This window comes from Heterodontus francisci, chromosome 47 (genome assembly GCF_036365525.1).
Source record: "Heterodontus francisci isolate sHetFra1 chromosome 47, sHetFra1.hap1, whole genome shotgun sequence".
NCBI classification, from domain to species: domain Eukaryota; kingdom Metazoa; phylum Chordata; class Chondrichthyes; order Heterodontiformes; family Heterodontidae; genus Heterodontus; species Heterodontus francisci.
In genome coordinates, this window is record NC_090417.1 from 2,566,586 (window position 1) to 2,854,943 (window position 288,358).

The 288,358-nt window shown below is 43.8% G+C and overlaps 4 protein-coding genes and 1 pseudogene across 9 annotated transcripts; 2 read left to right on the plus strand and 3 right to left on the minus strand.

The window, feature by feature from the left end:
• The first annotated feature begins 21,964 nt into the window (after nt 1–21,964).
• LOC137357200 (dickkopf-related protein 4-like) lies at nt 21,965–53,426 on the plus strand. Its single transcript, XM_068023355.1, has 4 exons — nt 21,965–22,191; nt 29,374–29,524; nt 35,223–35,390; nt 49,088–53,426. The coding sequence occupies exons 1-4, from the start codon at nt 22,075–22,077 to the stop codon at nt 49,339–49,341; spliced, it is 690 nt and encodes a 229-aa protein (XP_067879456.1). The 5' UTR covers nt 21,965–22,074; the 3' UTR covers nt 49,342–53,426.
• polb (polymerase (DNA directed), beta) lies at nt 53,423–167,320 on the minus strand. Of its 4 annotated transcripts, XR_010971153.1 has the most exons (15): nt 166,717–166,944; nt 165,200–165,257; nt 164,603–164,669; nt 160,406–160,480; nt 158,802–158,860; nt 155,067–155,116; nt 153,056–153,107; nt 150,779–150,833; nt 148,416–148,488; nt 145,454–145,524; nt 126,824–126,910; nt 86,560–86,624; nt 77,844–77,983; nt 72,623–72,821; nt 53,623–53,707 (listed from the first exon to the last, which is right to left on the minus strand). XR_010971153.1 is itself a non-coding variant. In XM_068023349.1 (14 exons), exons 2-14 carry the CDS (start codon nt 165,220–165,222, stop codon nt 53,613–53,615), a joined length of 912 nt encoding a protein of 303 aa, XP_067879450.1. In that variant the 5' UTR covers nt 165,223–165,257; nt 167,219–167,320; the 3' UTR covers nt 53,423–53,612. The 4 variants fall into 4 exon arrangements, 3 of the variants coding, with proteins under 3 accessions (XP_067879450.1, XP_067879449.1, XP_067879448.1); XM_068023349.1 differs by lacking the exons at nt 72,623–72,821; nt 166,717–166,944 and adding an exon at nt 167,219–167,320 and having other exon boundaries at nt 53,423–53,707; XM_068023348.1 differs by lacking the exon at nt 72,623–72,821 and having other exon boundaries at nt 53,423–53,707; nt 166,790–166,942.
• Nucleotides 167,321–168,644: 1,324 nt separating this feature from the next.
• Nucleotides 168,645–185,331, minus strand: enkd1 (enkurin domain containing 1). 2 transcript variants are annotated; one of them, XM_068023378.1, is made up of 9 exons: nt 185,274–185,331; nt 183,526–183,628; nt 182,251–182,475; nt 178,962–179,134; nt 177,850–177,999; nt 175,863–176,032; nt 174,666–174,802; nt 170,910–171,083; nt 168,645–168,795 (listed from the first exon to the last, which is right to left on the minus strand). In XM_068023378.1, exons 2-8 carry the CDS (start codon nt 183,608–183,610, stop codon nt 170,923–170,925), a joined length of 1,101 nt encoding a protein of 366 aa, XP_067879479.1. In that variant the 5' UTR covers nt 183,611–183,628; nt 185,274–185,331; the 3' UTR covers nt 168,645–168,795; nt 170,910–170,922. The 2 variants fall into 2 exon arrangements, with proteins under 2 accessions (XP_067879479.1, XP_067879480.1); XM_068023379.1 differs by lacking the exons at nt 183,526–183,628; nt 185,274–185,331 and having other exon boundaries at nt 178,962–179,153; nt 182,251–182,432.
• A 15,010-nt stretch (nt 185,332–200,341) lies between these two features.
• Nucleotides 200,342–201,113, plus strand: LOC137357069 (elongation factor 1-beta pseudogene; annotated as a pseudogene).
• A 2,487-nt stretch (nt 201,114–203,600) lies between these two features.
• On the minus strand, nt 203,601–283,729 carry ikbkb (inhibitor of nuclear factor kappa B kinase subunit beta). Of its 2 annotated transcripts, XM_068023075.1 has the most exons (23): nt 283,520–283,729; nt 270,969–271,065; nt 257,031–257,147; nt 253,575–253,669; nt 244,299–244,416; nt 243,249–243,318; nt 240,612–240,700; nt 237,032–237,121; nt 234,498–234,622; nt 233,129–233,236; nt 228,905–229,034; nt 227,868–228,062; nt 227,339–227,453; nt 226,381–226,504; nt 224,527–224,678; nt 222,627–222,688; nt 222,096–222,205; nt 221,476–221,525; nt 220,230–220,329; nt 218,685–218,832; nt 212,741–212,871; nt 211,936–212,035; nt 203,601–204,322 (listed from the first exon to the last, which is right to left on the minus strand). In XM_068023075.1, the coding sequence occupies exons 3-23, from the start codon at nt 257,133–257,135 to the stop codon at nt 204,293–204,295; spliced, it is 2,247 nt and encodes a 748-aa protein (XP_067879176.1). In that variant the 5' UTR covers nt 257,136–257,147; nt 270,969–271,065; nt 283,520–283,729; the 3' UTR covers nt 203,601–204,292. The 2 variants fall into 2 exon arrangements, with proteins under 2 accessions (XP_067879176.1, XP_067879175.1); XM_068023074.1 differs by lacking the exon at nt 270,969–271,065.
• Nucleotides 283,730–288,358: the final 4,629 nt, after the last annotated feature.

Genomic DNA, 288,358 nt, shown 5'->3' on the forward strand with positions numbered 1-288,358 from the left:
GACGGCCGGTGGGTCGTATATCCTTTAAAAAATACATCAGTTGCCAACAATACACAAAAAGCACTGCAGGACAAGGGAGCACAGAAATGTTGAGAATGCACAGGAGCAGCCTGAAGCCTCGGAGAGAAAAATGACAAGTATATATTTCAGTTGGAACCCTCCATCAAAAACAGAAAACACAGGCTGGAGAATCCTTCTTCTAGAACTGACCAATGCAAAGAGAGAACAGAACAGAATATTTAGCACAGCACAACTCATCACAACCTGTTTACTGAGGTTTTGTTTTGCTCAGTAATGTTAAGGAGGTTTGTAATGTCCTGTATCTGTTCTAATGTAGGGTCTCCACCCAAAACATTGATCTGCAACTGCTGACCTTGTGAGATTTTATTTCCAATTTCAGTATTTCAATGGGACAGTATGAAGGGGATGCTAATGAAACGATTAGAAATGATAATTTGGGACAAAATTAACAGTCACTTGGACAAATATGGATTATTTTTTTTAAAAGCCAGCATCGATTTGTTAAGAGTAACTTGTGTTTACCTAACTTGCTTGAGTTTTTTGATGAGGTAACAGAAAGATTTGGTGAGGGTAACGTGGTTGATGTGTTGTGCACGGACTTCCAAAAAGCATTTGATAAAATGGTACATAAAAGGCTTGTCAGAAAAGTTAGAGCCCATGGACAGTGGCAACATGAATATGGAATTGGCTGAGTGATAGGAAACAGAGAGTAGTGGTGAAAGGTTGTTTTTCGGGCTGGAGGAAGGTATACTGTGGAGGTCCCAGGAATCGGTGTTAGGACCCCTGCTTTACTTGATATATATTAATGACCTACCTAAATTGGATATACAGGGCAGAATTTCAAAATTTGCAGATGACACAAAACTTGGAAGTATTGTGAACTGTGAGGAGAATAGTGATAAACTTCAAGAGGACAATGACAGGCTGGTGGAATGGGTGGACAAGTGGCAGATGAAATTTGATGCAGAGAAGCGTGAGGTGATTCACTTTGGTAGGAAAAATGCGAAGAGACAATATAAATTAAAGGGGGTGCCAGAACAGAGACCTGGGGGTACGTGTGCACAAATCATTGAAGGTTGCAGGGCAGCTTGAGAAAGCAGTTAATAAAGCATACAGGATCCTGGGCTTTATAAACCAGTATAAAACACTAGTTCGGCCGCAGCTGGAGTATTGTGTACATTTCTGGGCACCACACTTCAGGAAGGATGTGAAGGCATTACAAAAGGTGCAGAAGAGATTCACGAGAATGGTTCCAGGGATGAAGAACTTCAGTTACACGGATAGATTGGAGAAGGTGGGATTATTCTCCTTACAGAAGAGAATATTAAGAAGAGATTTGATAGAAGTGTTCAGAATTGTGAGGGGTCTGGACAGAGTAGATATTGACAAACTGTCCCCATTGGAGAAAGATTGAGAACCAGAGGACACCAATTTAAGGTAACTGGAAAAAGAAGCAAGAGCGACAGGAGGAAAGATTTTTAGACAGTGAGAGGCAGATTCAATCAAAGCCTTCAAAAGAGAAATGGATAATTATCTGAAGAGAAAAGATTTGCAGGGCTATGGTGAAAAGCCAGGGGAGTGGGACTAGGTGAATTGCTCTTGCAGAGAGCTGGCACAGAGATGACAGGCTGAATGGCCTCCTTCTGCACTGTAATCATTCTTTGATTCTACTCTTTATCTAGCCCTTGCTGTACCTGTCCTAGGAGTGTTTGATGGGAATATATGAATGGAGTTTTACTCTGTATCTAACCCCAATGCTGTACCTGTTCTGGGAGCATTTGATGGGACAGTGTTAAGGGGGCTTTATATTCAACATGTGCTGTACCTGAAATAAAAATAAAAAGTGCTGGAAAATACTCAGCAGTTCTGGCAGCATCTGTGGAGAGAGAAGCAAAGTTAACAGGCTGAATTTTATTTGGGCGACACGCTCTGCGGTGCCGCCCTTTAAACTCAGCAGGGTGCCCGCATCACTGCGCTGAACCGTCCCCCATATTACGTGGGGAGAGCCGGGACATTCAGCACAGTGAGAGACATTTTGATTGCTGTGTAGCAGGTGCTGCGGCCCTATTTTAAGGGCCTCAGCACCTGCTTCCTGACAACTGTCAAAGAAATACTTAACTGACTGCTGAAGAGTGCGGCTGCTGTCAATCTGGCAGCAAAGCAGAAAGTGCTAGATAAACTCAGCAGGTCAGAAAGCATCTTTGGAGAGAGAAGCCGAGTTAACTTGACCAAGTTCACAGACCTGAGAGTTAATTCTGCTTCTCTCTCCATAGATGCTGACTGACCTGCTGAGTTACCCAGCACTTTGCTGTCACATACTTACCCTGCTGTGTCCCAGTGTCCTATGAAGTTGCGATCATCTTCTTCCACTCAAGTGTAACATTCCTTCTTGTAGGTCTGCCACACCTGGGTGAGTAATCTTAATTGTGCACATTCCAGGACGTGAGACTTAAATATACCATAAAAGGCAAATACACAACAGAAATAAAACCATAACTGAAGAATAATTACCTATGAGCATCTAATCATCTGATCTTGAAAAGCCACAGAAAGCCACTTGGAAAGACAAATATGCAATTTGAATCTGTATTCATAACTCTGCTGCCTGTTACGTGAAAATACATGCAACTGCAATTATACGATCTTTGTTAAAAAAACAGGAAAATACGTTCACATTCTAGCTGCATTGCCAACTAGAAATATTACACCAATAAATATGATCAGCTGCTGCAGAAGCAAAGTGTTTGTGAACATGTGTCGATGTGTAATTGTTGAAAAACCATGACAACAGCACAGATTTCCTCACTAGTCCTGCATTGGTTTTCAAACATGTGCAGCTAGAATTTCGAGCTGTTACATGGTGGAGTCACCTTTGCATTTAAAGGACCACGCCAAAAGCAGAGGATGGCAGAGGGGAACTCTAGGATGGCCCCACAGTTCAGCGATGCCTCTCTGCTCACTCTCCCCCAGGCTGTGTAGGCAAGATGGGAGATCCTTTTCACCAGCGATGGTAAGAGGAGGCCCTCCCGCATGAACAAGGCAGTCTGGCTGGAGATGGCAGAGGAGGTGAATAGCCATGGGGCCATCCACCACCAAAGGGTCCAATGCTGGAAGGGGATGAACAAGTAAGTACTCCTCCAGCCAGCTGGGCCCGCTGGATTTCGTGTGCACAGGCTATGAGCGCCAAAGACATCCACAGCCAAAGGGCAATCAGATCAGCAACCTTTCTCCAGTCAGGCTGCTAGTGCAGAGGGTGCACCAAGAAGGGCAGCCTCTCCGTTTACAGAGAACACACTGACACAAATGGGAATGCTCAGGTGTCACAGCAATGTAAATACATCTTTCACTAAATGTTCCTCACCAACATATGTGTCCTTTTCTCCGTGTGAATGGTGAGTGCCAGCATGTAGCACCAACGTCACATCCCTTTACACCATTGGCCCTTCAGGAGAGCCAACGTATGCAATAACATTGCCATGCCACCATTACTCATGAGAGTCTCCATGGCTGCAGTGACATGGACATTGGCTCAGTCAGCTGCTGCCTCTAATGGTTTACACAGGGAAGCTGCAGCTGTGGACTGGTGCACAGTAGGTGAGCGAGGGTGGTGTATGGCTTGCAGAGCTCATGTTGGTTCCTATGGAGCAAAGAGCCTTTGTCTGATAAGCCACTGCTGTACATCCATAGCTCACTGCTAGCCCTACGTGCAGAGCCTGGGTGTCATCTGCCCTCCCATGCACATCTCATGTTGTCAGTCTTCAGCGTCCTCATAGTCCGAGGAGGAATCCTGTTGACATCCCTCCTCATCATGCCAGGACTGGCCTCTATTGGGTGCGTAGTTGTGCAGAGCAGCAAAGAAAGGAGCTGGCCTTTTTCGGCCTGTAGTACAGGGCATCACCCTATCCATCCAGGCATTGGAAGCACTCTTTCAGCATGCCCATCTCCTGCTCAATGGTGGCTCTTGTAGCTCAGTGACTGGCATTGTATCTCTCCTCAGCAGCAGGGTCTCTCACTGGTGTCGGGAGCCATGTCTGCAAAGGATAGCCCTCATCTCCAAGAAGCCACCCCTCCATCTGAGCCTGATCAGTGAACAGCGGTGGCAGCTGGGACTGGCGCAGTTCCCAGATGTCATGACAACTGCTTGGGAAGTGGTCACAGATTTGCATGAAGCATCTGCGATGATCACATACCAGCTTTACCTAGATTGACAGGGCTCCTTTAATGGTGACGTCTGTTGTTGATAGCCTGGCGGGAAGCCTGATAGCCACATTAGTGCAGTCTATGAACATGACAACCTATGGTTCTCCAGTAATGGTGCCGAAACCCACTGGGCCTGGCTGTGAGAGTCCATCCTGAAATGGACATACTCACTGGTCCTCCTTTGCAGGGCATTGGTGACCTCCCTGATGCAGCGGTGTGACCCCACAAAGGTTTCCGGTGGGCCCCTGAAAAGCTGCAGAGGCGTCAAGCTTGGGAATCGCTGCCACTATGAGGACCAAAGGCATAGGATGTCCACCGGAGCCCATGGGCTACAGGTCATCCTTGAGCAGGGCACAGAGATGTGTGACCACCCTCTCTACATGTGCAATCACCTCTGACACTGGTGCTCTGACATCTGATAGCATGTCATGTGAGGCCTGTAGATGCACGGCAATTGTAATGGTGAGCTCCCCATGGGGCTGCTGCTCACGACTGGGGGCCTCTACGTGGATCGCACCTGCCTGTTGATTTTGCCTTTGGCACATACGGATCCTCAGGAGCGGAGGATCACACAATGTAGGATGAGCCATGCCTATTTCCACATGATAAATAATGTTGAACCCTTCATGTATTCGAAGGTTCCTAACAGGGCAGGGATTGGTGTTGACAGATACATCAGCTGCTTTCCTGGATCAACTATGTGGCGTGCCATGGCATTGCCCATCTTGACCAACACTCAGAGTGACACAGCACGACCACATCAAGATCCCTACCAGCTAAATCGATTGCCCCCACCATCCACATAACCTTCATGCTCATACCCTTTCTGTCACCCTCCCCACACACAGCGTGACTAAAGAGTGCCATTGCTCCTTCACAAACACAAAGAAATGCAGAGCGTACACTGTTTACAAAGGGAGGGTACACAGTACCTCCCTTCACGCCTGCAGAGCTTTCCCTCCAGTAGTCCCAGACCCCCTCCCTCCTCCCTTTAAGAATGCAGAGCTGTGACCCCTGTAATCTCCCCCCCCTCCCTTCCAGTATGCAGAGTGAGACTCCTGTGATTCCCCCCTACCTCCTCCCCTCCTAGTATGCAGATTGTGACCCCTGTAATCCCCCCTCCCTGTAAGAATGCAGGGGAGATCCCTGTAATCCCCCCTTCCCACCTCCCTCTAAGAATGCTGAATGAGACCCCTGTAATCCCCCCACCCTCCTCTCTTCCAGTATGCAGAGTGAGACCCCTGAGAACGGAATTGACCTTCTGTCGCGAAACCTTCTGTCTCCGATACCCGCTGACTTTTCAAATCATGAACGGGACGGCATGTGATGGCTGCCCGTTCAAACTAAGATCAGAAAGTGTCCATGGAGAAGCGGCAGGCTACATATTCTGTAGAGGTAAGTACTATTTAACATATTCTAGTTGGGGTTCTGCAGCCATGCGGTGGGAGGGGGTGGGCTGCCCCAAGGTCCCCCGCCACCAGTAATTTGCGGTGGGCCCTTCTCGATGGCGCGGGTCGAGGCAGGCCTCTCCCCGCAAAATTTTACCAGCCCCCACGCCGCAACCTGCGGCGTCGAGGAGCCGGTAAAATTCAGCCCAACGTTTCAGGTCAGTGACCTTTCATCAGAACTGGCAAAGGTTAGAAATGTAATAGGTTTTAAGCAAATATAATGGGAGTGGGGCAAAAGAGAACAAAAGGGAAGGTGTTGATAGGACATGGGGTCACAGAGAATAACTGACAAGGAGGTCATGGGGCAAAGGCAAAGAGTGTATTAATGGTGTGGTGAAAGACAAAGCATTAGTGCAGAGAGGGTGTTAAATTGCAGAATAATGAAAGCCCGAACCAAAAGCAAAACATGAAAACAAAGTGGGCGGACACATGGTAAAAAAAAATGAATGATGAAACAAACTAAAATAAAATGAAATAAAAATTAAAATTAAAAATAAAAAAGGGGGCCAGTCATGCTCTGAAATGATTGAACTCATTGTTCATTCCATTAGGCTGTAGCATGCTGAATCGGTAAATGAGATGCTGTTCCTCGAGCTTACACTGATGTTCACTGGAACACTGCAGCAATCCCAGGACAGAGATGTGGCCATGACAGTAGGGGGGGGGGTGCTGAAATGGCAAGCAACAGGAAGCTTGGGGTCATGTTTTCGGACTGAGCGGAGGTGTTCCGCAAAGCGGTCACCCAATCTGCGTTTGGCCTCCCCAAAGTAGAGGAGACCACATTGTGAGCAGCGAATACAGTATACTAAATTGAAAGAAGTACAAGTAAACCACTGCTGCACCTGAAAGGAGACTTTGGGGCCTTGGATAGTGAAGAGAGAGGAGGTAAAAGTGCACCTCCTGCGATTGCATGGGAAGCTGCCGCGGGAAGGGCACGAGGTGCTGGGGGTAATGGAGGAGTGGACCAGGGTGTCATGGAGGGAACGATCCCTTCGGAATGCTGACAGTGGAGGTGAGGGGAAGATACGTTTGGCATCACGCTGGACGTGGCGGAGGATGATCCTTTGGATGTGGAGGCTGCTGGAGTAAAAGTGAGCACAAGGGGAACCCTGTCACGGTCTGGGAGGGAGGGGAAGGGGTGAGGGCAGAGGTGTGGGAAATGCGCCTGTCAATCACAGTGGGGGAATCCTCCGTTAAGGAAAAAAGACATATCAGAAGCACTGTTGTGGAAGGTTACATCATCAAAGCAGATGCGTCGGAGATGGAAAAACTGGGAGAATGGAATGGAGTCCTTACAGGAGGCAGGGTGTGAAGAAGTGTAGTCGAGGTAGCTGTGGGAGTTGGTGGCCTTATAATGAACATTAGTAGACAGCCTATTCCCAGAAATGGAGACAGAGAAGTCCAGGAAGGGAAGGGAAGTGTCAGAGATGGACCATGTAAAGGTAAGAGAAGGGTGGGAATTGGAAGCAAAGTTGATAAAGTTTTCGAGTTCGGGATGGGAGCAGGAAACGGCACTGATACAGTCATCAACCAGAAAAAAGAGTTGGGGGAGGGAGTCTGAGTAGGACTGGAACAAGGAATGTTTGACATATCCCACAAAAATACAGGCACAACTAGGACCCATCGGATACCCATAGCAACACCTTTTACTTGAAGGAAGTGAGTGGAGTTGAAGGAGAAGCTGTTCGATGTGAGAACAAGTTCAGCCAGGGGGCGGAGGGTGGTGGTGGATGGGGACTGGTTGGGCCTCTGTTCAAGGAAGAAGTGGAGAACCCTCAAACTGTCCTGATGGGGGATGGAGGTGTAGAGAGATTGGATGTCCATAGTGAAGAGGAGGCGGTTAGGGCCAGGAAACAGAAATTGTCAAAATGACGTAGGGTGTCGGAAGAGTCACGGATGTAGGTGGGAAGACACTGGACCAGGGAAGAAAAGATAGAATCAAAATAGGAAGAAATAAGTTCAGTGGGGCAGGAACAGGCTGAAACGATGGGTCTGCCAGGACAGTCCTGTTTGTGGATTTTAGGAAGGAGGTAGAAGCGGGCTGTCTGTGGTTGCGGGATTATGAGGTTGGAAGCTGAAAGGGAAGATCTCCGGAGGAAATGAGGTTGCTAACAGTCCTGTGGACAGTAGCTTGATGTTTGGTGGTGGGGTCATGGCCCAGGGGGAGGTAGGAAGAAGTGTCGGAGAGTTGGCGCTCATCCACTGCAAGGTAGAGGTCAGTACGCCATGCAACAACAGCAGCACCCTTGTCGGCAGGTTTGATCACAATGTCGGTGTTCGACCTGAGAAAACGGAGTACAGCAAGTTCAGAGGGAGACAGGTTAGAGTGAGTGAGGGGAGCAGAGAAATTGAGACTGCCGATGTCTCGCCGACAGTTTTCAATTAAAAGATCAAGAGCGGGTAAGAGGCCAGAGGGAGTGGTCCAGATGGCGGGAGAATGCTGGAGGCAGGTGAATGGGTCTGCTGGTCGGGGGGAGGACTCCTGGTCAAAGAAATGAGCATAGAAGCAAAGGCAATGGAAGAAGAGTTCAATGTCATGCCGAGTGCAAAACTCATTGAGGTGGGGGCATAAGAGTCATATGCTGAGTACAGATTGTTCAGTATCAGAGAGGGTAAGGTCAGAGGGAAGTGAAAAGGAAGAAACATCTGGAGGGGCATTAGTCCCCATCAGCTGCTGGAGTTTGCATTCCTTAACACCTGAAAGGAAGAAAAAACGTTTTTTGTTAATGTGTCGGATAAGATGAGGGATGAAATGAAACTGCGGAGCAGAACAGCTTTGAGATAAGGTGAGGCAGTGCTTCTGGAGAGTGAGGTCCAGTGTGTACATGTGGCAGCACATGGCACTGAGTGCGGATCTCAGGATGTGGCGAGAACAGCAGTCCGAGGAACGTGCTGTACCTGCCTTGGGAGCGTTTGATGGGACAGTGTAGAGGGATCTTTACTCTGTATCTAACCCCCATTTTTTTTTTTATGAGAGGGACATTTACTCTGTATCTAACCCGTGCTGCACCTTTCCTGGGAGTGTTTGATGGGGCAGTGTAGAGGAAGCATAACTCTGCATCTGACCCTTGCTACATCTGCCCTTGGAGTGTTACATTTCTCAGCACCAAATCCCTTTCCTTGACAAGCAAATGAAATCAATATGAGACTTTTATATTGAAGAAATTATTACATGACATGACCAGCGCAGCTGAAACCTAAATAACAGACATTTGTGCCAAAAATAACTACGAGATTCATATTCTTCGTGTCCTCTAATTCTTGGCCTAAAGATGGGGCAGTATTGTGACAACTAAAGCCATTTTGCACAAGCTTTCACATGTACAAACCAGCAACGAATCCTTGCAAATATGAAGATTTATTGAAAATGTGGACTTAACACTGCAGGTAAAGCAAGCTGGTGTTACCTTTCATTGCACTTTCAGAGAACTCTTTCACTCTCTTTCTTGATGAATTGCTCAGGACAAGCTCAAATCATACTGCATTGGATAATCAGGTTTTTTTTGTTGAGTGAACTGTCCAAATTTCTAAAATACAAACCTGACATAGAAATGTTCAGGAAATCTATGCCTGAAGGGAATCTCATTGATGGAAATACTGGTGGAAGGCTTGGATGTGATGGTTAGTGCACTTGAGTTGAGCCCTTCCAAATATCTAACATTGAAATGAATCAAGACAGCACTAAATTGAAGCCATGTGCCAAATTCTCTCAATGGCTCTCCTCTTATGCTGTACTCCGATACAGAATGCAACCTCGGAACATTTACCCTCGAAAGTCTGTTCTCTGACACTCCACACTCACTTATTTCCACATCACATTGTTGTAGAGGCATCTGCTTTTAAGAGATTTCACGAATTTTTTCTCAGGGACAATCAAGCATCAGGCCAGGAGTCTTTACTTTGGTGGGAACCCCGTGTGATATTGGTGTGGTGGGCTTGTATTATTGTGCCATTCACCATCATTCATATCTCCAAGTGATTGCAACCACAGAGGGAACATGGCTGATGATTTGAACTTCAAGAGCAACACAGCATGCTGTAAGTGATCTTTGGCAGTTGAGGTCATCATTAAAGGCTCCGGCACTTAATTAATGTTAACAGGAGAACTCTGCATCATGAAACCTTTCCAAAATCAAATGGCTACAAGACTTTGTTAATTCGAAGAACTTTCTGCTTCCTGTTTTGGAGTTTTTTTTAAAATAGCGAATCCTGTATAGATAGGCAGGCATGTTTCTTGCTGCTGGGTGCAATCTAGAGCTGTTTTTAGTTCCAGTCTTGTCTCTCAATAGTGTAACATTAACATTCTTAATTCACCAAGATTGAAACATTAAAATTGTTCCCAATGTGTAAACCGCTGTACCTTTTCCGCCACTCCAGGCGCTGCTTCACAAACCACTGACCACCTCCAGGCGCGTATCCATTGTCTCTCGAGATAAGGAGGCCCAAAAGAAAAGAAGATTTACAGAGATATATACCTCGAGAGGTAACAATTTGTAGCAATTTTCTCACTGGATTTAATGCTCCCAAATTCTTTTTGAAATAGCAACTGTTACCCCACTAAGCCAGGATTTACATATGAAAGGGCTTAGATAGAGTAGACAGGAAGAACCTGTTTCCCCTAGCAGGGAGGTCAGTTACCAGGGGGCACAGATTTAAGGTGATTGGTCGAAGGATTAGAGGGAACATGAGGAGAAACTAGTTCACCCAGAGGAGGGGGTTGGTGTCTGGAATTCACTGCCCGGATCAGTGGTGGAGGCAGAAACCCTCAACTCATTTAAAAGGTACGTGGACATGTACCTGAAGTGTTGCAACCTGCAAGGCTATGGACCAGATGCTGGAAGAAGATGGGATTAGATTGGGTGGCTAGTTTTTTCAGCCGGCGGAGACATGATGGGCTGAATCGCCTCCTTCTGTGCCATAACATTTCTATAGTTCTAAGAGGAGGTCATTCAACACTCACTGCTATTCATGGCTGATCTGTATCCTAACTTCATCGACCCACCTTTGCTCCCCTTTACCCAACAGAACTCTATCAACACAAAAGCAAAGTACTGCGGATGCTGGAAAGCTGAAATAAAAACAGAAAATGCTGTAACCACTCAGCAGGTCTGGCAGCATCAGTGGAGCGAGAAACAGAGTTAACGTTTCAGGTCAGTGACCTTTCATCAGAAATCTACTGATCTCAGTTTTGAAAATTTCAACTGACCCAGCATCTACAGATATTCAGGGAAGGTGGTTCTGAATTGCCACTACTTTTTGCGTGAAAAAAATGGTTCTAATATAATTTTGAGATGAAGGGTCACTGACCCGAAACGTTAACTCTGCTTCTCTTTCCACAGATGCTGCCAGACCTGCTGAGTGGTTCCAGCATTTCTTGTTTTTATTTAAGATTCTGTCTCCTTGTTCTGAATTCCTGTAGCAGAGGAAATTACTTCTCTCCAGTTACCCTATCAAGTCACTTTATCATGTTACATATATTGATTAGGTCATCCATCAACCATCTAAACTCAAGGGAATATAACGCTTATGCAACCTGTCCTCATAATTTAGCCCTTGAAGCCCTGGTAGTATTCTGGTGAATCTACACTGCACTCCCTCCAAAGCCAATATATTTTTCCTGTGGTACAGTGCCCAAAACTGATGCAGCACTCCACATGAGGTCTGACCAAGGCTCTGTACAATTGAAGCCTCAATTCCTCACTCCTGTGTTCAAACCCCCTTGAGATAACATACCATGAACCATTTAGATTACTTTTTATGCCTGTCTGCTGGCTCGAAGTGATCGGTACACAAGACCACACAAATCCCTTTGCACCTCCATAGTTCCTAGTCTGTCACCATTAAGAAAAAAAATCCAATTTGTTTCCCTAAGTGGATGGCTTCACTTCCCCATATCAAACTCCAGCTGCTGTAGTTTTGTCCACTCACTTAAGCTGTTTCTGTTCCTTTATAACTTCCAGCTCCATCTTACTGTGCCTCCCAACTTTGCAAACTGGTACAACTCTCTATTCATTAATTTCAGTTATTTACATATATTGTGGAAAGTTGAGGCCCCAATACAGATCCCCGGGGGACGACATTTCTCACATCCTGCCAATCAGAGAACATTTCATTTATCCCTACTCTCTGTCTCCCATCTCCCAGCTAATTATCACGTCAGTCACAAAATTGCCTCCAGTTCTATTTATGTTAATAATCTCTTAAATGGAACCTTGTCAAATTCCTTATCAAAGGCTATAAAGACAACATTCACAGACACTCCCCTATTCATCACGTTTTCAAACAGGTCGACTATATTAGTAAGACATGACCAAACCTTTGACAAATTCATGCTGTCTTTCTTTGAGCAGCTTATACTGCTCCAAGTGTTCAGTCACTCTGTCCCCGGTGATAGTTTCCCTCATGCAGGGAAGTTATTGGAATCTGGCAGCTCCGTAGTCCTTGGTTTCTCCCTTCTTTGCAATTTCCAATCCTTAGCCACCATTCCTGAATTAAGAAAACTTTGAAAAATTATGACCAATGCATTTCCAATTTCCTCACCTTTTTTTTTAATACACTGGGGTGGAAACCATCCTGGAGTTTTGTTTATCTCAAGTCCCATTCTTTTCTCCATTACCATTTCCTAAAATCTTATATCAAATCCACTAATTTCTTCCATTTGACTTATATTTAGAACCCTTTGACCCTTTTTCTCCACTGTGAAACAGATGCAAAGTACTCATTTAATGAGTTTGTCATTTCCTTATCGTCCATTGTAGTTTCATCTGCATCTGTCTTTAATGAGCCCATATTCCCTTAACTATTCTCTTTCTGTTAACATATTTATAAAAAAAACTTTTACTGTTAGCTTTGATATTACTTGCAAGTTTTTTCCATACTCCCTTTTTGTATGATTACTTCCTTTATGCCCTTTGTTGTTTTTAATAACCCTCCCAACATGCTGTATCACAAACTGAAGCAAGATTAAATATTAATATGAAACACAGTGATAAGCATGATATTTATGAAAATACATAAAACAAGAAAGCCTGTATTGGTTAGTTACTCTTTGTAAGAATGGATTCAGATTGCATTCAAAAGCCTCTGTTGAATACTGGAATTCTTGTTTATGCCAGAGCTATTTCAGCTTTTCCCCCATCTTCCCTTATTCTATGGTCACTCTCAGACGAGCTTATATATAATATACAAACTTTTCATCAATGTTTTGTGCCATTACCATTGAGGGTGAAGACATATTTTGTACATACCAACTGTTTGTGGTCCCATAAAATGATTATATATACTCGGTGCCTACAATTCCTGAGGCTGTTCCCTTGAGCTGGGCCCTATGATCAAAGGTGTGTTGTGACTTTTGCTGTAGCTCTTCGCAAACAGTTCAGTGAACTTTATCGGTCTTGTTGGATGAAGTTAGAAAACTTGCTGCAGCCTTTCAGGCAGCCTTTTAAAGCTGTACTGCTTGCCTTATCTGTACCAGTTTGTGCAGCCCATGTTGTTGGTGTGATTAGTGTGGAGATGTGAGAAAGTCTCTCCATTTGTGAATTTTGCAGGTGTGAGATCAAGGGTGTTTGCACTTTAGATGCTCCACGGGGATCTCTCCTAAAACCTGCAGTCATGTACAGGGTTGGCCTGAGATTCATCTCAGGTTTGCAAATTTGGCTGCAGAAGTGCACATCGTTGTGTTTTACAAGTCCTCAGGAATCTTTGCCATTGCAGCTATGTCTGGATAAATCAAATTCAAGAGCCTGACCCTGCTTCAATCAAGCGAGACAAACAGCAGCAAAGACAGCACAGGAGGCATTTCGGCTCATCGTGCCTCTACCAGCTCTTTGGTAGAGCCATCCGATCAATCTCACTGCCCTGCTCTTTCCGCATGGTCCTCTACTTTTTTTTCCTTTCAACTATTTATCCAATTCTCTTTTGAAAGTTACAATTGAATCTATACACACCGCTCTTTCAGACAGTGGGTTCCAGATAACAAACGTTTCCCAGTTCTGATGAAAGGTCATTGTGTTCTGCTGCACCCAGTACAATCTCGCCATCATGGGGGTAAAGCCTTTGCCACCAGGTATATGGTGAGCAACTGAGGGGGAGGAGGAAGAGGAGAAGGAAGAGGAGGAGGAGGAAGGGAGGAAACAACCAACACATCCCCTTTTTGACCAGGCTGTCCATGATCACCTCATCTGACTGTACCAATGAACACAACCCCAATTCCCATTGATCAACAGTCCCTCACTTTACCATCCCTATGTCACTGATCATCACAGCATCCTCTTGGCCATAATTCTGCAATAAAAGCCACCACAAAATAAACATTCCAAACCAACTTATCAATCAAACCCAACATTTCATAAAAAAGCCAATTAATCACCCTTGTGCATTCCCTTATTCCCCGTATTGCCCTTTGCCTGGCCTAGTGCTCCTACACAGTGCTATCCCAGTGGCTGCAACATGGCTGGTGGAAGGCTGCTGACTTCAGTGAGGGAGACTGAAGATGGCCTTACAGGACCACTTAAGCAGCCTTTGGGCTTTGAGGTCCCAGCTTTGGACTGCAGCATCTTGGCACGGGCAGCAGCAGTCTGGGCTAGCTGGCTGACAGGCAACAGCAAGGGGACTGACGGAGTGGTAGGGATGGGAGGTTGAATGCCTGCCAATGCACCAAGCATTTCTGTGAGCACACCAATCAGCCTTCTTCTGTATGCCACCCAATGAAAGTGCTCGTCTGAGTCCTCTGCAGCTGAGCACATGTGCATCCTCGACCTCTGGGGAAATGGCACCTGCACTAGTGTCAGTAACTGAGCTGGTGTCTGCGAGTGTGAAATCGAATATCAGTGTTTCATCATCGTCATCAGTCTCTTCTTCCCCTTCCACCACTCCCTGGACAGGTGGCAGTTCCTGGGTGTCTGAAAGAAGAAAGGTTCAAGGGCAAGGTTGTGTTGAGGGGATGGAGGAAAGTAAGAGGCGCGTGCTTATGCCATCTGCAATTTGTAAGTCAGAGAAGATTGTTCAACGCCCCAAACACTCTTTCCAGGTGAAACAGCGATGTATTTCAATTTAGAATGCTGTATTCGCTGCTCACAATGTGGTCTCGTATACATTGGGCAGACCAAATGCAGATTGAGTGACCGCTTTGCAAAACACCTTTGTTCAGTTTGCAAGCATGACCCCAAGCTTCTGGACGTCTGTCATTTTAATTCTCTCTCTGACCTCTCTCTCCTCAGTCTCCTACACTATTCTAATGAAATTGAATGTTAACTGGAGGAACAGCACCTCATCTTTCCATTACGCACATTACAACCTTCCAGACTCAATGCTGAGTTCAACAATTTCACATCATTACCTCTGCCCCCATTTTTCCAGACAGCAGCTGTTGGTGATTATTCTGCTATTCCCTATTCCTCTAGCCCCATCTTTTGTTTCTTAACTTGTCCCATTACCAACTCTTTTTGCCTTACATCATCCCTTTTGTGAAATAATCTCTCCTAGCTTCCACCCTATCATTGACTTTCCCTTTGGTTTTTTTCCTCCCCATTCCTGTTACTGCACTTTTAAAAAACCTGTTCCATCTCTAACTTTTCCAGTTCTGTCATCGACCTGAAACTTTCACTCTGTTTCCCCTCCATAGATGCTCCTGACCCGATCAGCATTTCCAGCATTTTCTGTTTTTATTTCAGATTTCCAGCTTCTGCAGTATTTTGCTTTTTGATATATGCTGCTCCGTGTCATGCAATTGTTCAGTTACAGAGGGCCACTCCTTATAGACTTTGATCAGTGTATTTTTGTATGTTTTATCCGATAGTTTACTTTTGCCAAATCCTTTTTTTTTGTTGTTTTTGCTCTTCATTGCGGCCCAGCGACACCTGCTGAACATGGGTGTGTGAACGTCAGGTGAACATGGGTTCGGGCTCAGCCATCAATATCCTACTGATAACCACTGTCTGGAATGACGGATAAAGAAAACCACTTGAGTCAGATACTGGAGGGCAGCCACACCACAACCTACAGTCAGCAGCAGAGGGATGAAACCAAAAGGAAAACTGGGGGACGGGGCGGAACCCTCCAGCTTGGAAGAACATTTTGATAAATTGAGATCGTAAGCAGAGACTGTCAGAGCAAAGGACTACCGCGCTCTGTATTTTAGAAGCTGATTTTGACTCAGATGAGATGAGCGGAAAAGTTTACCTCCTGAAGAAAGAACATCTTCGTCACGCATTTCACTTTCATCTCCAGAAATAACTGTCGCCATCAATCAAAGATTAAAGTTCCCCTACTCTCTTTCTTTCAGTCGCAAGTTGATTAATTATCTTTTTGCTCCACACTGAAAATGTAATAAAAATATTTAATAGCAGCTTTTCTTTCATGTCCCACAAAAAAAAACAATGTGATAGTGTCAGATAAGACGAACAGCGCATTCCCACCTGTGACTGGAGGATTTAGTTGCTGAGGCATGTTCTCCCTGGTTGACTCACAAAGGCCGGTTTCAAACAGTATCAAGTTCTAACCCCCCTCTTTCCGATTCTTCAGCTTCTGATGAAATTTGAGGCTTTTTTCCAAAAGCAAAAAAAAAATTTAAGTTAATCAGCAAGTGATAAGGCACAAAAGGAGGCCGTTCGGCCTATCATGGCTGTACCAACTCTTTGAAAGAGCTATTCAATTAGTCCCAGCTCTTTGCTAATTTTTCTCTTTCAAGTATTTATCCAATTCCCTTTTGAAAGTGACTTTGAATTTGATTCCTCTACCCTTTCAGGCAGTGCATTCCAGATCATTACAACTCGCTGTGTAAAACCTCACCTCTGGTTCTATTGACAATTATCTTCAATCTGTATCCTCTGGTTACCTGTTAGTGGCAACCATTTTTCCCTATCTATCAAAATCCCTCAAAATTCTGAGCACCTCTATTAACCCTCCTAATCTTCTCTGCTCTAAGGACAGCAATCCTAGCTTCTCCAATCTCTCCCCATAACTGAAGCCCCTCATCTCTGGTACCACTCTGGTAAATCTCCTCTGCACCCTCTCAAAGTTTTTGACATCTTTTCTTAAAGTTTGGTGTGCAGAATTAGACATAATAGTTGAGGTCTAACCAGTGACTTATCAAGACTTCCTTGCTTTTGTACTCTATACCTGCATTTATAAAGCCAAGGATCCCAGATACATTTTTAAAAACAGCTTTATCAACTGTCCTGCCACCTTCAAAGATTTGTGTATGTAAAGCCCCGGGTCTCTCTGTTCCTGCACCCCCTTTAAAATTGTATGATTTAATCCTATCAAAATGTATCACTTCAAACTTCTCTGCATTAAATTTCATCTGTCATGTGTCTGCCCATGTCACCAGTCTATGTCCTCCTGAAGTCTTTTACTATCCTCTTCACTATTTACTACATTTCCAAGCTTTGTGTCATCTGCAACCTTTGAAATGCTATACCTAAATACAGCTCACAGCACAGAAATAGGCCATTCAGCCCAACTGGTCTATGTCATTGTTTATGCTCCTCATGAGACTCCCCCAACCCCACTTTGTCTCATCTATCAGCATATCATTCTCTTCTTTTCCCCCTCGTGTTTATCCAGCTTTCCCTTAATGCATCTGTGCTATTTGCCTCAACCACTCCTTCTGGTTGCAAGTTCAACATTCTAACTGCTCTCTGGGTCAAGAAGTTTCTCCTGAATTCCCTGTTGACTGGTGGTGAGGAGGGCCCTCCTGCACGCCTGGAGTCTCATCTCCTTCACCCGCTGCCCTCGAGGCACCGCATTGGGGAACAGAACATCGCCCACCTCCTTCTGGAATGTGCCTTTGCAAGGCAGGTCTGGAAAGAGATGAAGTGGTTTTTGTCAAGGTTCATCCAGAGCAGCTCCGTAACGCAGGACTCTTGTGCTCTACGGGCTGTTCCTAGGGATGCACACTGAGATAAACATCAACTGCTGCTGGAGGACAATCATCTCGATGAAAGACTCTCTTTGGTCTGCCTGAAACTTGCTGGTCTTCCAGCGCAAAGAGTTGTCGACGACCGAGTGTTGCAGACTGGCACATTCCAAGGTCCAGGACTACATGCTGAGGGACGCACTAAAGCTTGGGGCAGCCATTGTCGAGACTTAATAGGGAAAGGTTACTGTGTAAGGCTCTCCTGCCATAGTATACCAAGCGGCTGGAAACTGTGTAAAACCCCTCAGGCTGTATGCACCAGAGAATGTTTGACATGAAATGTAAATTTACTTTGTAAATATAACCTGTAATGGCAAGTTTAGTGAGGTACCTCATGTACTGTTTGAAAGAAACTGATCTGTTTTGCACACTATGTAATGTCAAATTTGAACTCTAATGTATTTTTACAAATTTTACAAATTAAGTATATTTTTCCAAAAAATATACAGTGGTAATTATTCTAATAGTACTTCGGTACCACTGAAATAATGGTTATGTGTAGGTCCCATACAAATTAGCTGCATTACCAATGTGAAGCCTCGTCAATCTTAATAGTTCTAGATTTAATAATTATCTGTCTCTGATTATAACTCATTCTATCGCAGAATGTTAAGCTCTGAAACATTCACCTCCCTCAGTCTCACCTTTCTGCTACAGCTTTTTAAAAACTAAGTTGAGCCTCACCTGAAGTCCTTCATCCCTCGTATCATTCTAATAAATCCCCTCCACACTCTCACCAAGGCTTTGATAAAGTATGGTGTATCGAATTGCATGCAATAGTTGAGGTCTAACCAGTGACATATAAAGGTTTATCATCACTTCCTTGCTTTTGTAGTCTGTACTTCCATTTATAAAGCCAAAGATGCTCCACTTGTTCCTTCCTCCAGGTTTCCCAGTAACAGTAACATGAACTACACAGTATAGTGAAAGACAATTCTGGGAAGAGGGAGCGAGGGTGAATTGAAACATTGATTGTCTGTGTGTACATTTACACTCTCCTCATCATCACGACATTACTGGCGTGAGTGCTTGATGATGCATGCTCACATCTTCACCCAACTTGCAATAGAATTGAAAGCAGCAACTGGTCGCAGCAGGAGAGGGAAATTAAGGATAATAAGACATGGCTGGAGGACAGTGGACCGGCATGAAATGGTGCCCACACAGATTGCTCTGGCTATCAGTTCTAAGACCTCTCAGACTGTGCTGATTTTAGAATAGATATCTTCCAATCACATTTTCCATTAATTCTCATCAGATCATGGTAACATGCAGAGATTTGGTGGAGATAAAAAGCTAATTTTGAAAATCTGAAATAGCAACAGCAAATGCTGGAAATACACAGCAGGTCAATCAGTGCCTCTAAGAGGTAGGAGAGGTGAGCAGTTTCAGCTTGGGGCCTGCTAAAGATGTCCAGCTGAAACATTAATCTCTTTTCCTCCTCCAGATGCTGACAGATGTTATGTGCATTTCCAACACTTTTATTTTTCTTTATTGCAGATTGAGTGGCATTCTGTGCTGGATTTGTGTTTCAGTGAGATAAATGAACTAACAGCTCATTATGTTAGTGTAGAAAACCCATCACTGAGACACTCGACACCCCAGCTGCAGATTAAGAATATCACGTGTTTCATCACAGAGAACACGAAGAAATAATTTTGCACTTCTGTACGAAAATGACAAGGCACTTGAAACCCTGGCAATCAGACTTTTTATGAAATGACAAATTAACATTCTCATTATGAATGGAAAGCATGTGTTCTGGACAGTATAAGTTCAGCTAACATCGAGCAACAGGCACATTCCTCCTCACTAAATTTGGATCAAGGGCAGTGAGCTACCCTCCTCTCCTGAAGGCGCTGACTCCTTATTGTGTTATGGTTCCATGGACTTGGCCGGCTGCCATATATCTTCTCCAAGTGGCTAATCATGTAAGAGCCTCGATGGTGAGTGTCTGCTGGTTGTTCCAGTATGCTGGGATTCTCAGCTGAGTCTCATCCTGTCCACAGTCAGAGTCCATTCATCCATATGTTCGCAGCAAGTCACTTGATAGTGATGAGGAGTGAGATCCCTGGGCAACTCCACCGCTCTCTACCCTGCTAACCTGAGACGCCTAGCCGATGGAGACCAGACTGTGGGGTCAGGCTTGGCCTCACTAATATATTACGTAACACATCCTGCAGTCTCCTATTAATCTGAGAGTGTGAATATCACACACCCAATGTCTGCCATCCATTGCAGCTCTGCTATTCAATGTGCAATTCCCACTAACCAAAGCTCAGGTATAAAGTACTCTGACTTGAATAAAAAATTGTTACAACTGTTTCTGGACCTTGCATTTCTATTTATAAATTCTGTGCATTAAGAACTGGTCTGTTTCATATTGTCTCCTTCCTGCCTACTATTTACTCTCCTAATCATTGCCATTTCTACAGAACTCAATTTCTCTCTGAGATTCCTCTGAGCAGGGCTGCCACGCCACAGCCAATCCATTACTTTTATATCCTTTGTTTTCTGTTCGCCCCCTCTCTTCCCTTCTCCCCTCTCTGCTTCCTGACAACTAGTCATATCACCTTTCATTTCTCCGGTCTCAGGTAATTTGCCCCCTTTAATTTCTACCCCCATCTATCACTACTCATCTGCTTTCCTGCTGCCATGCCAATCATGAATAAGAAGATACCTACCTGCTGGGATTTAGATACCCGACCAACTTCTTGCCTGTCTCACTCGCCTTACCACTTTGGACTCTGCCAAAGGATCAATAATCACCACCCCTCTCTGCATTTCCCCACAAAGTGTCAGTTCACTTGCAAAAAAGGGTCTTTGCATCCATACCCTCATCATGGATAACTGTATGGACAACATGGCTTTGATAGAACCTTGGCTCACAGTTGATGGCACCTTCCTCATGGCTGAAGCCTCCCAGCCTGGCACCACCAGTCCTACTGAACCTGTCTTAGGGGCAATTTTGCCCTCATCATCGAGTAACACTTTGACCTCTCCCCCATTCCTCTGGCAACTTCTCCTTTGAGCACCTCATTTTATTCTACCCCCTACATTGCCTTTAAGATATTTGTTGTCCACTTCCCCCAAGCCCCAAATTTTTCCCCAAGATGTCACTCCCTCCTTTCCCCCTTATCCTCCGCACTGAGCACCTTCTCATCCTCAGTAATTTCAATCTCGATCACAGTTCTCCTTGCCCTGCCTCCTTGGTGTTCACTGTCCCCTGCCCCCCTTAAACCTTCCTCTTCATGTAAACTCGGCTACCCATATTCCTTGCCGCCGCTCGACCTTGCTATATCCCACATTCTCAATCACTAACCGAGCCATCTCTGACCACTTCCATGTATCCATCACTACCTACATACTCTACACCCTTCCAACCTGCTGCAGCTGCCCTTCATTAAAAACTCTGTCAAGTCATTTACAAATGCACTTTCAAATTGTCAAGCCTTTGGTCCTCCATTTGCCATATCACAGCATGATCAGAGCCACGGTTCAGTGGTAGCATTTTTGCCTCTGAGTCCGAAGGTTGTGGGTTCAGGGTCCAACTGCAGAGTTGAGCACCAAATCTAGGCTGATGCTCTGTTGTCACAGCAATGGACTGCTGCACTCCCAGAGATGCTTTTTTTTTGGATGAGATGCTGAATCTGCCCTCTCAGATGGATTTCAGAGGCATTATTTGAAGACAAGCAGGGTATTTGACGTCCTAGCCAATAATTATCCCTCAATCAACATCGTAAAAAACAGACTATCCCACCGTGATCACATTACTGTTTGTGGGAGTGTGCTGCTGCTTTTCCTAAATTACAACAGTGACTACACTTCAAAAATACTTCATTGGCTGTAAAGCGCTATGTCCAGAGATCAGAAAAGGAGCTATTGAAATGCATCCTTCATTCCCCTTTTTCTAATACAAAGTACAAGACATTTCTGAAAATCCCAAAACTTCTCACTTTCCTGAACACAAAGCATTTTTTGAAACTGATAAGCATCAAACTGCATATTGGAAAGACATCCTCACCTTTCCGCGAGTTAATTACAGGGTGTTGTGATTGCATCAGTGTTTGAAGTTGAATTTGACTTGTGCCAAGCTAACTGTTGTTTCACACAGTAAAAAGGGAAAGGGGGGGGGGCGGGGGTGGTGAGAGGAGGAGAGATTGGGAATAATTCTTGTGTTGTGATGTGCGTGTGGGTGAGTGGTGCCTGGAGCGTCATCTATTCGGAAACACTTTGTTTTAAGAAAAGTTCAAACAGTTTCATGTCCCTCCTCGCGCGTCCGGGCCTGAGAGAAGCACCTTCAGACGTCAGAGAGGGGAGGGAGCAGCAGGACTATAAGAAACGGATATCTCGTTTACTGGAAGAGACAGAGTGTCAGTGTCAAGAGATAAGCATTTCGGGTCTCCAATTGCGTTTACTTAGCTTATGCGTTTTGTAATCTGCACTTTTTTAAAAATTCTCGTTGTTTTCTCTGTAATACTTTGAAGCATGAGCTGTGCAGTGATTCTGCTCCTGTGTTGCCTCTTCTCTCACCTCAGTGCTTTGGTCCTGGATTCCAACACCATCAGAAGCTCAGCCGAAGTTGGACAGAGTGCCACCAGACAGGTGAGTTGCAGGGGTCCCAAGGGTGGGCTAAGCTTCTGAATTCCGAGGGAACACCCACACCAACTGGCAGTCAGTACATCGGGGTACCTGGGGGCAAGTGGTTGAAAAGTAGGGAAGAGAATCTGCCAAGTTGTCTCCCAAAAAGAAACAATGATTGAGATAGGGAGAACAGAATTGAAAAGATAGAGCCCAGGCGGTGGGAAATTTGGCTAAAAGTTTTTGTGTGGTTCAACTCCCAACCAACAAACTGAATCTCCCAATTCTGCCTCTGGGAATAGCAGTCGGTGAGACCTCAATAATCTGAAGCAGGTATTCGGAGGGCATTGAGGACAAAGACGAGTCCTAATTAGGGGCACCACTGAGACACAGCGGGACAGCTCAGAGCTAACAGGCATCTTAAAAAAACCACAAGGAGGGCAGGCAGTTTAAACCGGTGTAGCTAAATACAGAGCTTACCGTACACAAATAATTCATGACTAAAAGTTGGGCATGAGCTCGAGCTTGGTTTTAGAATAAAAAAGCGAAGATATTTCTGCTCATTCTAACCACAATCCAAATTGCGTAATTTTTTTAAAAACTAATCATAACCTTAACCTCAATGATGTGACTATCCTACGTGTTAATACGAACTGCAATATGACTGGGCCTGTTTGTTAATCCAAACCTCAATGATATGACTATCCTCTGTTAGTCCTATCCCTAACTCCAAAGGTAAGGCTGTTTCGTTCGTTCATTCATTGATCTAGGCTATGTTCATCCACGAAAGGATGTAACCCTCCCCATGCCTCTTCCATTGATCTCTATCCGTTGCTGTTCTCGCCCATGTGGATCCTCGGTCGTGAGCGATTTCTGCCGTTTAATGACGCGCTGGCAAGACGTGTTGTCAGTAGAGGTTTCTATTGGGGTTGCCTCACCCTTAATCTCTGGTCATGACGGTGCCCTAATGATAAGGCCAACAATAAAACTGGGTCCTAGCCCAACGAATAGCAGCCTCGCCAATATCAAGTTCACTTACAAAAAAGTTAGCTACCTTCCAAGTCTGGGGATTTGTAGTGGGAAATAAAGAATTGCGATGTCGCTGTTAAAATGTGCACTGCTCGATATTTCAACCCTGACAATGAGTTTTCTAATTCCACAAAGAGATGGCTGAGAGAGTCTAAGTTATTGTGTGTCAATAGGGAACTCGCAAAGAACTGTACTGTCTCCCCAAATTCTTCTGTCTTGAGAAAGAACTATGTTCATGGGAGGGAAGAGGAAAGTAACATTTATTTTGATGGCCGAATAGTTTTGACCATGATAAAGAATTGAGTCAAATGGAAGTTGAACAGGGTCAAGGGAACAATGAGAGATTCACGTTAGGTCTCTCCCTAATCCATTTTGTAACTTCGCAACATCTTTTGGTCTCTGGTCAAGGAGATATGCAGCCTCCTCACCACACACAACCAAGGCTGCCTCTGTTACTTGCTCGTTAAAAAAAATCAACCAATTCCAACCGTTAAGCTGAGAAATGCCAGAATTTGTTCCCCATAAGTTTTGGAATCTCAGACTTATATTGGTGTGAACCAAAATTTGCCAGCCCTTCAATTATCAACATAAAATCCCAGTTTTATGGATAAATCCCCTTTGGTATTTCAATCAAATCTCCCGCCTTTCCAACTGCAGTGAAGCTGAGAGGAGGATACCACTTTCACAGCCCACCATTGCAGCAATACTGTCTGCTACAACGGACTAGGAGAGATAGACAGTTCTCACTGCACCTCTCTGCCGTACTCAGCACTCTAGGGAAAGAGCTACATCGTGATAAGGCTGAAATTTGACAGAGTATGTAGATTGTAGGTGCAAATGCTTAACTCCCACTCTTGGTCATCCAATTCTGTTGATTGGCATCAGTCGAAACAATGGTAAGATGAGACCAGATTCAAATAAGCCAGAAAGGAAAAAAGCATTTGGAAGGAATATTGGCCAAGTGATGGGTGGGTTAGGTCCCACAGAAACCATAGTTGCAACCAGTCCCAGATGCCAGTGCAGTAAGTTCTCATTAAAGCAGATAAATAGCATGAGGGTGGTGGCTGCAGTTGCATTGTGGAGGCAGAGGTCAGCTTTCCCCCCAGCATGGTGTTACTGGGGTTTGCAACCTCCTGCTATATCTGTGAAGGCGTGGTCACTCTGGTTATTGTTCAAGCGAGTGTGCTGCAGAGAATCATTGAAATTTCCAGCTGAAAAGGATGCCATTCCACCCAATGTGCCCATGCTGGCTTTTCAAAAGAGCAGTCATATTTTGTCCGTAATCCTGTAAATTCCTCATTCTCAGTAACCTGTCCAACTCCTTTTAAAATTATTGATGAAATCAGCTTCCACCACCTTTTCAGGTAGAACATTCCAGATCCCGACAACTTGGGAGTGAAAACATTTTTCCTTATCTCCCCTCTGGATCTTTTACCAATGATTTTGAATCTCTGACCTCTGGTTATTGGCCCACTTGCCAGTGGGAATAGTTTTTCTCTACCGACTATAACAAAAGCTCTCATCATCTTGAAAACCTCGAATAGGTCACCTCTTAACCTTCTCTTAACCTCTTAACCTAACTTTTCCAACTTCTCTTCAGAACTGAAGTCCCTCATCCCTGGGACCATCCTTGTAAGCCTCCTCTGTCCCTTTTCTAGGGTCTTTACATCTTTCCTGAAATATGCTGCCCAGAATTGACTATAATACTCCAGCTGAGGACATACCAGTGATTTATAAAGTTCTAGCTATTCCTCCATTCATAACCCACAAGTAAACCATATGCCTTTTTAACCACATTGTATAAATGGTCACCAAGGTCTCTCTGCTCATCTACACTTCTTACAATCATGCCATTTATAGTATACTGTCTTTCTACATTAGTTCTTCCAAAGTGTACCACTTCACACTTCTCTGCACTGAACTCCATCTGCCATGCTTCTGCCCATTTCACTATCTTTCTACATCATCCCAAAGCGTATAACTATCCTCATTGCTATCGATTAATATGTCAAGTGTTGTATCATCTGCAAACTTGATAATGCTGCTCCCTACATCCACGTCGAGGTCGTTTCTAAAAATTGAAGAGAGTAATAGCTCCAAAACTGGCCCTTGGCAGACACAATTACAAACCACCACTGAGTCGGAAAAACATCACCACCATCCTTTTCTTCCTGTCACTGAGTCAAATTTGCATCCATAGTGCCATTTTCCCATTAATCCCATGGGCTTCCATCATCTTAATGAGCCCCCATGTGGCACTTTGTCAAATGCATTTCGAAACTCCATATATACAACTGCACCACCTTCATTAACATTGTTACATCATCAAGAAAGTCAATCAAGTTACTGAGACATGATTCCTTTAACAAATCCACATTGGCTCTCTTTGATTAACCCATGTCTTTCCAAATGAAAGTTTATTTTGTCACTGATAATAGTTTCCAATAGCATCCCTAATTTTTTTTAAAATTCTTTCTTTGGTTAACTAGCCCTATTTTAAAAACCCTGGAATATCCAGGCCCATGGAACATTGGAGAGATTTTAATAATCATTGAGAATCAGCGAGATCACAAACACATGGAACTTATATATATTTTTAAAGTAATACTAAGCACAGTTGTGAATACCTCAACAGTTACTGTTATAACTCTCCAAAACACGGTGTCACTTACTGGGATGTCCAAACTATACAAACCACAAACTGATCACAAGAAAACTCATCTCCTATTCTCCCACTATACTAAACTGCAAAAAGTTTCTACAGAATCTGATTCCACCACCCTTTCAGGTAGTGCGTTCCAAATCTGAACAACCCTCTGGGTGTAGACATATATGTAAAATAATAAATTGAGGGCAGTAATTGGCTCTGTAGCCTCAGCTAAAATCATGAACAACTCAAGTTTCACTCTGGTTAATGGCAGCATCCCATACCTTGGGCAGGATCATAACCAAAAAATGGTGTGCATGAATGAATTTGGAAAATCACAGTAACATTCTGCGATCCAGGAGGAATAGAGGGGGTTTTGACATCTTGTTTGTGTGGTGGGATTGTAGATTGGGTGCTGGAGCATGCATTTGACTGGAGTGATACAGATTCGAGCATATATCTAATTGTAGTAAGCTTGCTGGCAGCCTCTGTTTAAATTGACGCCTGTGCTTGGCTGCAGCAGAGCCTCAACGGAGAGTAAGAACACAGAGAGCTGGAACCAGAGAGCGAGAGATAGAATCAGGCAGTGTTTACAGGAGAGAACAAAAGAAGAACGAGAGGAAAGAGACGAGGGATCAAGAAAGAGAAATAAGAAACAGCATAAGAAACTGTGGGACAGAGAATGCGAGACATGAGTAAATATCTGCACAAAAGAGAGTGTGCAATAGTCTGGAAGGCAGAGATGTAGAGGAAGATAATAAAATGTAGACAAAGTCTAATTAGCTGTTCCATTTCATTTCTGTTTAACATACGAGCATCTTGACTGGATTAGTTGCAGCCACTTGTATATTTGTATTGTGGTTTAAATAAATTACATGAATTGTAACCTGGAGCAGTGCCCTCTTAACTGTGTTTAAGATTCGGTTCTGCCTCAGTAAAACCACAATTCAGCTGCTCAGAAGTTGTATTCATGGCACTGTGTTATTTGTAGTTTCGAATCAGTTATTCATTCACCCACACCTCACCGAAGCTATCGACTCGCGCGTTTGGTAATGAAATATATTTCCACTCACGGTGAGGATCTGCATCGTGTCCATGTTTCCAGCTGTCACAGCAAAGGAAAAGAACACACACACACACAAATGGGAATGGGAATTCCGTCGGTCCATCCCTTGCTCACAATGAAGCTGATCGATCAATCCTGTTTCTCTCCAGAAACATTCGCCTCGGCCTGTACGTCTTGCAATGTGAATCGAGCTGCAAGACTCCCTTCGATGGTTATTTCTTGTGAAATGGTAAAAAAAAACTTCTTCTTTAGAAAGTGACCAGCTGGTGAGAGCATTGACATGAGCTAGTTAGTCCCTTTTCTGGGTCTTTCACTGGCAACAAGCTAAACTTGGCGTGAAAAATCAAGAATTATCGCCCCATCCCCCACTCTAACTTCAAACGGTAAATTTCCAGGCCTTCCTCTCTGCTGTATCCCAGTGTCACCTCCAGATTTACCCTGACTTCTCTTCCACTCTGTTTGCTGTGCATCATTCACTTTTACACAGGAACAGGCCATTCGGCCCAACAGGTCCATGCAAGTATTTATGCTGCATCTTTCTTCTTTTCACCCATCAACATGTGGTTTGTTACCACGTCAAAAAGACGTCTCCAGAACTGTTTAATGTAAAATAGGTTTTTGTTCAGGTGGTGATGTGATAAGATGTGCTCAATCCTAGAGTCTATTCAGTAGATTTGCGCAGCAGATCTAAAGAAAACGACAAATGCTGAAATGAAGAGAGAACATGTTAGGAACGGACAGCGGGTCTACCTGAAAAAGCGACACTCTCCAGGTGGAGAACCTTCATCAGAAGTTGTCACTGTCTAACCTGCTGGGACCCTCTGGCACTTTCCCCTCATGTGTTAAGATGATTCGGTTTTCTCTTGACACATTCCTGTTCCGAGACCCGACGGTTGGGGATCTGCATCAGGAAATCGCAGGTGCAGCCTCCATTACCCGACCATTTCTGGCTGCACAGACCTAGAATTTGTGTTCCCAGCAGGCGAGGGTCTGCCTCTCAAATGTGCAATCTGAAAAATGCACCCTTAGTGTCACTTTTTTTAAAAATCACACTGTAATTTGCTAAACTGTTAGAGTAGCACAATTCATGCAACAGTTGACTGATCGTTATGACTTCAGGAACTTTCACTGAAAGGACCTAAAGAGTTAAATGAATTTGATAACTGTGAACAGAATAGTTGGGTTTTAATCATTGCCACTGTACCGGAGCCAATTTCCTAGTTTGAACAAGCATAAATAGCACCACCCAGTGGCTGTACCGATAAACATTCAATAAAAAGCCGGCATGCCATGGGGTCTTTTACATCCACCTGAGAGGGCAGAGGCCCTCGGCTTAATGTCTCATGCTGACACTACAAAGAGTTTCGGATCATCTTTTAAAAATCTGCGATTCCAGTGAACTCCCTGACAAAAGCTTTGGGATGATGTCTGGCGCTTGCCACTGTCTCTAGTTGAAGTCTGATTTCGAAACTATTGTGACTTGCCGTGAAACGCTTATGCTTTCCTATTCTCAGATGCTTTCAATGCTTTTTTTGCTGGTAAGAAATATTAAAAGCCCCACATTTCTTCCAAATGAGCAGCAACTGTAAAAGGACGAGCACCCTTGCTCCCCTGAAAAATGCCCATTTCCTCAAGTTGCCTGAATGTTGGTCTTTGACCACTGGCTCCTGTTAGTTTTGTTTCAGACCTGTAATTTTATCTTCCCTGGGGCCAGCAACAGTACAGCACAGGTTAGATACAGAATAAAGCTCCCTCCACACTGTCCCATCAAACACTCCCAGGACATGTATAGCACGGGGTTAGATATAGAGTAAAGCTCCCTCTACACAAAAAAAAACAGGTTAGATTCAGAGTAAAGCTCCCTCTACACTGTCCCATCAAACACTCCCAGGACATGTATAGCACGGGGTTAGATTCAGAGTAAAGCTCCCTCTACACTGTCCAATCAAACATTCCTACTCAAACACAGGAACTGCACTAGAGTGAAGGGGGCTAAGTTCATTTGGCTTAAAGTCAATGACAACCTGCAAAGAGTGGTGTTATCAAGTAGGTCAGGTTGGGTTGCAACAATGGGGAGTTGGAAGTCAGAGCAGATGATTACAACTTTCTTCAGCTAGAATGGGTGCATTCGGAGAACAGATGGGAGTATGTAGATTACCACTCACTCACCAACATTGCACTGCAGGAACCCCCCTCCCACTCCCTTTCTTGCACTGCATTACTCGCCAAACAAGCATTATTCTCGAAAATAAAAGCAAAATACTGCAGATGCTGGAAATCTGAAACACAAACAAGAAATGTTGGAAATACTCAGCAGGTCTGGCAGCATCTGTGGAGAGAAAAGCAGAGTTAACGTTTCAGGTCAGTGACCCTTCAACAGAAGATGATGAAGCATTATTCTCTGCTGTACTTGGAGCTTCAATTTAATTCTTCACTGAAATGTTGTTTTTGATTGGCTCTTCAGGAGTCTCGGTGCTCGGCGGATCATGACTGTGGCCCTGGGAAATTCTGCCTTGCTTCTCGACGCGAACAACCCATCTGCACTGCTTGCAGGGGGCTAAGGAGACGATGCCAACGGGATGAAATGTGCTGCTCAGGGAGCCACTGTTTAAATGGTAAGAATTCAACAGCAGCAGCATGAAGTTTCACCAAACAGCAGTGTCTATGTGCCATGTTAAAATGAAGCAGGCTCACTTTGCATTATAGCCTGAAAGGACTCCAGATCAAACTGGCTCCAAATGATTTTTGTGCGTCAGCCTGTCTGTGGCGAAGCTGGTTGATTCCAAATGATGATGGTGTTAAATATTAACCTGATTCCTTAGATCATCACTGGGTAATTGAGGGGCTGGATTTTCTGATTGCCATTATTTTGAAGCTAGGGTAACCCATTTCTGTCTGAACATCAGTGTGAAAAGTAACACAGGTCAGAAAATCAAGTTCATGTGGTCTGGCATTACCTTCTCATTGTTTGTTGAGGGCCACAAACTCAACCAATGTCTTGCTCAAGATCCACTTTTGAAATGATGCCCACAGACTGAGGGAATGGAGTCAGGGTCATTCCATCAAACTGATTTTAAGGTGCGAGGGGCAAAATTTAGAGGGGATGTGCGAGCCAAGTTTTTTTACACAGCGGGTGGTAAGTGCCTGGAACTTGCTGCCAGGGGAGGTGGTGGAAGTAGATACGATAGCGACGTTTAAGAGACATCTAGACAAATATATGAATAGGAAGGGAATAGAGGGATACGGACCCCAGAAGTACAGAAGGTGTTAGTTACAGCAGGCATCAAGATCGGCGCAGGCTTGGAGAACCGAATGGCCTGTTCCTGTGCTGTACTGTTCTTTTGATTGGAGGCCAAATTCGCCCACAGGCAGAGAGAAACCCATGAAATGGATAGGATACATTCACTGATCCCACACTCCATCTCCTGCCAAGCAAAGTGTTGGTCCATTACATAACTATTTCTATTTTGATGGCACCCTTTCCCTTATTCTACGGACACTGGGATAATCATGCCTTTTAACAGAATTCTTTAGGAACAAAGAAAATGTGAAGGAATGGCAGTTCAGTCAACAACCAGTAGCTGGCAGATGGAGAACGGAAATTAAAGGTACAGAGTAGCAAGTTTACCACTTACACAGGTGGAGAGATGAACTGGAAACGGCCCCTGAGCTGTATCATGATACCACCCTGTAAACCAAGCTCTTCGGTTTAACATTCTTTCTGTACTGCCTCCCCAACCATGAAGCACTCCCTCAGTAAAACCTGCCTTTCAGGCTGCCAAGATCAAGTGGCCACTGTTGAACATCCTGGACAGTAATGGGTTAAGAACTGAACTTCCTTGTATCTTAGAGCAATGGACTATTCAAGATAAACAGGTTAGCAGTAGGGTGCCATAGAAGAAAGCTTGGTTTATGTTCCACTTCAAATTTCTCAGTATTATCTACAAGAAATTCCTGTGCAAGGAAATAAGTGACTGGGACAACAACGGCCACGAGTGGTTGAAGGTTAACTTTAGTGGCTACTATAATGAACATAGGCAGAGGGTTACATTGATTGTCGTGTAGAAAAATAAGCAGTACAGTTAAGTTGGGAAGTTTTGGTTGAGAGAAGAATCTTTGAAGTAAAGAACTACAACTGTTTATGTGTATAGACTGCTTTCAAAGGATTCAGAAACAGATATGTCATGAGATCTTATTTGTGATATGTACTTTTGACGTAGACAAACTAAGGTGTACAAGGGAGCATGGTTTACAGAGGGTTCAAAAGATAGAGGCAGGAGCAGAATCCAAAAGCCAATCTCAGTGTACAGTTAGGCTGATCAATCCTGTATAAAGTCTGTTCTGTATACTCCATCATCAAGTGTCTCGAGCTTACTCAAAGTGAATATGGCCTTTCTCACTGTGCAGCGCTTCCTTGGTACTGCCCCTCTGTGCAACACTCCTTCAGTACTGCCCGACAGTGCAACACTCCTTCAGTACTGCCCCTCGACAGTGCAACACTCCTTCAGTACTGCCCGACAGTGCAACACTCCTTCAGTACTGCCCGACAGTGCAACACTCCTTCAGTACTGCCCGACAGTGCAACACTCCTTCAGTACTGCCCCTCGACAGTGCAACACTCCTTCAGTACTGCCCCTCGACAGTGCAACACTCCTTCAGTACTGCCCCTCGACAGTGCAACACTCCTTCAGTACTGCCCCTCGACAGTGCAACACTCCTTCAGTACTGCCCGACAGTGCAACACTCCTTCAGTACTGCCCGACAGTGCAACACTCCTTCAGTACTGCCCGACAGTGCAACACTCCTTCAGTACTGCCCGACAGTGCAACACTCCTTCAGTACTGCCCGACAGTGCAACACTCCTTCAGTACTGCCCCTCGACAGTGCAACACTCCTTCAGTACTGCCCGACAGTGCAACACTCCTTCAGTACTGCCCCTCGACAGTGCAACACTCCTTCAGTACTGCCCCTCGACAGTGCAACACTCCTTCAGTACTGCCCGACAGTGCAACACTCCTTCAGTACTGCCCCTCGACAGTGCAACACTCCTTCAGTACTGCCTCCATTCTGTGTATTTTTGAAATCTCCAAGCGTATAAAATATATATTGAGGGATGAGAATGATATATCTGTAATATATTAAAAATCTTACATCTGCATGCACTCCCTGGCAACCTTTCCATTATAAATTCCTAAGTCCACTCTTATAATGGAAAACATCTATATAAACTTTTCACATTGCAATTACATTCTCCTACCAATTTCAGCACCGCCTCTAGTGGGGACTGTAATTCTAACATGCTGGTTTACCTTCAAACACTGCTGGTCTTTCTGCTGGCACAGTCTGCCTGGAAATTTGGCAATCATTAAATTTAACTTTAGCCACAATGAAAGTTGAATCGTGCTGATGGTTTCATTCCCACCTCTGATCCCACCATGCCTTAAGCAATTTCTCAATTTTATTCCCTCTTGCACCATGGAGAGTTCATGGTGTTGCATGTTGTTTAACCAATCAATTTCCCAGATGCAATACCATTGTAACCTGTAGTGTGCTCCTGATATCAAGCAACAAAAGCAAAATACTGCAGATGCTGGAAATCTGAAATAAAAACAAGAAATGCTACTGCTGAGTATTTCCAGTATTTCTTGTTTTTATTTCAAGCACCTACAGTTGGGATTCCCTGCACTTTGAACTATTTACGCACATTCACACAGAAACACAACACACATACAACAGATCTGAAAGTTATGTAGTGCTAAAAACCTCAAGCAGATGTCATGTAATTGGGAGCCGAGTTAAAAACTCCAATCAGTGAACATTTGCCAGTCTCCAGGACAACAGGATATTTAGGCAAACAGATGGATTGATTTATACTTACTATATTGCATACCTCACACAGAAGATATTAAATGTGAAATGTTTATTTAAATTTTAACTTTAAAAATTGTACTGTGCCTCAGTGTGGCAGAAGGTATTTTTTTCAATCATACGGTTTGGTTTTGAGTTATAAGCTTATCTTGTGAGTCTTGTTGTGGCACCTACAGACACAAAGCTGGATCAGATTCAATGACAGGCACAATGCTCTGTGTAGAAAATAAGTTCAGGCCACAAGTAGATGCTTTCATATGGCTTAAGTGCCTTGACTAAGCAACCTGTACGCACCAACATATCAGAAGTACACATCTCCATATTGTTAATGAAACAACAGGGGAAGCAGAGAAATTCCTGTAGATCTTCGAGTTACTACTTTCAGACAGAACCATTTCCTTTTATTGTCACAATCTGCTTCTGTTACCAGCTTTCGTATATAGATATCGTATATTGTACCTATCTATAGAATATGCAATGTATAGTAAGTGTGAAGCAACCCATCTGATTGCCTAAACATCTTGTTGTCCTAGAGGCTGGCACATGTTCACTGATTGGAGTTTCGAACTAAACCCCCAATTACATGGCATCTGCTGATTTTCCTTTCATCCATGTCTTGATTATATTAAAAGTCTTACATATGGAACTTGCTCACATGCCTTCTGAAAATCTAACCAACATCCACTGAATTGCCTTCACTGATTTAGTTCAACATTTGATTTGCTGTCCACAGTCCCATTGATAATATTAACCGAGTGGAACTTTATGATATGATAATGCCTTTTCTTACCTCCACCTGTTTAAACCCTGAACCATGCTTTTATCACCTTTAGACTTCATTTTTGCAATGCCTTCCTTTCTGGCCTCTTATCCTCTGCTTTCCACAAACACCATTTTATACGAAATTAGAAGCAGAAGTACGCCATTCAGCCCCTCGAGCCTGATCAGTCATTCAATAAGATCATGGCTGAAACACAGCTGTCTGTATCCTGTCTCACTCCCACATCATCCGTCTCTCCCTCCTCACTGACTCTCCAACCCTCAGTGTGTCAAATTTAAGCTCCTCATTCAAATCCTTCCATGGCCTTTCTCAACGACCCTATGTCCAAAACCCCCTTTAAGTACACATATCCCTTACACCTGTTGATTCTCTGACTCTGACCTTCTGAGTATTGCCCCTTCCCTTTACCTCCCTATAGCAAGAGTAGCTTTCAGTTGCCCACGCCCACGTTGTTAAACCCCTCCACTTCTCTCTCCTTGTTTATAAGCATCAAGAACTATCTTTTCAACCAGGCATTCATTCCCCCAAACTCTCCCTCTGTGTTCTGGTCTATTTCTAAATGTGAGACACTTTGGTATTGTTCTTATGTTAAAGACAATGCAAAATGGAAGTTACTGTTATTAATAGGAGGGAGAATTCTATACAATTCAGATCAGCCATGATCTAATTGAATGCCAGAATAGGTTTGAGGGGCCGAATGGCCCACACCTACTCCTACAATGTGTAGCAAATTGAAAGTAAAAGATGGGATCGTGCATAGCAATGCATTGTATTAGTGTAACAGGGACCATGCATGTAATTATCACATCTGTCTTTAGGGGAAGGTGCAAAGAACAGCTTCACCACAAGGAGCCAGAGAAAATCGAGGGTCTCTGAAATCATTGTTAAGTTTGGAAAAGGCAACAGATCATTGGAGGAAGGAAGGGCTGAAGAAGTTAAGGAGTTTGACAATTTAGAACTCTTAGGAAGCAATGATTTAGAGGTAGGATAAAGGGAGGAGGAAAAGTATGTAGGATGAGCTATTCAGAGCTTGAGAGGAATGAGAAAGGAAAATTCAGAGGAGCAATGATAACCATCTGCTACATTAACAGAGGTTTGCGAAGAGGGCAGCTGCTTTCTGACTGGGAAAGAGCATGTGTTGAAAAATGGATCTACAACAACGGAAAAGAACATTGCAACATGAAAAATAATCCTTGATGATTAAATGTACACAGGATTTTCCTGCAAATTATTGCGAGTGATCACTTGCAAAAACTGAATGTAATTTTTGTGGCAAACCTGGCTATTCATCCAACAGGAAATTGGCTGTCTCCTCTTGTGAAGTTGAGTTCTGTATAAATTGAGAATCTTTAACTCCCTCACATTTCATCAGAAATCTGCTTGGAAATACACCTTTGAAAGGTATCTTTAATCTTAACTCCTTTCTCCTGAGCCTTGACTAGCCGAAGGCAATGCTTTCATACAGCTGCATCCTGCGTAAATCTACACCTACCACTGTTAAGTGTCACACAATAAAGTTAGCTTGAAAAGCCTTTCCATCTTGTGAACACAATTCGTGGTAAAGTACTGAAATTGTGTAAGAAGATTGATCCCTCGGGAAGATAAGTGCTGGGAGGAGGGGGCGTTGGTAATTTCTGATAGACGTATGTTTTGCTCTCTCTCAGATGTGTGCACACGGTCAGAAGGGCAGACTGCGGAGAAGTCATCTGAGGCGACACAATCACGGAAAACAAAGAGCAGCAAGAAGGCCAAGAAACCCAATTCCCAAAAAATAATTGAAACTCGGCGGAAGAATCAAAAGGAAAAGCTCGACAAATCACAAGAGAGCAAAGGTAATACATGTGACCAGCTCCAGCTGGCCACTTTTGATTTGCGCAACTTCTGCATTGCATTGGTCTTTACCCCACCTCAACACTAAAAACACGCAGAGGTGAAATAGTCATATTACATTGCAGCTCATGGAAAGTAAATATCTGGATACTTCACTGGTCGCACTGGAGCGTGCTTTAATCCTGCTGGAGATAAATTATGTAATATTCCCATTAAAATACCAGTAATTTGATATAAACATTCACTGCTTGGAGTAAAGTTGTGGTAAAATGTGGGAGTGAAACAGAAATGTGGGTCCTATGCCAGAAATTGTTGATTGTGCCCCTTTAACTGAATACTTCAAATCGTGCTCTCTTCCATGTTCAGAGCCCAATTGTGCAACTGACTGGAATATTGGAACAGGAGCACGCTATTTAGTTCTTTGAGACCATTCAATGAGATCATGGCTAATCTAAGACCTAACTCCATGTAGGATTTCTAGTTATTATTGAAAGTTACACAGTGCTATATTCACAGTTGCTATATGTCCAGGTAGAATTGTAGAAGTTGGTCCGTTGCAAGTTGTTTTTCTCTATTTCACTTTGCTGTTCTTGCAGCAAGGATCGATTTCAGTTCTATAGGGTGTGTGTATGTGTGTGTGTGGACAATACCCACCCTCATTCCTTAACTCCAGCCTTTTTGTTTGTGAGATAAGTATCATAAGTACACAGACACTTCAATGATATGATCCAAGGTTGAAAGAACAGAATATATTTCAGGTCTTATTTTGTAATTCATGTCTCCCTCCTGGATACCAAACACCAATCCCTAGCTGTGATGACAGACACATGACCTTCTGGACTATCATACAGCAGCCAACAGTTAAAGATGTAGTAAAACTGGGTCTCTAACCTTCCTCCTTCTTAGTAAGCATATCAAGTCTATTTGCAGCCACACTTCCCAAAAAACTGAGCTGAGACCAAGGAGTAGGAGAAAGATGCACTGATTTGTCAAGCTCAATGTTCAGCACGCTTACATCACCAACAAAAATGCTTTTTCATGATTGCATAGAAATATTTCTCATAGCTTATTAATTTATTTCTATATTTGAGTCTGCAAATAACTTAAGCAAAACTTGTAATAAAAAAGCATTTGGTTAGGTTTATCATTGCCTTATGTTCAGGCTTGGCACAACATAATTACCATCATTGGATCATGAACTGCTAAAGTTATCACTTAGAAACATAGAAAAGATACAGCACAGAAAGAGGCCATTCAGACCATTGTGTCTGCATCGGCTGAAAAATACTAGCCCCCCAATCTAATTCAGCACCTGGTCCGTAGCCTTGTAAGTTGTGGTACTTCAGGTGCAGGTCACCTTTTAAATGAGTTGATGGTTTCTGCCTCCACCACCGATCCGGGCAGTGAAATCCAGACATCCATCACCCGCTGGGTGAAAAAGTTTTTCCTCATGTCCCCTCTAATCCTTCTATCAAACAACCTTAAATTTGTGTTCCCTGGTAATTGACCTCTCTGCCAGGAGAAACAGGTCCTTCCTGTCTACTTTATTTAGGTCCCTCATAATTTTGTACACCTCAATTAAGTCACCCCTCAGCCGCCTCTGTCCTAAGGAAAACAACCCTAGCCTATCCAATCTTTCCTCACAGCTGCTACTTTCAAGCCCTGGCAACATTCTTGTAAATCTCCTCTGTAGTCTCTCCAGAGCAATTAGGTCCTTCCTGTAACGTGGCGACCACAGCTGTACTCAATTCTCCAGCTGTTGCCTAACCAGCGATTTATTGCACTTCCTGCATTAAATCCCAGTTTTTGTATTCTATACCTCAGCCAATAAAGAAAAGCATTCCATATGCCTTCTTGACCACTTTATCTACCTGTCCTGCCACCTTCAGGGACCTGTGGACATGCACTCCAAGATCTCTCACTTCCTCTACACCTCTCAATATCCTCCGGTTTAATGTGTATTCCCTTGCTTTGTTTGCCCTCCGCAACTGCATTACCTCACACTTCTCCGCATTGAATTCCATTTGTTACTTTTCCACCCACTCAACCAAACCATTGATATCATTCTGGAGTCTACAGCTATCCTCTTCACTATCAATTACACAGCGAATTTTTGTGTCATCCGCAAATTTCCAAATCATGCCTCCCACATTTAAGTATATTAATATATATATACACATTAATACACACAATGCACATTAATATATACTGCAAACAGCAAGGGACCCAACACTGAGCACTGTGGAACACAGTGGAAACTGCCTTCCATTTGCAAAATCATCGGTCAACCCTTTGTTTCCTTTCACTGAGCCAATTTTGGATCCAACTCACCACATTCTCCCGTATCCCTTGGGCTTTTACTTTTCTTACCAATCTGCCATGTGGGACCTTGTCAAATGCCTTACTAAAATCCATGAAGACAACATCCACTGCACTACCCTCATCAAACCTCCTTGTTAGTTCCTCAAAAAAATTCAATTAAGTTAGTATGACACCACCTTCCCTTAACAAATCCTGCTGACTAGCCCTGATTAATCTGTGCCTTTCTAAGTGACAGTTATCCTATCTCTCAGATTTGATTCTAATAATTTGCCCACCACTAAGGTCAGACTGACCGGCCTACAATTATTTGGTCTATCCCTCGCACCCTTTTTAAACAATGTTTGCAGACCTCTAATCGTCTGGTACCTCACCTGTAGCTAGTGAGGATTTGAATATGATCATCAGAGCATCTGCTATTTCCTCCCTGGCTTCCTTTAATAGCATGGAATACAATCCATCTGGCCCTGGTGATTTATCCACTTTCAATTATGTCAGACCCTCTAGTAAAGGCCTGCTCAGGTCGGGAAAAAGAACCTGACCCGAACCCAACTGATCCACAGCAGACCCAAGTCCGACCTGGCCCGAGTCCCCCCAATTTTGCCCCGAGCCTGACCCGACTCGACTCGAACCGAGCCCGACCATCCCTTTACTTACCTTCTGACTCGGAACCTCCAGGAAGCTGCAGCGCATGCGTGATGATGCCATAGTGACGTCACTCCCTCACTGTGCAGACTCAGTTTCGTCCCGGACTCCCAGCTCAGGTAAGTTTTTTAATTTCAATACTTATCGGCAGAGCAATTATTGTGTGTCTCCGGCCCGACCCAAGCCCAAAAACTGGACCCGACCTGAACCCGACACATGTCGTTGGGTCCCGTTGGGTTTGGGTCGGGTAGCAGGCCTTTACCCTCTAGTACTTCCTCTCTCATTATACTTATCATATCTAATTTTTCGCACTCCTCCTTTAACTACAATGTCTACATCATCCCTCTCCTTTGTGAAGACAGAGACAAAGTACAAATTAAGAACCCTGTTCACATCTTCTGCATCCAACCATAAGTCACCTTGTACGTCTGGACCTTGTACATCTCTGATAGGCTACCAATATTCTGACAAATAAATACTGGACATAAAAACAAAACCTTTTTAAACTTTTAAAAGTTGTAACTTTCCATAAATAGTTAACCCAGTGTTCTCCCCTCAACCAATAGCACCAAGTTAACAGATTAATTCATCATTTATCTCATCTGCTATTTGCCAGGTCTTGACTGCGCACAATTGACTGTCAGGTTTATCCTGATAACGAGAGTCACTGCATTTCAGAGTGGTTATTGTACGCAAAATGTTTTGGGGTGCTTCTCAGAGATGAAAAGGTGCGATATATTTTTTCTTTCATCTGGAGATCAGGGAATATATCTGTGTAGAACTTTCTTATGGAAGATTAAATGGATGGTGAGTATATACTGGAACAGATTCCACAAGGAACATGGAAGGAGATGCACTGGTTGGTCAAACGGCCTTTATCATTTCCTGTATTCTTAAAACCATTTTTATTAATGCTCTTTTAATTTGGATTCCGGGAGCCCATGTTAAATCTAATTTCTGAGACTGATGAATTACTTGTGGCCCCACTTCATTAAATGGCTTCTCTTTAGAAATTAATACCAAAAGGTATTGGAGTAATTTGACAAATGCTGCTGCAAAGCACTGTTCCACATCGTCCAGAAATGCTATCAAAAAATAACGTGCCTTTAATGACCTCATGATATTCCAAATTGCTTTACAGCCAATGAAGTATTTTTGAGGTGTAGTCACTGTTGTAATGTAGGGACAAGTGGCAATAGAACTGTGTGCAGCAAGGTCCCTCAAGCAATGATGAGATAAATGACCAGAAAATTTGTTTCAGTGATGTTGGAAGTGGGATCCATGTTGCCCAGGCACCGAGAGAGCTCCCCTGCTCTTGTTTAAATAGTGCCATGAGATTTTGTGTATTTATCTGTGAGGGCAGACTGGGCCACTGTTTATGGCTTCTTCCAACAGTGCAGCATGCCCTTGGTACATCACTAACCTAGATTATGCACTCAAATCTTTGCAATGAAGCTTGAAACCACAACCTCTGACACAGAGGCAAAGGTGCTACCACTAAGTTGAGGCTGACACCTAAATTGGACCTCAACAATCACACTAAGCAGCACTGCTCCCTCTATGGTAGTCTGTAATTACGGTATTTAACAGGTACAAACTTTTAATTAGCTACCATCTGGCTTCTATGAAAGCCCAACCAATTTATTTTTACAGCTGTGAAAATTCAATATTCATCATCTCATTCATTGCTAAAGACATAATTTGGTTTCAATCCTGCGGCAATCGCTGTGCCAGGAAAATATAATTAATTTGTTGTGTTTTACATATCACAGTTTAATAACTCAAAGACCAGGCATTCTGAGTACTATGCTTGACTTCTCTCAGTCAGCATCGCCACATACAGTCAAAACACTGCAAAGCATATGCGGACCTCGCCAGAGAAGATACTTAAAAGAGCAGTGTATCTCAAAACGGGATAAGCGTGTTGGGAAGGGTCAACTAGCACTTCAGGCAAGGACAGAGCACAAGGCAAAGATTTGGAACCAGGAAAGGTTGTGTTAGGGAATGAAAGAGTAGGTTATAACCTCCCTGTACATGGATGACGTCGCCGTCTTCTGCTCGGATCCGCTGTCCGTGCGCAGACTGATCAGCATCTGCGACCAGTTCGAACTGGCCTCGGGAGCCAAAGTTAACCACGGCAAGAGCGAGGCCATGTTCTTTGGGAACTGGGCTGACCGATCCTTTGTCCCCTTCACCGTCAGGTCAGATTACCTGAAGGTGCTGGGGATATGGTTCGGAAGGGCCGGGGCGTGCACCAAAACCTGGGAGGAGCGAGTAGCCAGGGTACGACAAAAGTTGGGCATGTGGGGGCAGCGATCTCTCTCCATTGTGGGTAAGAACTTGGTCATCAGGTGCAAGGCGCTCACGTTGTTGCTGTACGTGGCGCAGGTCTGGCCCATACCCCATTCCTGCGCTGTGGCAGTCACCCGAGCCATTTTCCGCTTCATCTGGGGATCTAAAATGGACCGGGTCCGGAGGAACACGATGTTCAAATCTCTGGACAAGGGCGGGAAAAATGTACCCAACGTGGCCCTCATCCTGATGACCACCTTCGTGTGCGGCTGCATCAAGTTGTGTGTAGACCTCCAGTACGCAAACTCCAAGTGTCACTACGTGCTGAGGTTCTATCTGTCCCCGGTGTTGCGAAGGATGGGCCTGGTCGCATTGCCGCGGAACGCTCCATGCAGTTGGGCCGTGCCGTACCACCTATCCTTCGTGGAGCAGTTTCTGTGGGAAAACACCTTCGACCACCGGTCCATCAGGCAGTGGTCTGCATGGAATGTCCTCAAGGCTCTACGGGAAAAGGAGACGGTGGATCCTGTCGGATGGTTCCCCGAGCAGACCGTCAAAGTCATTTGGCGGAATGCCTCATCACCAGAACTTTCAAACAAGCACCAAGACGTAGCTTGGCTGGTGGTGAGAAGGGCCCTCCCCGTCAGATCCTTCATGCACACCCGAAGTCTCGCCCCCTCCGCACAGTGCCCCCGCGTTGGCTGTGGTGGGGAAGAGACGGTCGCCCACCTCCTCCTGGAATGTGCCTTTGCAAAGCAGGTGTGGAAAGAGATGCAGTGGTTTTTGTCAAGGTTCATCCCAAGCAGCTCTGTAACACAGGAGTCTGTGCTCTACGGGCTGTTCCCAGGGACGCACACCGAGACAAACATCAACTGCTGCTGGAGGACTATCAATTCGGTGAAAGACGCCCTTTGGTCTGACCGAAACTTGCTGGTCTTCCAGCGCAAAGAGTTGTCCACCACCGAAAGTTGCAGACTGGCACATTCAAAGGTCCAGGACTACGTGCTGAGGGACGCACTAAAGCTTGGGGCAGCCGCAGCAAAGGCTCACTGGGGAAAGACCACAGTGTAAGGTCCTCCCACCAAGCTGAACTGAGGGGCTGGATCCATGGGAAACCCCTCGAACTGTATCGTTAATATTCTCAATTGCTGTAAATGTAAAACTGTAATTGACATGACAATTGTGAAACGGAAGGGTTGGGAAGAAACTCATGACAGTATTGAAGGAAACTGATCTCCCTTGCAATGTTTGTATTTTTTGGTGCTGTTTTGAAACTGTTTGGCAATGTAATTTTTACAGATTTTTATGAATAAAGTATATTTTGGAAATTAAAAAAAATGAAAGAGTAGTGGGTATCTTGGAACACTGGACACCATAGTGGATGAATCTTGAGGAGGGGGAGATTTCCTGTATTCGTTAAATGTAACAAAATTGCAAAAATATTTACAAGAACCAATCAATTTTATTATATTGAATGGAGCCAAGGAAATTGCTTCTGTTTCCATCATGTGCAGGAGGAAGAGTATGTACCTGGAATTAGTACGGGCTCTGTTGGTAAAGATCTTGTACTGGAGAACAGCACAGGATGACAGGCCCAGCAATACAGTGTTTTTGTGTCCTTGCCAATGGAGCTAAGGTTCTCACCAGAGGCAGCAATCAACAGTAGTTCAATACAGGTTCCTCTTCCATACCTCAATAGTCAGCTCCAGAAAAGCTTTAAGAAAAACCTGTCAGCAAGGGGCTTCCTCCTTTAAGGCAAGGAGGTTAATGATGGTTAATTTCTTGCTAGACAAACTGCAAGTGGGGCAGATCATTTCTATTGAGCAGAAGCCACTGTCTGTGTCTGAGATGGGTATCTATGACACATGCTACATCTGCAATCACACCTGTGCTGTGCAAGTACTGTACCAAACTCTCCATACTTTCAGTATCAGTCTTACAGCTGAGCAAGATGGATGAAAACTGTTGGAAGCATCGTCAAAAAGCAGGGAATGACAGGGTCTAATTCTTGCCTTTTATTTCTACTTTTTGCAAAGTTATGAAAGCAGCTTTCTTTCCACATGATGAGCTGAACAAAAGTTGTTGTTGTTCATTGCATAATCTTTTAAAACTAAGTTTAATAAGAATTGCAGCCAGAAAATCCTGAACAAAGTGACTAGAATTTCTCCGGGACACCCGATGAATGCCTTCCTGAAGTTGTACAACTTTGATCCGACTTAAGGAATACAGCAAGGAATTAAAGAACCACAATATTAGCATTTGAACATCTTAACTTTAAAGGCTTTGCTACATTAATTACACAGACAATGGTAAGAAACTCAAAGCCTTAATAGTGATTTCTGCTCATCCAGTACTGGATCTCAGACAAGCAGTCTGATAATATAGAGAACAATTTAGCAAACATGATATTCCTATATAAAGTGATACTTAATTTGGAGAGTACTGCAGACAGCAGCTGCAGCACAAGTTGATGGCCTATAAGAATGTTAACAGTATCCAGCTAATCACCTAGTGGGTAAGTGCATTGGGTGAATCGATACTGAGCCATTGAAACCAGCAGACTCCATGGTTTGACCCTTAATCTGTGTTGAGTTGATTGATTTTAGCCAAGAAATCACAATTGGCCTCAATATCTTTGAACATGGTTAAAGCACAGGTTAAAACACTTCCCTGAAATTCAAGATCACATGGTACTATTTGAAGAAGAGCCGTGGAGATCTCTTGGTGTCCTCGGACTCGGTGGGCCGAAGGGCCTGTTTCGGTGCTGTATCTCTCTATGACTCTATGACTAAAAAGCAGATTATCTGGCTATGTCATAGCTGGTTGTGGGAGCTTGCTGAAGATCTTTCTGCTTGAAGATTACACCTTAAAAGCTACTTCCATCACAGTATGTTGATTATACTGCCACCATCTTGTCCTAGGCCTCTATCCTTCTAAAAAAAAAAGATAGGACAGTGTTCGAGGATTTTATTCTGAGTTAACTCATTTCCCACTCAATATACCATTAGAGGATTTTCACTCACAATCTTTACTCCAGGGAAAATACTAGTCTGATATTATCACTAGAGAGGGGAGTGCGGCAAGTGTTGCCGATACCCAGGAACATCAGAAGCAGATAGCAGGTATGAGACCAGAAGGGTTTCAGATTTGGTTGATGGATCTCAAGTAAGATGGCAGATAGGGATCTATGATTGACCTTACAATCGTAGGCTGTGGAGGGAGGAAAAAGAAAAATCAGCCAGGTGTGGAAGTCAGCATAAAAACGGGATTGTCTTAACTGTGATGCAGTTGAATAGCCTGTCAACACTCTCTGAGCACACATATGAAGATTGACCACTTGGATGCGAAACTAGTGGGCTGCTGGGACTGCGTGACTGTACACTAGCAACAGTTAAGCATCCTCAGGAGGGGAACTGAGGAAACTGCAAAAATAATCAAGTGTTATGGTTTGAAAAGGAGAAATTAGTTTCATAACTGCATGAGAATCTGGCAGCATAACTATTCTCCGACCCCTCTTCACCTCATAAATAAATTTGATAAAGAAGAAAAGCAAATCTCCAGCATCTTGTGGTAAGCAAACAGCTCAAGCCACAATTTTATAAATACATCTTGTGAATTAATCCCACAAGTTTATAATTTATTAAATATGTGGAGAGTTTGCTATTGGGATGTGGTGAACCTTCTGAATGAGTCATCACATTTTAAACTGTAGGGCTTGGAATCAGGCATGTTATTAACGTAACCATCAGTAGATTGGAGAGTCAATGCCATCCAAAAAGTAATTAGACCAAACGCTGCGCGAACAAGCCTGCAAAGCTTAGTGGCAGGACCTCCACATAGATTCGCAGAGAGGCACTGGAGAAACCAACCTGGTACATTTTCTTACCAATTCCAACTGTATCACAATATTGAAGTTTGCTTCCACAACAAAGGTCAGTCTGAGGTGCAGACTACCCTCTCACTCATTCATGTCGCTGTTCTATTTCCTTCCCCCACCAAGTTGGGAGAGAATGAATTAGATTGTGAAATCACCTTACAAAGATAGCGCAAGTTTCAGTTAGTTCCTGATTATACACCCAAAAATTGAATGAAAATTAAAGGATTTTTGTCAATTAGTTTATCAGCATTTTTAAACTTTGGGTATAGTAGAGAGAGTAAACTTTGCTTTCGATTGATTGTTTCTCAAGGTACACATTTTGGTCAAGGAGCTTGAAACACAATGGATATGCATTGGAGTTTTGACTGCATTTGGTTAATGTCAGCTGTTCAAATGGGCAAGCTTTTTATTTTGAAGCTTCTGAACCACAGGGGTTCAATAAACATCGTTTATCTTTGATACTGTGAAATAGAAGCTGATCCATGTAACTAAAAGTACTTTAGCTTGTTCCTAACTTTTGTTTCAACATGTTTTCAAAGGATCTTAAAATATGTCAAAGAAGTAAGCCAGCCTTGGATGGTGAAGGTAATTGACAGCAATGACTGAGGTCTATAAGCAGGGACAAGGTCAATGATTGCCTCTAGCACTTTTATCGACATCTCTGTGGCTAGTAGCCTGAATTGGGGTTTAATTGAGTTGCTTGAACTTTTTTGTCAGTTAGCAGACAGTCTGGACTAGTCTGATTCCACGGTAGCCTTTGCCATTCATGAAGTTAGCAATCATTTTCAGCTATTTAGTTATGTTAAAAGATAGCTGGGGGATGTGCCTTTAGACCTAATAAATCAAAAAGAGTAGGAAAGCTTGTAAAGTTCTGTGAACACACTGCATTGCATTGAGCACTGTCCATTTACCTATCCTCTGTTAATTAAATCGTTTTCTGGTTTTTGGCCTGGGGCTCAATCTGATGGACTTTATAATTAATCCATTTACTGGTGATGAGGACAATCATGTGGTGTCACAGGATACAGTCCAGTAAACTGGTGTACAGTGACAAGAGTTCTATGATTAATCCCTGAGTCTCACTATTGGTTAACTAGATATTGGGCAAGTAAAAGCATGGAATTCATGCCAAACCTAACCAACACCTTGTTGTACATGTAACCAGAAGTGGGAATGTTTCTGTTTGGCTGCATCAAATACATTTTCTTCCAAAAGAAAGTTTCTTGTCCCCTCTCCACCATGGCCTTCCATCGTCTCCTGAAGACACAGGGCAGAGTTGCCAGGGGAGGGAGATTCCCAAATTCCTGTTATACACCATTTCTTTGGGTGTTCCTCTGATTTTCTGCTGAAGTTAGAGGGCGATCAGAAGCACCTGTGGAAATTCTACTCTGCTGTCTTTTGCTGACATACTGTTTCAGAAGCAACAGTTATCCTCTTGCATTTATCCACGTGTTCATTTGTTATATTGAAATGTCGGGAGAGTAGTAACCTGCAGGAGGCACAACAGCCTGTTCTCACTTTGCTCTAGCCACTGGATCATGATCACTAACGGAAACCCCAATTTTGCCACGCCCTAGTGTACGAGCATTTAGGCCAATTGTAGTGCATCTGGTTCCATCCAATGGAGATTAACTAACTCAGCACAGATAGAACATGTGACCTTTTTGGGGGAGTCTGAATAGTTTAGTCCCAAACTGGATAAAACTATAAGGTGGTTAATTTCCTCAATCAGAGGCTGGCAAAACTTTTCATTTATATAAAGCCCCAGTTGCATTATTGCTCTGCTACAAAGTTTACTGGGTTCAATTTGGCATGGTTTGCTGACTAAATGAAAGATAACAATGCCTACAGTTAGCATTTGGCAATGCTATTACTAAGCAACGTATTCTTGCCTGGAACCCAAGCAACTATTTCAAGGATGTGAAAGCCAATTTCACATTAAGTTGCACATCCCTAAAATACTCGCAGTAGAGTGATGATATTTAAGCCTCAGCAAAATGCAATACTCTAATGTGTAAGTCAATCAAACAATTGAGATATTGCTGAGATATTGTCTGTGGAGTGTTAGGGTTTGCTGAAATATTGCACAGTGTCTGCTAAATAGTACCATCAACCATAATGCTCCATAGTATATTGCCTGCTTGATACAGCTGCATTGTACACAGCTACCAACAATTTGCATTAATATAGCACCTTTAATATTGTAAAACAGCCCAAGGTGCTTCACAGGACATTATCAGACAAAATTTGGACACTGAGCCAAAGAAGGAGATATTAGGACAGGTGACCAAAAGCTTGGTCAAAGAAGTCTATTCAAAGGAACGTCCTAAAGGAAGAGAGTGGTATCAGCCTAATTACAGGGTAAAAGAATCGGGAAAATTCCTCTCCCACCTCCACAAGTAATTAAACTAATCCAGATCACCCTGCCCCTTATTAACATTACAATAGCAATTGTCTAAAATTACACAAAATAATGGGGAAAATACACCTAAAAGACACAGCTGCTAACCAACAATAAAAAAAATCAACAAATTGTAAATATTCTGTAAAATACAACCTCTTACAAGTGCAAAACCCTTTGAAAGAGTAATACAAGTGAGTACGGAACAAGAAACAAAGGCATTCATGCTATTGAAACTATTCCTCATTACCCTCTATGTAGAACCTTACTGTTGCTGACTCTCGCCAACTCATTTGGAGTGAGTCTTTGGCTTAGTGGAAGCATTGTCATTTGTGCGTCAGAAGGTGCAAGGTTGACACTCCTTACCAGGCAATCCTAACTAATGGGATTGGAGCTATGGCTCTGAATTCTGGGTCAACATCCAGTGGAATACTTGTGCCGATGGGTGTGAGTGCCCCTCCACCCTCATGTGTGGGGTGGTGGGAGTCCATAAAACTCTCTTGCCATATCGGATGGTGACAATGGTTGTGGTCTGTCAGATGTTCATCAGTCAGTGAATCTGTCCACTCAAAAGAAGAGTGTGTAGATATAAAAATAACCAACTTATTTAAACTCTTGAAAGGGTGGAATAAAAACATTGTCAGATTTCTCCCTGAGGTAATCTTGAAACTTCAGGACTAATGTTCCAATTTCCATTATTGAAGACTGTCCAGCTGCGTCCAACAGCTGACATGTTTGTGAAACTGACCACTAACTTTGCTCATCCACATGACCTTCAATTGTGCCCCTAATTAAATATTCATGCAACTCTGCTAAAATAGAATCAACCACATGTTACTGGAAGTTTACCCTTCTCTAAATCTAACAATACAAGTCAATATTTCATTCATGCCATCTAGTGCTGTGATCACAGTTAAGGTTAAACACATTGCTGCTATTTAAGCAGTGCAAAATACAAACACCAATGCACAATACAGAGATGTGATTACAAAGTTCTTACCTTGGCATCCTGAGATGAATATTTAATTGTGGAGCTTCGTTTTCACTGTAGAATCACTCTCAGGCTATTTAGCTTGTTGTGGTATGTTGCGAGTGCGTCTCATGCACTAAATCTTGGACAGTTTTAGGATGACCTAATCACAGGGTAAGAATTTCTCTGGTTGCTGTGATGTTGTTAAATCACTTGTGAAGATTTCCTTTCTTGGGTACTGCTAGCACGTTCCTGAAGTATTTACTTCCACTTTCACTAGAATAAACAGTAGGACAGGCTGAAAATGCCACTTACAAGTGTCAACATGGGGAGTGAAATTTATATGACAGTCGCATTGTCAACCATTTAAATTAATGAAGGTTTGCTTATACATTAACATCTTAAACCAAAATGAGTCAGTCTCACTTCCAAGTAAGTGCTTTACATTAAAACCTTAAAGCATATACACACCCAAGTTTGACAAACATTGATATATAAAGCAGAAGTTAAAGCCTTTTTATAAAGACAAAGCTAAATAAATACAAGTTGTTTCCTTATATTGGAAATGCACTGTAAAGCTGTAGAAAAACACGTCTTCATAAAATGAAATGTAATTAATTTGCAATGATAAGAAATTAACAGGAACCATGAACTATCGAAGTGTCACTTAGGAGGACAGGAAGACATTTTATCTTGTGTAGGAATCAAAATGGATCAACAGAATATACTTCAGCATGGGATATGGCTTTGGTGGCTCGATGTATACTCAGAGGAAAAAAACACAGTGAGCTAACACATCAAGATTCCTTATCTTCAGAGGGAGTGCTGCCACACTGAAACACATAGATGCATGTACAAATTGGCTAGCAGTGAATTGCTCTATTTTACTTGAAGTGCACTTTATATGTAGGAGTTAACACACACACAAACTGTAAAATACCATATTCAAATGAATTGTTCCTTTATTCTGTCATGCATTGCACATATATAGAAGCTGACAATGATGGATGCATGAGCTGTACAGTATAGGGAGGATGGTGGGAGGAAAGATTCCTTCCCTTTCCCTACTCAGTATGTACCGTACAGGTGCAGAAGCCAACCCAAGCATATTAATCATACCATATTAGCTGACAAAGAACTGCTTTCTTTTAGTCAGCGTATACTGTTGATAAGAAGTGCTTTTTATATGTTGCAGGGCTGGAAGGAGAGACATGCTTGCGAACATCAGACTGTTCTACTGGATTGTGCTGCGCTCGTCACTTCTGGTCAAAGATCTGTCGGCCTGTCCTGAAAGAGGGGCAAGTCTGCTCGAAACGGGGTCGTAAGGAGGGCCCACAGGGGCCGGAGATCTTCCAACGATGCGACTGTGGACCAGGATTAGCCTGCCGTAACCAAAACCAAGGCACACCACAAGGCGACTCCAGGCTACGGGTCTGCCAACGTGTCTAGAGAGATATCCCGGCCTGAACTCTTTGGTTTAATGGCGTCACAAATTAAGAGGATCAGCTATTGCACCAGTTAAAGTAAAATTAAACTAAACAAAGCTGAAAATGCCAAACCCCATGCATCAAAATAGATACAAAAAAGTATTAAAATGAGCTTTGTAAGGTGAAGCACTTGAAACATGGTGTGTGTGTGTGTGTGTGCGTGGTGGAAGAAACGTTAGCTGACTGTACCAAATTGAATCAATAGATGACAGTATTTGAAGGCCAAAGGTGGTGTCCCAGTCTTGAAGACAAGTTGCAGAGAATGCAGGTTTACAGCAGAACCAACCAGTTCAGTATTGCCCACTAAGATTTCAGTAAAGTATGTGAAAGTTTCATATTATGTTCACTTGAACTGTGAAAAACGTCCAGCAGTACAATTTGACATTGTGCCCTTCCAAATTTGAGCTGTGTCCACAGAAAGGAATTTGAATCATTTAACACAAGAGTAAAGTATGAAAGAGCATCTAACTTGGAGAGGGTGGGAGTAGAAAAGTGCTTTTAATTACTGAGACACACTAAAAGTGTTAAAATAATAGCATAAAATGTTGAAAATATTCAGCAAGTCAGTCAACATCTGAACTGGGAAAAGCCAAGTTAATGTTTCAAGAAGGACTCTTGTCAGAATTGGTGAAGGGTCTACAGGTGAAGCAGTAATCTGTCTCTTTCAGATGTTCACTGGCCTGCTGTGTTTTACATCTGCAGCACTTTATTTTGTTTCTCCTATAAAGATGTATTGTTTTTCAACTTGACAGCTGAGAGCTAGATGTGCAGTCAGGGCTCCTATACAGGCAGCAAACAAATGGTTAAAGCTGTGCATACCCAGGCCTCATTCACTAAAAGAACAAGCAGAGCAAATTCTCCTATTGATAAGAAATTAAACGTAGTTTCGGTTTATTTTGGGAAGTGTTCTAAGCTCTGAATGTGACTTTAACTGTGCTTTTTGGACTGTTGCCTGTTGAAGTGCTCTACTACTACCCTCTACATGTTTCGCATCTACTTCACATTAGTCAAGCTATTGCATCAAAAGTAAAATATGCTACAGGACTTTTTAAAAATCTAATTGCGTAAATTCACTAACACTTCTTATTAACTTGTTGAAACTCCATTAACAATGTTTGACTGACATCACAGCAAAAATAATTAGGATAAATACACCAAGAAATGTTCTTTTCTTCATGGTTTGACTGTTGCCCATACACTAAACTTTAATTTCTTTTCATGCTTTTGCTGCTGCCCTGAGCCAACATGGTGATTTTCTCCTGAGCATCTGTGATGTTGTAGCGTCTAAGAGATATTCAAGTCAGTGTACTTCTTTCCTCTTCATGATCCTCCATTTGTACCACACATATTCCCCGCCAGGCAGCCAGCCATAGCGGGTGCAATAGATCTGCTTGAGAAGTCTTACTCACCAACGTTTTGTCTCTCCATGATCTCTGCTTGGCAGTCTATCCCCTCTGCACCTCCAACATCACTATGCGCTAAATGGAGATGCATTTCTGCATCCAACTGCTCTATCACACTGTGTGTAGATTTAGAATAATTAATTATTCAAAATAATAATTCACGTAAAGCTCAGTGTTAAATGCATGTTTCAATATCACCACACCAGTTGTTGTTTGAACAGCATTATGAAGGTTGCATGAACAAAATTTCTTCATTTGATTGTTTAATGTAACTGATGGGAGAAGCGGAGCTTGCATGGTTAACAGCTTATATGCTATTTACAAGCTATCAAAAAGTTGCAGCCTTTTGTAAGAATACTTGAACAGAATCCCCATCATCAATATAATCCAATACCCTGTTACTTGTACAATGATGCATATAATCATATGTAACATATGTTTGAAAATGATCATAACACATATTACATAAGATATATGTTACACAGGGAAACGACTTTAAACATAGGAGTACACAGATGCTACAAAATGCAAAAAGGCAATTCAGCACCACCAGGCCATGTTGGTATTTTATCTTTCACCCAAGCAAATACAACTCAGTGGAAGTCCTGGACTCTGCGTGAATCAGCAGACATTAGGCAATGCTAGGTTCTGCTTAGAGATTGCAGGCAGTAAACATCTCAACAAACAGTTGCAGAAATGTTTTTCCCATTTCAAGTACCGTATCCACTGCCATGTTGGGTAGGACCGATCCATCATAAGATGTAAAATCAGTCCCAATGTTGTATGAAATTTAACCTTTGCCAAGTTCAGAATTCTGCATTTCAAATTAGCACAGATACAATTCAGCCCCACCTCCAAGGAAGTCCTGCGGCAATCTCCTGTCATCTTCTTCCCACCTGCTAGCTCTTCTTCACACTATTTTGCATTCATTTCTAAAATGTTTGAGAAAGTTTGGATCTTTGAACAAATTTCTGTATATATTATAAATGAGATCAAATGTGTGTGAAAGCCTGTAAAAGATACTAGTAAATAATTGGGTTAGTAGCTAACCAATTTGGCAAATTCTATGGAAGTGTTCACAAATAACTACTTAAACCAGAACTATCAGCATACCAATGACGTAGGAGTTCATTGGAGCTGTCCACCCGAACTCAAAAACTGCCAACTATTCTTGTCAGTTTCAATTAAATTTGAGGCCCCTCTCCCTACACAATCCTCATTTTGTGCCATAACTATGGTTAATTTATGGCGAATAATCAAAATTGGCAGATAATTGAGAGTCTTGGCAGCCCAACTCCAGTTGATCAAACTCAACAGCTGACCCAACAACCTAAAACTGCTTTCCAGCACTAAAAAAAAGACACAACCCATATCCCTGATCCCACTGTAAGTTGCAGTCCAGTGCATGTTCCAAATCCAGTTAAGTGCACCTAACACACCCAACTCAAAGTTGCAGCTCTGCAGTTAAAAGATGTGAGCCAAACAAAATCTCAGCCTGACTGGAAGTAACAGCCCAAAAGTTTGATAATAAACCCTAATTGGTACTGGTCTAATTTGTGGACTGTCTTGATAACAAAGACTAGGATGAAGAACAATTAGAGGCTCCAGGTTTCTTGAAACAAACAGAGAGAGACTGATGAGTAATATAACAAATTGAATAAACCCAGTTGGACTGCAGTTCCCCTTTAAACCTCAGTGACATGCCTGATAATGCTCCAATACACAAGGTATTGTAGTTGAAAGTGTTTTGCTGGTTCTTACTAATTTACTGTGTGTTAGGATCATTTTGCATTTTAATAAAAGAACAATAACTTACCTTTATAACCTTCCTTTACTTACTCCAACACTGTTAGCTCAATCATCAGTTCCATGTGATGCTTGAATTGCACCAGCATAGTCTGAAAATAAGCCTGCAATTGTACACTAATATCATCATACATCCATTTTCTTTCATTCTAAACTGCCCTACTTTTAACTCATTGCAATACAATATCTGCTATATTTTAAGAAACAAGATAAATAAACTAGTTATTCCAGAAAGAACACACATTGCATTAGGAGAGATGCCACACAATATTACAAATGAGTTACATGTGTTTGCACCAATTGTGCAGAAGCTATGTCCAAGTACTGGTGTAGACAATGTACAGCATTCACAACTTGTGCGACATGCACTCCCATTAGAGAACCAGGTGGGAGTGTCGTGTTAGCCCCCATTCAATGTATGCCATATAAACAAGAGATAAGAATGATACACACACAGCCACTGAATAGTAAATGATCGTGAAGCTTTTACCTAGTGTATACTGCACAATATGTAAGGCTGGCAAAAAGTTGGCCACTAAGATTTGTGCAGTCCCTTATTGGTTTTGCAATGAGTTCCTAAACATATAACTCATATACTGTATATACACATTTATGAAACAAGCTAAAGGGCATTGTATGGAAAGTATCAGTACAATTAGCTTAACTTTGGAAAAGGTGTAATAATAAAAGTTGATGTAGCTTGTGCTGTTTAAGCTGACCTATCCATCTGCATTCCTTTGGCCTTGCTAGTTTTACAAATAGTATTGATTAATCGTGTGTAATATTTGTATTTAATATTCTATTTTTTATTCATTATTAAATGTCACATCAATGTGTCTTCAAAGTGCTTTATTTATAATACTGCACAAAACCTTATAGAAAGACTGATCTTCTCTACAAATGCATTCTAACTTCATGCATAATATACTAGTCATATATGCGTATACAAAGTTCTTTAGCGAAGAATTGCAAAATCCTTTACATTTTATATAAAGAGGTTCTGTGGGTGACCCTCAGATGCCACTCACTCACTTCGCTCTCTCGGCTCTCGATATTGCCAGTCGATGTAATCGAAGATGTCCTTTTCACTTTCCACTGGCAGTGGTTCACCTGGCACTCCTACAGTTAACACACAGCAGGATGTTAATGATACAGATACCATTCTACTGAACACTATTAATTTAGGGTGGAGGTGGGCATAGTAAAACAAAACTGTGGACTAAAAATAAAAGCTACTTTAGTGATACATATTTCAACTTCAATTCCCAACATTTCATATGCATAATTGAAATCAATTAGGTCGATAATTCTTTACCCCCTTAAGGGTGCTGTTAAGACACTGGGTACAGCGCCAAGGGTGCATTGGCAGACCTGTGGTACCCTACTGAAGTAAGCCACAACAGGCTATTCAATGACAAGGTGGAGGGCGCCACAGCTGAGGCCTGATGTTTGCATCTGCATTTCCCAGCAAGAATCACAAGACGGTGATGAGGAAATGGACTCTGAGTAATCAGTTACGTCAACACAGATTAGACAACAAACCTGGGTGCTTCATGATGTGCAACACTTAGAATGACCCTGGGACTTAGCTTCCAATTCATCAAAGAACCCTAATTATTAAATGATACATCGAACATTGATCTTACCCCACAAATTAATGTATTTTTAAAAATATGTATAATCACAGCATGATGTTTCAAGACAAATAAATTGTAAGTTGACATCCAGAAACTGTCCTGTCCTGTGCTCTGATCAGACCACAGAGCAGGGTTGATTGTCAACTGTTTTAGACTGGTATTAATGGAGCAGTAACAGCCTCAAAATGGGGTCTGACCCTTACCATCCCATTAACCTGCTTCTGTAACAGATCCCTCTACCGGAGAGACCAACCGAGTTAAGTGGCAGGAAGAATGCAGTTTACCCACAGCAAACTGCCATCAGCTTGACCATTTACAGTCAACCAGCAAAAATTCTCTAACACAAGGCTCTTGCAGATTGAATCATCAACCCGATAAATTCATTTTTCCTCCCAAAAAGTCATTGCAAATCATTTACAACAACTGGACAGGAAGTGCTCTAAAAAGGTGGATGACTGACAATAATAGGCTGGCTCTTCCTCCTTTTATCGTACAATAGATAGCTGAAAATCACACACGCACATAAGACTAGTTGCATGTCAAAGAACAGGTAAGATGAGTGCAGTTGCATTGTTCTGACAGTCTCAGATGAAATATGGGCACCAAAACACTGATGAAGAGAAGTAAAATGTCCAGTACAACATGGAGGAGAAAAGCAAAAGCAATAGCACAATTCCTTGCTGCCAAAGGTTTTTAAGTCACTTCGTCACTGTTAAGTTTGCCCTGTTGCCATTCCAGAATTACAAAAAGTGAAGAAACACCGTTAACCAAGAACTCAATTTAAGGACAGCAGGCATAGTCTCCCACTCAGGATCTACACTTGGTCACAAATCCACATCTCAGATAAATATCTGTCAATGCCTAAAAATGAATCAATAAGTTTGTTGATATTCTTTTCACAGCCTAAACAAAATCTTAAAAATATCACAGTGTTCCCCTAATTGCTAAATGTGAAATGGTACCAGCCAATGTGGAACCACTAAATCTTAAATTTCATCTCCAATTTGCTGAGCTAGTGCATCTTAGCCAGAGCTGCAGTTGGAGGTGCTATAAATGACCTAAATGGCCTTACAAGGCTAGACATTAAAAAAAACATTGTTTTCCACTTCTGATGGCCTCTTTGGAAACTAGGGCCGGAATTTTACCTACCGTAATCGGGTCAGTTTGGAGGCGTCCGGGTGGTGAAATGGCATCCAATGACAGTGGGCCGGGGCCCCGGCGTCATCACGCATAGACGCCATTTCACGACCCAGGAGGTTGGGCGTGATCGAGTCGCCGCTCGCCCGCAAGTAATTTCAAGGTTATTAAAGTAGTTGACAACCCAATTGATGGCAAATTTACGAGGGCCGTCTGATTTTACGGCCGTAAATCGGGTCACTGATTGTGTCGGAGACCCGGCAACTTTAAAAGGGCGGAAGGCAGGCAATCAATAAAGGTGTTGGAGGTAAAGCTTTGGTGTTGCTTATCTGTGAGAGTTTTTGTGTGTTATATAAATTGTAGACATTTGTAGCTTCTGCAGAGGGCTCCAACTGAGTCTGACTCACTACAGCTCGGGACCTATCTGTTCTGAGTCAGTGAGTGGAAGGAAGGGGGTTATGTGTGCCTGTCCTGACAGCTGGAACTTAAGGAATTTTGTCACTGAATCTGGTAACCAGTCCAACGATGGGAATTGTGCATTCTGGAGGCAGCTCTTCGGAGGAGGACCATGCCCCAATCAGGGGCAAAAGGACAGATGGGAGGGAGAGCAGGTGGCAGAGTCAGGCAAGAGCGAACACACATCAGGAGACGCGGCTACCCAACAGGTAGGGTGTACTGGCTGCATCTGAGCTATTTACACCTGTCGGAACGTCAGAAGGCGGCTGCGTCTGCCACTTGAGACTGGGACATTTCTTTGTGAGATGCTGGCAGCGGATGTAACCTCAAACTGCCTCGGTGGCCATCCAATGCCAGTCACTCTAAAGGTGACCATCGCCTTAACTTTTATACGTGTAGCTCTTTCCAGGCTTCGACGGCAGACTTGTGCGGAGTCTCCCAAGCAGCTACGCACCAGTGCATAAAGTTTGTGACTGATGCATTGTTCAGTCGGGGCAACAGTTTCATTTATTTCAGAACAGACACCACCAGCCAGGCTGAAAGAGCAAGAGGATTCAGTGCAATAGCTGGGTTCCCAATGGTTCAGGGCATGATAGACTGTACACATGTGGCAATTAGATCACCAGCAGGTCATTTATTAAACGTTCAGCTTATATGCGATCATCGGAAGAGAATCATGCAGGTTCGTGCATGGTACCCAGCAAGTTGCCACAATGCATACATTCTCAGAAACTCCCAGGTGCCTGCTCTTTTCAGTCCCCCAGACAGACTGGAAGGTTGGATACTTGGCGACAGGGGTTATCCTTTGAAGACATGGCTGATGACACCCATGAGAATGCCAAGGGGTCATGCTGAGGAACGCTTCAATGAGAGCCATGCGACCACCAGAGTGACAATCGAACAAACAATTGGCCTGCTCAAGATAAGATTTAGGTGTCTGGACTGCTCAGGTGGAGCACTGCAGTACGCGCCAGCATGGATATTGTTGGTCGCTGTGCGTTGCATAACCTTGCAATGGAAAGGGGAGACGCCATTGAGGAGGCTCAAGGTAACCGTGAGGCGTCATCAGATGAAGATGGAGTTTCTGGTGAGGACGATGGGCACCACCTACATGATGGCAGGGGAGAGGAAGCAGAATGTCCTCTGGGATTAAGAGCACGAGAGACCTGGGATGCCCCAATAGACAGGCGTTTCTCTTGAGAGGATCACTACATGCAAAGATTTCACATTGTGGCGTGCAATGAGCTATTGTGGGATTCCGAGAGGGGAAAGACATGCACATCCAAGGGAAGAGATCAGATTAAAAACATCATGTCACGATGAACCCAACTCAAGTGTGTGACCTCAGCAGCGCAATGATGTCTGATGCTACCTCATGGATGACGTATGCAAAGTTAAATGTTGAAAGCATAGATTTATTTACAGTGATCTATGTGCAATTCAGATAAATAATTGGAAGGTAACCCAGTGAACCAGAAGTAATGTTACTGTGATTTCTTAAAATGGTTTCAAGTGCTCTTGCGTGTCGATGATGCATCGCCACCAGACTCACCAGAGGCAGGTGGCTGATCGGACTGTTGCCCTGCTCTTTATAACTTTGGTGGACATCCTCTGCCTGCTCTGCCAGCCGTGCAGGCCGCAACAAATCAGGGTGCTCATGAGAAATATCAGGGACACCCTCTAACACCCTGGGAGTTTGCGGTTGACATGTAACTAGCGGAGGGATTAAGGGGCTGCATGATGCATCAGGAGCGCCCTGAGAGGAGCTCCCATGTGCTATTGGCTGCTGCCCCTGTGCCCTCCCGAGGCTCGACTGGTTCTCAAAGCTGACCTCAGCGGGATAAGCAGCCTCAACCTGCCACGTGTATGAGCTTGTACTCTGATGGTCTGGTCCAGGGAGGCTACACTCCCCCGGAGATCACGGATGGCTTCCAGTACTGGCCCCTCTACTGCAGCCGCCAATCTGTCAATGGAGGATGTCAGGATGGACAAATGCCTGAGAGTTTGCAGCTGACATGTGCTATGGGCTCGCAGCATCTCAGGCAACTCCACCAGATGTCCATGCACCACATGTTGAACCTGCAACATCTCGTGCTGAATGGATGTTCTCAGAGGCGCATTACCAGCTTGCAGCTCTGCAACGGCCTGGCCTCCCACAGTCCTCTGGTGGCTGGTCCGGCGACTGTGCTGTGCTAACACCCGTAAGTGATATAGTTTCCACGGAGACAGTAATTCCAACTGTGGTGGTAATCTCTGCGCTGGTGCTTGGTGAGGTGCGATGATGTGACGGTGCACCCTCTGAGGCGATCTCCTCATCCTCAGAGGGGGACTGTTGAGCCCCCGAGAACCCCCTTGGTCGCTGATGTGTTTCACCTGCCCCAAGTCATTGTATTGATACCATTGTCGTGGTATTTTGGGTTCAGTGTTAGGACTACAATTGCCCACTATCATTATTTCTTGACTATCAGCAGAAGCATGTCTCAAGGTGAATTAAAGCACTTTTATGTACTGTTGATATGATCAGAAGGTAGATACTCCAAGCTGATCTGGTACCTTTGAGCAGCCCTGGCAACAGGTTGCCTGCTGGGCAAAAGTAAGGAAGCTAAGAAAATAAAATGACAAAAAAGTTATGAAGACAGGACAAAGCAACATGTCTGCTGCTTGTCTTTAATTTCACAAAGATAATCAGAGACTTTAAACTAATATTATGAGCATGTGAACAGTTAAAAAAAGTAAGTGGAAGTGCTGTATTAAGCACATAAAAACCAGATTATCAGTCCTTGCTCAGTATTAAATGTGCTAATCTCAGATCCATTACCAGTGTGACATCGGCTTCTGTATTCGTGATGTGGTGACGCGAAAGAGGAAATTGACTAGAATTTCCATTTTTGATCAAAATCTAGACCGGAAGATGATTAGCTTGGTGACGATGACCACTGCAGTTGATGGGGTTCAGACATGACGGATGCCCATTTGGAAGAGATACCAGAGGCGAACAAGGGAAGCATAGTCCAGCATAAATCAGTGCCTTCAGGAGAGGAAAATTCAGTGGAGAAAATGGGGCAAAAATTCAAAGGCAGCATGAGCATAATATGGAGTAAATTTTAAGATTGAGTGCTCCTAGCACAGAACTGCTTTTAGATGGAAAATCATGTCTGTGAATTAGTCACACCATTTGGCACACCAAAATCCCAAAATGTAATCCTGTCATGCAAGGCTCTGTGCAGGACAGTATCAAGGTCAGAAAAAGCAGAACAGCAGAGGAGATAAATCAGGACATAGTGATTGGGTTTGGAGAAGGAGAACAAGATTGAGAGAGATGAGTTCCATAGTTTTGAGGTCATGGGCAACAATGTGTTAGAATAATAGATGGTGCGACATGAGGAAATATAGGGTGGAGTAAGAGTGTCTATGTCAATGTACTTGGGATTTAGAAGCACTTACCTTCTTCTTTGGCCTCCTTGTCTCGAGAGACAATGGGTAAGCGCCTGGAGGTGGTCAGTGGTGTGTGGAGCAGCGCCTGGAGTGGCTATAAAGGCCAATTCTAGAGTGACAGGCCCTTCCACAGGTGCTGCAGAAAAATTTGTTTGTCGGGGCTGTTACACAGTTGGCTCTCCCCTTGCGCCTCTGTCTTTTTTCCTGCCAACTGCTAAGTCTCTTCGACTCGCCACACTTTAGCCCCGCCTTTATGGCTGCCCGCCAGCTCTGGCGAACGCTACAGTACTACAGTAACACACATTAATAATAAAGACAAAAGAGAATTGGGATGGAGAGACAAATTAAAATCTTCTCGAGATGGAATGAGGTAAAATAAGAAGTTATGATTAGGCAATCCAAAGCTTAGTATCTGGCACCTTGTGTATAAGTATGCTGGCACAGGATACAATTATGGAAATTCAGGGTCAATCGCAGCAATTTAAAGAAGTACAAATAAAAGTTTCATGCAAAGGGTCTGATATTTTTAATGAGATGTCTGCAGGGTTGGTTTACATTTCCAAATTTATGTAAAGAATATTTTAAGTTTTGTTGAAACATGACAGAAATTAGTTAAAAAGTTTAATGATGCTTTGACATTATTTCATGCAACACCGACAATACTTGTAAATACCTTCAGGGAAAAAGGCCATCTTTCAAATCACAAGCCAATTAACAGCAACTTATAATTTTAACTACTTTTGCAACAATACCTAGGGAAGTTAATTCTGTAATGCCTATTTGCACTTTGTCCCAGGTTTCCATCAGATGTTCCTCCTCGAGAGCCAAGTCCATTATTTTACAAAGGAGCCCTGATACACATTTATACACAGTAATCTATTCCACTGGATACTGGAGGATATTCTAGTGTTCAAAATCTAGCCTGAAAACAGCTTTTTTTCTGTAAAACCTGACATTTTTCTGCTCTACTGAAGGCTCCAACTCATGATTCCATGAACAGTATATTACAGTGAACTGCACAACTGATAAATTCCCATACTTCCAGAGAGGAAACAATATGGATAATACATCTATATTTTTAGGGAATCAAGATCCCCAGTGTATATAATCTAATTTTTGGGTAATTTAAGGGGATAAATTAAGGGTAAGTCATGGGAGGGCAGCTCGGCAACGTGGAATGCTCCTCCTGTGCAATGTGGGAAGTCAGGGGCACTTCCAGTGTCCAGGGCGAACACGTGTGCAGGAAGTGTCTCCAGCTGCAGCTACTCGAAATCCGCTTCGGATCTGGAGTGGTGGTTGGAGACACTGTGGAGCATCCGCGAGGCTGAGATCATCGTGGATAGCACGTACAAGGATGTGGTCACACCGCAGGTAAAGACTGCTCCGGCAGAAAAGGAATGGATGACCGCTAGGCAGGTAGTGCAGGAGTCCCCTGGGTCCATCTCCCTATCTAACAGATTTTCCACTTTGGATACTGTTGGGGGAGATAGCTTCTCAGGGGAATGCAGCAAGAGCCAGGTCTGTGGCACTATGGGTGGCTCAGCTGCACAGGAAGGGAGAAAAAGGAGTGGAAGAGCTATCGTGATAGGGGATTCTATCGTAAGGGGTACAGATAAACATTTCTGTGGCTGCAAACGTGACTCCAGGATGGTATGTTGCCTCCCTGGTGCTAGGGTCAAGGACGTCACGGAGTGGCTGCAAGTTATTCTGAAGGGGGAGGATGACTAGTCAGAGGTCGTGGTACACATTGGTACCAACAACATAGGTACAAAGAGGGATGAGGTCCTGCAACAAGAATTTAGGGAGCTAGGTAGCAGATTAAAAAGCAGGACCTCAAAGGTTGTAATCTCTAGATTACTCCCGGTGCCACGTGCTAGTGAGTATAGGAATAGGGAAGATAGAGCAGGTGGAATGCGTGGCTGAGGAGATGGTGCAGGAGGGAGGGCTTTAGTTTCCTGAATCACTGGGTCTGTTTCTGGCAAAGGTGGGACCTGTACAAGTTGGATGGGTTGCACATGAACCGGAATGGGACCAACATCCTTGCTGGGAGGTTTGCTAGTGCTCTTGGGAGGGCTTTAAACTAATTTGGCAATGGGATGGGATACAGAATGGAGGTACAGGGGGTGATGCAGTCAAATATAAAAGAAAAACTGAGTCAGTCTGGAAGGCAGAGCAAAGAGAGATCTGTTAAGGCACAAGTGGAAAAATGAAAGACTGGATTTCATCTATTTTAATGCAATTTTAATACTTGTAAGGCAGATGAATCGAGGGCGATGACTAGCACATGGGATTATGATATTATTGCTATCACAGAGAGCATCATTGAGGTAGAGACAGAACTGGCAGCTCAATATTCCAGGGTATCGAATCTACAGGTGAGACAGAGGAGGGGGTAAAAGAGGAGGTGGCATTGCACTGTTGATCAAGGACTCAATTATTGCAGTAAGGAGGGATGATATCTTAGAAGATTCCTCAAATGAGGCCATATGGGTGGAACTTAAAAACAAAAAGAGGGCAATCACTTGGCTGGGAGTGTACTGCCGGCATCCAAACAGAGATAGAGAAACAGATATGTAGGCAAACCTCAGGGAGGTGTAAAAATAATAGGGTGATAGTAGGGGATTTCAACTTCCCCAAAATCAACTGGGATAGTCTTAGTGCAAAAGGCTTAAAGGGAGCAGAATTCTTAAAATGCATACAGGAGAGCTTTTTGAACAGTACGTAGAAGGTCCTACAAGAGAAGGGGAAGTAGTGGACCTAAATGAAGCTGGAAAAGTGGTAGAAGTGTCAGCGGGGGATCAGTTCGGGGATAGTGACCAATACTCTGTAAGATTTGAAGCAAGTTCAACAATGCCACTGTCCATGCTGTTGGTTAACAAAAGGTCTAAGAGCCTTTTACTCAATTACACCATCTTTTATGGTGCGTCTTTCAGCACACTATTAACATATTGTTTGCCTTTGCTCCATGACCTTTGGTCAGCTGTGTGGTCTTGTCCAATCTGCACCTTCTCCATTGTTATCTCTTGCCCCACCCCCACCTTACTTGCTTGTAACCTGTGACATTTTTAATATTTGTCAGTTCCGAAGAAGGTTCACTGACCAGCAACGTTAACTCTGCTTCTCTTTCCACAGATGCTGCCAGACCTGCTGAGTGGTTCCAGCATTTCTTGTTTTTATTTCAGATTTCCAGCATCCGCAGTATTTTGCTTTTATATCATCTTTTATGATGTTGGAAGGTGAGAAGAATATAATTCTAAAATTAAGGAAAAAAATCAAATATCCTTATTTACTACTGAAGCCCATAGAAGTTTAAAAGATGGAGTGTTTGGACAATATTCTGGTACAATTTAAACTGAGTCCTGGTAGGATGTGCTGAAATACCCTTTAGGAACGGCACAGTGGCGCAGTGGTTAGCACAGCTCCAGCGACCCGGGTTCAATTCTGGGTACTGCCTGTGTGGAGTTTGCAAGTTCTCCCTGTGTCTGCGTGGGTTTTCTCCGGGTGCTCCGGTTTCCTCCCACAGCCAAAAGACTTGCAGGTTGATAGGTGAATTGGCCATTATAAATTGTCACTAGTATAGGTAGGTGGTAGGGAAATATAGGGACAGGTGAGGATGTGGTAGGAATATGGGATTAGTGTAGGATTAGTATAAATGGGTGGTTAATGGTCGGCACAGACTCGGTGGGCCGAAGGGCCTGTTTCAGTGCTGTATCTCTAAATCTAAATCGTCTTGTTTACTTAATTAGGCAAGTATTTTGATTGAATGTAATTATAGGTTAACAAGGAGTTGTGAACCCAACACTTATATTTTTGTTGAAACCAAAAAGTTTTGTGTGCAGAGAGAGGCTTTCTAAATTGTATCTTTTTATAGGTGTGCTTCTGAGATTACAAGCCTCAGGAATGCCTGATACACTAATTATAGGTCAATAAAGTTATGTCAACGCCTGCCAGCAGCCCAGCAAGGATCTGCAGTACAACTGAGCTCCATACCTCTGTGATTCTGCCTCAAGTCTTGGTCACAAATAGCACATCTGACTTGATTTACATTACATATAATTATTCACAGTTTTACAGTTTTATTATGAAGACTTCTAACTCTTTCGCAGCTGCTGGAACATTTCTACATCCAAAGGAAAAAACTAGAAGAAAACAATTTGGGGAATTACCGAAAGAATACTTTGAAATAAGGCAGATTTTCAGAATCTGTATATTCCTTGAATCCCCCTTTTTTGACTATTCAGGAAAGGAAAATTATAGGTAATCAGAGATGAATGCAAAGATATGGAAACATGTTGAGTTTTGAAAGTTCACTCAAGTTAGCCAGCATAAGCCAGCAGCCCATTTGTTCTTACAATACTTGCAGACCCTTGCTGGTAGCATTGGAAGGTTTCCCAAGTTCGTATATTGTTGTACACCTGTTGTAGATGGGTGAAAACTACTTCACGTCACTGTGATGCCAGTGTTAAGCACCAGTCAGGATGAATGGGTCTTCATAACTGTTATTTACAGTTTCTAGCTTCTCTGACTTACCAAGTTTATGGAAAGCTCTCAAATCTACTGTTAAGTATCCTGCTTCCCAATCACAATCTTCTGGCTTATCATCTGAAGTCAGACTATTTTACTTTTTGCTATGAATGGATGGTCAAATAACTTTTTACCTTTATTTCTTTCTGTTAAACTGAAAGTAAACACCTGAAACAATCTCCTAATTATGCCTGCTTGTTTCTTATGCTCTCATACTGAAATTTGCAAGTTGCTGGCATGTAACAGTTATCTTATTTTTGAATATATTTAACAAATATCATTGCTGAATTAGGTAGCAGATGTGCAGTCGAAGATGCTAATACAATTTCAACTTTTGCAATAAATTACCTCAGTCCTTTGGGGGAAAGAAAGCAAAACCAAAATCAGGCAATGGGTTGATGTGAATACTGTAACTACAGAAATCCTTTCAAACAGTCCAATTATGGCATTAAACATATTTCTAGAAAAAGGCATACCTTTAGTATAGGCTCTTTGAAATGCATCTCATTGCCTTTTAAAATAATGCACACTGAGCTTTTAAAAAACGGAAGTATTAGACAATAACAAATGAGACAATTCTCAATTTAGAGTGTGAGAAATCGAGTGGAAAAGAAAATGAACAAGTTGGTGTTTATCCAATGTCTCACTACTGAAGTGGGCTTAATGCTAACCTCTCGTATTTTTCAGTGGGAAAGCAAGTAGACTGGAGTGTGCCAATGGACAGAACCAAACAGAAACGTGGAGCCGTTTGTACAGGAATCACATGCCATGGAAAGTTTGTGCCAAACATCATATTGTCTATGATTGCACCATAAAGTACACTAATATTAAATAATGGTCACAAAAAAGTTAATGAAAAGGATATATGGGAGCATATAAGACCAGATAAAAATCTAATGTCAAGGCTGTTGCTCAGCAAATTCTTACTTGTGCAATTAATGAGCAAGAAAAAAGGAAGTTGAACAGTAACAGAGGTTCATAGAGATCTGCATATTGAATTAAAGTCTTGATAAAAGCATGCACTTCCTGGAAGTACCAGACTCATTGTCTGAACCATTTTCCCAATCACACTGGTCACATTTTATGAATAACTCTATTTAATTAAATGTAACACAGCATCTCCTCCAACTCACTGTAAATAATGCCATAAGAGAACCATAGAAACATTACAGCACAGGAGGCAGCCATTCAGCCCATCATGTCTGCGCTGGCCAAAAATCTAGCTGCCCAATCTAATCCCACCTTCCAGCACCTGGTCATAGCCTTGCAGGTTACAGCACTTCAGGTACATGTCCAGGTACCTTTAAAATGAGTTGAGGGTTTCTGCCTCCATTACCATTTCTGGAAGTGAATTCCAGGCACCCAAATCTGTGCCCCCTGGTAACTGACCTCTCTGCCAGGGGAAATAGGTTCTTCCCGTCTACTTTATCTCGGCCACTCATAATTCTGCACACCTCAATTAAGTCACTCCTCAGCCTCCTCTGTTCGAAGGAAAACAACCCTAACCAATCCAATCTTTCCTCACAGCTGCTATGGCAATATTCTTGTAAATCTCCTCCGTACTCTCTCCAGAGCAATTAGGTATTTCCTGTAATGTGGTGACCAGAACTGTACACAATACACCAGGTGCGGCCTAACCAGTGTTTTATACAGTTCCAGCATTACATCCCTGCTTTTGTATTCTATACTTCGGCCAATAAAGGAAAACATTCCATAAGCCTTCTTCACCACTCTATCTACCTGTCCTGCTACCTTCAGGGACCTGTGGACATTCACTCCAAGGTCTCTCACTTCTTCTACCCCTCTCAAAATCCTCCCATTTATTGTATATTACCTTGCTCTGTTTGCCCTCCCCAAATGCATTACCTCACGCTTCTCTGGACTGAATTCCATTTGCCACTTTTCTGCCACTCAACCAAACTATTGATATAATTCTTGAATCTACAGCTATCCTCTTCACTATCGACGGCCAATTTTTGTGTCATCATCAAATTCCCTAATCTTGCCTCCCACAGTTATGTCCAAATCATTAATATATAACACATGCAGCAGGGGTCCCAACACTGAACCCTGTGGAACGCCACTGGAAGCCACTTTCCATTCGCAAAAACATCCGTCAACTACTACCCTTTGTTTCCTGCCACTGAGCCAATTTTGGATCTATCCTGCCACATTCCCCGTATCCCATGGGATTTCATTTTTCTGACCAGTCTGCCACGCAGGACCTTGTCAAATGCCTTACTAAAATCCATGTAGACCACATCCACTGCAGTACCCTCATCGATATATAGAAAGAAAAATATAATTAGATAGTGCCACCAGTCATATTTTATATCCTGCTGCAATGGTGGTCCTGGAATTCTCTTTTGGGCCTCCTTATCTCGAGAGACAATGGATACGCGCCTGGAGGTGGTCAGTGGTTTGTGAAGCAGCGCCTGGAGTGGCTATAAAGGCCAATTCTGGAGTGACAGGCTCTTCCACAGGTGCTGCAGAGAAATTTGTTTGTTGGGGCTGTTGCACAGTTGGCTCTCCCCTTGCGCCTCTGTCTTTTTTCCTGCCAACTACTAAGTCTCTTCGACTCGCCACAATTTAGCCCTGTCTTTATGGCTGCTCGCCAGCTCTGGCGAATGCTGGCAACTGACTCCCACGACTTGTGATCAATGTCACACGATTTCATGTCGCGTTTGCAGACGTCTTTATAACGGAGACATGGACGGCCGGTGGGTCTGATACCAGTGGCGAGCTCGCTGTACAATGTGTCTTTGGGGATCCTGCCATCTTCCATGCGGCTCACATGGCCAAGCCATCTCAAGCGCCGCTGACTCAGTAGTGTGTATAAGCTGGGGGTGTTGGCCGCTTCAAGGACTTCTGTGTTGGAGATATAGTCCTGCCACCTGATGCCAAGTATTCTCCGAAGGCAGCGAAGATGGAATGAATTGAGACGTCGCTCTTGGCTGGCATACGTTGTCCAGGCCTCGCTGCCGTAGAGCAAGGTACTGAGGACACAGGCCTGATACACTTGGACTTTTGTGTTCCGTGTCAGTGCGCCATTTTCCCACACTCTCTTGGCCAGTCTGGACATAGCAGTGGAAGCCTTACCCATGCGCTTGTTGATTTCTGCATCTAGAGACAGGTTAGTGGTGATAGTTGAGCCTAGGTAGGTGAACTCTTGAACCACTTCCAGAGCGTGGTCGCCAATAGTGATGGATGGAGCATTTCTGACATCCTGCCCCATGATGTTCGTTTTCTTGAGGCTGATGGTTAGGCCAAATTCATTGCAGGCAGACGCAAACCTGTCGATGAGACTCTGCAGGCATTCTTCAGTGTGAGATGTTAAAGCAGCATCGTCAGCAAAGAGGAGTTCTCTGATGAGGACTTTCCGTACTTTGGACTTCGCTCTTAGACGGGCAAGGTTGAACAACCTGCCCCCTGATCTTGTGTGGAGGAAAATTCCTTCTTCAGAGGATTTGAACGCATGTGAAAGCAGCAGGGAGAAGAAAATCCCAAAAAGTGTGGGTGCGAGAACACAGCCCTGTTTCACACCACTCAGGATAGGAAAGGACTCTGATGAGGAGCCACCATGTTGAATTGTGCCTTTCATATTGTCATGGAATGAGGTGATGATACTTAGTAGCTTTGGTGGACATCCGATCTTTTCTAGTAGTCTGAAGAGACCACGTCTGCTGACGAGGTCAAAGGCTTTGGTGAGATCAATGAAAGCAATGTAGAGGGGCATCTGTTGTTCACGGCATTTCTCCTGTATCCTGGAATGGGGCATAGATTATCCCCAGAAATGTTTAAAACCAAGCATTAATGACAGTTAAATCGTGGAAAGGCTCCAGTTGTGATGGCTTTAATACGGCCAAGAATCACAAACTCCAGTGCTAACGCAACTTGCTCTTCTAAGAGGAGCTTTGTCATAGAGTTTTACAGCACAGAAACAAGCCCTTCGGCCCACCGCACCTACGCTGACCATCAAGCACCTGTCCAAAACTAATGCCACTTCCCCGCAGTCTTGTATGTTATGGCGTGTCAAGTGCTCATCTAAATACTTCTTAAATGTCTTGAGTGTTCCTGCCTCTACCACCCCTTCAGGCAGTGTGTTCCAGATTCCAACCACCCTCGAGGTGAAAAATCTTTTCCTCAACTCCCCTCTAAACTTCCTGCCCCTTACCTTAAATCTATGCTCCTTAGTTATTGACCTCTCTGCTAAGGGAAAAAGTTTCTTCCTATCTAGCCTATCAATGCCCCTCATAATTTTGTATACCTCAATCAGGTCCCCCCTCAGCCTTCTACGCTCCAAGGAAAACAATCCCAGCCTATCCAGTCTCTCTTCATGACTGAAATTCTCCTGCCCAGGCAACATCCTGATGAACCTCTTCTGCAGCCTCCCCAGTGAAATCACATCCTTACTATAGTGTGGTGACCAGAACTGTACACCGTACTACAACTGCGGCCTAACCAGTGTTTTATACAGCTCCATCATAACCTTCCTGCTCTTATATTCTGTGCCTCGGCTAATAAAGGCAAGTATCCCGTATGCCTTCCTAACCACATTATCTACCTGTGCTGATACCTTCAGTGATCTATGGACAAGTACACCAAGGTCCCTCTGACCCGCTGTACTCCCTAGGGTCCTACCATCCATTGTATATTCTCTTGCCTTGTTAGTCCTCCTAAAGTGCATCACCTCATACTCCTCAGTATTAAACTCCATTTGCCACAGCTCCGCCCATCTTACCAGCCCATCCATATCGTCCTGTAATCTAAGGCCTTCCTCCTCACTATTTACGACACCACCAATTTTTGTGTCATCTGCGAACTTATTGATCGTACCTTTTATTTTCATGTCTAAATCATTAATCTACACTACAAACAGCAAGGGGCCCAGCACCGATTCCTGCGGTACCCAACTGGTCACAGGCCTCCATTCACAAAATGTTGTGTTGCACAAAGGATCTGAAAATCTCACCAGTAGGGTTGAAGACAAACTTGATAATCTGTAATCAATGCAAAATTTGGAGGTCTAACTCTGATTTTACACCAGAGGATGGTTGGTTGGAAGTTGAAAATCTTTTCCCAGTTGAAATGCCAACAAGGACCTGACTGGTTGCAATTTGCAATATAGTACCTACAATGTTCCTCTGTAAACACTGAATCACTACTGTACAGTTAATTTCTTACCACTGTTTGATCCTGTAGTTTTTTTTCCCGGGAAGTATGTGGTGTGCCTTTAAGGCTGGAAAAGGATTAGTACTGCTTTAAGGCAACAAGCTCCAGGGACTGAGATTCAGAGAATGCATTCTGGTTGCCCCGGGATACAGCCACTCAGGACCAAGGACATGAGATACAATGCTGCCAAATGACGTTTGAAACTAGTTTAAAAAACTGGCTTGTGTGAGACAGTTAACAAACACAGACAGACAGCTGGACCAGCATGAATTGAACAGAGATTTCCGACAATTTAAACTGAATGAAGGGAAGTTAGACTGTGACAATCTTTTATCCCTCAAAAATTCCAAAGCCAAATTGATTCATTAAAAAGAATTTGCAAGTTCTTAATTGCTGAATTCATTACTGGATTACTGGAGAAGAAAAGCATCACTTCATTTGCTGAACTAGACTACAGACTGTTCTACTGTTGAAGAACCTTTTTTTTCCTCATCAGATGCTGTGAGGACTTCAAGCAACCTTGGACTGTTTCACGATGGAAGATTTCACTTCGGCAAGAGCGTAAATCTGCAAGGACACTAATTTTTTCTATCTTAAATGTTGTTTCTATCTTAGTGTTTAAGAATTTAGTTTTTCTAATTAAACAGATAATTTGTTGATCTAAAGACACCTGATTTGGTTAGCCTCATTCAGGGATTAATAGATGGTACAATTCTTTAATTTGGAAAGTTTAAAATGACATGTTAGGCGATCTGTGGAGAAGCGGGAATGAATCAACAGTGTGTTTCTCCTACCACAATCCGAATCATATATTTTGATTGGGGGATTTGTCTTGACCGGTCAGTCGTAACACCACCCAGTCAAGCATGCATAAACTCTCAAGATTGCAAACTTATTTTTACACCATACTCAAAAACATAATATACCACAGAAAAATAAGTTTATCGAGTTCACTCCAAAATTTACTTGAATGAAGATTTGAACCACCCAGAGTATGCACCAGGCAGGAAGATTGAGTCTTCACAATTGTTATTTACAGTTTCTACTTCCCCTAACCTCCCCAAATTTATGAAAAGCTCTCAAATTGACCAATAAATCTCTGCTTTCCAAATTGCAATCTTCGGGGCTATCATCTGAAGTTAGGCTTCTTTTGCAACGAAGGGATGGTAAAATAACATTTTTACCTTTACTTTTTCCTGTTAATTTTAAAGTCAATACTTGAAACAATTTCTTAATTCTGCCTGCTTGTTTCTTTTTATAGTGAAAATTTGCAAGCTGCTGGTATGTGACTTTTATGCTTCTGATATAATTAATAAATATCATTGCTGAATTAGGTAGTAGAGGTGTAGTTCTCAGATGCTAACTTAATTGCATGGATTACCTCAGTCCTTTTTGGGCAAGAAAACAAAATCAAAATTGGGCAATCTGTTCATATGAATAAAAGTAGAGGGGAGTATTGTAACTACAGAAATCCTTAGAAATAGTACAATTATGGTCTAAAACATATTTCTAGGACAAGTTGTACATGTAGTATAGGCACTTTGAAATGCATCACTTTCTACCTTTTAAAATTATGCACACTAAGCATTTAAAAATGGAAGTATTAGTTAGTAACAAATGAGACGATTCTCAATTTAAAGCGCGAGGAATGCAGTGCAAAAGAAAATGAACAAGGTGATGTTATGCAATGTCTCACTGCTGAAGTGGGCTTGATTCTGACCTCTAGTATTTTTCAGTGGGAGTGCAAGTGGATCACAGGAACAGGAGTATGGCTGATCTGCAGCCTTACTCCACAATCCAGTCTTTGCCCCATATTCCTTAAAACCTTTGGTTAACAAAAGTCTATTAATCTCAGAATTTAAAATTATTAATTGATCTAGCATCAACTGATGTCTGGGGAAGAGTGTTCCAAATATCTACCAACCTTTGTGTGTGTAAGTGTTTGCTAATTCCACTCCTGAAAGATCTGACTCGAATTTCTAGACCTAGTTCTAGATTCCCCAACCAGCAGAAATGGTTTCTCTCTACCTACCTTATCTGTTACCCTTTGTCAACTGTGTATAAATTGTGTTGAATTATGCGCCGGTGTAGAGCATTAATTCGGGTTTTACTTGAGCACATATAAAGAGACACTTACTGTGGTGTGGTTGAGTTAGGAGGTGTACGCTTGTAATGTTTCACTCTCTAGATAAATGTTAGACTGAGTAAAGATTGGCTCCAGTACTATCCTTCACCAACTGGCTTTCTGGCATAAAACACCCTTAATATCTTAAAAAACTTCAATCAAATTACACCTCAAATGTCTAAATTCCAGGGAACACAATGTCAGTTTGTGTAATTTCTCCTCATAATTTAACTCTTTGAGTCCAGATATCATTCTGGTAAATCTACACTGTACTCCCTCCAAGGCCAATATATCCTTCTTAAGATGTGGTGCCCAGAACAGCTCACAGTACTCCAGGTGTGGTCTCACCAGGGCTCTGTATAGCTGTCGCATAACCTACACCCCTTTGTATTCTGGTCCTGTAGATATAAAGGCCAGCATTCCATTATCCTTTATTATTATTCCTGGATCTGTTCATGACATTTTAATGATATATGTACATGGACCCTCAAGTCTCATTTGACCTACATAGTTTTGAGCTTTTCACCTTTTACAAAGTCCTTTGTTCTAACCTTTATAGGTCCAAAGTGGATGACCTCACATTTTCCTGTAACGAAATCCATTCATCACAGTCTTGACCATTCACTTATTCTATTAATATCATTGTAATTTTAGGCTTCCAGCTACACTGCTTACAATGTCATCTATCTTTGTGTCATTTGCAAACTTGGATATGTGGCCTTCCATCTCATCATCTAAGTCATTCATAAATACGGTGAACAGTTGAGGTTCTAACACAACATAGCAGGGCACCACTCGTCAGATCCTGCCAGTTAGATTACCTGTCCATTATCCCTTCTCTCTGTCTAACCAGATAAATAATTCAATTCCAATGGCTTCAGCTTTATATGGGAGTTTATAAATGCCTTCTGGAAGTCCACATAAGTACAACCATAGATATTCCCCTGTCCAGCACGTAAGTCACATCTTCAAAAAATGCAATCAACTTGATAAGGCATGACCTACCCTTTACAATTTAAAATTAGACAGGAGTGTGTCAATGAGCAGAGTCAAACAGAAACCTGGAGTCGTTCATACAGGGATCATACACTATGCAAAGTTCTACTCAGCATACTTTTGTCCATAATTGCACCACAGGAATAGTAAAGTGAACTTATAATAAATAATGATCACAAAACATAGTTAAATGAAAAAAAATATGGAAATATATAGGACCAGTTAGAAATCTAATGTCAAGGCTGCTGCTTGGCAAGTCCTTACGTGTGAAACTTACTGAGCAAGGAAGTTCAACAGTAAAGAAAGTCCTTACAGATCTGCATATTGAACAAAAGTCTTGATAAAAGCATGCACTTCCTGGAAGTATTACACTCGTTGTCTGTACCATCACACTTCCTGATCGCATTTTATTAAACTGATAAATAAAATATAGCATATCCTCTGATTCACTGGAAGCAGCAATGCCACGGGAGAACTGCTACATATGTATGTTCATAATATAATTATATCTTACCACCATACTATTTTATATCCTGCTGCAATAGTGGCTACCTTGTTCTGAAATGGGGCAGAGGCAGCCCAGTGATGTTTAAAACCAAGCACTAATGACAGTCAAGTCGTGGAAAGTCCTAATAATGGCCGAGAATCTCAAACTCCAGGAATTTCCTCAATTTGCTCTTCAAAGATGAGTTTTGTATTGCACAAAGAATCTGAAAGGCTCACCAGTTGGGCTGAAGACAGACTTGATTATCTGCAATCAATGCAAAATTTAGAGGTTCAACTCCAATTTGACACAGGAAAAGTGCTCGGCTGGGAGTGGAATTTCTCTTCCCACATGTGTGAAGATACATTCTTGAAACACCAACATGGTCTTGACTGGTTGCAATTAGATTACAACTTGCAATACTGAACCAACAGTGTCCCTCTATAAGCACTGACCCACTTCAAAAAAGTTAGTTTCTTACCACCCAGTGCACAATTTTCAAATTAAGTTACTGCATCAAAGTCAAGCAGGCATAAACTCTCAAGATTGCAAACTTATTTTTACACAATAATTAAAAACATAATATACCACAGAAAGACAAGTTGGTTGAGTTCACTCCCAGATTTACATGAATCAAGAAATGTTGAAGATTCTGGGCTGCACAATGGCAGTTCGCGGAGCCGCCACGATATCCAGCGGGACTACTCATTTAAATGGCCGGGATAGACGGCCTAACCTGATGTAAAAACAGAAAGGGCTGGAAATACTCAGCAGGTATGGCAGCATCTGTGGAGAGAGAAGCAGAGTTAACGTTCCAGGTCAGTAACTTTCATTAGTACCTGGAGGGGGTGGACTGTCTGTCCCCAGCAATGACATCAGGCCTATTGCGCAGGCACCAACATCATTTTTAAAGGGCTTTGAGCCCTCCATCTCAATTTACTTTTTTAAAGGAATAGTGCTTTAAAGTAGATATGACAAAATTAAATAAATGTTTCTAGCCCCTCTCCACCCCCCCCCATAACCATATAATTCATTCCTTGCCCTCTCCCCCACCCCCCGAAATACTTACCTTGTGCACCTGACATTCCTCCCCTAAAGTTGATAAACTGTGCACTTTACCCCTTCCCAGCATCCCTTATACCAATTGGATGAGTTTGACCCTGTTCCCCCCCACACTGAAATATTTACCTGCTCCTGCCTCCCCACCAGTGTCCCGCCTCAGATCCCGGACCGGTATTCAAAGGCGTGGGAGTGTCGACCACCGGCAGCAATATCACTCCGGAATGGAGAGCGGGACCGATTAAGTAAGTAATTCATTAATATAAATAAATTTACCTATGCAAATTTGATTCCTGTCGCCGAGCAACAGGGGTCCTCCATGAGGCCTCGCCACCACCAGCAATATCGGGTCAGGCCTTCCCGGCATCGAGGCCCGTGGCAGGCCTCTGCTGGAGTCATTTTCCGGCATCCCCTCACCTCTGCCACAATCCCCGACATTGAGGGGATTGTAAAATTCAGCCCTCGTGTTTTATTAGTTAGCTCAACCCAACTTATTTTCAAATGTGGTGTAACAGCAAAGTTACATTGAGTCCACAGCACAGAAATAGGCATTTGGCCCAGCTGGTAATACTGATGTTTATGCTGCACATGTACCTCTTCCGACTCCTTTTCATCTAACCCTATCAGTATATTGTTCTATTCTTTTCTCCTGAACTCCTTATTGGATTTATTAGTGACTATCTCATGTTTATGACCTCTAATCAAACCTTTGCATTATCCCAAAGACCTCTATCAGGCCATCCCTCCGCCTTCTCTTTTCTGGAGAAAAGGGACAGTGGCAGCGAGGATTCAAAATTGGCTAAGGGGCAGAAAGCAGAGTGTACTGGTGAACAGTTGTTTTTTTTTAGACTGGAGGGAAGCATACAGTGGTATTCCCCAGCAATCAGTATTAGGATCACTGATCTTTTCTTGACATGAATTAATGACATGGACTGCTGTACACAGGGCACAAATTCAAAGTTTGAAGAGGATACAAAAGTCAGAAATGTTGCCAACAATGAGGAGGATAGTAACAGACTTCAGGATGACATTCGCAGACTACTAAAATGGGCAGGTATGCAGCAGATGAAATTTAACGTAGAGGAGTGTGAAGTGATACATTTTGGTAAGAAGAATGAGAGGCAACATAAATTAAATGGTACAATTTTAAAGATGGTGCAGCAAGAGAGAAGCCTTGGGATGTATGTACTCATATCTCTGACAAGTGGAGAAGGCTGTTAGTGCCACTATATCATGGTCTCATGTGGCTACTTGTGCTTTAGTTTCAGCCGCAGCTCATTTGGTAGCCCTCTGAGTCTGAAGGTTGTGGGTTCAAGTCCTACTCCAGCACTTGAGCACAAACATCAAGGCTGACACTCTCACTTTTTTCTTCACACATTTTTTCTTTACTCTGGAGTTAGCCTCTTCGAATATTACTGTAGGAATGCTCAGATGCGTTTGTATGCAAGTCCTTTTAAATGGGCTGGCAGGCAGGTTCAAGTAGTGGACAGATGAATGTGTTGGAACAGTGATTGCAAACAACTGAGTTTCAAGGTGTTTTGGTCTGTTCTCAGTCTTGCTGCAGATTTTCAACCATTTCACTTTAAAAAAAAAGCATTCTCTTTTCTGTGGTTGGATTTGCCGCCCCATGTTATATTTATGAGAATAAAATCACTGCATAAAATGGAATAAATGAAACAAGTCATCCGAGCACAGAAGCTGGGGTTATGGGAGCTCCACCCTTGGGACTGTTTTCTTTGGAGAAAAGACTGAGCAGAGATTTGATAGATGTATTCAATTTCATGAGGGGTCTAGACAGAGTGGATAGGGAAAACCTGTTCCCGCTCCTGCAAGGATCTAGAAGGGGAGTGCATAGATTTAAAGTGATGGGAAAAAGCAGAAGCGACACGAGGAATAACTTTTTCACGCAGTGAGTAGTTCAGATCTGCCTGAGAGTGTGGTGGAGGCAGGTTCAATCGAGGCATTCAAAAGGGAATTAGACTGTTATCTGAAAAGGAGGAATGTGCAGGGTTACGGGGAGAAGGCGTGGGGGACGGCAGGTGAGTTGCTCATCCAGAGAGCCGGTGCAGACATGATGGGCTGAATGGCCTCCTTCTGTACTGTAAAAACTCTATAATTCTATAACTCCAGTGCAGTATTGAGGAAGTGCTGCACTGCTGCAGGTACGGTCTGTTCTTTCAGGTGGACGTAAAAATCCCAATGCACTATTTCAAAGAAAAGCTGGGGAGATATCTCCAGTGTCTTAGCCAATATTTATCCCTAAATCAACATCACAAAAATAGATTGCCTGGTCACTGTCACATTTGCTGTATACGGGAGCTTGCTATATGTCAAGTGACTGCTACATTTCCTACATTACAACAATAAGTACACTTCAAAAAAGTATTTCATGGGCTATAAAGCTTTAGGATGTCTGGTGGGTGTGAAAAGTGATACATAAATTCAAGTCTTTTCTTTTTCTTGCAGCTCACAAATCTTATTTACTCTGCAACTTGCAATTACACACAACACTCCAAACTCATCTTAGTTTGCTGTGCATTTTCTCCCTGTCTAAAGTATCCTCTCAAGCATTCATGTTCTTCCTAAAGTGTGATGCCCAGAATTGGACACAATACTCCAGCTGGGGCTGAGTAGTGTTTTATACAGGTTGATCAGAACTTCCTGGCTTTTGTACTCTATGCCTCTATTTATAAAGCCCAGATTCCATATGCTTTGTAACATCCTGCCACATTCAAAATTTGTGCACAAATACCCCAAAGTTAGCCCTTCTCCCATAAAGAGCCTTTACTTTTGACTGTAGCTTGTCCTGATTCTCCTAGTTCTAACAGTTGCTGTTGGTCACTGCACTTAAATCTCAATGGTAGTCATTTGCTTCATCCTCTGTTGCTCCTGCAATGGGGAAAGGGCAGGGAAAATGGAACTCAAATAGATAGCATTGCACAGATGCACTGGCCCGAATGGTCTCTTTCGGTATTGTTACTTTGATATCTGCACATCATTGCCTTTATTTGAAGCAAGCTTCTGAAAGACTTCCCACAGTTTTTTGATTGAGGCCTTGCTTCAACCTAGTAGTATAATTTTCATTGGTACCATTTCCCCATAATTATTGAAGAACTGCTTGACTGAGGAGGAGTTCAACCTGAAAGGCAATGTTTCTCTCTCCACAGATGCTGCCCGACTTGCTGAGTATCTCTAGAATTCTCTGGTTTTATTTATTATTATTGACTGAGGATGGTTCTTTCTTAAACCAAAGAAGTGAAGCATTTTGGGCCATGAGTGGGACCAAGTCGTTTTATTGTAGTTGATGCTTCATTATCCTCACTGAAAGAAGTCTCAATAAGGAATCTGCTAACCTGATTGAATCTTAATCTTCGCAATCTCCGACACACAGACAGAATTCATTTCTAAACCTTCAAATCCTCCAACAGAACAATGAAGTAAAGCCGAAGATATGCATTTTAATCTATATCAAGATCTGGGATTGCCAAGACTGGTAACTTTGTTAACTATTTATTGATTTGGCTTCATTACTTTAACACTCTCCTTTCTACATGCACTTCAACAGTTCAAGAAGGCACCACCTTTTCAAAGGCAATTAGGGATGGGCAACAAATGCTGGCCTTGCCAGCGACACTCTCATCCATGAATGAATAAAGAAAATGCACTAAAATATTACTGCACAATAATTAAATGCCTAACACTACTGGTAGTGTTACCTACCTCCCTCTCCTAACTCAGATTGATTTTGAGTGTCGTGTCTGAATCATTGATAAAATATTAGTCAAAATTACCATATGGACTCTCCAGCTTTGCATATTCTCCAAATTAATCATGGGCATTTAATTTTTCTTTAAAACCTTGTGAAATACCTTAAAATTGAACTATTTTGTCTCTTCTGTGTGCAATAAAAGCACAAGCAGATTTGATTTAACCATTAGCACAAAGCAATATTTTCTTCAGATACTCACAGTTCACTCCACTAAAGGGGTAAAATTAGTTCAAGTTGCGAACCCCCCACCAGGGTGACAATAATGCCCAACTTAATACATTTATTTAATAACATTTCTCCATCAAAAGTCTTTTTGAAACATGATATGGGGTTTATTAAAAATACAGAGAAATGCTTTGCATTTGACCTAAACTTTTTAAACAGGAATCTTCATCAATTTAGCAAAGCGGCATTCAAAGCCCGTGATAATGCCTAAGCTTCCAATATCATTTAGCTCCTACCTGTGCTTCCCAGTGGGCGAATTGTGTACTCATTCAATGTGAAACCTTTTTCTAGTGCCTGGGTCCTCATGTTCTTGTTAAAAAGATCACTGCCCGTGAAATAAAGCACGCCACAGAAATACTGATCTTTTGGAATAAGCCTGCAGGAGAAGTACATGATTAGCAATCAGTATCCAAAGTAATAGACACAACATAAGACAATATGCTACTGGATGGTGGAGATACTGGAGTCCCAAGCCCATTCAAACTGGGTAACATGGTATAGTTGCTTATAAACATAATCTGTCCAGTTTCTGAAACACTGGCAATTGAAATTAGCTTTTAAGAATAAAAACAGAAACAATCAAAACTTCCTTCAGAGGCACAGCTGTCTCCTCTTGAGCATCGTTTTCGAACTGTTGATCCGTAGTCCCCGATTCCAGCAATATGTCTAGAGATTGTAACATCTGCGGTCAATCTACACAAATATAGACTGGTGCTCCATGAAGGATTAGTCTGTGGCTGCTCAAGTCCAAAAAGAGAACACATTCGAAATGGATGTCTCTAGCACTAAGTCTAAATAAAGGGACTTGACGTCTTAGATTTACGTGGAATAAGTTCCACCCCCAACTGGATTATCAATATCACAGAATGATCTATTTCATGATGGTGTTTTCAGTTAAGCAGCAGTGCACACTCAGCAAAACAGTGCTATTACTGCTAAATATGCACATTACAGACATCAGAGCTTTACAACAAAATTACATACAATTGAACATAAATCATCATGTGATTATTTTATTCATAATCTCCTTAAAAACTTCTACCTAAAACCGTGGCAAGCAAAATGCCACAGTTCTAACTCTGGAATAACCATTACAATTAGTTTTGACTTCTTGCAGTCGAAATTGTCATTTTAACAACTTGAGGATGTTCAAATAAGTATTTGTATTATGAGTCAGATACAAGAAATGAGTATGACATTATTTTAAACAAAATGGAGGAAAAAACAACCAAAGCCCGTCTTATATTAGTGGTTACAGGGTCAAACACCAAAATCATCTAAAGCTGAATCTGTCAGCCACATTATCCATATTGCCAGATCAATAGAATCCTCAATAACTTAGCATAATGCCTCTTAATCATTGGCTATGTTTTTAATCATAAGGTCAGACTTTCATAACTTACATTTAAACAAAAGTTCATATAAAAAAAATTTAAAATTAAATTCATTTCAAGCTGGTATTGCTTGACCTCAAATCGAAAATTGCTGGTTGCACCAGGGTTGAGGAAAGTGGTCAGCCTATGGTTTCCAAATGGAAACTCAATTCTGATGTGAATTTAAACAATGAAGAATAGTGAGTATGGGAGGTCCACTGTGCTTAAGCTAAGCAAAGACAAAACACAAGCCACAATGATGAACATATGGCAATCTAAGCTGAAACCCTATATGGAAAATCAAGCAAGACAATACAAGCTTAAGTAATACCTCCATCTAAAAGCAATGCACAGATTACATTGACATCAGAATGGTAAAGTTGATGGTAAATCGAGCTATGGCAGTCAGGCTTTTGGAAGTATCTTACCAACAAAGAAACCCCCATCGACCCTACAGATTGAATCATTTGAAGTAGCCCTGTCAGCTCCCAAAAACAGCCAAAAAATCATGTTTGGGTAAAAATCACCCATTCTCAGTATTTGTACACTTAAAAATGTCCTCTTATATCCTGCAAATCACCTTATGCATTCCTGCAATCCTCCTGATCACCTTTTATTCTTAACTCATGCAGGATACACTGCCCAATCCCTCTGTTAGATTTTTGTTTTGTGCTGCTCCATTTACTTCTGTCTTTTCTCCAGTGTTAGGCCATTTACCTCTCATCTATAATTTGCTTGTCCATATTTCTTGGAAAGATTGGAGCTGGAATCATTCTGCCAGAGTAGTCAATGTTCAAACTGCCCAGTCGCCTTTTGGGAGAAGCATTACACAAGAATTGACAGTCAACTCAATTGACCAATAAAATAAAAGAGGTTTATAAAAAAAAAATCAAATGAAAATAAAGAGTAAATTACACTGTTGTCTAGAAATTTGGGCACGTGGAAATGGCGAGTCCCAAGGTGTACCCGATACTGGGGCTGCAATGAGCATGCACTTCCTGTCTGGCATATTGGCAACTTAACAGGCCATTTAGTGCCCAAAGAGTGGGAGCTGCATGACTGATTCGCCATAATTCACAGCAATTACCCACAAGCAAGAACCAAGACTTTGAACAAGCGGAAACAGTTGAAGAGATGCCACCTCCATGGAAATCTCTCCTCTATTATTGGTGGTCTTCCATCTCCTGAAATTGCAGACTGGTTTAATTTTTAGAGTGCAATCCTTGGAGAATTAGATGAACGTAACTACTGCTAGCTAACCTGTTTCAATTGTTCGTCTCAAGAAGTTGCACAACTGAAATAAAGTTTAGACGATTCAAAACCACAAGGTGAAATTTGTAAGTCTTGTGACAAAACCACACCTGCCAAATGGAAACATATCAATTTTGTCATATGGAACACTATATGAACTTTTACTGGATATTGAACATAACTTTTTTACAAAGACCACAGAGCTGACAGCTGAAAACATGGCTGCACATTTGCATTGAGAGACAGTTGAATGATTCAATTAGCAAGATTGGGCTGGGCAACCATGATGATTCACATCTTGTCTGTGTAACAGCCGGCACTCCACCGCTCCACCCACCCCCCACTACTGCAACCGGGTGTGTCTAGTACGAACAATAAGCTTTGAAGAATTAACAACTCTCGTAGGTAATGCTGTTTCAAACAAAGAGCTGGTCACATGACTAACCTGCTGGCCAACCTGGGAATTGATTGAATTGTGCCTCACAGAAAGGTTTGGGGCAGACTGCAATTGAACTTCAAAACGAAAGCACCCCTCTCTCTCCAGCAAAGTTCCAAAGACCCACGGAAGCAGCATAAGAGGACTTCTTCAGCCTTCTGGTACCAACTAAACAAGCTTAAAAGTGTGCACTGGCCCCCACGAGAACTGCAAGACTTAACTTCACTCAAGGTCTTTACATCCAAACCAAAGACAGGAACCGAATTCCATTTACTACTCCAAACCTCCCCACCCTTAATTCTTTCTTCCCTTCTGCAATTACTTGTATGTGTGTGTTTAGCATGTATGCATGCTAACATAATTGTGTCGTATATTTTTAGTAACTTTAACTGAGTTAAGAGTGTTAAGGCTAATAAACTTACATCTTTCTTGTTTAAACCTAAGAAAGCATATCTGATTGGTTCCTTTACGATTACAATTAGACAGCAGTGAGTAAGGACTCACTGAGGTGAAGCTAAAACACCAAACCAGGAAAGGGGCGAGAGAGGAGCCCGAAACCCCTTCCTTACCCGGTCGTAACAGTATGAAGTGGGTGCAGGAGCAGAAGGACCTGGAGGTATACGTGCACAAATCACTGAAGGTTGCAGGGCAGGTTGAGAAAGTGGTTAACAAAGCATATGGGATCCTGTGCTTTATCAACAGGGGCATAGAATACAACAAGGAAGTTATGATAAACCTGCATAAAACAATGGTTCGGCATCCACTAAAGTATTGCATTCAGGTCTGGGCACCACATTTTCAGAAGGACGTCAAGGCATTTAGAAAGGATGCAGAAAAGATTCATCAGAATGGTTCAGGGATGAGGAACTTCAGTTACATGGATAGGCTGGAGAAGCTGGGTTTGTACTCCTTGGAGAAGAGAAGATTTAATGGTGTTCAAAATCATGATGGGTCTGGATAGAGTAGATAGAGAGAAACTGCTCCCATTGGCCAAAGGATCCAGAACCGGACGACATTAATTTAAGGTGACTGGAAAAAGCAACTGCGACATCCACTACCTCCACCGCCAATGCACAACGGCAGTGGTGTGTACCATCTACAAAGTGTACTGCAGCAGCTCTCCAAGGCTCCTTCTCTAGCACTTTCCAAACCCACGACCTAGGAGGACAAGGGAAGCAGATGCATGGTCACCACCCTGTGTAAGTTCCCCTCCAAGCCACACACCATCCTGACTTGGAACTATATCACCGTTCCTTCAATGTCTCTGGGTCAAAAACCTGGAATTCCCTTCCTATAAACACTGTGGGTGTACCTACACCAAATGGACTGCAGCGGTTCAAAAAGCTCTCCTAAGTTTTGTCAAACTTGCTGCAATTATCTTCAACTGCTTGCTAATATTTAAGACATTGATATCCCAAGCTCAATTGTGCATAAACCAATGTGTAGTGTCTTTTTTTAATTTTTAATCATTCATGGAATGTGGGTGTCATTTTCTCAAGGGCAATTAGGGATGACCTAGTCAGTGACACCCACATTCCATGAGCGAATAAAAATTAAAAGACACTACACATTGATATCCCAAGCTCAACTGTGCATAAACCAATGTCTTAAATATCAGCAAGCAGTTGAAGATCATTGCAGCAAGTTTGACAAAACTTAGGAGAGATTCAGAAATTGATATTTTAAATTGGCGGTTAATGTTACACGGAAAGATTTACTGAATTGATGGATTGAGTAATTTTAAAAAAGGTTCCAGCTTGGAGATATTAACCAAAGCATTGAGTTACCAAACACTTCCTTTTATAAAATAATGGAACACACTCCATTATTAACAGATCATTTTATTAATGTTTCCTGACAGTTAAATAGAGAAAAAGCAGGCAAATCAGAGAATTTAAAGAGAATGTTTCCAAATAAACTCCATTGGGTGAAAGAAAGAAAAAGTGAAAATCCAGACTTTTTAGTTAGAAAAGTAGCTGATGAGCCAGACTCATAGTAAATGATACCACCAACAATTAATACAGTTAGGAGGCTAGGAAGATCAAAGACTAGTGATTAGGTAATGCTAAGTTTGGGTTTTAAAGCCTGAGGAAGGTAAGGAGTTCAGAGTTACGAGACCCTGGAAAAAGAGTTAAGAGTAGGAGACCGTGCAATAACTAATCATCACAGTAGAGCTGGATGAAGAAAGAAGGAAGTGTGTAAATAAGCATATCTGGAGCTTTGAAGGAAAGCTTATACAGTAGTGACCAAAGTTTCAATAAAAAACATAACGACAAAAAAGACTGTGATGGAGACAGCTAGATTGGTGGTGTGTGAGGGATCGGCAATCAGACAGCAGCTTTTCCCTGTATACTGTTTGATGACTGCTAGAAGGTCCCAAAATATGGAACAGTATAAAGATCTTTGAGAGACTTGTATAGAGCTAAGTTGTTGAGGAAGAAGAGTATTTAGCATGGTGGAGAAGCCAAACATCATCTTTTGGGCGTCGCTGGCAAGACTGATATTTATTGCCCATCTCTAGTTGCCCTTGAGAAGCTGGTGGTGGGCCGTCTTCTTGATTCACTGCAGTCCATGTGTCTTGCATCTAACAATTTTTTTGTTCGGGCTTCCAGGACTTTGACCCAGCTCATGTGGAGGAAGCTTTGGTGGTAGTTGGTAACCTTTCAAGTTTTTAGATCCCATTGTCCTGTGGCTCTCTAGGACTTATATTCCAGTAAATTTCCTATTTGGAGTAATTTATCTTGTATCTATGAAATAATAGATTCATCTAATGAACACAAAAACCCTTGTGCGCTATTGATAAGTGTTGTGACCAGTGGCCCTGGCACCTCCACCAGTACACTTGCCTTTTATTGCCTCATAAACCGAAATGTAGCTGGCAGTATCAGGTTAATTTTTTATATGTCTTTACATTTCCTCTTACAGGCCACACACACAAAGCATCTCCAGCTAGGAGGTCCAGGCCACAGCTACAAGACCACCATAAATCGATATTTGATTGGCTATTTGAAAAGACAAAGTAAGCAGAATCAGATGCCAAATTAGGACTAATTGAGTAATGTATTCTAGATGTGTTTTTCTATGTGTTAATTACAAGTCAACCCTTGCAATTACTGATTGTGAATTATTAATTACATGGAGGAAAAGCCAAAATCAAGCATTCTGGCATCAAATGAAAGTTTTTCAGCATGTTTGCTTTACCCCTATCGGTTTATATAAATTTAGTTCCAAGCTGGCTTAATACAGAATTATGCATTTCCTTTTTATCATCTCCTGTGCCCCCCACCTCCCTTTTTCTCCTGAAGGCAATAACTAATGCTGCATTATAATTCCATAGACCCCAGCAACCATCTTGCACCACATTCAAATAACTATTGTTCACATAATCTTAATAATTAGTACTGGCATGATATTTAGTCAAGTGGGAGGACATCAAGACTCAGCCCAGATCCTTTTCTCTTCCCTGTCATCCATATTTTTCAGCAGGAACAGGAAACACTCAGTAAATTTTCTACTCTTACCTCAGGAATACTAAGGTGAATTGTAGCACCCCACTGCTGCCCCAACTAACTGAACAGATTAGGAAATTAAATCTCGATCTTCCTGAACTGGAAAACGGAGAATTACTATAGAGTCATAGAGTTATACAGCACAGAAACAGGCCATTTGGCCCATCGTGTCTGTGCTGGCCATCAAGCACATAACTATTCTAATCCCATTTTCCAGCACTTGCCCCATAGCCTTGTATGCTATAGCATTTCAAGTGCTCATCTAAATACTTCTTAAATGCTGTCAGGGTTCCTGCCTCTAACACCCCTTCAGGCAGTGCGTTCCAGATTCCAACCACCCTCTGGGTGAAAATGTTTTCCCTCAAATCCCCTCTGCTGCATTCACCCATTTAGTTCTTGGGGCCCATGTCAAGAACTTATGTTAGGCATAATTTGGCTGTTTAGCTTAGATTTATAATATTAATTTCATGGGAACCACACTTAAAGGAGTGTAAATAGAAAACAAAGGCAATGGGATTGTACCTCTATCTCGAGCCCCCAATCTCTGAACTTAGCTTCCTGCTTAAGTGCAGCATCTTTACCCTTATAGTCCAAAATAACTTTCCTGATCAGCTTTTAAATCCAGTTCAGACTGGTTTCTTGTAAAATGGACTTTTGGTAGTCAGAGTCTAGTGACCAAAGCGAGATAAAACTCACAATTAAGGATGAATTTGTACTAAATTCACCATCTTATACATATATTCATCGGCAACACTAGCTACTAAAGAGTCGTCACCTTCAGGTGTCAAGGGAAGAAAACAAGGGAAAATAGGAACAAACAACACAAAAGTGAGGAGTTTAGCAAACAACAAGGAGGACTGTAAAAGATTGCAGGAAGACAAACAGGTTAGTGGAATCGGTAGACAGATGACAGATACAACATAATGTGGAGAAGTGTGAGGTACTAAATTCTTTGAGGAAAAAACACGGAATGAGAGTACACACTCAACAAAAAGACTGGTGCAGATAAAGAAAATGACATAGGGTTCAAATATGTAATTCCCTGGAGAGTAAATGCAAGCAGATAAAATCATTAAAAAGGCCAATAACATTTTGGGCTTAATAAATAAGGGACATAGAATAAAGCAACTATTGTATGAGGAATGGTTAGAGTACTGCATGCAATGTTGGGTGGTCCATTATGGGAGAGAGGTGAAAGCTGTAAAGAACACATAATCTTGACCAACCAAGTTAATGCCAGGAATGGAATCTGTAGCTTTGAGGAGAGACTTGAGATATTGTCACTATTTCCGATGGAACTGTGAAGGCTAAGAGAAGATTTAATCGTGTTTTAAAAATTATTCAGGGTTTTCATAGAATGACTACGGAAAGGTTAATTCCTGTGATTGTGGATCCAATGAGAAAAGGTCAATTTAAATGTCATTAAGAGACTGAAGAGAGAGGCAGAGAAATTTTCTTATGTTGAGGTTGCTGGAGCTGGAAAGTTTGATGCAAGGTGTGCTTGAAACATTCTATCTTTTAAGGGAGAATTGGATAAATATTTGAAACAGAGAAAAAAATATAAGGCACAGGCAGGGAGCAAAGCAATGTGATTAGTTTTGGATTGCTCCAACAATAGGCTGGCATAGACAGGGTGGGCTCAATGGCCTTGTGCTGTGCTATAAGCTTCTATGATTCTATGGATTTCAAATGCTTAGGAGTAAGGGCAACAGGTCATGGAATCAGTCTAATCCAAGAGAGAGAGGAAACAACCAAGATGAGGAGTTACAAGCAAAAATCGGCACAAAAATATAGGCAATAGAATATTAGTATTCAAGATTAATTATTACTAGCTAACATTCTACCAATAAATGGGTCATGGTGGACAGCGACAGATGGGTAGCTCTTGATTAGATCATATTATTTTCAAAGAAAGTGCTGCTCAGCAGCTGAGTTAGCAACTTGCATATATAAATAAAACAATATTAATGGAGAAAGTTCACTCCAAGACACTTCACAAACGTAAGGAAAAATCTGGCACAATTTACTAAAAGATAGCAGAGAATATTATGGCCCCCATATCAACTTGCTCGGTGCACAAATTCCCGGCAATGATGCACCTGCAGTCAATTTAATTTTTATATGAATCCTAACTGCTTCTTCCTGAGATTGCAGTGTGGAAGAGTAGAATGATTAACACTCAAATAAGCAAATCACTAAAGAAAACAAGGTCAGAAAAAGACCTCATTTAACATCTACTTACTTCACCAAATAGCTGTTTCCAAAATATTTTCTGACAAATAGTGTTTTCATATCAAATCTGGGGTTTTGACCAGACTGATCAGATAGGTGTGAGTTGTGGGGAGTAGCACCCGAGCTTTTAAATATGATGTAATTAACTCACCTAATGTCAATTCTCCTGAATGGATACTCACTACCATCACTATCATCTGGCAATCGACAGACACCCTGTTGAAGAAGGGAAAGCAAAGAAAGAGAGAATCAGCAAAATACCATGGCTCGAGTGACTATCAGAGAATCATACAGCACAGGAGGCCAATTCAGCCCATCTTGCCTGTGCCAGAGCACAAAACACTGCTCTTTTAGTATCTTGGAAGTACAAAATGGTAGTTGCACCAGCATAGTTGCTGCAGTTATGTAAGCAAGTTCAAGGATACCACTCTTTCATTCGCAGACAAAGACTGACATTCCTCATGTTCATTTTGCTAGTTTTGATGGTCAGGGAGCAATTTTACAAAATACAGCCTCAGAAAGCTGGATATGTTTTAAAATATCAATGTTTGTGAAAAGAATAGGCCTGCTGGGTTAAATGACATGGATAGGTTCAGTTCCAATCTCCCATCTTCAAGCCAAACCAAGTTTCGATATTGCTAACCTAATGAATAGTTACTATTTGCTAAATATGGCAACTATAACACAGTAACGTATGCACCACTTCAAGTAGTAGCAATACTGCACTCTTATGGTTAAAGTTTCCTGTTTGATTCATTCCAATCAAAAGAATACTGAAAGAAAGAATACTGAAATCAAAGAGGAGCACGTGCACGCAGCAAGTAAATGGAAAATGACCCTGGACTTCATGTGCAAACATTCTTGAATCAGAAGAACAGTAATGTGGATTTTTATGATATATTAATACAGAACAGATGGAAGTTGTGAGATGACAGTGGACAATCCCAATGAGGAGTTTTTTTTTAATGGTCAGCTTTGATTATTCAAGTCTTCTCTTGCATGTTTCTTCCAAACTAGTTACAGGGCGACAGAGGCCGATCACTCATTGTAGCATAAATAAATTGTTCAAGATCAGATAATAAATGCTTTACTGTATCTTTTCCTTTTGGCAGATCTGAGTTTGCTCTTGTAATATTGCTTTTTGTTGTGTTCTTTTATGTTGACAGTTAGCAATTAGTTTTCAAAGTGAAATAAAGATTGCTGGTATGCAAATCAGACTGTGGATTTTACAAGCCCATGTGTTAACACAGCACCAATGAACATTCCAGTGTGTTTAATGATGAGAATAAAGAAAACTGATTTTAAAAAACCCAAGGCATACCCAAGTGCTTCAATCCACCTCAGATCTCCCCATTGTTCCTCACAAGCACACTGGGATGCTCACTGCAATGAAACATACAACATGAACTTGCAATATTGCGGTGAGGTGAAACCGTTGTGCTCATTCGAGAAATATTGCCATTTATCCCATTCAATTGGGTCAATGGAATTCCTCTTTTACAACACTCAGTGAGTAACATGGATTTTACAATACAGCTCATGCAAAAGGTATAATTTTGTAATCGTCATGTAGAGTAATCCTCACTAAGCATTTTGTAGAAAGAGGAATGAAGAGCTTGGAAAAGCAATGATATTCAGAGTTCCAATGGACAGATTGTTGTCTCGAAGTTTTTATTTAAAAGTATTTGTGTTCTGCCTTTTCCTGGATCATTTCCTGTTGAATTAGTAGCAGTATCTCCTAGAAAGTGAGAAGTACAGTAACAAAATATGGACAGAAATAAAAATATAGAAGTATGATTTGTCATGCACACAAGAAGTGCGATGATTCAAATTAAGGACTAAATTGGAAGAGTCATAAAAACTGACTTTACTTTTTAAAATGAAGCTTTCTTTTAAAAAGTGAACAATGCTCCCAAATTGCCACCAAACAGAAAAAAAGAGCTTGGCCGTTGTATATTCAAACTGACAGGGACAAAGGAAACTTTTCAAAGCTAAGAGGTGTCAATTGCACCCATCCTAAAACATTTCAGAATTAAAAGGTCACAGACCTGAAATGTTAACTCTGCTTCTCTCTCCACAGAATCTGCCTGACCTGCTGAGTATTTCCAGCATTTTGCTTTTATTTCTGATTTCCAGCATCTGAAGTATTTTGCTTTTATTCCAGAATTTAATGTCTTCTTCTGAAACAAACAAAGTGCGAAGTAGCCACGTCCTGGGCCATTATGCAAAAGAGACCAAAGCATCTCCTACCAGGAGGTGAAAAGTATCGCAGCTTTACCTTAAAAAGGCAGCCTAGAGAGAGACACTTCAGAAAGAGAAAGAAAAGCAGCATCCAGAAGCTTGCTTCCAGCAAACCAGAAGGCATGTGCCCCGCTGTAGAATTCTACATCTACCCTATACAACAGTGAACTAGAAGTGATCCACTGACTTCAACTAACTTTCAACCAAGACAGAAATGTACAAATTACCTCAGGCCTACAACCAACGAGAACTGTATTACCCAAGAGAATTCAACAGGTTTACCATGACCTCCCCCGAAACCTACCCCCCACTTATAATCATTTACCCCTTTTTCCTCTGTCTCTTCTTGTGTGTTTGTGTGCGCACAAACGAGTGCGTGAATGGATGTGGTTGCAACCATTTCAGAAGAAGGCATTTGATTAGTGAACAATTGATTTTATGTTTTTAAACCTACAAGAAAATCTGTTACTGTCTGTTTATTTGACAAATAAAACACCAAGGGGTTAAACCCTAACAAAATACACTTACTGCAGTCAGGTGGGAGTTGAACAGTGGGAACAACCCACATCTCACCATGTGGCCGTAGCATATTACGAACCTCAAAGGATGTTCTTATAATGAATAAAGCACACACAAACTAGCTTAGCAGTAAGCACAAGTTACCAGTGGGGGTAATTAGGACAGATGCCATCCCTTTCAAACACGTTTAATTTCAGTGCTATTACCACAATGTTCATGTGATTCACCTTTCCCAAACTTCTTAGAACTGATGTGTCAGTATGTCTTTCCAAAGGAGTCAGAATATACCAACCCCCAGGATCAGGATGCTCATCCAGGCAACCCACAGTGAAAGTTGCATACTCCCTTACCCCAAACTCCCCACCACTTGCATGGAAGTCTCATGACCACCCTTGGATGTCTGATCTTCACCAGATGGCAGCTGTTCAGCACCCTCGTCATGCCCATTCTCGTTGGGAAGTGGACTGGCAGTATGTAAACAAGGCCCTGTGGTCAAAATTGCCATGGCGTCCTTGCTGCCGGACAGGAAATCAATTAGTCAAGAGTAGTTTCCAGCTAGATGCCCACTCAGAGTTCAAATCCACCTAAATATTTCCTGTTGACAAAGTAAGCAATACAATCTTTTACTGAAGAACATTCATATTTTAGGAGTAGGACAGAGCCATTAACTTCAAACATGCCAGTCCTCTCTCCAGGTCAATCCTACCCATCTAGTCACGATATTCCTCAGATCTTCTTTCTCCAGAAACACTCCATTCTGTCTTTGCCCCATTTACATTCAGCTTCAATTATCTGCCCTGGTAACATTAAAAAGCTAAATATTTAAAAAAAATCTTTCCTTCTTACTCCTAACTTAATTTTAACCAATGTCCCATGGGATTTAAACACTATCATAGCGAAAATCTTCATCCAAATGCTTTTATAAACATGCATTGTGAAGAATATCATGAGCAAACTTTTCAAAAGAAGCAAATTCTCCAATAGCATTGGGAGGCATGTAAAAGTAAAGATGGTAAGTTGTTTCTGTCAGAAATTTACTATAATACTGGCAGATGTAAAGGAAGAATACTGTGATATTAATAAAACTTTCCTTTAGACTAAATGGAGAAAAAGTACTTTTGAAATGAATTAAATCTGACACTGGAGTTCTCCTTTGTGTGATATACAGTTAACAATTAACCTAACATTTTATTTGATGAAAATCAATGATTTTTCAGCTGTTAGCTTAAGATTGGAATAATGTTCCTTTCACTAATGCAGTCCACCTTCAGCCTCGGACTATAAGGTAATCATTGCACACCTATACACATGGAACACCTTTATAACAAATAGGGAATAGCAAACCTAATAGAAATGGTTACACTAGTTTTGAAAAGGTGCAAAAAGGTGTTCCATAATTATTGGTACATATCCAATACACCAAGGACGACAAAAAAATGGTTGACTAGGCTAAAACAATTAAGATGTGACTGGAAATCCACAGATTGCTCAGAAAAACATATTTCAGTACCAATAAACTAGCCTAATGGAAATCATTACAAACCCATCCAGATGTCTCCCCTCATCATTTTCTTGATTACAGATTCACCAAGTCACTGAAAATTAAGGTTGCACCATGTGAGATAAATATATTTTTCATATCGAAAGGAAAACAGATGCTTGTGAAAGTACCAACAAAAGCTTTGTTATGGGGTTTTGCTCAAGCCACATTTCCAGTGGAGCATGACAACATATCAGAACATTTTGATCCTTTGTCTTTCTTTGCCTCCTGTGCTTATATCATTTAACAGCCTTGCCCTGTTACCAGAACAAGAATCTTAGGCTCACAATACAAGGAGTTTGAGCTGTAAGCATTCTGCTTCTGAACTGCATTCAGTTACATCAGTTGATCACGGGTGCCATAAATCTTATTTCAGCCTTCAGCAACAATAGTGCCTTTTATACAACAAATGGTCCAAGGCCATCAAACTTGGGACCATCTTATTTGTATTGCAGTTACACAAAGAACTTGAAAAAACTGGGCCATTGGGAGGCTTGCAACCACATCATAGGATCATAGAAAGTTTAAGACACAGAAAGAGGCCACTTGGCCCACTGTGTCTGTACTGGCCGTAAAATGATCCACCTATTCTAATCCCACCTTCCAGCATTTGGTCCGTAGCGCTGCAGCTTATGGAACTTGAGGTACATATTTTGAATAAGTTGAGGGTTTCTGCCTCAACTACATTTTCAGGCAGTGAGTTCCAGACCATCACCACCCACTGGGTGAAAAAGTATTTCCTCATCTCCCCTCTAACTTTTCTACCAATCACTTTAAATCTATGCCCCTCATCACGGCCTTCACCTACACTCTATCCAGACCCCTCAAAACTTTGCACATTTCAATCAGCTCTCCCCTCAGCCTTCTCTGTGTGGCCAAAGCACAAAACAGAACTACATAATGTTTGAACTGCAACTTAATGGAAGTAAAATCAGATCTGAGATGGCACTGCAGCCCATGTGCTTTTCATCATCTCTATGACCAGATTACAATTTTTCTAAATTTGTTCTCGGGGTCTGGATTACACTGGCAAGACAGTACATAAAGCCTATTCTTAATTGCATTAAGAGGGCATTAAGAGTCAGCCACATAGTGTGGTCACATGGAGGACAGACCCTCATAGAATCTCACAGCACAGGAGGAGGCCACTTGGCACATTGTGCCTGTGCTGGCTCTTTGAATGAGTTACCCAACGAATCCCACTCCACTGTTCTTTCTGCAAATTTCTCCTTTTCAAGTATATACCCAATTCGCTTCTGAAAGTTACTATTTCTAAAGGATATTATTGACCCAGTTGTTTGTTTTCTTTTACATCACAAAATGCCATTTTCTAGTGCTAGCCCACAAATAGTAGGATTAGAACTCAAAACCTTTGCGTTACTAGTCCAGTACAATGAGCACTAGGCAAGCACTCAGAGTATTTGTCACCCTTTTCACCCTCTGGCTAACATTGTTCTTGTGGTGACACGTTTTGAAACATTGAGTCCTGAAAGGGAAGTAAATAGATTTTTATAAACCAAGATCAATGTTATACAACAAATATTAGTTGCCTGCAAAGGAGAACTGTATGAGTCAACAGCCAACTCTGACAAGGATTCCTTTGCAAACTGCCAGGATGTGGTACACACAAGCTGAGCTTTCCTGTCTCATTTTCACTGCCCAAGCCAGGAACATAGGGTGGATTTTAACTATTGAGTGGGAAGAAAGTGATGCAATACTTGGTGAGAAGCCAGAGCTACTTTGATGGCTCAGTGTCATTTGGAGAATTAACAATAATTGTCATCTCCAACAGCAATGTTGCCGACTGGTTCACCAGGCTTTAGCATTACTGTAGTCTGGTTATGGGTTAACTCCAAGAAGCTTCTTTTCATAAACTGAAGGATGGCATCTGGAGCTAAAAGATTATTGAGGCTGCAATACACACAGAATAAACATTTTCAATCTTTGTGAAGTGAACTAATCGAGATTCTAATAGAAGTGTGAGCACTGCTGATTTGAAATCCACTCTGGCTGGGTACCAGAATTATCCCTGATCCTTGCAACAGGGAGCATCACTGGGCAGTAAAATGCTTCTTCTTCTTTGGCCTCCTTATCTCGAGAGACAATGGGTAAGCGCCTGGAGGTGGTCAGTGGTGTGTGGAGCAGCGCCTGGAGTGGCTATAAAGGCCAATTCTAGAGTGACAGACTCTTCCACAGGTGCTGCAGAAAAATTTGTTTGTTGGGGCTGTTACATAGTTGGCTCTCCCCTTGCGCTTGTCTTTTTTCCTGCCAACTGCTAAGTCTCTTCGACTCGCCACACTTTAGCCCCGCCTTTATGGCTGCCCGCCAGCTCTGCCAAGTACAAACTATTTGCATCAAAATAAAAAGGGACTGCATGAGGTGTATACTTAATTGGATGTTATTGAAGATTCACAATACTCAGTGAACTGACACTGTTCCTTTCACAAATGGGAACCCTGTGAGCTGTGCATGGGTGTCTGTAAATGCCACCTCGGCAATGTGGATTAAAATCCTATAAAGTTGTATGAGAACTTAGAATTAAGAAATGACTTCAACTTTACAGACACTGAGCCCCTTTTACAAGAGAGAGATGGCAAATGGAGTTTAATACGGAAAAGTGTGAGGTGATTCACTTTGGAAGGAGCAACAGGAATGCAGAGTACTGGGCTAATGGGAAGATTCTTGGTAGTGTAGATGAACAGAGAGATCTTGGTGTCCAGGTACATAAATCCCTGAAGGTTGCTACCCAGGTTAATAGGGCTGTTAAGAAGGCATATGGTGTGTTAGCTTTTATTAGTAGGGGGATCGAGTTTCGGAGCCACGAGGTCATGCTGCAGCTGTACAAAACTCTGGTGAGACCGCACCTGGAGTATTGCGTGCAGTTCTGGTCACCGCATTATAGGAAGGATGTGGAAGCTTTGGAAAGGGTGCAGAGGAGATTTACTAGGATGTTGCCTGGTATAGAGGGAAGGTCTTACGAGGAACTTATGAGGGACTTGAGCTTGTTTTCGTTGGAGAGGAGGAGGAGGAGAGGTGACTTAATAAAGACATATAAGATAATCAGAGGGTTAGATAGGGTGGATAGTGAGAGTCGTTTTCCTCGGATGGTGATGGCAAACACGAGGGGACATAGCTTTAAGTTGAGGGGTGATAGATATAGGACAGATGTTAGAGCCAGTTTCTTTACTCAGAGAGTAGTAGGGGCGTGGAACGCCCTGCCTGCAACAGTAGTAGACTCGCCAACTTTAAGAGCATTTAAGTGGTCATTGGATAGACATATGGATGAAAATTGAATAGTGTAGGTCAGATGGTTTCACAGGTCGGCGCAACATCGAGGGCCGAAGGGCCTGTACTGCGCTGTAATGTTCTAATGCTAATTCTAAATATTAACAGCTGTCATTACGTGTACTGATTTCTGGAAGAAACTGTCTGTGAACAAAGTATTGTGAATCTTCAATAATATCAATTACTCAGTATGGGTGCTTTCATCAACAGCCATTCACACCACTTACTACCCCTGAAAAGATGCCAGTATCTGATGACAAATCATTTGAAAAAGTCAAAAGTAATTATTTTCTTATAAAGCAACAAAAGACTCTTGTGTAAAGTAACTGTACATATTCACTTTGCAGTGGCACTTATCAATATGGCTTACGAAGATTCTTCAAAAAGGAAACCCTGCAAGTGGTTGATGCAGTGCTTTAAAGTTTCGAGTCTGTGTACTTATTTCGCACAAGCAGCCCGCTGTGCAGAAAGTTGTGCACCCAGCTTGGAAACTTCTGATGGAAAAGGCCTGGAGCTAAAAGCCAGCCAGATCTCCTACATACACCAGCCCTGCCAGCAACTCTTACACTATCATTTTAATACCTGGACCACGGCAATGGAAAAATATATCCCAATTACGGATGCATGGCAAACATGTGGCATACTCCGGATTACCTCAATGCATGCAGGATCTGCACTTAATAAATTGTAATCAAATTCTGCAGTTAGGAGCAGTAGAAACAAAAACTACTAATTGTAATTGACCTTTTAGCTTGTCCAAAATTGCAAGGAGAAGAGTTATTCTTTCAAGTCATGTCTGTAAAGCAAATGTTTGGCAATCATACACTTGAAAGGGCAATGTTCAAATAAACGATTATCTTGACAAAATTCCAATGCTGATCCATAAATATAGTATTTCTTAAGTGTGATGCTATGGATTGTCAGACATTTAAAACATCAAATAGCAACTGCAGTTCCTTTAAATAAAAGGTTAATATGAACACAATGAATATGTTCAAGCAGATGTTCCTTCCCTGATACAGCTATCAGACAAACTTCCACTGCAGCATGTTATTCATCTGAATGACAAATTAAAAGCTGCATATTAAATACGAGTGCAATTAAATCTCTACTCCATTAAACAGGTGCTCTCCAGCATTCCCGCACTGAGTGCAGAGCGAAATAGAACAAACATTCTTTGAGACACCAGCACTGCAATACTGCACTGTTAATATATGGGAAGCAAGAACGGAAAAACACTGACTGATTTGAGGCTACATTGCTGTAATGGAATCGGTCATTGAAGTCAAGCGACCCACTCTCATTAACTACAAGAGAAATTCGGGCGAAAAGACTCAGAATTAAAGACCAGCTTGGGTCTGAAACCAGACCTGGGCCTGACTTGACCACATCTAACCCGAATCCAACCCGGGCCCCGAGTCATTTTGGTTTATTTTCCCGCGCCCGACCCGACTACCAGAAATTCATGAAACTAATCATATCAAAGAGGCTGTGCTCTACCTTGGATCCATGTGTTCCGTTCCGGCAGCAGGCTATTCCTGCAGAATTGTGAAGGTGCAGCTGGGTATCGGAGCTTGATCTCGTCACCAATGGCACGCCCCCACCTGCCCAAAAATTTCTCCTCATCTCTGTCTTAAATGGGTCACCCCTTATTTTTAAACAGTGACCCCTAGTTCCAGCTTCTCCCACAAAAGGAAACATCCTTTCCACATCCACCCTGTCAAGACTCCTCAGGATCTTATGTGTTTCAATCAAGTCGCCTCTTACTCTTCTGAATTCCAGTGGATACAAGCCTAGCCTGTCCAACCTTTCTTTATAAGACAACATGCCTATCCCAGGTATTAGTCTAGTAAACCTTCTCTGAACTGCTTCCAAAGCACTTACATCCTTAAATAGGGAGAGCAATACTGTACACAGTATATGCTGTCTTACCCTGTATAATTGAAGCATAACCTCCCTACTTTTGTATTCAATTTCCCTTACAATGAACGATAACATTCTATTAGTTTTGCTAATTACTTGCTGTACCTGCATATGAACATTTCACGATTCATTCCCAGATCCCTCTGCATCTCAGAGCTCTTCAATCTCTCACCATTTAGATAATATGGTTCTTTTTTATTATTCCTGCCAAAATGGACAATTTCACACTTTCTCACATTATACTCCATTTGCCAGATCTTTGCCCACTCACTTAACTATCTATATCCCTTTGCAGCCTCATGTCCTCTTCACAACTTACTTTCCCACCTATCTTTGTGTCATCAGCTAATTTAGCAACCATACCTTCGGTCCCTTCATCTAAGTCATTTATATAAATTGTAAAAATTTGAGGCCCCAGCACTGATCCCTGGGGCACACCACTCGTTACATCTTGCCAACCAGAAAATGACTCATTTATGCCCACTCTCTGTTTCCTGTTAGCTAGCCAATCTTCTATCCATGCTAAAATGTTAGTCCCTACACCATGAGCTGTTATTTTCCACAATAAACTTTGATGCGGCACCTTATCAAATGCCTTCTGAAAATCTAAGTACAGTGCATCCACTGGTTCTCCTTTATCCACAGCACGTTACTTCTTCAAAGAACTCCAATAAATTGGTTAAACTGATTTCCCTTTCACAAAACCATGTTGACTCTGCCTGATTACCTTGAATTTTTCTAAGTGCCCTGCTATAACTTCTTTAATAATAGCTTCTAACATTTTCCCTATGACACATGCTGAACTTAACTGGCCTGTAGTTTCCTGCTTTCTGTCTCCCTCCCTTTTTGAATAAAAAGTTACACTGGCTATTTTCCAATCTAATGGAACCTTCCTCGAATCTGGAGAATTTTGGAAAATTAAAACCAACACATCAACTATCTCACTAGCCACTTCATTTAATGCCCTAGGATGAAGTCCATCAGGACCCGGGGACTTGTCAGCCCACAGCTCCAACAAGTCGCTCAGCACTACTTTCCTGGTGATTGTAATTTTCTTGAGTTCCTCACTCCTTCCATTTACTGATTTACAGCTACTTCTGCGATGTTATTTGTATCCTCTATGGTGAAGACCGATGCAAGATACCTGTTCCATTCATCTGCCATCTTATTTTTCCTTATTAATTCCCCAGACTCACTTTCTATCAGACCAACGCTCACTTTGTTCACTTTTCTTTTTTAAATATCTGTAGAAACTCTTACTGTGTTTATATTTCTAGCCAGCTTTCTCTTGGACTTTAAGTTTTCCCTTCTTATTAATCTTTTAGTCTTTCTTTGCTGCTTTTTATATTCTGTCCAATCTTCTGACCTGCCTCCCATCTTTGCACAATTGTATGCTTTTTGTTTAAGTTTGATACATCTTTAACTTTTTTAGTTAACCACAGATGGTGGGTTTGCCCCTTGGAATTTTTCTTTCTTGTTAGAATGTATCCATTCTGTGTATTCTGGAATATCCCCTTAAATGTCTGCCACTGCATCTCTATTGACCTATCCCTTAACCTACTTTGCCAGTTCACTTTTGCTAGCTTTGCTTTCATGCCCTCGTAATAGTAATATTTAAGTTTAAAATACTAGTCTTCGACCCACTCTTCTTTCCCTGAAACTGAATGTAAAATGTAATCATATTATGATTGCTGCTGCCTAGGGGCGCCTTCACTATGAGGTCTTGAATTAATCCTATCTCATTACACAATACCAGGTCTAGTATAGCCTGCTCTTTAAATTGGCTCCAGAACGTGCAGTTCGAAGAAACTAGCCCGAAAACATTCTATGAACTCCTCATCTAGGCCACCGTTGCCCATCTGATTTTTCCAGTCTATAGGTAGATTAAAATCCCCATGATTATCGCGTACCTTTCTGACAATAACCCATAATTTCTTCCTTTATACCCTGCCCTCCTGTGTGGTTACTGTTAAGGGGCCTGTACACCACTACCACAAGTGACTTCTTGCCTTTATCATTTTTCATCTCGACCCAAACCACTTCTGCATCCTGGTTTCCTAAACTTAGGTCATCCCTCTCTATTGTGCTAATACCATCATTAATCAACAGAGCCACCCTTCCACCTTTTCCTAGCTTCCTGTCCTTCCTAAACACTCTGAGATCTTTGTACTCCTCCAGTTCTGGCCTCTTGTATTTCCCCCATTTTTATCACTCTGCTATTGGCATTTGTGCCTCGGCCCTAAGCTTTGGAATTGCCTCCCTAAAACTCCACCTCTCTCTCCTCCTTTAAGATGGTCCTTTGGACCTGTCCAAACACCTCATGTGGCTTGCTGTCAGATTTTATTGATAACGTTCCTGTGAAGCGCCTTGGTAATTTTACTAGCTAAAAGAAGGTTGTGTCTTGGAAATGGACAAAGCAAATAAGCAGAACCGTTTGTCTTCATTAATGGTTTGTTTGCTCGACCAGAAAGAGAGAGGATGAAATGATTGCAGGAAACCTAGATTAAACATAAGAACAAATGCAATGGTTAATTCTTGGAAGATCAGAGAAGGAGACTGCACATAAAGGCACGATGCTAAGCAAGCTACAGTTTCTGTTATGGGCAAATTTCATCAGTGGAACAAAAAGAGATGAAAGAAAAGCAGCTCTTTTACTCAGAAACAAAGAACATGATGGAGTTGTTCACTAAAAGTACTGAGAAACCTTGAAGATTGTGAATTGATCTGCAATTCTGTTTTTGTAAAAATAGCTTGACACAAATTATGAAAATAGTTAAATTCATTTGTTACAATCTGAAACCATTTATTTTTCTTTGGCTGCAATATCCTATTATGGTCAAGGGCCCATACTTTACAGAGGTAAGGCGATATGCTCGATTCAATTAGCGCGTAAAATTATTTTGTTAAGTCATGAGAAGCATTTATGTTTCTTTAAAAGCTGAAATACTTATGCTGACGTTTCGCTCTGTCACAATTTGAGATATGTATTCTGAATAACCACTTATCACTGGAAAAAAAAATTTGACAAATGAAATCAAACCTTGCTTAATTACTATCCATAACCACGCAATCGTTCTCAGTTGTAGGAATGGGTTTGTCCAGGCTATACACCTTTGCAGGACCAGCCAGTGTTGTGCTTTACACATGCTTTAGGAGGCAGTTGAAGGACATGAGCTGAGAAGGGCCTCATCCCTCTTCTCCGCCTCATAGCCAGGTGGAGCCTAGCAATCTCGTTTTTGGGGAACCTTTAAGTGTGAATGCCCCTCAACAGACTGAACTTCAAACTTCGATGTTATCCATACATTATACTTCAAAGATCAAAGTGCTAGTTTTGGTGTTTCCCAAACACACCATGAATAACATTTATTTCCCCTGTAACCGCTTAAAAGGACCATTATATTTTTCAAAGCATTAAAGGTGTTTGAAAAGAATATAGGCTCAAGAGGCTGTGAATTAAATTGAGATGAAAGTGCCATTCACAAACAGCTTAATGTAGCATCATTTAAAAAATATTAATTCATTGGATATGGGCAGTATTTATTGCCCATCCCCATACAACTGAGTGGTTTGCTAGGCCATTTCACAGAGCAGTTAAAAGACAACCACACCACTGTGGGTCTGGAGTCACATAAAGACCAGAGCAGATAAGGACGGCAAAATTCCTTCCCGAAATGACTACTCCATGTCAGTGTGCTTATGCATTTTAAGATGGTACAGATTGCCTATATAATAAACACTAGAAATTTTCATTCATATTATTTAATGGACCTTATCGCATGCTTCATGGTAATACCTTGGAATATTTTTCTACAATAAAGTTGCTATATAAATGCAAGTTGTTCCTGTGGTTACGCCATTTTCCACAAACTTTTATCTTCCTTCTAACTGTGGATCGAATTGTGCAGACTTTAAGATAAAGCTGCTTAATAAGATTTTTAGACAAGCACTTTTCTTAATATGTGGTCACAAGGTTGAAAGCAAATTTTAAATACTAAAGGATCTGCAGGTTATAATTATTATTTTATGCCCAAGGGCTGTCTGAGCAATCTTTTAAATCACTTAATTTTCCTGATACCACTCCTCTTTCAAAAAGAAAACAATTCTATTGGCATGACATCAACCAAACATGAGAGGGTGTCCATTTTCGAATCAGATCTTCAAGCTCTTTGGTTGGCCCAGCAGGTGTTTTATGAAGCATCACAGTCACTTGCAGCTTCTTGGAAAAACTCCTGGGAAGTCTTCTGAGAAAGCATGGGTCCTGTTACTGAAAACCTCTGGACTCAGCATTCCAACAAGATACTTACTCCAAAAATTATTAGCTAGGCCAACAATGAAAATGTCCTTTAAATTGAATCTCACTCAGTGGCAAACAACTCTACAGATATTGTGTTTAAACTCTGAACAAAACAAAACTACATCATGACTAAAAATGTCAATTGCTCACAGATGTCGCTAATCCAAAAACAGCAAACATCTGAAATCAGACTTGGAATATTGAGAGAGTTATGATGAATGAGTAATAATGGGATTTTGTTTAAAATTGCAAGATGGACAGGCATAATTGGGTTGGCAGGAAATTGCCTCCACAATGAGAATAAACCACATACCTCCATCTGTGCAGATTAACAACGCAAGACATTAGGAAATATGGATTGAAACCAATTAAAAAGTGGAAAGGAATAATAAATGGAATGAAAAGGCTGACTAAGGATAACTAAAGAGACTGGTGACTTGAAGATATCTCCCACGGAGATTAGTTCAAAAACACTACATCAATTAAATAAAATGTCAAATGTTTTATGAACCCATACGCAATTCGAAACACCATACCCAATCAAAAATCAATAAACAAACTATAATAACCAGCAGATATAGAGTCTCGTGCCACCTTCGAGTAGTGATGATACCTTTTGGATTGAGCTGTGTTCAGTTTATGGCTTAAATAAGTTGGTGCGAGGAATATGAACAACACCTTACAAAACATGAGTGCTACTCTTTTCGCTACATGTCTTTTATAACCTGCTTCCTCTCGTGTGTTAGATCATAACTGGACACCACTCGACCCACTTTCTTTTCAGGATGCACAATGCCCCATTCTTTTCCATACTTGCTTTTTACAGTAATCAGCAGACAATGTCTGATAAACTGGTCAAAGTGACAAAACATGCAAAAAAGATGGCAATGGCTAAAATGAATGATGTGGTGTACAACTAAACCATATAGGTCACCAGTTCGAGATATAGCTCCTCATCTTTCAATTAGGCACTTTATAACATTCCGGACTCAACATCAGGTTCAATAGTTTCAGATTATAACCACTGCTCCAAATTTTTCAGACATTTACCATTTACAGCTCCTCTAGACCCATTGCTTGTTTCTTTATTTGTTCCATTAACACCTCCTTTCGCCTGACACCATCCTTTTGTCACTTAATCACTCCTGCCTTCCATCTGATCAGAAACCTTTCCTTTTGTTCTTTCTTCCCTCCAGCCTTTTCACAGCACTGTACTCGCTTAAAATCTGTTATATCTCTCACGTTTTCCAGTTCTGATGAAAGTCATCAACCTAAAACATTGACTCTGTTTTTCTCTCCAATTATGCTGCCTGACCTGTTCAGTATTTCCAGCACCCCCAGTATTTTAGTTTTGGATTAACCTCGACAAAGGTGATCTTGTGGATTACTGCAGTGTTATGTATTTCAATGCCCTTCATAGTCATGTAAATGCATACGGGTGCAGCTGAAATAGAAACAACTTCCGGATGTTCTCGGATACTGTGAACAGAAAGAGGCTCATGAAAATAAAAAATGAAGGGTGATCATAAGGTGATCAAATGCCTTTTTTAAGAAATTAAATCTACGTTCAGAGGTGAATGTCAGATAAACAACTTTAGTATTAACAGAATTATTCTCCTCCCTGTCAGGCAAGCCCCCCAAAAAAACCTGCCAAAAATGAGGAAAATTAATTTCGCCACATGAACATTGATTTTAAATTGTTGTTGTTGAAGAAAGAACTTGCTTTAAAAAATAATTGGAGACTTTGGCTGGAGAGAGACATTAGCATATCAACAAACAGAGGGGCGTTTCCCTGCTCCAATTTAATGCACAATGGACTTTTGATTACCAGACGTTGAAGCATTCCAGGTTAACTACTAAGATGGCCGAATACACAAACAGACGTGGTCAGACCAGTAGTTGGAATTTTTTGAATTTGAACTAGCCACAGGTTTAAAACTCAGAAAGCTGTTTGCTCCTGGACTGGAAAAGACCTCTCTCCTGTCTGCTCTCATCTCGCTCTCACCAACTTCGGAAACCATTGAAGAGATATTAACCCCAAGAGAGAAATGTCTCCAACAGTGAACAAGGTTCAAGAAGAATACTGGGCCCGAACGAAAAGCAAGACTACCTACAATCAAGGACTCTACAGTGAGCTCGAAGCACAGTTAAAAAAAAAACCTCTTCACAGATTGTCTCAAACCTCTCCACTTTATTTTTCTTCTCTTTTCTGTCTATTTTCATGTGCATATCGCCCATGCATGCTATCGTGGGGCGTGGCGTGTATCCGTAGGCGTTAACCAAATTAGAGTTTAAGTTTAAGGTTTAATAAATTTCACTTTTCTTTTTTAAATCTAAGAAAATCTGGTGTGCTCATTTCTTTGTCTTATAATTGGAAAGTGGTGAGCAAGGATTCATCAAGGGGGGGCTCAAAATACAGTGTGTTTAAAATTAAACCCTGTTACAATAAGACCAGGTGATCATGGGAATTAGAACCCTATGTTTGCCACAAGGCTACAATTCAGAGGATTGAGTGGTACAATTGGGAGTACACTGTTCTTTCATCACTAGGTTCTGGCTTCAAACCCAGTTCAGACTGATGTGATAAAAGCCGACTGTCTGCTGTGTGCAAGTATCCTCTGTGAAATGTGTCCGAGGCAATCTCTCAGTTCCAAACAAGTAGATCCCCATATAAGGCGGTCCTTAATTGAGCACTAAATTGGCAATTTCACTAAAAGATCATTGCAATGAATGGTGCAGACAACAGAAATCTAACATCATAAAAAGATATTAAGTGCTCTGCAACTGTTTAATGCAATAATGAGTACTCCTTCAGATGTTGGGTCTTGGGATAGAATAAAGGAAGCTTAGCTCTGACCTGCCTTTTCAGACAGATCAATTAGGATGTTCGTCAATTGAAGGCCAAGTATGTATGTGCTCCACTCAGGTATATCTGAAGTTGCTTGATGCAATACTGCGTTGCAATATTGGGAGAAAAGTAAGTATTCCACTTCCCAGCATGATTATCTTTCCCCTCTATGTTGTTACAACTGTGAATCTTAAGAGTGTAGGATTGTTGGCAAGTGCTGCAATTACAGTTAGCTTGGTATCACCCTGATAATAAAAACACTTCGTACTGCATTAACAGTGAAAGAACTCGTAAATTCTTCAGGTCTTCAATAAACTCAATGAACTCTTCACAGTGGGCTAAAAGGATGCTGAGCAAGCTTCCCGCTTGGAAGGGTTTCCAACATTAAAACTATCAAAAGACAGGAATTATGTATTTTGTGGTAGTACAATTATGAGTCAGAACCTGATGAGTTAATCAGGAAATTAATTTAATAAAATATGTCTTAAGACTATAGTAAGGAAGGGGTTTGGTCTGAACAAACTAAAACTTACAAAGGCTCTGTTGTTCAAAGCTTCCTCATCAGTGTCTCCAAAGCAGCTGTCAGTAAATGGATTCCTGGAAAAAACTTTGAGTCAGACTTTTTCAGCAGGTAGGTAGACCGGCAGACAAAGACTGCAGTTTGGAATGATGGTGCCACCAAGCAATCAACATCCAGACCGATAGTAAAAGCAGACTACTGTCCAGTGCCTCAGCATTCTCAGAGCTTCAGGCAAAGTCGACAATCAGCACTTCAAAGATGCAGAACTGTAAATTGATGGTTCATTCGAAATTGACAAAAGGCAGCAGCTGGATAACCACCAATAATCCTCTACTTAATATCATTCATTCAAAATTAACCACAACCTGTACCACCCACCCAGCTTCCACAAATATTACAAGGAGGTAACAGTAATTAGCCCTCCACCTCACATCTCATTCTGTGCAGTAATCTTTCATAATAAAAGTGATATTGACTGAAAACACAAAAGCTAGTGCATGGTTTTGATTATATAAAATAAATAAATCATCAACATTTCAGCAATTCACAAACACTGAATAATTTTCCAAGTTTCTATTCTAAAATGAAATTCATCAGTATTAAATTGACAGTACCAGGAGAAGCCATCATCTTCCAAGAATTATTTAGACTACTGAATTCCCAACATTCTTTTTATGTAAAGACATGTCCATTTTCTGTCTCAAAATGAAGAAAGGGGCATCTCTCCCAATGAGAAGAAGTTAACAAGGTTGTGATTCCACCGAGTAACCCCTTTAGTAAACTAAAAGGGGTAAAACAGGAACAGGCCATTTAGCCCCGAGTTGGTTCCACCATTCAATAAGATCGGTGACTGAACTCCATTAACCTGTCTTTGCCCCATATCCCTTAATAATTGGTTAACAAAAATCTATCAATCTCAGATTTAAAATAGATTAATTTAGCATACCAGACTGCTTGCCCAAGACGGTTCCAAACTTCTACCACCCTTTCCATTTGGAAGTGTTTTCTAACTTTGCGCCTGAAAGGTCTGGCTCCAATTTCTAGACTATGCCTCCTAGTCCTCCTAGACATTCCAAGCAGCAGAAATAATTTCTCTCAATCTACCCAATCAGTTCCCTTTAATATATTGAAAACTCCAATCAAAACACCTTTTAAACTTCTAAAGTCCCTAGTTCTGTGATATTTCCTCGTAATTCATCCCTTGGAGTCAAGGTAACATTCTAGTAAACCAATATTGCACTCCCTCCAAGACCAATATATCCCTTCTTAGATGCGGTGCCCAGAACTGCTCAGAGTACTCCAAGTCTAATCAAGGCTTTGTACAACTGTAGCATAACTTTTACCCCTTGAATTCTACTCCTCCAGATATGAAAGTCAGCATTGCATTAACTTTTCTGATTATTTTCATGACATTTCAGTGTTGTGCATGAACCCCCAGTCTCTTTGGGCCTCCACTGCTGCTCGCTTTTTCCTAATTAGAAAGCACTTTGTTCTGTAATTTTTAGGTCCAAAGTGGATAACCTCATATTTGGCTACTGGATTACCACAGCAGAAGGTGGAATTTGAATTCAATTAATAAATCTGGAATTAAAAGCGAGTCCAATGATGGCCATGAAACCATTGTTGATTGTTGTAAAAAAACAATCTGGTTCACTAATGTCCTTTCGGGAAGGAACTCTGCTCTCCTTACCTGGTTCTGGCCTACATGTGACTCCAGACCCACAGCAATGTGGTTGACTCTTAAATGCCCTTTGAAATGGCCTAGCAAGCCACTCAGTTGTATCTAACTGCTACGAAGTCAATAAAACCAAATGAAACCAGACGGACTAGCCGGCATTGACCTAGGCACCGGAAACGACAACGGCAAACCCAGCCCCGTCGACCCTGCAAAATCCTCCTTACTAACATCTGAGGGCTTGTGCCAAAGTTGGGAGAGCTGTCCCACAGACTAGTCAAGCAACAGCCTAACATAGTCATACTCACAGAATCATACCTTACAATGTCAGGGGGCGGCACAGTGGCGCAGTGGTTAGCACCGCAGCCTCACAGCTCCAGGGACCCAGGTTCAATTCTGGGTACTGCCTGTGTGGAGTTTGCAAGTTCTCCCTGTGACCGCGTGGGTTTTCGCCGGGTGCTCCTGTTTCCTCCCACAGCCAAAGACTTGCAGATGATAGGTAAATTGGCCGTTGCAAATTGCCCCTAGTGCAGGTAGGTGGTAGGGAATATGGGATTACTGTAGGGTTAGTATAAATGGGTGGTTGTTGGTCGGCACAGACTCGGTGGGCCGAAAGGGCCTGTTTCAGTGCTATATCTCTAAATAAAATGAAAAATAAAATGCCCCAGACACTACCATCACTATCCCACCGGCAGGACAGACCCAGCAGAGGTGGGGGTACAGTGGTATACAGTCAGGAGGGAGTTGTCCTGCGAGTCCTCAACATCGACTCTGGACCCCATGATGTCTCATGGCATCAGGTCAAACATGGGAAAGGAAACCTCCTGATTACCAGCTACTGCCCTCGCTCAGCTGATGAATCGGTACTCCTCCATGTTGATCACCACTTGGAGGAAGCACTGAGGGTGGCAAGGATGCAGAATGTACTCTGGGTGGGGACTTCAATGTCCATCACCACTACTGACCGAACTGGCTGAGTCCTAAAGGACATATCTGCTAGACTGGGTATGCAGCAAGTGGTGAGGTAACCAACAAGAGGGAAAAACATACTTGACCTCGTCCTCACCAATCTGCCTGCTGCAGATGCATCTGTCCATGACAGTATTGGTAGGAGTGACCACCGCACAGTTGTAGAGACCAAGTCCTGCCCTCACATTGAGGATACCCTCCATCGTGTTGTGTGGCACTACCACCGTGCTAAATGGGATAGATTTCGATCAGATCTAGCAATGCAAAACTGGGCATCCATGAGGCACTGTGGGCCATCAGCAGCAGCAGAATTGTACTCAACCACAATCTGTAACCTCAAGGCCCAGCATATTCCCCACTCTACTGTTACCAACAAGCCAAGAGCATCACCAGGCATGCCTCAAAATGAGGTGTCAACCTAGTGAAGCTACAACACAGGACTATCTGCGTGCCAAACTGCATAAGCAGCATGCAATAGACAGAGCTAAGCGATTCCATAACCAACAGATTCGATCTAAGCTCTGCAGTCCTGCCACATCCAGCCGTGAATGGTGGTGGACAATTAAACAACTGGAGGAGATGGCTCCACAAATATCCCCCTCCTCAATGATGGGGGAGCCCAGCACATCAGTGCGAAAGAAGCATTTTCAACAATCTTCAGCCAGAAATGCCAAGTTGATGATCCATCTCGGCTTCCTCCTGAAGTCCCCAGCATCACAGATGCCAGACTTCAGCCAATTTGATTCACTCTGCATGATATCGAGGAACGACTTAAGGCACTGGATACTGCAAAGGCTATGGGCTCTGACAATATTCCGGCAACAGTACTGAAGACCTGTGCTCCAGAACTTGCCATGGCCCTAGCCAAGTTGTTCCAGTACAGCTACAACACTGGCATCTACCCGGCAATGTGGAAAATTGCCCAGGTATGTCCTGTACACAAAAAGCAGGACAAGTCCAACCGGGCCAATTACCGCCCCATCAGTCTACTCTGAATCATCAGTAAAGTGATGGAAGGTGTCGTCGACAGTATCAAGCAGCACTTGCTTAGCAATAACCTGCTCAGTGATGCTCAGTTTGGGTTTCGCCAGGGCCACTCAACTCCTGACCTCATCAGCCTTGGTTCAAACATGGACAAAAGAGCTGAACTCAAGAGGTGAGGTAAAAGTGACTGCCCTTGACATCAAGGCAGCATTTGATGGAGTAAGGCATCAACGAGCCCTAGCAAAACTGATGTCAATGGGAATCAGGGGGAAAACCCTCCGCTGGCTGGAGTCATACCTAGCGCTAAGGAAGATGGCTGTGGTTGTTAGAGGTCAATCATCTGAGCTTCAGGACATCACTGCAGGAGTTCCTCAGGGTAGTGCCCTCGGCCCAACCATCTTCAGCTGCTTCATCAATGACCTTCCTTCAATCATAAGGTCAGAAGTGGGGATGTTCGCTGATGATCGCACAATGTTCAGCACCATTCACGACTCCTCAGATACTGAAGCAGTCTGTATAGAAATGCATCAAGATCTGGACAATATCCAGACTTCGGCTGATAAGTGGCAAGTAACATTCGTGCCACACAAGTGCCAGGCAATGACCATCTCCAACGAGAGAATCGAACCATCTCCCCTTGACATTCAACGGCATTACCATCGCTGAATCCCCAACTATCAACATCCTAGGGGTTACCATTGACCAAAGACTGAACTGGAGTAGCCATATAAATACTGTGGCTATAAGAGCAGGTCAGAGGCTAGGAATCCTGCCACGAGTAACTCACCTCCTGACTCCCCAAAGCCTGTCCACCATCTACAAGGGACAAGTCAGGAGTGTGATGGAATACTGTCCAATTGCCTGGATGGATGCAGCTCCAACAACACTCAAGAAGCTTGACACCATCCAGGACAAAGCAGCCTGCTTGAGTGGCACCCCATCCACAAACATTCACTCCCTCCGCCACTGATGCACAATGGCAGCTCTCTGCATCATCTACAAGATGCTTGGCAGCAACTCACCAAGGCTCCTTAGACAGCAGCTTCCAAACCCGTGACCTCTACCAACTAGAAGGACAAGGGCAGAAAATGCATGGGATCACCACCACCTGCAAGCTCCCCTTCAAGTCACACACCATCCTGACTTTGAACTATATCGCCGTTCCTTCATCGTCGCTGGGTCAAAATCCTCGAACTTCCTTCCGAACAGCACTGTGGGTGTATCTACCTCAAATGGACTGCAGCGGTTCAAGAAGACAACTCACCACCACCTTCTCAAGCGCAATTAGTGATGGGCAATAAATGCTGGCCTGGCCAACCATGCCCACATCCCATGTATGAATAAAATAAAACATTAAAAAGCTCAAACTCAAAGGTTCATTTAGAAAACTGTACAGTACTGGGCCATATGAAAGGAAAGAAAGGAAGAAAAAGACTCGCATTTATAAAGTGCCTTTCACAATCTCAGGATGTTGTAAAGTGTTTTACAATCAATTAAGTACTTTTTGAAGAACTGTAGTCACTGTTGTAATAAGGGCAAATGTGGTAGCCAAATTTCCACAAACAGTGATGTGCTAATGGCCAATCTCTTTGAGGGGTGCTGGCTCAGGGATAAATACTGACCAGGACACCAAGGATAACTCCCAGCTGTTCTTCTTAGTGTCATGGGATCTTTTGCATCCACCCGAGAGGTCAGACGGGGCCTCAGTTTAACATTCCATCGGAAAGACAGCACCTCGTTAGGACAGCACTCCCTCAGTACTGCACAGGAGTGCCTGTCTGGATTTTGCGCTCAAGTATTGGGAGTCGTACTTGAACCCACAACCTTCTGACTGAGAGGCAAAAGTGCAATTACTGCGTCACAGCTCAAAGTGCCCAGTTTTAGTCCCTAGTTTGAGTTAGCTGATCTCAACCAGGACAGTGTGTGGGATTGTACAACTGACCTTAGCATTTCTGAAGTAGGGAAAGATGGTAGGGAGAGGGAAGGTGACAAATCAGTCTGGTGTGCATTCTGAATCACTATGTGCATGCTTATATTGGACAAGGACCAGTTTGGATTTGGGATGATGTATTTTCCGAACAGCTGTCAAAATTCACTTGTCTTGACTCACACAAGGGTGCCTAATTCAGTGAGGTACCACAGGGCTGCAGACATCATAGTAGGGGTTCTTTTGCACCTTCTGATAATGAATGAAAAGGTGTACCAAAAGGAGGAACACTTCCAAGATAATTTTAAAATTTGGCATTACTGAAAGACAGTATGTTTTGGCCCATGTTTGCTATTCACATTACACTGTGTGCATGCAGATTACTCGACTGCATTTCTGTACATTCATACCCCCCGAGATATTACCGCAATAACACAACTCCATTCTCATGTCAAAAACAAGGAATCTGCCTTACACCCGCTTGCATTACCAGTTCACACAAACTGACTGCAGCTGCTGCCCGGTAGCTACAAAACTATTTTGTCTGTGTCCTACATTTTATCAATAACAAAATTATATTTATATCCTAAAATAAAGTGAATCCTTGTTGTTTTCTCAATATGCAAGATTGTCCAACACCAATGCAGACAGAGATCATGCACTGATCATGAAAAAGTATTTGTTTTTTCAGCCCATTTTCTGTTCCAGGCTTGGTACTGGGCGAACAGCATGCACCCAAACCTTGAGGCTCAAGGATTGATGGAAAATGTCCCACAATCCTCATTAGCCTACTCAATGCAAGCTGCCTGCCCTGGTCACATCTCTACTGGTTGCGGCCCTCAGGTATAACCTGGGAGGGGTATGAAAACAGGCGGCCTACGGGGTAGGGAAGGTGGGTGAATAATGACTACTGTGGAAATGGAGAAACACTCTTGCTCCTCCTGGCTCCACAGGCATGTTTTTTTTTTATTGTGCCTTGTGTTTCGTTGGCACTTCAGCAGCCGCCTGAAGGATTAATTGGCAACTACTTTCCAGATAGGTTCCTTCAACATAATTTATATAGTTAAAGGGCCTATGCCTGTTTTAAGCATTCACCTGAGACGCCTAAAAATAAATGCCCCACAAATTTAGAAATGGGATCACTGCCTGAGAAGGCTGTCATAGTAGTAAATTGTTATGCTTTGTGCGGTGAAGCAACGGCAATATAGTTCCAAGTCAGGATGGTGTGTGACTTGGAGAGGAACTTGCAGGTGGTGGTGTTGCCATGCACTTGCTGCCCTTGTCCTTCTAGTTGGTAGAGATCACAGGGTTGGAAGGTGCTGTCTAAGGAGCCTTGGTGCATTGCTGCAGTGCAAAATGTAGATCGGTGGTGAAGGGAGTGAATGTTTGTAGATGGGGTGCCAATCAAGTGGGCTGCTTTGTCCTGGATGGTGTCGAGCTTCTTGAGTGTTGTTGGAGCTGCACCCATCCAGGCAAGTGGGGAGTATTCCGTCACACTCCTGACTCGTGCCTTGGGCAGGCTTTGGGGAGTCAGGAGGTGAGTTACTCGCGGCAGGACTCCTAGCCTCTGACCTGCTCTTGTAGCCACGGTATTTATATGGCTAGTCCAGTTCAATTTCTGGTCAATGGTAGCCCCTAGGATATTGATAGTGGGGGATTCAGTGATGGTAATGCCATTGAATGTCAAGGGGAGATGGTTAGATTCTCTCTTGTTGGAGATGGTCATTGCCTGGCACCTGTGTGGCGCGAATGTTACTGGCCACTTATCAGCCCAAACCTGGATATTGTCCAGGTCTTGCTGCATTTCTACACGGACTGCTTCAGTATCTGAGGAGTCGTGAATGGTGCTGAACATTGTGCAATCATCAACGAACATTCCCACTTCTGAGCTGAAGATTGAAGGAAGGTCACTGATGAAGCAGCTGAATATGGTTGGGCCTAGGACACTACCCTGAGGAACTCCTGCAGTGATGTTCTTGAGCTCAGATGATTGACCTCCAACAACCACAACCATATTCCTTTGCGCTAGGTATGACTCCAGCCAGCAGAGGGTTTTCCCCCTGATTCCCATTGACATCAGTTTTGCTAGGGCTCCATGATGCCATACTTGGTCAAGTGCTGCCTTGATGTCAAGGGCAGTCACTCTCACCTCACCTCGAATTCAGCTCTTTTGTCCATGTTTGAACCAAGGCTGTATTAAGGTCAGCTGCTGAGTGGCCCTGTCAGAACCCAAACTGGCTATCTCTGAGCAGGTTATTGCTAAGCAAGTGCTGCTTGATGGCACTATTGATGATACCTTCCATCACTTTGCTGATGATTGAGAGTAGACTGATGGGACGGTAATTGGCCGGGTTGGACTTGTCCTGCTTTTTGTGTACAGGACATACCTGGGCAATTTTTCACATTGCAGGGTAGATGCTAGTGTTGTAGCTGTACTGGAACAGCTTGGCTAGAGGCGCGGCAAGTTCTGGAGCACAGGTCTTAAGTACTATTGCCGGAATTTTGTCAGGGCTCATAGCCTTTGCAGTATCCAGTGCCTTCAGTCGTTTCTTGTTATCATGCGGAGTGAATCGAATATGCTGAAGTCTGGCATTTGCGATGCTGGGGACTTCAGGAGGAGGCCTCGGTGATAGCAATAATATCATAATCCCATGTGCTAATCAACGCCTTCAATTCATCTGCCTTACTAGTAAGACGCCTTGCATTAAAAGTGGGGGGTGAGTGCTCAGTGGTCAGCCTGTCAGTGGCCAGAAAATGGAAGGATCTGGCCCACAAGGTACCAGTAAAAACAACCACTTTAGGTGGGTCATAGGACCACCTTTTTTAAAAAATTCATTCATGAGATGTGGGCATCAGAGGCAAAGCCAGCATTTATTGACCATCCCGAATTGCTTGAGAAGTTGGTGGTCAGCTGCCTTCTTGAACCACTGAAGTACATGTAGTAAAAATGCTCCCACAGTACTGTTAGAGAGTTCCAGGATTTTGACTCAGTGACAATAAAGGAACGGCGATATATTTCCAAGTCAATGAACCCTTAGTGAGTTACTGCAGTGCACCTCGTCAATTGTACACACTGCAGCCATGGTCCCCCAGGGGTGAAGGGAGTAAATGTTTAAAGTGGTGGATGGGATGTCAATCAAGCCAGTTGCTTTAACCTGGAGCATTTTGAGTGTTATTGGAGCTATGCTTATCCAGGCAAAGTGAAAAGGCTTTTGGGAGTTAGGAAGCAAGTCACCCACAGCAGAATACCCAGCCTCTAACCTGCTCTTGTATGGAGCATCCACTCAGCAATTCTGGCTGAAGATGATGGTTGCAAATGCTGCAACATTATCTTTTGCACTCAAGTGCTGGACTCTGCCGTCAAAGAGGATGGGGATGCTCACGGAACCTCCCCCCACCCCCCCATTAGTTGTTTAATTATACACCACCATTCACAACTGGAAGTAGCAGGTCTGCAGAGCTTTGATCTGACTCTTCAGTTGTGGGAATGCTTAGCTCGGTCAAAAGCATGCTGCTTCTGCTGTTTAGCATGCATGCAGTCTTGTGTTGTAGATTCACCAGATTGGCACCTTGTTTTTAGGTACGCCTTCTGCTGCTCCTGACATGGTCTTCTGCACTTATCATTCAACAAGATTTGGTCACCTGGATTGACGGTAATGGTAGAATCAGGGATATGATGGGCCATGAGGTTACAGATTGCAGTGGAAAATAATTCCAATACAATTCTCTAGCTGTTGATGGCCCACAGCTCCCCGTGGATGCTGTTTGGAGCTGTTAGATCTGTTCTGAATCTATCCCTTTAGCATGGTGGTAATGCTAAACATGATGGAGGGTGTCCTCAGTGTGAAGACAGGACATTGTCTCTACAAGGAATGAGCGGTGGTCACTCCTAAAAGTGCAACTGTGACAGGTAGATTGGTGAGGATAAGGTCAAGTAGGTTTTTTTCTTTGAATTGTTTCTCTCAACACTTGTCACAGACCCAGTTTGGTAGTTATGTCCTTCAGGACCTGGCCAGTTTTCACTTGGCAATAAACACAGAAGTCCCTCACCTAGAGTATATCCTGTGCCCTTACTGTCCTCAGTGCCTTTCATTGAGAAAGTGAAGTTGGTGGTAATCAGGAAGACGTTTCTTTGTCCAGGTTTGACCTGATGCCATGAGATTTCATGGGGTTCCGAGTAAATATTGAGGATACCCTGGGTCACTTCCTTCTGACTGTATACCACTATGCCGCCACCTCTTGTGGGTCTGCCCTGCCTGTGGAACAGCAATGCTCAGGGATGGTGACGGAGGAATCTGGGATATTGGCTGAAAAGTACAATTCTCTGACTGTGACTATGTCAGACTGCTGCTTGGCTAGTTTGTGGGACACCTTTCCAAATTTTGGCACAACACTCGAGGTGTTAGTGAGGGTGACTTTGCAGAGTTGACTGGGCTGGGTGTGCCTTTGTTGTGTCCAGCGCCTGGGTGGTCCATCCAGTTTTATTTGGTACTCTATAGCACTGGCACTGAAACTGAGGCTGCAAAACAACAAAGTTTTGTTTTAAGTTTGTTCTCGGGATATGAGGCTGCATTTATTGCCAAGTTGCCCTGGGAAGGTGGTGGTGGGCCTTCTACTTGAATTAGTGCACTCCTTGTGGTGATTGTGTTCCCACAATAGTGGTAGGTATTAAATTCAGGATCTTGACCCGGCAATGAAAGAGGAACAATGATATATATCCAATTCAACAACAAAAATGTGTATTAACACTGTAAAACATCCCAAGGAACTTCACAGGTGCATTACCAAACTAAACTGACACCTAGCCTCATAAGGAGATATCAGGGCAGATGACAAAAAAGTCACCAAAGAGGCAGTTTTAAAGAGCATCTTAAAGGATGAAAGAGAAATAGAGGGGCAGAGAGGTTTATGGAGGGAATTCCAGAGGTTTGGACCATAGCAGCTGTAGGCACAGTCATCAATGGCAGAGCGATTAAAATTGGGGATACTCAAGAAGCCAGAATTGGAGCAGCGCAAACATCTTGCAGGGTTGTATCAGGGGCACGATCATGGAGGGATTTGAAAACAAGCATAGAAATTTTAAAATCAAAGCACTGCTCAACTAGAAGTCAATATAGGTCAGCGAGCAGAGGGGAGATGGATGAAAGGGATATCGTGCAAGTTATGACAGGTGCAGAGTTTTAATGACGTCAAATTTATGGCAAGTAGAAAATGCGAGGCTGGCTCGGAGTGCACTGCAATAGTCAAGTCTAGAGGTGACAAAGGCATGGATGAGGGCTTCAGAAAACGAATAGCTGAGGCAGGGGTGGAGTTTGTCGATGTTACGGAGGTGGAAATAGGTGGTCTTAATGATGGTGCATATATGTGGTCCGAAGTTCATCTCAATGTCAAATATGACACCAAGTTTGCGAACACTCTGGTTTCGCCTCAGACAGTTGCCAGGGCTACAGATGAAGACCAAGGTACGCAGTTTGTGGCTCCATTCCCTAGCTACCTTCAGGAAAAGAGAACTTGGAAATGATAGCGTTCCAACAACATTTCTGCTTCTGTCCTTCTCAAAAGTTGAAGTGGCAGGGAGGTTGGTGCTGTTGAAGTCACCTTGATGAGTTGCTGCAGTACATCCTGCCACCACAGTGAAGTGGAATATTGAATCCAGTGGCCGGGGCATTGATCAAACAAATTGTGTGTCCTGGATAGTGTTGCTGCTGCAGATGAGTAGAATGAGCGTTCTATCACACTGCCAGCATGAGCCTTGTAAATGAGGAACTGGCTTTGAGGCATCAGCAGGCAAGCCACTCATTGCAGAATACCCAGCCCCTGCCATGCACTTGTAGCCATCATGTCAATATAGTGGGAACATTTACGTTTCTGTTCAAAAGTGATTCCCAAGATGTTGCTAGTGAAGGACTCAGTGGTGTTGTTGAAAGCCAAAGGAAGAAAGTTGGGCTTTTTCTTGTTCAAGATCATTACCAGGAACTTGTGTGGCTTCTCCAAGTTATGTTGATCATCGAAGGAGTCCAGTAGGTGGTTTCTTTCTACTTATCAGCCCAAGCACGAATGTTTTCCAGATCCTGATGTAGGCTGGCATAATCTGCTTCATTTACAGAAGATTTGTGAACAGAGCAGTTAACAAACAGCCCTGCTCCTGACTTTATGATGGAGGGAAGGTGATTGATGAAGCAGCTGAAGATGGTTAGGCCAAAAACATTTTCACTTGGAACTCCTGTAATGGTTAGCTGGAGCTGTGATGACTGCCCTCCAAAACCTATAACAATCTTCCTTTGTGTCAGGTATGTCTCTAGTAAGTGGAAGGATTTCCTTTTGATACCACTGACCTCAATTTTGCTGTGGCTCATTGGTGCCATATCCAGCCAAACACTATCTTGATGTGAAGGGCAGCTACTCTTACCTTTCCTTTGATATTCAGCTCTTGCAGCTATGTCTGGATCTTGAAGGTTCCAAGAGAACTTGACCTGAATGTCAAACCTTTCAAATCATGATAGACATGTTAATTCTTTTGAGCACCCCTGTAATACTACTGTTCCAAAGAACGCTACCTGATGTGTAATTGAAGGATCTGATGGATTATGAAATTAATCAATAAGTTAGATTCTAGCCCAGGCTTATGGGACAAACTCTCCTCGGTGTACTAGCTGTAAGGGTCCTAAGTGAAATGGGTATGGGTATTCGCAATCCTATTTCTTATATTCCAATTACACAACTTGTTGTATGGCATCCACTTCTCCAGGTCCTTAAAAAAATACCAGTACACAACAGAATTACCTATTTTCCAGACATTAGTGGCAAGCAATTTGAACAAGATATTCTCTCATTCCCATAAAGTCCAGCCGCAGGCAAAACATTTTATAAAACCTCTTCCCCCTTCCCACAACGGGTATAGAGTTCAAAGTCACAATTAAATCAATTATCATCCCAAAATGAGACCTGAAGTTAGAATGTTCAATCCTCTTGCTTCCTACACTGTGTGTTTGCTTCCTATACAGCATGCCACTACCAGACTTTGGAGAAACCACATCCTGCAGTTCAGTTTCCTACTCTGAAAGACCTTCTTATCTATATGGTATGTCAGATCTCACTTCCTCATCTCTGCTGCAGGCATGTCATACCTACAGAACAAACATTTCTAAAGTTATTACATGCTTGTATGATGAGTACATTTAAATGACAGTTAAAATTTAAGGTTTACAGCTTTGATTCATTTTTATATTAAAAATCCCCCTTCCTCTTCTGGTCCCTAGCATCATAAACTTTCCAAGACTGGGCTGGGAGGTGGTTTGCTTCTCACTCTCTGCCTATGACGTTTAGTGACAAGAGTTCCTCGGCTAAACTCCTCCATTTTTACCACTGACTAAAACAAGTTTAAAGTCAATAGATTCACAGCTTTGTTAAGAAAGTTAACACACAGGAATCTGCTGTGCACTTCCAGTAAGATATGGCATATGACCAACATTGTCAATGGGCGAGCAGTGGCACATACGTGATCCGGAATATCCTAGTTAGATTTGTTTCGACAACTTACATAGACACAGCCTCAGGCATCCCAGCAGCTGTTCTGATCATTTGGCTTCCACTCATCCCTTCTCCTCTTCACCCCTCCACCAAGAAAAACAAAAATAAGAAATTCACCCAGGAGCAGGTACCTTTTCTTTTTATGTTTTCTACAGATCATCCCCATGCCTTTGGGCTTGTAAGTAACATGAATTTCAAACCTTTTCAAATGTTAGTCTTCTGAATATCACAGAAATATGACCATTCCAAAGAAAATACAGCGAGAATGCTAAATGGCATATCTGAAGGATATGATGAATTATGAAACATTTCAGCATAGAGTCTGAATCCAGCTCAGATTGATGGGATGAAAGTCTCCTTTATCTGCAGGCTCTAAGAGTCCCAAGTGAATTGAGTTTGGGAAGTTGCAATCCTGTATTCATCGCCACAGGTCTACAGCATAAAGCTGCCCTTCATACCAGTGGTCGGCACCAGTGTCCATGGTAAAAGATTTTGAGGTCTGTGACTGGTAATTTCAGGGATGAGAAATTTCCCATTGGCTTCTTCTTACAGACCAGTCTAACTTTAAAACAACATCGCAGCCGTCAGTTTCACAGCTGACATCGGGGGGTGGAGGGGGGGTTGAAGAGAGAGAGGCGGGACGGAGAGAGCGAGAGAGAGGCGGGACGGAGAGAGCGAGAGAGAGGCGGGACGGAGAGAGCGAGAGAGAGGCGGGACGGAGAGAGCGAGAGAGAGGCGGGACGGAGAGAGCGAGAGAGAGGCGGGACGGAGAGAGCGAGAGAGAGGCGGGACGGAGAGAGCGAGAGAGAGGCGGGACGGAGAGAGCGAGAGAGAGGCGGGACGGAGAGAGCGAGAGAGAGGCGGGACGGAGAGAGCGAGAGAGAGGCGGGACGGAGAGAGCGAGAGAGAGGCGGGACGGAGAGAGCGAGAGAGAGGCGGGACGGAGAGAGCGAGAGAGAGGCGGGACGGAGAGAGCGAGAGAGAGGCGGGACGGAGAGAGCGAGAGAGAGGCGGGACGGAGAGAGCGAGAGAGAGGCGGGACGGAGAGAGCGAGAGAGAGGCGGGACGGAGAGAGCGAGAGAGAGGCGGGACGGAGAGAGCGAGAGAGAGGCGGGACGGAGAGAGCGAGAGAGAGGCGGGACGGAGAGAGCGAGAGAGAGGCGGGACGGAGAGAGCGAGAGAGAGGCGGGACGGAGAGAGCGAGAGAGAGGCGGGACGCAGAGAGCGAGAGAGAGGCGGGACGCAGAGAGCGAGAGAGAGGCGGGACATAGAGAGCGAGAGAGAGGCGGGACATAGAGAGCGAGAGAGAGGCGGGACGGAGAGCGAGGGGAGAGAAGGGGACGACACGGACGGGGGGGGAGGGGACGACATGGACGGGGGGGGGGGTGCGGGGGGGAGGGGACAACACGGAAGGGGGGGTGGGGGGGGAGGGGTCTCCCAGAGAGGGGGAGATGGCACAGAGAGAAGGGAACACAGATAGGGGAACACAGAGAGGGACGGGGCAGAGAGAGCAAAAGAGAGAGAGAGAGAGAGAGAGAGATGGACAGACAGACAAGAGAGAGAAGTGGGGGAGAGAGCGATCAAGATCACTCCTGACAATGGACATCTATCTGGAATACTCCGCATCGCTGCAACAAGTGTCAAGCAAACATTGACAACTTGTGCAAGCAAAAAAATGCCAGGTATCTCACTAAATCAGACTTCAACATAGTGACGAAAGTTAAGTCAATAAATTAGTCTTCTCATTTAAAGCTGCTTTACAAAAATGCACCTTTGTTGTTGTTTTGATTATAGCAAGATAAATCTTTAATGCCTTTATCTTTCCGAAAACTTTGGACACCCCAGCTTCAAGCCTTTAACCTTGTATTTTAAAATAACCTAGCAGCAGAAGTAATTGCTAAAGTAATTCACATTGCATACTATTTTTCTTGCTAGCTAGCTAATATAGTTGTGCTGCTCTCCATTGATATTCGTATGCTGAGCTACTTTATCTATAGGCTGAAATGTGCTTAAATAGGACCATGTTTCGATGGGATTAGATTGGCTATATACTTTATATACAGATTAATCGCTCCCATGTCGGTGGCTGAGTCAACAATTTTGTTAAATGTCCGTGGTGCAGCATGTCAGTGACTCTCCCTGACTCATACAGCACTAATTTTCAATAACACTCAGAAAGCTATTTTGCAAAATTGTAAAAAAGATCACTCGAATGCAACAGCAAAATACTACAGATGCTGGAAACCTGAAATAAAAACATTCTGGATCAAAGGTCACACACCTGAAAAGTGAACTTGTTTCTCTCTTCACAGATGTTACCAGACTTGCTGAGTATTTCCAGCATTTTCTATTTTTATTTCACTCTAATACAGTTGGAATCCCCTTGAGTTTGGAGATGAGTGGAGGGAGCGTCACTTGGCATCTAACCTGTGCTGTATCTGCCTAGTGATTACTTAATACCAAAACTGCAGCCGAACACGAACATTCCTCACTTTGAAACACATAATTTTGTGCAAATAAAAGTTCTTGAAACTACTTCCAATTCCAGCTATGGAACCAGTATGCTAAGCTAGGTTTATTTATTTAGAGATAGAGCACTGAAACAGGCCCTTTGGCCCATCAAGTCTGTGCCAACCAACAACCACCCATTTATATTAATCCTACATTAACCTATTTAGTTTAAATTAAATTAATTAATTAATTAAACTAATTAACCTATTACTATTTAGTCCTCAGGATTATCCATTCCAAGTCAGAGCAGTAGATTTTAACCTGCACTGCCAGACAGAGAACTGGCAGTCGTAGATTGGCTAACCCACCTACTTCAATAGAAAATAAATCAAACTGAGTGTACAATGGGAAGCCAATCCACTACTGCCAGTTTCCACCGACCGTACAAGTTAAAGTCTTACCATGTAGTTTACAGTTCTGATGAAAGCTTGAACATTAATCTGTTTTTTCTCTACAGGTACTGGCTGAATTTCCAGTATTTTCTGGTTTTATCTGAGCGCCTACATTCTGTATTGGTTTCATAAAACAGTACAAAGCATGACAATGAGCTTAAAACATATTTTTGTGTCCTTTAATTTTGATGCCTGGACATCTTTATTAAATAATTAAGTCGCAATAAGTTCCTGAGACCAACAACGTAAAGCAATTTGTCACTATGCGTAGGTGTTAATTTGTCAGCCATCATAAATTTTACAAAGTGATTCCTGACAACACAGCGGCCCACTGATGCCCTTACAGTGCGCCAAGATGCGCAGCTACATCTTTCCAGGACTAAGCGCATTTGTGGGATTACGTCATCACGTATCGGCGCCTGGTCCATCTTCGCGAATGCACGATAAAGCGTCATCAGGTATCCAGCCCCCCACTTGGCTGGAGAAAGTGGCTGAATGGGAGTGTTTGAGGCTGGAGCTCGATCCCTGTCACTCACTCATGCCTCACTGGCCGCTCTCCCTCCTCAGCAACTCGCTCCAGGCCTCGATGCTTCCTCCCTTCAGCCGCTCGCTCCAGACCTCACTGCTCCCCCACACTTCCCTGGTCGATTGTTCCTCACTTCGCGGCTCCCCGCTCTCCTTGGCCACTCGCTCCCGCTTCCCCCCACCCCCTCCAGCTGCTAGCTCCAGGCCCCACCACTTCCCTTCTCTTGGCCACTCGCTCCTATATCGTTCCTTGCAGCCCACCTCGCTTCTTCAGGCGGCGCATGGAGAATAATGAACGTGGGAGCCAGTGGCTGAGAAGAGGGAAGCGGCGTGGTCTATAACTAGCAGCTGGGGGGGGAGGGCGGGGTGGGTGGTTTGTGGGGAGTGACCGACCGGAGAGCGGGATGGCGCAAGCGGGGAACAATCAGCCAGGGAAGTGGGGGGCGGGGGGTAGAGAAAGAAGGTCTGGAGCTAGCAGCTGAGGGGGGGAAGCAGCGGTAGGCAGGAGGGGGAGAAAGAGAGTTGCCGAGGGGGGAGAGCAGCCAGTGGGGCGGGAGCTAGGAGCTGCGTTCGTGTGAAATCAGATCTGGTCAGTTATATAAACGAATCACAATAACAAATTGGCAGCATGGTGCCTGATTTTCTTTTCCATCGATCGGGGAGCCAATCCACGATCTTCCAATAGAAATTCAATCAGAAAATTCCTTTTGTATTTAATAGGAATAGTAAATGGATCTGAGGATTACAGTTAGTATCCTATAACTACATAGTAGAAGATTACTGGACTTCCATCCAACTTAATGTCAGGTTAGTTTGCTAAAACGATCTCGCCATAAGCATTTCCTGTGATAAACTGAGCAGTGCCATCTTTAATAGTATTTTATTTTTTTGTTTTGATTTTGTTTTTATTTTAGTGCCATCTTTAATCCTGGCAGAAACTGACGTTCCAGTTGAAGAGCTTGCATTTGCGCATGAGCAAGTACTGGAATGCAAGTGGTTGCATTGTCACTAAATGCAGCCTAAATTTTAAGAAGTCCCTCTAGCTCAACAAACAGTTGGCAGGATTTTCTTAACAAATTGCAACTATTTATGAAGAAAAAAAGACCAGAAGTAAAAATATTTCCATGGTGGTAGATCATAAAGCAGAAGTTTTGATTACAAAAAACAAAAAATACTCAACTTTATACATTTTTAGTTCTCTGCACATATTAAAAGAAGTCAGGCGAGAGATAGCAGAGCCACTATTGCAGAAATATAAAAATTGTTTGGGAAAGGGAATAGGACCAGAGGATTAGTGGACAGCTAACATGATTCCATTGTTTAAAAAGGGAGCTAGAACACGTTCAGGTACCTATAGCTTAACACCAATAGTAGAAAAGATAACAGAGTCATACAGCATAGAAACAGGGCCTTCGGCCCACCGCGTCCATGCCGACCATAATGCCTATCTATACTAATCCCACCTGCCTGCATTAATTCCATATCCCTCTATGCCTTGCTCATTCAAGTACCTGTCCAGATGCCTCTTAAATGTCGCTACTGTTCCTGCCTCCACCACCTCCTCAGGCAGCTCATTCCAGATACCCACTATTCTTTGTGTGAAAAATATACCCCTTTGATTCCCTTTAAACCTCCTCCCGCTCACCTTAAATCTATGTCTAGTTTTAGTCACCCCTACCATGGGAAACAGACTCTGGCTAGCTACCCTATCTATGCCTCTCATAATTTTATATACCTCTATCATGTTCCCTCTCAGCCTCCTTCGTTCCAGGGAAAACAGACCCAGCCTATCCAATCTCTCTTTATAGCTCAAGCCCTCCAAACCAGGCAACATCCTTGTGAATCTTTTCTGCACCCTCTCGAGCTTAATTACATCTTTCCTGTAGTGCGGCGACCAGAACTGCACACAGTACTCCAAATGCGGCCTAACCAACGTTATGTACAACTGTAACATGACGTCCCAACTCTTGTACTCAGTGCCTAGGCCGATAAAGGCAAGCATGCCATACGCCTTCTTCACCACCCTGTCGACCTGTGTTGCTACTTTCAGGGAACTATGTAATTGCACCCCAAGGTCTCTCTGCTCAACAACAGTCCCCAGGGCCCTGCCATTCACTGTATATGTCCTGCCCTGGTTTAACTTCCCAAAATGCATCACTTCACACTTGTCTGTGTTAAATTCCATTTGCCACTCTTTTGCCCACTTTCCCAGTTGATCTATATCCTGTTGTAACCTTAGACAACCTTCTTCACTGTCCACTATACCACCAATTTTGGTGTCATCTGCAAACTTCCAAATCATGCCCCTTACATTCACATCCAAGTCACTAATATATATGACAAACAACAGAGGGCCCAGCACCGATCCCTGCAGCACACCACTGGTCACCAGCCTTTAATCTGAAAAACAACTCTCCACTACCACCTTCTCCTTTGTTATCTCTTGCCCCACCCCCGCCTCACTTGCTTATAACCTTTGACATTTCTAATATTTGCCAGTTCCGAAGAAGGGTCACTGAACCTAAACGTTAACTCTGCTTCTCTTTCCACAGATGCTGCCAGACCTGCTGAGTGGTTCCAGCATTTCTTATTTTTACCTCCACTACCACCCTCTGCCTCCTATACAAGCCAATTTTGTATCCAATTTGCGAGCTCACCCTGGATCCCATGTGTTCGAACCTTCTGGACCAGCCTACCATGCGGGAGCTTGTCAAAGGCCTTGCTAAAGTCCACGTAGACAACGCCCATCGCCCTGCCCTCGTCAATCCTCTTGGTCACCTCCTCAAAAACTCACTCAAATTCGTGAGACATGATTTCCCACGCACAAAGCCATGCTGACTATCCCTAATCAGACCATGCCTTTCCAGATGCATATAAATCCTGTCTCTCAGAATCCCTTCCAATAACTTTCCCACCACTGATGTAAGGCTCACCGGCCTGTAGTTCCTGTAATCTCTGCCAGGGCCCCAGCAATCTCCTCCCTTGCTTCCCATAGCATCCTAGGATACACCTGGTCAGGTCCTGGGGGTTTATCCACCTTAATGCGCTTCAAAACCTCCAACACCTCCTCCTTTGTAATGTTGATATGCTCCAGGATATCGGTGTTCCCTCCCTTGAACTCAGTAGCTTCCATGACCTTCTCCACGGTAAATACGGACGAGAAATATTCATTTAAGACCTCGCCCATTTCCCATGGCTCCACACACAGATTGCCACACTGATCCTTAAGGGGACCTACTCTCACCCTAGCTACCCTTTTACTCTTAATATACTTATAGAATCTTTTAGGGTTCTCCTTTATCTTATCTGCCAGGGAAGTCCGACATCCTCTATACTCCTCGAGGGACTCGCTCGAAACCAGCTGCCTACACCTGACATATGCCTCCTTCTTTGTCCTGACCAGACCCTCATTATCCCTCGTCAACCAAGGTTCCCTAAACTTGCCAGCCTTGCCCTTCCATCTAACAGGAACATGCTGGCCCTGAACTCTTCCTACCTCACTTTTAAAAGCCTCTCACTTGCCAGATGTCCCTTTACCTGTAAACAGCCTCTCCCAGCCTTTGTTACTCAAAGGCGCAATAGAAAAACATCTAGAAAACTGAAAATGTAATAAAGAGTAGGCAGCACGGATTTCAAAGGGGTAGGTCATGCTTGACCAACCTTATTGAAATCTTTGAAGAAGTAACCGAAAGGGCAGACAAGGGTAATGCATTAGATGCAATATATTTGGATTTTCAAAAGGCCTTCAATGTGTAGTAGACTCATGATAAGGTCAGGACATATAGAGTCAGGGGACATGTTACTGAATGGACAGCAAGAAGATTACAAGACAGAAAAGAGAGAGTAGGGGTTTAAGGCTGTTACTCAGGTGGGAAATAGTGTTCCATAAGGATCAGTGTGTGCACCACAGATTTTCACCATTTACACAAATGATTTGGACTCGGAAATTGGGAGTATAATTTCAAAATTGTATGGACGACACATATGATTTTCTAAGGGACTAGGATGCATGACAACACTCCTTCTATCAATGTCAGTGAGAAGCTTAGAAAGAAGGAAGCTTAAACTTGTGCAATTCTCAGCTGGAAAGAAAACTATTTTAATGCCAAATCACACTTTGAGTTCATCTTTTTCCCGTATAAAATTCAGAGCACTTCCTTAAATATAAGTAACCCTCCTACATCTACCCCCGCCACGCCCTTTAAATATAGAGCAGTAAAAACTTCAACTTAATGCCTTGAAAGGTTAATTTGATCCATGCTTATAAGACACAGTAATTGTGTTTGTAATTCAACACTCAAATTAATTTTGATGTTTATAGAAAGTGTACTTCACACCTCTTTAGGAGGAGTACAGTCAACTAACTCAGGTTCTCAAAAGCCACTACAGTGGATGGTGAACAGACCTAGCAGGTGATACTATGATGATCTGAAACCAAGATCAATGAACAAACATCTGAAGTGTAAAACAGCGCTGTTCTGCCACTCCTACAGATACTTCATCACACTGTCAGGATACTTCAAAAGCCGGGGGGGGGAAGAGAGGTGTGGGAGGAGAGAAAAAAAACATGTGTGATTAAAAGTTCAAAACCTCCCTCAGATCAGGTGCCTGTACTTTAAAAAGAACAGACACAATTGAAATGACAAAATGAAAGTGCCGGGTTAGGTACAGGAAGCAATTCGACGCTAAACATTATCGACCCGATTTCAAAGATCAAAATGAAAATTGAAGTGCATCCTCTTGCACTCTTTAGCACAGCTAAATGATTAATGAAGATTCAAACACAGCCCATTGTTTTAAGGCTTTGTGCATATTTGCGGTCTTTAGGAAACCACAAGTCTCAGATTGTAGCTTTATGGGTGGCAGTTCGTGTGCACACATTTCAGGCCAACATTCTCTGAAAATAGATGCGTAATATCTCAGATTAAACAGCCGTTTACGTGACACTTGACATTTTATATAACTGCAGGCATGAGCAATTAAGTCATTAAGGCATCAGACAACTTCATTCTGAGACACACGTTTCTCAATTAATTTGTTAAACTTTATTTTTGATGGATAGTGGCTAGATCATTTGTCAATTGTTTGACAAAATCCTTTGAAAAGTGACTTCTACTCAAGCAATACTCCAACATAAGGCTCAACAGCATCTGCTGAAAGCATAGTTCCCAAAATATTTGCTTTCCTCAGATAACATCCATCCAACTCCTTTTTGGAATATGGATACCACATGATATCTACATTGTCACCCTCCACCACATTTCCTCCAGATCAGGTCCGACATCTGCTTAATGCTTCTCAACAACAACAACTTGTACTTAAGTAGTGCTTTTAACGTAAGCAAACATTTCTAGGCACAGGGGCATTTTAAAACAAAATATGACACTGAGCCACAGGAGGAAATAGTAGGGTAGATGATCAAAAGCTTGGTCAAAGATGTAGGTTTTATGGAGCGTTTTAAAGGAGGAGAGAGAGAGGTGGAGAGGCAGAGAGGTTTAGGGAGGGCACTCAAAAGCTTCGGTCTCAGGCAGCTGAAGGCACAGCCACCAATGGTGGAGCAATTAAAATTTGGGATGCTCCAGAGACCAGAATTAGAGGAGGGCAGATATTTCAGAGGGTTGTTGAGATGGAGAAGATTACAGAGATAGGGAGGGGTGAGGCCATGAAGAGATTTGAAAATAAGGACGAGAATTTTAAAATTAAGGTATTGCTTAACCGAGAGCTAATGTAGGTCAGAGAGCACAGAGGTGAAGGGCGAACAAGACTTGCTGCAAATCACAGGCAGCAGCGTTTTGGATGATTTCAAGTTTATGGAGAGTAGAATATGGGAGGTCAGTCAGGAGTGCATTAGATTACTCAAGTCTACAGGAAATAAAGATATGAATGAGGGTTTCAAAAGCACTCTAATTGGAGAATATCCTAATCCTCCCCCCATTAAAGGTAAGACCTCAGCAACTAAAACACTGAAAATAACAAATATTCAATTTTCTTTTATTTTGCTACTTAAAAAGAAATGGTTGAAGCAGAAGATCAACTGCAGCCACTCTCTCAACTCATTCAGGGTTCTTGCTCCTGATCACTATCCAGGTACCCCTCCTGTGTGTGGACCAATTAAGAGGAGGATCAGGCTCATCTGTGACATGCTCTAGTCAGGTAGCAAGGCAATATTCACTATGTAGACCCCTATATTGAAAGTAGGTAAGATACTGGATGTCAACTGGCACCTGTGGAACCAGACTTCAGAAGAGGAAAGAAATTGGGTGCAAAAATAAATTAAACTGTACTTCGGAAATAAGCAGGAGGGAGAAGCACTGTTTCAAAACCTGTCATCTCACAACTACATAATTATTGAATTCGAAGCAATCTGAGTACAAAACATATTGCACATGATCCTCCAAGGCGTTTTACTGGAATCATTTTGCTGCTGGTAACATTTTTTTTTAAGAGATTTGTGAGATGTTTCTCCCATTTCCTGCTGATGTGAATAAATGCACTGCTGTTCAGAACCAAAAAGGCAATGGCCCGAAACGATATTAACCAATGAATGTTTAATGTTTTCACTTGAAATCCATTCCTCTACTGTTTTAGCAGTGATGTTGATGCATGTATTTTAAATGTTAAAATCACTGCTAAAATACAGAAGAGAAAAATTTCAGATAAAGGCCTTAAGAGTTTGTATGCTAATATTGTTCCCAAATTTCAAGGTACATAGGAGTAGGCAATGGCACCTACCATAAATTTGGCATCTCCCTTGGAAAGTGTGTTGGTGATGAAATTTATTGCCTCCAAGCATTCCACAACTGGATTGAGAATCTTTGGCTGAAAAAAATCCAATAAAAATATCAGTAACAAAGCTGTAGTGTATTCATTACATATAAACATTATTCCTCAGTGCAGTCTCTAGGCTTATTCAGCATGTAGAAACAAGTTCACTTTACAGCCATGACTTGAGTACTGCTCCCATATCTGGGAATGCTCATGTAACAAATACCAAACACTCTGGCAGGATGCAAGAAAGATCTCATCATTTAGGAAATCCTTCTTACTTCCATCCTTCAACCTCTCTTTATCAACACTACTAGAATCGGTGCTTCTTGAAATGTAGCCTCTTGCATTCCATTGAGCTGCAAATAAACTGGCTTACTATTTTCCCCACCTTCATTTTCACTTTGTTGGAATCAGAATTCATCACACCATCTCCAATTCTAACCCATGCTTTCCAGCGTCTCAGAACTGTGCAACACATTATCTCTCTCAGTCTTCCCTTCCTCCCACAATCTTCAAACTGTTCAAACCCAAGCTCAGCATCCATCGCTCAGTGACCTAATTTTCACTTTTACTCTCCCACTGACATCCCTATACAATGGGCCTTGATCTTTCACCTTGATTTCTCAACAGAAGAAAAGCTGTCATTGAGTTCATCAAGAATAGCATACACTTGATCACAATAATAAAACAGACAAAAAACTCTGCAAAAGGCTTTTATACAGAGGGTTGTTGATATCATTAAATAGGGAATCAAAATGTTAATAACTAGTTTAAAAACAGCCCTAAAGGGCACCACTTGCAAACACAACAGTAGTTTAGTCTCAGGATATCACTGCCTCTTTTATTGAAGATAGTTTGACTAAAGTCCTCTATCAAGCTTGCCATTTTTTCCTCCCTCTGTATATTTTCACCTTTTCAGTTGTTTCCTCCAGCCATGCACGATCTCAATTTGTGCAAGTAATCTTGTTCCCAATATTCCGCCAATGGCATTCCAGCAAATAGCTGGAAAGCAACATATTCTGAAGCACTTTCCTTGCTTGTGTGTCCCCATGATGACACTACCAGACTCAGCATCTCTCGGGTTCAAACTTGCATCCTATTTATCCAACGGCATAGGATATTGAAACTCCAATACATTGTGTGTATACACCATCCCAAGTATATTTTTAATTTACTCAAATGAGAAGTCAGATCCCTCTTTCTACTGGAGAGGGATTAAAATGCACATTTGGCCTCAACATTTATAAACCAGTCTATTTCCAAATGTGCTGAATTTGCTTGGCATAATGTCAACATGCAACTATGCCAATGTTTAACAAGGATTTAAAATAAATCCCTGAACTAATTTAGCGATTTTTAAAAAAAGTTTCCTTCCCAATTTTCTCCTACCCTTCCTCTTCTTCTGAATTTGCTGATTTTTTTTGTTAATGTACAGTTCAGTAGGAAATGGTGCTCCTTAGTACATCACCCAAGTGACTGTTATTCATGCATGAATCTGGACATATAATCCAACAGGCTATTCATCAAAGAGGGAGGGGAGACATCAGAGCCATGGCTAATCCTGTCCACAAGTGATGTCTCCACACACGTTTCTAGCCGGAGGTATTAGATGGTGACTAGAAGTGGAAACCCTCCCTCCTCCCTGATCCAGGGATTCCCCAGCTGAGATCAGTTAACTCAGTACAGTGGCTGTGTATACACGAATCTTTGAAGGTGGTAGGACAAGTTGAAAAGGCATCGAAGAAAAGAATTTGGGGTCCTTGGTTTCATTAATAGAGGAACTGAAAAGCAAAGGATTGTGCTAAACCTTTATAAAACACTGGCTGGGCCTCAACTGGAGTACTGTGGGCACAACATTTTAGGAAGAATGTCAAAGTCTTGGAGATGGTGTATTTTTATTCGAATGGTGGCAGGGATAGGGATTTCAATTATATGGAGAGACTGGAAAAGCTGGGGTGGTTCTTAGAGCACTAAAGGTTCACAGGTGATTTGATAGAAATGTTCAAAATCAAGAATGGTTTTGACAGAGTAAATAAGGAGAAACTGCTTCTAGTGGCAGGAGAGTCAGTTATCAGCGAGCACGGATTTAAAGTGACTGGCAGAAGAACCAGAGACAACGTTAGGAAATATTTTATTGTGCAGCGAGTTGTTGCGATTTGGAAAGCACTGCCTGAAAGGGAGATGGAAGCTGATTCAATATTAACATTCAAAACGGTACTAGATAAATACTTGAAAGAGGAAAATTTACACAGCAATGAGGGAAAAAGGGGAGCGAGATTAATTGGATAGGTCTACCAAAGTGCCAGCACAGAGACGATAGACTGAATGGCCTTTTTCAGTGCAGTATCATTGTATGGTTGTAGGAGGCTACAGAGGTAATGAGGGGCAAGTCCCTGATGGATTTAAACGCAAAGGTTTAGAATTTTAAATGTGTTGCATTAGGTGACCCAGTGTCAAGATAAGTGTTATGACCAGGTGAGAAAGGTATCTAGGGATCTCTTTCTCAGCCTTCACCTGGTCTTATTGTAACAGGGTTTTAATTTTTAAACACACCGTGTTTTGAGCTCCCTCTTGGTGAATCCTGCTTTACCACTTTCCAATTATAAGGCAAAGAAATGAGCACAACCAGGTTTTCTCAGGCTTAAAGAAGAAAAGTGAAATTTATTAAAACTTAAACTCTAATTCGGTTAATGCCTACAGATACACGCTGCGCAGCATGCTAGCATGCATATGCGATACGCACATGCAAATAGAGTCAGAAAAGAGAAGAAAAATAAAGTGGAGAGGTTTGAGGCAATATCAGAAGAGTTTCTTGTTACTGTGCTTTGAACTCATTGTAGTACTTTTGTAGGTAGTTCTTGCTTGTAGGCAATTCGTGCTTTTCATTGGGGCCCAGTATTCTTCTTAAACCTTGTTCACTGAAGGAGAATTTTCTCTCTTGGGGTTCATTTGTCTGCAATGGGTCTTCAGTTCCTTGTGAAAGAGATGGGAGCAGACAGGACAGAGGTCCTTTCAGTCCAAGAGCAAACAGCTTTCTCAGTTTTAAAACTGTGGCAAGTTCTAACTCAAAAAGCTCCCAACAGCCAGTTAGTCATGTGACTAAACAGGTCTGACCACTTCTTCTGTGTACTGGGGAAGCAGGGACTGGTCCCTTTCTTCCAACACTGTCTGCTAGTAAACAAAAATTGCCCGACGAGGAGCCTGGCAATTCCTTGTGATAGGCCCTCTTTTCTTCCCAGCAACAATTTAAAGTTTAATGTTCATGCGGTGAAATCATGTGCCTCATTCTTGGCAGGTGGGGGCCTGCATGACACCTCCACACCCAGGGAGTTTTGAAAAAGAATGCGCATTTCATTAAAAGGTTTGAGAAAAATATAAGATACAGAAAGAAAACAATGCATTTCTCTCATTCATTTCAATTTATTCACAACTCTTAAAGCTTATTAAAAAATTGTCTTTTCTGGGTGTCACTGCTGCTTTAACTTCCCTTTTTTTGGCATCCCAGTAGCCATGTAGTTCTTTGGGAAAGCTTTTCTTCAATTTGCCCATTGCCATGACTGCCTAGGATCTTTGTTCCTGTTGAGGTAATGATTTTTCGAGGAGCGTTGGTAGTGGGCGGGACTATCCTGAACCCTATATCAGTGCTTTGCTGAGCCATGCAAAGGCTTTTGCCTTCAGGGGATGGGTGGCTCCCTTTTCCTGTGACTGTGGGGCAAGATTCTTTGTTAATCTCCCCTATGTTCTCTGGAAAATTCCTGCCTGCAGGTATGTATGCAGACTTGACTGCACTCTCCTGTGGCACGTTGACTAGGTGAGACATCACCCTCACCGTTTCGGTGCCCCATAGAAGTCTCTCTTTGTCTCTGCAGGTTCCTGTAAATGCTGTTAGCAACTCTGGAGGGGTGCTTCTAGAGTTTGCATTTACATAGGAGAATGTGGGGGTCTAACTTTACTAATTTTTTTGAAGTTGGCTGACCAGACAGTAGGGGTTTTTATTCAGGATTCCTTCCAGACTTTCTTTAACCTGCCCCCTTGGTCACTTTTTCCCCTTCTCTTTCAAACTTTTGCCAACTGTGTACCTGCCTGTCCCCTTTTGTTCTTGATGGGGGTCCCTTACAGTTCACCAGCCCTCTGCTGGAGGGTCCTTCTAACACCAGTACAGGACTTCGTGGTGCAGGTTTCGCTGTCGGTTGGGGTTTCCCCTCAACCTGGCACATGTGGCAACTCCTGCAGCACTCCAGCACATCTTGTGGAGTTTTGGCCAGTCAAACCGCTATCCTCTGCGGGCTTTGGTCTTTCACATACCGGCATGTACAGCCACTGTAGTCTTGTGAGTTCTTAATATTTCTCCCCGGTACCTCTGCGGCACCACTGACTGGTGAACTACCGTCCACTCCTGGGCCTGAGGTCTGTGAGGAGAACTCCATTTCCTCAACAGTACCTCAGTCTTTAAATAGTAGCAATCAGGGACTCCCTCTGCTTCACTTTCAGACTGAGCAGCCTGTGCTAACTCTCACAATACTGGGTCAGCTCGCTGAGCCTCAGCTAGGGAAAATCCATTTAACTCATTCTCTGGGTCTCATAACTTTCCAAAGAAAGTCTCAGATAGACAGACCTGGTCATCTGCTTGCAGTGCCAATGCAGTCTCCTCTGGGGGAGCTGGTTTGATCAGGGCCTGACCCACGACACATTCAGGGAAATTGCAGGGAACTGTCGCTTGCCACCGCCCTGTCTCTCTGACCTCCTGTGGTCTTTCTTTCACTACTGGAGGAGGAGTGGGGAGCGTCCTACCACCTTCACCTCCACCAGATCACTACCTAGGAGCAGGTCAACCCCATCCACAGGCAAACTAGGGACAATCCCTACAGTCACCGGTCCTGATACTAGGTCACACTCCAGGTGCACCTGATGTACAGGTACAGTCGTCCACTGCCCTCCAATACCATTCACCAGCATTTTAGTCTTCACTGTACTCTCTGGGGGAAAGGTCAGGCCTTTTCCCAGTAAAAGGGATCTAGTGACCAGTGTCCCCAAGAATCACTAGGGGTTTGTTTGCCCCACTCGAGGGGTATGGGGTTACTTTCCCTTCAGACACAAAACCCTGATAACCTTCAGGAATCCTGTTAACGTTTCCTGCACTGGCCGTAGTTAGCTTCCTGGGTTGCACTCTTACTGAAGTTAAAGCCACAGCTTGTTCTGTTTTACTTTGCATCAGGTCCCTGTCTTCACTGTGCGGAAACGCCCTGATTAACCCTACCAGTTTCCCCTTTAGTTTCCAGCAGTCAGCTTTAATATGCCCTGCTTTATTACAATAGAAGCACACAGGTCTCTGGGTCTCACTCTTGCTCACAGCACCTTCCCTTTTGGCTGGAGGAGTGCGCCCTGTGTCTCCTGCTTTCCTTTCTTTCCCAGGACTGTCTGGGCGGAGATCACCTTTCCACCCTTTGTCCTTTTCGGATTTGTGGGGGCAATTAGGAACGGTTCTCCCCTGGGGAACCGACTTTTAAATTAAAACAAACTCATTGGCCAGAACGGCCGTTTGCCGAGCTCCCTGAACCCGCTGCTCCTCTACATGGGACTTTATTGAAAGTGGAAGAGAGTTTTTAAATTCCTCTGACAGAATTACTTCTCTGAGAGTCTCATAGCTTGAGCTGTCATTTAAGAGCCCTCAGCCACTGGTCAAAAGCCAGCTGCTTACCTCTTTCAAACTCCAGATAAGTTTGATTAGCTTACTTTTTGAGGGTTCTAAACTTTTGGCAGTAGGCTTCAGGCACTAATTCATAAGCCCCGAGGATAGCATTTTTGGTCAGTTCATAATTTGATGAACTCTCATCTGGCAACAAGGAATAAACCTCATGGGCTTTTCCAGTTAGCTTGCTTTGTATTGAAAGAGACCAGGTCTCAGTTGGCCATTTTAGCTGCCTCGCCAATTTTTCAAAGGACACAAAAAACGCTTCCACATCTTCCTCACTGAATTTTGGAATTAATGGGCAAGTTTTACCAATTTTGTACCCAGCTCTGAATTATGCTCCTCCATATTGGCCATGCTTTCACTGGAATTATTCTGTCATCCCCTAGTTAACTCAAGCCGCTTCAACTCTCTCTCTTCACATTCTTTCTGGAATATTCTTTCTCTCGCTCTCTCTCCTGTCTTTCTTTCTCTCTGTCCTCTCTCGTTCCTTCTCCTGTCTTTCTCTCTCTCACTTGCCTTTCAGTTTCTTCACGTTCTTTTTGGAAGGCTCTTTCTCTTCACATTCCTTCTGGAAGGCTCTTTCTTTCTCCCTCTCTCTTTCCTCAAATGCAAGTTTCCTCTGTTCTAATTGTATTTTTGCTCACACTATCCTGTCAAGAGTCTGCTTCTAACCCTATTGCTGCTTCTTCAGATTCAAGGGAAAAATGGTTGGCCACTAGCCTTACGAGTTCAGACTTCTTGGCTTTGCCATGTACAGTGATTCCACACACTGCTCAGCCATTTTTCTCAGATCCTCCATAGACAGTGCTTTTAACTTATCCCAAGTTGCTTCACCCTGGCTTGGAGAGCTACTCGCTTCAGTTGCAGACATGTTAGTATTCAATTACACACAACCACAAGAAAACATGTCTTAATCTTGCTCTTTTTTTTTTGATTGGTAACAATTTGGCTTCCCACTTCCAATTTCTCTCGTTTGTCTGTGGGTAAAATTCTGGACGCTAGCACCCAAATTTCTGTTACGACCAGGTGAGAAAGCCTTCACCTGGTCATATTGTAACAGAGTTTTAATTTTTAAACACACCATATTTTGAGCTCCCCCTTGGTGAGTCCTTCTTCACTGCTTTCCAATTATAAGGCAAAGAGAGGAGCACAACCAGGTTTTCTCAGGCTTAATGAAGAAAAGTGTAATTTATTAAAACTTAAACTCTAATTCAGTTAACGCCTATGGATACACGCTGCGCTCCACGCTAGCATGCATACTCGATATCCACATGCAAATAGAGACAGAAAAGAAAAGAAGCACAAAGTGGAGAGGTTTGAGGCAATATCAGAAGAGTTTCTTGTTACTGTGCTTCGAACTCATTGCAGTCCTTTTGTAGGTAGTTCTTGCCTGTAGGTAATTCTTGCTTTTCGTTAGGGCCCAGTATTCTTCTTAAACCTTGTTCACTGTAGGAGACTTTTCACTCTAGTTCATTTGTCTTCAATGGGTCTTCAGTTCCATATGAAAGAGATGGGAGCAGACAGGAGAGAGGTCCTTTCAGTCCAAGAGCAAACAGCTTTCTCAGTTTTAAAACTCTGCGGCAAGTTCAACTTCAAAAAACTCCCAACAGCCAATTAATCATGTGACTAAACTGGTCTGACCACGTCTTCTGTGTCTTAAGGAAGCAGGACTGGTTCCTTTGTTCCAACACTGTCTGCTAGTATGCAGAAAAGGTCTTACCAGCAAGGGGCCTGACAATTCCTTGTGATAGGCCCTCTTTTCTTCCCAGAAATAATTTTAAGTTTAATGTCCATGTGGGGAAATTATGTGCTTCATTCTTGGCAGGTGAGGTCTGCATGACATGAACCAGCGAGCACAGGGGCGATGGGTGAATACAACTTGGTAGAAAGCTGGTAACAGCAGGAGGCCAGTCAGTACCTTGAACTTGTAGTGACATTCAATTAGAATATGGCTGATCTGTATCTCAACTTCATTTATCTGCCATTGCTCCATACTCCTTAATGTCCTCACCTAACAAAAATCTATCAATCTCAGTCTTCTAAATTTCAATTGCCCCAGCAGCCTTTTAGCAGAGAGTTTTGCAGATTTCCACTTCCCTTTGCGGTTCTTTCTGATTTCACTCCAAAACGGCATTCCTCTAATTGTAAGATCATACTCCCTTGTTCTGAATTCCCCAACCAGAGGAAATCGTTTTTCTGTTGCAACTCTATCAAATCCCTTTATCATTTTAAAGATCTTGATTAGATTATCCCTTAACCTTCCAAGGAATACAAACCAAGTTTATGAAACCTGTTCTTATAATTTAACTCTAAATCCTGATATCATTTTAGTGAATTTGCGCTGCATCCACTCCAACTCCATACCTTTCCTGAGGTATGGTGCCCAAAATTGAATGCAGTCCTCCAGATGAGATCTGACGAAGGCTGAGACACTTCATCACTTTTGCATTCCAACTTCCTTCACATAAAGGCCACCATTCCATGAGTAGTTTTTATAACTTTCTGTACCTGCACACCAGTTTTTAGTGATCTATGTACATGGATACCCTAATCCCTTTGCTCTTCCATAACTCCTTGTCTTTCACCATTGGGAAAATATTCTAATTTGTCTTTCTTGCATCCAAAGTGAACGACTTCATACTTCTCTACATTGAACTCCATCTGTTATAGTTTTGCCCACTGAACCATCTGAGAGCACTGCTTTTCTTCACTTCTGGTCTGTTGTGCATCTTCCACTCTCTTCACTCCATTGGTGGCCATGCCTTCAGTCATCTCAGCCACACACTCTGGAATTACCTCAGTAAACCTTTCTGCCACTCTCTCATCCTTTTTTAAGACCATCCTTAGAATCCATTTCTCTGGCCAAGCCTTTAGTTAGCCCTCCCAAAATCTTTTTCTTCGACTCTCTGTCAACTTTCACTGGTTACACTTCTGTGAAGCGCTCTGGGATGCTTTATCTACATTAAAGATGCTCGATACATACAATATGTTGCTACTTCAGTCAAAATTCATTTTTTTAAAAATGATGAATTTCAAAAAATTGAGAGTAATGAATACCCAGAAGCAATTACAGGTAATAATCAAGGATTTACATATCATAAACTTCAAAGTAAAATTTGAACAGTTTGTAACCACCCATAACTGAAGAGAAAATTACAGCCTTGAAATCATTCCAACAAATCCAACATTTAATGTGAAGTTGATGGGATACTATTATTGAATTTTACATTCCTTGTTAACATGCAATGATGTGCATACGGAGGGATTACCTGTTGTGGTGTATAATAACTGAAAGTTTATTAAGTCAGATCCACGATAGCAGACTTCTTCAGGAAGCAGTTCGCCCCTGCACAGCAGGCCATTTATCCCACCTTCAGAATTTTTGTTCCACTTGGATATATCCCTCTGGCCTTTTACCCTCTCTAGATCTTTACATTGGAAACTGCTAGCATGACTCAATTTCTCTACTATCTCCCTCTGTACTTGCAGCACTCCATTCTCTCAAGTCTAACCCTGACATTGTCATTAAACTTGCTGTCAAGGGCAGCTCTGTGTCCCTTGGCAAACAGACCTCTAGGTTGCAGAGACTGAATAGCAACTCACTGACACTTCCTCTCATCTCCCCTTGGCCCAAGACCCCACCATCAAACATCATCATCTTTTCCCACACCATGACTGACCTCATATCTTCTGGAGATCTTAGCTTCAAGATTTCCAATTTCATAATCTCCAACCCTGCACAGCCTGCTTCTACCTCCTTCCCAAAATCCACAAATAGGACTCTCCTGGTAAACCTATCATTCAGTCCGTTCTTGCCCCAGGGAACTTGTTTCTTCTTATCTCAACTCTATTTTATCTCCCCATGTCCAATCTCTTCCCACCCCCATTCACAAATCTTCCGATGCCCTCCGCCACTTTTAAGTTTCCAGTTTGCTGGCTCTAACCATCTCCTTTTCACCATGGATGCCCAGTCCCTCTACACCTATTACATTGAGCAGCTACCTCGATTACAATTCCTCCCACTCTGCCGTTAAGGACTCTATTTCATTCTCCCAATTTCTCCCTTGTGTTGGTTTGGATGATGCCACCTTCCACACCAGTACCTCCAATATGTCTTCCCTTTTTCTCAACTGAGATTGACAGGGCCCCCAACTAAACCCATCCTATTTGTCACAATTATGCCCTTACCTCTTCCTCTCCCTTCCAGAACAGTGATATGGTTCTCCTTGTCCTCAACATCCACCCCACGAGCTTCCACATTCAACGGATTATTTTCTGCCACTTGTGCTGTCTCCAGCGTGATGCCACCACCAAACACATTCCAAAGAGACCATTCGCTCTGTGACACCCTGCTCCACTCTTCCATCAACCCCAACACTCACTCCCTTTGCCAAGCAAGTGCAGGAGATGCAATACCTGCCCTTTCACCTGCTACCTTCCCACTGTCCAGGACCCCAAACAATCCCTCCAGATGAAACAGTACTTTTCAATTTATTAAACTGTATTTGCTGCTCATAACATGGTCGTTTCTACACTGGGGAGACCAAACACAGCCTTGGTGACCATGTTGTTGAACACCTCCGTTCAGCCCATAAGTGTGACCTGAGCTTTCAGTCAGCTTCCCTCTTAATTCTCTGCTCTATCCTCACTCTGAACTCTCTGTATTTGGCCTCAAGCTCAAGAAACAGCACCTCATCTTTTGATTAGGCACTTTACAGCCTCTGGACTCAACACTGAGTTCAACAATTTCAGATCATAACCACTGCTCCCATTTTTATGGACAGCAGCTGTTGGCAATGATACTTCTAATCCCATTTACACCTTCTGTAGATCCATCTTGTGTTTCTTTACTTGTCTCATTATAATTCCCTATTGCCATACACTATTATCCCTTTTGACATTTGATCACTCCTGCCTTTCACCCGATGACAGATCTTGCCTTTTGCTCTTTTTTCCCCTCCCTCTACACTTATTTAAAACTTGTCATATCTCTAACTTTTTCCAGTTGTGAAGGAAGGTCATTGGGCTGAAATGTAAACTCTATTTCTCTCTCTCTCCACAGGTGCTGCCTGACCTGCTGAGCATTTCCAGCATTTTCTCTTTTTATTGCAGCCAATACAATACTGGCTTCACTATTTGTTTTCAATTTTCCTTTCCCTGTCAATGTTCTCCCTTTCTCTCCTCCCCTGACAATATGACTCCTTGTTGGATTACAGTCCCACAGGCACTTCTAATCAGTGCACAGCAAGATGCATCACTGCCAAGTAACATACCCTCTAATTTTTTTTTTTTTGGACTGCAGCGACTAAGTGTGCGGCTCCTTGAAATTTTTTTGCGTGGCTGCACACATGCAGTAACTTAAAAGGGCCGACTTGTGCGTGGCCAATGTGGGAACTTTCAGGTTGCTGTGCATAAAGGGATTAATGCTGTTAATGCCCAATCACTCGACATTAGATTTTCAGCAGCAATTATCATGAATGATCAGAAGCAGGAACCCTGGTCAATTTCTCTGTTCAAAGAGAATAAGCCACTGAAGCACTTGTGTGCTCATCCCAGCTAAAATAACCAAACTCAGCACTGACTCGGTCTTCAATTTGAGATTGGGCTTAGTCACCTTGTCTGAAATAAGCAACTGAGGCAGTAGGGAGCCTTGACCACTTCTTTTGCAAAAACTTTGTCTTAATGGTTTAATTATTAGTCTAACTTCAGGAACACACAATTTCAAAAATTATTTTTGTTTTTTTGTAATCGGGAGGATCAGACCCACGTCTGACACCACAATTCCAATGGTTCTGCAGCAAGCAATGATCAGGTTTGGATTTTCGGCTACCAATCAAGCTTTGAATTTAATTGGGACATTGTAGGAGTAGGAAAGTATCTAACCTTTGTTTTATATTTCCACCTGGCTGCATGATGAAAGTGGGCACTCCGCTGCAAATTGTTATTTGGAAATTTTAAAATGTTAAATACAAATTGAGATTTTGCACAAACAAATTGCAAGATTCAACCCCCTCACTCCTCTAAAGTTAACCCCAATGCTGGAGCTTTTTCTCAAGCCTGTGCCCCAGGGAGGGAAGACAGCACCCTCTGCTGTTTTGCAAATACAATGCCTAAATCCAAAGAAAATGCAGGATTGTGGGCCGTAGCAGGGAAACTGGGCACAGGAGGTGTGCACCTTGTCACAAGATTATTAAAAATGAGGAAAGTCATTTAACCCTTCTTAATTTATTCAGAGATTGTGTGTTGGATGTAATTTTATGAAGGTATTTCAAATTTCTTAACGTTTGGTGTAGAGCTTTAATGCATACTTCCTTCACCTTTTAGCATTTCAACGGATACTCCAACCCAAGCCCAGGAGTCAGTTCGAGAGATAATTAACAATTTCAACCACTGTGGGAGTTCGACACACAACTCAGGTGCCTCAGTGAAGACAGACTGTCAGAGGTATTAAGCGATCTCGATGAGAACATGTGGAAGTCAAGAATCCAACCAGCAACCAAGCTCAGAATAGATAACTATCATGTATACCAGTCCTGACACATGGAGCAGACTCTTGGGCTGCTACAGTTCACAACTAATCAAGAAGGATGCATTTGACCAATGGGGCCTTTGGCCAATACTAAGTTTCCGTTTGTACAATGATGTCAAGAACACAAAGATCAGAGACGCACAGCACAAAACCATTAATACCCCAAATCATCAGTCTCTAATAATTGCAACTATTCAGGCATATCGCTCAATCAGACAAGAACTTTGATATGAAGACAGCCCTAAAGGCATCCCAACCTAGGCTCCCTTCAGATTGGCATAGACCTTGAGGCAGCTCAATAACTACTTGGACTTGTGCCGTTATGCAGGATCTGATTGCCCTTAGGAATGTTGTGGTGAAGGTACACCCACAGTGCTGTTTGGTGGGGAGTTCCAGAATTTTGACCCAGCGACAATGAAGGAACGGCGATATATTTCCAAGTCAAGGCGGTGTGTAACTTGGAAGGGGTAGTGCTCCCAAGCACCTACTGCCCTTATTCTTCTAAGTGATAGAGGAGGGGAATTCAGGAGCTACTGCCAAAGAAGCCTTGGTGAGTTGCTGCTGTGCATCGTGTAAATGGTACAAACTGCAGCCATGTTGCACGAGTGATGCAGGGACTGAATGTTTAAGGTGGTGGATGAGGTGCCGATCAAGCCAGCTGCTTTGACCTGAATGGTGTTGTGCTTCTTGGGTGATGTTGGAGCTGCACTCATCCAGGCAAGTGGAGAGTATTTCATCACACTCCTGACTTGTACCTTGTAGATGGTGGAAAGGAAATGAGTCACTTGCCACAGAATTCCCAGATTGTGACCTGCTCTTGTAGCCACACTATTTATGTGGCTAGTTCAGTTAAGTTTCTGGTCAATGGTGACCCTAGGATGTTGACAGTGGGGGATTCAGTAGCAGGCATAGACTGCTTTATTCTTTGAGGAATTGCAAATGGAACAGAATACTGTGTAATTATCAGTGAATATCCCCACTTCTGACCTGATTATAAAAGGAAGGTCGTTGATGAAGTTGCTGAAGATAGTTGGGTCAAGAACACTGCACAGAGGAACTCCTGGAGCGATGTCCTGGGGCTGAGATGATTAGCTTTCAACAACCGCAGCCATTTTCCTTTATGTTAGATATGACTCAAGCCAGTGAAGAGTTTTCCCCCTGACACCAATGACTTGAATTTTAATAGGACTCTGTGGTGCCACACTCGGTCAAATATTGCCTTGATATCAAGGGAAGTCACTCTTACCTCAGCGAGAAAGTAGTTCTTTTGTCCATGTTTGGACAAAGGCTGTAAGGAGATCTAGAGCTGAGTGGGCCTGGCGGAGCCCAAACTAGGCATTGGTTAGCATGGTATAAGTGAATAATTGCTGCTTGATAGAACTGTCAATGACATATTTCATTGCTTTGTGGATGATTGAGAGGCAGTTGATGGGCGATAATTGTTTGGATTGGATTTGAACCTGCTATCAGTGGACTGGACAAACCTGGGCAATTTTCTACTTCAGGTACTTCTAAAAAAAAAGGTAGATGCCAGTGTTGTAGCTGTACTGGAACAGCTTGGCTTGATGATTGTGCTATCAACGTTGAAGATTTTCTCTCAGTGAAGCTAAGGCAGGAGTGTTTTACTGCTTAGAAATCTAGAAAAGGTGGATTTTGAATGCAATGAAGGTACAAAGAACGTTCACATTTAATAAAACCCAAGACAGCCTTAGGTCAAAATAACTGTCAAGGATGGAATTACTGTATAAATGAGGGACAAGCTCAAACATAAAAATGATCACTTTGCTCATGAGCTCCATCAAAATTAGGTGTGTACATCCCAGGGAACTTGGGTGCTCAATTTTTGATTTTCCATCCTGCCTTCACCATTTGGACACGCACGTACATTCGAAAAATCATTGGGTGTAAAAGAAGAAAGGTGAATTATAATCAATACAGCAAATAGTAAACCATGGAATGGGGCATACTGAGATAGGGGCTACCACACAATTCCAGCTACAAATAGATTTTGATTTAGATTTAGAGATACAGCACTGAAACAGGCCCTTCGGCCCACCGAGTCTGTGCCGACCATTAACCACCCATTTATACTAATCCTACACTAATCCCATATTCCTACCACATCCTCACCTGTCCCTATATTTCCCTACCACCTACCTATACTAGGGGCAATTTATAATGGCCAATTTACCTATCAACCTGCAAGTCTTTTGGCTGTGGGAGGAAACCGGAGCACCCGGAGGAAACCCACGCAGACACAGGGAGAACTTGCAAACTCCACACAGGCAGTACCCAGAATTGAACCCGGGTCGCTGGAGCTGTGAGGCTGCGGTGCTAACCACTGCGCTGCCTATATAGGGTATTAAAAAAAAATTAATGATTATCTTCTGCTCAGAAGTGGTATGTACACCATACCCTTTCCAAAATAATTACATTTATATTCTTTACAGTTGCCCTGAAGGTTGTTGTGAACTACAAATTTAGAAAGACTAAAGATTGTTCCATAATATACTGCTTGTCTGCACACATCACCATTTCTTTCAACTGGAAAACCCAATACTGATATTCAACAGGGGTATTTCCCAGATCAAATACTTGAACTTACAACGGCCTGACAGTAGATTTCAGCCTCTCAGAGAGGAATAGCATATATATATATATATATATATATATATATATATATATATACACACTCGGGAATTAAGTTTGGCAAATTTTTCATGAAAATGGCATTATTTTATATATATAAAATAATGCCATTTTTATGAAAAATTTGCCAAACTTAATTCCCGAGTAGAATTTTGCCCTAAAAATGTTTATTTCTGTAAACGTACACATCAATGTTTAACACCTAACTGGACTACAAGTCAGAAATTCAACAGCATTTTTATTTATATAGGAGTTGATAATCTCAAAAAGGTACAACCAATATATGAAATCATAATGTTATTTTGTTCCACCAGATGACTCATTCCACCATTCTAATCATTGATGTAGCAAAGTGATTACTGACAACGCAGCTGGCAGCTTACGTCATCTGACTGCGCCAATCTGCAAACATGCGCAGATTAGTTCCTACCCTCTGCACACGCGCTGCGTTCCACAGTGCCAGGACTGGCTGAAGCATGCGCAGAAGACGTCATCGCATAATGTGGGCAGATAGGGTTGGCACATGCACAGATGGTGTCATGGCAACACAGGCAGATGGTGGGGGGATCCGGGCCGCAGAGAGCAGGGGTGGGAGAAGAAGGGGTCTGGGGAGCGGGGAGAGAGCAGGGGTGGGGGGAGAAGGGGTCTAGGGAGCGGGTAGAGAGCGGGTGTAGGGAGAGCGCAGCCAAGGAACTTGCTGGCGGAGGGTGCGTTCTCCTCCTTCCCCCTGCCGCCAGCTCCCAACCCCCGCCGCCTGCCTGCTTGCTCACAGCCTCCAGCCTGCTCAGTCACAGCTCCCGGCCCCCGACCGCTCGCTCACAGCCCGCTTGCCACACGCCCGACCGCTGGCTCACCCGCCCGCTCGCTCCCTCCCTCCCCGGCCCGCTCCCTCCCTCCCCTCCGGCCATTGCGTGCTGCCATGTGTGTAGGTTGCCATCGTGTGATTATTTGAGCAGCGCCATCTTTAATCCTGACAGCTGCCTGACATCGCAGATTGTGACCTTTTAGTGGCACAGTCTGCATTTGCGCATGTGTCATTGCAGCGCCACCTAGCAGTGGTGTTGTCAGCAAACGCAGCATTGATGTAGCAATGCATGTCACATGCTGGTACTTTAAGACTCCACTCAAATAAAAGACACTGAAGAGGTGAAAACTCACTTTTTTTCCCCGCAGTGGCTCAGTTGGTAAACACAGTCAAACAAACTAGAACCTCTCAGTGGCAAATGCAGCACTTCAGCCACCCTGGGTTTTCATTCCTAATTGTTATCCATTAACTCTAGCTGAAAAGTACAAGGATGTGGCCACTGAGAAAGGAGAGGTTCAAGACTCATCATGGGATGTCAAAGGGAGAAAGTATGAGTTAGGAAAAAAAAACTAATCAACTCATTCTGCAGCTGACAATCTCAGTCACCAGCTTAAAAACAGTACAAACAAGACTATAGCCATCGCTCCTCAACTTTTCAATTTTGTTCCTCTGAAGCTCAAAATCTCCAACTTGCATGTTCTTCCTCCTTCTTCCTACATTCTTCGTACTGTGTTTAAGTTGAGTTGTTACATTATGCCCTACTGTAAAAATTCTTTTCTGGGACCACAAAACTGTGGAACTCTAACTCCCTAATTCTTCCTGTCTTCCAATAATCTTCAGATTTTTAAAACCCAAGCTGGGAGACATCTAAATCGCTGCCTCTTGATTTACCTCCTTTTCAGGCCTACTCTCTGACCTTGCTGCTGTCCTGCACCATGGATCCTGGCCCTTTACCTTGGTTCCTGAATTGAAAAGAAAAATAAACTTGAACTAAAAGGCTTCCATTCTGTTATGAAATCTGTTCAGCACAATGTGCTTTAATGGTCAGAATCATTAGTCTGAGGCCTCATGAGGTCTTGAAACATCACTCTTTAAATAACGCTCCATCGTTCTTGATAAACATCTTTTAATTTAAATACATGGTAAAACAACCTTTTTAAAAGTAAAGACTCTCAGACTAAAAATTTCTAAAGATTTCTAGTGTTTGTAATCTGCCCTTCTCGAGGCAAACACAAAAGAAAAAAACACAAAATAACAAATGAAAACTTCCCACATACCCTTTCCTCTCATCTTTCTAAGCTTCCCACTTTCTCCGAGCTCCTCCCAATCTCCACTTGCGTTACCTGGTGGGGAGTGGAAATGAGAGCACAAGCGCCCCGATGATACTTCACCTGTTCTCTCCCATGTCTGCCATCTGACACATTCGCATAGCAATGCAATTCCAGACTGGCAACTCAGTAGGTGCTACATTGCGTGGCAGAGTGTTACTTCTCTAACATGGTGCTCGGGTTCCCTACCTCCATCCAAAAAGCCATTTTCTATTTTACTTGAGGAACTCAGTGGGTCCATGACAGTTGCCATCAGGCATCAATTGTCTTGTAAGTAAATAAAAAAATCTGTACACTGAACACATTTACTGAGTAGTTAGCAGAGCATAAGGGTTACTTGGGTACATAAATAGGGGAACAGAATACAAAAGCAAAGAGATAACACTAAAACTTCATAAATTACTGGTTAGGCCTCAGCTGGAGTATTGTGAACAAATTCTGGGCACCACACTTCAGGAAAGATGTTAAGGCAGACAGAGGAGATTTACCTGGATGAGAGACTTTAATTATGAGGAGAGGTTAGTAAATTACAACTGTTCTTCTTGGAACAGAAAAGGTTAAAAAGTGACAAACTAGAGATTTTCATACAACAGAGGAAGAAAATGATTCCCTCTGGCCACTGCGAGACAAGGGTTAAGGACAAAGAATGGGGGAATGGGACTGAGCCCAACTGCTCTTCCAAAGAGTCAGCACATACATGATGGGCTGCATAGCCTCTTTCTGTGATTCTACTCCATCTGGGGAAGTCAGCATTTCACATGATAGCAGACTGAGTATTGAAGCAAGTTTGCAATGTATTCTCAGTTTTAAAGAAATATATAAACTTGATCCACAATAAGGAGTACTACATAGAATTGACAGCACAAAAACAGCCCAAATGGTCCGTGCCAGTGTTTATGCTCCACGTATGAGGAAAATAGCAAAGAAGTCAAATTGGTGAACAGTTCAAACAGGTTAATGATACTCTAGGTTTTAAGAGCCAACTGCCCAATTAAAAACTACAGCACTGGTCAATACACAGCTGTTAACACATGAAATAGTGGTTTCGTGAACTGGCATACGAAAACACGAATTAGGAGCAGTAGGCCACGTGGCCCCTTGGACCTGCTCTGCTATTCAACAAGATCATGGCTGATCTGATCGTAACTTCAACTCCACATTCCCTCCTACCACCGATAACCTTTCACCCCCTTGCTTATCAAAAATCTATCTACCTCTGCCTAAAAAATACTGCAAGACTCGACTTGCACAGCCTTTTGAGGAACAGAGTTCCAAAGACTCACGACCCTCACAGAAAAATTCTCTCATCTGTCTTAAATGGGCAACCCCTTATGTTTAAATAGTCACCACTAGTTCTAGATTCTCCCACACGAGGAAACATCCTTTCCACACCCACCCTGTCAGGACCCTTCAGGACCTTATGCGTTTCAACCAAGTTGCCTCTTACCCTTCTAAACTCCAGCGGATACAAGCCTTACCTGTCCAACCTTTCCTCATAAGGCAACATGCCCATTTCAGCTATTAGTCTAGTAAACCTTTTCTGAACTGCTTCCAACGCATTTACATCCTTCCTTAGTTAATCAGAACTCACCCTTTTTAATGTTTCTGAAGTATAGTCTGGATGAGTCAAAAGAATATCCATATCACCACTGGATTCAGCACCTAGAGACACAACGAGAAATAATGAGGGAGACTCCTTCCAATCTGCACTGTAGTTGCTGATTCCAGCAGGCTATGAAACATACAGAAATAGTAGACAAGTAAAGACTAACTGATCATGGTGAAAGCGAGCACTGTGACCCCCATCAGTGACCCCTCCCCCACACTACCCCCAAATTTCAGGGGGTAATAAATATTATACATGTTGCTCATAAATAAATCATTTTCTTTGTTGCAAGGCAATGGAAACACTCCCAAAACAATGGCTATGGATCACATTACCTGATTACCCACCTATCTTTTTAAGTTCCAATATTGGCTATAGCTAGGAGGAAGCTCCAGAAACATACCCAACCTTAATGATGCCAGAGCCCAGCTCCTGCGTGTAGAAGACAAGGCTGAAGTATTTGCGTCCATCTTCAGCTAAAAATGCCTAGTGGATGATGCATCTCTGCCTCCTCCCATGGTTCTCACCATCACAGATGTCCGTCTTCAGCCTTTCGAATCATTCCACATGATATCAAGAAACAGCTGAGTGCACTGGTTGCAGAGAAGACTATGGGCCCCGACAACATTACAGCTGTAGTCCTGAAGACTAGCGGCCCAGAACTAACCATGCCTCTAGCTAAGCTGGGGAAAATCGCCCTGTCCACCAAAAGCAAGACAAATCCAATCAGCTAGTTACTGCCCTAGCAGACTACTGTCAATTGTCAGCAGTGATGGAAGGTGTCATCGACAGTGCTATTAAGCGGCACTTACCAAACACCTGCTCACCCATGGTCATTTTGAGTTCCGCCAGAACAACTCACTCCAGACCTCATTACAAACTTGTTCCAAACGTGGACAAAACAGGTGAATTCCAGAGGTGAGGTGAGAGTGACTGCCCTTCACAGCAAGGCAATATTTGACCAAGTGTGGCATCAAGGAGTCCTAGTAAAATTGAAATGATTAGGAATCAGGGGAAAAACTTTTCATTGGCTGGAGTGGTACCTAGTACAAAGGAAGATGGTTATAGTTGTTGGAGGTCAATCATCTCAGTCCCAGGACACTGCTGCAGGCATTCCCCAGGAAAGCCCTAGGCCTAGCTATCTTCAGCTACTTCATCAATGACCTTCCCTCCAGAAGTGGCAATATTCACTGATAATTGTAGTATTTTAGTTCCATTTAAACTCCTCAAAAACTGAATCAGTCCATGCCTGTATGCAGCAATACCTGAACAACAGTCCAGGCTGGGCTGATGAGCTGCAAGTAAAACTGGCACCACACAAGTGCTAGGTAATGACCATCTTCAACAAGAGAGAGTCTAACTACCTCCCCTTCACATTGAAGAGCAGTAGCATCGCTGAATTCCCCACCATCAATATCCTAGGGTCACCATTGATTAGATTAGATTAGAGATACAGCACTGAAACAGGCCCTTCGGCCCACCGAGTCTGTGCCGAACATCAACCACCCATTTATACTAATCCTACTCTAATCCCATATTCCTACCAAACATCCCCACCTGTCCCTATATTTCCCTCCCACCTACCTATACTAGTGACAATTTATAATGGCCAATTTACCTATCAACCTGCAAGTCTTTTGGCTTGTGGGAGGAAACGGAGCACCCGGAGAAAACCCACGCAGACACAGGGAGAACTTGCAAACTCCACACAGGCAGTACCCGGAATCGAACCTGGGTCACTAGAAACTTGAGTGGACCAGCCACATAAATATATGCCTATGACTACAAAAGCAGGTCAGAGACTGGGTATTCCGCAGCGAGTGACTCATTCTCTGATTCCCAAAGCCTGTCCACCATCTACAAGGCACAAGTCACGAATATGATGGAATACTCTCCACTTGCCTGGATAAATGCAGCTCCAACAACACGCAAGAAGCTCGACACCATCCAGGACAAAGCAGCCGGCGTGATTGGTACCTCATCCACCACTTTAAACATTCACTCTCTCCGCTACCAGCACACCATGGTCTCAGTGTGTACCATCTGCAAGACGTACTGCAGCAACTCGCCAAAGCTTCTTCAGTAGAACCTCCCAAACCCGAAACCTCTAGGAGCAAGTTCGCCTCCAAGTCACACGCCATTCGGATTTGGAAGTACATCATTGGTCCTTGATCGTTGCTGGGTCCAAAGTCTGAAACTCCCTACCTAACAGCACTGTGGAAGTATCTTCACCATACCAACTGTAGCAGTCAAGACGGTGACTCACCACCACCTTTTCAAGGACAGTTAGCAATGGCCAATGGTTTTACCTGCGACACTCATATCCTGTGAATGAATATAAAAAAGCCCCCTTTTGAAAGTTTGAAGTGAATCAGCGCTCACTGCAAAAGCCAGCAACTTATTCCAGAGGTAGCTGATTCTCTGTACAAACAAAAGCTCTTTGACATCTTACCTGAGTCCTATGCTTATGTACCTTGCATATCCCACGGTTCCTTGAGGCAGGAAACCTTACCCTCTTTCAGATGCTAATTGACATGCTATGTATTCCCAGAATTTTGCTTTTCTATTTCAGGTTTCAACCATTCACACCTTTTCTTTCTCTCTTAAATTTTTATTAATTTTATGTTTCTTCTCAGGTTTCATTAATACATGTGATAATAATGTTCATAAATTTAATAAGAACAAACTTTTCCTGGACCTTGCTAGATTAAGACAAGAGTATTTGCGGGGCTGAAATGATTTCTTTATGAGCAACATTTATAATATTTATTCTCTTGGAAACCTTTGAACACTTTATGTTAGTGTCTTCCATTTTTTTAAAAAGGCCTGCATTTCAACCTGATTTATATTTAGTTACTTTTACAGCAGATTACAGCTGGCACTTTCAACTACCTGCCCAGGAGAGTTGCCAGTTATATGACTAAAGCTGAAAAAAGAATGCACTAACCTCGCCTGAAACTGCCACAAATGATGGAAACATAGTTTGGATCCAGCTTCTCCACCTCCTGCAGAACTATGGCCTAAAAAGTTAAGGGAGGCAAAAATGTTAAAATCTACAAAAGGCGGAAGAGAAGGGAATAGACAAGAGGTACTCCAACATGCTGGTGCCTCAGGATGCCAAAGCTTCAATTCTGCAGTAAATTCCCAGTCTCACAAGCATCAATAAGTGAAAGTAGGGAGAGGATACCACATCGTTCTCTTATTCTGTCATAAGGACTTCCAGTAAAGTAGACCACTGACACATAACCTTTTCATGATATATCTAGCTGATATATGACAAATACCTAATTCTGGATTGTGCCCTTCCAAACTTGAGCTGTTTGTGGAGAGAGCACTTTCAGGTGTGTAATACTAGGATGAAGTACAAGGCTTCCACTGGTGGGGAAAGGAACTTGCAGTGATTGAAAGTAGCTCAGAGGGAGCTTCAATCCTGGCCTGTAACTAACTTAGAGGAAGTCCTTGCTCCAGATTGGAAGAGATTCTAGTTTACTTTGTACAGCTCACCTTAACAACTTGTCAGCCTATTTACTTTCAGATTTAATCAGTGGTCTGCAAAGCCTCTTGATTTTGTAATGCATCAACAATTTTATATTGCAAAATATTTAGGTTCTGATGCAGGTTAAGATGATCATGGTAATCCCAATAACCACACAACTGTTAAATTTGAGCATTTATTGCTTCACAAATCTGCAATATGGTGGCACACTGTAGTCTGTTCATGACCAAAGATGTTTCCTCAGGCTGCTGTATGATGCAACCGTTAGAATAATCAATTTGTGGGCTGGGCTTAATGTAAAATTAACACAGCCAGCACTGTACAACTGGCAGTACACACATTTAATAACTTATTGCACAACTTAACTACTTGCATCCATCTTTTACTAAACAGACAAGCTAATCCAAAGGCAAAACTACCAGTAAGAGGTTGTGTAACTCTACTTAATTACAGTATATGTTTAATATAATGCACACATCTTTAAACAAATGATCACAATTATAACAACAACTTGCATTTATATAGTGCTTTTAATATAGTAAAATACCCTAATGCTCTTCAAAGGAACATTATCAAGCAAAATTTTACACAGAAACACAAGGAGATGTTTGTGGATATTTAGTCAAAGAAGTAGGTTCTAAGGAGCATCTTAAAAGGGGTGCAAGGAGAGAGAGACTTGGAAGTATTTGTGCACAAGTCTTTGAAAGTTGCAGGACAGATTTACAAAGCAGTTAATAAAGCACTATGGGATCCTGGACTTTATAAATAGCGGCATACAGTAGAAAAGTCTGAAAGTTGTCCTAAACCTATATAGAACACAAGTTTGGCCCCAGCTGAAGTACTGTGTCCAATTCTGGACACCATACTTTAGGAAAGCTTTTGGAGAGGGTGCAGAAAAGATTAACTAGAATAGTTACATGGATAAGGAATTACAGTTACGTTGCTAGACTGGAGAAGTTAAGGTTATTCTCCTAGGAGCAGGGAAGACTAAGGAGATTTGATAGGGTTGTTTACGATGATGAAGCATTTAGATACAGTAAATAAAGAGAAGCGGTTTTCAATGGCTGAAATGTAAATAACCAGAGGGCACAAACTTAAAGTGGCTGGCAAATTAAGCACAGGCCACATGAGGGAATGCATCATTTAGGCATCAAGTGGTTAGGATTTGGAAACACTGCCTGTTAGGGTATTGGAAACAAAGTCACTAGTAACTTTCACAAAGGAATTGGATAAATACTTGATGGAAGGAGGGAGGGAGGGAAAGTGGGAAGGACGGAGAAACGGACGGAAGGAGGGACGGAGGGAGGGACAGACAGAGGGACGGAGGGACTTGCATTTACATAGTGCCTTTCATAACCTCAGGATGCCCTAAAGCGATTTACAGCCAATGAAGTATCTTTCAAAAGTAGTCACGATTGTAATACAGGCAAAGAGTGCGGGAGTGGAATTAAGTGGATTGGTCTTCAAAGAGCTGGCACAGACTTAATAGGCTGAATGGCCTCCTGTTGTGCTGTACTATTCTATGATTTTATGACTCTGTAGATACTGATTTTTGACAGCTCCGCTGTGAAAGATTGAAGCGCTGATAATTGACAGCAAAAAATGTGGCACTGGTGTCGAAAAACTGGACTGGCTTTGTTCAGCATGGAGCAGCTAGCACATCTTTTTACAAATATACTATCCGTACATCAGGATTCAGAGTCTGTACTCACAACCTATTAATCTGAGTAGTGAAGCTTCTCAACTGTGCAAACTTTACAAACATCAGACTCTACAGAGTATATCAGATGCAAGCTGAGCTTTCTCTGCCTTACCTGCATTTTCACCATTTCAGATCGAGGAATTCGCTTTTCAAAATCCTCAAAATACCTGCAGAGATCAGTAAAATCACTGTGATGAATCAGTTATTAGACAGAAATTCAGTGTGAACTCTCACTAAAGCAAGAACCTACAGATTAATTGTTCAGCGGAAAGTTCCCTCCTTACAATGCTTTGTTTCAGAATCAGGTGATACCTAACTTTACATCTTTATTACAAAAATTTAGCACCTGTGCAAAGCTGAATGGCTTCACAATATCACTAAACATAAAGGGTAAATGTATACTGTAAGTGACAAAGTAGCTAATAAGTCAGAATTGGCATCAAGAGGGTGCAATCATATCCTCATATACTGGTTATGATATGCTAAGTAATTAAAATGATACAAGTTAGATTGAAATGCAAGTTTAAAATGCAAACTATATTTCTGCATGGTTCTGGTGATAGCACGATAAAACATTTTTCAAACACGGCTTACTGCTTGTCTGCCATTACGACATCAATTCCATGAAAAAGTGTTTCTGGGAATGTTAACACATGCTGGAATGAGACCAGTATGACTACAAATCAATTATTTAATATAGCAATAGAGTTGCTACATTATTGGTCTAAATTATTGGCCTTCATTTTGCAAATCTTTAGCTTTCAGAAAATGTTAATGCATAGAATATCCCTTTGTTTTTTTTTTGCCTAATTTGCCCCATCAACTGTTGCTGAGGTCAGGTTCAATGGGCACCAGTCACCTTCCAGTACCATAGCAAACTAGCCATTCCTGTGTGAACCTAGACAATGAATGTTGGCAACTGTTGCTGTCCAGCCATTCACACATAAATACTTTCCAGCAAAGTCACTGGACAGCGATAAAGAGCAAGAATTCCAAATAACCCAAACCCAAATTAAAGTTATTTGGTGTGATCCCTTGTTCTGCCACCAGAGGTCTTCAGCACTTTCAAAACATTTCATTAAAAAATGAAATCAAGTTTAAGAAACAGTGAAGAAGTGAACCTTTGCTCATTCAGACTGCATTTTTACCCAATATACAAATTCAGGAGACAAATTAAAAGCCAAGGTGCTGGATCTCAGCATTAAAAATCTTCAATAGATTAATATAAATATTTTGGTGAATCTAATGCTGAATTATTGTGGATGATTTTAAGTTGTTCCGCGAACTCTAAAAGACAGCTGGAGTTAACACAGATGGCAGCAGGTACCAGACTGCAAAGTAACTTTTTTAAAAGAACAGCTAAGTGACATACTTGTTGGTCCTTGGAATTCCATAATCTAAAAGTTTGATCTTCCTACTGTTTGAAATGACATTGGGTAGAATGAAATTTACATGCATTATCACACTGTGATGATTAAGAGATATACTACAGCCTGTACTTTCAAATTTAAGAGAACGAGCCATCCCAGCATTGCATACCATTCTGTTGGTACATCGAAAATATTAATTCAGCACAGATTTTTTTCTGTAAAATGCATCAGGCAGGGACAAAACTGACAGCAGGTGCTGCACTATTTTTACTGCCTCATCCAAATTATTTTCCTCAAAATAGTCATTAGATTATAAATATACAAAAATCTATCAGGCCAAACACTGTTCATTCTCTCCATTACTTGATACAGCCTCCTTCGGCAATCTCACAAATACCAACTCCATGGGAGGCAAAGTTCAAACAAAGGGAAAAGAAACTGTCACCCATTTTAAGGAAAGCTCTTGAGAAATTTGTCTATAGCGCTGTACAGTCATTAAGTAAGTTCTAGGAAATCATTGTTATGCATGACACATCACCAGGTCAATTTAGCTAACCCACAAACCTCAAGATAATCCAGTTTATTCCTCCTTCAGGAATTAGTAAATGTTAAATACTGTAGCATAACCATACTTGTCAAAACCACTGAAAGGCTTTCCTCAGGAGAATTAAGTGGATGGTGCAGAGTCCCTGTTGGTCTGTACAAGAAATGAGCTCAATGAGGCCAAATGTCCTTTACAATCTGAAAATATTCTTGTGTTTTGAAAAATATCACACAACCTTGGAGAGGATTTAATATACTGACACAACAAGTGGTGGGCATTATGAGGGAGATAATTTGCCTGAGGTCGTACCTAGTTTTTGATATTATGCTTGGAAACATCCTAACAATGCACACACAACAAGCAGTTTCTCATCCCATTTACTCTTACCCTACATGACTGTTTACAAACTGCTGCCCAGTGACTGTATCAAATCTTACTAATGAAAAAACTACTCCAACACAAAAGAAAAACTTACTTCAAACCAATCCGCTGATGATAATTTAGTATGTGTTCGTTTTCTCTCAGATCTAAAAGATTTAAAAAATTACATTTCAAATCATTAATCTACATTTACACTTCAAAACATAGAGAAACTTAATTGCTGAGAGTTAGGTTGGCAAAGTCATAGTGTAACTAAGCCATCAAGACCAATAAATTCAAAGTTTAATCCCAGTCTACCCCGAGTCAGTTTTACTGTTACTGGGGAAGCAATACTGATGTTATAATTAGCCTCAGCACCCTAGACAAGAGTGTAAGATGAGGTGACATCTAAGTTTCTGCATTCTCTATCCATTAACCATTGCTGGGAAGTGCAAGTGTAGACTTCAGGCATGCCAGGACAAAGCCTAATCATAATACCTATCCACGACTTGTTAGCAAAAGTAAAGCCCATGGGATTAAAGGGATAGTAGTAACATGGGATACAAAATTGGCTAAGGGGCAGAAAGCAGAGACTTGTGTTGAACGGTTGTTTTTCAGACGGAGAGGCTACAGGGGTGTTCCCCAGGTATTGGTATTATGACCACTGCTTTTTTTGATAGATATAGCAATGACCTGGACTCCAGTATAAAGGGCACAATTTCAAAGTTTGCAGATGATACGAAACTCAGAAATGTAGTAAACAATAAGGGGATAGTAACAGACTTCATCAGGACATAAACAGACTGGTGAAATGGGCAGACATACGGTAGATGAAATTATACACAGAAGCATGACGTGATACATTTTGGTAAGAAGAATGAGGAGAGGCAATATGAATTTAATGGTACAATTTTAAAGGGGATGCAGGAAAAGAGACACCCGGGGATGTATGTTCACAAATCTTTGAAGGTGGTAGGACAAGTTGAGAAAGCTGTTAAAAAAGCATACCGAATGCTGGTCTTTATAAATAGCGGAATAGAGTACAGAAGTAAATAAGTTATGTTAATCCTTTATAAAACACTGGTTAGATCTCAGCTGTAATACTGTGTTCAGTTCTGCGCATCACACTTTAGGAAGGATGTCAAGGCCTTGGAGAAGATGCAGAAGAGATTTACTAGAATGGTATCAGTTATGTGCAGGAACTGGAGAAGCTGAAGCTGGTTCCTCAGAGCACAGAAGGTTAAGAGGAGATTTCATAGAGGTGTTCAGAATCATAAACAGCTTTGATAAAGTAATTAAGATATACTGTTACATGTGACAGAAGGGTTGTTAACCAGATGACAGAGTTAAGGTGATTGGCAAAAGAACCAGAAGCGACTTGAGGAACCTTTTTATTTTTACACAGTGAGTGGTGATCTGCAATGCACTGCCTGAAAAGGTGGTGGAAGCAGATTCAATAGTAACATTCAAAAGAGAACTGGACAGATACTTGAAGGGCAAAAAATTACAGGGTTAAGGGGAAGAGTGGGGGAGTGGGATTAATTGAATCACTCAACCTAAGAGCTGGCACAGGAATGATAAGCTGTACAATTCTATGATTCTTTTCGTTAAATAGTTTGTCAAACCATGCTGTTCTGTTTCTTTATTTAAGACTGGCCACTTTGAGAAGATTTAACCTTCTGGTTGAACTGTATTCACAGTGCAAGAATAAATCTTGAGAGGATAGGGCAAAGAGTGAAAATGGGTCATAAAGTAAAACTTCACTGGCTAGCAGTTTCTCCTATGAACTACTGCATACAGATAGTGAATAGCATACATATTTTAACCAAAGGAGATGGAAGCATAGGCATCAATTTTTTTAGCTGTTTAGAGTTGTGCAACGGCATGCATCTTCCATAACCAGCATATAGATACACTAGTATTCTGTTTATTCATAGTTAAAGTTTATATCAGGCGAAACATATGTATTTTGTAGAGTAAGTTTTACAAGCACATAGCAAAGAATAAACAGGAACATTTTCAAATGTTTGTCGGTTTATTGGATAACTAGTTTTCTAGATAATTTTACTCTACTCAAAATGTTTACTATTTTAACAGAAAAGATATATGGGGCTTATGAAACATACCATCCAAGGTTTTGATTCCCTCTTCCACAAATTTTCTTGCTGCTGCAGGTCTGTAGAATGGAAACATACATTAGAACAATTCTCCGAGGCCAAAGCATATCTCGTAGTGGGGAAAATGATAGAGTCCATTATAAAAGATGTAACAGTAGAGCACTTGGAAAACAATGACAGGATCGGATAAAGTCAACATGGATTTATGAAAGGGAAATCATGCTTGACAAATCTACTGGAATTTTTTGAGGATGTAATGAGTAGAATAGACAAGGGAGAACTAGCAGATGTGGTGTATTTGGACTTTCAGAAGGCTTTGGATAAGGTCCCACATAAGAGATTAGCATGCAAAATGAAAGCACATGGGATTGGGGGTTGGCAGACAGGAAACAAAGAGTAGGAATAAACGGGTCTTCTTCTGAGTGGCAGGCAGTGACGAGTGGGGTACTGCAGGGATCAGTGCTTGGACCGCAGCTATTCACAATATATATTAATGATATAGATGAGGGAAATAAATGTAATATATCCAGGTTTGCAGATGACAGAAAGCTGGGTGAGAGTGTGAGCTGTGAGGAGGATGCAGAGAAGCTCGAGTGTGATTTGGACAGGTTGAGTAAGTGGGCAAATACATGGCAGATGCAGTAAAATGTGGATAAATGAGAGGTTATCCACTTTGGTGGCAAAAACAGAAAGGTAGATTATCTGAACAGCGACAGATTGAGAAAGAGGGAGGTGGAGCGAGACCTGGGTGTCCTTGTGCACCAGTCGCTGAAAGTAAGTATGCAGGTGCAGCAGGCAGTTAAGAAGGCAAAAGATATGTAGGCCTTCAGAGCGAGAGGATTCGAGTACAGCAGCAAAGATGTCTTAGAAGAATGAGAGTTTAGAAGAATGAGAGGGGATTTCACAGAAACCTACAAAACTCTAACAGGACTGGACAGACTAGTTGCAGGAAGGATGTTCCCGATGGCAGGGGAGTCCAGGACCGGGAGTCACAGTCTAAGGATAAGGGGTAAGCCATTTAGGACTGAGATGAGGAGAGATTTCTTCACCCAGAGAGTGGTGAACCTGTGGAATTCTCTACCACAGAAAGCAGTTGAGGCCAAATCATTAAGTACATTCAACAGTTGGATATAGTTCTTAGGGCTAAAGGGATCAAGGGATAAGGGGAGAAAGTGGGAACAGGGTACTGAGTTTGGATGATCAGCCATGATTGTATTGAATGGCGGTGCAGGCTCGAAGGGAGGACTCCTGCTCCTATTTTCTCTGTTTCTATGTTTTTAGAAGTACAGAAAAAGACACTGCCTGCAAAAGTATTCCCATTTCAGGCCAATACTTCCAAAATATTACTTTGGAGCCAAGATGACAAATATAGTTAAACCACACTTCTTTCATTAGAATCCTTCAATTATAAGCTTAGCAAGCATAAACCCATTTTAAACCCTTCCCTGGACCGGAGTATCTCAAATTTTAAATTTTAAACCTGGTGTTTGGATCCCTTCAAGGCTTCGCCTTTTCCTGTCCCTAACCTCTTCCAGCCCTACCACCTCTCAAAGCTATGTGGTCCTCCAACTCTGGCCTCTTGTGCATCATATACAGCCCTACTGTTAACAGTCATGTCTTCAGCTGTCTATTCTGAACACACTGGAATCCGCTCCCTAAACCTCTCCACCTCCCTCTCTTCCTTTAAAACCCAGCTTTGTTATCAAGCTTTTGTTCACTCTTCCGAACATTGTTTGGCTGAGTGTCAATTTTTGGCTGAATACACTTCTGTGAAGCACTTTGGAATGCTTCTTCCATGTTCAGGGCACTATATAAATGCAAGTAGTTGTCGTTAAAAGAAACAGGATGACCATCAACATTTGACAAAAGGCCTCCACCAGGATTGTTTCCTATCTTTTCAGATACTGAAGGACTTGCTGGGAAAACTGGACAAATATATGACTTAAAAAAAACATAGCTTAACGCCTGTGCTGCAGAACTGACACTTTGCCCTAATAACTCTTAAGTGTGCTTTGCAAAGTCATTCATTTTATTTCCATTTCTTCCTTTCTCCCATTCCACTATTTTTAAATCTCCTCTAGATTCTCAACTCCATGGTACACCCTATTTAAAGTGAAAAGAGAGGCAAAGAATTTTTTAAAAATCACATCAGTCTAAACAAAAACCCTTCCACAGGATGGGTGTTAAGATCTGAAATGTTGACTGACTCCAGTTTCACAACAGGTACTGCCTGACCCGGAGCGTTCACTTCTTTTTCTGTTTTTGTTTGCAGATTTCCAGTATCTGCAGTATTTCATTTTTGCCACTTTCAGTGACTCTGACTCCAAAAATACTAAAAACAGAAGAATCCAATTATCCAGGAATGATTCAAACTAATAGATCCAGTTATTTCTTTCAAGCACTAAAGGAGGTCATTCAGCCTGTGGATCCTGTGCTGGCTTTTTGAAAGAGCTGTCTAATTTAGCCCTGCACCCCAGCTTTTTCCCCACAATAGTGCAAAATAGTCCTCTTCAAGTACATCTCCAATTGCTTTTTAAAATTTCCTATAGAAGCTCATTCCATCACTCCTTCAGGTAGTGTGTTCCAGATCTTCACAACCCTCTGTGAGAAATATAATTTCCCCCTCAGTTCTTCTGACTATTTTAAATCTATGACCTCTTGTTACTGACCCACTTGCCAGAGGAAAGTTTCTATCCTACTTGCTCTATCAAAACCTCTTATAATTTTGAATATTTCTATTAGGTCTCCCTAACCTTCTCTTTTCTGAGGAAAACAATCCCAGCTTCTCCAATATTGTCACATAACTGAACCCCTCATCCCTGCTATCATCTTGGTAAATCTTCTTTGTACCCTCTCCAAGACTTGACATCCTTCCTAAAGTGTAGTTCCGAGAATTGTGCACAGTACTCCAGCTGAGGCCTAACCAGTGATTTTTAAAGGTTTACCAGTACTTCCTTGTTTTTGTATTCAGTACCCCTATTTACAACGCCAAGTATTCCAACACGTGTTCTTAACTATCTTGTCAACTTCACCTGCCACCTTCAAAGATTTCTGAATATGCACCTCAGGTCCCTCTGTTCTTGCACTCCCTTCAAAATAGTACCATTTAGATTATACTGCTTCTCCATGTTATTCCTCCCAAATTTCATCATTTCATGCTTATCCGCATTAAGTTACATTTGCCATGCGTCTGCCCGTTTCACCAGTCTGCATGTGTTTCTGAAGTCTGTTACGCTCCTCATTGCTATTTACTATGTTGCCAAGTTTTGCATTACCTGCAAACTTCAAACTGTACTCCCTACCTAAGTCCAGTCAGTAAAATATTTTAAAAATGAACCTAACACCAAACCCTACAAGAAAAAACACTCAATTTATACCCGCCTGTGGTGCGCGGCCATTCATGCTCACCAACAAGCAAAGACTACTACAGAAAACAGCAACAGTAGAGCTTACATTGTCCACATCTAATTGTCTGCCTTTCTGATTTTCTTTATGCAACATCATCACAATTGATAGTTTGCTCATGTTTCTTTTACATTTTTGTATTTCAGTGCCTTTATGTGATAAATAAAGCTGTACAATTTTTTTCTTGTTATTTGTATCAGTCTTATCATCATTTTGCATCTAGGGCATCGCTGTAACATGTACAGGATTAAATTTGGAACATTCATGATACAGCTGGGAGTGGGGGTGGCAGATAATGCAAGTTCCATTACATCAAAAGTTCTTGTCTTTTGAGTTTACCCTATTCCAGTTACTCTTGTTAAAAAGTTAATAGATGAACTGGTATCATCTTGACGAATCTGGAAAGAAAACAAAACAGAATATTCAGCATAGAAATGACAGGATTGGACTATAATAAAAAAAAGACATCAAGAGAGTACATTTTAACAGGGAAATATTATTGTAATCTGGGCAGTCTTGTACTGGTGTGAAATGGCACATAGCGGAAAGGGGGGAATTAATTTTGATCAAGCAATTTGCACTTTTTGTAATGTATTTTTTATACATTTTAAGAACCGACTTTTGAGAAATAACGAAAAAGACAATTTTTGCATATTAATTTAGTTTGGCATATATTTCCCATTGCAATCAACCACTGACTGTTCACTAAATAAAGTGATTACTTTGCAAGTAGTAATTCTTTATTCAAAGTCCGCATGCATCATTTCAAGGGAGCACTTCCCCAACAACTAAGCGACAATCAAAAAGACACAAACCAAAACAGAGTAAAACATCCCTAAGAACTCTACATGCTAACATGCTAACAGTGCTAAATTAACAAACAATTACAGTTTCACAGACTAGGATCATCAATTAATTATGAATGCTCATTTTAGATTTGCTTTGTGAATATACTACTTGAATATCCATTACAAAGACTTTTTCCAATGGAACATGGTGTATATTATTCTGGTGATGCAGAAAATAGTGTCCTCGAATAAAGGTACATGACACAACCCCACTTTGCATGGAATAATCCCACACTTGTATTTACACCTTGTACATTTTCAGCATAATTAACAATTTGAAATGCAGTTGGCCAACCAAAATTAATTTCTTTGAATTGAGAAAGCAGAGCGAAGGCCCATAATGCAGGACTTCATCAAGATTTAAATCAAAAGGTGAAAATATGGGGTAAATCAGCAGTGATGCCAAGCATGGCAAGGGAGTAAGGAAGGATGAAAAGAAAGACCACTATTTCTGTAGCACCTTGCAGGATCCCAAAGCACTTTACAGCTAATTAAGTACTTCTGAAGTCCAATTACTGTTGTAATGTAGGAAATGCATCAGCCAATTTGCACACAGCAAGGTTCCACAAATAGCAAGTGAAGTGAAAGTGGCCAAATAATATGTTTTAGCTGTTGGTTGAGGGAAAAATATTGGCTAGGACACCTGTGGTGGGTGATGGGAACTCCCATCTCTTCTTCTAAGTAGTGCAATGGGATCTTTTTAGTCCACCAGGGAGGACAGACAGGGGCTTGGTTTAACGTCTCATCTGACAGATATGTTAAGATTGTAGGAGAAAGGGATGACTGAGTGAGACAAGCAGTTCCATAGTTTTGAGGTTCTGGGACAGAATGAATTGATTAACAATTTGTCGTGGACTTTGTAACATTTAATGCTATAATAAAGAAAATAAAAAGTAACAGAATAGTGAATATGTTGTCACTATCCGAACATGTGGTGAAAATGAGATCACTTAGTTAATGGTGATCTCTTCAATGGTGACATAAGTTCTTATTTTGATGCAAAGGATCAAGCAACCCTCACCATTAACCTACAACAAATCTAAATGGTGAACTGTAACCCTGTAGGGTTCAAGTGTATGTAAATGCATGGAGTACCTTTTCCAGTTTTTGCAACTTCCCTGTTGCTAGAAACTCATCAATCTTCTTTGCAATCCTGTCACCAACTCCTTCCTAAAAGTGTTGCAAATCCAAGTTATAAAGAGTTAACAACATGTTCACGCATATTGCAAATACAATAGCTGCCTACTTAGAAACAGAATGCCAAATTATTCTAATACACAAATACTTAATGCAATTGCAGCTTCAGGAAGCTGACGACTGTAATTTGCACATTTGGAAACAGATGCAAATTGGGAGAACGTAAAGAAGTTTGTAGCACTGCATTCATAGCATTTATTCCAGCACACCATGCTGTCAGGTTCATAATCTCCTGCAGGTAATTTGGAGAATGCGCTGGTGGAACTCAAGCACTTTCTCATAAACGGAGGAACAAAACAAAACTGAACAAGTCAACCCAGCCCACCCTACATACACCTCACAGCTGGTTACAGAGCCTCAGACAGAATGCTCATGCTGTTTGCAGTGGCAGAGTAAACAGATTGGTGGCATCATGAAAAAAAGACTTGCATTTATATTTCACAATGTCCCAAAGCACTTTACAATCAATTAAATAATCTTCTAAAGTGTAGTCCCCGTTATAAAAGTAGGAAACAAGGCAGTCAATTTGCACACTGCAAGGTCACACAAACAGCAATGTGCTAATAACAAGATTGCTGTTGCGTGACCTTGCTATGTGCTAATAATAAGATAGTCTGTTTTCAGTGACATTGGCTAATATATAAATGTTGGCCCAGAGGACTCTCCTTGCTCTTTTTTGACTAATGCCATGGGATCTTTTACAAGAGACTACACAAGGCCTTCGTTTAACATCTCATCAGTCTGCATTTGGTCTCCCCAATGTAGAGGAGACCACATTGTGAGCAGCGAATACAGTATACTACATTGAAAGAAGTACAAGTAAAGCGCTGCTTCACCTGAAAGGAGTATTTGGGGCCTGAGATAGTGAGGTCGTGCTCCCTCCCCGAACCGGAAAACGTTATCAACTTTGCTTCTAATTTCCATCTTTCTCTCACCTTTACATGGTTCATCTCCGATACTTCCCTTCCCTGACTTCCCTATTTCCATCTCTGGGGATAGGTTGTCTACTAATATCCATTATAAGCCCACTGACTCCCACAGCTACCTCGACTACACTTCTTCACACCCTGCCTCCTGTAAGGACTCCATTCCGTTCTTCCAGTTTCTCCCTCTCCGACGCATCTGCTCTGATGATGCTACCTTCCATGGCAGCGCTTCTGCAATGTCTTCCTTTTTCATCAACCGAGGATTCCCCCCACTGTGGTTGACAGGGCCCTCAACCGTGTCCGGCCCATTTCCCGCACCTCTACCCTCACCCCTTCCCCTCCCTCCCAGAATCGCGACAGGTTCCCCTTGTCCTCACTTTCCACCCCATCAGCCTCCATATCCAAAGGATTATCCTCCGCCATTTCCGCCACCTCCAGTGTGATGCCAGTACCAAACGCATCTTCCCCTCCCTTCCCCTGTCAGCATTCCGAAGGGATCGTTCCCTCCGTGACACCCTGGTCCACTCCTCCATTACCCCCACCACCTCGTCCCCTTCCCATGGCACCCTTCCCCTGCAATCGCAGGAGGTGTAACACCTGCCCATTTACCCCCTCTCTCCTCACTATCTCAGGCCCTAAACGCTCCTTTCAGGTGAAGCAGCGATTTACTTGCACTTCTTTCAATGTAGTATATACTGTATTCGCTGCTCACAGTGTGGTCTCCTCTACACTGGGTGACCGCTTTGCGGAACACCTCCGCTCAGTCCGCAAGCAGGACCCCAAGCTTCCGGCTGCCTGCCATTTCAACACTCCCCCCGCTCTGATGCTCACATCTCTGTCCTGGGATTGCTGCAGTGTTCCAGTGAACATCAACGCAAGCTCAAGGAACAGCATCTCAGTTACCAATTAGGCACACTACAGCCTGCCGGATTGAACATCGAGTTCAATAATTTCAGAGCTTGACGGGCCCCCCATTTTACTTTTATTTTTAGTTATTTTTTTCTGTTTCCTTTTTAAAAATTTTTTTTCATGTTTATTTTATTTTATTTCATCTTAGTTTGTTCAGTTTGCTTACCTACTGTTTTTTTTCATGTTTGTACATGCGGCTGTTCAATTTTCAGTCCATTAACACCCTGTTTGTACTAATGCTTTGTCTTTCAACACATATTTTAACATATTGTTTGCCTTTGCTCCACGACCTTCTGGACAGCTATTCTGTGACCTTGTCCTATCTACACCTTCTCCTTTGTTATCTCTTGCCTCACCCCCGCTTTACTTGCTTATAACCTTTTACATTTCCAATATTTGCCAGTTCTGAAGAAGGGCCAATGACCTGAAACGTTAACTCTGCTTCTCTCTCCACAGGTGCTGCCAGACCTGCTGAGTATTTCCAGCATTTCTTGTTTCTATTTCAGATTTCCAGCATCCGCAGTATTTTGCTTTTATTGAAAAGAGGGAAGTCTGACTATCATAGAATGATATAGCAAGGAGACCAATCAGCTCATTGTGCTTTTGCCAGTTCTTTGGTACAGCTATGCAACTAATTCCACTCCCCTAAAATAAAAGCAAAATACTGCGGATGCTGGAAATCTGAAATAAAAACAGTAAGTGCTGGAAATACTCAGCAGCTCTGGTAGCACCTGTGGACAGAGAATCAGAGTTAAAGTTTCAGGTTTGTGACCTTTCATCAGAACTAGCAAACGTTAGAAATGTAATAGGTGTTAAGCAAGAAAAGTGGGGTGGGGGGAGGGGGGAGAACAGGGAACAAAAGAGGAAATGTCCTATCTACTTCTGCAGAGAGTGGTAATGACCTGGAACTCACTGCCCACATGGGCTGAGGAAGACTTTACACAGCAAGTTGGTCATGACCTGGAACTCGCTGCTCACAAGGGTAGTGGAAGCAGAGACAATCAATGATTTCAAAAAGAAATTGGATGGGCATCTGAAGGAAATAAACTTGCAGGGCTACAGGGATCAAGCAGCTGAATGGGACTGACTGGATTTCTCCAAACAAACTAGGGTTGTATTCCTGGAATTTAGAAATTTTCAAGATATTAAAGGGAACAGATAGGTTAGATAAAGAGAAACTATTTCTGCTCGTTGGGGCGTCTTGGACTAGGAGGCATTGTCTAAAAATTAGAGCTAGACCCATCAAGAAATTTGGAAACATGTCTTCATGCAAAGGGTGGTAGAAGTTGGGAACTCTCTTCCACAAACAGCAATTGATGCTAGATCAATTGTTAATTTTGAATCCAATACTGATAGATCTTTATTCACCAAAGGTATTAAGGGATAAGAGGCAAAGGCAGGTCTTTGGATTTAAGTTGCAGATCAGTCATGATCTCATTGAATTTTAAATTGTCTCTTACCTCTTTAATCCTCCATGGCTTTTTTGACAAATAGAACTCATGTCCCTTAGGGGTATTACCTGGTTCTGCATCACATTAAATTCTTTTTTGAACACCTCCCACAAATCTTCTGTCATTTTACCCATGAACAAAGCTGCTCAGTTTACTGTGGACAGTCTCAGTCTTATCCTGTTGAAGCAAGCCTTTTCGAAATCTAGGATCTTAGTAGCTCCTTCATGTTTTTTCCTTTCAAACAGTGCTTTGAATTCAATCAAGTTACGATCGCTATTAGATAATTGTTACTGCACCATTAGTATATTAAATTTGATTCATTGCTAAATCTAATAATGCCTGCCCCTTTGTCGATCTAAGGCATATTGCTGCAGAAAACCATGCCGGAAATACTCAAGAAACTCACTACCTTTCTGACGTACTAATTTGCCTACCCCAATCTATGAATACTAAAAATTCCCTGGTTAAAACCACTAAGGCTACTCCTCCCCTTCTACCATTTTCCCCATCTTTCCTGTACACCTTATAAACTGGTACATTTAGTTTTTAGTCCTCACTGCCTTGTAGTCATATCTCAGTAATGGTGACCATCTCATACCTCCCAAGTTGAATTTGTGCCTGCAATTCATTCCCATTTGTTCTTTATATTCCTTGCGTTTGTATAAGGAACGCTTCTTTGTGCCACATACGCTAACCTCCTTTTACTTCAAATCATTCACATAATGCTAAGATTAAGCAAGATGAATACATTTCAGATTTAAAGATTTTTTAAAAGTTGCAGAAATGTTTTCAAGAACTAAAGTGCTTACCAGCTTTTTAGCTTCTGCACCACTCTTGATCTTTGTTGGGTACTTAGCAATAACTGAAGCTGCTTTCCTGCCGGAAGATAATAAAAAGGAAAACTAGTACTGGAAAGACCTATTTTTCTTACAGTAACTTTGCTTATAGTTAGTAGACAGAAAGTCACAACATAAAATTGTTTTGGAACGGTGTTTATATGGGTTCTCTATTACTAAGGGAGTCTCAAATACACATCAAGTATGACACAATGTTATTGAACTTACAATTAATTAACAGTAAGTAATTTGCAGACTAACAAAATAAGAATGAAACCTGTATTTCTATTCACAGCTTGACTGTCCAAATAAAATGAGACAAACCCAGATTAGATCTGTACTCAATCTGGTTACACATTGGTATCCACTGCTTGTGTCGAAGTCATTACTAAAAGGTTTGGCCTGAGATACTGAGTGGCGAAGATGCCAGTCCAATTGGAGGCACCACCCGATGGGGCGATGAACTGAGTTTTACTGAGTAAACCAACAATAAAAGTGAGAACCTGAATGACAATTGCAAAATAATCCTCTTAGCTGCATTCTTACAAAACTGCCTATCCTGGGATTTACCTATATGCATTGTACTTGTGCATTGCTCGGTTCACATTCCTCTCAAAGTTAGCCAGTTCTGCAGAAAACAAAAGCAAAAGTTATAGTTCAATCAACTCATTGTACAGAAGTCATTTTAAAAAGTATATTCAGTAAAAACAGATCAAGGATGCCATTCAACATACCTTAACTTATCTATCCAGAATAAAGAAAAACTTATATTTCCCATCACATCATTTAAATGTCTCTTCGATAAATCTAAGGTTTTGTCTCCAATATCCAGTACATCATTTCCAAGTGTTCATCACTCTTTACCTGAAAAGGTTTTTCTTGTCACCAGTCCCAAATCTTCCTTTCACTGGTTTTAACTTATGCTTCCTGTTCTACATTGTTCAATATTTGGTATATTTTTATAAGGTCTCCTTTTAGTTACGTGTTTTCAAGGTTAAAGGGCCTCAGTTTCTCCTGATAATGCAAACACTTTATGCTAAAAAAAATATCAGCTTTATGGCTCTTCTTTACACTGTCCCCAGGGCTTGAATGTTTTTCGGAGAAAGAGACTCAACAATAAAGCAAACCATACATCTGTAAAAGTCCAACAGATTAAATAAAATTCTGAGAAAATAACAGAAGGTATCGATATTTTGTAAAATCATAGAACAATACAGCACAGAAGGGTCAGTTTGGCCTATGTGTTGTGCTGGCTCTTTGATCAACTATCCAATTAGTCCCACATCCCTGATCTTTCTAATCCAAGCTTCTCTAGCCTCTCCACATAACTGAAGTCCCTCATCCTCGGTACTATTCTAGAAAATTTCTTATGCACCCTCTCCAAAACCTTGACATCCTTCCTAAAGTGTGATGCACAAAACGGAATACAATATTCCAACTGAGATCTAACCCGTGTGTTATAATTGCTGAGAATAACTTGCTTGCTTTTGTGCTCTATGTCTCTATTAATAAACCCAAAGATGCTGTATGTTTTTTTTTTGAAAAAAAAGCCTTCTCAATTTGTCCTGCCACCTTCAAAGATTTGAGCCCCATGTATACACCCCATACCTGTCAGTCTGTACCCACTTTATTATTTCATTTCGTTCACAAATGCCTCTCGCTCCTCATTCTTCCTACCAAATTGTACCAGTTCACACCTCTCAGCATTAAATTACTGCATTTGGGCTCAGGGCTAGAATTGGATTTAGGATTCATGTGGGTTTAGGGTTAGGGTTAGGGTTGGGCTCAAGGCTAAGGCTCGGATTGGGGTCAGGGTTGGTATAGGGCTCGGGTTCAGATTGGACACAGGGCTCGGGTTTGTATTGGGCTTCAGGCTATAGTTTTGGGTTTAGGATTAGTTTCAGGGTCGGGTTTCGGGTTAAAAGCCGCTATTGACACAGTGCAAATGTAATGGTGGAGAGAGAGGGAGACGCCAGGCCCCTCTTTAACCGCCGGGAAAAACTGCCATTCCCTCGATAGTCTTCATGGCATTTCTGTCTCTGTATGTGGTGCTAGGCAAGGCCGGACGGTGCGCGGCTCCAAGTTACCGATTAGGAAGTCGGTTATCCCCTCATTCAGCGTCTCCTGCGGCGCTTTCCTCTTGCTCATGGCGGCACTCACTTCAAAACGCGGTAGAAGGAAGAGGGTGGGTGGGGTGGTTTACCCAACAGTCCGGCCTGCCTCCGCTCCCGGAGAGGTCCCGTCAGGACAAGTCCAGGCTTCGGCAGGGCTGCTAGGCCGCCTGCGCGCGACCAACCGTCACCGGGGATTTCAACCCGAGCGTCCGCGCGCGCAGCCTAACTGTCAGTCAACAGGCACAATCAAATATTTATAAATAAAAATAGATATATTCACGTTTTATATATATATATATAGGGATCTTTAATCCTATTGATTGACTTATTTTATTGCACTGTGTTTACTGAGCGATATTATGGCTTGCCTGAAGAGATGGCTACGCAGAGAATGCAATTCTCGCATTCCTGTCAAACCCCATCATTCATGTTAGTCGCTTCCTATCTCCTTTCAACTAGCAAAGACTTAACTTACATTTCTATAGCACCTTTCACCACCTCAGGACGTCCCAAAGCATTTTACAGCCAATGAAGTCCTTTTTGAAGCGATGTCGCTGTTGCCATAGGAAACATGGCAGCCGATTTGTGCGCAGGAAGCTCCCACAAACAGCAACATGATCGCGGCCTGATCATCCATTCCCGTGGTGTTGGTTGAGGGATAAAGGTCAGCCAGCACACCGGGTAAGAATGCCCCACTCTTCCTCGGAACTTGGTCATGGGATTTTGTTTGCGTCCACCTGAAAGGACTTCGGTTTAGCGTCTCATCCGAAAGACAACATTTCTGACAGTGCAGCACTCCCTCAGTACTGCACTGGTGTGTCAGCCTGGATTTTTGTGCTCAAGTCATGCAGCAGGACTTGAACCCACAACCGTCTGACGCAGTCAAAAGGGACACCACCGAGCCTCGACTGCCACAAGTCCTCTTTTGCAGAAAAAAACTTTATAATATTCGCAACACTGTGGTGATATGACCAGCTGATCAACCTGTTTCCCATGACAAGGGAGAGAGGTGAGCTCATCTTTAAAAACCAACATAAGTGATCAGAAGAGTTCATTTTATTGTGGACAATCCTTTTTTCTATTCGATATACTCTGACACACACAAAAACATCAGGTGCCAATAATGGAAGTAGTAAAATGTTAGTTAGAATATGAAAAGCTTGCCTACATAATCAAAAATGCAAAACCTACCTTCTGAATCGTTTCAATGTTGACTAGAATATTTTAGGCACTCTCATCTTTACTGACCAATTCAACTAACGTCTGCCCTCTTGCAGGTATAAATAAGCAGTGAAGCTAACATCCCTATCCATGTCCAGCCAGCTATCAGTCGAGCAGGATGCAGAGGCATGGGGAGGGGTGCGGGGGAAATGCACAGCCACTGCTTTCCTCAATTCAGTTACATGATGATAGGTCTCTCATTGCTTTAAAACAAATAACATGCATTTATCTAGTACCTTCCATGTCCTCCAGACAACCCAAAGCACTTCACTACCAATGAAGTACTGTTAGAAGAAAAAAAGACTACAGAGAAGGAGAGAAGGCTGAAGGAGCTCAAGACTTCTATAGTTACGTGACCCCAGGAAAGAATGAGTCTTAATTCAACATAAGTGAGGATAGAGGGAGGAGGAGAACCTAGAGGATAGCATATGTTGAGTTCAAGAGAAACAATAGGGGCAATCACACATAATAATGTTGATAAAAGAGAGAGAGAGACTGTTGTTTGTGGTCGTATGATCTTTGTTATTGTGCATTATATCAACTGTGATGGCATTGTACTTCAGCAGACCACCCTGAAAACATGGTTTGAATGTCCAGACATTCCCCTTAATTAAATATTCTACAGCTGAAAGAATAAAAATGCACTTTTTGTTTCAATACATTTATTAAAAATAATTAATAGTTAGATTGATATTAAAATAATCTGACAGGTTTTTTTTATTTACATGTCTGTAGAAAAAATTTTGCAACAAACTCAGAATTCAAGGTTTGCCTTGGCCCCAAGTAGAATCAGTTCAGTGACTGGCATCAACCAACTTCTCAGCTATGAGCCTGCATCAAAAATAACAAAACAAAAAACAAAAGAGTTGGCATCAGATAATTCAGACAATAACTTGGGCACAAAACATGATTTTGCGTCTTCACCTTGTATAAACATTTCTCTAATCGAGAGTGGAGACATGAAATTGTGGGCTTGGTAAAAATCATTTCCTGCCAATATTTTTTGCCCTTCTAGTCACCATCTACTGAAGGCAGTTAAGTTATAAGGGAAATATACAGTGCTAGGAGCAGCTGGAGCCCTCCAAGATCTCAGATGGCCATGCTTCATGTGTGAGATCGTTCATGGGATGTGAGCGTCACTGGCTAGGCTAACATTGATTGCCCTTGAGAAGGTGGTGGTGAGCTGCCTCCTCGATGGGCTGAATGGCCTCCTTCTGTGCCATAATGACTTCAAGACTATGAGTGTGCGTGTGCTACACCCCCATGGGCAGGGCATCTTAGCCAATTCTATCTTAACCTAACACCCATGCACATACCTTCCAGCAGACAGGGATCAGAGTCAAGGAATGTTGAATTCAACTGCAGTGCCCCAGTTATCAGGTAACTCAACACACAGCAATTTTAACAAAAAGATCTTTTTTCTGTTAAGATGCTGGCAGATCAGCTGTTGATTTCCAGAACTTTCTGTATTTAAGGGGCGGCACAGTGGCGCAGTGGTTAGCACTGCAGCCTCACAGCTCCAGGGACCCGGGTTCGATTCTGGGTACAGCCTGTGTGGAGTTTGCAAGTTCTCCCTGTGTCTGCGTGGGTTTTCTCCGGGTGCTCCGGTTTCCTCCCACAAACCAAAAGACTTGCAGGTTGATAGGTAAATTGGCCATTATAAATTGTCACTAGTATAGGTAGGTGGTAGGGAAATATAGGGACATGTGGGGATGTTTGGTAGGAATATGGGATTAGCGTAGGATTAGTATAAATGGGTGGTTGATGGTCGGCACAGACTCGGTGGGCCGAAGGGCCTGTTTCAGTGCTGTATCTCTAATCTCAATCTCTAATGGACAACAAAAACCTCCCAGGTCTGTACATGTCAATATTACAGCATGAACTGTGAATACCAATGGAAACATGAGTTTGCTGTTCAGCAAATTGGAATGTGGTTTCTGAAGCTGTGATTTCAACAGCCAGAAGTCACATTAATGCAAACCTGCCATTTGACACTAGATGGACCTCTGTGATTTCAATTGTTCTCTGAATGTGATGCAGGTTTCAGAATAAGCCTGATCATTGCAACAATGGGCGGCGCAGTGGTTAGCTCACAGCTCCAGCGGCCCAAGTTCAATTCTGGGTACTATCTCCCTGTGAACCGCGTGGGTTTCCGCCGGGTGCTCCAGTTTCCTCCCACAGCCAAAGACTTACAGGTTGAGAGGTAAATTGGCCATTGTAAATTGCCCCTAGTGGTGGTAGGTGGTAGAAGAATGGTGGGGATGTGGTAGGGAATATGGGATTAATGTAGGATTAGTATAAATGGGTGGTTGTTGGTCAGCACAGACTCGGTGGGCCGAAGGGCCTGTTTCAGTGCTGTATCTCTATGACTATGACTAATGCCGGTGTGCATTATTGGAATTAAGTAACATTCATAAAATCCCTTCTTATAGTAAATGATTCCAATTGTCCAATGTAAGCATGAGAGGGGGATGCACCTTTCTAAAAGCAGAAATATTAAAATATCCTCAGTTTTCAAAAGTTAAAAAATTCAAAACCTGTAGTGAAACCTTCAAATGTTCTCTGTCATGACTGTTTATTCTATCTCTCATGCTGCCTACAGATTCAGCTATTTGCCTGATAGATCTCAGCGACAGAATAAAAATTATTTTTGGAAACAGAAATTTAATTAAAAATGGAAGAATGCGGGGCACAGACCTTAAGCCCAACTGACACAGGCCATTTTCGTCCTCCTCAATCCCTTGCCAGTTTTGTTCTGAAAGCCTCAAACTCTTTACTGGGGGATGGTTGCATGGGTGCTGATGGGTGCAGTTGATTCAGCTTTGATGTGACACACCTCAACTCTTCTTCCCCTTCCACGTCATGACCACTTTGATCAAGAATGTTATTTCAAGTAATAAATAAAATACCCTCCCATAGAGAAGTTGCTACAGCCTATATTTTACCTAATTGAGCTGCTCAGTCATTGATTTTGATGTAAACTTTGGGCCGTGAAAAGATTTTGATGGCTTCTTCAATCTCTGCCAGCTTCTTCTCAAGGTCTGTGCGTCTATTCCTCATGCCAATAGTATCCACCCGTACAGGGAACATCAGCAATTGTTTGGTCAGCTGCTGCTGGGCTGAGGGAGGCAGATCAAATTATGTGAGCATGAGAAGAGCAGTTAAAATGTATTTCAACGACCATACTTTTGTGCAATCTCAATCATTAGACAACACATCCGAACCTGTTTCGTATGTCTTTCCCCAGCAACTCTGCTTGGAAAATGCTGGAAATGCACAGGTCAAACAGCATCTGAAAACATTCATTGTCAGAAGTGGAAAAAGACAGGCCTCTCATAAAATTGGCCAGAACAGAAGAGTGGTTATCAGGCATCAGACAACAGCATAATTATAGTAACCACTATGAGAGAGATTTCAGTCTAAAAACAGAATTATGAAAAACTGAAAGAATAATTTTGTACTGCACTTTTCCCCCCACATGATCTATCTGTCAAAGCAGCTGTAGGTTTTGCCAAACGTTATCCTGTAATTGGTTGCTATGTCAGCAGCCCAAGTTGAGTTGCTCTTTAATCCAATCCCACACACAACTCTCCTCACTCCTTCCCCCTACAGGCATGGCTGACATCAGGAAATAACCACATAGGGAATGGAAGGTGAAGATCACAGCTACACCAACCAGCATTGCCTCTTTGCTAGTTTGCATTTTTAGGTGAAATTGTTGTAATAAATAATAAATCTGCAGTTCAATGCATTTGCATTCTGTTTTTGCAGAATCTTCCAAACAGGTTCACACACTTCAATAAGGCTTGCAATCTGTATGCACTGTTTTACTCTTAAAATCATTATTTACAGAAGACGTATCCTCAGCACGACTGTAGGATAAGTGAAGCTCACAATGCCATTTCAGCCTAATATATACACCTGCATGTAAGCTCAAGCAGGAGAATCTGTCACCTACCTTTTATAACTGCCAACAATATGATATGAAGAGGGTAGTAAATAAACCCATTTCATCAATGTGTTTCGCACAGGAATATCCCAAAAAAAAATTCAAACAGTAGGATTCCAGTATTGATCCCCCCATACTTTCATGGTACCTGAATACTCACAGGTACCACACAGCATGTGCAATATGATGTACTTAATGTAGATTATTGAAATGCTAGGCCCCTATCTGCAAAGAATGAGGCACATTCATTTTGTCATTAACATTGATTTTTAACTGTTGTTGCAGCGAGCAAATGACTTGTTAAACAGATCAGCCATGGCTGGAAAAAAAACATTTTTACATACTAACAGACATCAAAGGTGAGGAAGTGCATTCCAGGGCCTGCTAAGGAGGATACAATCCACAAGGGCCGAGGCTGGTTAGACCACCTGGTCACATGATTACCTGGCTGTTCCAGGGTTTTCTTTTGAACGGGTCACAGAGAGTTGAAACTCAGAGAGTGTATGCTTGATCCTGGACTAAGACCTCTCCTGTCTGCTCCCATCTCTTTCTCACAAGCCTCTGAATCCACTGAAGACACATGAACCCCCAAGAGAGAAAAGTCGCCAACAGCAAACAAGGTTTAAGAAGAATACTGGGCCCCAACGAAAAGCAAGATCTACCTGCAATCAAGGACTCTACAGTGAGCTTGAAGAACCGTAACAAAAACTCTTCAGATATTGCCTTAAGCTTTTCTACTTTATTTTTCTACTTTATTTTTCTTCTCTTTTCTGTCTGTATTTGCATGTGTGTATCGCATATGCATGCTAGCATGGGTGTGTCGTGCATCTGTGGGCATTAACCGAATTAGAGTTTAAGCTTAAGAAGTTTCAACTTTTTTTCTTTAAACCCAGGAAAGCTCGTTTATGCTGGTTTCTTTTCCTTATAATTGGAAAGCGGTGAACAAGGATTCAGCAAGGGCGAGCTAAAAACACTGTGCGTTTAAATTTAAACCCCGTTACAGTAAGACCAGGTGAAGGCTGAGTGGGACCCCTAAACACCTTTCTCACCTGGTCGGAACAATTATGAACGTGCAAACATACGAATTAAGAGCAGAAGTAGGCCATTCGGCCCCTCCAGCCTGCTCCACCATTCAAAAAGATCATGGCTGATCTGTCCCATCTGCCCCGATAACCTTTGATTCCCTTGCCGAACAAGATACTATCTACCCCCACCTTAAAATTATTCAATGACACCGCCTCCACCACCTTCTGAGGCATAGAGTTCCAAAGTTGCACAACACTGACAGAAAGAATTTCTCCTCATCTCTGTCCTAAAAGGGCGACCCCTAATTTTAAAACAGTGCCCCCCAGTTCTGGATTCCCCACAAGAAACATCCTTTCTACATCCACCTTGTCAAGACCGTTCAGGATCTTACATACTTCAAGTTTCCCCTCACTCTTCCAAACTCCAGTGAATACAAGCCCAGTCTGTCCAACCTTTCCTCATAAGATAACCTACTCATTCCAGGTATCAATCTAGTAAACCTCCTCTGAACCGCCTCCAATGCATTCACATCCTTCTTTAATTAAGAAGACCAAAACTACACACAGTATTCAAGATATGGTCTCACCAATGCCCTGTATAACTGAAGCATAACATCCTTATTTTTATTTTTAATTCCTCTCGTAATAAAGGATAGCATTCCATTTACCTTTTTTATTACTTGCTGTACCTGCTTACTAACTTTTTGTGACTCATGCACTAGAACACCTAGATCCCTCTGCACCTTGGAATTCTGCAGTCGTTCTCCGTTTAAGTAATGCTCTGATTTTTTATTCTTCCTGTCAAAGTGAATAACTTCACATTTTCCCACATTATACTCCATCTGCCAGATTTTTGCCCGCTCAACCTATCTATCTCTGTCTGCAAGTTCCTTATGTCCTCTTCACAACATATTTCCTACCTATCTTTGTGTCATCTGCAAATTTAGCTCCCATGCCATCGCTCCCCTCATCTAAGTCATTGATATAAATTGTAAAAAGTTGAGGCCCCATAACAGACCCCTGTGGGACTCCACTCGTTACATCCTACCAATCAGAAAAGGACCCATTTATGCATACTCTGTTTTCTGCCAGCCAGTCAATCTTCTATCTATGCTAACGTTACCCACTACAAGATGAGCTCCTACTTTGCGCAATAACCTTTTGTGATACCTTGTCAAATGCCTTCTGGAAATCCAAGTACAGTATGTCAACAGGCTCCCCTTTATCCACGGCACATGTTATTCCTTCAAAGAACTCCAATAAATTGGTTAAACACGATCTCCCTTACACAAAGCCATGCTGACTATTCCCGATTACCTTGAGTTTTTCTAAGTGCCCAGCTATAGCCTCCTTAATGATCGATTCTAGCACCTTCCCCACGACAGACGTCAAGCTAATTGGCCTTTAGTTACCTGTTTTCTGCTTCCCTCCCTTCTTGAATAGAGGGGTTATATTTGTTATTTTCCAGTCTGATGGACCCTTTCCAGAATCTAGCAAATTTTGAAAAATTAACACCAATGCATCTACTACTTAATAAGCCACCTCTTTGAAGACCATAGGATGAAGAACAGATACAAATATTGTGCCCACAATGAGTCCCAATAACATGTGGGCAGCTCTAAGCTGCCAGCATTTGATGGACCCTGCACCATTTGCGTTAAATGGTCAGGACGCGGAATGGGCTTGAGACATTAACTTCTGAAGCAGGGCGAGCACATCACACATACTTTGTTGAAGGGAACTGAGTGTTTCCAGCCGTTCGTTCTCTGGCATCCTAGTGTGACCGGGAGGCATGCTTGGGTCAGGGATGTTCTTCTGTCGTTCTTCTGCCTCTTTTTGCCATTGATTCCTCCTTTCAATCAAACTGGAAACAGTGAAAACATGAATCAGATATTCTCAATGGAAAACCAGGAAAATGGAAAATTTACAGTAAAAGCGAGAAAAACACAGGGAGAAAGGTGAAGCATGCAATTTGACAATTTAACTTTGAGGTGAAAGTTATGTCAACTAATTGTTCTGGTTTTTAAATTAAAGAACCGAGGTCTGTTTTTCAAATTAAAGGACCAAGGTGAATGATCAAGATCAGACTATAAAATTAATGAAGACAAGATAAATCAGCAACTAGTGATGAAGTGATGCCAACCTTGAGTTTTAAAGGTTTGCAAACTGCAGAAGGAAAAGAAGCCGAAAGGAGTTGAGGCCTTCTACAGTTTCAGGTTCTGGCAATGAATGAGATAGAGAAAGCAGCTATGCATTAAATGTTGATTTTAACACAGAGAGGATACAGGGAGATGGAAGCGTGTGTTAGACAGTGGATTTTGAGTTTACGAGGGACAAGGAAGTTCAGGGCAACAATGACCACAGCAGCACTGGTAAAATGGAGAGATGTGAAAGATTGTGATGGAGAGATAGAGAATGGAGGTTTGAGGTGAGACAGGGATAATCTCTGGAATGAAAATTGTCTAGTACACTAATAACTAGCTGGATGGCAGCATAGTGGTAATATTACTGGACTAGTAATCAAGGCGACTGGACTAATGCTCCAGAGACATGAGTTCAAATTCCACCACGGCAGCTGGGGAATTTAGATTCAATTAATTAATAAATCTGGAATAAAATGCTAGTCTTAATATGCAATTATCGGATTGTTGTAAAAACCCATCTGGTTCACTAATGTCCTTCAGGGGAGGAAATCTGCTGCCTTCATGACCCACAGCAATGTGATAGACTCTTAACTGCCCTCTGAAATTGCCTGGCAGACCACTCAGTTCAAGGCAATTAGGAATGGGCAATAAATGGTGGCCTTGCATGTGATGCTCACATCCTAAAAATGAAGTTAAGCTGTATATGCAATGGACTGACTGAAATAATTCAGGACAGGAAAGGAAGAGTAGACAAGGGATACCATAATAATCCATGCTTACTACTGTGGCAGCTGTCCTTTATTCTTGCTTATGTATTCCTGCTGTTCCTTTGCTTTCCTATCCAGCACGTCTGCAAGAGACTGCAGAGATTTGGAGCGTCGCATTGGCATCCTCCTTGCATTCTGCGCGTTGTGCCTGACAAAATCTACATTAATACCTGTGACTTGAATCTTGAACAGAAAACAACAAGGAGATTGGTAACTGGGATAAGGAATGAAATATTTTTGAAGTGTAGGCAACACAAGAACACAAGAAATAGGAGCAGGTCGCAGACAATATGGCCCGTCGAGCCTCCTCCACTATGCCAAAACGACCATGGCTGATCTTAAGATTCAACATCACTTTCTCGCCCGCTCCCCATATCCCTTGATTCCCTGAGATCCCAAAAATCTGTCTATCCCAGCTTTAAATGTATTCAACAATGGAGCATCTACAACCCTCTGAGGTAGAAAATCCCAAAGATTCACAACCCTTTGAGTAAGTAAGTTCTCCTTATCTCAGTCCTAAACATGGTCCCATGTTTAAGACTCCCCGACCAGTGGAAATAATCTGTCAGTGTCTACCTTATCCAGTCCCTTTAGAATCTTATATGTTTAAATGAGATCACCTCTCATTCTTCTAACCGCCAGAGAAAATCGGCCCAATTTACTTGGCCTCTCATCATAGGACAACCCCCTCATCCCAGGAACCAATCTAGTGAACTTTTGCTGCACTGCCTCCAATGCAAGTATATTTTTCTTAAATGTGGAGACCAAAACTGCGCGCACTACTCCAGATGTGGTCTCACCAAAACCCTGTACAATTGTAACAATACTTCCTTATTCCTGTACTCCAATCCCCTTGCAATAAAGGCCAGCATGTTATTTGCCTTCCTAATTGCCTGCTGTACCTGCATGTTAACTTTCTGCATTCCTTGTACAAGCACACCCAAGTCTCTTTGAACATCGACACTTACAGGTTGCACACCTTTTCAAAAATATTCTGCTTTTATATTCTTACGACCAAGTGCATTACTTCACACTTCCCTACATTATACTCCATCTGCCATCTTGTTGCCCACTCACTTAACCTGTCCATATCTCTTTGCAGCCTCTGTGTCCTCCCCACAGCTTACCTTTCCACCTACCTTTGTATCATCAGCAAACTGAGACACATTAACCTCTGTCTCTTCATATAAGTCATTAATACAGATTGTAAATAGCTGAGGCCCCAGCACTGATCCTTGCGGCACTCAACTATTTAATGCCTGCCAACTGGAAAATGCCTCATTTATGCCCACTTGTTGCTTCCTGTCTGGGTTACCAATCATCTATCCATGCTAATATATTACCCCAACTCTATGAGCCCTTATCTTGCCTATTAACCATTTTTGTGGCACCTTATTGAATGCCTTTTGGAAATCCAGGTAAACTACATCTACCAGTTCCCCTTTATCTGCCCGACTAGTTACATGCTCAAAAAACTCTGATAAATTTGTCAAACAGGATATCCCTTTAGTAAAACCATATTGACTTGTTCAAAATCATACTGTGCTTTTCTAAGTGCATTGTTAAGACTTCCTTAATAATAGATTTCAGCATTTTCCCAACGACTGATGTCAGGCTCACTGGCCTGTAGTTCCCTGTTTTCTCTCTTCCTCCTTTCTTGAAAAGTGGTATAACATTTGCCAATTTCCAATCTGATGGGACTGTTCCCGAATCTAAGGAACTTTGGAAAATCATAGCTAGCGCATGTACTATCTCTGCAGCTATCTCTTTTGGAACCCGAGGGTATAGGCCATCAGGTCCTGGAGATTTGTCAGATTTTAGTCCCTTAAGTTTCTCCAGTACTTTTTTTCTGCTGATATGAATTTTCTTACTCTTTTTAGCCCTTAGGTTACTATTTCTGGTATGGAACTTGTGTCCTCTACTGTGAAGACAGACACAAAATATTTGTTATAGGCACTGTTGTAATATGGATAAGTGAACGTTGTCAAGCCTGCACTCACCTCTATGTTGGAATCCTTTACTGTTTCAGCACATCTCTCTGGTTTTGCTGGGCTTGGTGACGAGGATCGTTTCGGACAAACTCCAGCCCCGCATCTCGAGTGTGCTTTAAGGTAGTGCTGACTCTCCGAATGCTTGGGCGGTGAACACTCCTTAGAAGAAAGAGAAAACAGTTTAAAATGGAAAATGTGAAACACAGAGCATGTCTCCTGTATTTATTCTAGAAAATCAAGCAATGTGTTGTCAAGCTGCAGTTTCTGCCACTCTCTCTCGTCCTGCTCAGGAAATTAGGAGATAGAGGGATGCAGGCCAGGGTGACTGTCCTAGTATATAGGGAACTTATTTGACCTCCATGTGGCATTTATAGACAAGTTTAAGTTCACTTTCTAAAAGCAAAATAAAAACTGCATTCATCAAATGACCACATAATCTGAAAATGTGACACCTGCTGCTTCATGCTGTCTCTTAGTCCCTTTGTTCCTGTATTTCAGACAGTTGGAGGATTCTCCTTGAAGTGGCATTTAAGATGAAGACGCGTTCCTGCAGTCCACAGTAATATACCAGTACACAAAATTGTCTATTTACTGACCAACAGGTTGTAAAATATACCTTGTAAATAGATAAGTGAGAGAGATCGATATAGTTATGAAGATTTTACGTGAATCTTAAGAATACTTTCTAAACACTAATGAACGTTTCTCATCATTTTCATGGCAAGCAAAGTTCCAAAGACTTATGGTGCCAAGTCTAGAGTAATTTAGTTGCCATTAACAACTACACTAAAACAGATTATAAAATTTAAGCAAAATCCTGCAGACGAAACAGAAAAAGCTGGAAGTACTCAGCAGGTCAGGCAGTATCTGTGAAGAAATAGAGGTGTCAGTCAGTCAATGTTTCAAGTCTTAAGATCATGCAAAAGGGTCTTAAAACCTGAAGTCACTCACTCTCTGGCTGAGATCAGCTGATGCAATATACACCAAGCATCGACCCTGTTATGCTTTGCGCAACTTAGTCCCACACCATATCGTGCTATTTTGCACTAGTCGTTGGGGAGCCCATCCAAAACTTTTAGTGTCAATCCAGTCTTGTCGTCATAACTACCCCAAGTCTCTACCTGTAACTGTGCCATCACTTTTGAAGGAATGGATTCATATTTCTGGGACTTCCACAGCGCTTTCACAGGTTTGGGGCCACTCAGCTCTCGCTCTTGGTCCTTCTCCCTGCATTTCTTCTGTATCTCACGCATTCGCCTCACATTCTCCTTCTCATGATCCCTGGGCTCTTTCTCTACGGAGAAACAAGATTCCTGTGAAATGGAGTCCAAGAGTTCAGATTCTCCAGCCAGCAGGAGGTCCACAGATTTTCATGACACCAAATTAACAAACCAGGCAATGAATTCTGTCCATCACTATGATATCTGCAAATATTATCATGTAACCTTGCAGATCAATGAGAGACAGTTATACTGTTTCTAATAGAAATCAAAGTCAAGTATGTGGCATAGTAGTCACACCCACCACAAAAAACACCTTGAAACATTCACTCCAAAACTGCCTCTGCAATTCACCAACAGCAGTCTCTCACTCTGAGCAATTCAGAAACACAGAGCATCTAGCAACAGAATAATGCTTGCCAAGAAACCTTACAGACAAGGAGAGCTTAAAATCAAAATCAAAAATACCAATAAAACATCTCCATTCTAACCAGAATTTTTTTTTATTTTTTGATTTGTTTTTTCATTTATGGAGCTGTCCACCAGTATTAATTGGAAATTCAGCACAAGAGCCAGCGGGAGGTAGAGGAGCAGATATGTAGACAGATTTTGGAAAGATGTAAAGGTAACAGGGTTGTAGTGGTGGGTGATTTTAACTTCCCCGATATTGACTGGGACTCACTTAGTGCTATGGGTTTAGATGGGCCAGAATGTGTAAGGAACATCCAGGAGGGCTTCTTGAAACAATATGTAGATAGTCCAACTAGGGATGGGGCCGTACTGGACCTGGTATTAGGGAATGAGCCCGGCCAGGTGGTCGAAGTTTCAATAGGGGAGCATTTCGGGAACAGTGACCATAATTCCATAGGTTTTAAGGTACTTGTGGATAAAGATAAGAGTAGTCCTCGGGTGAAGGTGCTAAATTGGGGGAAGGCTAATTATAACAATATTAGGCAGGAACTGAAGAATTTAGATTGGGGGCGTCTGTTTGAGGGTAAATCAACATCTGACATGTGGGAGTCTTTCAAACGTCAGTTGATTAGAATCCAGGACCAGCATGTTCCTGTGAGGAAGAAGGATAAGTTTGGCAAGTTTCGGGAACCTTGGATAACGCGGGATATTGTGAGCCTAGCCAAAAAGAGAAAGGAAGCATTCGTAAGGGCTGGAAGGCTCAGAACAGACGAATCCCTTGAGGAATATAAAGACAGTGGGAAGGAACTTAAGCAAGGAGTCAAGAGGGCTAAAAGGGGTCATGAAAAGTCATTGGCAAACAGGATTAAGGATAATCCCAAGGCTTTTTATACATATGTAAAGAGCAAGAGGGTAACTAGGGAAAGGGTTGGCCCGCTCAAGGACAGAGAAGGGAATCTATGTGTGGAGCCAGAGGAAATGGGCGAGGTACCAAATGAGTACTTTGCATCAGTATTCACCAAAGAGAAGGACTTGGTGGATGATGAGCCTAGGGAAGGGAGTGTAGATAGTCTCAGTCATCTCATTATCAAAAAGGAGGAGGTGTTGGTGTCTTGCAAAGCATTAAGGTAGATAAGTCCCCAGGGCCTGATGGGATCTACCCCAAAATACTAAGGGAGGCAAGGGAAGAAATTGCTGAAGCCTTGACAGAAATCTTTGCATCCTCATTGGCTACAGGTGAGGTCCCAGAGGACTGGAGAATAGCCAATGTTGTTCCTTTGTTTAAGAAGGGTAGCAAGGATAATCCAGGAAATTATAGGCCGGTGAGACTTACGTCAGTGGTAGGGAAATTATTAGAGAGGATTCTTCGGGACAGGATTTACTCCCATTTGGAAACAAACAAACTTATTAGCGAGAGGCAGCATGGTTTTGCGAAGGGGAGGTCGTGTCTCACTAATTTGATTGAGTTTTTTGAGGAAGTGACAAAGATGAGTGATGAAGGAAGGGCAGTGGATGTTATCTATATGGACTTCAGTAAAGCCTTTGACAAGGTCCCTCATGGCAGACTGGTACAAAAGGTGAAGTCACATGGGATCAGAGGCGAGCTGGCAAGATGGATACAGAACTGGCTCAGTCACAGAAGACAGAGGGTAGCAGTGGAAGGGTGCTTTTCTGAATGGAGGGATGTGACTAGTGGTGTTCCGCAGGGATCAGTGCTGGGACCTTTGCTCTTTGTAGTAAAGATAAATGATTTGGAGGAAAATGTAGCTGGTCTGATTAGTAAGTTTGCGGACGACACAGAGGTTGGTGGAGTTGCGGATAGTGATGAGGATTGTCAGAGGATACAGCAGGATATAGATCAGTTGGAGACTTGGGCGGAGAAATGGCAGATGGAGTTTAATCCGTACAAATGTGAGGTAATGCATTTTGGAAGATCTAATGCATTTGGGAAGTATACAGTAAATGGCAGAACCCTTAGGAGTATTGACAGGCAGAGAGATCTGGGCGTACAGGTCCACAGGTCACTGAAAGTGGCAACGCAGGTGGATAAGGTAGTCAAGAAGGCATATGGCATGCTTGCCTTCATCGGTCGGGGCATAGAGTATAAAAATTGGCAAGTCATGCTGCAGCTGTACAGAACTTTAGTTAGGCCACACTTAGAATATTGTGTGCAATTCTGGTCGCCACACTACCAGAAGGACGTGGAGGCTTTGGAGAGGGTACAGAAGAGGTTTACCAGGATGTTGCCTGGTCTGGAGGGCATTAGCTATGAGGAGAGGTTAGATAAACTCGGATTGTTTTCACTGGAACGACAGAGGTGGAGGGGTGACATGATAGAGGTTTACAAAGTTATGAGCGGCATGGACAGAGTGGATAGTCAGAAGCTTTTTCCCAGGGTGGAAGAGTCAGTTACGAGGGGACATCGGTTTAAGGTGCGAGGGGCAAAGTTTAGAGGGGATGTGCGAGGCAAGTTCTTTACACAGAGGGTGGTGAGTGCCTGGAACTTGCTGCCGGGGGAGGTGGTGGAAGCAGGTATGATAATGATGTTTAAGAGGCATCTTGACAAATACATGAATAGGATGGGAATAGAGGGATACGGACCCTGGAAGTGCAGAAGGTTTTAGTTTAGGCAGGCATCAAGATCGGCACAGGCTTGGAGGGCCGAATGGCCTGTTCCTGTGCTGTATTGTTCTTTGTTCTAATGTAATCCTAATGGATACCCGTCCATCAGCAATGTAATTCCCTGAAAGGAACTAAGTCATTATAAAGATCCATTTACTTTTTGGTGACAATGGTCTGTGCAATGACACTCCTTCCAACTGCAGCAGCGTACCAACAGAGCCCTTCTGCCCTCTCTCCTGGATCTCCCTGGCATTCGAACGTACACGAGGTGCTGGCTGCGTCAGGCGGGCACTATAGCACGAAGGATACAAGGTGGGATCTGGAGCTAACGGTCCTGAGAGGAAGTCTAGTTTTAGGCTATTCCCTTCTAACCTTCCCCGAGCTGTAGACAAAAACAGAAAGCAAAAAATTAGACACACCTCTCAGTAAAGGCAATGTGGAGACAAGGAAATTGGTCATTCAGCTGCAGGAATCCTCACACTGAGCTGACCTTAGATCCAGTCGTGCCAACTTCCTGTATCAGTCAATGGACAATGACAAGGAGTGAGAGCACTGGCCACCTCTTTCCCTGTTTAACCACATGCACTAAGGTCAGTTTTACAACCGCACCACAACCTTAAGTAAAGTTGACTCACAGCACAGACTAGAGATGGGAGCTGATTCTCCAATGTTAAATTACACAGTGCCCAGGATTGTGTGACAAGGTTATAATATTCTGAGTTAAGCAACTTTTTGAATCATCAAGCTTCGAGATAACCTCCAAGATTCTTGAGTGTGTTAAGAGAGTTTTATCACATACTCCCAGAGATCATTTATCCTCGATATAATATGTCCTGGTCAGGATAGTTACCAGTAATCATTTACAGCCTATTTCTCTGTCATCCTGTGTGATCATCACATTTCAATAGGATCAACTCAAAACAAAGGCACAATTCAGAATAAAATATTAAAACCATACTTTTAATCAGGTACCAGAAAAGCTTCAACATTTGGGTAATAGTTAAAGACTAGTTACTTGCATTCAGTGCTTGACTAAATTTCTGCCTTGTAATCGCTCCCGGGTATCCAATTATTGTCTATATAAAACATTTGAACCTCTCAATTAGAATCCATCCTGCAACACTCTCCCGGGTGTCTGGGGTTATAAGGTACCTGCACAATCACTCTGTTTTCAATATAATAAGATAAAGACTTAATTCTCATTTCTTTTGTACACTTTCCTCTTTCAGATACCTTTATGTCACACACCAGGTGCGCAGAATGGAAAAGAGGGTGGCCAGGCACGACCAGACAAATAAATTCCCTTTTCACGTACAGAAACACCTGACTTCTGCTATGTTTCCTCCCAGATCAGACTAGGAATTTCGAACCAAGAATGTAAAAGGAAAATGGAAGCACTTCACCCGAAAACAGGTACAAAATAAAATCTCACCTGACATTGGACGCTTGTAGAAATTGGGGAATAGAGTTGGGTCTGGTGGAATGGGACCAGATATCTTGGAGGGGCCCTCAGACATCTTTGTTTGATGACAATACTGTAACAGAGCAATGTCAAAACAGTGTGATTGAAAAAGAGGGAAAGGAGGAACGTCGGAACAGGAGGTGGCCATTCAGCCCCTCGAGCCTGTTCCAGCATTTAATTAGATCATGTCTGATCTTTAACTCAACTCATTTGCCTGTCTTTGTTCCATATCCCCTGATACCCTTACCTATCAAAAATCCTTCAATTTGGTGTTGAAAATTTCAATTGACCTCCAATGTTTGCAACCTTTTTGGAGAACAGGATTGCAAACTTCCACTACCCTTTGTGTGAAAACATATCTCCTGAATTCCCTCTTAAATGGTCTGGCTCTGATTTTAAGATAATGCCTCCTTGTTCTGGATTCCCCAGCAGAGGCAACAGTTTCTCTTGCAGCTACCTTATCTTGTCACGAATTAAATCCAATAAGGAATTCAGGAGAAATTTCTTGACTCAGAGCGTGGTTAGAATGTGGAACTCACTACCACAAGGAGCAGTTGAGGCGAATGACAGAGATGCATTTAAGGAGAAGCTAGATAAAGAGGGAGACAGGGATAGAAGGATACACTGATAGGTTGAAGAAGTTAGATGGGAGGAGGCACATGTGGAGCATAAACACCGGCATGGGCCTATTGGGTGGGATGACCTGTTCCTGTGCGTAAATTCTCGGTAATTCTATGTACCGTAGATCGCTCCTGAGGTACAGTGCCCAAAAGTGAATGCAATGTTTCAGCTGGGGTCTGACCAGGGCTCTGGACAAGTGAAGCATCGACTCCTTACTTCAATATGGAGGCACTCTCTCTTTCCCTTTGCAGCCTCAGCAGCAACCACCTCTATCGGTACCACTGCCAAGGCTGCAGACCCTCTGAATGATGTATACTTTCACTAATGTCTTCATTATAACATACTTATAAAAGCTCTTACAATCTTTTTTTATATTTCTTGCTGCTTTACACTCCTATTCGATTTACTCCCCCCTCTTTATCAACTTCTCAGTCATCTTTTGCTGATTTTAAAAACCTTCCAAATCCCCCAGGCTTACTACTCTTTTTGGCAAAATTGTAAGCGTCTTCTTTTAACCCAACACTACCCTGAACTTCATGAGTAAGCCGCAAATGGAAACTTTTCCAATGGAGACTTATCTCTCAAGGGAATGTGTATTCGTTGAGAGGTTCGAATTGTTTGACTATTTGCCATTGCTTTAGGACTGACCTTTCTGCTCATCTTAACTCACCCCTCCCTGGTAGCGACATAATTGTCATTGTTTAAACTTAAGGCCCAAGTTTCAGATTAATCACATTCCTCACCAACTCAAAATGAATTAGTATTATATTATTATTTCTCAGAACCTTCAGTATAAGCCTGTCCTCAGAACTAGATCTAAAATAGGCTGTTCAAAGTCAGAAACAAAGCTGGGATGGACTCAGTCTGACTCTTGTAGTATGTGCTTTGCAGGGGCAGAGGCTAACACTGTCCCCAGTTCCAGAGACTGTCAGGGTCACTATGGAAACAGGGCAGCAAGAAGCACTACCCAAGTCAGGGGTCCTGCCGGAAGAGGTGCAGGCACACAATCTGGAGGCAGTCAGGACCTCCAGTGAAAGCCCTCCGGGAGACACTGACCCTGACACACAGTCCCCAAGATGCCTCCTCCGCCAACTCACCTCCTTTCAGCTCTCAGCCGCCAACCGACCTCGGGACGCGCACGCAACGTCATTGCGTCACGGCCGTCACCGTGGCAGCCGCATCCCGCCACCAACCCCGCTTTGCAACAATCCAAGCTTCCTCCACGGACTGTAAGTAAAGAGTAATGTTCACTGAGTCTCACTCTCAGGAAATAATAATGTTCACTGAGTCTCACTGTCAGTAAAGAGTAATGTTCACTGAGTCTCACTCTCAGGAAATAATAATGTTCACTGAGTCTCACTGTCAGTAAAGAGTAATGTTCACTGAGTCTCACTCTCAGTAAATAATAATGTTCATTGAGTCTCACTGTCAGTAAATAATAATGTTCACTGAGTCTCACTGTCAGTAAAGAGTAATGTTCACTGAGTCTCACTGTCAGTAAAGAGTAATGTTCACTGAGTCTCACTCTCAGTAAATAATAATGTTCACTGAGTCTCACTGTCAGTAAATAATAATGTTCACTGAGTCTCACTGTCAGTAAAGAGTAATGTTCACTGAGTCTCACTGTCAGTAAATAATAATGTTCACTGAGTCTCACTGTCAGTAAAGAGTAATGTTCACTGAGTCTCACTCTCAGGAAATAATAATGTTCACTGAGTCTCACTGTCAGTAAAGAGTAATGTTCACTGAGTCTCACTCTCAGGAAATAATAATGTTCACTGAGTCTCACTGTCAGTAAATAATAATGTTCACTGAGTCTCACTGTCAGTAAAGAGTAATGTTCACTGAGTCTCACTGTCAGTAAATAATAATGTTCACTGAGTCTCACTGTCAGTAAATAATAATGTTCACTGAGTCTCACTGTCAGTAAAGAGTAATGTTCACTGAGTCTCACTCTCAGTAAATAATAATGTTCATTGAGTCTCACTGTCAGTAAATAATAATGTTCACTGAGTCTCACTGTCAGTAAAGAGTAATGTTCACTGAGTCTCACTGTCAGTAAAGAGTAATGTTCACTGAGTCTCACTCTCAGTAAATAATAATGTTCACTGAGTCTCACTGTCAGTAAATAATAATGTTCACTGAGTCTCACTGTCAGTAAAGAGTAATGTTCACTGAGTCTCACTGTCAGTAAATAATAATGTTCACTGAGTCTCACTGTCAGTAAAGAGTAATGTTCACTGAGTCTCACTGTCAGTAAAGAGTAATGTTCACTGAGTCTCACTGTCAGTAAAGAGTAATGTTCACTGAGTCTCACTGTCAGTAAATAATAATGTTCACTGAGTCTCACTGTCAGTAAAGAGTAATGTTCACTGAGTCTCACTGTCAGTAAAGAGTAATGTTCACTGAGTCTCACTGTCAGTAAATAATAATGTTCACTGAGTCTCACTGTCAGTAAAGAGTAATGTTCACTGAGTCTCACTCTCAGTAAATAATAATGTTCACTGAGTCTCACTCTCAGTAAAGAGTAATGTTCACTGAGTCTCACTCTCAGTAAATAATAATGTTCACTGAGTCTCACTGTCAGTAAAGAGTAATGTTCACTGAGTCTCACTCTCAGTAAATAATAATGTTCACTGAGTCTCACTGTCAGTAAATAATAATGTTCACTGAGTCTCACTGTCAGTAAAGAGTAATGTTCACTGAGTCTCACTCTCAGTAAATAATAATGTTCACTGAGTCTCACTGTCAGTAAAGAGTAATGTTCACTGAGTCTCACTCTCAGTAAATAATAATGTTCACTGAGTCTCACTCTCAGTAAAGAGTAATGTTCACTGAGTCTCACTGTCAGTAAAGAGTAATGTTCACTGAGTCTCACTGTCAGTAAAGAGTAATGTTCACTGAGTCTCACTGTCAGTAAATAGTAATGTTCACTGAGTCTCACTGTCAGTAAAGAGTAATGTTCACTGAGTCTCACTCTCAGTAAATAATAATGTTCACTGAGTCTCACTGTCAGTAAAGAGTAATGTTCACTGAGTCTCACTCTCAGTAAATAATAATGTTCACTGAGTCTCACTGTCAGTAAAGAGTAATGTTCACTGAGTCTCACTCTCAGTAAATAATAATGTTCACTGAGTCTCACTGTCAGTAAAGAGTAATGTTCACTGAGTCTCACTCTCAGTAAATAATAATGTTCACTGAGTCTCACTGTCAGTAAATAATAATGTTCACTGAGTCTCACTGTCAGTAAAGAGTAATGTTCACTAAGTCTCACTCTCAGTAAAGAGTAATGTTCACTGAGTCTCACTGTCAGTAAAGAGTAATGTTCACTGAGTCTCACTGTCAGTAAAGAGTAATGTTCACTAAGTCTCACTCTCAGTAAATAATAATGTTCACTGAGTCTCACTGTCAGTAAATAATAATGTTCACTGAGTCTCACTGTCAGTAAAGAGTAATGTTCACTGAGTCTCACTGTCAGTAAATAATAATGTTCACTGAGTCTCACTGTCAGTAAAGAGTAATGTTCACTGAGTCTCACTGTCAGTAAATAATAATGTTCACTGAGTCTCACTGTCAGTAAATAATAATGTTCACTGAGTCTCACTGTCAGTAAAGAGTAATGTTCACTGAGTCTCACTGTCAGTAAAGAGTAATGTTCACTGAGTCTCACTGTCAGTAAAGAGTAATGTTCACTGAGTCTCACTGTCAGTAAATAGTAATGTTCACTGAGTCTCACTGTCAGTAAAGAGTAATGTTCACTGAGTCTCACTGTCAGTAAATAATAATGTTCACTGAGTCTCACTGTCAGTAAAGAGTAATGTTCACTAAGTCTCACTCTCAGTAAAGAGTAATGTTCACTGAGTCTCACTGTCAGTAAAGAGTAATGTTCACTGAGTCTCACTGTCAGTAAAGAGTAATGTTCACTAAGTCTCACTCTCAGTAAATAATAATGTTCACTGAGTCTCACTGTCAGTGAGACTCAGTGAACATTATTATTTACTGACAGTGAGACTCAGTGAACATTATTATTTACTGAGCGTGAGACTTAGTGAACATTACTCTTTACTGACAGTGAGACTCAGTGAACATTATTATTTACTGTCAGTAAAGAGTAATGTTCACTGAGTCTCACTGTCAGTAAATAATAATGTTCACTGAGTCTCACTGTCAGTAAAGAGTAATGTTCACTGAGTCTCACTGTCAGTAAATAATAATGTTCACTGAGTCTCACTGTCAGTAAATAATAATGTTCACTGAGTCTCACTGTCAGTAAAGAGTAATGTTCACTGAGTCTCACTGTCAGTAAAGAGTAATGTTCACTGAGTCTCACTGTCAGTAAATAGTAATGTTCACTGAGTCTCACTGTCAGTAAAGAGTAATGTTCACTGAGTCTCACTGTCAGTAAAGAGTAATGTTCACTGAGTCTCACTGTCAGTAAAGAGTAATGTTCACTGAGTCTCACTGTCAGTAAAGAGTAATGTTCACTAAGTCTCACTCTCAGTAAAGAGTAATGTTCACTGAGTCTCACTGTCAGTAAAGAGTAATGTTCACTGAGTCTCACTGTCAGTAAAGAGTAATGTTCACTAAGTCTCACTCTCAGTAAATAATAATGTTCACTGAGTCTCACTGTCAGTAAATAATAATGTTCACTGAGTCTCACTGTCAGTAAAGAGTAATGTTCACTGAGTCTCACTGTCAGTAAATAATAATGTTCACTGAGTCTCACTGTCAGTAAAGAGTAATGTTCACTGAGTCTCACTGTCAGTAAATAATAATGTTCACTGAGTCTCACTGTCAGTAAATAATAATGTTCACTGAGTCTCACTGTCAGTAAAGAGTAATGTTCACTGAGTCTCACTGTCAGTAAAGAGTAATGTTCACTGAGTCTCACTGTCAGTAAATAGTAATGTTCACTGAGTCTCACTGTCAGTAAAGAGTAATGTTCACTGAGTCTCACTGTCAGTAAATAATAATGTTCACTGAGTCTCACTGTCAGTAAAGAGTAATGTTCACTGAGTCTCACTGTCAGTAAATAGTAATGTTCACTGAGTCTCACTGTCAGTAAAGAGTAATGTTCACTGAGTCTCACTCTCAGTAAATAATAATGTTCACTGAGTCTCACTGTCAGTAAAGAGTAATGTTCACTGAGTCTCACTCTCAGTAAATAATAATGTTCACTGAGTCTCACTGTCAGTAAAGAGTAATGTTCACTGAGTCTCACTCTCAGTAAATAATAATGTTCACTGAGTCTCACTGTCAGTAAAGAGTAATGTTCACTGAGTCTCACTCTCAGTAAATAATAATGTTCACTGAGTCTCACTGTCAGTAAATAATAATGTTCACTGAGTCTCACTGTCAGTAAAGAGTAATGTTCACTAAGTCTCACTCTCAGTAAAGAGTAATGTTCACTGAGTCTCACTGTCAGTAAAGAGTAATGTTCACTGAGTCTCACTGTCAGTAAAGAGTAATGTTCACTAAGTCTCACTCTCAGTAAATAATAATGTTCACTGAGTCTCACTGTCAGTAAATAATAATGTTCACTGAGTCTCACTGTCAGTAAAGAGTAATGTTCACTGAGTCTCACTGTCAGTAAATAATAATGTTCACTGAGTCTCACTGTCAGTAAAGAGTAATGTTCACTGAGTCTCACTGTCAGTAAATAATAATGTTCACTGAGTCTCACTGTCAGTAAATAATAATGTTCACTGAGTCTCACTGTCAGTAAAGAGTAATGTTCACTGAGTCTCACTGTCAGTAAAGAGTAATGTTCACTGAGTCTCACTGTCAGTAAAGAGTAATGTTCACTGAGTCTCACTGTCAGTAAATAGTAATGTTCACTGAGTCTCACTGTCAGTAAAGAGTAATGTTCACTGAGTCTCACTGTCAGTAAATAATAATGTTCACTGAGTCTCACTGTCAGTAAAGAGTAATGTTCACTAAGTCTCACTCTCAGTAAAGAGTAATGTTCACTGAGTCTCACTGTCAGTAAAGAGTAATGTTCACTGAGTCTCACTGTCAGTAAAGAGTAATGTTCACTAAGTCTCACTCTCAGTAAATAATAATGTTCACTGAGTCTCACTGTCAGTGAGACTCAGTGAACATTATTATTTACTGACAGTGAGACTCAGTGAACATTATTATTTACTGAGAGTGAGACTTAGTGAACATTACTCTTTACTGACAGTGAGACTCAGTGAACATTATTATTTACTGTCAGTAAAGAGTAATGTTCACTGAGTCTCACTGTCAGTAAATAATAATGTTCACTGAGTCTCACTGTCAGTAAAGAGTAATGTTCACTGAGTCTCACTGTCAGTAAATAATAATGTTCACTGAGTCTCACTGTCAGTAAATAATAATGTTCACTGAGTCTCACTGTCAGTAAAGAGTAATGTTCACTGAGTCTCACTGTCAGTAAAGAGTAATGTTCACTGAGTCTCACTGTCAGTAAATAGTAATGTTCACTGAGTCTCACTGTCAGTAAAGAGTAATGTTCACTGAGTCTCACTGTCAGTAAAGAGTAATGTTCACTGAGTCTCACTGTCAGTAAAGAGTAATGTTCACTGAGTCTCACTGTCAGTAAAGAGTAATGTTCACTAAGTCTCACTCTCAGTAAAGAGTAATGTTCACTGAGTCTCACTGTCAGTAAAGAGTAATGTTCACTGAGTCTCACTGTCAGTAAAGAGTAATGTTCACTAAGTCTCACTCTCAGTAAATAATAATGTTCACTGAGTCTCACTGTCAGTAAATAATAATGTTCACTGAGTCTCACTGTCAGTAAAGAGTAATGTTCACTGAGTCTCACTGTCAGTAAATAATAATGTTCACTGAGTCTCACTGTCAGTAAAGAGTAATGTTCACTGAGTCTCACTGTCAGTAAATAATAATGTTCACTGAGTCTCACTGTCAGTAAATAATAATGTTCACTGAGTCTCACTGTCAGTAAAGAGTAATGTTCACTGAGTCTCACTGTCAGTAAAGAGTAATGTTCACTGAGTCTCACTGTCAGTAAATAGTAATGTTCACTGAGTCTCACTGTCAGTAAAGAGTAATGTTCACTGAGTCTCACTGTCAGTAAATAATAATGTTCACTGAGTCTCACTGTCAGTAAAGAGTAATGTTCACTAAGTCTCACTCTCAGTAAAGAGTAATGTTCACTGAGTCTCACTGTCAGTAAAGAGTAATGTTCACTGAGTCTCACTGTCAGTAAAGAGTAATGTTCACTAAGTCTCACTCTCAGTAAATAATAATGTTCACTGAGTCTCACTGTCAGTAAATAATAATGTTCACTGAGTCTCACTGTCAGTAAAGAGTAATGTTCACTGAGTCTCACTGTCAGTAAATAGTAATGTTCACTGAGTCTCACTGTCAGTAAAGAGTAATGTTCACTGAGTCTCACTGTCAGTAAATAATAATGTTCACTGAGTCTCACTGTCAGTAAAGAGTAATGTTCACTGAGTCTCACTGTCAGTAAATAATAATGTTCACTGAGTCTCACTGTCAGTAAATAATAATGTTCACTGAGTCTCACTGTCAGTAAAGAGTAATGTTCACTGAGTCTCACTGTCAGTAAAGAGTAATGTTCACTGAGTCTCACTGTCAGTAAATAGTAATGTTCACTGAGTCTCACTGTCAGTAAAGAGTAATGTTCACTGAGTCTCACTGTCAGTAAAGAGTAATGTTCACTGAGTCTCACTGTCAGTAAAGAGTAATGTTCACTGAGTCTCATTGTCAGTAAATAGTAATGTTCACTGAGTCTCACTCTCAGTAAAGAGTAATGTTCACTGAGTCTCACTGTCAGTAAAGAGTAATGTTCACTGAGTCTCACTGTCAGTAAAGAGTAATGTTCACTGAGTCTCACTGTCAGTAAAGAGTAATGTTCACTGAGTCTCACTGTCAGTAAAGAGTAATGTTCACTGAGTCTCACTGTCAGTAAAGAGTAATGTTCACTGAGTCTCACTCTCAGTAAATAATAATGTTCACTGAGTCTCACTGTCAGTAAATAATAATGTTCACTGAGTCTCACTGTCAGTAAAGAGTAATGTTCACTGAGTCTCACTGTCAGGAAATAATAATGTTCACTGAGTCTCACTGTCAGTAAAGAGTAATGTTCACTGAGTCTCACTGTCAGTAAATAATAATGTTCACTGAGTCTCACTGTCAGTAAATAATAATGTTCACTGAGTCTCACTGTCAGTAAAGAGTAATGTTCACTGAGTCTCACTGTCAGTAAAGAGTAATGTTCACTGAGTCTCACTGTCAGTAAATAGTAATGTTCACTGAGTCTCACTGTCAGTAAAGAGTAATGTTCACTGAGTCTCACTGTCAGTAAAGAGTAATGTTCACTGAGTCTCACTGTCAGTAAAGAGTAATGTTCACTGAGTCTCATTGTCAGTAAATAGTAATGTTCACTGAGTCTCACTCTCAGTAAAGAGTAATGTTCACTGAGTCTCACTGTCAGTAAAGAGTAATGTTCACTGAGTGTCACTGTCAGTAAAGAGTAATGTTCACTGAGTCTCACTGTCAGTAAATAATAATGTTCACTGAGTCTCACTGTCAGTAAAGAGTAATGTTCACTGAGTCTCACTGTCAGTAAAGAGTAATGTTCACTGAGTCTCACTGTCAGTAAATAATAATGTTCACTGAGTCTCACTGTCAGTAAAGAGTAATGTTCACTGAGTCTCACTGTCAGTAAATAATAATGTTCACTGAGTCTCACTGTCAGTAAAGAGTAATGTTCACTGAGTCTCACTGTCAGTAAAGAGTAATGTTCACTGAGTCTCACTCTCAGTAAAGAGTAATGTTCACTGAGTCTCACTCTCAGTAAAGAGTAATGTTCACTGAGTCTCACTCTCAGTAAAGAGTAATGTTCACTGAGTCTCACTGTCAGTAAATAGTAATGTTCACTGAGTCTCACTGTCAGTAAAGAGTAATGTTCACTGAGTCTCACTGTCAGTAAAGAGTAATGATCACTGAGTCTCACTGTCAGTAAAGAGTAATGTTCACTGAGTCTCACTGTCAGTAAAGAGTAATGTTCACTGAGTCTCACTGTCAGTAAAGAGTAATGTTCACTGAGTCTCATTGTCAGTAAATAGTAATGTTCACTGAGTCTCACTCTCAGTAAAGAGTAATGTTCACTGAGTCTCACTGTCAGTAAAGAGTAATGTTCACTGAGTCTCACTGTCAGTAAAGAGTAATGTTCACTGAGTCTCACTGTCAGTAAATAATAATGTTCACTGAGTCTCACTGTCAGTAAAGAGTAATGTTCACTGAGTCTCACTGTCAGTAAAGAGTAATGTTCACTGAGTCTCACTGTCAGTAAATAATAATGTTCACTGAGTCTCACTGTCAGTAAATAATAATGTTCACTGAGTCTCACTGTCAGTAAAGAGTAATGTTCACTGAGTCTCACTGTCAGTAAATAATAATGTTCACTGAGTCTCACTGTCAGTAAAGAGTAATGTTCACTGAGTCTCACTGTCAGTAAAGAGTAATGTTCACTGAGTCTCACTGTCAGTAAATAATAATGTTCACTGAGTCTCACTGTCAGTAAAGAGTAATGTTCACTGAGTCTCACTGTCAGTAAATAATAATGTTCACTGAGTCTCACTGTCAGTAAAGAGTAATGTTCACTGAGTCTCACTGTCAGTAAAGAGTAATGTTCACTGAGTCTCACTGTCAGTAAAGAGTAATGTTCACTGAGTCTCACTGTCAGTAAATAATAATGTTCACTGAGTCTCACTGTCAGTAAAGAGTAATGTTCACTGAGTCTCACTGTCAGTAAAGAGTAATGTTCACTGAGTCTCACTGTAAGTAAAGAGTAATGTTCACTGAGTCTCACTGTCAGTAAATAATAATGTTCACTGAGTCTCACTGTCAGTAAAGAGTAATGTTCACTGAGTCTCACTGTCAGTAAATAATAATGTTCACAGAGTCTCACTGTCAGTAAAGAGTAATGTTCACTGAGTCTCACTGTCAGTAAAGAGTAATGTTCACTGAGTCTCACTGTCAGTAAATAATAATGTTCACTGAGTCTCACTGTCAGTAAAGAGTAATGTTCACTGTGTCTCACTGTCAGTAAATAATAATGTTAACTGAGTCTCACTGTCAGTAAAGAGTAATGTTCACTGAGTCTCACTGTCAGTAAAGAGTAATGTTCACTGAGTCTCACTGTCAGTAAATAATAATGTTCACTGAGTCTCACTGTCAGTAAAGAGTAATGTTCACTGAGTCTCACTGTCAGTAAAGAGTAATGTTCACTGAGTCTCACTGTCAGTAAAGAGTAATGTTCACTGAGTCTCACTGTCAGTAAAGAGTAATGTTCACTGAGTCTCACTCTCAGTAAATAATAATGTTCACTGAGTCTCACTGTCAGTAAATAATAATGTTCACTGAGTCTCACTGTAAGTAAAGAGTAATGTTCACTGAGTCTCACTGTCAGTAAAGAGTAATGTTCACTGAGTCTCACTGTCAGTAAAGAGTAATGTTCACTGAGTCTCACTGTCAGTAAAGAGTATTGTTCACTGAGTCTCACTGTCAGTAAAGAGTAATGTTCACTGAGTCTCACTGTCAGTAAAGAGTAATGTTCACTGAGTCTCACTGTCAGTAAAGAGTAATGTTCACTGAGTCTCACTGTCAGTAAAGAGTAATGTTCACTGAGTCTCACTGTCAGTAAAGAGTATTGTTCACTGAGTCTCACTGTCAGTAAAGAGTAATGTTCACTGAGTCTCACTGTCAGTAAAGAGTAATGTTCACTGAGTCTCACTGTCAGTAAAGAGTAATGTTCACTGAGTCTCACTCTCAGTAAAGAGTAATGTTCACTGAGTCTCACTGTCAGTAAAGAGTAATGTTCACTGAGTCTCACTGTCAGTAAATAATAATGTTCACTGAGTCTCACTGTCAGTAAAGAGTAATGTTCACTGAGTCTCACTGTCAGTAAAGAGTAATGTTCACTGAGTCTCACTCTCAGTAAAGAGTAATGTTCACTGAGTCTCACTCTCAGTAAAGAGTAATGTTCACTGAGTCTCACTGTCAGTAAATAGTAATGTTCACTGAGTCTCACTGTCAGTTAATAGTAATGTTCACTGAGTCTCACTGTCAGTAAAGAGTAATGTTCACTGAGTCTCACTGTCAGTAAATAGTAATGTTCACTGAGTCTCACTGTCAGTAAAGAGTAATGTTCACTGAGTCTCATTGTCAGTAAATAGTAATGTTCACTGAGTCTCACTCTCAGTAAAGAGTAATGTTCACTGAGTCTCACTGTCAGTAAATAGTAATGTTCACTGAGTCTCACTGTCAGTAAAGAGTAATGTTCACTGAGTTTCAGTCATTGTCCACGATATGGCAGTGCTTACTGCATCTCAGCCCTCAGTGTCAGCTGTTCTCATATTGAATACAGATGTATTGTAAAAGTTTAATACTGTTCAAAGCTTCCTACTAAATTAAAAAGCAATGAACAGTTGAAGCACATCATTTTTGTTTTCTAGGATTGTAGAAATGCTGACAAGGTCATGTTTATTGCCTATCATTTTCCAATTGTCCTGGGAATGCAGTTGTGGGCCTTTTCCTTGAATCACTATGGTCTTTGTACTGATTGTAATTCTGTCGGGAATTCCAGCATATTGTCCCAATGATAATGGAGGAACAGCAAAGTAATTTTGCTTCAGAAAGGTGTGATTCAAATGGGAACTTTCTGGTGGTTTTCTTCCAAGGTGACACACAATTGCAGGTACAGATCATGTAATTACACTGTAGGATCCAAAGAGAATGTAGTTTTTTTTTCACAGTTTTGAGGATGTTCCAAGTCTCTCCTCAAGTGTTAGATGTCAATTTTCCTGCTCTGCCACTGGTCTTGCATGTTCCAGGTTACTGATCTGAACATATATGCCTGGTTTAGTGCTGGAGGCTGGAAATCCCGTGTATGTATGAGCCCATTCCTAATACCTGCCTTAATGTCCTTCCCTTGTCTTTTATTCCACAATATATTAGCCAATTTCACCCAACTTCCCCTTTTACTTTCAAGAGAGTGATGAGCGGGCATTTCAGGCAAGCCTGTAAAACGTCGAGTACTCCCAGGTCCGTTCACCCTCCAGTTTCTCATCTCTTTCTGATGAAACAGTTGTATTCATCATCACGCCAAGGAAGACAAGTGATTGAGAATGTCTACTGTAGATTGTAAGGTTCTAGAGTATTATTGAATGATCTTGGGTTGAGTCCATGATCGGATAGATTGTACATGGTCTGTGGAAGGAAGAGGATTCAAAGGTGGAATGGCCATTTTTTTCCCTCCGTTTCTTACATCAGTTGAGATCTCTCCACCCTCTCCCACCGTTCCTCCATGAGTCTTCCAATATTGTTGAAATATGTCACATGGATGTATCATACATCAGACTAAATCCCTCTATAGCACCAAAACTGCCAAGCGTCGTGTTCTTTTGACAGTGCTGTTTTGAGTGGTCTGGACGGCAGCTCCTCATCGACACTCCAAACACTTGGACAGATTAGCAGAAAACAAACCGGACACAGAACTGAACGTATCATTTTGAAAGTCTTTATTTTCTTTCCTTTCTACTTTAGCTGGGAAAGAAGCATTGGATGTCTTTGGAGCAGCTTTTTAACGGGTGATTCTTGTACTTCTCCCAGATTGGAAATGGCAGCAGACACAGTGCTAGATAATAGTCACATATGCACCTGGATATGAGACACAAATTTGCCTTGGGTCCTGAATGTGAGTAAGCAAAAACTATTCAGAAATGTCCAAAGAGTAGAATTCAAACAACAAACAATAATCATTTTGAAAGAATCTATGATCTCTCCGACAGGTTCTAGAAATTGTTAATTTGCCCCAAATAGGCCCTGCTTTAAAGGGCAGGTCACATTTTGGAGTTTCATGATCCCAGCACAGTAACAGGGAGCATACTAGGTTATTAGTACAATATAATGAATGTGAGACCATCTCACTTTTACAGTTTCAGCTTCTTTGCAGCACTTTTGTCATTGAACAACCTCCAGTTTACATAAAGAGACCGCATGCCCTCTCATCTGAACTCTCCATCTATAAGCTGTCTGCAACACCTGCAAACTCCATGGACCTCAGAATAACAATCTTATCAGTCTGTATGGATAATATTACACCCAGACTGGAGATTCAACATGTTAAGGCAAGGAATTTAATTTTGTTGCAAAGACAGAATGAGTTACAAGTTATGTGAAACATTAGGCTAATAGTAGGTGACAAGACAGCTGCAAGCCCATTCAGAGATTCCAGTTTAAATTCTGGCAGAACAGTTATATGCTGCAGGGCTCTGTGCTGTTGAACTGGGCCACTAAATTCAGGAAGAACCGCTCACAAATATTTGACCATGCCTCTGCATAGGGAGCACTAGGATTGTCAAAGGGAGTGCCGCACTGTTGGAAGGGCAGTACTGAGGGAGTGCCGCGCTGTTGGAGGGGCCATCTTTCAGTTGAGAGGTTAAACCGAGGCTCCATCTGCCCTCTCAGGGAGAGATCCCATGTAAAAGATCCCATGGTCCTATTTCTAAGAAGAGCAGGGGAGTCCGACCCGGTGACCTGACCAATATTTATCCCTCAATTAACAGCACTAAAAGCAGATGATCTGGTCAGTTATCATATTGCTGTTGAGAGCTTGCTGTGTGCAAATTGCCTACCATGTTTCCCTACACTATAATAGTGACCACACTTCAACAGTACTTAATTGGCTGTAAAGTGCTTTGGGACATCCCGAGCTCTTGAAAGGCGCTATAGAAATGCAAGCCTTTCTTTCTTTCAATCCAGCAGAGACATTTTTCTTTCCTAGGGAGCTATGATATGTATTGGTAGGCTACGCACTCCCCTTTGTCCTAGGTGTCATTCACTGAGGGAGTTTGTGAGTGCCTCAGGTCTGCTCTATCTACAGGCCTTCCCTCCCAGTTGTCTGTATTCTGAACATAGATAAATCTTAATCAATTCAACTTACTTGAAGGACACTCTACAATGCCATCAATGCAGCTCCATCTGTAGTGGATCATTGGGTTGCACCCTTCTCCCACTCGCGTCTTGTAGCAGCACTGATGCTGAAGGCAGCACCTTGGAACAGACAGATAATAACATTCATTGAAAAAAAATATTCACAGCAGAGGAGTGATTAGGAGGGATGAATTTATACTGGGGCATCGAGCATCAGTGCACCAAGACGGAAATTTACATTGGACGATCGAAGAATAACTGCAAAAACGCTAGTCAGTGACCTCACGCCGACCTCTCCTCAGCCTCCTGCAGTGTTCAAATGAAGCTGAACGTAAGCTCATCTTTTGATTAGGCACTTTACAGCCTTCCAGACTCAACATTGAGTTTAACAATTTCAGACCATAATCTCTGCCCCATTTTGTTTCCTTTTCTTTGCATGTTTCGGTCTTATTCCTGCTTTTCTCTTGTTTTTGCTTTCGGGCTGTTCATTATCTGGCCATTTACACCTCGTCTCGACACATCTTTTGTTTCTTTATTTGTCCCATTACCTAAACCTGCAAAGCTCCAAACATCTCTTGAACTTTCTTGCTATTTACACTCTGCAGGCTTAAAAAATTCAAGTTTTATTATCCATAATTATTACCTTCCGATTTAACCCTGCTTCTCTCCAAACTTTCCCAATTTTGCTTCACCTTGGGTATCAAATGATTGTTTAAAAATACAGTACTTTTATAACCATATTTTCTTCTCTTTTATTTGGACTTTTAATTCATATCACAGTCCTTTCTGTTCCCATCCCTCCTAATTAACTAGAATTATTCTTAATTTCTCAGTCATTTCCTCAATTGGCCTAATGTTTTTGGTTTTTTTTTGCCTCTCCCCGAGATTGCAATGCCGCATGAGATAGGAGATGGGATGATGCTGTGCAGAAGTTACACCATTGCCAGGATAGGGCAGGATCAATGGATTAGCGAGTCTTATCCTGTCCTTTTTTGTATGTTTCAAATGAATTCTCTTGGCTCAACAGTCGCCACTGAATTAGGAGGCCATAGGTTTAAATCCCACTGCAGCAATTTAAGTACACAATCCAGGCTGGTGTTTTGATGTAATGTGGAGAGGTATTGCATTGTTCAAAACCAAATCCCTGCCTGTGTATAAATGTAAAAGATCCCAAGCACTATTTGAAGAAATGCAAGGGAGTTCCCTGGGTGACTTGCCCACTTTTATCGCACAAGTAACACCACCATAACAGCTTCATTAGTTATTTATCTCATTGCTGTTTGTGGGATCTTGCTGTGTGTAAACTGGCTGCTGTGTTTGTCTAAATCACAGCAGTTACAACATTTTAAAAGCTAATCCATTGGCTGTGAAGCACTTTGGGATATCCTGAGGATGGGAAAGGCACTACGTGAATACAAGTTCATTCTTTCTATCCTCAGCGCCAGGAATCACCGTACCTACCAATCGATAAAATCCACGGGCTTTCCAACCACAATCCGTCGTTTCTTGTGGGTACAGTGGCAACCGTAGGGAACAAAGTCAAATTTAAAATTGTCACGGCCTAAGCAACGCATCATGTGTGAAATGCTTCTCATTCGTCCAACATAATCATCGATGCCACCTGCACACAAATGGAGAAGAGACAGAGCAACAGTTGAGGAGGGTGCCTTACCATCAAGACAACCCTAATAAGAGGAGGTACTCCCATTGGGATTCTTCTTGAAGAGGACTTTTACAGTGCAAAATCCCATTAAAGAAGGTGTGTCTCCGTCAGGACCCTTTTTAAAGGAAGGAATGTCCTCATCCAGATATATTTTAAAGAAGAGTTTTCACTAACAAGATCCCCTTTTCAAAGAATGTTCTCATCGGGGCTTCTCCTGCAGCCCCAGAGCCACATTCCTGTCCTGGGATGTTTGTGGGGCTTCTTGTCTGGGGGCTCCCGACACTCACCGCTGAGGGAGCAAGAGGCCAGAAACAGGACACAAACTGTCAGCAGCCACTCCATGGAGCTGCAACCCACCAGCACCATGGCATTCTGGGCCATAGCAACAGAACATGAGCATCCTGTGTCATAGCAACGGAGCATGAGCATCCCGGGCCTCAGCAAGGGGGTAAGAGATTCCCGGGCCATAACAACGGAGCATGAGAATGCCAGCCCATAGCAACAGAGCATGAGCATTCCGGGCCACAGCAACAGAGCATGAGAAGCCTGGCCCATAGCAACGGAGCAGGAGCATCCTGGGCCATAGCAACGAAGCATGAGCATCCCATGCCATAGCAACAGAGCATAAGCGTCCAAGCCCATAGCAACAGGAAGCTGTCCAACCGCTGCCGCGCATGCTCTTAACAGCTGAAGCAAAGCAGCTTCCATCTTAAACTTGAACTGGCACTACTCCTATCGCCAGGCGATTTGGAGACCTGAAATCTGCCTCCAGGCTGAAGGTGCTTAGTGACTACCTGGTAGATGGGACCTACATCCAGAGGTACGCTTCATCACACACTGAGCTGTGTTTAAAGCTCTTGAACCTTTGGCTGACTTGTACCATACACTTGAGTGGTATAATCACATTCTGTCCTATGAAAGCATAAAGACTTGCCTTCCAGATGTTAAAGCAACCCCTTGGTAAATACGGTGCAGAAAACATAGCAGATACATCACCAACAAAAGCACCTTGATAATAATGACATTGATCTCTTTGGATCTGATGAGGAGGAGGGAAATGCAGAGGCTAAGAGGATTAAGGAAGACTGTCCAGCTCAATATGAAGATAAAAAAAATTCCAAGAAGCCAGCACTCATTGTTATTGATAATGGATGGCTTGGTTTCAGGTTCCTCCAAAATACTTCCAGTGGGCTGTGATATCAAGAAGCTACAGATTCAGTGCTTGGCTGAAGACGACAAGGTGGGAACCAATTTACTGGAAGATTTGAAGATTATGTGCAGTCTGATGGCAGCCATCAACAATGTGTAAAACAGTAACTAATGAACAATTAATATAAATTTGCATATGCAGGAAAAAAATGAGCATCTTGGGCCATAGCCATAGAGAATGATCGGATCCCCAGCTATGGCAATGGGGATTGGTGGCATCCCAGGCCAAAGCAGCGGAGCATGTGCATCCTGGACCATAGCAATGGAGAATATGAGCTTTCCGGCCATAGCAAAGGTCACTTGCATGCGTTCTCTTTTCACCAGCATCTATTGCAGCTGGAACAGGACACCAACATGAAGTTCAATCCCTGCCCCCCATCTTCTGGTGGGGGTGTGGGGGGGGGGGGGTGGGGAAGCACCGCAGGACGCTCTTCAGCGTCGGTCTTACATCCACAGGAAATTGCTGTCCTCTCTGCTGTCTAAAGGGCGGAGGCAGAAATACAACGTTTGCTCAATGCCCGTACTTGAGGATGACAAGTTTGAGGGGGCAGCAGATCAAAAAAGTTGTCCAAGTATACAGAAAGCAGTCTGTAAGCTATATTGAGCATGTGCAACATGAAAAAGCCAATGGTTCACATTGGCTTTCATCCCAGAAAGGTGGTTATTGCCAGGCTAAAGCTGGACAAGGATTGCAAGATGATCCTGTAACACAAGGCTAAATATCACCAGTTGGCAAAGGTAAGGGCAAATATAAGGAATAATCCATCGAAAAAAATGGAGGAGTATTGTATGTTCCACCATTGCAGAATTTGTAAGCTTGAAGTAGATAAATAATTAATTATGAACAACTAATTGTGAATTTTTAATCCCACATTCCTACCTACTCTTCCCACCCTTTAATACGTTTCTTTTTCAAGCAGGTCTGTAATTCGATTTTATGCTGTCACAAGTTGTTCATATTTAATGACAGGCAACAGGGTTGCCAACCTTCCAACACTGTCCTGGAGTCTCTGGGAATTAATCTCTCTGATATCGTTGTAGGAAAAACATACGGGCATTAAAACTAAGTGTTTCTTTGAATTCTTCTGTATATTAGTTGTAGAACTACAGGAGATTGGTTAAAAAAAAATGCCTGTTTGACCGACAGCCCAAAATCTGACTGCTTCTGAGGAAAGGTCATCGACCTGAACCGTTAACCCTTCTAGCCCCTCTCCACAGATGCTGCCTGGTTCCAACATTTTGTGTTTATTTCAGGCCTCCAGCAGCTGGCATAATTGGCTTTTTGTTCATCAAAGCGTCTGGCTGCTGTCCAATTGGAGTGGAAAGGCGAGGTTGGATGTGTCAGGTGTCCAATGGCGGAAACGTGGGGGTGGAAGGTCACCTGATGGCACCTCCCATAATATGTCCAACCAGAATCGACATGCCGCCCTGTCAGCTGGCTGGTTGGCAGCAGGACTGAGGCTTCAGTTCCTAAATTCACATTGTTGTCGACAGAAGTTTTAACTTCAAACTTAAATAATCAACATTCCCAAAGTATGAACCACACAAGTAAGTGGGGAAAAATAATCTGGGGTTTTAAAAATGAGATGGCTGGTGTCTAATTTCCAGGCTTCTCCCCTAAAATGCAGACTGTCCTGTTTAAACACCAGGCATGTAACATTAAAGGAAGACCAAAGCAAGCTTTAACATTGCCTGTTTAGATCCTGGGAGAGTGAGCCTTCAGTGACAGCTCTGTGTATTGCCAAAACCACAGCTGTATTGCCAATTTTTATGTTTAATAGGTTCTTTGTAGACCATACCAGTACGATTTGGTGGAAAATTTCTTATCTGATTATTTAGACTGATATGATTAGTCACTTGGTAGTGCAGAACTTGAGTACTGCTGAAGAAAAGAGATATGCTGTTGAAGTGTTTTGTCTTGCACTCATCTGGACAGACACAAGAATGCCAAATTTCAAAGGGAGCAACAATTGTTGCATTCTTGCCTCTTTTTTTCAGCAATACCACAGTTTAGGCAATGGGACAGCATCAGTTGCTGAGGAACAGAATTGGTAGTTACAAGTCTTGAATTACCCATATTATTTGCATTTATATAGTGCCTTTCATGTTCTCAAGGCATCCAAATGCATCAACGAACTTTCGAAGTGTCGTCGCTGTTGTAATGTAGGAGATGCAGCAACCAATTTGCGCACAACAAACAGTAATGAGATAATGACCAGATAATTCATTTTTCAAAGCGGTGTTAGTTGAGACATAAATGTTGGCCACAGCACCAAGAGACCTTTCCTTCAAAATAGTGCCTTAAGGTCACTCACATCTGGAGGGGCCTTGGTTTAATGTCACATGCAAATGACAACACCTCCAACGGTGTGGCACTTCCTCAGTGCTACACTGGAATGTCAGCCTGGACTTTGTGCTCAAGTCTGTGGAGTGTAACTTGAGCCCACAACCTTCTGACTGAGGGGGCAGAGTGCTACTGAGCCATGGCTGATACCAATGAGGAGGCCATTGTAAATTCATCTGATAGGTCGGTTAGTGTGGTACCGAGCTGTACAGGTTGGAAAGCTTAAATCTGAAAATCATCAGCTGTTTTCGTTTGCACTTTATTTTCACACATCACACGGAGACACAGGATGGAGGCTGCACAGAATGCAAGACACTTTAATTTCTTTCAAAAATAGCTTGTGTTGAGATCTCGGTGCAGATGATTTGGAATGCTCTTTCCATCCAGTTAGCCTGCAATTTGGATTTCGCAGTGGCAGGAACCAGCTCCAGTTTGTTCATGATCTGATGCCTCCTCTGCAGTGAGAAACGAGCTTGAATCAGAAGACTTCACTCCTATCAGGAGCCCAAGTCCAGTGTAGCAGCCCCACCCTATCAGATGCAAGATGACACACTCCGCAGAGCCTGGTTCAACATTTCACAGAGCAACAAGATCTGACCCGTAGGTACATCCCCAGCCCTCCCCGAGAGGGCAAACTGGGAAGTGGGTAAAATGGTTCCTGGCAGCTGAACACTCTCGTCCCAACGGAGTCAGAGAGGAATTTGAAACTGGAACTAAGAAGTTTATTGGCAGCAGGCAATGATGGCCAATCTTCACCGAGCAAAACCTATGTGAAATGCTTTCTTTTTCCAAAGCAAGAGTCGCTGATGCAACCTGCATTCGGACCTCCCTCTGCATCAAGCAACTGACTTGAAGGCCCTTGTTTATGTAATAACAGTCACAGCTGATTGAAGAGGAGCTTTCACATCCGGTGTCCAATCCCAGCTGAGTCCTCATTAGCTGGAAAGCCAACTCCAATCCAAAGACTGAAACAAAGAACAAATAGGATTGAACTAGATGATCTCCTTCGTCATTATTTTTTGTGGTAAATTTATGCTACTGAAATGAGAGACGAGGAATAGAATAGCTTTCAGTCCGGGCACCCAGTGTCAGCATCAAAAAGCAAAGGTTAGATAAAGCTCCTTCTACACTGCAACATCAAACACTCCCATGACGGGCAATAAGATGGGGTTAGATACACAATAAATCTCTCTCTACACTGTCCCCATCAAACACCCCCAGGGCAGGTATAGCACTGAGTTGGCTGCTGCCTGATTGGGAGTCCAATGAGGTGCAGCTGACAGTTCTGTGGGGGCGGGGGTGGGGGGGGTGTGGGGAAGAGAGAGAGAACTGCAACACTTTTGGACAACATTTGCTGCAGAGGAGGAAAAGACTTTGGAGAAATAAGGCTGTACTTGGAGGTGGGTGGTTGAGCACCAGACTTTTGTTTGACTTGGACTGTTGGGGGAGGTGGAAGAGGCCGGAACAACAAGGGGTGGGGGCTATACAATTCTACAGGGAGCTGTGCAATTGCATTGAATACACAAGAACCTCCCTCCCCACCCCAATTGCCCAGCCTGGGTCAACTGAAACTGGCTGGCCAAAGAGACAGAAGGATATAGCTCGTGTCTGGGCAGCTTTCAGCTGACCCAGGTGAAGACCCCTCCTGCAACCAGAAGACCAGGAGTGTTACTGAGGACTGTTTAGAGTGCTCTGTATACCACCCTTAAAGCAAAAGTCATCGCTTATAGCCTGTCTTTCCCCTTTCCTGTATACCCTCAGCCTCTCCCCGAACCTATTATTTGTTTATACGTTATTTCTTGTAAACTTTGTTATTTTTTTTGCAAGCCTACAATTCGGGGTGGGTTTGGCTCTTGAACCCATGGCAAACATATCATCACTGGTGGCGGGGGCCTCTCGTACCTATGTAGCTGCAGCCTCTGTGGCTGCCCATGTGGTCCCATCACCTTTTAATTTAATAACATATAGTCATGGGGTAAAGAGCTATCCCCACTCCAACATGTCTACAGAGGCTTGAGTTGGCCAAGGTTGTCGGCCCCTCGGCCATTGTGGCAGCCTCAAAGATATACGGGAAGGGAGTGTTTTTTCTGGAGACCGAGCGGGCAGTGTCCCTGGCTGTGAGTCGGGGGCTCAACATGGGCAGGACCTTCCTGCCATTGGACCCTCTGGAGGCCACTGCTCAGCGAGTAATGTTATCTAACATCTCGCCGTTCATTCCCAGTGAGCTCCTCCTCCCCCACCTGCAACATTTGGGGGAGCTGAGGTTGCGGGGTGGGGGGGGTCATCCTAGCCCCGCTCGGTCATCGGGAGAACAGCCATGTCTACTCTATTTATGCAGCTGGTGTGGGAGGAGGTCATGGAGGGCCAATTTAATGTTGAGTTCCAGGAGGAGGCCTACTTCGTCTTCTGGACCTCGGACGGGGCGCGTGCCATGGTCCTAAGAGTTGCCCCAACTGCCTGGCTGCCAACTTCACCTCAGCAGCCCAGGCTGGCGCCGCTGTACCTCCTCCCACTCCCCCAACACCTCCAACAGACACCGCTGGCGGTTCCGGAAGTCCTGGTTTTCATGGCCTCCAGCGGGGAGGGGGTGCCCATCCGAATGGAAGGAAGACATGGAAAAGGAATAATCACCGAGAGGCACATCCCCTGGACACCGTGGTACAACCCGAGTCTGAGCTCAACCCAGAGCCCGATCCCTGGGCTCGGGCCCAGGTTAACCAAGCAAAAGGAGGGTGCGGCGGGCTCTGATAACATGGAGGTCTCTCAGCCTCCGCGTCCTAATGGGGAAAAAAAGAGAAGGCACCCCTCCACAGAGGTAACACAGGGCCCTGAAGTGCAAGACCCATCTGCTGGAGTGGAGCTGTCTCCTGATTTAGGTCCCCAGGTTCCCCCTGCCACCACCACCATCAAGGCTGTAAAGCCTGGGCAGGAGCTCCCCACCCCTCCAGGATGGAGGGAAAGGGGAGGCCCCGTACATGTGGACCCTCCTGAAGGAGAAAATGGAGCCCTGCTTGTGGTGGGGGAGCCTGGGGATGCTCCTGAAGTAGCCTCCCATTTACCACTGGGTCGGGTGCCCTGAGTGGAGGGGAGGGCGAGGCCCCAAAGGGTTGGCCCTCCCAGCCAAAATTCACTCCCGACCAGGATGTACCCGACCCAGTTATGGGTGAAAATGCCCATGTGGTCCCATCACCTTTTAATTTAATAACATATAGCCATGGGGTAAAGAGCCATCTGCTGGGCCTGTGGGCACTGGCAAGGTGGGACATGGCTCCTCTCTCTGCCTCCAGTCCCACTCTGTCTGGATTTCCAGAGTCAGGAACTACTGTTTCCCCTTGCCGCTCATTGGCCAAGGGAGAGAGATGGAGGGGGGTCCTGAACCTCTGGCACCCATAGGCTCCAGCCCAATAGATGAACCCAAAGGGGACTCCTTCACCATCAATCCTGGGGATGGGATCGTGATGGAGGCGGGACCTAATGGTGCAACCAGGACGTCTGCCCCACAGTGTGTGGTAGGTGTGTTGGCCGCTGGCGGTGACGACCCGGAGGAGGATGGAGACTTGGCGTGGAACACGAAGGGCGACCTTGAATCCATCGCCTGTGAGGTGGTAGACTCCCGCGTGCCTCCCGCCGAGTCTCCCCTCATCTCCACTGCAGAACTCCAGGATCTCCTCGCGACATGCAAGAGTTGCCGCAGTAAAGTTCAGCTGGCCCTCAGCCAGTGGTCGAGTTTGGCGCTGATCATCCAGCTGCCCTCAAAAAGGCGGGCAAGGGCGCAGGAGTGAAACTGGTTGAGAGGCGCCGGTTTGAAGCATTCCTCAATGGGTTGCTGGGGGAGTGGAAGGCGAGGTGCACCTCCGCTCCCTCCTCACAGTGAGGTGTTTCTGACGGGATTCTAAGTACTTTTGACATGAAGATAACTGTAGCCAGCCTCAACATCAATGACAGCAGGGGGTCTCTCCACAGATTTCACAATCTCTCAGTACTGAGAAAAGAAAGGTAATGCAGTGAGCTTTCTGCAGGAAACCCACACCATTCCTGGAGACAAAGCCTCCTGGCTCTTGGAGTGGCAGGGCGGGGTCTACATGAGTCACCTCACCCCCATTTCCAGCCCGAGGTCAAGGAGTATGTGCCGCACCGCTTGCTGCACCTCACCATTCGCCTGGGTCGCGTGCCACTCCATTTTGTGAATGTGTACGGGCCCAGGCCCGGCGCATTGCAAGCAAGCTTCTTTAAAGAAGTGTCTGCTCCCGTGAGCTCTATTGATAGCGGCGAGTGCATCATCCTCGGGGGGGATCGCTCCAGTCCCCAGCGCGGCCAAGCGTCGGTGGAGAAGTTGAGGGAACTGATCAGCTCCCTCAACTTGGCAGACGTCTGGAGGAATCTCCATCCTGACTCCAGCGTCTTCGCCTGGAGGTCTGGGTCCCGAATCGACCGCCTCTACATTTCGCAGTCTCGGCAGCCTCCATGCGGCTGGTGCCATGCTTGAACCACCACCTGGTGTGGCGGAGTTCTGGTTGATTCTGGGCCAACTGGAAAAGGAAGCCGGTGGGGGGCTTCCCCGCCTTGAGGCTATGGTGGGATGTGGGCAAGACTCACATCCATGTCTTCTGTCAGGAGTACGCGAAGGGGTCAACCAAGATGCAGGAAGCCGAAGTCAGGCGCCTAGAGAGGGAGGTGCTCTACTTGGAGTCCCGCCTTGGTCACGCTGTCGTGGACCCGGCCCTGTGGCAGGCATAAAGAGAAGGGGAGAAGGGTGCACTGAGGGACCTGCAGCTCTCAGAGTCCCAAGGCGCGTACCTGAGGTCACGGAACAGATCCTGGAAGATTTGGCCCGCACCTCACCCTTCTTCTTATCGCTGGAAAAATGTAAGCAGCTCGTTGAGCTGCTGGCCGATGACGAATCTTCCATCACTGATCCGGAGGGAATGGGCCTTTTGGTCCGTACGTATTACAATGCGTTGTTCTCTCCAGATCCGTCCAGCGATGACGTGCGCAGAGTTTTGTGGGAGGACCTGCCGAAGGTCAGGCCAGAGGGCGCCGAAGGATTGGAGGCTCTGCTCACGTTGGCGGAGCTGACCAGCACCCTCCACCAGCTCTCAAGGGGCAAATCTCCAAGATTGGACGGGCTGACCATGGAGTTTCTCAAGGCGTTCTGGGACATCCTGGGGGAAAGCCTGAAGACCGGGGAGATGCCCCCCTCCTGGCGCAGGACAGTCATCATCCTGCTGCCTAAGAGGGGCGATCTCCGCCTGCTTAAGAACTGTTTGTCTGGTCTCCCTCCTCAGCACGGATTATAAGATCTATGCCCGGGCTATGTCTACCCGCCTGGGCTCCGTGCTGGCCCACATGATACACCCCGACCAGTCCTACACGGTCCCAGGCAGGTCCATCCAGGACAACATCCACCTGGTCCAGGACCTGATCCATCTTTCCCAGAGGACTGATCTGTCGAATGCCTTTCTCTCCCTCGATCAGGAGAAGGCGTTCGACAGGGTGGATCACAAATATCTTTGCACGCATTCGGACTCGAGCTGCATTTTGTGGCCCAGGTCCGACTGTTATATGCTGCCACAGGGTATCTGGTGAAAGTTAACGGGCCCTTGATGACTCCACTTCGCCTTGGGAGAGGAGTGCATCAGGAATGCCCCATGTCCGGCCAAATGTACACCATCTGCGTGGAGCTACACCTGTGCCTGCTTCGCAGGAGGTTGACGGGTTTGGCTCTGCGCGGGCCGAGAATGCGGGTCGTCCTGTTGGCTTACACCGATGACGTGCTCCTCATGATCACAGATTCCATTGACTTGCGGAGGATGCGTGAGTGCCAGCAGACCTTTTCTGCCATGTTCTCCGCAAGGATCAATTGGGAGAAATGTTCCAGACACCTAGTGGGTCAGTAGCTGGTGAACTCCCCTGCCAGAGGAGTTAATACCTTTTGCATGGAGCACCACGCACCTTCTCTATCTGGGAGTCCACCTTAGCCCCGCTGAGGAAGCCTGGCCGGCAAACTGGCAGGAGTTGGAGGCGAAGGTCACCACTTGGCTGGGGCACTCGACAGGACTGCTCAGAGCCCCCTACAGGGGCCGAGCGCTGGTCATAAACCAACTAGTGGCCTCGATGCTGTGGTACCGGTTGGTCACTTTGGCCCCGCCCCCTGCATTTGCCACCAAGATCCAGAAGAAGCTCATCAAATTCTTCTGGGGCAAGAGGAAACACTGGGTCTCTGCCACGGTCCTGAGTCTTCTGATTGAGGAGGCCGACCAGTCGCTGGTATGCGTCCGCACCCAGGTGCGACTCTCCACCTTTGGACCCTGCAGAGATACCTGTACATAAAGTGTCCTCCCAGATGGTGTGCGCTGGCAACGTATTATTTTCCACCGGGGCACTGCCATGAAGACAACATGCAGCTCCCGGTACAGAACGTTAGCCATGCCTCTCTGAGGGAGTTGCCTGTCTTTTACCGGGATCTATTCAGAGTCTGGAACATGGGCGCTCCCCCGCCAGCAGAGGAGAGTGCCTCAATTGTCCAGGCGGCCGACTCCAGCGACGGACGGAGGGTTAGGTGAAGCTACCAGGACGCCCCTCACTGCGGGTGACGAGGGGGCTCGGGAGTGTGGAGCACTCCTGGCTGAGCTGACCCCCCGCTCGGCTGGAACTGCTCATTGGACCCAGGCCCTGAAACCCTCCTCAGGAGCTGGTCCCACACAACCCCAGCTGCCTCTTGGAAATGCCTTGCGTGCCATTCAACACGGCGGAGGGGTTTCCTGTATGGGCTGCTCCTGCACACTCTGCACTCTCTGCACTTCCTCGCCCTCGTCTGCCGTCTGGACACGCCGTGGCGATCCGTGTAGCCATCTGGCGGCGAGGGGAAATCCCGAGTAGAGATTTCTACGCAGGAGTCCTCCCCGTTTACATCAGAGACCTGAGGTGGAGGGTGCTGCACAGGGCTATTACGTAGGTTCACGGATTCCCAGGCCGCTTGAACTTTCTGCGGCCTGGATGAGTCTGTATTCCATGTTTATATGGAATGTGCGAGGTTGCAGCCCCTGTTTGAGAATTTGAAGGGGCTGCTCCTCAAGTTTTGGTTGCACTTCAGCCTCACACTCCTGGTCCTTGGCACCCAATGTGGAGAGGGTGGGCCGGGAGGAGGATCTCCCCGTCGGTCTGCTCCTGGGCCTGACCAAGGTGGCAATTCACAGGCTGTGGGCCGTCGGGGGGGGGGTCCGTCCGCCCTGATTACCTGCCCCTCTTCTGAGGTTACGTTCGTGCCCAGGTGTCCCTGGAGAAGGAGCATGCGGTATCCACCGATTCGCTTGAGGCCTTCTGTGACCGGTGGGCACCGCAGGGACTGGAGTGCATCATCAATGCAGACAATGCTGTTTTAATTTGAGTTTTGTTTTATTTATCTGTTTTTCATAGTTATTTTTAAAAATGTACACAAAGGGGGCCTGGGGAATAAAGGCCCCCTCAAGCAAAATGAGGGGTCTGGGGTATAAAAGCCACAAAACAAAAATAGGGTTAGATACAGAGTAACACTCCCTCTACAGTGTCCTATCAAACACTCCCAGGGCAGGTACAGCACAGGGTTAGATACAGAGTAAAGCTCCCTCTACACTGTCCCCATCAAACACTCCCAGGGCAGGTACAGCACAGGGTTAGATACAGAGTAAAGCTCCCTCTACACTGTCCCCATCAAACACTCCCAAGGCAGGTACAGCACAGGGTTAGATACAGAGTAAAACTCCCTCTACACTGTCCCCATCAAACACTCCCAGGGCAGAGACAGCACAAAGCTCCCTCTACACTGTCCCCATCAAACACTCCCAGGTCAGATACAGAGTAAAGCACCCTCTACACTGTCCCCATCAAACACTCCCAAGGCAGATACAGCACAGGGTTAGATACAGAGTAAAACTCCCTCTACACTGTCCCCATCAAACACTCCCAGGTTAGATACAGAGTAAAACTCCCTCTACACTGTCCCATCAAACACTCCCAGGTCAGATACAGAGTAAAGCACCCTCTACACTGTCCCCATCAAACACTCCCAAGGCAGATACAGCACAGGGTTAGATACAGAGTAAAGCTCCCTCTACACTGTCCCCATCAAACACTCCCAAGGCAGATACAGCACAGGGTTAGATACAGAGTAAAACTCCCTCTACACTGTCCCATCAAACACTCCCAGGTCAGATACAGAGTAAAGCTCCCTCTACACTGTCCCATCAAACACTCCCAAGGCAGATACAGAGTAAAGCTCCCTCTACACTGTCCCATCAAACACTCCCAGGTCAGATACAGAGTAAAGCTCCCTCTACACTGTCCCATCAAACACTCCCAAGGCAGATACAGCACAGGGTTAGATACAGAGTAAAACTCCCTCTACACTGTCCCCATCAAACACTCCAGGTTAGATACAGAGTAAAACTCCCTCTACACTGTCCCATCAAACACTCCCAAGGCAGATACAGCACAGGGTTAGATACAGAGTAAAGCTCCCTCAGAAGGGAAGAAAAATTGCCCAAGGTTAAATGTTGAATGTAAATAAAAACCAGGTCATGCGCTATAAACTCCGTCTCACCTGCAAAGAGTTCTCGTGGTCCTGAATAGTCTCCTGCATGGCATTGAGAAGTTGGCTGCGGAAAGTCTGACTTTCTTCAATCACCACAAGTGACTCCTCACTAACGTAAAAAACAAGGAAAGGATTTAACTGCTATTCCATCACCCATTTGTCCTTCTCTACCATCTACGAGTCGACCCCGCAAACAACTGCACTCAGTCTTCGTATACTCCAATCCACTGTACACATTCACTCTCCATTCTCAACATCATTCACACTCACTCTACTACAGTGGCTACAGTTTCAGAGCTGGGAGGCTGCTGAACGTCTGTTGACATTTCAGTTGTTCATGATGGGAGACCTGGTGGAGCTCTGGTCCTTGTGGGCCAGTCTGTAGGCTGCAGCATCTCGGCCTGAACTGGTCCAGCTGGCTCCATGGTTCCAACAGGTGCAACAGTTGAGAGGCTGGTGGGGGAGCTGTCATTCTGAGAGAGGACAGCAGGTGCCTCCTCTCATGCAGCCTGAGTGCCTAAGGGGATTGAGCCTCAGCACTCCCATTGCTGTGCTTGAGAACAAAGTGCAGACCTGCTCAGGAACTCTCAAAGCCCCTATCCACCTGACTTTGTAAGACAGAGTAGATACGAGACCACGAAGCCATGATTGGCAGCAGTCATTCCCCCTGCGGTACTCGTAGAGTTGGCTCCTTATTCCATTGTTGACTGCATGGTCTCCGTGCTGTGCCCAAAAACCCTCATAAACCAATTTTGATTCCAAGCTCTGGAATTGGGGTAGGCCCAAATAAGGAAGACGGAGTTCTGAAACTTACGAATTTCTGGACTTCTCGGAGAGCAGCATGCTGGGCACGAGGCAGGGAGGAGAGATGGACTGGCTGGGGGCAGACAGGCGGTTGGCACTGAAGTTCTCGGGACTTCCGCTGACCGGGCCTCGCACTTTACTCTGGAAGAAAGCACAGGTTTGGCTCAGATCCTGCTCGGTGACGACTGGGCATGGTCACAAAATAGCCTCGAGACTTTGTGAATACAATGAATAGTTCACAGAGCATCCAACCCACTGAGTCCACAGGAGCACTTAAAATATCTTCAGACATGTGACTTTCACAGAATTATACAACACAGAAGGAGGCCATTCAGCCCATAGTGTTTGAGCTAGCTCTTAGAAAGAGTTATTTAATTAGTCCCACTCTCTTCCCTGCAATCTTTTTCCTGTTCAAGTGTTTATTCATTTCCTTTACGGAAGATAATATTGCAACTGCTTCAAATGTTTTGACTTTTTAAAAACCACCAAAATTGTGTCTCCTCCCCATCATTAACAGGGTGCTGTCAAGAGCAGCTCCAGTAAATGAAACGTAGACTTGAACTCTGTTGCAGTGCAGGAGCTGAATTAGAGCCATCCAACTGGTGGAGGGGGTGGGGGGTTGAACAGAGACACTGTGATCGAAAGAATCAACTCCCAGCTATACCATATTTATGTAGTTTGCCTGAACATCCCAACATGCGTTACAGCCAATTCTTTTTCCCATTATTCATTCACGGGAAGTGGGTGTCATCAACAAGGCCAGTGTTTATTACCCATCCCTTCAGCAGAAGGTAGGGAGCTGCCTTCTTGAGTACAACGGAGTGGCTTGTTAGGACACTTCAGAGGGCAGTTCAGAGTCAACCACATTGTTGTGGGTCTGGAGTCACATGTAGACCAGACCAGGTAAGGACGTCAGATTTTTTTTCCCTCAACGGATATCAGTGAACCAGAGTGGATTTTACAAAAATCTGGTATTTTCAAGGTCACCAATATAGATAATAGCTTTTTATTCCAGATTTTATTTAATGAATTGAATTTAAATTCCCCAGCTGACAAGGTGGAATTGGAACTTAAGTCTCCGGATTACTAGTGCTGTAGCATAACCAATATTCCACCGTACCGCAGTAGCTCAACAAACTACTTTTGAAGTGTAGTCACTGTTGTAATGTAGGAAACATGGTAGTGAATTGGAGAATAGCAAGATCCCACAAACAATGAGATAATAGTTCCAGAGATGTAGAGGAAAGGATAGCGAAGATGATTCTCGACAGGGGCGAGAGTAACAGGGTAGTTGTTATGGGGGACTTTAACTTTCCAAATATCGACTGGAAATACTATAGTTCGAGTACTTTAGATGGGTCAGTTTTTGTCCAGTGTGTGCAGGAGGGTTTTCTGACACAGTATGTAGACAGGCCAACCAGGGGCGATGCCACATTGGATTTGGTACTGGGTAATGAACCCGGCCAGGTGTTAGAGTTCCGAAGAAGGGTCACTGACCCGAAACGTTAACTCTGCTTCTCTTTCCACAGATGCTGCCAGACCTGCTGAGTGAATCGAGCATTTCTTGTTTTTGTTTCATATTTCCAGCATCCGCAGTATTTTGCTTTTATGTTAGATTTAGATGTAGGTGAGCACTTTGGTGATAGTGATCACAATTCGGTTAGGTTGACCTTAGCGATGGGCAGGGACAGGTATATACCGCAGGGCAAAAATTATAGCTGGGGGAAAGGAAATTATGATGCGATTAGGCAAGATTTAGGATGCGTAGGATGGGGAAGGGAACTGCAGGGGATGGGAACAATCGAAATGTGGAGCTTATTCAAGGAGCAGCTACTGCGTGTCCTTGATAAGTATGTACCTGTGAGGCAGGGAGGAAGTTGTCAAGCGAGGGAGCCGTGGTTTACTAAAGAAGTTGAAGCGTTTGTCAAGAGGAAGAAGAAGGCTTATGTTAGGACGCTTGAGAGTTACAAGCTAGCCAGGAAGGATCTAAAGGGAGAGCTAAGAAGAGCAAGGAGAGGACACGAGAAGTCATTGGCGGATAGGATCAGGGAAAACTCTAAGGCTTTCTATAGGTATATCAGGAATAAAAGAATGACTAGTTAGATTAGGGCCAATCAAGGATAGTAGTGGGAAGTTGTGTGTGGAATCAAAGGAGGTAGGGGAAGTGTCAAATGAATATTTTGCGTCAGTATTTACAGTAGAGAAAGAAAATGTTGTCGAGGAGAATACTGAGATACAGACTACTAGGCTAGATGGGATTGAGGTTCACAAGGAGGAGGTGTTATCAATTTTGGAAAGTGTGAAAATAGATAAGTCCCCTGGGCCAGATGGGATTTATCCTAGGATTCTCTGGGAAGCTAGGGAGGAGATTGCAGAGCCTTTGTCCTTGATCTTTATGTCATCATTGTCGACAGGAATAGTGCCGGAAGACTGGAGGATAGCAAATGTTGTCCCCTTGTTCAAGAAGGGGAGTAGAGACAGCCCTGGTAATTATAGACCTGTGAGCCTTACTTCGGTTGTGGGTAAAATGTTGGAAAAGGTTATAAGAGACAGGATTTATAATCATCTTGAAAAGAATAAGTTCATTAGCGATAGTCAGCACGGTTTTGTGACGGGTAGGTCGTGCCTCACAAACCTTATTGAGTTTTTCGAGAAGGTGACCAAACAGGTGGATGAGGGTAAAGCAGTGGATGTGGTGTATATGGATTTCAGTAAGGCGTTTGATAAGGTTCCCCACGGTAAACTATTGCAGAAAATACGGAAGTATGGGGTTGAAGGTGATTTAGAGCTTTGGATCAGAAATTGGCTAGCTGAAGGAATACAGAGGGTGGTGGTTGATGGCAAATGTTCATCCTGGAGTTTAGTTACTAGTGGTGTACCGCAAGGATCTGTTTTGGGGCCACTGCTGTTTGTCATTTTTATAAATGACCTGGAAGAGGGTGTAGAAGGGTGGGTTAGTAAATTTGCGGATGACACTAAGGTCGGTGGAGTTGTGGATAGTGCCGAAGGATGTTGTAGGGTACAGAGGGACATAGATAGGCTGCAGAGCTGGGCTGAGAGATGGCAAATGGAGTTTAATGCGGAAAAGTGCGAGGTCATTCACTTTGGAAGGAGTAACAGGAATGCAGAGTACTGGGCTAATGGGAAGATTCTTGGTAGTGTAGATGAACAGAGAGATCTGGTGTCCAGGTGCATAAATCCCTGAAGGTTGCTACCCAGGTTAATAGGGCTGTTAAGAAGGCATATGGTGTGTTAGCTTTTATTAGTAGGGGGATCGAGTTTCGGAGCCACGAGGTCATGCTGCAGCTGTACAAAACTCTGGTGAGACCGCACCTGGAGTATTGCGTGCAGTTCTGGTCACCACATTATAGGAAGGATGTGGAAGCTTTGGAAAGGGTGCAGAGGAGATTTACTAGGATGTTGCCTGGTATGGAGGGAAGGTCTTACGAGGAACTTATGAGGGACTTGAGGTTGTTTTCGTTGGAGAGAAGGAGGAGGAGAGGTGACTTAATAGAGACATATAAGATAATCAGAGGGTTAGATAGGATGAATAGTGAGAGTCTTTTTCCTCGGATGGTGATGGCAAACACGAGGGGACATAGCTTTAAGTTGAGGGGTGATAGATATAGGAGAGATGTTAGAGGTAGTTTCTTTACTCAGAGAGTAGTAGGGACGTGGAACGCCCTGCCTGCAACAGTAGTAGACTCGCCAACTTTAAGGGCATTTAAGTGGTCATTGGATAGACATATGGATGAAAATGGAATAGTGTAGGTCAGATGGTTTCACAGGTCGGCGCAACATCGAGGGCCGAAGGGCCTGTACTGCGCTGTATTGTTCTAATTCTAATTCGAATGTCCCAATTATCCGTTCTGGTGATGTAGATTGATGGATACATATTGGTCAGGACACTGAGACGTTTACTGCACTTCTGTGAATAGTTGCCGTGGGATCTTTTATGTCCATCTGAGAGGGCATTAAGAACCTGGGTTTAACGTCCCATCCGATGCGTGGCACCTCAGACAGCACAGTACTCACACTGGGTATATAATTGATGGACAGTACTCACACTGGGTATATAATTGATGGACAGTGCTCACACTGGGTATATAATTGATGGACAGTACTCACACTGGGTATATAATTGATGGACAGTACTCACACTGGGTATATAATTGATGGACAGTACTCACACTGGGTATATAATTGATGGACAGTACTCACGCTGGGTGTATAATTGATGGACAGTGCTCACGCTGGGTGTATAATTGATGGACAGTACTCACACAGGGTATATAATTGATGGACAGTACTCACACAGGGTATATAATTGATGGACAGTGCTCACGCTGGGTGTATAATTGATGGACAGTACTCACACTGGGTATATAATTGATGGACAGTACTCACACAGGGTATATAATTGATGGACAGTGCTCACGCTGGGTGTATAATTGATGGACAGTGCTCACGCTGGGTGTATAATTGATGGACAGTACTCACACAGGGTATATAATTGATGGACAGTGCTCACGCTGGGTGTATAATTGATGGACAATACTCACACTGGGTATATAATTGATGGACAATGCTCACACTGGGTATATAATTGATGGACAGTACTCACACTGGGTATATAATTGATGGACAATACTCACACTGGGTATATAATTGGACAATACTCACACTGGGTATATAATTGATGGACAGTGCTCACACTGGGTATATAATTGATGGACAGTGCTCACACTGGGTATATAATTGATGGACAGTACTCACACTGGGTATATAATTGATGGACAGTTCTGACACTGGGTATATAATTGATGGACAATACTCACACTGGGTATATAATTGATGGACAATACTCACACTGGGTATATAATTGATGGACAATACTCACACTGGGTATATAATTGATGGACAGTGCTCACACTGGGTATATAATTGATGGACAGTGCTCACACTGGGTATATAATTGATGGACAGTACTCACACTGGGTATATAATTGATGGACAGTACTCACACTGGGTATATAATTGATGGACAATACTCACACTGGGTATATAATTGATGGACAGTTCTGACACTGGGTATATAATTGATGGACAGTGCTCACACTGGGTATATAATTGATGGACAGTGCTCACACTGGGTATATAATTGATGGACAATGCTCACACTGGGTATATAATTGATGGACAATACTCACACTGGGTATATAATTGATGGACCGTGCTCACACTGGGTATATAATTGATGGACAGTGCTCACACTGGGTATATAATTGATGGACAATACTCACACTGGGTATATAATTGATGGACAGTGCTCACACTGGGTATATAATTGATGGACAATACTCACACTGGGTATATAATTGATGGACCGTGCTCACACTGGGTATATAATTGATGGACAGTGCTCACACTGGGTATATAATTGATGGACAATACTCACACTGGGTATATAATTGATGGACAGTGCTCACACTGGGTATATAATTGATGGACAATACTCACACTGGGTATATAATTGATGGACCGTGCTCACACTGGGTATATAATTGATGGACAGTGCTCACACTGGGTATATAATTGATGGACAATGCTCACACTGGGTATATAATTGATGGACAATACTCACACTGGGTATATAATTGATGGACCGTGCTCACACTGGGTATATAATTGATGGACAGTGCTCACACTGGGTATATAATTGATGGACAATACTCACACTGGGTATATAATTGATGGACAGTGCTCACACTGGGTATATAATTGATGGACAATACTCACACTGGGTATATAATTGATGGACAATACTCACACTGGGTATATAATTGATGGACAGTACTCACACTGGGTGTATAATTGATGGAAAGTACTCACACTGGGTATATAATTGATGGACAGTACTCACACTGGGTATATAATTGATGGACAGTACTCACACAGGCAATCTTCAGCAGGTGCCAGAGTTCCTTCTGCCGCTTCTCCTGCAGTTTCATGACCAGCTTTTCATCATCTGCCATCTGCTGCAGCACCTCCTCCAGCCGGGGTAGCAAATCGATCACCTTCTGTTTACAGGCCAGGGTTTTACTGCACAAGAACACAACATACACTATCAGGACACAGCCCATTCCATCTTACCGCAGCCATTTGGGTGGGTCAATATAAAGATACACCACCTGAATAAGAAACCAGCATCGCTAAATAACAGGGCAGAGCTGTCCCGACCTCTGATAGTCTACAGGCTTTTTAACGGCAGGTCACTACTGCTTCACTCATTACCTATTGTCCCTTGTTGCCCTCGAGAAGACAGCTCACCACCATCGTCCCAAGGGTACCAAGTTTGGGCAATAAATGTCAGCATTCCGATGTCCCGAGAATGAATTTTGAAAACTCTCTTCTCCCTGGTCCTGTCCCTCAGTACATGCTTCACTTCACTTCATTCTTCTGATCGCAAAGGTATTAAAGGTGAAGAATCACAGATTACTGTATTAGAGAGCATAAGGACTATGGAGAACAAGGCTGAATTAGATACAGAGTAAAGCTCCCTCTACACTGTCCCCATCAAACACTCCCAGGGCATGTACAGTGTGGGTTAGATACAGAGTAAAACCCCCTCTACACTGTCCCCATCAAACACTCCCAGGACATGTACAGTGTGGGTTAGATATAGGGTAAAGCTCCCTCTACACTGTCCCATCAAACACTCCCAGGGCAGGTACAGTGTGGGTTAGATACAGAGTAAAGCTCCCTCTACACTGTCCCATCAAACACTCCCAGGGCATGTACGGTGTGGGTTAGATATAGGGTAAAGCTCCCTCTACACTGTCCCATCAAACACTCCCAGGGCAGATACAGTGTGGGTTAGATACAGAGTAAAGCTCCCGCTACACTGTTCCAACCATATGTCCTATTCCCACTGTGACCTTTCCATGTGAAATTATCAATCAATGTTGTTACTCTTTTTTTAATTTTCTCACTTGCTGTTAAGCCAGGATGTCAGCAGGTAAGACTAACGCCACTCAGTTGCCAGTTGCTGGGTGATGCAGCAACGTCAGGGGCCAGGCCCTGTGAGTGTATGCTCTTCTCCGGTCTGCTGCTTTGTGGCGATAGCTGGCCTCTGCACTCTACGTTTCCCCTTGTAGTGTCTCACGGAGACCAAACCACCCTCTTCCCCATCATCAACCAGCAAAGTGTTTGGAGAAAAAGTACTTTCTATTATTTCTTCAGGAGGTGTGAGCAGTCTTGTTGGCTCATCCCTAATTACCCAGAGAGCAGTGTCGGAGTGGAGTTACATGTGGGCCAGACCAGGCTTGGGCATCAGTGAACCAGTTGGTTTTTTTACAACCATCCGGAAGCTTCCATGGCCATTTTCTGGAGCCACAAGTGACTTGAATTGTTGAGCTCGGTTTCCTAACACGCCATGATGGGATCTGAACTCACAGGCCAAGACGAGGCCCACTGGGTTCACAGTGGTTCACTGATACCTGAGATGGGAGTAGATGTCCTTCACCTTCTTGTCAAAATTCTGCAGGGTTTGTAAGAGGATTCGCACCATCTCCTGGCTGTCCCCACTGGACCGCTGATCTGCAGAAACAAAGATATCGCATTAAACTGTCCAACCACCAGACATTCTCCTGAATGTCTTCCCTCACCCTCAAGGTGCTGCCTCCAACACCCAGGGAGGGGAAGAGGGGAAGTCATAGCGTTATGACGGCACAGAAGGAGGCCATTCGGCCCATCGAGTCCACGCTGGCTCTCTATGGAGCAATCCAGTCAGTCCCACTCCCCCGCTCTACCTCTATAGCCCTGCAAGTTTATTTCCTTCAAGTGGTATCCAATTTCCTTTTGAAATCATTCATGGACTCCACTTCCACCTCCTTTGTTGGCAGCAAGTTCCAGGTTATTACCACGCACTGTGTGAAAAAATTCTCTCTCACATCTCCCCTCTATCTCTTGCCCCAAACCCTAAATCTGTGACCCCTAGTCCCTATACCATCAGCTAATGGAAACAGCTTTTCTTTGTCTACTTTATCTAAACCTATCAATCTTGTACCTCTATCAAATCTCCCCTCAACCTCCTTTGCTCCAAGGAGAACAAACCCAGTTTCTCTAATCTAACCTTGTCACTAAAATTCCCTGATCCCTGGAACCATTCTGGTAAATCTCCTCTGCACCCTCTCAAGGACCCTCACATCCTTCCTGAAGTGTGGTGACCAGAACTGTATGCAATACTCTCGTTGGGACCGAACCAAAGCTTTAAAGGTTCAGCATATCTTCCCTGCTTTTGTACTCAATACTTCTATTTATGAATCCCAAGATCCCATATGCTTTGCTAACAACTCTCTCAATATGTCCTGCCACCTTCAAAGATCAATGCACATGCACCCTCAGGTCCCTCTGCACTCTCTTTAGAACTGTGCCATTCAGTATATATATCTTCACCTCACACTTCTCTGTATTAAATTCCATCTTTCACCGAGCTATTTCATGTCCTGTTGCAGTCAATTAGTATCATCTGCATTATTTGCCGCACCTCCAAGTTTGGGTAAAGTAATTACAGGAATAAAACGGTAAATAAAAACTGAAAATATCACAGTATGGACTTGTCACCTGGCCTCAGCTCCCACCCTGAATGTTAGCCTCTCTCCTCCCTTTGCAGCAGCTGACTTGCCTGCTGGGTGTTTCCAGCATTTTCTATTCCTACTTCAGTTTTCCATTGTTTGTTCGTACCTCTTGGCTTTTCCCTGAGCTTACGATACAATTCCATCGCAGCGTCCTCCCTGGGAACAAAGCAATGCATGGGATTGGATTAATAAAAGTACACAGTAATTTCTGATCATGTCCCAATAGTGAGTCTTACCGTGAGGACATTCAAATGAACTCCTCGCGCAGTGAGCTGGTCCCAGTCAGTAACTGGGACAGCCACTCTGGAACAGCCTGTGTTCCTATCCGCAGCACCACCTCCCTCACCAACACACAAAGATTAACTTGTCATTCATCTCACTGTTGTTTGTGGAAGCTTGCTGTGTACAAATTGGCCATTGCATGTGCCTACAAAATAACACATTTCCAAGTAATTTTGTTGCTGCAAAGTGCTTTGGAATGCTTCCTTCTGTGTAACTGGTGCTAGAGAGAAAGGCACATTTCTCAGACAGACAGATACATAGAATGAGGAACATTGCTCAAGACTTTGCAGAAATGCAAGTTTTATTTTAACTCAGAAAAGGTAATTTAACTCAAAGATGAAAAAACACAGAATGAATCCACCGTGAATGGACAGACTAAACCACAAACCGACGGCTGAGAAGTACAAGCAGCGACAGATCGGAGAAAATCGAGAGCTGTCTTACAAAGCTTCCAGAGCCTCTCCCCGGTGCCGTGCGGATGGGCTCCTCTGCAGGTCAACCAGATCGGTTTGAAGTGCCATGGATGACTCGTCCAGACTGGTCACATCATTCATCTAAAGAGAGAAGATACTGCATGAAACACAAGCACTCGGGGCTGGGGCTGCAGGAGTCGGACTGGAACTCTCCTGAGTCAGGAGGGGAACCTCAGTCTGTTCCAAACTCAGCTTCCTCCCTCACTCTAACCAGAGCCACGTCGTTTCAGATCCAAAACCGTTGTCCATCTCCGGCTCTCTTCTCCCGCTGAAACTCTACTCAGTTGCAGGCTGCATTTCTGGGACAATCACTCAACAAGCTTCAACTCATCCTCCCACCCCCAGCATCCCTGAAACACGTAACCCCACCACCCCTTCCTCCATCCCACCACGCAACTCCACCCCATGTCGGAGCCTGGACTAAAAGGAGGAATCGGAGATGGACGTCCCATCAAAGAGACAAAAGAGTCCGTATCCCGAACAGGACAGACAGAATATTCACCCTTCCGCAACCTTCTGCTTTCAGTTGCATTTCGTTCCAGGCAGCGATCATTTTCTCTGAGGCTGGAAGACAATGGTAATCGGGTCAGCACAGATCAGAACAACTCAAAACATTGTTTTGTCCATTTTCACAGTCAGTGATGGATTATGAAGGCTCGCACATGGAGCGTCATCAACAGCTTTCTGAAAATCCAAGTGTACTATAACACAGGGAATGGCACCATTGAATCCTAAATGAAAGCAATTTTTCTCCTTTTTTAAATCCCTGCCGCTCATTTCTTAGCTGGTTGTTGTGGAGCAATGAGCCTCTTGCTGGTCCCTTGGATCACAGAAAGTTAGCATGCAAGTACAGCAAGTAATCAGTCAGGCAAATGGTATCGCAAGGGGATTGGAGTACAAGAATAAAGAAATTTTGCTTCAATTTTGCAGGGCTTTGGTGAGACCACACCTGGAATACTATGTGCTGTTTTGGTCTCCATATTTAAGGAAGGATATACTTGCATTGGAGGCAGTACAGCGAAGATTCACTGGATTGGTCCTTGGGATGAAAGTGTTGTCCTATGGTGAGAGGCTGAGTAAACTGGGCTGATATTCTCTGAAATTTAGAGGAATGAGAGGTGATCGTATTGAAATTTACAAGATTCTAAAGGGGCTTGACAGGGTAAATAGACAGTGAGAGGCTGTTTATCCTGGCTGGGGAATCTAAAAGCATGAGGGCAGAGTCTCAGGATAAGGGGCCGATCATTAAGGACTAAGATGAGGAGCAATTTCTTCACTCAAAGGGTGCAAATCTTTGGAATTCTCTACCCCAGAGGGTTGTGGATGCTCCATCGTTGAATACATTTAAGGCTGGGAGAGAGATATTTCTGGTCTCTGAGGGAATCAAGGGATTATGGGGAGTGGGCAGGAAAGTGGAGTTGAAGCCCAAGATCAGCCATGATCTTACTGAATGGCGGAGCAGGCTCGATGGGCTGAATGGTCTGCTCCTGCTCCTAACTCTCATGTTCTCATGGATCCAGGGTAACAGTCTTTATTCTAAGACCTGGAGGTGTAAACACGAACCTGTTTTGATTTAGTGCCTTTCATGATTTCAGGTCATCCCAAAGTACCTTTGAAGTGTCGGAAACGTTACTGATTAATGCAGAAATAGTCTCAGCACTGTGGTCGAAAAATAACATGGATAGATTGGGGGAGCTGGAGTTATTCTCTTTAGACAAGAGAAGTTTGAGAGGAGATTTGATAGAGGTGTTCAAAATCATGAGGGGTCTAGACAGAACTGTTCCCATTGGCGGAAGTTTCGAGAGCCAGAGGATACTGATTTAAGGTGACTGGTAAAAGAACCAGAGGCGACATGAGGAAAAGTTTTTTTACACAGTGAGTGGTTCGGATCTGGAATGCACTGTCTGAGAGGGTGGTGGAGGCAGATTCAGTTGTGGCTTTCACAAGGAAATTGAACAATTATCTAAGGTGACAAAATGTGCATGGCTACGGGAAAAGGCGGTGGGGGGGGGGGGGAGTGGGACTAGCTGAGTTGCTCTTGCAGAGAGCCAGCGTGGACACACAGACTGAATGTGCTGTATCCATTCTGTGAATTTATATGAATACCGGAGACATGCAGTGATGACTAAAGAGAGAAAAGGTCAGATTCAAGGGGTTTGACTGGAAACCTTACTCAGGCCTCTCTCTCCTCAGGCATTGACTGACCTGCTGTGATTTGCCAGCACTTACTGTTCACTGACTTTTGCTCAAACTGCCACCAGTGTAAATGTGGAGTCTGCGTTGCAAGCCGAGACAGAGAATGAGATAGTCCCAAGAGCCAGTGCTAACAGCTCATCAATGCACCTCGTTTCCTGGCTATGGGTTGCCTGGCTCTGCTCGATGCCGGTCACCTGAATACTCACTGATCCCAAATGCCATCTGCTCACTGTATTTCTCCAGGTCGATCTGGATACTGACTCGAAAGAAATCCAACTTGGCTTTCAGCTGCTGGCACATGGACAGCATGCTGGTCTTGAGTTTGGACAGAGTGCTGTTGTAGCGCAGTAAGCTCATCCTGCAGAGAAGCAAGACACCACCAGTTCAAAGATCAACTCTCCTGAGGAGATCTGATAGAGCTGCACAAGATTATGACAGGTTTAGATAAGGTAGACAAAGGAAAGTTATTCCCATTAGCTGGTGGTACAAGGACTAAGGGACACAGATTGAAGGTTTTGGGAAAGAGATACAGTGGAGATGTGAGGAAGAACATTTTTACACAGCAAGTGGTAATAACCTGAACTCACTGCCTGCGAGGGTGGTGGAAGCAGAGACGATCAATGATTTCAAAAGGAAATTGGATGGGCACCTGAGGGAACTAAACTTGCAGGGCAATAAAGGTAGAGGGGAATGGGACTGACAGGATTGCTCTAAGAGCTGTCATGGACTCGATGGGCCAAATAGCCTCCCTTTGTGTCATTATGATTCTATGAGGTCAGAGGACAACAGCCAGTTAGTCAAGTCAAGGAGGACAAAGGACCAGGATTTGATGGGACTTACCGAATGTCCCCAGGGAATAAGCAGCAGAGGTCCTAAGGTATGGATGTGTTCCAGAGACTCAATTTAGAAAAAAAAAGGAATATATAACAAACTGGGGAATTACAGACCAGGTAGTTCTATATCAGTGGGAGGGGGAATTTCCAAATCAAAGGTGAAATGATGAAATAACTGGATTCCATCCCATGTTTCAATAAGTGGATTGGAGTGTTTGGACCAGGAAATGGCAGGGTTTGTTCCCCAGCCTGCACTGAGTTAGCCAACCAAGGTGGTGCTGGCTACAATGGGCCTCATTGATCCTGTCCAAGGAAGATTAAAAACCCAGCAGGGATTTGCAATCTACAACCCAACCCACCAACCTCGCTGGGCAGTGCTTGTGTGGATGTCAGGGATCGGGACTGGGCTCAGCTGTGCAGCTGCCCTGGCTGAACAGGCTGCCAGCAGTCACAGCCTGGGCTTGCACATGAAGAATGGATGATGAGAGCAGGATTTTTCTTTCGTTGCTGCTGCAGTATCAATTTCGTCCAGCAGGTAGCGACATTGTCCAGAAAATAGCAACAGAATGTTCACAGGGCTGTCCATCCCTCTGTGTCCACCTCATCTTCCCTGCCCTTCCAGGAGCCCTAGGCTCAACTCGAGTCATTTTCCCAACTTTAATGAACTGAGCTCCTGGTGCAACTGCACTGAGGTCAGAAGGAATCAGCCAGTTGGTTCAGCTGGGGAGGGAAAAGGGCCAGGACCTGTCGGGACTCACCCTACGATCGCTGGGGAGTTGTGGGAAGGGATAGCCGGGGCCCGAGAGACTTTATTGCAGCCTCCTAAACCTTGGCCGTACACACTGACACTAGCTACACTGCGACAGGGCTCGGTGCCTCGGGACCACGGAAAAGAAAAGCAGCATCAGTACTCCTGCTCCTGACCCACAAACAGTTCATACGCATCAACCTTGGGTGAGGGTAGGATCGGGTTCAGCCGGGATACACTCCACGGTTCAACAGCCTCAGTCTCGGCTCTGTCCCCCCCCAGCCTGAGTCAGCATCTTCAGAACAGGAAGGTAAGTGACCTGAATCGGCATGGCACTTGTACAAAGACATTGAAACTCTCCAAACAATGAGCAAGTGCTGATTACTTACAGTGTGCACTGAGAGCAGCACTGAACGCAATGTAGTTAGGGGAACGGGCACAGCCAGCATCCCCCTTTCCACATACACCTGGCAACTTACATGGCTGCTCGCTGTCCTTGTTGCAGCCTGATGCAGTTCTCCTTCAGGCTGCGGATCACATGCCAACTCTGGCCCCAGGATCTCCGCAGCTGGTGATAGGGCAGCATCTTCTTCGGGTCCTGAACTGCAAGGGAGAGACAGGGAGGCAGTGTGGGTCAGAGAGGCACGAGTCTGTGAGAGCACTTACCAACGCACTGAGATCAGTCCTTTTACCACCAGTCCTGCTGCCTAACCCAAACAGGAACAGAAATAAAACAAGTCAGCAAAGCCCAGTGACTGTGGGTGTGACAGTCAGAATACACACCAGGTCTGAGACAGAGATAGTGAGGGAGCTCTGTTACTGGACTAGCAATGCTGAGGACATGGATTGGAAACCTGCCATCCTTACTCAGTCTGAGCCGACTCTGAAACCAGTGTGGGTGGCACATGACTGCCCTCTGACAGTGCCCCGAGTAAGTCACTCAGTTTGAATCGAACCCGTTAACAGTGGTACAAGAAGTGGTGGGCAGTAAATGCCTGTCTTCCCAGCACTGCTCTCCCTGAGAGCAGTAATTTGGGTGGCCATATTTGCCCTCAGTTTCTCTGGGCTGGGAAAGGTCACGAGCAAGAGAGGCAGCCAATTGATAAAGATGGTTTTTGGTGGGGGTGTGTGGCAGGTGTGGGATTGCGAAGAGGATTCAGCACAGGCCTGGGCAGTCTATGGTTGAAGAGCCTCCTGGCACGGGGGCTGTCTGGCCTCCTGCACGACGAGTGGTGACGTGGAGCTTCTGGAGGCGGGGGGTGGGGGGTGGGGGGGGGGGGGGGCCGTGCCCAATGAGAGGCAGCTCCTTGGGGAGAGCAGAGGGCAGCCTGGTGCTCGCACTTCACACCCTCTCAACCCTGGCCCAGTCTCAACCTGGGTCAGGATCAGCACCGCCTGGCCCAATGCCGAGGCTCGACGTCTCTCGCAGGGCCTTACGGATGAAATTCACGGCATCTGGCTGCTTCGGGACGGTGACCTGCCCATCGTAGGTGCTGGTACTTTTGTCGAAGAGATAAATGATGGCCAGCTCCAGCTTCTTCCCATCGTTCTGCTGCAGAAAAATCACAGCAAATGGCAAATTATAGCTCGCAAAAGTCAAAAGAAATCTATCTTCCAATTGTCCCCTTTCCCCATACAATAACCACCTCCCATATCACACAGGCCATTGCAGTATGCAGTATGGGACACGATATGATGCAGTATGGCTGAATATATTTTCACACAGAAGGTTATGATGCACTAGGCTACCATTCAGAACAGCATGATGTAATATGTTAAAATCCAATATGGAACAGTAGAGTACAATAAGAGTTTGACATGCAGTGGTGGAGTTTACTTCGGTAAATAAGGGCCAGTATATAATACAGTAGTTAGCAAGTTGGTCCCAGTTCTGCTTCAGTTGACTCTAGTCCTCCCACAGCCTCCATTCTGTCTCTTGCTCCTTGGATTCAGACCATCCCCTTACCCTGCCGTCTGGCACACACTGGCTCACAGGCTTGCGGGGGTCCAGAGCGGTTCCCGTTTCCAGCAGCAGCTCCTGACTGAAGCTCTCAATGCCGGTCGTTGCCTCAATCCACTGCTGCAGAGCCTGAACACTGGCCTCCGGAGACACGGGATACGTGTAGAGCACTCCCGACTTCATATCCAGAATCTGCACATACTGGAGAAGGAACAGCAAACACATCAGAAAATGTCACAAGCTTGGGAGAAACGGAGTACAACAAACAGCACAGAACCTCTGCTCTCACACACTATTTTAAAGCTTTGTTTAGCTCTGGTCTTTGACCTCAGCTGCTGCATACAAAGTTAGCCAAGGGTCCCATTCCTGAAATCAGGGTCTAAAACAGGAGGGGGAATGGATACTCCTGAAGGCACAGACTCGTACACACAATCTCCTGCACTTCCACACTTTCCCATTCTAGCAGGATGGACAGTGACCGAGAAGTAGTATGTAGGTGGGGCTATCCCAGCTCATGGGAGTCCTAATTCAGAAAACAATTGTCCCTTCTTTTAAGTGGTTGTCTTTCAGAGTTCATCGCATTCAGTGCAAACCACCCTGCGCCAGGATTCTCCATAAAACACAGAGCTTTCACAGTAAATTCCTCAGGCCTTCAGCCCGAGACCAGTTTTAGGAAGAGATTTTGCTCTGATCTGTCAATCAGCAGTCAGGATTTCAGAATGGAGGGACAAAGGTTGCTGATGACGGGGATGTGGCAAATTGTCACCGAGGCTGTGGAACGACGCAGGAGGTCAGAGATGAGAAAGCAAGGGGCAATGTGGAGAAGTGGGGAGTACAGGGACAGGAAGTGCACATTTACAGACTAAGATTTTAAATGGAGAGCAGAGGCCGAGAGAGCCAGTCAGTCATTCATTCCTGACAGGAAGCAAGGGTATCTGGTGTCTCTCCACGGAGAGGGTTTGGGATGGCAGAAACTCCCATCATGCCAAACTGCAGAGCATACTGAGACCCGGGTGTTTTACTGTTCCCCACCACACACCCACCTTCCTGTTAATGATATCATCCAGCGCCTTGAAACAGCCATTTGGTCCGTGCAAAGGGTCCGTGCCCCTCTCCTTCGAGTTCCACCGCAGCATTAGCTGCAGCCACTGCTCCAAGGGAGCTGCAAGCTCACTGCGGGAGACAAGAGCGAGAGGTTCAGAACTGGGCCTTTTTATTCGTTCATGGGATGAGAGTGTCACTGGCCAGGCCAGCATTTGTTACCTGAACTAACTGCCCTGGAGAAGGTGGTGGTGAGCCGCCTTCCTGACTCGCTGCAGTCCATGTGGGGTCGGTACACCCACAGTGCTGTTAGGAAGGGAGTTCCAGGATTTTGACCCAGCGACAGTGAAGGAATGGTGATATAGTTCCAAGTCAGGATGGTGTGTGGCTTGGAGGGGAACTTGCAAGTGGTGGTCTTCCCTTATCCTTTCAGGTGGTAGAGATTGTAGGTTTGTAAGGTGCTGTCAAAGGAGCCTTGGCAAGTTGCTGCAGTGCATCCTATAGATGGTACACACTGCCACAGTGCGTCGGTGGTGAAGCGAGTGAATGTTGAAGATGGATGATGTGGTGCCAAGCTTCTTGACACTCCATATCGCTGGAAAAAGAACTGGCTGGGTCATATCAATATGGTGTCGAGCTTCTCGAGTGTTGTTGGAGCTGCACCCATTCAGGCAAGTGGAGAGTATTCCATAGAAACATAGAAAATAGGAGTAGACCATTTGGCCCTTCGAGCCTGCTCCGCCATTCATTATCCAACTCCGTAACCTGTTCCCACTTTGGCCCCATACCCTTTGATCCCTTTAAACCCAAGAGCTTGATCTAACTTCTTCTTGAAAACATACAAGGTTTTGGCCTCAACTATTTTCTATGGTAGTGAATTCCACAGGCTCACCACTCTCTGGGTGAAGAAATTTCTCCTCATCTCAGTCCTGAAAGGTTTACCCTGTATCCTTCGACTCTGACCCCTGGTTCTGGACTCACCCACCATCCAGAACATCTTTCCTGCATCTATCCTGTCAAGTCCTGTTAGAATTTTATAGGTTTCTATGAGATCCCCCCTCACTCTTCTGAACTCCAGCGAATATAATCCTAACCGACTCACTCTCTCCTCATACGTCAGTCCTGCCATCCCAGGAATCAGTCTGGTAAACCTTCGCTGCACTCCCTCTATATTAAGAACATCCTTCCTCAGATAAGGAGACCAAAACTGCACACAATATTCCAGGTGTGGCCTCACCAAGGCCCTGTATAATTGCAGCAAGACATCCCTGCTTCTGTACTCGAATCCTCTCACTACGAAGGCCAACGTTATCATTTGCCTTTTTTACTGCCTGTTGCACCTGCATGCTTACCTTCAGCGACTGGTGTACGAGAACACCCAGGTCTCGTTGCATATTCCCCTCTCTCAGTTTATAGCTGTTCAGATAATAATCTGCCTTCCTGTTTTTGCTACCAAAGTGGATAATATGCCATGCATTAGCCCACTCACTCAACTTGTCCAAATCACCCTGAAGCCTCTCTGCATCCTCCTCACAACTCATCCTCCCACCCAGTTTTGTGTCATCTGCAAATTTGGAGAGATTACAATTAGTTCCCTAATCTAAATCATTAATATATAATGTGAATAGCTGGGCTCCTAGCACCGGTCCCTGCGGTACCCCACTAGTCACTGCCTGCCATTCCCTACTCTTTGTTTTCTGTCTGCCAACCAATTTTCTATCCATCGCAATAAACTACCCCTAATCCCATGCGCTTTAATTTTACATGCTAATCTCTTATGTGTGACTTTGTCGAAAGCCTTCTGAAAGTCCAAATAAACCACATCTGTCCCTCATCAACTCTACTGGTTACATCCTCAAAGAATTCCAGTAGATTTGTCAAGCATGATTTCCCTTTCGTAAATCCATGCTGACTCTGTCCAATTCTACCACTGTTCTCCAACTGCTCTGCTATAAAATCTTAGATAATGGACTCTAGAATTTTCCCCACTACCGACGTCAGGCTGACTGGTCTATAATTCCCTGCTTTCTCTCTACCTTCATTTTTAAATAGTGGGGGTTACATTAGCTACCCTCCAATTTGTAGGAACTGTTCCAGAGTCTATAGAATCTTGGAAGATGACCACCAATGCATCCACTATTTCTCGGGCCACTTCCTTAAGTACTCTGGGATGCAGACCATCAGGCCCTGGGGATTTATCGGCCTTCAATCCCATCAATTTCCCCAACACCATTTCTCTACTAATACTGATTTCTTTCAGTTCCTCTCTCTCGCTAAACCCTGTGCTCCCCAACATTTCTGGTATGATATTTGTTTCCTCCTTTGTGAAGATAGAACCAAAGTATGCATTTAGTTGGTCAGCCATTTCTTTGCTCCCCATAATAAATTCCCCTGTTTCTGACTGTCCTACATTTATCTTCACATACCTATAGAAACTTTTACAGTCAATTTTTATGTTCCCCTGAGCTTGCTCTCATACTCTATTTTCCCTTTCTTAATCAATCCTTTGGTCCTCGTTTGCTGAATTCTAAACTGCTCCCAATCCTCAGGTCTGTTGTTTGTTTCTGGCGAATTTATATGCCTCTTCCTTGGATCTAATGCTATCTTTAATTTCCCTTGTGAGCCATGTTTTGGCTACCTTTCCCATTTTACTTTTGCGCCAGACAGGAATAAACAATTGTTGCAGTCCTTCCGTGCGCTCTTTAAATGTTTACCATTGCCTTTCCACCGCCTTTCCTTTAAGAAATGTTTCCCAATCCATCATAGCCAACTCGTGTCTCATACCTTAGTAGTTTCCTTTACTAAGATTCAGGACCCTAGTCTCAGAATCAACTATGTCACTCTCCATCTTGATGAAGAATTCTAGCATATTATGGTCACTCATCCCCAAGGGGGGTCTCACAACTAGATTGTCAATTATTCCTCTCTCATTACACAATACACACTCTAGAATGGCCTGTTCTCTAGTTGGTGCCTCAACGTATTGGTCCAGGAAACCATCCCGTATACACTCCAAGAATTCCTCCTCTATGGTATTGTGATTAATTTGATTTGCCCAATCTATATGCAGATTAAAGTCACCCATAATTACAGATGTTCCTTTATTGCATGCATCTCTAATTTCCTGTTTAATGCCATTCCTAACATCACCACTACAGTTTGGGGGTCTATATACAACCCCCACTAAAGTTTTTTGCCTTTTCGTGTTTCTCAGTTCTACCCATACAGATTCCACATTGTCAGAGCTAATATCTTTCCTCACTATTGCCTTAATTTCCTCTTTAACCAGCAATGCAACTCCACCACCTTTTGGTTTTTGTCTGTCCTTAAATACTGAATACCCCTGGTCACCTTGCAGCCATGTCTCCGTAATCCCGACTATATCATACCCGTTTACATCAACTCCATCACACTCCTGGCTTGTGCTTTGCAGATGGTGGAAAGGCTTTGGAAACAGGTGGTGAGTTACTCGCCTCAGAATTCCCAACCTCAGACCTGCTCTTATCACTACAGTATCCCCAGACCAGGCCCTCATAGGGAGCACTGGGAGATGTAACTGTGATTTCCTCCACTCCAACAGCAGACTTTCTCTTCCAGCAGTGGAACCTCAGTTCACCAGCCACTTCCTCACTGTATCAACTGGGGATGTAGTGACATTTGGCCAGGCTCCCACTGCAGGGGTGAAGAGCCCTCCCACCTCCCAAAACTACCATTAAATCAAGGCTCTAGCCTCATTTGCATTCACCAGGCAAGTGGTGGGCCAAACTCGCGTCTTGACCTGGTACACGACACTGAGAATCAGGCTGGAGCTACCATCAGGAAGCTAAGACTGGGTGGAGGGGGTTCACGATCACAGTACGTGGGCATCCCCAGGATGACAGCACCCCCAGATTATTTTTGTGGGTATGCTCCTGCTCCTCCCATGAAAATAATCGAACTCAGATCTTTGCCTGAGGTTCTTCTGTTCCGTTGCCGTAGGACGAGGCGGGATGTGCAAGGTACAGGCTCTGACCAGCTTGTAAAATGGCAACCGGGGTTTTAATTAAGTCAGAGGATTTCCTCTTAGATGGGGCCTTTCACCTGAATCAGGCAGTAATTTGGACACCCTGTGGGAAGCCTCTATTGCCAGGAAAGGGCAGTGGAAATTGATCCCAAGGAGTGTACCGCCTACCGGCACCGAAATAAGCTGAATTCAGCCACATTGGGAACAAGTCAGCAATCCTCACCTGTTGAGGTTGTTGGGTTCAGCAAGTCGGCTGGAAAATTTCACCTCCATATTCATGTCTTCGTACACCATAATGTCCCGCTCCCCCTTGTGCTTGACTTTACTGTGCCTAACAGAGCAGAGGAATAGAATGAGCAGAAACACAAGAGGAGTATACAACATCCACAAATGTCTCTTTGCTTCAAGCTGCAGAATTTGAACATGCAGTGTTTGAAAAGTAGACTCCTCAGATCCTTCACTGTGAGACCCTGATATCAGTCTGCACTCTGGGCTTTGTTCTATCCACCGTCTGACGGGGTGCTCTGTAGTGCGCTGTTCCAAATAATATTTGTTCCGTCTGAGCAGATTAGTATTTTGTTCAGATAATGAAGTTTGATATCTGCAATCTCTGATGTTTGTTACGGATCCTGAGAGCAGAGGTTAGTCAGAACATTTCCTTCTTCCCATCTCCCATCATAGGAACAGCTGATACCTGCAGCATTTCTGTAGCTTTAATATAATCTAAACGTCCCAAGGTGCTCTCTTCATTTTGCATTTCTTCAAATTCTAATACAAACAAATCTTTAATTAGCACTAACAGAAAACGAATCAACCGACTCAATCAAAATCAACTGACTCAACCAATTAACCAACCGATTCAACCAACCACCTAACCAACTCAACCAATGCAAAAACCCAAACAAACTGATTTCAACCGTAATCAGCAAACACTTATGACTGAATTACAGTCACATTACTGAACTTCCTCTGCAATCTCGGTTATTTCTTTTGTCAATTAACCCTATCTACAAATAATTTGTATATTCAATGTTTGACTTTATCACACTTCTTCTTTGGTAATTTGCAAGAAAGGGTTAATTCATTTACTCCCTAGCCTTTATCTATCCCACTGGCAGTGGTTTATGTATCTGGTAATATTAATTGAATTGGTTGTTGTCAGACAGTTTGACGATCCAAATTGAAGCATCATTAACCCCCGAGGCACAGACAGGATAATAGATCCCAGACAGTTCCTTGACGAGGAGTTAAGGCTAAGGAATTGTCTGGTACCCTTGATGACCATTCTCGGCAGGATATCAGGCTTACAAGATTCGTTCTCGTTTATCTACCGTCTCGACAACAACAGAGGGAGTTTAACAGAAACCATGCAAGATAAATTGGGAAAAGCCCTGTGAGACCCATGAGATATTCCTGAACCCAAATGCATGAATTCTGGTGGCAGAATCTCCATGTTTTACAGAGGCTTGTTCTGGATTTGCAGTCTCTGTGATATTTCTGATCCACCTCACCCTCCGCATTCAGTCCTTCACATGCATGCGACACTAATCCCTCAAACCCCTCAGTCTAAAGCCACAGTACTCTGCACCTACCAGGCTACGGGCTGCCAGTTGGGTAGGAATGGCCGGAATCCGGTGATGCATTCAAAAGCCAGCGTTCCCAAACTCCAGTAATCCACCGTAACTGTGTACTTCTTCTGTTCCAGGAGCTCTGGTGCCTACAAGCAGTCAATGCTACAGGTTAGCACAGGATTGGTCAGGAAACTGACCAAATGAACCAATTTTTCCCCCTGCATTCACTCAAGACCCTCCCTATTGGTCAACTGAACAACAAAATGGAATTTCCAGCACAAAAAACAGGCCATTCTGCCCGACTGCTCTTTGGCAGTCTTTAAGCTTTTTTTTTTAAATTCGTTCCCAGGCTGTGGGCGTCCTTGGCTCGGCCAGCATTAATTGCCCTGGAGAGGGTGGTGGTGAGCTGCCTTCTTGAACTGCTGCAATCCATGTGGGGTAGGTACACCCACAGTGCTGTTACGAAGGGAGTTCCAGGATTTTGACCCAGTGACAGTGAAGGAACGGTGATATAGTTCCAAGTCAGGATGGTGTGTGGCTTGGAGGGGAACTTGCAGGTGCTGGTGTTCCCATACAACTGCTGCTCTTGCCCTTCTAGGTGGTAGAGGTCGCGGGTTTGGAAGGTGCTGTCTAAGGAGCCTTGTGCGTTGCTGCAATGCATCTTGTAGATGGTACACACTGCTGCCACTGTGCGTCAGTGGTGGAGGGAGTGAATGTTTGTAGATGGTGTGCCAATCAAGCGGGCTGCTTTGTCCTGGATGGTGTCAAGCTTCTTGAGTGTTGTTGGAGCTGCACCCATCCAGGCAATTGGAGTATTCCATCACACTCCTGACTTGTGCCTTGTAGATGGTGGACAGGCGTTAGGGTTAGAAGGCGAGTTAGTTGCCGCAGGATTCCTAGCCTGTGACCTGCTCTTGTAGCCACGGTATTTATATGGCTACTCCAGTTCAGTTTCTGGCAATGGTAACCCCCAAGATCTCAGTCGTGGGGATTCAGTGATCGTAATGCCATTGAATGTCATGGGGAGATGGTTAGATTCTCTCTTGTTGGAGATGGTCATTGCCTGGCACTTGTGTGGCGCGAATGTTACTGGCCACTTATCAGCCCAAGCCTGGATATTGTCCGGGTCTTGCTGCATTTCTACACAAACTGCTTCAGTATCTGAGGAATTGCGAATGCTGCTGAACATTGTGCAATCATCAGCGAACATCCCCACTTCTGACCTTATGATTGAAGGAAGGTCATTGAAGCAGCTGAAGATGGTTGGGCCTGGGACGCTATCCTACAGTGATGTCCTGGAGCTGAGACGATCGATCTCCAACAATCACAACCATCTTCCTTTGTGCGAGGTACGACTCCAACCAGCGGAGAGTTTTCCCCGATTCCCATTGACTCCAGTTTTGCTCGGGCCCCTTGATGCCATACTCCGTCAAATGCTGCCTTGATGTCAAGAGCAGTCACTCTCACCTCACCTCATGAGTTCAGCTCTTTTGTCCATGTTTGAACCAAAACTGTAATGAGGTCAGGAGCTGAGTGGCCCTGGCAGAACTCAAACTGAGCGTCAGTGAGCAGGTTATTGCTAAGCAAGTGCCGCTTGTTAGCACTGTTGGCGACACCTTCCATCACTTTACTGATGATTGAGTGTAAAGCTAGTCTAATGAAGACCATGAAACCATTGTCGATTGTTGTAAAAACCCATCTGGTTCACTAATGTCCTTTAAGGAAGGAAAACTGCTGTCCTTACCTACACGTGACTCCAGACCCACAGTAATGTGGTTGACTCTTAAATGCCTTCTGAAATGGCCTAGCAAGCCGCTCAGTTCAAGGGCAATTAGGGATGGGAAATAAATGCAGGCCTAGTCAGTGACGCCCACATCCCACAAATGAATTTTAAAAAACTGACTGGGCAGTAATTGGCCAGGTTGGACTTTTCCTGCTTTTTGTGTACAGGACATACCCGGGCAATTTTCCACATTGCCAGTGTTATAGCTGTACTGGAACAGCTCGGCTAGGGGCGCGGCAAGTTCTGGAGCACAGGTCTTCAGTAATATTGCCAGAATGTTGTCAGGGCCCAGAGCTTTTGCAGTATCCAGTGCCTTCAGTCGTTTCTTGATATCACGCGGAGTGAATCGATTTGGCTGAAGATTGGCATCTGTGATGCTGGGGACTTCAGAAGGAGGCCGAGATGGATCATCAACTTGGCACTTCTGGCTGAAGATTGTTGCAAATGCTTCAGCTTTTATCTTTCGCACTGACGTGCTGGGCTCCCCCATCATTGAGGATGGGGATATTTGTGGAGCCACCTCCTCCAGTTAGTTAATTGTCCACCACCATTCACGACTGGATGCGGCAGGACTGCACGAACCACCTCCCGCCCCTCTTCATCTTAGCCGATCAGCAAAACATTTTATTCCAATCCAAGATTGCTTCCTTGGGTTTAAGCCAAACAGCGGTTTCTGGCCAGGAAAAGTTAATTTGGACATTTCCGTCTTTTCCAATGTTTGAATAAAAAGGAGGCTCAGTCACCGGCAAAAACGTCATAAAGCAGCTCTTACCAGGTATTGTAAAGTCCCAACGAAAGATGTACACAGGCTACTCTGATCCAGCTCCTTGGCATAACCCAGGTCAATGATTTTGTGGATTAACTGGTTTGGGAACAAAACGTAAAAAAAAGATGAACTTTCTTCACACAAACACTAAGCAGCGATCAGTGTGTTGTGTTAGAGACTGGGGTAATTGAGGGGTAAGTAGATGGAGAAAGTGGCACATAGGTCTGCAGAGAAATAGTGGGATGGTTTTGAAGAGCGATTACATTAAAAAAGGTGGTTTCAGGACACCAGCAATAAAGAGATTTGAAACCAAATGAAAAATGAAAAAAAGCCTGCAAGAACGACAAAAATAATAATGAAAAACTAAAGACAGATGAGAAAGTAAGGAAGGAAGCTATAAAAGAAACGGAAAACTGAGGGAATACGCAAGAAAAAAAGTCAAAAAAAACGAAAGGATCAGCAAAATATTTTAAAGTTAAAGTCGTGAAGTTACATAGAAGATACAGCACAGAAACAGGCCATTTGGCCCAACCAGTCCATGCTAGTATTTATGCTCCACTCGAGCCTCCTCCCATCCTTCCTCATCTAACTCGATCAGCACAACCCTCTATTCCCTTCTCCCTCATGTGTTTATCCAGTTACACCTCAAATGCATCTGTGCTGTTCGTCTCAACCACTCCCTGTTTTAGCGAGTTCCACAGTCTCACCACTTTCTGGGTAAAGGAGTTTCTTCTGAATTCCCTATTGGATTTCTTGGTGACTATCTTATATTGATGGCTTTTAGTTTTGCTCTTCCAGTGGAAACATTCTCTCTGTATTAACTCCATCAAAAATTTTCATAATTTTAAAGACCTCTATTAGGTCACCCCTCAGCCTTCTCTTTTCAAGAGAAAAGAGACCCAGCCTGTTCATCCTTCCCTGATAGATATAAACTCACAGTTTTGATATCTTTCTTGTAAATCTTTTTTGCACTCTCTCCAATGCCTCTACATCTTTTGTACAATGTGGCAAGCAGAACTATACTGAATGCTCCAAGTGTAATCTAGCCAAGTTTCAATACAAGTTTAGCATAACCAATCTACTTGATAATTCTGTTCCTCTAGAAATAAACCCTACAGCTTGGTTTGCTTTTTTTGGGCTTTCTTAATCTGTGTCCCTACTTTGTGATTTGTGTGTTTGTGCTCCCAGATCCTTTTGCTCCTCTACCCCAGTTAGATGCTTATTTTCCAAGCCTCCTTATTTTTCTTACCAAAATGTACTACCTCACATTTAGACATGCTGAAATTATTGCCCATTCTGCAAGTTTATTAATGTCTTCTTGTAATTTGTTGCAGTTCTCCTCAGGATGAACTAGCCCCCCAATTTGGTGTCATCACAAATTTAGAAATTATGTTTTTGATTCCAAAATCCAAATTGTTAATATAAATTGTGAACAGCAGTGGTCCCAGCACAGATCCTTGTGGAACACCATTTCCCACCTTCTACCACTCTGAATAACCACCCTTTACTCCTACTCTCTGCTTTTTGTCTTACAGTCATCCAGCTCTCCATTCTGCTACTTGTTTCCTGCCTCTGCATTCTCTAGTTTTATTCATGAGTCTAATCGAGAAGGCCTTTTGAAATTCGAGATTAATTACATCTACTTCGTTACCCTGGTCTACTCTCCCCATTACCTCGTCATAGAATTCAAATGAGGTTGGTCAAGCAAGACTTGGAGGACCACATGACTAGGGCACTGAGGGCAGGCCACTGAGGGCACGGAAGGGCAGGCCCCTCGGCTTTGACCAAGTGAGAGTTTGTGCCAGGAATTGCCCTGGAAGGCTTTGAAAAGGGCATTTGACAAAATTGAGTCTAGAGGTCACGAAACTGTGGAGAAAGGATTGGCAATAGAGATTAGCTGGAATGATCTTATGTTTTATCAAGGATGTGCGTCTTTGAGCCAATGAATGTCACAGATTACCAAAACCCACACTGGAACATTTTATTTATGGCTTTACTCCTGGGAGCTGTGCAGTGAAGGAAGCAGCTTTTACTGTTCGAATAGTCTCGAACAACAGATAAAATATAAATGTCAGTTCTGGGTCATAAAGACAAGAAACGTAAAACCAGCTCCTTCCAAAAAAAATTCAGCAAAGTCACACATCACTTCCCGACCAAACAGAACATTCTCCCCAAAGCCCTGAGTTATGGGTTTAACCCCCTGACCGCTGGTGGCAATGTTCAAAAGGTTGGAGTTCGTGTAATTGTTTAGAAATGGTGAAAGAGCACCTCCAGATGCGCATTGAGGTACTAGAGGTCATTGGTTCATAGCTATTAGCCATGGCTCAGGTAGTACTCTCACCTCTGAGGGAGAAGGTTGTGGATTCAAGTCCCACTCCAGAAACTTGAGTACATAATCCACTCCAGTGCAGTAATGAGGGCATGCTGCACTGTCAGAGGTGCATCTTTCGGATGAGATGTTAAAGCGAGGCCCTATTTGCTCGATGTACAAGACCCCACAGCACACAATGGCATAGCAAGTTGTGTCAACAGGAGCATAACATTACAGAGACGTTGATAAATTTTTTTTTTAAGAGATACAGCACTGAACCAGGCCCTTCGGCCCACTGAGTCTTTGCTGACCATCAACCACCCATTTATACTGATCCCATATTCCGACCACATCCCTAACCTTCCCTATATTCCCCTACCTATACTCGATAGATATGTGTCTTTTTTTTTTAAAACGGTGAAAAGCCAGGATCAGTGGACAGCCGAAGAGATTTAGGGGTCCATGAGCACAGATCAACCATGATCTCACTGAATGATGGAACAGACTTGAGGGGCTGAATGGCCTCCTCCTGTTCCAAACAGTAAAAGGTTGAAAGAATAATACAAAAAAAAAGTCACCCCATCCTTTACTGCAAGTCATAATATTTCTACAGAAGGGGAATGGGAACTGAATGTCTTAGTGTGTATGGTGTAGTAGTTCAATTACTCAATTAATAATCCAGAGAATGAGAGTTCAAATCCCACCTCGGCAGTTTGAAAATTTGCGTTCAGTTTAAAAATCTGGAAGTAATAAGTAAAGAGTGACCATGAAGCTGTCGGGATTGTGGAAAAACTCAACTGGGTTCACTGGTGTCCTTTAGGGAAGGGAATCTGCTGTCCTTATCCAGTCCAGGCCGACACGCGACTCCAGTCCCACAGCAACGTGACTGACTCTGAACAACCCTCTGAAGTGGCCGAGCAAGAAAGCCTCGCCAGCGACGCCCGCATCCCACAAATGAATTTTTTAAAAAACCAGCACCTTCACAGGGCAACTAAGAATGGGCAAGAAATGCCAGCCTTTCCAGTAATGCCCATGAATACATGGAAAACAGTAATGACCAAACTGGAGAACGCTACAGCCAGTTTTTGAACGATATTTAACGATACTTCGTTCTAGGCCGCAATAGACAGTTACTGCCGGTTCAATAATTATCTGACAGGTACCAAGTTATCTCCCTCAAAACCAGCAACACTCCCACTAAGTGAAACTACACCAGTGTCCCAGAACAACTGAACGTTAACTTCTCCCACTAGTGCTGACCCAGGTGTGACTCACCCGCTGCTCCCCTTGCTGTAGGACAATGTTCTCTGGCTTCAGATCGCGATGGATGATTCTGTTTTCATGCAGGTACCTGAGGGCAGAGGCTAAAACACAAAGACCCCAACAGTCAGAACAGCAACCTCACAGTTTGCATAAACCGCCGCAAATACAACCCTTCATGACGGTGTTGAAATCAAGGCCCACCGCAGCACCTCCTCCTCAAATTCATTGCATGCAGGATCTCAAACTATAGAAGTCTTTACTGTGAGCTGTTCCTTTCTCCTACAGAAGTGTACTGGGTGCCATTTGACCCAACGAGTCAGTGCCAGCTCTTTTGAAAGGCAATCTAGTTAGTCCCACTTCCCTGTTCTTTCTCCATATCCCTGCAATTTTGCTCTCCTTCAAGTGTTTATCCAGCTCCCTTTTGAAGGCTACTATCAAATCTGTAGGGCTGTTCATCATGGTGTTACTTCATTGGTGGATGAATCCTGAAAACCAAGATCAAATCTCAGCACTTTAGGATGTCTGGAAGTTAGCAGGAACTGGGGTGTAAACTACATATGGCTCACATTTACATGGCACTATACAACAAGAAGCTCAGACACTCCTGATCTATAGCCTCATTAAAACCTAAAGTTCACCACTTAAAAACTCCCTGATCAAGCTGGTCACCTCCATGGCTGAAGCTCTTGCCTTATTCTGCCCTTGCCTACCAATCTCTTTGACCTCTCTTTCTCTCTCCCTATCTCTGTAATCAACTCTGCTACTCTCCGACATCTCTGCGCACCTCCAGTCCTGGCCTTTTGCGCGCCCCTGATTTCATTCACTTCACCAATGGGGGCACTGCATTCAGCTGCCAAGGCCCGAAGCTCTGGAATTCCCTCCCAAAACCTCTCCACCTCTCTCTCCTCCTTTAAGACGCTCCTTAAAACCTACCTCTTTGACCAAGCCCCTGTCCCGATATCTTATGTGGTTCAGTGTCAAATTTTGTTTGATAATTGTTCCAGTGAAGTACCTTGGGGGAATCTGTTACCTTAAAGGCGCTATATAAATGCAAGTTGTTGATGATCACTGCCCGGGAGTGGGGAGATGGCAGGAGGAGGGGCACCAGGAGATAAAGCTATGGTGGTCTTTAGGCAGGTAGTACCCCTAGGGACCAAGATTGGAAAGGCAGCTAGGGATGGGAAGGGGTAGCATCACACACAGGATTCAGGGTTCGAGTCCTGGAGACTCAAAAGAAAACAAATCGGCCCCAATTTGCACCCGGTTAGTCTCTGACATGAAGTGATGGTGGGTGAGGAACTGGGTCTTGGAAAAGATTTCTTGCTGCAGTATGATCAGATGGAATTTATCCTTGGCGGAATGTGATTGGGGAGAACACAGAGACAGGAGGGAAAAAAAAAAAGAGTTTTGCACCATGTGCTCAGTGAATAATGGAAAACAAGAAACTGGAAAGGGAGAGGCTGAAATCTGCATCGTGCGTGGTAGCAGGTTTATCTTGACGTCGAACCTGTTGCCAGGCTGGTAATCCCACAGCAAGTAGAAGCATCAGTGAGTGAGAGTGAGTGCCAACTTTAGTTTCTCAGTCCCTGATACTCTATTCCAGGAAGAAGGAAATGAGAAGTCAGTCACAACCTCCTTCCTCCCATTAATAATCCCCCCCACCACATCTCCACTCTCCTGCAATTAGAGTTAAATTCACATCTCTTGACACATGAGCCACTGCTTGACTGACTGAGAGGAAACTCCGTCAACGGATAAATTTGTTATCAGGGAACGAGAGCAGTCCTGATCCAGTTAAGACAAGTTGGCATCAGGAAAAAGGACAATGAGGTGAACAGTCACTTCTAAAGATTACACTGGGTGATATCACGGAAACCCAGCAGGAGGAAAGGAGGGCTGTTAGTTTGGGATGTGATAGTTAGTGTGTCTGTGCAGGAGCCCACACCATGACTACTGGGCTGAGCTGGCAACATCCAGGAAACGTATAATGTGAGATTCAGTGAAGTGAGTCGTGTTTTTAAATTAAGATACACCCAGGAGGCCCTCTCCCGAGGCCCTCTCCCAGTGAGCAAGGGAACTGACAGCTCGATGTTACACCTTCTTGGATCAGAACCTTGGCCAGCCCGACGATGCCTCGTTCCCAATGGCAACCACGTCGGACAGGACGAGGCAAAAACCGAACCTTAAACACAAGCTAGGAGCTCAGGAATTGCAGGACGGAGAGAGCGAGCATTTGGCCCCTAGTGCTTGTGCTGCTGCTGGTTCTAGCTCTTTCGCTGGAGGTATTCACTCTAATCCCATTGCCCCTCAGGTATTCCTACAGTCTCAATGCATGTTTCCAGTTTCTGAGAAAGTATCTCTATTGGCTGGTGTGGCATAACAATAGGAGGAGGCCATTCAAAGCTTGCTCTGAACACTTATGAAATGCTTAGATCACCCCTTAATCTTCTATACTCGAGGGCATATAAGCCTAGACTATGCAACGTGTCCTTGTAATTTAGCCCTGGTATCAAGCTCAATTATCTGTGCCTTCTTGAGATCAGTGAACGGTGGGGATAGCGCAGAGCGATTGACGCCCTTTCTAACTCCTTTCTAGGAGTGCGATGCTGAAAAGATGAATGTGTCTCATGAAACACCTGCTGTACTCACCAATGTCTGAGAGCAGGGTTAGCACTGGACTCTCACGCATCCCGCAACAATTGTCAAATTTATTCAGGAACTAGAACATAGGAAATAAGGTCAGAATATGCACAATGTACAGAGCAATGGAAAGTAAACCTGCTCCCGAGAGGTGGTTAGCTGGTTGATGTCAGATCAGCTGAGCTGCGATGAGACTTATGATGGTTCTAAAACTACGAAGGGCTCAGAATGACTTGGTCGAGGAAAGCCCGACATGAAGAAAGAAGATTACACACATCAAAGGCGCTGAACAAAACAATCAGATCTGAGGACAGGGTTGAGTGCACTCAAATCTCTCGCTCACATCCTCACCATTATCAAGGAGTGAGGTCACACACATGAATGATATCACACAACTAACAATGAAATCTCTGTCCAAACACGCTGTCCAACCTCCGCATTATGACAGGGCTCACACTGGATCGGAAACCCACTCTCCTTTGGGTGGAACTGACTACCATTCACAAGCTGGCTCACTTTTAGCAATGTCCCATGACCTGCCCATCAGCATGGACTTTTTCCACTCTCTCATTTTTTTTCCCCTGTGCTCATCAAATAAGAAAAAGCAGTGCTGGGGAAATTCCAACAGCTTCGCCAAGCACCCGAGCCAAACCCAAAGCTTTTTTCCTCTGTCCTACATGACATCCACCCCGATTGGAGGGAGGAGAACCAGGGTGGGGAGAGACAGAGAAACAAAGAGATGGTGGCACTAAGAAGGACAGAGTGTGAGGAAAGGAGAAAGCAAGGAAGAGAGGAAAAGAGTGAGGGACAGAAGAAAGGGAGGGAGAGAGTGTGAGGAGGAAAAGAGGGAGGGTTAGAGTAAGAGAGCAGGGGAAAGAGGGAGGAAGAGAGAGGGACAGAGAAATAGAGGGAAAGAGGAAGGGAGAAGCATAGGGAGAGAGAAACAGAAGAACTGAAACCCCCAGGCCTGCCAACTCACCACATCCGTCACAAGGGCATGCTGAGAGTTAGCAGCAGTTGTGAAGCACGGAGCAGCTCCTCCTGAAGCACAGTACTAACCTTGCGAAGATCTCCTCCTTCACAATATTCCATTCCCAGCAGGGGAAGGTCATTGAGGGCGAGCTTCTGCATTCCCTCAGGAACGTCCCGTGCTGCCACCACATTCACATGGTTCAACCTGCACGCGGGGAAAAATTCAAAAGGAGTTAACCGAACCCACAAGGAGATCTACAAACTTTATAAATCACTGGTACGACCTCAGCTGGAGTATTCTGGTCAATTCTGGGCAGCATACTTCAGGAAAGATGTAAAGGCCTTAGAAAGCGAACAGAGGTGGCTCACCAGGATGGCCCCGGGGACCATCAGTTCTGAGGAAAGGTTGGAAAAGTTAGGACTGTTCTCCTTGGAACAGAGATGGTTAAGAGGTGACCGAATGAAGGGTTTCATGATGATGATGAGAGGTTTTGTTCGAGTAGATGGAGAAAAGCTATTCCTTCTGGTGCGTGGGCCAATAACCAGAGGTCAGAGATTCAAAAGCATTGGCAAAAGATCTACAGGAGAGATGAGGAGAAATGTTTTCACTCAGAGAGTTTGTCAGGATCTGGAACATTCTACCTGGAAAGGCAGTGGAAGCTGATTCCATAAATACTTTTGAAAGGGAGTTGGACAGGTACTTGAGGATAATGAACATACAGGATTGCAGACAAAAAGCAGGGATTTGGAACTAACCATGACTGCTTTTTATAAGCGCCAGCAGAGACATGATAGGCCAAATGGCCTCCTATGACTAATTGTGATCCTGCACAAGGAACGTGTCTAGCAACACAAGATCTGTAGAGGGAGCTCTTGAATGGAATGCAAGGTCCACTTGGGCCCATCTAATGAATGTGTTGTTAAAGAGAACAACTGCATCCCTTTCAATTGGGAACAATTAACCCCATGTCCTTCCACTGTTCCCGTCTATCCTTTTCTTAAATGTTGATCTGATCTCTGCCTCAATCATGGACTCCTTCCACGACCTCACAACCCTCTATGTCAACACATTTCTCCTCCCCTCTCTCCTAAATTTCTTGAAGTGAATCTTATTTCTGTCTGTTTCTATCCACTCTGTTCCATCCCTTCATTATGTTAAGCACTTCTGCTAAATCACCCCACGATCTCCTCTGTTTGCATTTCACACACACATTCTGCGAAAAGCCTACATACCAGTTGCTATTTCCTTCTTGGCTGGGTAGAGTTATGTTTTCAAAGAAATTTATTAACCAAAGTTCATTTTTTTTAATAACACTCTGGTATAAACAGGATGCAGCCCTGAGGCACTCATTGTTACTATACAGGAAAATGTTGGACCAGGAATAACCTGGGAGTCAGCGCACAATCACAGCCCAGGCCAGGGGACTGAAGATTGAGGCCTAGGATCTGGAGTAGGGTCAGGGTCTTGAGGGTTGACGTGGAGTCTCCATGAAATGAAGGTGACTCTCCAAGACACTGCTGTGAGCAAAACCTAGAAAAAAAAAAATTCAGCAGGGCCTTAAAAGAGTGGGTTTTATTTTCCAATTGAACACTTCTGCTTACTGTCGATAAAAATACTGGCGATTTGGAAAAAAAAGGCTGTTAACAAAATTTGTGGAGGATACCAAACTGGGGTGTACAGCTAACAATGAGGAAGAATGTAACATGACATAAGACAACACTGGAAAACCTGCAGACTGAGGGCAGTTAAATGGTAAATGAGCTTTAACATAGATAAACGTGAGGTGATGCACTTTGATGGGAAAAGCAGAGCCATCATCTACAGCTTAGACAATAAGAAGCTGAATGGGTTAGCAAAGGGATCGAGGGAAACGGGTGAATAAAACATTAAACTCAGCACTGCAGGACAACTAGGCAATTAAAAATACAAACAAAACACTGAGCTTAATTGCTAGGGGTAGACGATTCAATAGTAGTGAAGTTAAAACTGTAATATCAGTAGTCAGGATCAGCAAACCATCTGACCTGGAGCTCAGCCTAACACATCCTCATACAGGGGCCTGCTTACTTAGGCTCTAACTGCCAACAGCGCAGGAGACAGATTCCCTCCACATACAGGGATCCAAAAGGCAAAGGATCATGTGTGTCGATTCTGGCTGTTCCCATATTTCCACATCAGCACCCCGCCCCCAACCTCGGCAAGAGGAGAATGGAGAGTGGCTGCTGGGAGCATTCCAGAAATAACCCCACCAGCGACAAACACTGATTTCAGGGCGAACAGACTCAGCCAAGCCGCTATACAGCGTGAGGCAGGGCTGCCAGCTCGTTCTATCAAACTAGATAAACAGAAAACAACCGCAAACGCTGGAAATCTGAAATGGACCCACAATGCTGGAACGATCCAAGAGGGAGTGAAGACGGATGTAGTGTCTCAGTTCACAGCTGGCGACAGGTCGGCCAATGCCTTCTCTTCAGGACTGCTCTCTTGACAGAATCGCACACTCATGTGGCTCGGTTATTGACAGAAGTTAGCACACAAGGCCAACTCTACAGCCCAAGCTCCCTTTAACACAGTGACATTGAACATTCTGTCCCCTTTAACACTCACATTGACTCTGACTGAATGTCTAGATACAATGGATAAGAGTGCCTAATAAAATAACAATTCGAAAGTCTACATTTAGGCCCAAGCAGCACTCTGGTTAAAATACTACACAACGTTTTAGCCAAACAGTGACTCAACAGATGAAGAATCTGAAGCAGAGATGAGATAGTGAGACAGGAAGGCCTCAGGGCTAGTCACTCGACATTTCATACCAGGATATAACTGGAATCACAGAAGTTCATGCCCATGAGTGATGGAAAGGTTTTTAATTAAATTAAGTCATTACATGCAGAGTGATCCCTGAAGAGTTGTTTCTCCAGAAAAATATGGTGGAAAGTTGTTGATGATTTTTCCAAGTTGGCAGCTGTAAGAGGGTGGGTTTGAGCCAGTGAGATCATTCAGTGCTAGAAATACTGAGCATCCAATCTCCTGCCCTCGAGAGTGTTCATCTCCATCTGTAACTATTCCGTGGAGTCCTCGCGTTACACTCGACATCTAGCGCCTTTGGTCAGTGTTCTGTCTCCTTACATTGTTTTCCCAACTCAGGCTGATATTTCTGACCTGCCTGATCAGTATAAACTGTGCCTCCTAACTGGGTCTCACCTTCAAATTCTGATTTCCCCCCATGACTGGATAAAGCTGCCCCCAATGCGCAGCTCGTGAAAGCAAACTGCTTCACTTAGGTCATAAGATGGGCTACAGCAGCCACTCCTCCCAACACTACTCTAGAACCCCGTGCGCTCCACTGTGTCTAATACTACTCTAGAACCCTGTGCTCTCCACTATGTCTGATCCTACTCTAGAACCCTGCGCTCTCCACTCGGTCTAATCCTACTCTAGAACCCTGTGCTCGCCACTCTGTCTAATACTACTATAGATCCCTGTGCTCTCCACTATGTCTAATCCTACTCTAGAACCCTGTGCTCTCCACTATGTCTAATCCTACTATAGATCCCTGTGTTCTCCACTATAGATCCCTGTGCTCTCCACTATGTCTAATCCTACTCTAGAACCCTGTGCTCTCCACTATGTCTAATCCTACTCTAGATCCCTGTGCTCTCCACTATGTCTAATACTACTATAGATCCCTGTGCTCTCCACTATGTCTAATCCTACTATAGATCCCTGTGCTCTCCACTATGTCTAATACTACTCTAGAACCCTGTGCTCTCCACTCTGTCTAATACTACTATAGATCCCTGTGCTCTCCACTATGTCTAATCCTACTCTAGAACCCTGTGCTCCCCACTATGTCTAATCCTACTCTAGAACCCTGTGCTCTCCACTATGTCTAATCCTACTATAGATCCCTGTGTTCTCCACTATAGATCCCTGTGCTCTCCACTATGTCTAATCCTACTCTAGAACCCTGTGCTCTCCACTATGTCTAATCCTACTATAGATCCCTGTGCTCTCCACTATGTCTAATCCTACTATAGATCCCTGTGCTCTCCACTAAGTCTAATCCTACTATAGATCCCTGTGCTCTCCACTATGTCTAATCCTACTATAGAACCCTGTGCTCTCCACTACGTCTAATCCTACTCTAGAACCATGTGCTCTCCACTATGTCTAATCCTACTATAGAACCCTGTGCTCTCCACTATGTCTAATCCTACTATAGATCCCTGTGCTCTCCACTACGTCTAATCCTACTCTAGAACCATGTGCTCTCCACTACGTCTAATCCTACTCTAGAGCCATGTGCTCTCCACTATGTCTAATCCTACTATAGATCCCTGTGCTCTCCACTACGTCTAATTCTACTCTAGAACCATGTGCTCTCCACTATGTCTAATCCTACTCTAGAACCCTGTGCTCTCCACTATGTCTAATCCTACTATAGAACCCTGTGCTCTCCACTATGTCTAATCCTACTATAGATCCCCTGTGCTCTCCACTATGTCTAATCCTACTATAGAACCCTGTGCTCTCCACTATGTCTAATCCTACTATAGATCCCCTGTGCTCTCCACTATGTCTAATCCTACTATAGAACCCTGTGCTCTCCACTATGTCTAATCCTACTATAGAACCCTGTGCTCTCCACTATGTCTAATCCTACTTTAGAACCCTGTGCTCTCCACTGTCTAATACTACTCTAGAACCCTGTGCTCTCCACTCTGTCTAATACTACTCTAGAACCCTGTGCTCTCCCCTATGTCTAATCCTACTATAGATCCCTGTGCTCTCCCCTATATCTAATCCTACTATAGAACCCTGTGCTCTCCACTATGTCTAATCCTACTATAGAACCCTGTGCTCTCCCCTATATCTAATCCTACTATAGAACCCTGTGCTCTCCACTATGTCTAATCCTACTATAGAACCCTGTGCTCTCCCCTATATCTAATCCTACTATAGAACCCTGTGCTCTCCACTATGTCTAATACTACTCTAGAACCCTGTGCTCTCCCCAATAGCTAATCCTACTATAGATCCCTGTGCTCTCCACTATGTCTAATCCTACTATAGAACCCTGTGCTCTCCACTATGTCTAATCCTACTATAGAACCCTGTGCTCTCCACTATGTCTAATACCACTCCAGAACCCTGTGCTCTCCCCTATATCTAATCCTACTATAGAACCCTGTGCTCTCCACTATGTCTAATCCTACTATAGATCCCTGTGCTCTCCACTATGTCTAATCCTACTATAGAACCCTGTGCTCTCCACTATGTCTAATACCACTCCAGAACCCTGTGCTCTCCCCTATATCTAATCCTACTATAGAACCCTGTGCTCTCCCCTATATCTAATTCCTACTATAGAACCCTGTGCTCTCCACTATGTCTAATACTACTCTAGAACCCTGTGCTCTCCCCAATAGCTAATCCTACTATAGAACCCTCTGCTCTCCACTATGTCTAATCCTACTATAGAACCCTGTGCTCTCCACTATGTCTAATCCTACTATAGAACCCTGTGCTCTCCCCAATAGCTAATCCTACTATAGATCCCTGTGCTCTCCACTATGTCTAATCCTACTATAGAACCCTGTGCTCTCCACTATGTCTAATCCTACTATAGAACCCTGTGCTCTCCACTATGTCTAATACCACTCCAGAACCCTGTGCTCTCCCCTATATCTAATCCTACTATAGAACCCTGTGCTCTCCCCTATATCTAATTCCTACTATAGAACCCTGTGCTCTCCACTATGTCTAATACTACTCTAGAACCCTGTGCTCTCCCCAATAGCTAATCCTACTATAGAACCCTCTGCTCTCCACTATATCTAATCCTACTATAGAACCCTCTGCTCTCCACTCTGTCTAATCCTACTCTAGAACCCTGTGCTCTCCATTATGTCTAATCCTACTCTAGAACCCTGTGCTCTCCATTATGTCTAATCCTACTATAGAACCCTGTGCTCTCCACTATGTCTAATACTACTCTAGAACCCTGTGCTCTCCCCTATATCTAATCCTACTATAGAACCCTGTGCTCTCCCCTATATCTAATCCTACTATAGAACCCTGTGCTCTCCACTATGTCTAATCCTACTCTAGAACCCTGTGCTCTCCCCAATAGCTAATCCTACTATAGAACCCTCTGCTCTCCACTATGTCTAATCCGACTATAGATCCCTGTGCTCTCCACAATGTCTAATCCTACTATAGAACCCTGTGCTCTCCACTATGTCTAATCCTACTATAGAACCCTGTGCTCTCCACTATGTCTAATCCTACTATAGATCCCTGTGCTCTCCACTATGTCTAATCCTACTATAGAACCCTGTGCTCTCCACTATGTCTAATCCTACTATAGAACCCTGTGCTCTCCACTATGTCTAATACCACTCTAGAACCCTGTGCTCTCCACTATGTCTAATCCTACTACAGAACCCTGTGCTCTCCACTATGTCTACTCCTACTCTAGAACCCTGTGCTCTCCACTATGTCTAATCCTACTATAGAACCCTCTGCTCTCCACTCTGTCTAATCCTACTCTAGAACCCTGTGCTCTCCATTATGTCTAATCCTACTCTAGAACCCTGTGCTCTCCATTATGTCTAATCCTACTCTAGAACCCTGTGCTCTCCACTATGTCTAATACTACTATAGAACCCTCTGCTCTCCACTCTGTCTAATACTACTCTAGAACCCTGTGCTCTCCATTATGTCTAATCCTACTATAGAACCCTGTGCTCTCCACTATGTCTAATACTACTGAAGAACCCTGTGCTCTCCACTATGTCTAATACTACTCCAGAACCCTGTGCTCTCCACTATGTCTAATCCTACTCTAGAACCCTGTGCTCTCCACTATGTCTAATACTACTCCAGAACCCTGTGCTCTCCACTCTGCCTAATACTACTCTGGAACCCTGTGCTCTCCACTCTGTCTAATCCTACTCTAGAACCCTGTGCTCTCCACTCTGTCTAACACTACTGAAGAACCACTGTGGGTGAATGACCTGTGGCTGAGAGCAAGGATTAGTAGCGTGAGCCCTGCACTTCCTAGCCTTGGCTCTCCTCAATCCACACATCACTGCATTGGTGAGATTATGACAGATCTCTATACTTCATGACAGCTGCAAGTTAGTTTCCCCATCCCGGGATAGCCCACCTGCTCCCAAGACTTTTCTGAAATCAGGATGGAACACACCATCTCTGACTTAAACTCCCGTCATTCAGAGCTGTGGAAGGTCTCACTTCCCTGCTCCTAAAATGTCTGGAAGCAAAGCAGACACGAGGCATTACCGACTTATTTAATCCACTCACTTGATTCTTCCAACTGTTCCTGGTATCCTGCCTGGTGACCCTTTACCTGTTGCAGGTGGGAGGAGGGTGTGGTGGGGCGGGTTGAGGGGGGGTGCCTGCAGTGGGACCTCAGTAGATGGATGAACTAAGAGGTGACCTGGCTGCTCTGGATAAGTATAGTGGTAGGGTGGGTGGGGGGGGGGGGAGGGGGCAGTGATCATACTCTGGAATTTATGGGAAGCATTCCCTCTTGCTGGTGGTGAGATTCTGGCCTGGAATTCAGCTCCAGGCCCATTTCTTGACCCCATTTCTGTGCCAGACCCTGAGCTCAAGGCTTTTTATGTCAATTCCTCCCAAAGGCACTGAATCTTTGGGGTAGGACAGTGCTACATTTCCCCAGGTGGCACTCTTCATGTGCAAGTGTTGGCAACTCTTTGACTGACAGAGGTGAGGGAGGGGTGGTGATGGGTTGGGGGGGCACGGAGACCAACTGCAATTTACAATTGTCCAACCTAGCGACATGTAGGTTTCAAAACAGGCCACTTCCTGCTCCACACCTACTCACTGCATCACCAAGCAGAATCGCAAATACTTTCAATCAAGGAACCGAGAAAGACTTTGAGTCTGAGAGTAAACTTGGCACAGGCAGACTCAGAGACAGGCATCTATTCAGGGAAGGAATATCTAAACAAGCTGTGCTAGCTAATAGCCAGTGTGGTTTGGGACATTATACAATTTGAAGAACTAATTTCCTGCTTTGTGTATAGAATCTAAACATATCTGTGTTCTACCACACTGTGGTAAACACTCCAGCTCTGAACGAAATTCCAGGCAGGAGTCGTGCAAATAGGACACAGTTTCAGGTCTTCCCAATGAGACTAGGGAGATCCTACCTCGCAGTCTGATTCTCTGCTGAGAATCTGAGAATTCGAACCATTATCTGAGAATTATAAAAACAGTGTTTTTGCGTGGCTGGTAATTTAATGCTGGTGCACGGACAAGGCTGGGTCACACAGTAGCTGCTGGGCAATCTGACAAATGGAACACTGACTTGGGGAGATGTTTCCCAGATTTACTCTGGCATTCTGCTCCTCCCAGAAACTTACTCTCAACCCCGAGGGAATCAACACACACAGATACGCCTTCCTCTCAACCAGGTTGCCACATCCTAATCCTGCAGCTTCACAACTGTGTTAGTGTTTGCACAACGACATCAAAGTGTCCTTTATTGCTCACCGTTTTATCTGTCCCAATATCCAATCAGATTTTTCCTCAGTCATGCTCCGCACCCTGTCTATTCTGGCAGTCTGCCTCTTCCTGTAGCTCAAATTTCACACCATCTTCCACTCTCCAGCCGGCCCTTTACTCTTAGGTGTCAGCTGTAGCTCAGTGGGTAGCACTGTCATATTTGAGACACAAGGTTGTGGCTTTAAGGCCCACTCCAGAACTGAAACACTAAAATCGAGTCGGACAGTGCCGTGCCGAGGGAGTGCTGCACTGTTGGAGGTGCTGTCTTTTGCATGAGATGTTAAACCTGTCAGCCCTCTCAGGTAAAAGATACATGACACTATTTCAAAGAAGAGCAGGCGATTATCCCTGGTGCCCTGGACGATATTTGTCCCTCAATCAACATCACGAAAACAGATTATCACACTTCTGTTTGTGAAGCTTGCTGTGTTTCCTACAACACTTCAAAAGTACTTCATTGGCTGTAAATGCTATAGAAATGCCCGTATTTCTTTTTTATAAACCCCACGTGTGGGGCTTGGTCATCATTCTTGCACTTTCCACTGTGGGTCTTTTTGACACAGCCTGCCTTTTACTCTCCTTCAAATTATGGTCCCCTTCTCTCCTTACCCCTCCCTCTCCCGACCCACTCTCCCCTTCCCCAACCTGCTACCCGGTCTCCCTCTCCAGGAAACACAGCAAGCATTGGGCAGAGGAAATCATGCAATCCTAGGAACCGTCCACAGGATGTGAGCCTGGCTGAGGGTCGGATCCCTTAACTCTTTGCCAGGCCGAGACTGAGGGTCAGGTGCCAGGGCCCTCACCTTTTCATGATCTGAATCTCCAGGCACCAGCGCTCTCGGTTCCTCGGGCTCAGCTCCTGGCGACATTGCTTGATGGCAATCTGCTCCCCAGATTCCTGAAAACAAAAACAAAAAAAAAATCAATAAATATCCACACAATCTCCTTGTTATCAAAAGTGAAGAGACAGTGACTGCATGGATACAAAACTGACTAAGGGACAGAGAGTAGTGGTGAACAGTCCTTTCAGACTGGAGGAAAGGACACAGTGGTTTTCCCAGGGGTCGGTGTTGAGATCACTGCTTTTTTTGCTATATTAATGAGCTTGGTAATACAGGGCATAATTTCAAAGTTTGCAGATGACACGAAACAGGGAGGAGGATAGCAACAGACTTCAGGAAGACATGGACAGACTGGTGAAATGGGCAGAACACGTAGCAGATGAAATTTAACACAGAGAAGTGCAAAGTGATTCATTTTGGTAGGAAGAATGAGGAGAGGCAATATGAAATAAATAGTACAATTATAAAAGTAACAGAGCAACCTGAGGGTGTACGCACCTACATTTTTTGATGGTGGCAGGACAAAAGTTGAGAAAGCTGTTTCAAAAAGCATTTGGGGTCTTTAGTTTTATTAATAGAAGAATAGAGTACAAAAAGAGGAAAGCTAAGTTAACCTTTATAAAAACACGGGTTAGGCCTTAGATGGAGTATTGTGTTCAATTCTGCGCATTCCACTTTTTAGGAAGGATATCACGTCCTTGGAAAGGGTATGGAGGAGATTTATTAGAATGGTACCAGGGATGAAGTTAGGTGGAAAGATTGGAGAAGCTGGGATTGTTCTCCCTGCAGCAGAAAAGGTTAAGAGGAGATTTGACTGATGCGCTCAGAATCATGAGAGAGTAAATAAAGAGAAACTGTTTCCAGTGTGGCTGAAGGGTTGGGAACCAGAAGGCACACATTATAGGTGATTGGCCAAAGAACCAGAGGGGACATGAGGAAACCATGTATTTTTATGGTGTGTTGTCATCTGGAATGTGCTGCCTGATTCAATAGTAAAAGAGAATTAGATAAATATTTGAAGGGAAAGAATTTACAGAGCTATGGGGAAAGTGTGGGGGAGTGGGATTAACAGGAATATTTGATCAAAGAGCTGGCACAGGAACAATATTTGGTGCTGTATCATTCTAGGATTTTATTGTATGAAATCTGAAGTTTGTGTTTTTTTGCCCTGCACAATGCTTTTTCCAAGTTAGATTTCCTGCAATTATTCGCAAAGAATAAAGTTATTGGCCCATACAGCCTGTGATTGTAACTATATCTTCTTGGGCTGGGGAGGGGAGACTGAGGGGCAGTTTGCTAGGTTGTGGGGTGTCAGCAGGTTGGGGGGGGGGGGGGGGGGTGGGGGGGAATGATGCGCGATTATCCTAGCAAGCTGTGCCATCATGTCTCTCCACATCCTCCCGGTGGGCTCGGTCCTGCTTTGAGGTTGTGCCCGGTGTGGTGCCCACTCGTGTTGCCGGGAAAAGGAGACTGAAATCCTTTTTTACTTTAATGCACCACTACAGGCTGGACATGGGTACTGGGGAAGGTGTGGGAATGGGAGGACGTCATTCACCCTAGCCTGGTGAGGAAAGATTTAAAAAAAGACTGTGTCAGGAGCAGGAACCCTACTGGATATGGACCCCCCCCCCCCCCACCACTCCCCACTACCCTCGAGCACTGCCCCTCCAAAACCAGTTAACTGAATAGAGTCCTGGGACCTCGTGCATGGCCTGGGTATTCACAAAGTCAGCCAGGTATCTGAAGCAGAAAATTTAAATGGTACCAGTCAGCTCACTCAATTCAATATCTTTTTTTTTTGAAGTCAGCTGACTATTTGACAGACACAGCCCCCTCCCACATCGAATGCCATGTTTAAGAAGGTACAGAACAGTCTGCACACGTCCAGTTGCCCAATACTCTTTACCTCAATCCAAGGAACTTAGACACAGGTTGGTAGTGTCCAACCCTACCGTGCCAGACAGAGAATAGCCCCAGCTGTAATTATCAATCTGGGATCATTCTGTGCAATTGAGGAGCCTTTAAATGAAAAGAGCCTACAGGTGGTGACTCCTCTCCCTAGTGACCTGCCTCTGAATCCATGCTCACAGCAGCTCCTGATCTCTCCAGAGTTTCAGCTACCAAAGACTCTCCAGAAAACAGTTCACCCTCCCTAGCCAATTGCCATAAAGGGAGCCTGTTTTTAAACAGAGGGATGTCCAGCAGTGCAAGCTGCAGTCTGTTTACACTTGCTACAACTCCTTGGGTTCGAGTGAATGACATCAGATTGTTGTCATAAATGCTAACATTAAAACGCATGAATTTTAGGAAAGAATTGCTTCCAGGAAGTTCAGTACAGACTCATCCTTATTTTTATTTTAAAAAGATGCGGTTGCATTATAAGGCCATGGCTGAAAGCCATCCCAGAGTTCAGGTGGCAGTCTCCATCCCCTATTCAACATTGCACTCCTGTGTAGGATGAGTTCCAGTACCAGAGTTCAGAGCAGAGACCTGGCAGAAAGAGCAGAGGGAGGGGGCCAGTATAGGAAATGACATTCTGCTGGGGTGGAATGCATCTGACCAAGACTGGGGTTGCAGCATGTCGTTCAAGAAAAATACACTCATTACTCATCCGTGCTTTCTTTGAATGAACTATTCCCTTGACAGAAATTCCTCTCAAAATTTCAGCAAGCCAAATTCACTGAGCAAAGCGAGAAAGAGGAATTTTTAGCCCAAAAGGAGCTGAATTCAATTTGCAGCTACAAGGACTGAAGGCAAATAATTTCACTTGGTCAGCACAGTGGCATCCATGGCTCAGTGGGCAGCAGTCTTACCTTGGAGGTAGAAGCTCGTAAGTTCAAATCCCGCTGCAGAGATTTGAGCACAAAATCCAGGCCGACACTCCCAGTGCAGTTCCAAGAGAGCCATGCACTATTAGGGGAGGGCTGCAGTGTCGGAGGCTTAGTACTGAGGGACGGTAGTGCCCCTCCGACAGTGCTGCGCTCCCGCAGTACTGCCCCTCCGACAGTGCAGCCTTGTAAAATAACCACTGTGCATCGCTCCTAGTATGGGCAGCAAACCATTTAAGAGACTTCTAGATCAGAGCAGAACATGGAATGAAAATCACGCTAGTTCTAAAAGGGTGGTTTTCACTCTGCCAGCTCACGACCCAGGCTGTGAAGATGAACCAGATCCCATTGTGTGGCCTCTATTCCACACACATTTGTCCTTGCTGGATCCATTTAATATATTATTCAATCCCAATAGGATCCACCATGAAAGTGGATGAACGTTGGAACAAGTTATAACTCTGTTGCAAATCAATTTAGTCCAATGAATTCTACAGCTAGAGAACTAAGGGAATAAAGAGTGAGAACTGAAAACTTTCTAGCCTCCAATCCACTGCAGTTGCCGCAACAAATTGGATTTTGAAAATACCTTGTTATTCCATCGGTTGACATTTCCAAAACCTCCCGTGCCCAGGCGTTCCTTCATCTCCCATGAGCCGCAGGTCAGGTTCTGTGTGGAGGGTGGCCGATTCATCCTCTCTCACTCCTAAACAGAAAAGGAAAATATCAAATTTACATTGCCAACGCAATCAGGATCTCTCAAAAACACTCAAAACCATCCCGAATGTACTGAGACAGCAGGGACACATTCCCACTCGTCTTCCAGTGCTACCCTTTGTAGAGGAGCCAAGTTCTTAGTGACTGGGCTTCCCATTTTCCTGAAAGAGAGAAGTCTCTCACTGCCACCCTCACACAAATAACCGCCGGCACCTTCTAATGCTGCATGCCATGGTGTGCCATCACGTCTATCACTCAATGGTTGAAGAAACTGGTCCCCACCGTGTAATTCCGACGCTGGCTTCAATTAGACCAGCACAATGCAGTAGGCCCATCATAACATTTCAACATCGTTTTACTCCTGGTTATGCTTTGTTCAGGAAACAGATTGGTAGTGACTAATGGAATCAATCTTATCCCAACACAGACCTGCTCTTGAGTGTGCTGTGATGTTCCATTACATTGGGCATCCCTTTACCTCATTGCTATACTCTGTTACTTATGCATTGTTGTCTTTCCTGTCTTGCATATAAAGTCTGTTGTACATCCCTCTCCTATCCCTCTAGAGAATTGCTTACACATCCACATCCTTCCCCCACTCCCATGCAGAGCTGATAACTCAACCTGCTCTTCCTCTATACTCAATGTTTGAGGAGTTCCACAGTGCTGTCCTTTCCTGTATTCCGAGGGGTGTAACAGTAAAGGACCAAGAGCCATAGCGTGGGAGACCAAGAGGAAAGAAGATTCCATTACTGTCTTATTCATTATTGGCGGGGGGGGGCCATCACAGCCCATTCCTAGTTGCCCTGACAAGGTGTCGGTGAGCCTCCTGATGGGTGTTTGGTTCGGAATTCCTGAATGGCTTCCCAGGGATAATGAGGAAACAGCAGCACTTGTACCTGCCTTACCGTGCTATCATGTTTACAAACCATCGCACCTCCATCTTTTCCTTGACCTCGCATTTAATGATACTCCCTCAATGAGATTTACTACACTTGTATCCGCAAGTTTAGACATTCCTCTGTTAATATCTTCAGCTCATTCAGAATGTCAGCAAAAACCCTTTCATTGTCTGTAATACTGTAGTCAGCTTCTACTGCAGCTGATTGGTCCTTGCTAAACTTATGACAATCCAAACCAATCAGATCCACAGAAGAAAACAAAAGCGAACCACTTTACTTTCCAGTTTCTTTTTCTTTCGAATTATTTTTAGAATTCTTAACTTTTTTGAAAAGCAATTCCCCTTCGTGACCAGGTCCTGACCCACACAATCGCTCTGCTCTGCCTAACCTGAGCATTCCAAGCCATCAAAGCCCAGTCACACAGGAGCCCCGACCTCCTGTTGTCCACGTCTAACCAACCCAGTGCCCTATCCAGTTCCTACTTCCTCTCATTGATTGCACTGAGATCGTGCACACTCCATCACAACTATCAGAATCCCAAATCTAATTCAAGATCGCGAGGGAGGCAAGAGGTAAAAGATGTACTGACAGAAATCCAGAACAACAGTTGCGAGGTCTGTGGAGATTGTAACAAACAGCTGGGATGAGGCAAGCACAAATTTACATAAAGAAGAGTGTGATAAATGGGGCCATGGACACGAGAGGTGGAGAGAATGGCATTAAAGGACAGATAGAAAAAGAGGTTGATAGAAAGATAGAGAGCAGGTCAGGAAATGAAACGCAGGCAGGGACAAATACATAAATAAACACATCACTTTTATTTTCTGTCTCTAAACAATTTCACAATGGGAAGTGTAATTTCCAAATATTGTGAAGACTGATGCCAGGATCAACCCCCCCCCCCCCACCCCCGCCCTGCCGCACACCACCTGCAGGTCACACGCCATTCCGACTTGGAACGATATTGCCGTCCCTTCATCATCACAGAGTCACAATCCTGGAACTCCCTCCCTAACTGCACTGTGGGTGCTACCTTCACCACACAGACTGCAGCGGTTCAAGAAGCGGCTCACTGCCACCTTCTTAAGTACAGTTAGGGATGGACAATCAATGTCAACCTTGCTGGCGACATCCACAGCCTGAGAACTTTTATTAAAGTTGCCATGACAAGCTTTTGCATAAACCCCAGTATGATTTTGAGTTGGTGCCAAGTTAAATGCTTTTTGATTGCTTCCTTCATAGCAGAGTCTAGCACTCATTGTGCTCCAGATGTTAAAACAACAATTGCAGATCCAATGATTCTGACCTTTCTAAAACAAAATGCAGTCTCGCATTATGAAAACAGAAAATGCTGGAAATACTCAGCAGGTCTGACAACACATGTGTGAAACAGAGTTAACATTTCAGGTCGATGACCTGTATCATTCTACAATTCTGGGATCCTATGATTAAGAGGTCGCAGGAGGAGATGGAATGGGAAGCCTCAAAGTGACTATAATGAGAATGCTGGAACTTAACTGAAGCTTCAAAAGGAACAACAGGAAGATTCAGAGCATCAGTGACCCCAGTAAGCGATATAATCGAGAGAGAGGCAAGAGTGTCCTCAATGGGAGGGTGGGGCAAAGGTAGAGGCCAGAATGTGAAGTGAGCAGACTTCCTCTTGCTTACAACCCATCCACCTGTGCTATGCTTGACACCCCAACCCCCCCACAGAACATTTAAGGTGTATGTGTGGCTTCACAGATCTTCTATTCTAGGTGGACTGGGTGGACACTTTACCTCCGTGTACAGGCTTGCTGTTCTCACCTTGACCTGCTTCAATTGAGAACACAAGTGACTGAGATGCAGGGCAATTTGGGATGGGCATGAGTTCTGAGATTGGTGCCGTTCAGCAATCACACGAGGATGCAAAGCAATGTTTTCAGAACCTCGGGACATTTGTCCCGGACAGTCACACGCACGAACTGTATGTGCCGGTTTGACAGGATTTTGCTAGAATGAAGCGAAGCAAAGAGACAAGCCCTATTTCACAAACAAAAGTTATCCGTACACATGCACACTTTCACCAATTCCAGGCTGTTGCAGCTGTTGGTTTTAGGACAGGTCTTATTTAGCACCGCTTGCTGCCTTACCATGCAATGAAGCTATTACATTGAACATGACCCAAGATCGTGCAACACAGCTTCCGGCAGAGAGGCAAAGAGGAGGCCTGCCTGATTTTGTTCAACCTTTCCCAGGGAGGAGAAGTCTATCTGCCCTCTCAGCTGGACATGTATCCTACAATTACAAAAGTGACTCCATTCCAAGAGTACTTCATAAGCTGAAAAGCACTTTGTGAGGTTGTGGAAAGTGCTATATAAATGCAATCCTTCCATCATTTCTTTTAAATGTTGCTATGAATTTAAACGAGTCCTGATGACGCCTGTTGCTCGCTGACCTACATTGGCTCCCAGTTAAGCAATGCCTCAATTTTAAAATCCCTCAATGGCCTCACCCTTCCCTATCTCTAACTTCCTCCAGCCCTACAGCCGTCCGAAATGTCTACATTCCTCCAATTGTGGCCTCTTGAGCATTCCCGATTTTAATTGCTCCACCATTGAAGAGAGGTTAAAATAAAACAACAAGGAGATTTATGTCAATGTCAGCTACAGAATATAATCAAAAACCAGGCAGAATACAGAGAGTGCTGGGAGATAAAGAAGATAAGGGCAAAGAGAGAGAGTATGAGAAAAGATTAGCAGGGAACGTAATAGGTAACCCAAAAAGTCTTTCATAAACATATATTTAGTAAAAACATAGTTAAAGGAATGAAGAGGCTGATTAGGAACAAAAATATCAAAAATCTGAGGTACTTAATGAGAACTTCGTATCCTTCTTCACAAACCATGATAAAGTGAATGTCACAGTAGAAGAGGGGAGAATTGGGATATCGGATAAAAATAGATAGAAGGGAGGTGTTACATAGATTGGGCTCACTCAAAGTTAACAAATCACCTTGTTCAGATGGGATGCATCCCAAGTTGCTGAGGGAAGCTCGGGTGGAGATAGCAGAAGCTCCGCCCACAATCTTTCAATCCTCCTTGGATATGGGAGCAGTGCTAAAGGAGAATTGCAAATGCTACACCCCTGTTCAAAAAAGGAGACACGGATAAACCTGGTGTCTTCATGCCAGTTCAGTCTGACGCCCATGGTGAAAAAAGTGATGACCACCACCAAGAACAATATTAATACTTGCTTGGAGAAGCATGGACAACCAGCACAGCTTTATTAAAGTCAAACTGTCTGAATAACATGATTGGGTTCTTTGAAGAACTAACAAAGAGGGTTAATTAAAGGTAGTCCAGTAGATGTCGTATCTATAGACTTTCAAAAGACATCTGATAAAGTATCACATAGCAGACTTATTCGGAAAATAGAAGCAGATGGTGTTAAGGGGCACTAGTACCTGGGTATGTAAATGGCTACGGTTAGGAGACAGAGAAAAGTGGTGATTGGATGTTTTTCTGAATGGACAGAAATATGCAGCAGGGTTACTCAGGAGATGGTTACTTAGGACCATTGCTTTTCTTGTTACATATAAATGACCTGGCCTTGGGTATGGGGAGTACAATTGAGAAGTTTGCATTCATAGAAACATAGAAAATAGGAGGATAGGCCATTCGGCCCTGCTGTGCCATTCACAAAAGATCATGGCTGATCGTCGAATTCAGTACCCTGTTCCCGCTTTTTCCCCATATCCCTTGATCCCTTTGGCATGAAAAAGTATTCAGATCAAAACTTGACAATGTAGTAAATAGTGAGCAGGATAGTAGCAGACTTCAGAACATAGACAGACTGGTGACATGGGGCGGATAAGTGGCAGATGCAGTTTAATGCAGATAAGTGTGAAGTGATGCACTTTGGAAGTATTCTCTAAATGGTACTAATTTGAGGGGGTGCAAGAACAGGGGGTCCCGAGGTGCATATTCACAGATCTTTGAAGGTGGCAGGGGAAGTTGATAAGGTGGTTAAGAAAGCACACTGGAATACTGGGTGTTGTAAATCAGGGAATTGAACACAAAAGCAGGTATGACATGCTAAGCCTTTACAAATCACTGGTTCGGCTGCAGTTGGAGTATTGTGTACAATTCTGGAAACCACACTTTAGGAAGGATGTCAAGGCCTTGGAGAGGGTATCGAGGGGATTTACGAGGAGGACACCAGGGATGAGGGGGTTCAGTTATTTGGAGAGATTACAGAAGCTGGGATTGTTCTCCTCAGAACAGAGAAGGTTAAGGGGAGATCTCATACAGGTATTCAAAATTATAAGGGGCTTTGATAGTGCAATTAGGGAGAAACTGTTTCCTCTGGCAAATGGGTCAGTCACCAGAGGTCATAGATTTAAAATAATTGGCAGAAGAATCAGAGGGAAAATGAAAAATTTTGTCACACAGTATTGTTAAGATCTGGAAAACACAACCTGAAAGGATGGTGGAATCAGATTGAATAGAAAATAGAAATCGATAGCTCCTCAGAGAGCCGACACTGGCGCGACAGGCCGAATGGCCTCCTTATCTGTGATTCTATGCTGGAGGAAATCAGCTCAATCAACACAAGCCGGGGAGAGAACCAAGAGCTATCCCAGCTTGTTCCGTCCGGGTTCACAGCACAGTCACTATCAGCAGGTACTTTTACAACGGTAACAGACTGATGACAAATGGAGCGGAGCATCATAGAAATACAATGAGGAAGCCCTTCAGGGACATCCTGAACCATCAGAACATTCTGCCAATGATTAAGAGACAGCACTTCTTTCCACAGCACCTCCTCTTCCTGTGGTAGTGAAGCTACAGAGAAAATAACAAAACACCCCAAGGACTCCAGTGGTTCAAGAAACCACCTTCTCGAAGGCAATTAGGGAAGGGCAATAAATGCTGGCCTCGCCAGCGATGCCCACATCCCATGAACGAATCAAAAAACTGAAAACGAAGACTCTCATTTATGTAGCACCTTTCACAACCTCAGCACTTTGCAGTAAACAAGGTGCTTTTTTTTTTAAGGCTCTGTTGTACTGTAGAAAACACGGCAGCCAATTCACGCATGGCAAGATCTCACAGATACTGAAGTGTAAACGACCAGATAATCTGTTTCAGCAATAAAATGTCGACACCGGGGAAACCTTCCCCCGCTCCTCTTCAAAACAGTGGCATGAGATGTTTTACGTCCATTTGAAAGAGCAGACATGGAGAGGTGGGAACGGAAAGGGTTGCTTGTGAGGATGTCACCTTGTCTTATCAGGCTTCGACAGCTTCGGACTAAAAATCAAATAAACTCAATCCACAGGCTCTCAGGAAATATCCTTGGCAGCTGAACCGGCTGTCCCTCTTACAGCAGCAAGCTGGACACCTGCAGTCAAAGAGTATACGCCAGGTCCTTCTGCATTGGGGAGATTTCCGCTGTTTGACAGTGCCAGTCTTGGCTTAGTTCTGTAACCAAAAGCAACCTGTGCATTAAACTCAAGGAGCAGGGTTAATGCGAGGGGGAGATTTCCAGCGGGGAGCCTTACCCAGCAGGAACACCACATGGGAAATCTGGCATGGCTGCAGGTGGAAAATCCACCCTGTGCTTCATATCAGCAAAGCACCACGCCACAGGACATCCTGCAACGCACACCACCCACTTACAGAATTAGAACACAAGGTCACTTCTGAGACAGACAAGCCCATTAGAACCAACAAGCACATTCCACTTTGACCTGTGTGAACACCCCCATCTCAGCAGAGCTGTCAATCCTGGCTCTCTCCAGAACCACCTCTCACTGTCTCCGTCCAGACTGACACTGTTCAATTGAGTGTTCATCCCCGACTAATCTACAACAACTACTTACATAAATAAAAACACAAAGTGCTGGAAATACTCAGCAGGTCTGGCAGCATCTGTGGAGAGAAAAACAGAGTTACTGTTTCAGGTCTGCGACCTTTCATCAGAACTAGCAAAGGTCAGAAATGTATTCGGCTTTGAGCAAGTGAAAAGGACGAGTGGGGGAGCGGGGGGCGGGGGGGGAAGAAGAACAAAAAGGAAGATGTGTGATGGGGCAGAGGGCAGGAGAGATTAAATGAGAAATATCATGGAACAAAGGCAAAGGGAGTGCTAATACTTTAATACTTGAAGTAACAGACAAAGCGTTAGTCCAAAGACTTTTACTCCAGCTGTTACCACTCCCTTTGCTTTAGTTCTGTGATCTCTCCCATTTAATCTCTCCTGCCCTCTGCCCCATCACACATCTTCCCTTTTATTCTTCTTCCCCCAGTCTTCCTTCTCGTTTGCTCAAAGCCTATTACATTTCTAACCTTTGCCAGTTCTGATGAAAGGTCACAGACCTGAAACATTAACTGTTTCTCTCTCCACAGATTCTGCCAGACCTGCTGAGTGTTTCCAGAATCCGCAGTATTTTGCTTTTACTTACGTGGATAAGTTGGCAGAGATCAAGATGAGGGCACCGAAAAACTTCAAAATTAAATAGTATTTGCAGCAGAAAACAGGCCATTCGGCCCAACTAGTCTTGGCTGGTCCCACACAAGCCTCCTCCCACCCCTCTTCATATCACCCTTTCAGCAATCCTTCTATTCCTTTTTCCCTCGCCTGTTTATCTAGCTTCCCCTTGAATACATCTATGCATTTTGCCTCAACTACTCCACGTGGTAGCGAGTTCCACATTTAAAACACTCTCTGGGTAAAGACATTTCTCTTGAATTCCTTACTGAAAGTGAAACCTTTCACATATGGTCCTTGAAATGCCTAGATAATATAATGTGGGGTGTGTGATCTGAATGAGCCAGCTCCCCCTCTCCATCGGGCACACATCAAGAGCTCACTTCTCAACAGCAGGGCTGGGGTCAGGTGGGAACGCAAAGCTCTGGGCTGCCACACTCACGTTCATTGCAGCAAAAAATGCCACTCAAGCAAAGTTTTAATTGATTCCCCTGTGCTCTATGGGCTTGTAGTTTCTGCAGCAACATATCTGGTGGTGACTATACTAAGAATTGTGGCACTGACAAGAGCTTGAGAGAGGAGATGCAAGAAGAAAACTGGTCTGTCGTTTGCTACACAATAGCTTCTATTTTTATAGAAGTGTTAGTCTCTCGGAAGAAGACATTGCTAAAACTGTCATAAGCTGCTGTCCTTTCTCACACTTAGAAGTGACGTTTGAGCAATTTCCGAGTTTAAACACTTTATTGTGTGTTACACAAATGCAAACCTTAAGCTTGCTCAATCCCCCCCCCACCGCCCCCCCGAGTTTGCAGCCCTTGAGTTTCAGCTGATCCGCAAGCTCTTGTTGGATAACATTCTACCCACATTTCACTGATAAAACATTGGGAGCTAAATTCTGTAGTATCCGAGTTTAAGGATGAGTCACTCTCACCACTGATGGATCAGATACAATAGATGAATAAGCAGGGAAATGATAGAACGTTAAAAGGTTCATTATTCACCACTCGTCAATGGAATCACTAACCCATTAATGCAGCACGTCCTGCCACACAGGATGACGTGTACTTCTGCAGTTTGACAAAGAAAGATTAAGAGTTACCGAAAGACACTTCTCTGTACCCCTGGTTTTGTATGAAGATCGAGCTCCTCTGCTGATCTGGAGCCTCTCCATGAATCCCATTGTGTTTAGTTAGGTTGACAGACAGTGCAGTCACCCTTGGTGAGGAGGGACCCTGCTAGACCAACACGGCCATTACAGAAGCCCAAGCAGAGTTAGGAGATTCAGCAGCACACAGAAGGGATGTTTATCCCTAATCTTTGCCTCAGTTAAATTTTCATGTAAAAGTTGCAGAAAAATGTGCATTTGTGACAGGCTGTTCAAAGCTGTAGAGATGGATTCACAGACAGGAAAGCCTGGGGTTTAAGCCTGGAGACACCTCCCACCCTCCTACAATGTACCAGCTTTTAAAGCCAAACTTGGAGTCTCCTAATCTCCACTTCCCGATTAACCGTATTCCTGGATCCATAATGAAAAGATCAAGAAGCAGCAGCGTGAGCCAAAGCAGCAATGAACAGATCTCTGTGCAGAAAAAAACAGGTCCAAGGTTTAGCTCAGTGCCCTCATGTTCAGCAGCAGAGCAGAGATTGAGTTGGGAGTGGGGCATGGAGCTTGTGTTGGGAGAATAGGAATAGAAGTAGGCCATTTATCCCCTTGAGCCTGTTCTGCCATTCAATGAGATCATGACTGATCTATGACCTAACTCCACTTGCACAATATCCCTTAACACCTTTGGCTAACAAAGATTTATCAATCTCAAATTTAAAATCAACAATTGAACTTGCATCAATTGTCATTTCCAGAAGAATGTAGAAGTGTTTCCTAATTTCACTCCTGAAAGGCCTGGCTAATTTTTAGACTAATGCCCCTTAGTCCAGACTCCCCAACCAGTAGAAATAGTTTTACTCCACCTACCCCATCTGTTCCCCTTAATATCTTCAAAACTTTGAACAACTTACCCCTCAACCTTTGAAATTCCAGAGAATACAACCCAAATTTGTGTAATCTCTCCTCATAATTTAACCCTTGGAATCCAGGTATCATTCTGGTAAATCTACACTGCACTCCCTCCAAGGCCAATATATCCTTCCTAAGGTGTGGTGCCCAGAACTGCTCACAGTATTCCAGGTATGGTCTAACCAGGACTTTGTAAAGCTGAAGTATGACTTCTATCCTCTTGTATTCTAGTCCTCTTTATATAAAGGCCAACATTCCATTAGATATTCTGATTATTTTCAGTACTCCTTAGCAAATCCATGCCAGCTCCCTCTGATCAGATGAAAATGCTGCTCAGTCGTTCTATCTTTAATTATAGGCTAGTAATAGGCGAGTCGCTCTGAACAGGCTCCAGAAGCTGGCCGAGCGCGTCTACCCTGAGGCACAGTGTGGCTTTCGTGCAGAGAGATCGACTATTGACATGCTGTTCTCCCTTCGTCAGATACAGGAGAAATGCCGTGAACAACAGATGCCCCTCTACATTGCTTTCATTGATCTCACCAAAGCCTTTGACCTCGTCAGCAGACGTGGTCTCTTCAGACTATTAGAAAAGATCGGATGTCCACCAAAGCTACTAAGTATCATCACCTCATTCCATGACAATATGAAAGGCACAATTCAACATGGTGGCTCCTCATCAGAGCCCTTTCCTATCCTGAGTGGTGTGAAACAGGGCTGTGTTCTCGCACCCACACTTTTTGGGATTTTCTTCTCCCTGCTGCTTTCACATGCGTTCAAATCCTCTGAAGAAGGAATTTTCCTCCACACAAGATCAGGGGGCAGGTTGTTCAACCTTGCCCGTCTAAGAGCGAAGTCCAAAGTACGGAAAGTCCTCATCAGAGAACTCCTCTTTGCTGACGATGCTGCTTTAACATCTCACACTGAAGAATGCCTGCAGAGTCTCATCGACAGGTTTGCGTCTGCCTGCAATGAATTTGGCCTAACCATCAGCCTCAAGAAAACGAACATCATGGGGCAGGATGTCAGAAATGCTCCATCCATCAATATTGGCGACCACGCTCTGGAAGTGGTTCAAGAGTTCACCTACCTAGGCTCAACTATCACCAGTAACCTGTCTCTAGATGCAGAAATCAACAAGCGCATGGGTAAGGCTTCCACTGCTATGTCCAGACTGGCCAAGAGAGTGTGGGAAAATGGCGCACTGACACGGAACACAAAAGTCCGAGTGTATCAGGCCTGTGTCCTCAGTACCTTGCTCTACGGCAGCGAGGCCTGGACAACGTATGCCAGCCAAGAGCGACGTCTCAATTCATTCCATCTTCGCTGCCTTCGGAGAATACTTGGCATCAGGTGGCAGGACTATATCTCCAACACAGAAGTCCTTGAAGCGGCCAACACCCCCAGCTTATACACACTACTGAGTCAGCGGCGCTTGAGATGGCTTGGCCATGTGAGCCGCATGGAAGATGGCAGGATCCCCAAAGACACATTGTACAGCGAGCTCGCCACTGGTATCAGACCCACCGGCCGTCCATGTCTCCGTTATAAAGACGTCTGCAAACGCGACATGAAATCGTGTGACATTGATCACAAGTCGTGGGAGTCAGTTGCCAGCATTCGCCAGAGCTGGCGGGCAGCCATAAAGACAGGGCTAAATTGTGGCGAGTCGAAGAGACTTAGTAGTTGGCAGGAAAAAAGACAGAGGCGCAAGGGGAGAGCCAACTGTGCAACAGCCCCAACAAACAAATTTCTCTGCAGCACCTGTGGAAGAGCCTGTCACTCCAGAATTGGCCTTTATAGCCACTCCAGGCGCTGCTTCACAAACCACTGACCACCTCCAGGCGCGTATCCATTGTCTCTCGAGATAAGGAGGCCCAAAAGAACTTCCTGACAACAGATATTAAGCTGACTGGTCTCTAAGTACCTGGTTTTCCTCTCTCTCTCGCCTTTCTTAAATAGCAGAGGGACATGTGTAAATTTCCAATCTATTTCCTGAATCCAGAGAACTTTGGCAGATTATATCTGGAGCAACTGCAATATTCTCAGCTACTCCCCTTTAAAATCCTGGGATGGAAACCGTCTGGCCCTGGGGACTTGTCGCTCTTCCGTGCCATTATTTTCTCCATTACTGTTATTTTGCTTACATTAATTTTGCTGAGTCCCTGTCTCTAATTCAGTATTAGTTTCCTTGGGATGTCCGGCATGCTGACCTCTTCCTCTCCTGTAAATACTGACGCAAAGTAATTATTCCTGATCCAGTTCCCAGTCATAACCGTCTTGCAGCCATGTCTCAGTAATGGCGACCATGACATACTCTCCAAATTGAATTTGCACCTGCAATTCATTCAGTTTGTTCCTAGATTACGTGAGTCTATATAATGAACACTTATCTGGGCGACACACCCTAACCTGTCCTTCTGCTGTAATCTCTTACTCACACATTTCTCATTCCTGGTTTAATCATTTTAAATCTTTTAATTTTCCTGGGGTGCTTAATGCACACTTTCTGACTGTCACTCTACTCTCTTCCCTTTCGATTGTTTTCGATTATCTATACTACCTTTTCCACCTGAATCCTGCCTCCTGCTTCATTTACTAGTGTAAAGTCCTTGTGACCGCCCTATTCATCCTTTCCACTAAGACCCTGGTCCCAGCCCGGTTCAAATGGAGCATGCTCTTACATTACAGTTCTTTCCTGTCCCAGTACTGATGCCAGTGTCCCATGAAATGGAACCCCTCTTTCCCACACCACTCCTTCACCCACATGTTCACCTCCCTAATCTGCTTATCCTGACACCAATTTGTACATGGCTCAGATAATAATCCAGAGATTATAACCCTTGAGGTCCTGTTCTTTAATTTAACTCCTGCTTCCTGGTATATGTTCTTTCCCATGTGGTTGGGCTCAAGATCGCAATGACTGGATCCTGCCCCTCCCTGCCCAACATCCTTTCAGGCCGGTTTGAGATGTCCCTCACACTGGAACTAGGCAGGCAACAAGTCATGTAGGTCTCTCGATCCTGCTTACAAAGGATGTAAACTATCTCCCTAATTATTGAATCCCCTACGACTACCACATTAGGCATCCCCTCCTCCTCCCCACTTTGGACAGTCCCCTGCTCCAAGATTTCACAGTCCGCATTCTGGCTGTCCTTCTGACAGTCTGTAACCTCACAAGAAACAAGTACATTAACATTCCTCCCACTCCCTTGTGTGCCAGGGTGTCTCCAACTCACACTCCAGCTCAATGACCCTGAGCCTGAGGGATTCGAGACGGAGACATTGACTTCAAGTCATAGAGAGACACAGCACGGAAACAGCTTCGGCCCACCGAGTCTGTGCCGAGCAACAACCACCCATTTATACTAATCCTACATTAATCCCATATTCCCTACCACATCCCCACCATTCTCCTACCACCTCCCTACACTAGGGGCAATTTACCTATCAACCTGCAAGTCTATGGCTGTGGGAGGAAACCGGAGCACCCAGCAGAAACCCACGTGGTCACAGGGAGAACTTGCAAACTCCGCACAGGCAGTACCCAGAACCGAACCCGGGTCGCTGGAGCTGTGAGGCTGCGGTGCTAACCACTGCGCTGCCCCACTTATGACCATCTTGCTTTCCACAGACTCCCACATACTGCAGTCCAGACACACAAACCTACTCTGCCACATCTTAGCCCAGATTATTTATATCTACTTTTTAAATTTGTTGGAAATTTTATTTTCCCTTTTTCTACATACTAACTTTCACTAAGCACTACACACTGGAGCCTCAAGCTTACACAAATCACAACAAATATTCGAGGCAAAAAGCAGCATTGCCTTTCCCCTCTGCACCAAATTCCCATTCTCACCAAATTCTCAACTTCCCATTCTCTTTGCAATGCATTTGTTCGCTCTGTGTTATAACACGCAGTGTTTACACTTATACACCTTCTCAGTCACACCCGAGCTACATCGCCTCGGTCAGCTTCCAGTTCACAGGAATTATCCCTTATTCAGGCAATAACTTGGGTCTCTTTTTGACATACATTAATGACTTGGGAGCTTCAAGGCACAATCTCGAAATTTGCAGATGGCACAAAACTTGAAAGTGTAGTAAACAGTGAGGAAGACAGTAATAGACTTTAAGAGGACATAGACAGGCTGGTGGAATAGGCAGACATATGGTAGGAAGAACAAGCAGAGGCAATAGGACGAGAAGGCTTTGGAGAGGGAACAGAAGAGATTTGCAAGAATCGTTCCAAGATGAGGGGTTACAGTTACATGGATAGACGCCTTGGAACAGAGAAGGCTAAGAGGAGATTTGATTTAAAATCTTGAAAGCTGTTTCCATTGGCTGAAGAGTTTATAACCAGAGGGCACAGATTTAAGGGATTGGCAAAAGTATCAGAAGCAACATGAAGAAAAACCTTTACCTTTAGGCAACAAATGTTTAAGATTTGGAATGCATTGCCTGATAGGGCAGTGGATCACGATTCAATAGGAGCTTTCAAAAGGCAACTGGATAAATATCTGAAGGAGAAAAAAATTGCAGGGTTATGAGGAAAAAGTGGGGGCGTGGGACTAAATGGATTGTTCTTTGAAAGAGCTGGTGCAAACTTCTTCGCTGTAGTATTCTCTAATTCTCTTTTATGACTGTTAACTAACTGTTGATCAACTTGCAGTTTCTTTTAGAGTTTTTAAAATTCTAAGTTAATTTCTAAATTTCAGTTTGACCTCCTCACCCACTACTTACCAGTGATTCCCACTCTCATCAAAATCTCAACTCCGTTCACATTGTGCTCTGTTCATCACAGTGGAGCTTGGCTTGGCAGCAGTATGTGGAGGGTAATGACAGGAGGCACAAACAGGCTAAAGTCACCATTTCCTGCCCAAAGACCCACTGGACAATCACCTCAGCCAACAACCAATGCCCTGTTTCCTGGTTTAAGAGGTGGGTGGGGTAAGGGCTGAGTGTCAGTAACCTGTACTATATCTATACGAGACAGTCAGAACCAGATAGACAGAATGAGAGCTGCACAGACAGAGCAAGAGTGAGAAAACAGGGCACAGCAGAAATTGTTGATAACATCACATTAAACGTGAAGAATACCATTACATTCACACCTCCTCCTGTCCTGGTGTGATTCATTCCTCGACCGAACAGGAGGTCAAGGAGCAGTAGAATCACTTGAGATCCTTCAGGAGACAGGGAAGAGCAGAAAACTGGGGGAGACACATTCCTTTCATGAGGATAATGAAGGAAATTTTCCACAATATCAGTGGAGCAACGAAGAAAAAGAGAGCAGAAATTAACAAATGAAACAGTGTCCCAAGAGGCAAATGAAAGAGAAGAGTAAAATAAGAAAATAATATTTCCAATAAAAAGGAGAGCATAAGGAGAAACTGAGAGGACAACGTGCGCAAGTACTGCCCCTCCGGCAGCGTGGCGCTCCCTCAGCACTGACCCCTCCGGCAGGGCAGCACTCCCTCAGCACTGCCCCTCCGGCAGCGTGGCGCTCCCTCAGCACTGCCCCTCCAGCAGCGCGGCGCTCCCTCAGCACTGACCCTCCGGCAGGGCAGCACTCCCTCAGCACTGCCCCTCCGGCAGAGCGGCGCTCCCTCAGCACTGACCCTCCGGCAGCGCGGCGCTCCCTCAGCACTGACCCTCCGGCAGCACGGCGCTCCCTCAGCACTGAACCCTCCGGCAGCACGGCGCTCCCTCAGCACTGACCCTCCGCCAGCGTGGCGCTCCCTCAGCACTGCCCCTCCGGCAGCGCGGCGCTCCCTCAGCACTGACCCCTCCGGCAGGGCAGCATTCCCTCAGCACTGACCCTCCGGCAGCGCGGCGCTCCCTCAGCACTGACCCTCCGGCAGCGCAGCACTCCCTCAGCACTGCCCTTCCGGCAGCGCGGCGCTCCCTCAGCACTGACCCTCCAGCAGCACGGCGCTCCCTCAGCACTGACCCTCCGGCAGCACGGCGCTCCCTCAGCACTGACCCTCCGGCAGCGTGGCACTCCCTCAGCACTGAACCCTCCGGCAGCGCGGCGCTCCCTCAGCACTGAACCCTCCGGCAGCACGGCGCTCCCTCAGCACTGACCCTCCGGCAGCACGGCGCTCCCTCAGCACTGAACCCTCCAGCAGCACGGCGCTCCCTCAGCACTGACCCTCCGGCAGCACGGCGCTCCCTCAGCACTGACCCTCCGGCAGCACGGCGCTCCCTCAGCACTGAACCCTCCGGCAGCACGGCGCTCCCTCAGCACTGAACCCTCCGGCAGCACGGCGCTCCCTCAGCACTGACCCTCCGGCAGCACGGCGCTCCCTCAGCACTGAACCCTCCGGCAGCACGGCACTCCCTCAGCACTGACCCTCCGGCAGCGCGGCGCACCCTCAGCACTGACCCTCCGGCAGCACGGCGCTCCCTCAGCACTGAACCCTCCGGCAGCACGGCGCTCCCTCAGCACTGACCCTCCGGCAGCGCGGCGCTCCCTCAGCACTGACCCTCCGGCAGCACGGCGCTCCCTCAGCACTGAACCCTCCGGGAGCACGGCGCTCCCTCAGCACTGAACCCTCCGGCAGCACGGCGCTCCCTCAGCACTGAACCCTCCGGCAGCGCGGCGCTCCCTCAGCACTGCCCCTCCGGCAGCGCGGCGCTCCCTCAGCACTGACCCCTCCGGCAGGGCAGCATTCCCTCAGCACTGAACCCTCCAGGAGTGCAACGCTCCTTTAGTACTGACCATCCTGCAGTGCAGCACTCCCTCTGGACTGACCCTCCTGCAATGCAGCACTCCCTCTGGACTTACCCGCCAATGGTGCAGCACTCCCTCTGGACTGACCCTCCTGCAATGCAGCATTCCCTCTGGACTGACCCGCCAATGGTGCAGCACTCCCTCTGGACTGACCCTCCTGCAATGCAGCACTCCCTCTGGACTGACCCGCCAATGGTGCAGCACTCCCTCTGGACTGACCCTCCTGCAATGCAGCACTCCCTCTGGACTGACCCGCCAATGGTGCAGCACTCCCTCTGGACTGACCCTTCTGCAATGCAGCACTCCCTCTGGACTGACCCGCCAATGGTGCAGCACTCCCTCTGGACTGACCCGCCAATGGTGCAGCACTCCCTCTGGACTGACCCGCCAATGGTGCAGCACTCCCTCTGGACTGACCCTCCTGCAATGCAGCACTCCCTCTGGACTGACCCGCCAATGGTGCAGCACTCCCTCTGGACTGACCCGCCAATGGTGCAGCACTCCCTCTGGACTGACCCTCCTGCAATGCAGCACTCCCTCTGGACTGACCCGCCAATGGTGCAGCACTCCCTCTGGACTGACCCGCCAATGGTGCAGCACTCCCTCTGGACTGACCCTTCTGCAATGCAGCACTCCCTCTGGACTGACCCTCCAATGGTGCAGCACTCCCTCTGGACTGACCCTTCTGCAATGCAGCACTCCCTCTGGACTGACCCTCCAATGGTGCAGCACTCCCTCTGGACTGACCCTTCTGCAATGCAGCACTCCCTCTGGACTGACCCGCCAATGGTGCAGCACTCCCTCTGGACTGACCCGCCAATGGTGCAGCACTCCCTCTGGACTGACCCGCCAATGGTGTAGCACTCCCTCTGGACTGACCCGCCAATGGTGCAGCACTGCTGGAATGCTACCCCCTGTAACAGTGCAGCACTCCCTCAGTGCTGTCCTCTGACAGTCTTGCGCTCCTGCAGTACTGCCCCTCTCAAGGTGCAGCAATCCCTCATTACCACAGTGGAGTGGCCTAGATTTTGTTCTCAAGTCTTGGGAGTGGGTTTTGAAGCTACGACCCTCTAACCTAGAGGCAGGAGTGCTACTGGCACGCATGCGCACACGCACATACAACTGCAGAGCTCCTGGCCAGCATCTTGGATTAGTTCACAGGGGGAGGCAAGGGCACAAACACACAGTTACCACAAGCAAGACAGAGAGAGAAGTTAGTGAGTGACAACAGCGCAAACCCACCAACACTTGCACCAAGAGCTTCCTTCCACAGCCAGGCTCACTGCTCCACTACCAGCCTGACTAAATGGGATGGGTGTCATGGAGACCCTCTGGAACAATGGGAATCTGGAATCAAAATGGAACCAGGATAGCCAACAGAAGCAAACACAGTGCTCTTCAATGGAAACAGGGGAACAGGAAGAGGCCATTCAGCCCCTCGAGCCTGTTCCACCATTCAATTAAATCACAGTTGTCCTGTATCTTACCACCATCTATTCGCCTTGGTTCTGCCCAACAAAAATCTATCAATCTCAGTCTGGAAATTTTCAGGTGACCCCCAGCCTCAACAGCTTTTTAGGGGAGAGACTTCCCCATTTCCACTCCCCTTTGTGTGAAGAAATGCTTCCTGACATCACCCCTGAATGGCCTGGCTCGAATTTTAAGGTTGCGCCCTCAATATTTGGGTTGTCTAAATAATCAGGTAAAAAAAGATACTTTTACATTGTGTCGTACCACATGGGAATATCTGAAAATGTTTCGCATGGTGAATTAATTTGAAATGCAAAGAAGCCAAAGTTCCAGAACTAAACTGTTGTGGTTTTGTAGTGGCACCTCAGAGTTGAGTTCTCACCATAGGCCAGGTTGACTGCAAAGCCTGGTAGGGTGTCGATGGGCAGCAGTTCCACCAGCAGTGCCACTTAAGAGTCATAAGGGCACTGAAGGAGGCCCATTGAGTCCAGGCCGGCTCTCTATACAGCAATCCAGTCAGCCCCATTATCCTGCTCCATCCCCATAGCCCTGCAAGTTTATTTCCCTCAAGTGTCCATCCAATTTCCTTTTGAGATCATTTGTTGTCTTCGCTTCCACCACCCTGTAGGCAGTGAATTCCAGGTTATTACCACTCGCTGTGTAAAAAGTTCTTACTCACATCTCCCCTCTATCTCTTGCCCAAAATCTTAAATCTGTGTCCCCTAGTCCTTGAACCATCAGTTAATGGGAACAGTTTTTCTTTGTCTACCTTATCTAAACCTGTCAAAATCTTGTACCTCAATCTCCTTTGCTCCAAGGAGAACAACCCCAGTTTCTCCCTTGTAACTAAACTCCTCCATCCATGGAACCATCCTGGCAAATCTCCTCTGCACCCTCTCAAGGACCCTCACGTCCTTTCCAAAGTGTGGTGACTAGAACTGGATGCAGGACTCCAGTTGTTGCTATGAAACCATTTGCATCACCACACAGCTCGGGCACTGAGGCACCAAGTGGAGAACACCCAGGGCACCAGAACAGCCTGCATCCCAACATTACTCCTTTCTTCCAGTAGGTACAGGTCCACAGGAAACCCCAATGTGTCATGATTGCCAACTGTCAAAACCTGACTTCACTCCAAAACCATACTGACTAAATCATCCCAGCAGAGAAAGAGAGCAGCTAGTTATCAAAGTCCAGCAACACCCCCAGTCAATGGGTGCGAGCGTGACTCTGCGCTGTGCCACTTCACAGATCTCAACATACACCTGCAGTCTGTACAGACGCTTCCCGGCCTGTTGAGTGTCACTAATATTTTATACATAGGTTTCACATTCCAGCAGCTGCTGGGTACACAATGGCCGTCTGTGACACCAACAACAACTTGCATTCATATCGTGCCTTTAACGTAGTGAAACGTCCTAAGACGCTTCACTACAGTGTTACCAATCAAAATCTGACACCGAGCCACGTAAGGAGATATTAGGACAGACAATCAAAAGCTTGGTCAAAGAGGTAGATTCTAAGGAGCGTCTTAAAAAAGTAAAGAGGGGCCCTAAGCTCTAGAATTCCCTCCCTAAACCCAAGCAGCTGAAAGCATGGCCGCCAATGGTGAAGTGATTAGAATCGGCTCGCAGGGCTGGAGGAGATTACAGAGCCAGGCCATGAAAGGGTTTGAAAACAAGGATCAGAATTCAATCGAAAATCGGAACGTTGCTTAACCGGGAGCCAATTTAAATCAGCGAGCACAGGGGTGACAGGCGAATGGGACTTGGTGAAAATTAGGATACGGGCAGCAGAGTTTTGGATGAGCTGAAGTTTATGAAGGGTAGAATGTGGGAGGCCAACAAGGAATGCGTTAGAATAGTCAAGTCTAGAGGTATCAAAGGCATGAGTGAGGGTTTCAGCAGCAGATGAGCTGAGTCAGGGGCAGAGTCAGGTAATGTAAGAGATGGAAGTCAGTGGTTTTAGGTGACGGAGCGGATATGTGGTCAGCAGCCGATCACAGAGTCAAATATAATACCAAGGTTATGAACATTGAGACATGGGAACAGACGAGCAGACTTTTTAAAAATTTGTCCATGGAATGTGGGCATCGCTGACAAGGTCAGCATTTATTGCCCATCGCTAATTCCCCTCGAGAAGGTGGTGGTGAGACGCCTTCTTGAACCGCTGCAGTGCTTGTGGTGTAAGTACATCCACAAATGTGGAAAGTTTTGGGCAGTTAGGAGGTAGGTTACTCACTACAGAATACCCAGCCTCTGACCTGCTCTTGTAGCCACAGTATTTATATGGCTGGTCCCAGTACAGTTTCTGGTCAATGGTAACCCCGAGGATGTTGATAATGGGGGATTCAGCAATGGTAATGCCATTGAATATCAAGAGGAAATGGTTAGATTCTATCGTTGCAGCTGGTCATTGCCTGGCACTTGTGTGCTTGTCACTTATCAGCCCAAGCCTGAATGTTGCTCTCCAGGTTTTGCTGCATGCAGACACGGACTGCTTCAGCATCTGTTGAGTTGAGAATGGAACCGAATAATGTGCAATCATCAATGAACTATCCCCATTTCGAATCTTATGAGAGAACAAGGCCATTGATGAAGCAGCTGAAGATGGTTGGACCTAGGACACAGCCCTGAGGAACTCCTGCAGTGATGTCCTGGGGTTGAGGAGATTGGCCTCCAACAAACACAACCATTTTCCTTTGTGCTAGATATGACTCCAACCAGTGGAGAGTTTTCCCCCGGATTTCGATTGATTTCAATTTTGTTAGGGCTCCTTGATGCCACACTCAATCAAATGATGCCCTGCTGTCAATCACTCTCACCTCATCTCTGGAATTTTGTCCATGTTGGGACCAAGGCTGTAATAAGATCTGGAGCCGTGTGGTCTTGGCACTGGTGAGCAGGTTATTGATGAGTAAATGCTAGTTGACAGCACTGTCAACGACACCTTCCATTACTTCACTGATGATTGAGAGTAGACTGATGGGGCTGGATTGGATTTGTCCTGCTTTTTGTGGACAGGACTTACCTGGGCAATTTTCCACATTGTCGGGTAGACGCCAGTGTTGTGGCTGTATTCTAACAGCTTGGCTAGGGCGTGGCTAGTTCTGGAGCACAGGTTTTCAGTACTATAGCCAGGATGTTGTCAGGGCCCATAGTCTTTTCTGTACCCAGTGCGTTCAGCCATTCCTTGATATCAATCAAATTGGCTGAAAACTGGCATCTGTGATGCTGGGACCTCAGGAGGAGGCCAAAGTGTATCATTCACTTGGCACCTCTGGCTCAAGAAGGTTGCAAATGTTTCAGCTTTGTTTTTGCAGTGACATATTGGGCTCCGCCGTCATTGAGGATAGGGTTGATTATGGAGCCTCTTCCTCCAGTTGGTTGTTTAATTATCCACTACCACCATTCACAACTGGATGTGGCAGGAATGCAGAGCTTTAACTTGATCCATTGGTTATGGAATCTCACAGCTCTGCCTATAGATTGACACACTGGCACACAGAGAGGCAGGGACACGCTGGCGCAGAGAGAGGCAGGGGCACGCTGGCGCACAGAGAGGCAGGGGCACGCTGGCGCACAGAGACTGACACACTGGCACAGAGAGGGGCAGGGACACGCTGGCGCACAGAAAGGCAGGGACACGCTGGCGCAGAGAGAGGTAGGGACACGCTGGTGCACAGAGAGGCAGGGACACTGGCACAGAGAGAGGCAGGGACACTGGCACAGAGAGAGGCAGGGACACGCTGGCGCACAGAGAGGCAGGGACACTGGCACAGAGAGGGGCAGGGACACGCTGGCGCACAGAGAGGCAGGGACACGCTGGCGCACAGAGAGGCAGGGACACGCTGGCGCACAGAGAGGCAGGGACACGCTGGCGCACAGAGAGGCAGGGACACGCTGGCGCACAGAGAGGCAGGGACACGCTGGCGCACAGAGAGGCAGGGACACGCTGGCAGATGGAGAGACAGATCTCCTGGTAGACAGATACACTGGCACACTCAGAGACAGATCTCCTGGTAGACAGATACACTGGCACATTGAGAGACAGATCTCCTGGTAGACAGACAGACACACTGGCACATTGAGAGACAAATCTCCTGGTAGACAGATACACTGGCACATTGAGACACAGATCTCCTGGTAGATAGATACACTGGCACATTGAGACACAGATCTCCTGGTAGATAGATACACTGGCACATTGAGAGACAGATCTCCTTGTAGACAGATACACTGGCACATTGAGAGACAGATCTCCTGGTAGACAGATACACTGGCACATTGAGACACAGATCTCCTGGTAGATAGATACACTGGCACATTGAGAGACAGATCTCCTGGTAGACAGATACACTGGCACATTGAGACACAGATCTCCTGGTAGATAGATACACTGGCACATTGAGAGACAGATCTCCTGGTAGACAGATACACTGGCACATTGAGACACAGATCTCCTGGTAGATAAATACACTGGCACATTGAGAGACAGATCTCCTGGTAGACAGATACACTGGCACATTGAGAGACAGATCTCCTGGTAGATAGATACACTGGCACATTGACAGACAGATCTCCTGGTAGACAGATACACTGGCACATTGTGACACAGATCTCCTGGTAGATAGATACACTGGCACATTGAGAGACAGATCTCCTGGTAGACAGATACACTGGCACATTGAGAGACAGATCTCCTGGTAGATAGATACACTGGCACATTGAGAGACAGATCTCCTGGTAGACAGATACACTGGCACATTGAGACACAGATCTCCTGGTGGATAGATACACTGGCACATTGAGAGACAAATCTCCTGGTAGATAGATACACTGGCACATTGAGAGACAGATCTCCTGGTAGACAGATACACTGGCACATTGAGACACAGATCTCCTGGTAGACAGATACACTGGCACATTGAGACACAGATCTCCTGGTGGATAGATACACTGGCACATTGAGAGACAGATCTCCTGGTAGATAGATACACTGGCACATTGAGAGACAGATCTCCTGGTAGATAGATACACTGGCACATTGAGAGACAGATCTCCTGGTAGACAGATACACTGGCACATTGAGACACAGATCTCCTGGTAGACAGATACACTGGCAAATTGAGAGACAGATCTCCTGGTAGACAGATACACTGGCACATTGAGAGACAGATCTCCTGGTAGACAGATACACTGGCACATTGAGAGACAGATCTCCTGGTAGATAGATACACTGGCACATTGAGAGACAGATCTCCTGGTAGATAGATACACTGGCACATTGAGAGACAAATCTCCTGGTAGACAGATACACTGGCACATTGAGAGACAGATCTCCTGGTAGACAGATACACTGGCACATTGAGAGACAGATCTCCTGGTAGACAGATACACTGGCACATTGAGACACAGATCTCCTGGTAGATAGATACACTGGCACATTGAGAGACAGATCTCCTGGTAGATAGATACACTGGCACATTGAGACACAGATCTCCTGGTAGATAGATACACTGGCACATTGAGAGACAGATCTCCTGGTAGACAGATACACTGGCACATTGAGAGACAGATCTCCTGGTAGACAGATACACTGGCACATTGAGACACAGATCTCCTGGTAGATAGATACACTGGCACATTGAGACACAGATCTCCTGGTGGATAGATACACTGGCACATTGAGAGACAGATCTCCTGGTAGATAGATACACTGGCACATTGAGAGACAGATCTCCTGGTAGACAGATACACTGGCACATTGAGAGACAGATCTCCTGGTAGATAGATACACTGGCACATTGAGACACAGATCTCCTGGTGGATAGATACACTGGCACATTGAGAGACAGATCTCCTGGTAGACAGATACACTGGCACATTGAGAGACAGATCTCCTGGTAGATAGATACACTGGCACATTGAGAGACAGATCTCCTGGTAGACAGATACACTGGCACATTGAGACACAGATCTCCTGGTAGACAGATACACTGGCACATTGAGACACAGATCTCCTGGTAGACAGATACACTGGCACATTGAGAGACAGATCTCCTGGTAGACAGATACACTGGCACATTGAGAGACAGATCTCCTGGTAGATAGATTAGATTAGATTAGATTAGAGATACAGCACTGAAACAGGCCCTTCGGCCCACCGAGTCTGTGCCGAACATCAACCACCCATTTATACTAATCCTACACTAATCCCATATTCCTACCAAACATCCCCACCTGTCCCTATATTTCCCTACCACCTACCTATACTAGTGACAATTTATAATGGCCAATTTACCTATCAACCTGCAAGTCTTTTGGCTTGTGGGAGGAAACCGGAGCACCCGGAGAAAACCCACGCAGACACAGGGAGAACTTGCAAACTCCACACAGGCAGTACCCGGAATCGAACCCAGGTCCCTGGAGCTGTGAGGCTGCGGTGCTAACCACTGCGCCACTGTGCCGCCCTATACACTGGCACATTGAGAGACAGATCTCCTGGTAGATAGATACACTGGCACATTGAGAGACAGATCTCCTGGTAGACAGATACACTGGCACATTGAGAGACAGATCTCCTGGTAGACAGATACACTGGCACATTGAGACACAGATCTCCTGGTAGACAGATACACTGGCACATTGAGAGACAGATCTCCTGGTAGATAGATACACTGGCACATTGAGACACAGATCTCCTGGTAGACAGATACACTGGCACATTGAGAGACAGATCTCCTGGTAGATAGATACACTGGCACATTGAGAGACAGATCTCCTGGTAGACAGATACACTGGCACATTGAGAGACAGATCTCCTGGTAGATAGATACACTGGCACATTGAGACACAGATCTCCTGGTAGATAGATACACTGGCACATTGAGAGACAAATCTCCTGGTAGATAGATACACTGGCACATTGAGAGACAGATCTCCTGGTAGACAGATACACTGGCACATTGAGAGACAGAACTCCTGGTAGATAGATACACTGGCACATTGAGAGACAGATCTCCTGGTAGACAGATAGACACACCGGCACATTGAGAGACAGATCTCCTGGTAGATAGATACACTGGCACATTGAGAGACAAATCTCCTGGTAGACAGATACACTGGCACATTGAGAGACAGATCTCCTGGTAGATAGATACACTGGCACATTGAGAGACAGATCTCCTGGTAGACAGATACACTGGCACATTGAGAGACAGAACTCCTGGTAGATAGATACACTGGCACATTGAGAGACAGATCTCCTGGTAGACAGATACACTGGCACATTGAGAGACAGATCTCCTGGTAGATAGATACACTGGCACATTGAGACACAGATCTCCTGGTAGACAGATACACTGGCACATTGAGAGACAAATCTCCTGGTAGACAGATACACTGGCACATTGAGAGACAGATCTCCTGGTAGACAGATACACTGGCACATTGAGAGACAGATCTCCTGGTAGATAGATACACTGGCACATTGAGAGACAGATCTCCTGGTAGACAGATACACTGGCACATTGAGAGACAGATCTCCTGGTAGACAGATACACTGGCACATTGAGAGACAGAACTCCTGGTAGATAGATACACTGGCACATTGAGAGACAGATCTCCTGGTAGACAGATAGACACACCGGCACATTGAGAGACAGATCTCCTGGTAGATAGATACACTGGCACATTGAGAGACAAATCTCCTGGTAGACAGATACACTGGCACATTGAGAGACAGATCTCCTGGTAGATAGATACACTGGCACATTGAGAGACAAATCTCCTGGTAGACAGATACACTGGCACATTGAGAGACAGATCTCCTGGTAGATAGATACACTGGCACATTGAGAGACAGATCTCCTGGTAGACAGATACACTGGCACATTGAGAGACAGATCTCCTGGTAGACAGATACACTGGCACATTGAGAGACAGATCTCCTGGTAGATAGATACACTGGCACATTGAGAGACAAATCTCCTGGTAGACAGATACACTGGCACATTGAGAGACAGATCTCCTGGTAGACAGATACACTGGCACATTGAGAGACAGATCTCCTGGTAGATAGATACACTGGCACATTGAGAGACAGATCTCCTGGTAGACAGATACACTGGCACATTGAGAGACAGATCTCCTGGTAGACAGATACACTGGCACATTGTGAGACAGATCTCCTGGTAGATAGATACACTGGCACATTGAGAGACAGATCTCCTGGTAGACAGATACACTGGCACATTGAGAGACAGATCTCCTGGTAGATAGATACACTGGCACATTGAGAGACAGATCTCCTGGTAGACAGATACACTGGCACATTGAGAGACAGATCTCCTGGTAGACAGATACACTGGCACATTGAGAGACAAATCTCCTGGTAGACAGATACACTGGCACATTGAGAGACAGATCTCCTGGTAGATAGATACACTGGCACATTGAGAGACAAATCTCCTGGTAGACAGATACACTGGCACATTGAGAGACAGATCTCCTGGTAGACAGATACACTGGCACATTGAGAGACAGATCTCCTGGTAGACAGATAGACACACCGGCACACTGAGGCACTGTTCATCATAACTTCCTGTTCCACTCCACTCCCCTGGATATGCTGAATATGAAATCAAGGTCTTCGAACCGTTTCACCTAGAAAATAAAGTGGGGGCGAAGTTTTGCAGCGAAGTTGGGGCTTAGAGCGATTGGTAACGACGTGGAGACGGAGGCCGGGGAAATGGATGAGTCGCTTACCGGAGACTCACTGCGGGTCAGGGCTGGGATCTTCCTGTGCCTCCCTCTGGCAGCGTTGCAGTGGCGGGATTCGGCTCCTCACAGTGGGGGGTGGGGGGGTCGCTGAGAGCTACCGTGCCGCCCCCCTCGGCCGCATTGCCCCGCTTGTCCGGAAATGTTTGCAGCTTTCTCCAAACTCTCAACTTCCGGGTTCCTGCTCTGAGAAATCCCATCACATGGCCCGGGTTAGCTAATCCTGCTTGACGAAACTAATCCGGGTTAGTTTAACCCGGGTTAACGTAACTGACCCTCGCCAACTAAAGTTAACAAATTAACTCTGGTAAACTTGAATTTATCCGGCCCGACGAAATTAACCCGAGTTAACTCAACTAACCCACGCCGGCTAAACTCAACCGAGCTAACCTTGGCCCACGAACCCGGCCATTTCTTAGCAGTAATACAGCCTGAAGCTAGACTCACTGAAGCAGCTGTGCTGCAGACATAGCTTGGTGATAATGAAATGTGTTCAGTGTAAGAACTGCCATGTGCCTCTTCTAATTCCAAACTCCCAGCCAGAGATTGCTACAAGAGGGAACAGTGGACAGGTTGTACATAGAGGCACTTCTGATCGATGCAAAGCCAGTTTCAATGCAAGGGACACCTGGCTGTTTCCTTTAGTTAGTTTCGCCGCCCAGTGTGAACCAGGATAGGCTCAGCCTTGGTTGTGATGCTGTCCAGTTTTGGACAGCCTGCTCCCATTGCAGCCCACCAGGATAAAACATTAGTGTTTGTCCGGTTAATGTCAGCCCCACAAATCGGGCAGACATGGTTAACAGGCTGAATTGGAGGACTGTGCTGTCGCCAGAAAGGATGGGAGAAAAGAAAGAAAGACTTGCATTTATATAGCACCTGTCACGGCCATCAGCCATCCCAAAGCACCTCAGTTCTTTTGAAGTGTGGTCACTATTGTAATGCAGGAAACACAGCAGCCAGTATGTGTACAGCAAACTCCCACAAACAGCAATGTGATAGTGACCAGATAATCTGTTTTGGGTGATGTTTATTGAGGGATAACGACTGGCCAAAACACCAGGGAGAACTCCCCTGCTCTTCTTCAAAATGGTGTTATGGGGTTGTTTAAGTCCACCCAATACAAACAGATGGGGCCTTGGTTTGACACCAAAAGGCAGCACCCCCAACAGTGCGACACTCCCTCAGTACTGCACTGGAGCGTCAGTCTTTGATTTTTGCACCTAAGCACTGGAGTAGGACTTGAACCCAGAACCTTATGAGGCAAAAGTGCTACCAATTGAGCCACAGCTGACACTATAGAAGAAAGAGGAGAGTCAAGGGGAAAGACAGCAGACAGAATGAACAGCTTGAAGCATGGGGCTTCAAGAATTAAGCCTTGGTGCTCTGACTGTGTGATTGTGTCTGCAGCATCTGTGAGAAAGACTGTCTCTCGCGAATTGTACCCTTCGGCTACTCACCATATTCCTTTCCGACAAAGTAACTCCCTGGCCTCAGCCCTCACCATTGTATTGTGAGTCAGGCAATTCTTTATATACCAAGAAGCAGTAAACCTAATACAGGAATTTTCATGAACTCATTGATCACCATGGGCCTCACACCTTCCAACTCCTTCTCCGAATCAATCTCCCCACCCGGGTTAGGATTTAGTAGCTAAAGACTGGATGTAAGCATCTTTCATCCGTCTCTCTCCTCCTTTAAGGCGCTCCTTAAAACCTACCTCTTTGACTTCCTGTCCTATTATATTCTTCTGTGTCTTGGTGTCAAATTTGTGGATCGCCTTGGGACATTTTACTGCGTTAAAAGCGTGGCCGGTCATTCCAGGACATGCCCAGCACCTTGGTGCTGACAAACGCCTGCAATCTCTGCAAGTCTTTGGGTCCGAACAGATGCATGATTCAGTCAGTCAATCGAGGCAGCGGCAGGCAACATTGCCCCTATTCAAGGGGAGTGCATCTTCTGATGTTAAAGTATCGGATGCACGGAAGTGGGTTAGCGGAGTCTACTCATTAGTTTTGCAACAGTATGTCAACAACAGCAGCAACATACATTTATATGGAGCCTTCAATTTACTAAAACATCCCAAGGTGCTTCACAAAAGCATTATCAGATAAACATTTGACACTGAGTTACTTAAGGAGACATTTGAACGGGTGACCAGAAGCTTGGTCAAAGAGGTAGGTTTTAAGGAGCATCTTAAAGGAGGAGAGAGAGGCAGACTGGTTTAGGGAGGGAATTCCAGAGCTTAGGGCCTCGGCAACTGAAAGCACAGGCACAGGGGGAGTAGGGCTGTGCGGGGGGTTGGGGGGCGATGGGTAGGTGGGTGGGAGGGACTGAAATTGTGACAAGTGACTGTTATCAGATTGAGTGTTCTGCCTCCTGCAGAATCAGGTAGCTTACCAATTGACTCGCATGTCCCCTGGACTTGTGTTAACTTGGATAAAAGCAAAATCCTGCAGAAGCTGGAAATCTGCATATAAAACAGAAAGTGCTGGAAATACTCAGCAGATCAGGGACAAGAAACAGAGTTAACGTTTCAGGTCTGTGACCTTTCATCAGAGTTTATCAGACCTGAAACATGAACTCTGCTTCTCTCTCCACAGCTGCTGTCTGACCTGCTGAGTATTTCCAGCACTTTTTGTTTTTTTATTTTAGTGTTAACTTTGTCTGTCTTCACACAGCAGGATGTAAGCTGAATGCATGGAGGTCCCCTAACATCAGAAGGGGCTTTCATTGTTCTACTGTACTCTTCCCAACCCCCACTAACAAGACAACTTCCGAGAGAGGACAGGAACCCAGACTTACAGTGCGAGTAGATGACACACTCACTTCAACACACGAACCTGCCAATCTCATTCCTGCTGATTGTTCAGCGAAGCAGCCTCAGTGCAACATTGTGCCTGGTTCAACCTGCATTTCAGTGAGTCACTGGGCCTGCTAATGATTATGACCTTTATGAACAAGGTTTGCCCCTCCCTCCTCTACCCCCTTCCCCCACACCTGGTTACCTGTGAACCAATTGACGGCAGTGCGAGTGAGAGAACAGAATGGCAGCAGGGATAGAGGGTCCAAGTAGGGACGAGGGGATGTCTTTTTTTTCCGTTTCGTGGGATGTGGGTGTCACTAGCTAGGCCAGCATTTTATTGCCCATCCCTAACTTGCCCTTGAACTGAGTGGCTTGCTAGGCCATTTCGAGGGCATTTTAAGAGTCACCGACATTGTTGCAGATCTGGAATCACAGGTAGGCCAGACCGGGTAAGGACGGCAGATTTCCTTCCCGAAAGGACAGTAGTGAACCAGATGGGTTTTTTACAACAATCAACAATGGTTTTAATTGATTTATTAATTGAATTCAAATTTCACCATCTGCCCTGGTAGGCTTCTAACCCAAATTGCCAGAGCATTAGCCTGGTCTCTGGATTGCCAGTCCAGTGTTACCACTACGCCACCAACTCCGCCAAATGGGAGGGAGAAGAGTTTGAGAGTTTATCCTACAGGCGAAAAATTCCAGTGTCAGGGAAGAATGAAAAGGAAAAGGTGCCTCTCCGTGCCCAGTGACTGTCAAAGCCTCAGTACCCCAGCACTGTCCCTGTGTGCCTCAGTGATTAGCACTCTCATCTCTGATTCACAAGTCCCAGAGACTTCAAGTACAAATATCAGGCTGATACTTCAGGGTAGTACTGAGGGAGTACTGCACTATAGGAGGGTCAGTACTGAGGGAGCACTACGCTGTCGGAGGGTCAGTACTGAGGGAGCACTGCACTATCGGAGGGTCAGTACTGAGGGAGTACTGCACTGTCAGAGGGTCAGTACTGAGGGAGCACTGCACTGTCAGAGGGTCAGTACTGAGGGAGTACTGCACTGTCAGAGGGTCAGTACTGAGGGAGCACTGCACTGTCAGAGGGTCAGTACTGAGGGAGTACTGCACTGTCAGAGGGTCAGTACTGAGGGAGCACTGCACTGTCGGAGGGTCAGTACTGAGGGAGTACTGCACTATCGGAGGGTCAGTACTGAGGGAGTACTGCACTGTCAGAGGGTCAGTACTGAGGGAGCACTGCACTATCGGAGGGTCAGTACTGAGGGAGTACTGCACTGTCAGAGGGTCAGTACTGAGGGAGCACTGCACTGTCGGAGGGTCAGTACTGAGGGAGCACTGCACTGTCGGAGGGTCAGTACTGAGGGAGCACTACGCTGTCGGAGGGTCAGTACTGAGGGAGCACTGCACTATCGGAGGGTCAGTACTGAGGGAGTACTGCACTGTCAGAGGGTCAGTACTGAGGGAGCACTGCACTGTCAGAGGGCCAGTACTGAGGGAGTACTGCACTGTCAGAGGGTCAGTACTGAGGGAGCACTGCACTGTCGGAGGGTCAGTACTGAGGGAGTACTGCACTATCGGAGGGTCAGTACTGAGGGAGTACTGCACTGTCAGAGGGTCAGTACTGAGGGAGCACTGCACTATCGGAGGGTCAGTACTGAGGGAGTACTGCACTGTCAGAGGGTCAGTACTGAGGGAGCACTGCACTGTCGGAGGGTCAGTACTGAGGGAGCACTGCACTGTCGGAGGGTCAGTACTGAGGGAGCACTACGCTGTCGGAGGGTCAGTACTGAGGGAGCACTGCACTGTCGGAGGGTCAGTACTGAGGGAGCACTACGCTGTCGGAGGGTCAGTACTGAGGGAGCACTGCACTGTCGGAGGGTCAGTACTGAGGGAGCACTACGCTGTCGGAGGGTCAGTACTGAGGGAGCACTGCACTGTCGGAGGGTCAGTACTGAGGGAGCACTACGCTGTCGGAGGGTCAGTACTGAGGGAGCACTGCACTGTCAGAGGGT

Bases quoted from the DNA above. Each gene is read 5' to 3' on its own strand.
- LOC137357200 (XM_068023355.1), top strand. From the start codon at position 22,075: ATGAGCTGTGCAGTGATTCTGCTCCTGTGTTGCCTCTTCTCTCACCTC. The intron at 22,192-29,373 runs GTGAGTTGCAGG...TTGGCTCTTCAG, and splicing joins GACAGAGTGCCACCAGACAG to GAGTCTCGGTGCTCGGCGGA. The intron at 35,391-49,087 runs GTAATACATGTG...TATATGTTGCAG, and splicing joins CAAATCACAAGAGAGCAAAG to GGCTGGAAGGAGAGACATGC.
- ikbkb (XM_068023074.1), bottom strand. From the start codon at position 257,135: ATGAATCGGCCACCCTCCACACAGAACCTGACCTGCGGCTCATGGGAG. The intron at 243,319-244,298 runs GTTAGTACTGTG...CCTATGTTCTAG, and splicing joins AAGGAGGAGATCTTCGCAAG to TTCCTGAATAAATTTGACAA. The intron at 226,505-227,338 runs GTAAGGCCCTGC...TCTCCCTTGCAG, and splicing joins AGATGCCGTGAATTTCATCC to TTCAGGACCCGAAGAAGATG.
- enkd1 (XM_068023378.1), bottom strand. From the start codon at position 183,610: ATGTCTGAGGGCCCCTCCAAGATATCTGGTCCCATTCCACCAGACCCA. The intron at 182,476-183,525 runs GTGAGATTTTAT...TTTTGTCTACAG, and splicing joins CTACAAGCGTCCAATGTCAG to CTCGGGGAAGGTTAGAAGGG. The intron at 178,000-178,961 runs GTAGAGACTTGG...CTTTCTTCTAAG, and splicing joins AAGTGATGGCACAGTTACAG to GAGTGTTCACCGCCCAAGCA.
- polb (XM_068023347.1), bottom strand. From the start codon at position 166,777: ATGAGCAAGAGGAAAGCGCCGCAGGAGACGCTGAATGAGGGGATAACC. The intron at 153,108-155,066 runs GTATGTTTCATA...TAAATCTTTTAG, and splicing joins GGGAATCAAAACCTTGGATG to ATCTGAGAGAAAACGAACAC. The intron at 148,489-150,778 runs GTAAGGCAGAGA...TTAACTTTTTAG, and splicing joins CTGAAATGGTGAAAATGCAG to GCCATAGTTCTGCAGGAGGT.